The sequence below is a fragment of the Pelobates fuscus genome, chromosome 12, assembly GCF_036172605.1.
Source record: "Pelobates fuscus isolate aPelFus1 chromosome 12, aPelFus1.pri, whole genome shotgun sequence".
Classification (NCBI taxonomy): domain Eukaryota; kingdom Metazoa; phylum Chordata; class Amphibia; order Anura; family Pelobatidae; genus Pelobates; species Pelobates fuscus.
Window position 1 is genome coordinate 32058461 of NC_086328.1, and position 282487 is coordinate 32340947.

The 282487-nt window shown below is 43.3% G+C and overlaps 10 protein-coding genes and 1 long non-coding RNA gene across 15 annotated transcripts; all 11 read right to left on the minus strand.

Annotated features, from left to right (window-relative positions):
* Positions 1 to 7440: 7440 nt before the first annotated feature.
* On the minus strand, positions 7441 to 68768 carry LOC134578405 (heat shock factor protein 4-like). Its single transcript, XM_063437405.1, has 13 exons — positions 68574 to 68768; positions 50899 to 51007; positions 46182 to 46309; positions 45034 to 45158; positions 38338 to 38413; positions 27049 to 27113; positions 19487 to 19586; positions 18421 to 18545; positions 13106 to 13330; positions 12905 to 13010; positions 12031 to 12096; positions 9629 to 9710; positions 7441 to 8116 (listed from the first exon to the last, which is right to left on the minus strand). Exons 1-13 carry the CDS (start codon positions 68694 to 68696, stop codon positions 7941 to 7943), a joined length of 1506 nt encoding a protein of 501 aa, XP_063293475.1. The 5' UTR covers positions 68697 to 68768; the 3' UTR covers positions 7441 to 7940.
* A 12504-nt stretch (positions 68769 to 81272) lies between these two features.
* LOC134578899 (metallothionein-like) lies at positions 81273 to 130892 on the minus strand. 3 transcript variants are annotated; one of them, XM_063437984.1, is made up of 3 exons: positions 130768 to 130886; positions 84153 to 84212; positions 81273 to 81523 (listed from the first exon to the last, which is right to left on the minus strand). In XM_063437984.1, the coding sequence occupies exons 1-3, from the start codon at positions 130796 to 130798 to the stop codon at positions 81432 to 81434; spliced, it is 183 nt and encodes a 60-aa protein (XP_063294054.1). In that variant the 5' UTR covers positions 130799 to 130886; the 3' UTR covers positions 81273 to 81431. The 3 variants fall into 3 exon arrangements, with proteins under 3 accessions (XP_063294054.1, XP_063294053.1, XP_063294055.1); XM_063437983.1 differs by lacking the exon at positions 130768 to 130886 and adding an exon at positions 86294 to 86913; XM_063437985.1 differs by lacking the exons at positions 81273 to 81523; positions 84153 to 84212 and adding exons at positions 120723 to 120971; positions 123679 to 123738 and having other exon boundaries at positions 130768 to 130892.
* Positions 97576 to 110010, minus strand: LOC134578896 (F-box/LRR-repeat protein 8-like). 2 transcript variants are annotated; one of them, XM_063437981.1, is made up of 3 exons: positions 109979 to 110010; positions 104384 to 104564; positions 97576 to 98656 (listed from the first exon to the last, which is right to left on the minus strand). In XM_063437981.1, the coding sequence occupies exons 2-3, from the start codon at positions 104533 to 104535 to the stop codon at positions 97669 to 97671; spliced, it is 1140 nt and encodes a 379-aa protein (XP_063294051.1). In that variant the 5' UTR covers positions 104536 to 104564; positions 109979 to 110010; the 3' UTR covers positions 97576 to 97668. The 2 variants fall into 2 exon arrangements, with proteins under 2 accessions (XP_063294051.1, XP_063294050.1); XM_063437980.1 differs by lacking the exon at positions 109979 to 110010 and adding an exon at positions 107121 to 107148.
* A 3918-nt stretch (positions 130893 to 134810) lies between the features above and the next one.
* Positions 134811 to 146817, minus strand: LOC134578895 (F-box/LRR-repeat protein 8-like). The gene is made up of 3 exons (XM_063437979.1): positions 146763 to 146817; positions 142929 to 143109; positions 134811 to 136518 (listed from the first exon to the last, which is right to left on the minus strand). Exons 2-3 carry the CDS (start codon positions 143078 to 143080, stop codon positions 135531 to 135533), a joined length of 1140 nt encoding a protein of 379 aa, XP_063294049.1. The 5' UTR covers positions 143081 to 143109; positions 146763 to 146817; the 3' UTR covers positions 134811 to 135530.
* A 5902-nt stretch (positions 146818 to 152719) lies between these two features.
* Positions 152720 to 154810, minus strand: LOC134578898 (metallothionein-like). Its single transcript, XM_063437982.1, has 3 exons — positions 154713 to 154810; positions 153469 to 153528; positions 152720 to 152966 (listed from the first exon to the last, which is right to left on the minus strand). Exons 1-3 carry the CDS (start codon positions 154741 to 154743, stop codon positions 152875 to 152877), a joined length of 183 nt encoding a protein of 60 aa, XP_063294052.1. The 5' UTR covers positions 154744 to 154810; the 3' UTR covers positions 152720 to 152874.
* Positions 154811 to 178288: 23478 nt separating this feature from the next.
* LOC134578282 (metallothionein-like) lies at positions 178289 to 181179 on the minus strand. The gene is made up of 3 exons (XM_063437258.1): positions 181075 to 181179; positions 178943 to 179002; positions 178289 to 178535 (listed from the first exon to the last, which is right to left on the minus strand). The coding sequence occupies exons 1-3, from the start codon at positions 181103 to 181105 to the stop codon at positions 178444 to 178446; spliced, it is 183 nt and encodes a 60-aa protein (XP_063293328.1). The 5' UTR covers positions 181106 to 181179; the 3' UTR covers positions 178289 to 178443.
* A 14471-nt stretch (positions 181180 to 195650) lies between these two features.
* Positions 195651 to 197770, minus strand: LOC134579470 (metallothionein-like). The gene is made up of 3 exons (XM_063438772.1): positions 197657 to 197770; positions 196339 to 196398; positions 195651 to 195882 (listed from the first exon to the last, which is right to left on the minus strand). The coding sequence occupies exons 1-3, from the start codon at positions 197685 to 197687 to the stop codon at positions 195791 to 195793; spliced, it is 183 nt and encodes a 60-aa protein (XP_063294842.1). The 5' UTR covers positions 197688 to 197770; the 3' UTR covers positions 195651 to 195790.
* A 5757-nt stretch (positions 197771 to 203527) lies between these two features.
* Positions 203528 to 207293, minus strand: LOC134578303 (F-box/LRR-repeat protein 8-like). Its single transcript, XM_063437285.1, has 2 exons — positions 207003 to 207293; positions 203528 to 204567 (listed from the first exon to the last, which is right to left on the minus strand). The coding sequence occupies exons 1-2, from the start codon at positions 207152 to 207154 to the stop codon at positions 203580 to 203582; spliced, it is 1140 nt and encodes a 379-aa protein (XP_063293355.1). The 5' UTR covers positions 207155 to 207293; the 3' UTR covers positions 203528 to 203579.
* Positions 207294 to 220326: 13033 nt separating this feature from the next.
* Positions 220327 to 235356, minus strand: LOC134578406 (speedy protein 1-A-like). The gene is made up of 5 exons (XM_063437406.1): positions 235277 to 235356; positions 234970 to 235028; positions 228197 to 228282; positions 227324 to 227492; positions 220327 to 221122 (listed from the first exon to the last, which is right to left on the minus strand). Exons 1-5 carry the CDS (start codon positions 235338 to 235340, stop codon positions 220970 to 220972), a joined length of 531 nt encoding a protein of 176 aa, XP_063293476.1. The 5' UTR covers positions 235341 to 235356; the 3' UTR covers positions 220327 to 220969.
* Positions 235357 to 238586: 3230 nt separating this feature from the next.
* On the minus strand, positions 238587 to 258590 carry LOC134578752 (uncharacterized). 2 transcript variants are annotated; one of them, XR_010086124.1, is made up of 5 exons: positions 258510 to 258590; positions 258331 to 258360; positions 239851 to 239898; positions 238866 to 238919; positions 238587 to 238669 (listed from the first exon to the last, which is right to left on the minus strand). It is a non-coding gene; the product is annotated as an uncharacterized LOC134578752 (long non-coding RNA). The 2 variants fall into 2 exon arrangements; XR_010086123.1 differs by lacking the exon at positions 239851 to 239898.
* Positions 258591 to 269685: 11095 nt separating this feature from the next.
* On the minus strand, positions 269686 to 281371 carry PDCD2L (programmed cell death 2 like). Its single transcript, XM_063438721.1, has 8 exons — positions 281255 to 281371; positions 279924 to 280096; positions 278865 to 279028; positions 277265 to 277337; positions 276492 to 276823; positions 275363 to 275476; positions 272208 to 272353; positions 269686 to 270221 (listed from the first exon to the last, which is right to left on the minus strand). The coding sequence occupies exons 2-8, from the start codon at positions 280026 to 280028 to the stop codon at positions 270091 to 270093; spliced, it is 1065 nt and encodes a 354-aa protein (XP_063294791.1). The 5' UTR covers positions 280029 to 280096; positions 281255 to 281371; the 3' UTR covers positions 269686 to 270090.
* Positions 281372 to 282487: the final 1116 nt, after the last annotated feature.

Below are 282487 nucleotides of genomic sequence, written 5' to 3' on the forward strand. Positions count from 1 at the left end.
TACACTTATAACTTCATCAACACTAGTACTGCTCATTTCACAGAAGACTCACCTCACTGGAGCCCAAAAAAAGACTACCACTTTCATATTACTATAGGAAAGAGGATATCATTTTTTGGGCCACTGAATCTCTTTGAGTGCCCAACAGCAATCAATGCCTCGTCTCGTATACATCATGAAACACCTTGTGGTCTTGACAAATTATGTGAATTTACAGTTTAGTGGCCAACTTAAAGAAAACGGCCAAATTTTAAAAAACAAAGAAATCCCCTTAACTTCTAACAAATATTACAGATGACCAATAAAACAGGCACATGACATGATATGGCCAGATTGTGTTATAAAATCCTGGACTTGTGAGCAATTTCTTCTCACCCTGGCGAATTGTCCCTTAGCTATTCCTCTAAGCCAGGGGCGGTGATGGCAACTTTGCTGGTGGACATATCCATTGCCATCACTTGGTTTGAAGAAACACTTTGTTCTTATTGAATTCTTCTCACATATCAAGGACAAATCTAAGAAATTAATTTCCTTTTGATTCCATACGGAAGTAAACTTTAAATTGTACTTGTTCTGGTTCAAATAATTTTAAAATAATTGAAAAGAAGAAAAAGACCCCTTCCAAATAATAATAACATTGTCAATATATCTCCGCCAGAGCACCAGGTTCTCCCTCCAGTCATGACCAGCCCAAACTGATAAAAAACTTTTTTTTTATTGTATTGTATCAACTGTATTTTAATATTGTGGTCCATGAGGAAGTCCCTATTATGTAAAAGGGACGAAACGCGTAGGACCTTGTTTATATTTATTTTATCTTTACTTTTTATATTGACTTAAAGCTGCTTTTTCAAAACTTCACCCGGAGTCCTGTGTTGGAGTGAAAGTATCCAGGGGATCTCCCCAGGCCCCCCATATCTTAGGGAAGGCACCATACATGCTTGAATTGTCCAAAATTGTGTGAGTGCATTTCATATTGCGCAGTGTTTATATTGTAAACTGTATTACACTATATTTTCTTTATTCATTCTTATTTAGACCAACAGCCGGTTCCCTCATTGTGTTTTTGCATATTTTTGTGGTCAAGCTGATCGCTAGCTGGGAGCGATCTGAGGGAGGCTGTATTCATCGACATTTGATAAGTATCCTTGTATATATATTGTGTGTGTATAAGGTACATTGTCGTTGGTTGTTTTGTATTTATTACGGCATACATACAAGACTGAATCTTACTTTGCATGTTATTGTTGCAGATGACTACACTGTGCTCAGAATACAAGAGATATGTCAGAGTTCCAAAGCTCTGTGATGTCAAGCATTCTCTAGCATTCCTAACAATTATACATTTTTACACAAGCATCTATATCAGGAAGCATTGCACTAAATACCTGGAACTATGGTGGTAAATAATAGTCAGGAATGTGTTACAAAAATGGTTATCTCTGCCCTACATATTCTACAAAACTTTTATTTTTCAATTTAATTTTGTCTTTCTATCTAGTTAGTACTGCACCCAAGTCTCCACATTTGTAACCATTGTCTAACCTCTTGGGGTATAAATTTTTAACAGTCGTACAATCAAACATCCAGCTTGTTCATGGTTATTACACACAACACTATTTTGTAACGTATTCTATGTCTTGTGGTTAAACTGAACTAGTGTACTTGACACATCCTTATCTCCCTCGATAACCTGCCTCCCACGACACAACAGCTGCTCCAGTATCCCATAGTTTCCCATAGTGGTAATAAGAACCTGGTGATTGTACTTTGCACTAAGATTTGGTCAAACTTTACATTCCATTCGCAACTGAGTCTTACCAAATTATAATAATAAAAAAAAAAAAACTCTATTGAGGTTCTCTTGTTTCTGTTTATGGGATTTGGGATCAGTGATTGTCCTACACTTTTATTATGCATATTTAAATAACTGGAGGTTTTTAATATCATTCCAGTGACCACTTGAGTGTAAACTTACCTGCCACGTCAAGGCAAACCTCAGGTAAACAATCTCTAATGAGACAGAGGGGTATTTTTCTAAACATCTACATACTTTTTAACCCTTAATAGAGAACACATTGGGTTTGCGGCAGCACTGTAACATGGCTGTGTGATACAAAAGCAAATACAAACATACCAAATAAGTCCTGCACTCAAACGCTCATTACTCCTGGGTGGCAGCGCTGAGTATAGTACACATCAGCCCCAATACATACATTAAAATCCAAACGCTATCCTGAGTCCCAAGAATAATACCCCTTTCTGTCTCATTAGAGATATTCTTACCTGAAGCTGAGAGAAGCAAGTTGAATTGTTAGTGTAGGACTCACCTAAGAGTTTTGCCTTGGCAAGTGAGCTTACACTCATGTGGCCACTGGGTGATACTAAAAATCTCCAGTTATTTAAATATGCGTAGGAATTTGGGATGGTGCGCAAGTAACTTTTTTCTTTGGTTTTTATCGTATGTATAAGGGCTGATGTGTACTTTGGTCATTGCTGTAGTGGGAGTTTGAGCGCAGGGCTTATTTTGTATATTAATAATATTTAATATGTCAGACTTAGAATGATACAGCGCAGGTTTTAGGCGCCTAATCCATAAACTTGACATCGGGTTATAGCAGTGTGTAGAAATACATGGAATATAACCATCAATGGTGGAGACTAAATGCTAGAAAATAAGGTGACACAGACAAAATCGGTGAGAAAAAAAATGTTTTATTGAATTTGGGGTATTTGTAAAACTATACAAATTTACAGCATAGTGCAAATATGTCTCATCAGTGCATCAGATTCAAGTTGAGCAAACATATCTGTGTGTATATGAAGTCAGGCAAAGTTACAATGTATATGAACATGTCAGGCAGTTATGATCCACCTAATAGAGTCATAAACAGTCGCAGCCAGCGTATTATAGGGTAACGTAGCTATGTAAAAACTACCATAACCACTGTGTATTAATGGCAGCCAAGTCCAGTCATATTGTGTATGAAGCCATAGTAATAATGCATTTTCAGTTGGCAGAAAGTTAAGGCATATCTGTAATAATTAAAATGTTTACTGGGCTATTTACAAAAATTGAGAAATAAATGTAATTCCATTGCAACTCTCAGGTTTTAAGATGCCTGACTTAGACATCTATTAAGATGTAGAACAAAGATGGATGGCCTCTAACAAGTCAAATGGATGAAACTCCAGGTACTCCAAAAACCTTTTTTTTTTTTGGTGCAGACTTTATTAGGAACTGCTGGTGACAACATGTCAGCCAACCTGCAGTTCATAATAACGTCTGCACACACACAAAAATGTATTTTTTGGGATTGCCTGGACCTTCTTTTGCATTGAAAGTATAGTTTAGGACACGCCAGCCCCTTGTTCTGGAGCACCTATCTGGAGAAGTTCTCCGTCACTGGTACAGTGTGGGAACCAGGGGAGCAGTCCCTTTTTTTGCTACATGGCCTTTAACAAGCAGGCAATGTCACACACAGTGCATAAATATCTTCTAGTCAAGGGGTGTTTGCAGTTTTGGGTCCCAGTGGCCTATTTATCGTTTTAATGCACAGTTAAGGGTTATATATTTATTTGTCAGTCAATACATTCAAGGCTAAAGGATGGTCTAATTCTCTGATTGTGTATAGCTGATCTGCAGGGCCTGGGAAGGGGGAAGTTATAAAATATCAATTGTATCCCATAGTTTATATATATCCAATGGTTTATATAATAAAGCGGTGAAGGATTAATCCACACTGCCGATGTCTGTGAACTAGATTTGTTGTGATGAATTATTTAACAATTTGAAATTGTTTTTACAGCACTTCGCCTCAAAGCTGTACAGTTACCCTGAACATTGTTATCTGTCCATTTAATAAACACAAACAAATTCTACCATTCTATTGTGGCGATGTGGTAGGCTTCGTGATAGATGGTTGAAAAGTATTCTGTTTAGTCTAATACACATAATAACCTTCCTATAAAACCAGCCAAGTTGTTGAACTAGAAGACTGTGTTGATAAATGCTGAACGTTATTTATATAGCATAAATATAGACCTCTGACACTCAGAAAGCTAAAACCCAGAACAGAACACCTTTGGCTGTTGCAGATTAAGACACGTTTTAGACAGAATCTTAGAGAACTCAGCATGATTGGAGTTGCAGTTCACAGAGGAGAGAGTGCCAGAGGGACTCGTTCAGAACCTTGGTAAACATTGTACATTAATAATCATAAGTACAAGCCGTTTTACATTCATTGTGTTTTAATAAAATCTTTACTTAATAATAATAATGGAAAATGTATTAACGTTTGAGAAGTGAGCAGTAACGGTCTGAATTTGTATAGCAAAATGGCACTACCCCACTCTGCCCACAAGAGCTCACAATCTAATTATTGTTTTTTTCTCATTTGAAAAAGTTTTTATTCAGTTTTTCAAATATTTTTAATTTTCAATAGTATGGTTACTTGACAAGCTGCAACGTGGCAAGTTACGTTGGTATTATTTCAGTTAACAATTCCTATGATTTGTGTTATATTTAAATCTATGTAACAATTCGATATAAACAAGGAGTAAGCATTAGGAAGACATTCATAAGAACACATGGTCTCCAAAGGTCCAAAGGCCTCAAACAGGGAACAATCATCTGATATGGGACAGCTGGTTACTTTGCTTCCTAATTAGTCCGAACACAGAGGGGATGGGTGCTGCGGACTCAAATTTAGCATTAAAAAATAAATAAAAATGCTTTAATGCCAGTGGAATGCCAGTGATGCAGACCATTTCAATGAGATGAGGCCGTTGTAGTGCCTACAGTGTCTCTGTAAAGGGTAACTATCACTTCCAAGATTTGTAATGCTTTATTTACTTATCCTCAATATTTAACAAACATGCATTTGTGAAGTATGAAAAATAAAATGTAAAAATCAACACTGCCATATTTACCTCTATTCTAGACTATTCTAGACATCTTGACTCCATCTTGACTCCCTGTTATAGGCCCTACCCCTTTTGTCTTATTGAACACAGGACGTGAAGGAGGATAGTGTTGGAGATAAATCAAAAAGTATTATGTTCTGAAACAGGGTGCTTGTTTGCTGGTTCAACAGTGATTGCCAAACTTTTCAGAACACAACACTTTGATTTATTACCCCTGTTTTTATCCACCTTCAACCAGGTATGTGCCCTTGCTGTGCCAGGACTAAAGTGGATAGTGATCCCAATTGTTATATCTTCTATATTTGTTTAAAGTGTCTCTGTTATCCCCCCCTGCAGGTTGACAATAGTTGACAATGGGTGGAGTTTTAGTCAAGTCTTTGACATTGGCTGGTGAGCCTGTACTCACCTCCTTCCAGTGTCACATTACTTTCGGGAAGTCTTACGCCAAGGATCCTATGTGTTGACAATCCTCTGCGTTGACTCTTGTGAAATCATGAGAGTCAATACATGTTCAGTGAAAGCCTGGGCATGCAGGTCATTTGACGCTCACAACCAAGCAAGGGCCAAAGATGGAATTTATGGATCATCTTAGATATGCAAAGATGGTGGCACTGTGTAGTCTCCTTTAACTGAGATTCATCTTTAAAATTCAATAATTTTCCTTTGACCATTCAGTTTCTGAAATAAATTTCATTTTATACAGATCGGTTGTTTTAAAGATTTTTGAATCTAAAACAGATATTAATTTGTGCCTATATGTTGCACTTTTTATCCATCTGTTTATTTATTTTTAATGGTTTTCATTAAAAGCGAGTCTCTAAGTACCACAACCACTGCATCTTATTGTAGTATTTTGGGTGCGTAGATGCTGTTCCTAAACCTACAGTCTGACAAATGTAAGCACTTCTGTTTGTGAAAAACGGTTTACAATTTTTTTGTTTGAGTGCAGCGATTGACAGGTGTCCAGAACTCCTCTATTAGAAGTATGTAAATTGAACGAATATCAGCCAGTATGATGATCTCATTAAGGGAATAGTTACTGCCCAGCAGAGATTGGATTACCAGTAAGTTTATGGTCATTTATCTGAATTTTATGGAGGGGAAATATTATGTAATCTAAGTGAAGAACATTCTAACATTAAAAATATATTTTTTATGAAATTTTGTCATCAAGTACATTTAGAGACCATTTAACATTGTGGGCTTCTGCTTCTTGGGTCAAATTTCAAGAAAAAGATCAACATGTTTATTAAATGTCAGTGCATATGTCCCTTTAATTTCATTACTCACTGCTTCAGGCAGACCTCTACCAAGCAGCACAGTCAACTAACAATGATTCCAGAAAAAGGAGACCATAAGATAAAGTAACAATTACGTTAAAAATGATAACGTGAAAGGATATATTCTAATAAAACACAACTTGTAGCCTAAAATTAAAGGAACACTGTAGGGTCAGGAACGCAAACATGTATTCCTGATCCTATAGTGTTAAATCCATCATTTAGGTGGCTTGCCCTTCCTTAAAAGGTAATATAACTTATCTTATTTCCAGCACCGCACGGGTCTGCCGGAGGTGGCCGTGCCCCGTTCCGTCTCCTTGCTGACATCATCAGAAGGTATGATTTCAGCCAATACCAAGATTTCCTATAGGGAAAGCATTGGATTGGATGAAATCGGCAAGAGGTGGGACTGGCATTTCCAAACCCCAGCTTGGCCAATCAGCACCTCCTCATAGAGATGCATTGAATCAATGCATCTCTCTGAGTAAAGTTTAGTGTCCTCATGCATAGGGCGGAGACACTGATGCTAATATATCATCCATGGAATCAAATTATTATAAGAGGACCCTTGCTTGATTAGTAAAAATTAAATAAAAACAAAAAACAAACAAAAACCCAAAATGGACCAATGATCTTATGTGCCCCTGGAACTAGATAGTGGGTGAACAGACTGAAACATAGCCTGCCAACCCCTTAAATCCAGACTGCATTATCTGGCATGTAAGATAAATGTTTTATAATGTCACTAAAATACACTGTTACTTGGAAAAGAGATTAAAATACTTTAATACTGCAATAACTTAAAGTTCTCAACAGGCTAATAATTTTACAAATGCTAAATACAAATACTATGCTTTTGCTTATATCTCTTTTAATGTCTTGGGTACGTTTGTGTCTATGTATTTATAAATGTACGTACTTCTATAAGACATATATGTATATAGCTAAATGTATATGTATATATGTGTGTGTATATATATATCAAATAACAAAGCTCAACTTTGTTAATGAAAAATTGTATCTGACTTTGGTTTCAAGAGAAAAAATAAAAATAAAAAAAACAGCATTTTCACAGAATCCTCAGTGACACACAGCAGATAATTCTTACATTCAGTGCCAGCTCTGCGATTCCTCACCACAAAAGGAAAAAGGAGGAGAGGTGACTCATGTATCGGTATGAGAACACAAAATGAGCTGTCTGTACAGAATGAATTCTCTTTTTTTTTGGGGGGGGGGGGGGGGGACAGGGAAACATGTGAATCATGTGCAAAACTTTACAGGCCTCTGGTGCTTATACACTGACCTGCGCAGTCCCAGAATCCCATTCTTTTCATACATTCAGTTTTGCGTGTGCTCTGTAAACACACAAAGAAGTTTAATCGCTAAAACACGGTTCAGTGAATAATCTCCTCGTTATCCCACTCCCCAGTTGAAAATGAACATTCTGCAATATATAGGAGTTCTGTATAAACACACGTCAAATCAACATTTTGATAATATAACTTATAAAATAAAGTACCATCTTGTGTAAATATTAAGTTCTGACTATTTTCCTACCTCTGATACCCTGCCCAATTAATTAATGGGGTACACCTAGCTCCGTCTATTCCAAGAGGCTATATATAACCATACAGTGCAGGAGGTTCATTTTCACCCTTCGAACATGCAGCACGCTATGTGAAGTCCCTGTATGCACTGCATTTACAGTAGGCAGCCTCTATATAAATATATATATCACTCGTCCCTCTCCTCTGTAGGTTGTAGGCTCAGGGAGGCATCTCCAGGAATGACCCCCGTGGAGAGGTAAGAAACCACACCGTCATCGGAAGCAAAGAGACTGGAGGAACCAGTAAGATTCACAATGTCTTCAGACAGGAAAGAAGCAGAATGTTCAAGGTCTGAATCTTTTCCTAAATCAAAAGGGTTACAAAAAGATAGTTAATATGTCACGTATGTTGGTGAAGGACCAGTGACGGCAGTAGTCAACGGATTACAAAACAATGCGTTATCATAGAGGTACACAACTCAATTTGTTGGGGCATGCACTCGTTTTTTTTTTTTTTGGTTTTTTTAAGGTGTTTTTTTGTTACTGTGGATATTTATTTTTATTCATCAAAAAAAACAAAACAAGAACCAACTTAACAAATCTACTTATACATTTTGTCAACTCAACGTTTCTTTCAAAATGTGAATTTAATAAACCAGGCCCAAAATAACATTTTATTCTCTAGTGATAGTCTGGAGAGCAGTCAATTTTTTTTTTTTTTTTTCTTTAACTGTATAATTATCTTGTTCAACTGTACCCAAAATGTGCATTAAGGACTTATTACTATTAATTGTAGTACAATTGATAAAAGGTCACTCAGGGAACTTTACAATTGAAAAGCAGTTTGCCAAGCTAATGCCATGTTCATAATTAGAGACTGCCAAAAATAAGTTTAAGAACTATTGATTTAACTGAACACCTGGTATGTTGCCCCTTTTATTTAAACCTTATTCCTTATAAGGATCAGAACAAAGCCAAGTTAATAGTATTGTATACTGGCAAACTTGGCATTATTTCTTCTTTGGAACTATGATTGGCTAAGAGATATTAACCAAATATTTAAAACAAATTATCAAAGGAAGCAGGTCATTTTGCAATCAATCTATGCTTTTCTTTCACTGTGATTCCAATAGTGTATAGTGGCATAGTGGCACTATATATAGTGGCAAGGAATGAGCATTTTCTATACAAGGTGACATGGGAACAATGCTCCAGTTTGACCAAAGTTATACCATATCATACACGCATAACAGAAGGAGGACAATGATCTGTCTTTTGTTCTTCACCATAAAGCCTACCCTGGATTCAGATGGGTATTATGTGGTCATACGCTAACCATAATCTTACAAGAGCCAGTATTATCTAGAAGGATCTGCCAAGAGCAACGCATTATGCACATACAAGAACAATGACATCCACTGACAGAAGCTCTGATACACATTGACAATGCACACACAATACGCAGGGATATGCACACAGGGATACAGTCTCAATGCATTCACATTGATTCCATGCACAAACCATACTTTTTATGTATTCAAAGCCATTTATGACAGTGACAGTCACAATTAGTCTTCAATAAGTGTTACAGTGACAGGTTGATTCTTTTACGTCAACAAGTTACAACTTTAACATTAAATGATGATAATCTCTAATGGTGGATGGGTGGACACTGGGAGATGTTACTCCTATATTTCGCACACAGAGACTGCCTTGCCCTTATTATAGTAATTTGGACAATTTAAATATATTGTGATAGTATCTTAGCGGTATGCTAAGTGAAATATTGTCCAAATGTAATAATTATTCACAATTTGGAAAGTAACTGGCAATTGAAAATTAGCGCACTTGCCGTTTATCTCCTCTATCTGGCTACCTTGGCAGGAGGAGCTGAACGGTGGATTAAGGCACTTTGAGGGCAACTCAGCTACATTCTTCTCCAAATCTCCTGGAAGTTGCTGCAAAACAAAAGAAAACAAAAAAAAGGGAATGATATTGAAGAAACTACATTTTGTGTATACTAATGATATTATATATACTATATGAAAGTGTCATTCTAAGCACCAAAACCACTTTAGCTTGCTAGAGTAACAAGGATTCTGACTCCCCAGTATTTATTTATTTATTTAAATCAATCGATCTAGTTTCAAACATACAGCTGTATTTTTTTTTTTTGGAAGGGGGGGTGGGGGGGCGGGGGGGGGAGTAAAAACATCTGTAAGTAACAGGAATAATTTCATAACTCCAGCGAAATCCAAATGACAAAATTCAGACCAAAATAAGCAGGCAGTGACTATAGCTATTTCTGCCTTAAGTTTGCTGTTCAAATGTTATTTGTTAAGAAGAATCTGAATTTAGTAAATAATCCTAATTATTAAGTTTTTAGTCTCTCAACTTTTATCATTAGCTTGCTAGGTATACTGTGTACACAGCATATTTCTCACATACCTTCCCCAGTACTTGAATATGTTAGAAGTCTAGAATGGTATCAAAAAAATATTAATCTTATTTAGTCCCATATACAGTATTTGTTTAGGTTGTCCCATACACAGCATATGTATAGCCAGTCCCATATCTAGTATATGTATAGGTGATCTTATATCCAGTATGTGTTTGGGCAATCCCATGTCTAGCATATATATATATGGGTGGTCTCATGTCTAGTAAATGCATCGGTGGCAACCAAACAGTAAAATGTAAACCCCTTTTCTTATATAAAGATATTTTCAACAACCTTCCCAAACTAAACTACATTTTCTGCAGGTGATCTTTAAAAGGCTTTGTGGCAGACCGCCTGGCACCCCCACTGGGTGCCTCCACCAATCAATGCTTCCTATTGCTTACGAGTACCAAAAGCACCTCACCAGACACTATCAGCACTTTAGTCCCTACTTCCAGCATTACAGCTTGGTTGGGGTCTTGCTGTCCTCCACCCACCCAGTACCCAAGACTAGGATCCAGCTTCCAGTGGGTAGACCTCTCCTCCAAGATATTGTAGCAATATGCTCTTAAAAGAGCAAGTGATTATATTCCCAGGGGAGTATAGTGATATAGCAATCCCCAGAATAGATACAGCTGTTTCCCCCTCACATAAGATGAGACTCTATGTTGAGGGTAAGCAGGAACTCGTTTATTGGTAGCCACAACTGGCCTTATATGCAGGTCCACCTGCAAGGGGCACTCCCCCCTGGACCTGAGAGTAGAATACAGTAAAAACATACACACAATTACATTGGCTCTCAGGTCCAGGACACTACCAGATAAGACAAGATAATCCCTCCCCTGTGCCTGGGAGATAATTGAGTCAAGCACTGTTTTAAACTCAATTATCTCCAGGCACAGAAAACATAATTTTTTATAAAACTCCAAAAATACATTTAAACAAACAAAACCCCCAGTTACATCCCCTGATAGCCCCGATCTGGGTGACCAACATATCCAAAAATCACCCAGATCGGTTCAGTGGTTCAGGAATTTCCTGGAAGTCATCATTTGACCAACCACACACATGGTGCCATGTCCAAAATAGTTCCAGAGAATCAGGGCTTGCAGTCGGTCTAGTTTGGTCGTTTAAAAAAAACGAACAAACTACCGAACAATGTTCTTACCCTGGAGCTTATTCACCTTGTTCGTGGGAACGTTTCCACCGAACAGTGCCCTTCTAAGTTGCGTAGAACCGAACGCAGGCGATCCTGGAAGTCCAGCGGTGTTCGGGAGGATCAGTGTCCTAAAACAGTACCATGAAGTCAACGACCAAACATCGCTGCCTGCGTTCGTGGGAACAAGATGGTCGCCCAGACGAACACTTAGAACACTGCGGTGGAAAATGTACAAACTGTCAATTAGGCTTAACAAGCTCCCGGGTGGTCTCTGGTCCGTGCGCCTGTTCGGTTCCCGAACTAAATATAAAATCCCACAAACCAAGCTGTTCACATAGTTTTTAAAGGGCCCATAGTATTTTGGCAGGAGGCTGGCAAGCAGGCCCCTCCAAGAACACGTGGCAGAGGCATTTCTGCCACAGGCTTTCACAGAAAACCATTAGGAAAAAAAATATATATATTCTTCAGGTCTTTAAAGAACATACATGATGTGTTTATCTTTGAAACATACCCGACACCTAGAAATAATTGTACAATCCCTGCAGCAAAAAAAAAATCATAATGTTCATTTGACTTTTTTTGCAAAACGTAGGCCAGAATTGTAGAATTTTAAAAATGGCTATACCATGCATCTACAAGTGTTTATGTGAAACAGACACAGTACCGGATATGTTCTTACCGGTGATAGGCTCGTGTCCATCGTTGGAAGGTTCCACTCACTAACACATAGACCAGCACTGAACACCTAAAACAATATTAATAAATAAAAGATTAAACCATCTTCATGGTTTGTATCGATTATATCTAAAAATTTGCATTCACAATTACATAAAATGCAATTACATTTACACAATTTTAATCACAATGGTACAGCTTGATTTTTTTTATTACTTTGTTTATAAGAACCATAACTCCAAACTGGATGCTGAAGTCGTTATAGTGCCAGGAGTCTTCTGACTCCATCCCACAATAAGGAAACTGCTTTCAAACTGTTTGACACTTACTTGCATCCTCGGGGTTCTGCTCCAGTTCCCACATCCAACATATCAAAAAAGCGCAAATTCCTACATTTACATTCATTCTATTTATTGACTGAGAATTCCATCAACATACAGACAAAATTGGTATTCTATTATGGGGCTTTAGTTATATCTGGAGAGGGAACCAGGGCAGAGGCATTGTTTGACTACTTATTTAGGATGGTGCCAGGTGCTTTATGGATATTTAGTCCTTTCAGTTGTTATTTATTACAACTTCCACTGGAAGTCTCTTTCATATAGCTACTTCCCTTTCTGTAGAACGTTTTTCCACATCATGTGTTAGTCTTCCACACGTCCACCTCAGATCAGGTCCATTTGTCCTGATACATGCTACTGGAAGTGTTAATTGTTGAGGACATACTCCTACCAAGCAGCACAGTCAGACTGTAGGAATATCCATGATAATAACGCTTACATTTTGATGAAGAATACGCCTATCTCGGTTTCACTCAACGCATCTCAGGGTTTAAAGAATAAACCTATAAGTCATTTTAATGCAGATAGAATACTCACATCCAGAACAGCAGCAGAGTCCAAGTTGTAATGTTGACTTCTCAATAGCATCTGGAGACCCTCCAAACTGACATCAGTGCTATCCAAAGTATCCGAGAGCTCAGGCCTGAGAAGATGAACGAATGTAGACAGAATATGGTCATTAAAAGTCTAACGTATTTGTTAAAGTAGTGACTCTCACCTTCAGATCCTTCTACTCACCTTTCCATTGGGTTCCTTTGCCCTTGTCCCTCCAATTGCTGTGACCCAGAGGGCTGTGGGGTATTGCAGCTTTCTTTCCCTTCCAATATAGACTGGACCATTGCAACTGGAAGGACAGGAGGATCTGAGCAAGCACCGCAATTGCTCAAAGACATATCCGCCTCCGTGGATCCCTTCATTCCTGGACTAATGGGCTCTTCTTTAATCAGTAGAAGGCATTTACTCCTTCATGGAAAAAAGCAACAAATAGATACTTTTCATGCTAATTATCACCATCATCATTCACATAGCGCCAGCCTATTTTGTAGAGTTTTACAATTTTACAAATTTTCCTCCGACCCGTCATAAAATTGATAAATAAACTTTGCATTTTAAATAATAAAGTAGAAGAAGCTTAGAAAGAATCTAAACATTGAACTCTGCTCACATTTTTATTGACCTGCACTTCTTAAAGAGGCACTGTCTCCATCTTGGAACTTAGGGATTGACATTTCAAGATGGCGGGAGATCCCCTCAGTGTCTAGAAGTGTCAGGCATTGGAAATACACTGAGACAAAGTAGTAGTCCCTACTTTGCCTCAATATATCTCTTAAATAGGTTGGAGTTTTAGTGAAACTCCAACAAAGTCGATATAAGTATTTTGTAAAGATTCAATATTTATGAAATACACATTTGTACGGGAGGGGGGGGGGGGGTGACCGTGCTGCTTAAACACCTCTAAGGGGTATCAGAGGTATCAGGCATTCAGAAACCACCTAATTGCTATGTTAAAGGGACACTATAGTCACCAAAACAACTTTAGCTTAAGGAAGCGGTTTTAGTATATAGATCATGATCCTGCAGTCTCACTGTTCAAATCTCTGCAATTTAGGAGTTAAATTTTATTTCTGTCTATGCAGCCCTAGGGACTCACACACCATGCATTAAAAAAATGGTTTAACTTTCAATTAGATGTAACTTACTTTAAAAGTTCTTATTGCCTGCTCTCTAAAGTGAACTTTAATCATACACAGGAGGCTTCTGTGGGGTCTAGCAAGCTATCAATAGTGATGTCGCGAACATAAAACTTTCGGTTTGTGAACTTCCGCAAACGTTCGTGAACCGGCGAACCGGGCGAACCGCCATAGACTTCAATGGGCAGGCGAATTTTAAAACCCACAGGGACTCTTTCTGGCCACAATAGTGATGAAAAGGTTGTTTCAAGGGGACTAACACCTGGACTGTGGCATGCCGGAGGGGGATCCATGGCAAAACTCCCATGGAAAATTACACAGTTGATGCAGAGTCTGGTTTTAATCCATAAAGGGCATAAATCACCTAACATTCCTAAATCACAATGGATATGGATTGACACCTGACATATGACATATTGACACCTTGACATATGGATTGACACCTGTCCTCAGAGACCCTGATACACACTGACACAGAGCAGAATAGGGACTGTTCCCCTTACATAGGGTCACTTGGCAGATCTGGATTGACACATATCCTAAGGATCCCTGATACACACTGACACAGAGCAGAATAGAGACTGTTCCCCCTACATAGGGTCACTTGGCAGATATGGATTGACACCTGTCCTCAGAGCCCCTGATACACACTGACACAGAGCAGAATAGAGACTGTTCCCCCTACATAGGGTCACTTGGCAGATATGGATTGACACCTGTCCTCAGGGACCCTGATACACACTGACACAGAGCAGAATAGGGACTGTTCCTCCTACATAGGGTCACTTGGCAGATATGGATTGACACCTGTCCTCAGGGACCCTGATACACACTGACACAGAGCAGAATAGGGACTGTTCCTCCTACATAGGGTCACTTGGCAGATATGGATTGACACCTGTCCTCAGGGACCCTGATACACACTGACACAGAGCAGAATAGGGACTGTTCCCCCTACATAGGGTCACTTGGCAGATATGGATTGACACCTGTCCTCAGGGACCCTGATACACACTGACACAGAGCAGAATAGGGACTGTTCCACCTGCATAGGGTCACTTGGCAGATATGGATTGACACCTGTCCTCAGGGACCCTGATACACACTGACACAGAGCAGAATAGGGATTGTTCCCCCTACATAGGGTCACTTGGCAGATATGGATTGACACCTATTCTTTGGAATTTTCCCACGCTGTGTAAAATGACAAAGAGCACTCTGATTGGTGGGCTTGGAATCTAACCAATCAGAGTGCTCTGTGTCATTTTACACAGCATGGGAAAGTTCTTTGGAATTTTCCCAGGCTGTGTAAAATGACAAAGAGCACTCTGATTGGTGGGCTTGGAATCTAACCAATCAGAGTGTTCTGTGTCATTTTACACAGCGTGGGAAAGTTCTTTCGAATTTTCCCACGCTGTGTAAAATGACAAAGAGCACTCTGATTGGCTTAAACCAGCCAATCAGAGTGTTCTTAGCCTAATTGCAGGGCATGGCAAGGCTTTATAAGCCTTCCCCCGCCCTGCAGAGCTCAGTCTGCGCGGAGCCCTCCATGGGTGAAGATGGATTTTTTTTTTTTAAATTGCGTCGGTTCTTATGGCTTTTTATTTGGGGCTGAAAAAAGAAGATTTTAGAAAAAAAGAAGACGTCAAATGGTAAGTTGAATTTTTCTTTACAGATTAGTTATTTTATTCCCCCCTCACTATTTTTTAGGGTGAGGGAGGTAGGGAGGGGGTAACCTCTCTTGGGGTGGGTGGGGGGGGGGGTGACTAGGGGCTTGGGGACCCCTAGTCACCTTTGATTGGGGGGGGGATTTTTATTTAGGGCCCCCACCCACCACTCAGGGGTGGGGGCTGGGTTGGACAGTAGGTCCCCCCCTTATTGTTTTTTTAGGGCCCCCACCCACCGCTCAGGGGTGGGGGCAGGGGGGAGGACAGTAGGTCCCCCCCCTCATTATTTTTATGGCCCCCACCAACCAAGCAGGGGTGGGGGCCGGGGGAGGGGGACAGTAGGTCCCCCCCCCCCCACCTCATTATTTTTAAGGCCTCCACCCACCGCGCAGGGGTGGGGGCCGGGGGGCAGGACAGTAGGTCCCCCCCTTATTGTTTTTTAGGGCCCCCACCCACCGCTCAGGGGTGGGGGCAGGGGGGGAGGACAGTAGGTCCCCCCCCTCATTATTTTTATGGCCCCCACCAACCAAGCAGGGGTGGGGGCCGGGGGAGGGGGACAGTAGGTCCCCCCCCCCCACCTCATTATTTTTAAGGCCTCCACCCACCGCGCAGGGGTGGGGGCCGGGGGGCAGGACAGTAGGTCCCCCCTCATTATTTTTATGGCCCCCACCCACCGCTCAGGGGTGGGGGCGGGGGGAGGACAGTAGGTCCCCCCCCTCATTATTGTTATGGCCCCCACCAACCAAGCAGGGGTGGGGGCCGGGGGGGGGGACAGTAGGTCCCCCCCCCCCCCCGCCTCATTATTTTTAAGGCCTCCACCCACCGCGCAGGGGTGGGGGCCGGGGGGCAGGACAGTAGGTCCCCCCTCATTATTTTTATGGCCCCCACCCACCGCGCAGGGGTGGGGGTGGGGGGAGGACAGTAGGTCACCCCCCAGTGTGTATCAGGGTCCCTGAGGACAGGTGTCAATCCAAGTGACCCTATGTAGGGGGAAAAGTCCCTATTCTGCTCTGTGTCAGTGTGTATCAGGGATCCTTAGGATAGGTGTCAATCCATATCTGCCAAGTGACCCTATGTAGGGGGAACAGTCCCTATTCTGCTCTGTGTCAGTGTGTATCAGGGATCCTTAGGATAGATGTCAATCCATATCTGCCAAGTGACCCTATGTAGGGGGGACAGTCCCTATTCTACTCTGTGTCAGTGTGTATCAGGGATCCTTAGGATAGGTGTCAATCCATATCTGCCAAGTGACCCTATGTAGGAGGAACAGTCCCTATTCTGCTCTGTGTTAGTGTCTGGGGGGGGGGGGGGTATCTGCAGTAATACAGAGTGTCTGGAGGGAGTATCTGCATAACACAGGGTGTCTGGAGGTAGTATCTGCAGTAACACAGAGTGTCTGGAGGGAGTATCTGCAGTAACACAGAGTGTCTGCGGGGAGTATATGCAGTAACACAGAGTGTCTGGAGGGAGTATCTGCAGTAACACAGAGTGTCTGGAGGGAGTATCTGCAGTAACACAGAGTGTCTGGGGGGAGTTTCTGCAGTAATACAGAGTGTCTGGGGGCAGTATCTGCTTGTAACATTTATATGCACTGAAAAAAATAAAAAATAATAATAAATTGAAAAAAAAAAAAATGAATGCAGCTTCCGAATGAATCTTAAATGGATGCTGTCCAGGAGGTGGGAGGGTCTGGAAGGGAGGGTCTGCTGCTGATTGGCTGGAATGTGTCTGCTGAATGTGAGGTACAGGGTCAAAGTTTACTCAATGATGACGAATAGGGGGCGGACCGAACATCGCATATGTTCATCCGCCGCAGCGAACGAGAACACGGTACGTTCGCCGGGAACTATTCGCCAGGGAACCGTCCGGGACATCACTAGCTATCAACAGTGCAGGGGAAAATACATTTTAAATTAAATAGAATTTGCAATGAAGGAAGCATAAACACTAGCTGAATATTTACAGGAAGTGTTTAGGAAGGCTGTGCAATTCACATGCAGGGAGGTGTGACTAGGGTGCATAAATAAATTGATTTAACTCCAAAATGGCAGAGAATTGAGCAGTAAGACTGCAGGGGCAATATCTATACACCAAAACTGCTTCAATAATGATAAATTATGATCTGCCTATAATTAAATTAGAGCCTTTTTAAATGACCACCAAAAACACCCAGACCACTTCAACTCAATGAATATGGGGCAGAGGTCCTGTCATTTTAACCCTGCAATGTTAAACATTGCAGTTGTTGTTTTTTAGAAACTGCAATGTAAAGGGATAAATCAACTTGTAGTGGCTGTGATCTTGACAGCCACTAGAGGCGCTTCCACTGCAACAATCATGTAAAACTAGGTCACGTGATGTTGCAGCTCATAGGAAAGCAGTGAATTCAGTGAGAAGCATTTTGATGCACACAGTGTTTGACGTGCATGCGCATCAGCCCCCAACACTCCTCCCTAAAGAGCATTGAATTGGACAATATGCAAGATAACAGAATGGCTTTGCGGGAAGTGCAACAGACAGCAGTGCCGAGGGAGTCCGCAAAAACGACCCTCCCCCTCCAGGTTTTTAATGAAAATGGGGGCTTAAAACTAAACTGCAATTAGCACACCAGAGTGTTAGGGATTCCTATCGTTATAGTATTCCTTGTTTTAAAGACTTTGTCCAAATACAATCCCATCCCGCATTATGTCATTACCTTTCTCCATCTGCTGTGGCTGGTGCTATTCCTGTGTTAGTGGGTGTAGACTCTGTCACGTCTGATATGATCGGCCCAGCATTGGCAGCAGAACCGCCCATTGATGACGCGGGATCTGCTGATGGCTGTAAGGGTTACAGTGAGTTAGATCATACAGTTACAACATCCAGCCAGTGGAACTATTTGTTGTACTTGACTATTTATTACACATTTTCTATGTGTCATAATCCTCATACATAAAAACACTTATTATTATTATAATTATTTATGTTATAACGCGCCAACAAATTCCGCAGTGCTGTACAATGGGTTTAGTGTTAAATCTAAAGGATTACGCTAACCAACTTTCCCTCCCCAGAGGACGGGCTGATGGGAACACTTGGACAGCACTATGAGCACTTCAAATCAGTGAAGTGGTCAAAGTGCATGAAGAATTGCTGTAAGACATTTTAGATAGCTTCCACGCTTATGAGCAAGGATACCCAGACCTACAGTATCAATTTATTTTATTAGAATTAGAACACAGCCTTGTCATGTTTTTTTGTTTTGTTTATCTTTCCTTATGCCCCCTCTATCTTAAAGATTACCCTCACCCCGCTCATCCTTTATTTATATTTATTATCGTTTTCTTTCTTGTGCTGGGTCTCGGTCTCTTGGTGCAGCCATTTTGTTCTAATCAGCCAATAATGTCTGCTGTTTGCTATTCTGTACGGTACTTTTTACGGATAGACTATTAGTAACATTTCAATGGCAACTAAAAGAGAACTTTACTTAGGCTCCACTGATTTTCAAGTTGTGCCAACTTGACTGCTATCCAGTGCTAATTATCAGTTATTTGCAAATATCCTACTAAAATATATAATGATCAAAATATTTAGTAAAATAAAGCTTTTATTAAAAAAAAAAAGAAAAAAGAAGAAAGATTCAACGTTTGAGGACTTTTAAGGTTGAGATGTTGCCACAAGAAAGCCTACTTTTTACAGATTGAGCAAATCGTCTTGTTGCATGAAAACTGTATTTGTCTTAGTATACATGTGTTAAAAATGGAGAGAGGCATGGGACTCACCGATTGAATATAATACGGAACATGGAGGGAATCCATTGGAAGGTGTCTGCTGAATTTGGAAAGTGGGAGGGCGGAGTTACCATCATCCAACATGAGAGGGCTGTAAAAGAAAATGAGGAGTTAATTTTAAACGTATGTTTTTTGTTTTTTTTCCTTCTGGAGTCAATGTAAATCCAAAATATTTTGGATTTAGGTAACTATTCAGATACCAATGACTTATATTCATAATACATTTCCTTTGGTTTTCACTACTGATTTCCTACTATTTTGCCAGCAGATTTATAATGTAAATATATACATACCTTAAATTGCATTGTAGTGCTGCGTTTGGAGAGATCCCATAATGCTCTCAGCACATTTAAAGAGTATCACACAGCATTCTGTGATTGAACTGCATAGCTGTAGAGTAGCGGTTCCCAACCCAGTCCTCAGGTACCTCCTTAAGAGTCCAGGATTTAGAGATTACCCAGTCATGTTTAAGGTGTGTTTAGAAAAATAAAAATAAAACACTTTAGACCCAACAGGGTAATCCCTAAATCTTGGACTGGTAGTGGGGTACTTGAGGACTGGGTTGGGGACCACTGCTTTAGAGCAGTGGTTCCAAAAACCAGTCGTCACGACTAGTGGTGTATTCTGGTATTGTGCTGCCCTAGGCATAACAAAACATGGGCACCCCCCTCCACATACCCTCACTGATGCATGCACTGACATACACTCACTTACAGATACACAGTCATTGTCACACACTGTTTAACCAACACACACTTTCACTGAAACATACACATTCACAGACATACACACTCACTCATTCATAGTTACACTCACTGACCTTCACTGACAGACACGCATTCACCGACAGACACATACACACTCACTGACAAGACACACATGCACACTCACTGACAGAAATGCATACACACTCACTGACAGATGCACACTCAGTTTCAGACACACATATACTCACTGACAGATACACACATATACAACACTCACTGACAGACATATATGCACTCAGTGTCAGACACACACATTGACTGACAGACACACATACACTAGCTGACAGACACACACTAACAGACATACACATTCACTGACAGACACATACTCTCAGTGACAGACACGGATACACATGCTAAAACACGCATACACACACTGATGCACGCATACACACACTGACGCATGCATACATACACTGACAGACACACATTCTCAGTGACAGATACACACTCACTGACAAATGCATAGGTGCTGGTCCGTGCTGTTGTTCTTTCTCGCCTTGACTACTGCAATCCCCTTCTCTGTGGTCTTACGTGTTCCCAGATTGCACCGCTGCAATTTATAATGAATGCGGCGGCAAGGCTCATTTTCCTGTCCGCCCGCACCTCCAACACCTCCCCCCTCTGTTAGTCCCTACATTTGCTTCCAGTTATATGTAGGGCTCAATTTAAGATTCTGGTGCTTGCTTACAGGTCCCTACATAATGCTGCTCCAACCTACCTATCCTCCCTAATACACAATTATGTCCCGCTCAGCCGAAGACCTACGTCTATCCTCTGCCCGTACTCCCAAATCTGATGCTCGCCTCCAAGACTTCTCCAGGGCTGCACATTTTCTGTGGAGCTCCCTTCCCTTCTCCGTTAGACTTTCAACCAGTCGCCACTCCTTCAAAAAATCTTTAAAACACGCTTCTTCAGGAAAGCATATAATTTAAACTGTTATCAGGTTTTCATTCCGCCCCATGACTCCTCTCCTGCGCCTGTCAAAAATAACCTACGTTCTCAGTAAATACTTTTCTAGCAACCTATTTCAATACCCCTACTTATACCGTTTGTGTCACTATAAGCCACTCCCTCTAGCATGTAAGCTCTTTGAGCAGGGCTCTCAACCCCTCTTTTCCTGTGCGTCCATTTGTCTGGTTGCAATTACGTGTCTGTTAGTCCACCCATTGTACAGCGCTACGGAATTTTGCTGGCGCTATATAAATAATAAAATAATAATAATATACACTCTCAGTGACAGACACACACTCACTAACACACATACACTAATACACTTAGTAACAGACACACACACTCTCTAACAGACACACACTAACACACTCACTAACAGACACACACTAATACACTCAGTAACAGACACACACACACATTCTAACAGACACACACTAACACACTCACTAACAGACACACACTAATACACTCAGTAACAGACACACACACACATTCTAACAGACACACACTAACACACTCACTAACAGACACACACTAACACACTCACTAACAGACACACACTAATACACTCAGTAACAGACACACACTAATACACTCAGTAACAGACACACACACCCTCTAACAGACACACACACTCACTAACAGACATATACTAAAATTTTGTAAAAAAAAAAAAAAAAATTTAATTAAAGTTCAATCCACCCAGCCTTCCTACCTTTGGGAGTGCTGGAGTGGATTCTTCCTTGAGGTCCAGTGGGGTTGCTGCTGGCTGGGCTGGCACGCACGCGGGCAGGTGGTCGGGAGGGCAGGCTCACATTAGAGGCAGCGAGGGAGCTCTGATTGTCATATTCCGGCTCCGGCATCACTGCGGTGCTCGCGAAGGGAGCTGAGCAGGGGAGAGCTCAAGAGAGAGTGCTCCCTTGCCCCCCGCCTCCAACATCAGGTAATGCCAGCCTCGGGGGGGGGGGGGGCGTGATTTGGCCAGCCGGCCAGCTCCTGTGCCCTCCAGGACAAGAAGCTGGCAAGGTATTTGCCAGGGTGATTGGGGGAGGCTTTTTTGCCGCCCCCTGAAGGTGCTGCCAAAGGCAAATGTCTTGTCAGCCTCGTGGTAAATACACCGCTGCTCACGACCCTCCAACAGTCCAGGCTTTGCCAATATCTCCTATCTTAGCAAACAAATATCAAGATTCATTAGCATCATGTGGCTCATATTTCTTTGCTAAGATAGGTGATTTTAAATATCTTTGTAAAATGTAAAACTGTAGTTTTGTTTTGTGTGCTGTTACTTTAACTGTATTTTGTATGGATTTCAGTCTTTACAGCAGCAACAAAACTTAGAAATGCATGCTATGAGTGTGACCCCAATTCCAAATTTTAAGTGTAGATTTGGAATCCAGACAGGGCCGGCGCGTCCATAAGGCGGCACAGGCGGCCGCCTTAGGGCGCACCGGCTCTGGGGGCGCCAGATTTCAGTGACCGGCAGGAGGGTAATATAAATATTGAGAATAAGTGCACCCAATAGATATTAGGGCATATTCTGAGAAAGGATGGACAAAAATTAGTGGAGTGAGAAAAAGTATATAAATAAAAACTTATAGCTTAAAACTATAGAATAAAAAATAATATATATTAAAACTTAATGTTTTTTAAAAAATAACAAAATATCTGATAAAGAAAAATAAAATAGAAATAAAAAATAAAAAATATATTGTTAAAAATTTCTTTAAAAAACTTTAATTAAGAATATAATGATAAGAAATTATAAAAAATTAAACAGATCGAAGTCCACATTCAGCCCCTTGGGGTGTAGGGTATCTAGTTGGTATACCCATTGCATTTCAGTTTGTCCAATCTTTCTTATAATATCTCCCCCTCTCCAGTGGTTTTTCACTATTTTAATTCCAATAAAAGTAAGGTGTTTAGGGTCATTGTTGTGCATGCAGAAGTGTGCTGGTATTGAGTGGTTTTGTACACCTTTTTCTATATTTCTGCAATGTTCTGCAATTCTGGTTTTTAATGGTCTAATCGTTCTGCCCACATATTGAAGGCCGCACGAACATTCTAGTAGATAGATAACATTTTTGCTATTGCATGAAATAACCTCTTTTATATTATATATTTTATTTGTATTATTTGATTTAAACTCAGTAATAGTTATTTTAGTAATTTTTGTTTTCTTACATGCCATACAACAATTACATTTGTAAAAACCTTTTTTGTCCATAAAATTATTTATCTTATTGGGACTATTTTTTGTAAATTTTTTTGTTAAGTGCATTCTAAGGTTAGGAGCTCCTTTTTGTATGAATGTGTGTGTCTGTCAGTGTATGAGTGTGTTTTGTCAGTGTGAGTGTGTCTATCAGTGTGTGTTTGTGAGTGTCTGTCAAATCAGTGAGAGTATGTTTGTGATTGAGTGTGTGTCTGTCAATGAATGAGTGTGTGTCAGATCAGTGAGTCTGTGTCTGTCAGTGACGTCTGTGTGTTTGTCATTGAGTGTGTGTGGCTGTTAGTGTGTATACACCACTGAGTGTAGTGTGGCGGAGTGGAGCGCTGTACAGGAGCTTCTGTTTCCTGTACCCGGCCAGACTGACAGGGCACTGAGAGAGCACTTCCTGTCAGTCCAGCCAGGTACAGAAAACTGAAGCTCCTGTAGAGGATCTGCTCCGCAACGCTACAAGACAGGTAGGATGCACACCAGGAAGGGGAGTGTGACCGCTAAGAGGGTGGGGAGTGCACCAAGGGACAGAGAGGGGAGGGGAGAGAAATACCAAGAGACAGGGAAAAGAGGGGGGGGAGAGGAACACTAAGGGACAGGGAAGAGGGAGGGGCTGGTTAGGAGGCACATAGGTGAAGATGTTAATTTTAGAGGGGGGGGGCGGAAAAATGTATCTTCGCCTATGTACCCAAAAATCCTTGCACCGGCCCTGAATCCAGACCAGATTCCTATTGGGCTGAGCACCCCACCCATCTAGTATAGGTGCCTCTGAAGAGGTGACCACAGGAAAGCATACATTGAGAAGTCTCGGGAAACAGTTTAAGTTGTAAGTATTGCAAGTTAGAATGTAAATCTTCCATGTTAAAATTAGCGTAGGAACAACCGATACTGAAGTACTGTGGTGTATTGGTGGGCTTAACTCAATATGACCACATGGTGTAACTGAATCCCCATATTTGTTTGGTAAGATAGGTGATTTTAAGTAAAATTTAAAACTGTATTTTTGTTTGTGCATATGCGCTGTTACTTACTGTATTTTGTATGAATGTTGGATTTACAGCGCTCAGCAAACATGTTCTGGGTGTTGCCCCCAATTTATTATTTTGTGAGTATCTCCATTGGAATAAAAAAGGGAAATACATAAATCCTGGATTGTTGTTGGGTCATGAGGACTAATCTGGGAACCACTACTGTAGAGTATAAATCAAGGTTGGTGGCCTAGACTATCAGGGATTGTCATTAAAGTGTGAATTGTCAGGAATTTGTAGGAAATGAAAACAGTCTATTCATTTGCTGGCATGTTGTCAAGTATATAAAATTTTTGTCTCATGCAAATTTGTGTGACAGGCACACACACTTCAGTGTTAAGTTACAGCTACGACAGGCGTATAAGGCTGTTTTCAGTTGAAGAGAGTCACATAAATGAATGCACTTATTGACTGCAAAATAATTTGCTGTCAGATAGATCAGATAAGGAAGGATCAAAAGGGACACAATAGTTAACAGAAAAATGTCCACAAATTTCTTAGAATGATGTAAAGTGATCCATGCAGAGTTGTAGGACAAAATCAAAGGGGGTTATGGGTCTTGAAAATCAAAGGGGGTTATGGGTCTTGAAAATCAAAGGGGGTTATGAATCTTTGTTTCAAGATTCACTGTGTTGTTCTTATTCAGCAAAGTAAATTGATTGTGTGTTGTGATAAATGTGATCGAGCAGTTATCTCTTAGCCTAGCCGATAATACTTGCTTCAGATTTTGGCACAGTAATGGTGTTGACGTTTAAGATTTAAGACAATGTTATATTATATATTCATTATTTTTCCATATTACAGGCTTCACCAGTGTGCATATTACATTATTTTAAGGGTTAGGGCCTCTTTAATCTCGGTGTAGCATTGAGACAAACTTTCCTTAAAAGGACACTCTTTTGCAAGCTGGTTTTAGATGTATCAGCCAATGAAAAGCAAATCATAATTCAATGTACACATTTTTCATTGGGTTTATATCTACTAAATTGTAAAAAAAAGAGAAAAAAAACATTGGAGTGTTCATTTAATTCTGCCCCTCCCCCTGTGACAACATGGGGGTAGGGGAGCTGCTGAGGAGACACTCACCTCAGACACTCCCCGGGCATATTAGTATCAGGAGGGCTGAATTAATGTTAATGGAAGACGTATATCACAATGCTGCCCTAAGACTAAAGGATCCTTTGCCTCAACCCTAATAAAAGATTTATATCAGACACGTGAGCAGACATAGGTCTAGTGGTTTTACGTATATATATATATATATATATATATATATATATATATATATATAGTTGCTGGGCTGACCAATATCACCTCTGCAAAATGGGCACCTGACGCCACAACGCTGGTGCCAGAGAACATGCTGGTAGCACAGCCCTACCTCTAAGCTGGCAATGTCCTCCTGGCCTTGGGCACTATAATATCTAAGGTTTTTTGGAGTGGGGGAGCAGACCAAGCTAGCAAGGGTTACACCACCCAAAGCCAGTGTTTTCATAAGAAACTGTATTTGCTTGGAGTAACCTTTTAGGGAAAAAATAACTAAACTAGAAAAATTCTCCAAATCAGACATGAAATTTTGTTCGGCTACTTCGGTCTTACATTTGAAATTAACTTTGAATTCTGACAATTCTCACTTCAGTAAAAAGCCCTCGGAAATTTTAGGAGGAGCAGCAAAAACGTGCACACACGCAAGTTTCACTGAGCTTGCTCTCCCAGGAGAGTCAACCTGCGCCGAAATCTACACAAAGCCTGGGTCAACAGGTGTATGGCTGCCGACAGTTTATAGAACAGTTACAATCATCCTAAGTAATGCTTGGGGATACACTACTTATCCTAGAAACTCTGCTGTATAGAGTGTGTCTGATTAGAGAGAGCTATGCCTACAGTTGTGGGCAGACACACCTAACAATGCATCAAGGAAATTTTGAAAGCGAATACATTTAAAAATAAATAAATAGTATCTTTGTACTATTTGTAGCAGTCCCTTGGTCTCTTGAAAAGCACTGGGATGTGACATTAATTTTTATATCATAGTACAGCAGCATCCATAGTAATAAATAAAAAGAAAAAAAAAGTGTAAATTGGAGACAATACTTAAACATATAAACTATCATTGAGTTGTGTTTTTTTTTTTTTAAGTGTGTGTGTGTGTGTGTATATATATATATATATATATATATATATATATATATATATATATATATATATTGGGCATATCAAACATTTTTAAACCTCAGCCACATTTCATGGATCGCAAGCCACAAGTATTAGTTATTTCCCAGTATCTAAACTGAATGCCACTCTCAGCCCCTTGTTCTGCAGTTCCTCTGCCCCTCTTTCTCTAATACCACCTCCCTCATTCTGCCCCCCCCCACAATAGGCCTAGGAGCTGAGAGGGCACTTTGCACAGAGGGCTATGAAAGCCACCGGTCAGCATATTTGACTCAGCAAAACCATTCAGTGACCGTCACCAGGGTGACCAGTTCAGGTGACATGCGCCCTGGCTGTGCTGAGCTGGTCGTTTTCTTCGTGAGTCGGTTTTGTTTGGTAAAGGGGGAGAGAGGGGGGGCCTCCCTCCTAAACACTCACATCTTTCTCTTTATCCCGGAGCTGGTGGGGCCAGGGGGCAGTTGTCCAAACAGAAACTGGATTAACTGTCAGGGAAAAAACACAGAATCAGGTGTTAATTAGAGATCTCTTGTATCATAAGCCTGATCTGACAGCCTCTATAAGAACTAAATAATCACTGTACACACGCAGCAACACATAGTACACAGTACACATAGCTAATGAAAACCTTCAAAACACACAATAAAGATAATTTAGCCAAATTAGATATATTATCCAAGTCATAGTTACATAGTTAGATAGCTGAAAAGAGACTTGCGTCCATCAAGTTCAGCCTTCCTCACATTTGTTTTTTGCTGTTGATCCAAAAGGCAAAAACAAACAAAAAAAAAAAAAAAACCCAGTTTGAAGCACAATTTTGCAACAAGCTAGGACAAAAAATTCCTTCTTGACCCCAGAATGGCAGTCAGATTTATCCTTGAATCAAGCATTTATTACCCTACATTGAAAGATTATATCCTGAAGTCAGCTCTGTTTACAGCTCAGATGTTCTGGCATTGAATTTTCAGAACCCTGGTAAATTCCTGACAATTCATGGATTAGTGAGTCTATTCCCTAAATAGGGAATTTTAGTGAAATGAAATCCAAATTGTTAATTTTAGGCTAAAACAGTCAAGCTGTTTCTATAGCAGAGCTTTTCCCATCAGTAATGTTTGCCTCCAATTTGAATTTGTTTTTTTTCAGTTCATTACAAGTCATCGTTTAATGAATAAATCCCTTGAGTTTATTTTTCCCTAACAATTTATGATTTTAACAGTTTTTATTTTTCTAAGAGCAGATTTTATAGTTAGCATACTAGTTTTAAGATTTCAGGATATTTTATCATATTTTCTAAGCCAATCATCCCACCCATTTATTTCAATATAAAATACCCAGTATGTCATACTGCTACACGCAAGTTACATTATTTTATACGGCAAAACCAGTATCTGTACATATGCCTTCATCTGTACATATGAAATGTATATTTGTGTACATGTGCATAGGTATGATGTCATCATACACACACGCCTAAAAGTGGCGTTGTCTTTTTCAGTGCGTTTACATATTTTGGAAAGACCCACCAAGTGGCAGGCCTCCTGAAGTGAGAAGCTAATGGGTGACACTCTCCCTCATGGGCACATTTATAAATACACAAACTTTACTCACCCTGACACACATTCCCAGATGCACGCACACATACACTACCACATACACACTCACAAACACAAAATTCAAAGATACACTCTCACACACAAATACAATCTGACACAAATACAGATAAAACACTGACAGGCACTCATATGTCATACTAATATACATGACCAGATGCATACACAGATAGAAACAGCTAAATAATAACACAAAGACACACTACAAACACATATATACATTGTCAGACACACAAACACAGATAAAGAATTGCCAGATATACACACAAGCAGCAGCACACTGGCAGATATACACAGAAAAACAGACCCATAAATACACACACATACTGCAAACTGCTCTCTTCTTCACGTGCTGGGACAATCAGTATACGAAAGCAAAAGGGTGCTCACCGCAAATAGATTATCAAGTGCAAAAGTCAGTCTTTATTATTTAAAGAGACAGCACATATGCAAAACAACCATGACAGCACAATACAAAATCTGTACAAAAAAAGTGACCAAGACTAACTCAAACAAGAAACACAACGAATAGTAACTTACATTGAGCCTAGAAGAGCTGGACACGTGTCAAAACAACCCTCTAACATTTTGGCACTGGCAAACGTGCTTTTCTCAAGAGACAGCACACCCACACACCTCCCCATCCTAATTTATACCATTTCCACAGCTGATGACCATCCTTTTACAATTCCATACAAGCCCAGATTTGACATCATCACGTATGGGGTTGGAAGAATAATATGTAAAAGATATGTCTACTTGCATAAACTAATGCCAATACTGCTGCTACATTCGCCAGATGCGAAATGAACATTTCCTATGGTGTTGAGACAATACGATATGAATTCACTTCCTTCCAGTACTGCTGTACAGGAGTGTTAAAGGGTTTGTCAGTACTGCCCAGTATCGAGAAGGCCTGCTGTAGTTCCATAATAGGGTCCAGTCAAGGGAGATATTTATATCTCTCCAACTGGATTATATAGCACTAGAAGACCTCAAGGCTCAGCCATGCACCTAACCTAAGTGCAAACTGTAGTCTCCTATGACTGCTCTGCTAATAGCCACCATCTAAATTCTGGAGTTGTCTTCAGTTCTTGGCACATCCATCTGCCAGGAACCCACATAAGTGTTGTGCTATCATGCATTTGTAATAGTACAAAACAAAAGTCCAGATTCCAAGGATACACTCTAGATCCTCTCATACAATCTAGAAGATTATCTCTTTTCCAACAATTGTTGCTAGCGACAAATACAGGGTAATGAAAAAGTTGATGGTTGTTGGTGGAAGCTCTGTCTTTTGTCAACGTTTGTCTATGTTGGCATTGCCCATGAGAAAAATAATCACCTGATTTGTCCTATGATATCTTGATTACAATGGGATTTCAATGTAATTCCAACACAGTCAGCATTGGTTTTTCATAAAGATCTTTATGAAACAGTGATGAGCAACCGTGTCGCTTTAGCGCTGGCAAAGCATTGTAGGAGCCGCAGTTATAGCAGCCTGCCCTACGTGTAGATAGATATAATCTTTTATTTTTTTTGTTCTGTATGAAGAGATTACCCTAAGAACAAATCATCTCTCATTACTTGACATGAGTGGAGACGGCCCACCATTAAATCCATGATTGGTACTGTTCCTCTCTACTGCATTCATGTGGACTGCATGGATTCACATCTTTGTACCCAATGTATATATTATATATTCATTTAGCGGTCCTGTGTTCTATGTTAAAATATTTTACCAGCCACACTTTTTACTTGTATTTCAGTCCTGTACTTTACATGCGCTACAATCCTATATATATATATTTACAGGAATATGGGTATATATATTTACAGGAATATGGGTATATATATATATATATATATATATATATATATACCCATATTCCTGTAAATACCCATATCAGAGTCCTGTGAATCGCCTTAATTCCAGTTCTGTACATTTTTAGAATTTCAGTCCTCTACTTTCCTTACATTCCGTTCTATACATTATCAGTATTCCAGTCTTGTACACAACCTGTTTTCCAGTCCTGTATTTTATCTACAACCCAGTCCTGTATATTACCAGTATTACCTGTTTTCCAGTCCTGTTTTTTAACCTACTTTCTAGCCCTGTACCTTACATTGCATTCCAGCCGTGCACATGACCAGGAATTGCGTGTACATTGCCTGCATTCCGAGCCAGATTTACATGTCACATTCCTGTTGGCAAATAATTCTAATGGGCCATCCCCCAAACAAAAAGGCATATAAAATGAATTTAATGATTTTATTAACTGGACATTGCAGGCATATTTAAATTTGACAAATTTAACTAACATATATACTGTGTGTGTGTGTGTGTGTGTGTGTGTGTATGTATGCATATATATATGTGTGTGTGTGTGTGTGTGTGTGTGCATATTTCTTCTACATTTATTGTGTTTAAGTACATTGAGGGTATACAGCTGTGTAAATGCACAGGTTACATGTTAGAAGTGATTAGGGGGTGTTAAGGTTAGAAGGGGTCTGATAGTTGCATTACATAGGGTGTTTAGTGTTAAGAGGATTAAAAACATGAGAGGGTTTAAAGTTGCTGTGCAAATAGCAACACATAGCCCGGCTCAACAGCTGTATGGCTGCTGTAAGTTTAGAGAGCAGTCCCAATCATCCTAAGTAATGAGTTGAGCTGTGGCTGGGAGATAAAATACTTATCCTATAAACCTCTGCTGTTTGGGGTGTGTCTGATTAGAGAGAGTTCTGCCTATAACTGTGGGCAGACGCAGAGAACAATGCATCAAGGGAAATTTTAAAAGCAAATTACTTTTTAAAAAATATATATTTTGCATTATTTTTAATGCATTATCCTTCTAATTGCTACTCAATAATTTCTTTTAATTTCCCTACAATTAGCTCCAGAATCGCTATACATATGTGTACTGCTCCCTTGGTCCCTTGAAAAGCTCTGCAATGTGAAGGTTTAAGGGAATAAATACTAACAATATTTGTTTTACATCCTAGTATGGCAGCATGCACAGTTATAAAAAATATATAATAATAATAATGAAAAAAATGAAGACAATATTAAAACATATAGGCTATCATTGAGCTGGCATTTAACAGGTTTATAAAATGGAGATATATAAAGAAATGGCCATATCATACATTTTAAAACCTCATGCTTAAGGGATTGTAAGCCACAAGTATTAGTTATTTTCCAGTATACAGGTGATACTCGAAAAATTTGAATATCGTGCAAAAGTTCATTTATTTCAGTAATGCAACGTAAAAGGGGAAACTAATATATGAGATAGATGCATTACATGCAAAGCAAGATAGTTCAAGCCGTGATTTGTCATAAGTGCGATGATTATGGCCTACAGCTCATGAAAACCCCAAATCCACAATCTCAGTAAATTAGAATATTACATGCAATCAATAAAACAAAGTGTACATAGAACAATATCGGACCTCTGAAAAGTATAAGCATGCATATGGACTCAGTACTTGGTTTGGGCGCCTTTTGCAGCAATTACTGCCTCAATGCGGCGTGGCATGGAAGCTATCAGCCTGTGGCACTGCTGAGGTGTTATGGAAGACCAGGATGCTTCAATATCGGCCTTCAGCTCTTCTGCATTGTTCGGTATCATGTCTCTCATCTTTCTCTTGGCAATGCCCCATAGATTCTCTATAGGGTTCATGCCAGGCGAGTTTGCTGGCCAATCAAGCACAGTAATCACACGGTCATTGAACCAGGCTTTGGTGCTTTTGGCAGTGTGGGCAGTTGCCAACTCCTGCTGGAAAATTAAGTCAGCATCCCCATAAAGTTTGTCTGCGGAAGGAAGCATGAAGTGCTTCAAAATCTCCTGGTAGACGGCTGCGTTGACCCTGGACTTAATAAGCACAGTGGACCAACACCAGCAGATGACATGGCTCCCCAAATCAACACAGACTGTGGACTTCAAGCATCTTGCAGTGTGTGCCTCTCCATTCTTCCTCCAGACTCTAGGTCCTTGGTTTCCAAATGAGATGCAAAAATTACTCTCATCAGAAAAGAGGACTTTGGACCACTGAGCAACAGACCAGGTCTGATTTTCTTTAGCCCAGGTAAGACGCTTTTAACGCTGTTTGTTGTTCAGGAGCGGCTTGAAAAGAGGAATACGACATCTGAAGCCCATGTCCAGGATCCGTCTGTCTGTGGTGGCTCTTGATGCACTGACTCCAGCCTCAGTCCACTCCTTGTGAAAGTCCCCAACACATTTGAATGGCCTTTTCCTGACAATCCTCTCCAGCTGCGGTCATCCCTGCTGCTTGTGCACCTTTGTCTTCCACAAAACATTCTATTAATGTGCTTTGATACAGGACTTTGGGTACATCCAACTTCCTAAGCAATTACCTTTTGAGGCTTTCCCTCCTTATGGAGGGTGTCAATGATGGTTTTCTGTACAACTGTCAGGTCAGCAGTCTTCCCCATGATTGTGTTTCCCACTGAACCAAACAGAGACCATTTAAAGGCTCAGAAACCCTTTGCAGGAGTTATGGATCACTTAGCTGATCAGAGTGGGCTACTGTGAGCCTAGAATGTTGCACCTTTTCACAATATTTAAATTTACTGAGATTGTGGATTTGGGGTTTTCATGAGCTGTAAGACATAATCATCGCACTAATGACAAAGCACGGCTTGAAATATCTTGCTTTTCATGTAATGAGTCTATCTCATATATTAGTTTCCCCTTTTACGTTGCATTACTGAAATAAATTAAGTTTTGCACGATATTCTAATTTTTCGAATATCACCTGTATATACTGAATGCCACTTAAAAACTTGAGCGGGTCAAAGTTGTGATATAATGGGTGTTAATTATTATTATTGGATTTAAGGTTTGACTGGGGTTCAGTTTAATATTTGGGTATATAGGGTGTTGATAACTATTGTGTTCAGGGTTAGAGAAGGTTCAATTTTAGGGATTTTAGAAGGAGTGAAAACTAGGATTAAAGGACCACTATAGTGACAGGAAAACAAACTTGTTTTCCTGGCACTATAGTGTTAATAGCACCCCCCCCCCCCCCACCCTCATGGCCCCCCTCCCGCCATGCTCTAGGGTGAGGAAGGGGTTAAACGCTTACCTTTCTCCAGCGCCAGGCTCTTCTCACTGTGAAAATCACAGTGAGATCACAGTGAGAAGCGCGGAAGCGCTTCTATCGGCTGTCAATGAGACAGCCACTAGAGGCTGGATTAACCCTAATGTAAACATACAGCTGCAGGGTTAACCCTAGATGGACTTGGCACCCAAACCACTTCATTGAGCTGAAGTGTTCTGGGTGCCCATAAAGGATTAAGGTAAAGGGTTTTGAGTGCTTAAATATGGTACTTATGGGGTTATTCACTAAAGTGTGAATTTAAGGGACCACTATAGTGCCAGGAAAACAAACTCGTTTTCCTGGCACTATAGGCATACCCCACTTTTAAGTACACAATGGGACCAGAGCATGTATGTTAAACGAAAATGTACTTAAAGTGAAGCAATACCTTTTTTTTCCCTTCCCAATGCATTTACTGAGTTGCAATAGTAATTCACAAGCATAACCGATACTGCAACTGCAGATTTCCAGTGATTTGATTTCCAATTGGCTTTTATTCAGTTAAAACAAACAGAAAAAAAAAAAATTAATTCCAGGTTGTGCCATTTATCTTTAATGTTTTACTCATCTGACAACCTTAAACTGGGAAGTAAAATAAACCTGCCCACTGGGCCATTTTCTGCCAATACAATGCCAATTTGTATTTGTTAGCAGCTTAGTTGCACACTTTATTTAAAAACACCTCTTCATCACTTTAAGCATTTGTGGTTTAACTTTGAATCCTCAGAGTCGTGGCTAATGCAGCTAAGCTGCTAAGTCATAGTTATAGAAAATGGCAGCGTAAACCCTTTCACTGGATGGCAGCCGATTGCAGAATATGGACAATGTATGGGCAGAAAAAAATAATATATATATATATATATATATATAATTTTTTTTCTGCCCATATATATATATATATATATATATATATATATACCGTATTTTTCGCTCCATAAGACGCACCTCACCATAAGACGCACCTAGTTTTTAGAGGAAGAAACCCAGAAAAAAATATTCTGAACAAACTGTCCCATAGTGTTTCTTACTATGGGACAGTTTGTACAGAATATTTTTTTTCTCCCCTGTCCCATAGTGTCCCCCCCTCCCATAGTCTTCTCCTCTCTCCCATAGTCTTCACCCACCCCCTCTCCATAGTCTTCATCCACCCCCTCCCCATAGTCTTCATCCACCCCCTCCCCATAGTCTTCATCCACCCCCTCCCCATAGTCTTCATCCACCCCCTCCCCATAGTCTTCATCCACCCCCTCCCCATAGACTTCATCCACCCCCTCCCCATAGACTTCATCCACCCCCTCCCCATAGACTTCATCCCCCCCCATAGACTTCATCCCCCCCTTACTGTCCCCCTCCCCTTGTCCCATAATTACTTACCTGTCTTGTAGCGTTGGCCGGCAGCACAGGGCGCACCGCGGTAGTGGAACTTGAATTTCATGTTCCGGTTTCCGGCGGGACTGAAAGGAAGTGCGCACTCAGCTTGTGCACACTTCCTTTCAGTCCCGCCGGAAACCGGAACATGAAATTCAAGTTCCACTACCGCGGTGCGCCCTGTGCTGCCGGCCAACGCTGCAAGACAGGTAAGTAAAGCTTCATATTCGCTCCATAAGACGCACAGACATTTCCCCTCACTTTTGAGGGGAAAAAAAGTGCGTCTTATGGAGCGAAAAATACGGTATATATATATATAATTTGTTCAGCTAGGAGTAGACATTATAAATTTAAAGGGACACTCCAGGCACCCAGACCACTTCTGCCCATTGGAGTGGTCTGGGTGCCAACTCCCACTACCCTTAACCCTGCAACTGTAATTATTGCAGTTTTTTATAAACTGCAATAATTTCCTTGCAGGGTTAACTCCTCCTCTAGTGGCTGTCTTTTTCACTAGACAGCCACTAGAGGGAACTTTCTGGTCCATGGCAAAGATTTTCTTTGCTAGAGCGTCGCTGGACGTCCTCACGCTGTGTGAGGACCTCCAGCGTCGCTCAATTCACCATAGGAAAGCATTGAAAATCGTTTTCAATGCTTTCCTATGGGGTGCGCTAATGCGCATGCGCGGCATTGCCACGCATGCGCAATGGGTCTCCTCGGCCGGTGGGCGGGATCAGTCTCGCCCACCGGCCGACGGAGACAGAAGGAGGAGCAGCGGGAGAGGAGCAGGCAGCAACGTGGGACATGTCGTTGCTTCAGGTAAGTCACTGAAGGGGTTTTCACCCCTTCAGCAACTGGGGATTGGGGGGTGGGAGAGGAATCCTGCAGTGCCAGGAAAACTGATTTTTTTTCCTGGCACTGGAGATTCCCTTTAAGATGATTAACCTGTGCCATGTCAGAAGGTGTGAAAAGTTCTTGCCTCAAAGACACTGAACTGAGCTGCTCCGGGCGAGAATAGAACCTTCAATTTCCTGTTCACTCGTGGACAGAAGAGGCGCGGCGGGAATGTCTGTACTCGCGAGTGTACTTAAAGTGAGTGTATGTAAAGCAGGGTATGCCTGTAATCCTTATATGTGTCCTTCCCCCCTTCAGCCACTTACCTTAATCAGACGGTGGGCTCCCTCGGCACTGGTGACCTCTCCTCCCCCCTTCCGACGTCAGTTCCCGAGTGGAGCCGAATGCGCGCATTCTAACCGCCCATAGGAAAACATTACTCAATGCTTTCCTATGGATGTTCTGCACGCTGAATGCGATTTTTGCATTGACAGGAAGACGACCACTAGAGGCTGGATTAACCCTGCAATGTAAACATAGAGGTTTCTATGAAACTGCTATGTTTACAGCTGCAGGGTTAAAACCTGGGGCACCTGGCACCCAGACCACTTCATTGAGCTGAAGTGGTCTGGGTGACTATAGAGGTCCTTTAAGGCCAAAGTAGCTGAACTGGAAGCATAGCTGACTTAGAGAATGCTTTCATATCAGCTATTATAACCTTGAATTTGAAATTCACTTTGAACTCTCACTTTAGTGAATAACCCTGTAAGGAAATGATTTATTTAGGCTTTAAGAGAGGTTGCATTAAGGGTTAGGGTAAAAGGGGTTTGTATAATAGTTTCTGGAGTTTGGAGGGTTATTAATAGAGTAATCCCCCTCATATGATTGATAGTGGAACTATAGTAGAAGGTACAGAGTGTGCATCACAGAATGTTTCTCCTGCTCCTCCTGCAATGCACTTCCTGTTAATGGGCAGTGATCCCTTCCTCTTCCTGTCCAGCCTCACACACAGACACTGGAGGAGCTGGGACAGCACTGAGTTTTACTCCCTCTATAACTGTTAGGAGACTGACTGGACTATAGAGGACACTGGCCAAGGCTCCTGGTAATAATCTCCCCTCACCAGCCTATCTAAACTCCAAAAAGGCACATTATAAGTGCTGTAAATAGGTGCCCCCCTACAGGACAGGCGACTGCAGGCAAGGGGCTACTCTGCCTAATGTGAAATCGGGCCCAGCCTACATCCCAGCCCTGTACATTCCCTATATATAACATGTATTCCCTTCCTGTACATTCCCTATATATAACAGTTATTGCAGTATTGTACATTGACATTTATTGCAGCCCTGTAGATTATGTGAATTCTAGTGCCATATATTAAAGGACCACTATAGGTACCCAGACCACTTCAGATTAATGAAGTGGTCTGGGTGCCAGGTCCATCTAGGGGTAACCCTTTTTTTGCTGTAAACATAGCAGTTTCAGAGAAACTGCTATGTTTATAATAGGGTTAATCCAGCCTCTAGTGGCTGTCTCATTGACAGCCACTAGAGGCGGTTCTGCGCTTCTCACTGTAATTTTTACAGTGAGAAGACGCCAGCGTCCATAGAAAAGCATTGAGAATGCTTTCCTATGGACTGGCTGAATGCGCGCGTGGCTCTTGCTGCGCATGCGCATTCAGCCTCTGACGGCGAAAAGGAGGAGGAGAGTTCCCCGTGCTGAGGGAGCCCGGCGGAGGAAAACAGAGCCCGGCAGGAGGAGGGCCCAGAGGGTGGGGGGGACCTAGAGACCCTATAGTGCCAGGAAAACAAATACCGTATGTTTTCCTGCCACTATAGTGGTCCTTTAACTGTATTTCAGTTCTGTACATAACCTGTATTCTACCCCTGTACATTAATTGTTATGTATCCCACTTCTGTAATTTATGAACTGCAGTTTCCTTTTACCAATATAACGATTTACTTGTACCCTATTATATTAGTATACAAAATAGATTTTAAATGTAAAATTAATGCCAAAATAGCTGATCTTGGAAAATGATCAAATTTGGAAATCTTGCAGTCAGGGCAGGAAGGGGGGAGGCCAGCTTTTGGGCATGACATTGATGTAAATTATAGAATTGGCACACACATAAAAACAAGACCACATGAACCCTAAAATTGCCACGGTCTCTATTTGATCATTAACTTGCCTTTAAAAGAGAGTCGATAGGTTTGGAGAGAGCTGATTAAACTGCCTGAATGAATAATGTGACTAAATACTGCTTCAGGGAAGGAAACGGGAACGTCCTTGATATATTTATTTATATCGCAGCAGGCACATTGATAGTATTTTCTGTTTTTCTATCTACAAACTGTGGCTGTTGTTTTCACAGTGCAAATCTCTGAGAAGAAAAGAAATGCTGAGCCCACTAAGAGACCATTCATAGGAGTTTTACTGTTTTGCTCTTATCCTGTGTTGTTGCAACATATTCTCCCCCACCCCATTGATATCTAACCAATGTTCCCACATGCACTCTGTTTTCCTCGACTTGTCTCAATTCTGCCTGCTGTAGGGAAGTACACGAAAAGTGCTACCTTAGGGAAAATGGTGGGGTTTATTCACTAAACACACAGTTTCAAACTTCAAACATGACATGGGTTTGGGGGCAGTTAACCTCCTAAAATGCTTCATTGGCTTTCCTGCTGAGTATTCTACCTAATTACATAATTGAGAGGAAATTGCAAAAGACTAGCAGTTGCCATGAAAACAATGGTTTTAGGGTTTAACTGACCTTATTGATTATCTTCTGCTGTTGAGAGTGATTCTGCCTGAGCGAAACAACCTCGCGCCATAGGACCTCATTCTGCCTGAATGCAAGGAAAATTGAAGAGGAAAAAAAAAAGAAAACACTTGTAACTTTTAGCTAAAGGGTTTTTTTTTTTTAACACGGACACCAGTTAGTTTCAGATTCCTGAAGGATCTATTGCTATTCACAAAATAGTTTCATTGTGTGCTCTGGGACAAAAATCAGTTTGGCATGGTGAAGGCCAAGGCAGTAGGACATTGAACATGTTTTTGCTTATATTATAAGCTTCAGTATTGTTGTCTAATTACATGGTCACTTCCTGTTCATGATTTAGTAGGTGAATCTATAAATGTAGAAATTTTTGGTTTATATAATTTCTAAAAAATATAAAGTGTGTAGACCAAACAGCAACAGGATCATTCACAAAATTTTCAAATTTAAAGGGACGCTATAGTCACCATAACAACTACATCTTAACGTATTTGTTCTGGTGAGTATAATCATTCACTGCAGGCATTTTCATGCAAATACTGCCTTTTCAGAGAAAAGGCAGTGTTTACATTGCCCCCTAGGGACAGCTCCTTTGTCCACTCCTCAGATAGCCATTGGAGGTGCTTCCTGGGTCAGTGCTGCACAGTGTCTCCACGCTCTGCATGGAAATGCAGAATTTTCCTCTTAGAAATGCATTGATTCAATGTATCTCTTTGAGGAGATTATGATTGGCCAAGCTGCCATTTGGCCCGCCCCATGCTTCCTCCTTACCGATTCCAGCCAATCCAATGCTTTCCACTATGGGAAAGCCTTGTATTAGTTAAAAATCATAAATTCTGATGATGTCAGCACAGTGGCGAATCGTAGGCGAGGCCCAGCGCCAACGGACTCGCACGGCGCTGGAAAGAAGGTATGTTTTATTACCATTTTAAGTGGGTTAATGGGGGAGGGGGCAAGCAACCTAAATTGTGGTTTTACCACTATAGGGTCAGGAATACATGTTTGTGTTCCTGACCCTATAGTGTTCCTTTAAGACCAAAATAGATAAATTGCAAGAAGTTTCATAGCTATAATCTTTATCTCCGCTATTTTGACCTAACCTTTCTAACTCCCTTTGCATTTCCAACCATTTCCAATTCCCAACGCTGCACATTCAATCAGGCAAATAAGGTACATCCATGTACTTGAGAAACTGTGGATGAAAACTCACAGCATATAGCCTGGCTGAGCATGTTTGGAGTTGATGTTGGCAGGCGGGCATTCCCTCCAATGGCCATTGGAGTAACTAAATGACCTCCATTTGTTTAAATATACATAGGGATTTAGGAGAGAGCGCAGGTAACTTTTTTCTTTTCTTTGGTTTTTACTGTATGTTTGGAGTTATACTTTAGATATCTGGATTCCAGATTGGATTGGTGAACTAGGGAGGAATCTCCACTCAGGATAAAACTTCATTTTCAGGGAATCAACTGCATTGCCCACCCTGGATTATGCTATTCACTAATGTTAGGAGGTATACGACTGCCACCTGTGCTGCGATGCTGGGTGTTCATAAAACCACCCCTGCTTCCCATGTTAGTTTTAAAGAGTCTTGTGTTTTAATGTTTACCTTGAAATCTTGACCAAAATGTTTTGGATGTAACTGTATCTTAAAGCATTTTAGATTTGCTGGATCTTCTTGCTGCCCGTCCCTATTTTAGATTTGCTGGATCTTCTTGCTGCCCGTCCCTATTCCACTGAGCACGCCCCCAGCCCGCCCCCATACCACAGAGCACGCCTCCGGCTAAAAATATGTATGTTTTTAATGTGGGTATCTGTGACATTGTGTGTGTATATATCGTGTGTATGTCTCTGTGTGTTTGACTGTGTGTATCTAGAAATCTTTGTGTGTGTGTGTCTCAGAGTGTGTGTCTCTGTCTGTCAGTGTGTCTCTCTGTCTGTCAGTGTGTGTCTCTGTCTGTCAGTGTGTGTCTCTGTCTGTCAGTGTGTGTCTCTGTCTGTCAGTGTGTGTCTCTGTCTGTCAGTGTGTGTCTCTGTCTGTCAGTGTGTGTCTCTGTCTGTCAGTGTGTGTCTCTGTCTGTCAGTGTGTGTCTCTGTCTGTCTGTCTGTGTGTCTGTATGTCTGTCTGTCAGTGAGTGTCTGTCTGTCTGTCAGTCAGTGAGTGTGTGGGTCTGTCTGTCAGTCAGTGAGTGTGTGGGTCTGTCTGTCAGTCAGTGAGTGTGTGGGTCTGTCTGTCAGTCAGTGAGTGTGTGTCTCTGTCTGTCAGTGTGTGTCTCTGTCTGTCAGTGTGTGTCTCTGTCTGTCAGTGTGTCTCTGTCTGTCAGTGTGTGTCTCTGTCTGTCAGTGTGTGTCTCTGTCTGTCAGTGTGTGTCTCTGTCTGTCAGTGTGTGTCTCTGTCTGTCAGTGTGTGTCTCTGTCTGTCTGTCAGTCAGTGAGTGTCTGTCTGTCTGTCAGTCTGTCAGTCAGTGAGTGTGTGGGCCTGTCTGTCAGTCAGTGAGTGTGTGGGCCTGTCTGTCAGTCAGTGAGTGTGTGGGTCTGTCTGTCAGTCAGTGAGTGTGTGTCTCTGTCTGTCAGTCAGTGAGTGTGTGTCTCTGTCTGTCAGTCAGTGAGTGTGTGTCTCTGTCTGTCAGTGTGTGTCTCTGTCTGTCAGTGTGTGTCTCTGTCTGTCAGTGTGTGTCTCTGTCTGTCAGTGTGTGTCTCTGTCTGTCAGTGTGTGTCTCTGTCTGTCAGTGTGTGTCTCTGTCTGTCAGTGTGTGTCTCTGTCTGTCTGTCTGTGTGTCTGTCTGTCTGTCTGTCTGTCAGTCAGTGAGTGTCTGTCTGTCTGTCTGTCAGTCAGTGAGTGTCTGTCTGTCTGTCAGTCAGTGAGTGTGTGGGCCTGTCTGTCAGTCAGTGAGTGTGTGGGTCTGTCTGTCAGTCAGTGAGTGTGTGGGTCTGTCTGTCAGTCAGTGAGTGTCTGTCTGTCTGTCTGTCTGTCAGTCAGTGAGTGTGTGGGTCTGTCTGTCAGTCAGTGAGTGTGTGGGTCTGTCTGTCAGTCAGTGAGTGTGTGGGTCTGTCTGTCAGTCAGTGAGTGTGTGGGTCTGTCTGTCAGTCAGTGAGTGTGTGGGTCTGTCTGTCAGTCAGTGAGAGTGTGGGTCTGTCTGTCAGTCAGTGAGTGTGTGGGTCTGTCTGTCAGTCAGTGAGTGTGTGGGTCTGTCTGTCAGTCAGTGAGTGTGTGGGTCTGTCTGTCAGTCAGTGAGTGTGTGGGTCTGTCTGTCAGTCAGTGAGTGTGTGGGTCTGTCTGTCAGTCAGTGAGTGTGTGGGCCTGTCTGTCAGTCAGTCAGTGAGTGTGTGGGTCTGTCTGTCAGTCAGTGAGTGTGTGGGTCTGTCTGTCAGTCAGTGAGTGTGTGGGTCTGTCTGTCAGTCAGTGAGTGTGTGGGCCTGTCTGTCAGTCAGTGAGTGTGTGGGTCTGTCTGTCAGTCAGTGAGTGTGTGGGTCTGTCTGTCAGTCAGTGAGTGTGTGGGCCTGTCTGTCAGTCAGTGAGTGTGTGGGTCTGTCTGTCATTCAGTGAGTGTGTGGGTCTGTCTGTCAGTCAGTGAGTGTGTGGGTCTGTCTGTCAGTCAGTGAGTGTGTGTCTCTGTCTGTCAGTGTGCCTCTGTCTGTCAGTGTGTCTCTGTCTGTCAGTGTGTGTCTCTGTCTGTCAGTGTGTGTCTCTGTCTGTCAGTGTGTGTCTCTGTCTGTCAGTGTGTGTCTCTGTCTGTCAGTGTGTGTCTCTGTCTGTCAGTGTGTGTCTCTGTCTGTCAGTGTGTGTCTCTGTCTGTCTGTCAGTCAGTGAGTGTGTGGGCCTGTCTGTCAGTCAGTGAGTGTGTGGGTCTGTCTGTCAGTCAGTGAGTGTGTGGGTCTGTCTGTCAGTCAGTGAGTGTGTGGGTCTGTCTGTCAGTCAGTGAGTGTGTGGGTCTGTCTGTCAGTCAGTGAGTGTCTGTCTGTCTGTCTGTCAGACAGACCCACACACTCACTGACTGACAGACAGACCCACACACTCACTGACTGACTGTCAGTCAGTGAGTGTGTGGGTCTGTCTGTCAGTCAGTGAGTGTGTGGGTCTGTCTGTCAGTCAGTGAGTGTGTGGGTCTGTCTGTCAGTCAGTGAGTGTGTGGGTCTGTCTGTCAGTCAGTGAGTGTGTGGGCCTGTCTGTCAGTCAGTGAGTGTGTGGGTCTGTCTGTCAGTCAGTGAGTGTGTGGGTCTGTCTGTCAGTCAGTGAGTGTGTGGGTCTGTCTGTCAGTCAGTGAGTGTGTGGGTCTGTCTGTCAGTCAGTGAGTGTCTGTCTGTCTGTCAGTCAGTCAGTGAGTGTGTGGGCCTGTCTGTCAGTCAGTGAGTGTGTGGGCCTGTCTGTCAGTCAGTGAGTGTGTGGGCCTGTCTGTCAGTCAGTGAGTGTGTGGGTCTATCTGTCAGTCAGTGAGTGTGTGGGTCTGTCTGTCAGTCAGTGAGTGTGTGGGCCTGTCTGTCAGTCAGTGAGTGTGTGGGTCTGTCTGTCAGTCAGTGAGTGTGTGGGTCTGTCTGTCAGTCAGTGAGTGTCTGTCTGTCTGTCAGTCAGTCAGTGAGTGTGTGGGTCTGTCTGTCAGTCAGTGAGTGTGTGGGTCTGTCTGTCAGTCAGTGAGTGTGTGGGTCTGTCTGTCAGTCAGTGAGTGTGTGGGTCTGTCTGTCAGTCAGTGAGTGTGTGGGTCTGTCTGTCAGTGAGTGTGTGGGTCTGTCTGTCAGTCAGTGAGTGTGTGGGTCTGTCTGTCAGTCAGTGAGTGTGTGGGTCTGTCTGTCAGTCAGTGAGTGTGTGGGTCTGTCTGTCAGTCAGTGAGTGTGTGGGTCTGTCTGTCAGTCAGTGAGTGTGTGGGTCTGTCTGTCAGTCAGTGAGTGTGTGGGTCTGTCTGTCAGTCAGTGAGTGTGTGGGTCTGTCTGTCAGTCAGTGAGTGTGTGGGTCTGTCTGTCAGTCAGTGAGTGTGTGGGTCTGTCTGTCAGTCAGTGAGTGTGTGGGTCTGTCTGTCAGTCAGTGAGTGTGTGGGTCTGTCTGTCAGTCAGTGAGTGTGTGGGTCTGTCTGTCAGTCAGTGAGTGTGTGGGTCTGTCTGTCAGTCAGTGAGTGTGTGGGTCTGTCTGTCAGTCAGTGAGTGTGTGGGTCTGTCTGTCATTCAGTGAGTGTGTGGGTCTGTCTGTCATTCAGTGAGTGTGTGGGTCTGTCTGTCATTCAGTGAGTGTGTGGGTCTGTCTGTCATTCAGTGAGTGTGTGGGTCTGTCTGTCATTCAGTGAGTGTGTGGGTCTGTCTGTCATTCAGTGAGTGTGTGGGTCTGTCTGTCATTCAGTGAGTGTGTGGGTCTGTCTGTCATTCAGTGAGTGTGTGGGTCTGTCTGTCATTCAGTGAGTGTGTGGGTCTGTCTGTCATTCAGTGAGTGTGTGGGTCTGTCTGTCATTCAGTGAGTGTGTGGGTCCGTCTGTCATTCAGTGAGTGTGTGGGTCCGTCTGTCATTCAGTGAGTGTGTGGGTCTGTCTGTCATTCAGTGAGTGTGTGGGTCTGTCTGTCATTCAGTGAGTGTGTGGGTCTGTCTGTCATTCAGTGAGTGTGTGGGTCTGTCTGTCATTCAGTGAGTGTGTGGGTCTGTCTGTCATTCAGTGAGTGTGTGGGTCTGTCTGTCATTCAGTGAGTGTGTGGGTCTGTCTGTCATTCAGTGAGTGTGTGGGTCTGTCTGTCATTCAGTGAGTGTGTGGGTCTGTCTGTCATTCAGTGAGTGTGTGGGTCTGTCTGTCATTCAGTGAGTGTGTGGGTCTGTCTGTCATTCAGTGAGTGTGTGGGTCTGTCTGTCATTCAGTGAGTGTGTGGGTGTCTGTCATTCAGTGAGTGTGTGGGTATCTGTCTGTCTGTCAGTCAGTGAGTGTGTGGGTCTCTGTCTGTCTGTCATTCAGTGAGTGTGTGGGTCTCTGTCTGTCTGTCAGTCAGTGAATGTGTGGGTCATTCTGTCAGTGAGTGTGTGGGTCTCTGTCTGTCTGTCAGTCAGTGAGTGTGTGTGTGAGTCTCTGTCTGTCTGTCAGTCAGTGAGTGTGTGGGTATCAGTCCAGGTGTCTGTTAGTGAGTGTGCGTGTTTAGGTCACCAGCCCCCCTTTCGATCACTTGGGAATGGTGTTTTTACTCACCTTTTTTCCTAACGCCGTGTCTGTCTCCATAGCTGAGATCATCAATCTTGATGATCTCAGCAAATCCAATGCGTTCCTGTAGGAAAGCATTGGGAGCTCTTGAGCATGCGCGGTAAAATGCTGCACCAATCAGCATCTCCTCATAGAGATAAATTAAATCAATGCATCTCTATGGGGAGCATTCTGCGCCTCCATGCAGATAGGAGACACTTTAGTGGCCGTTTGAGTGGCTGCCACTAGAGATGTTACTAGGCAGCAATGTAAAAAATGCCTTTTCTCTGGAAAGGCAGTGTTTACGTGGAAAAGCCTGCAGGGATAGGCAATGTACACCAGAGCCACTACATTAGCCTTTAGTGGTTCTAGTGACTATAGTGTTCCTTTAAGAATTGTATTTTCATTGTTGAAAAAAAAAATGGCTCCTAACTTTTTAAGCTGGCTCCTAGATCCAAAGCAAATTTGTCAAGCCCTGGCCTACAATATATGAGCCTGTCCAAACCACCCTTTTGCTGTGAATGCTATTTTCAAAGTCCAAACTCACTGCTTCATATCTTGCATCTGACACTCGGTGTTCTCCTGCTGTCCACGCAAGGTTTGGACTTCGTATAGCAGTCGGCTTACATCCTCGTGTCTCAGCTTTGTTTCTTCACTCTTTACAACAGATACCTGTTGTAAGGAACAATTTAATAAGCACACAACATTGTATGGTGTCATTTCACAGGGCATCTTCCTCTGCACCTTTTTAAGCATTACATATGTTAGGTATATATAATTCTTATTTTATTTTTTAAATGAAGGCACTTACTGTCAAATCAAAGTTCATAAATAAATGCAGTAATGATAAAGTATACAAATACTAAAGGGAAACTCTAAGCACCAAAACAACTTTATTTGAACAGTGATTCTGATGTATATGTCACTGCTCACTTTTCTGCTGTGTGATGTGAGTAGGGCTGCATAAACAAAGTGATTTAACTAAATGGCAGAGTATCGAGCAGTGAGACTGCAGGGGCATGATCTATACACCAACACTGCTTCATTAAAGACCACTTTATCTAATTGAAGTGGTCTGGGTGCAGTGTGCCTGTGCCACTTGGTCCTGCAATGTAAATCATTGCAGTTAATGAGAAACTGCAATAATTACCTTGCAGGATTAAGCCTGCCTCTAGTGACTGTCTATCAGACAGCCACTAGAGGCACCTATAGGATTCTAAAGGACTCTGATGCTGGAAGTCCTCACGCTCTGCATGAGGACATCCAGCGTCAGTGAAATCTCTGTGGAAAGCATTGATTCAATGCTTTCCTATGGAGAGGGCCTAATGCACTTGCCGCGCATGCACATTAGGTCCCCACGTTGGAGGAGACAGAGCTTCTACCCAGTGATGTAATTGTGTAAGTAAATAAGGTTGTTGTTTTTCTGCTGGAGGGGGGCATAAGGGACGGGGGACCAGAGGGCACTATATTCCTAATATTATAGTATTCCATTTTTAGCTAATATTGTTTCTGGTGCCTAGACTAGCGTATTAACAGTTATTTATTAAATGTTACTATAACAAAACAAGAAATCTGCTTTCGTTATCTAAACTATAATCTGATATCATTATGGAATTTGCTGTATATCATTTTAATTTTAAAAAGGATTGCTTTGATGCTTTGTATACTTATAGTATATATGAGTGTTGACCATACCTTTCTCTTGATGTGCTCTAGGAGATGTTCATGTCCTTGCAAGAAGTACAAGTGCTGAAACTCTGTGTCATCTCGTTCTGGCTTTACCAACCCACCCTGCTCAATGTTTACCACTTTCCTGAATCCATCTGGAACACAAGGTGAGCAGCGAAGTACAACCATTAATACTCACATATAATAATGCAGGTGACCTTGCAGAATGGTAAATATTATTTATAAAATCCAAAATATACCTTCTAAAATCATGTTTTATATAATACACCTTTTGTAAATAAAAAAAAAAATGTCAGAACTGAAAAACCCATACAACTATTCCACCCTTTCCTGGGACTTATCAGAATGGCTTGTATCTGTTTTTATGCCTTTACATTTAAAAGATCATTGTTAAAAAGGCATGCTTTAAAGTTTAAATGCTCCTTCTGCGAGGGGTGATGTAATGATCTAAATATGCTATAATCATTTGATTGCAGAAACATTAAATGCCACAAAGAGATACGACTGAAAAAGATGTGGCTTGGGTAAGGTTAAAGAAGGTGTAAAGTTTGCATTGCCTTTTAGGGTTGGTTTAGTGTTAACCCCTTAAGGACACATGACGTGTGTGACACGTCATGATTCCATTTTATTCCAGAAGTTTGGTCCTTAAGGGGTTAAAGGACTTCTCCAATGGAAAGGAGGGAAATATTTTTGTAATTTTATTTAGTTTTTTTATTTGGTAGATAGAAACCCCATGAAAACATGCATGCATTTACTTTCATTAGGGTACATCTAAATACTGCTTTCAAAAGCCTTTTGAAAGCCCTCCCCTTCTCACTACTCCCATACTTTATGTCGCTGTCCAATCACAGACTTTAAAGTGCAGTCTTTGCAAGATGGTTGCTCTGAGCAATTTCCTGCCTCTTGAGTTTTGTTACAAATCTAAAGACAAACAAACAGATACCAGTCACACTGATAAGTCCCAGGAAAGGCTGAAATACTTGTCTAAATTTTAAGTTCTGACATGTTTTTTTGTAATTTATTTATTTTGTTTAAAGCATTTATAGAATACATGAGCTAATCTACGAGGGAGTAACCGACTAGGCTGTCCGACAGCCAGGGGGCATAACAAGGTTAATTTATAAAAGGGCACAATTTTACTTAAATCTGCACTTTTTGTAAGATGAATAGAGGGTGCACTGTTCACACATAAGCAAGCTAAAGTGCTTTAGGTGTGTGTAGTGTTCCTTTAAAGGGTCCTTCTTTCATTGTGCTGTAACCCCAAAAATTATTTACAGTGCAAAGTGCTCTGTTATAGAAAGCAATACAGATTAATAAACCATGCACACATAAAAAGACATTTCTAAATTCTATGAGGCTTCTTAAAATCGCCTATCTCAGCAAACAAATATGGGGATTCAGTTCCACTGTTTGGCCATATTGTATTAAGCCCACCATTACTTCACAGTAGCCAGTACAGTGTCATTTATCTTGTAATTTTTCACACATGGTCTGAAAAGTGTTTAGAAAAGCAAAAATGCAAGTTTTCTCACATACAATAGATGCGACAAATTGGAAAACCTAAATGGTTATAGATATTTATAAGTACCCCAACGGCACTATTTGCAGTGCAACTTACTAAATTTTGCAACAGAATGTAAAACGGATATCTGCATTTGAGCGTTATATCCACATACAGTAAATACAGTTTAATCGGATCGTTCTAAAAAAAAAAAGGCAATTAAAGGTGATATAGCAATCTTTATCACTCTCTGGAATGCTAAGGTAATGCTGACAGTGAAATGGTAGAGCCCATTCACTCCCCCACAACCTTACTGTAACAATAGAATGATCCATTAAAACTTCCTGTACTATAGGAAGCAGGGGGTGATCTCATCGTTTCAGGAACTTTGCAGGCATTATGTCAGTGACTAGAGACTTCTGGCAGTGAGATGTGTTCCTTTACAGGCTTGTAGTTGTAATAAGCATAAAAACGAGTGTGGGTGAGGCTTCAGGAACTGATTTTTATAAGGCAAAAAAACATGAAAATGTTTATACAGGTTTTTGGTATTGAAGGGGTTAGACGTGCTCCCAGGTTGAACATCGGGAACAAGTAGATGGAAATGGGATTAAGAGATCGAATGGAAGAGGTGACAGCATACAGCTATTGAAATCTGAGGTTGCTGAGATGAAGTGACATAACTGCAAGATGGGGAATAGAATGAAAGTTTTTGGGATGATGGCAGAAAAGATGGATTTAAGAAATTTCATGGAATGAAAGGATACGGAGTTGGGGACCATGAAATGAGTGAAGTAATAAAAGAAAAGGCATAAATGAGGAGGAAGAAAATTGAATGTTGGGGGAGAGTAATAAGGCGTACTTTGAAATTTTTCATTTAACTATTTTATTACCAAATTCTGCCAAAACTTTTGCTAACATGTAATATTTTTTATTTATTTTCATATGCCTTTACATTTTTGTGGGGAATTTCCCAAATTGCTAGGTTATTAACTAAAGTGAGAATTGCAGAGAATTCAAAATCAATTTCAAATTAAAGGCCAAAATAGTGGATTGGGGGAAAAATTCAGTCAGTTATATAGTTATAGTTAAGCTATTTTTGTGTAAAATTTGAAATTTGCATTCCTGCCTACTACTGGTAAATTACATTGTGTCCTACTAACAAAAAGACCCACAATGCATCACATTGTGATGCTATTTACAATCCTAGCTAAGCCTAGTGAAATCCATCCTTAACCAATGCTAGGGTTACTTGGGGCTAGTAATGGTTAACACTAAAGATAAGAGCTTACTGTTTAGTAGATTGGCCCCCAGACTATGTAATCACTGTGAGAGACCAGAGCACAGTAACTGCCTGTCACATCATTCTGATGCCCTGAGAGGGGTTTTGCCTATTTTCACTGCAAACGCCAAGACCTTGACAGTGACATACATGGTATGGTAGCCGGTACACAGGTGTTAACTCCTGGGTCAGGACCAGAATGGAGTCCCAATGCTATTTCAGTTGGGCTACACCATATTAGTCAGAGGAAAAGTAGTGAGAAACTGTATCTGAAGTGCAAACATATCTTAAACCTAAAATGTGCCAATAACAAATGTTCTAATATTCAAATACTTGGACAATATCACTTTGTTTGTTGAATAGAAAACAATGGCTAGTAGGATAAATTGCAGACTTTTTCTTTGCTATTATTTACGAGAGGACAAAAAAAATATTAGCTTAAGTGTTTGTTTTAATTTCACTCAATTTCTTCTGCTTATGCATTGTATTTATGTAAGGAAAAGTAATGCATAGAGGTCTAATTTTTCATTTCTTTTTTTTTCCCCAACCATGTCTACATATTAAACTTGTTGTTTATGGAATGAATTTAAAAAACAATTATTTTTTTTTTGCATTTTATGTGAAACCGGGGCAACTAAATTAAAGGCTGAATCTGAAATTTTTACTATTATTTGCCAATATATTTTTGCTTATAGTTTTGTCCTGCGTCATTGACACATTGCATTAGGACTATGGATTTCGTGCACAGGGTGTAGTTCATTGTAGAAAAGTACCCCAAACTGTGTGACTACACCAACTGAGAAATACACTTTCACCCCATTAATAGTTAGAGTGCAGTTTTCCAAAATTGGGCACAAAGGTTCCTACATTATTAGCATTGACAACAAACCGTTCAAAAAGTTACCATTAGGATAAAACTGCAAGCACATTTTTGTCCCTTCTTCCTCCAGTGCCTAAATGTTAATTCAACACCATCTAAGTCCATCCTTTTTATTATGCCTCTTACACCTCTATTCAAGTTTTTAATAAAATTATTTATTTTGCCAACATGTGCCCATCCAAACAGATGTGGGCCATAAGATGTCTATGCTTTCATGGTAGGGCTGCAAGAGTAGCACAACAGCTTCTAGGATACAGGGGAGTTCCAGGCCTCTAGCATGCATAAGTTGTTGGCATCTGCCTCATACCATTCTTCTTGAAGTGTCTGTTGGCATATCATGGAAGGAGTGATGGAGCAGGCAGGATTTGTATGGGATCCACAGTCTCCATGTTCTCCAGTTTATGTTTGAAAATCCTGCCAGAATATCACTAAAGTGAGATTTGTTAGGGATTCAAAGTGAATTTCAAATGTAAGGAAAAAAAATAGCTGAAATGGAATAATTTGAAACTTGCCTGGAATTCACTTTAATTCCGGACAATATTCACTTTAGCAAATAACCCTGTATTGTATATGATGTCACTTGAAGTGTTTACCAATGACTACAGAGTGTGATCAGACCATTCTCAATGAATTCATAACACAAACCAGTTGTCATTGATAGCAGTGGAGCCATGGTAAACAGAGTCCATATCTCCTTCAAATCTCCGTTGATGTACCATCATAATGTGCAGGGCATACTGATGGACGTTAAACGGATACATATCACACTTTGCATCTCTAGGCGCCTCTCTTTCAAACCTATATATTGCATGCTCCACATGAGTAGAAAAATCCATGCAGATATTTGATTTTCATGGGGGCAAAAATAAAAATATTTTGTTATTGTCTTCTGGGCTATGCAACTTTCCACTGACTTCCTCAGACCCATCTGACCTGCATTTACATGCTGATGTGCTATGGATCTACAAAATGCTATCCAGGTAAACTCAAAAAGTAGTTTAGTTCACTTAATCGCATTCCATATATACTGTGCATAAGGTATTTCACACTCTTAAGAACTTACACATATTCAGTTGTCTCACAAAACTGGCCATGTTGTTGTGCTTGAAGTATTTTGGTAACACTTCCTTGGCAAACCTTCCTTGGTCGAAAACATGGAAACTGGTTCCGTTCTAGAAGAGATGGGGAAAATGGAGTGAAACGATTTGGGACCACAAGAAATAAGGAACTGGAAAAGGGTGGATGAAGCCATGTGGATGCAGAATACAGACTAAGGGGACTATACAAAGTTATTAACAAAAGTAGCAATTGTCAGGAATTTTAATAGAATTTCATATTTTAGGCCAACTACTCAAATTTGGAAAATCCTTTAAGCCTAAAAATACATGCACAGCAATCGCCACACTGCGTTAGCAAGACTTCTAGAAGAAGTATTGAAATCCATGACTTTTCTATGATATTTGTTTTTTATTTCCTCATTTTAGGGGTTTGGAGTCACCCTTTTAATTGGAATTTATCGTTACCCCTGCATTCTTTGATTCTAGGTTACACTGCTAGTCTGGGTCATTTAACAGCTTCCAAACCTGTTTCTTAAGGAGGGTAACTTGACTAAGGCAGTGAGAGGCAAAAATCCTATTACAGTGAAAAAAACACCTTAACATGGTTCTGCAAGTCATCTATTTGTCTGAGTAAATATGGCTCAATATTAATTGAGACAAATATATGGTTTACATAAAGATATTTACAATAATACTGGTGGGTAGTAAATCAGGTGGGAAAATACAAAAACAAACATTTCCACGTGCTTCACGGAGAAACAGATCCCTGATCTGTATGTGGCAGTATTTTTCTGGACCAACAAGGCATTTATTAGTACTTTAACAAATAGCTTCTCAAGTCTCTAATATAATCTACAAAGCCTGCTAAAACAACCTAAGAAAAATGTTTCACTTTGTAGTTGTTACTGTAATGAACCCTTACAGTAAAGATTCTTACAATGTTGTTGTTCTCATTTCTTCTCCAGGGACCAAATTACATTCATGGCATTAGTTGGGCAGCCCATTCTATAAACTTAAAGGGACACTATAGTCACCAGAACAACTGCAGCTTATTGTATTTGTTCTGGTGAGTACAATCATTCCCTTCAGCCTTTTTTCTGTAAACACTGTATTTTCAGAGAAAATGCAGTGTTTACATTACAGCCTAGTGATACCTCCACTGGCCACTCCTCAGATGGCTACTAGAGGCACTTCCTGGGGCAGTGCTGCACAGTGAGCAGCACTGCCATTCAGGGTCTCCACCCTCTGCATGGAGACACTGAACTTTCCTCATAGACATGGATTGATTCAAGGCATCTCCATGAGGAAATGCTGATTGGCCAGGGCTGTGGCTGACATGTGCTGGATCTGTCCCTGATATGACAGTCTCAGTCAATCCTATGAGAAAGCATGTGATTAGCTCAGACAAACACTTCTGATGATGTCATCCAAGGAGACTGTCAGGATCGGGACAGGGATCCAACACGCAGAGTACAAACAGTAGCCAGATACGTATACCGGACCTTAGAATGGCCGGACTAACGTAAGTAGTACAGTATAGAATGGTCAAAGACAAGCCGAGGTCGAGGGTAACAGAAGACAGGTAAGCGAGAGACAAGCCGAATCAAGGGTAACAGAGATAAGCAGAGTAAGGTAAACAAGCCGGGTCAAAACCAAAAGGGATAATAGAATACACAAGCACTGAGTGACTAGAACAAGCTAGAACCACGACAGGGCAATGAGCTAATGAAAGAAGCTCTGTTAAATACCCTGTTCAGAGCAGTAACCACGCCTCCAAGGCGTCCTGATTGGTCCTGCAGCAATCGAGTGACAGGTCGTTCCGGAGGAGTGTCCTGATGACAACTTCCTGCCTAGATGCTGTAAAAGGCAGTCACTCCCTCGCGGCCGGCCTTGCATGACCGGATAGACCGTGGGGAAGGGAGCCATCAGGCCGTCTGGATGGAGGAACAGCTAAATCTCTACCTCTTTCGGAGGTAGAGACCACAGGTACCCTGACAGTACCCCCCCTCTCAGATACGCCCACCGGGCGGAATACACCAGGGCGAGAAGGGAATCGAGAGTGAAACGCCCTGCGGAGACGGGGAGCATGCACCTCCTCCTGAGGTACCCAACTTCTCTCCTCAGGACCATAACCCTTCCAATCGACCAGATATGGCAGTTTCTCCCGGGAGATTCGAGAATCAACGATGGAATTGAACTCATACTCCTCCTGACCCTCCACCTGAACTGAGCGGGGAGGGGCGATCGTGGAGGAGAACCTGTTACATATTAATGGTTTTAGCAAGGAAACATGAAATGAATTAGGAATGCGTAAGGCATTAGGCAACGCTAAACGATACGCAACTGGGTTAATTTGAGACAGTACCCTGTAAGGTCCAATATATCGAGGAGCAAACTTCATGGACGGCACTTTTAACCGAATGTTTCTAGTACTTAACCATACTCTATCGCCTGGAACAAACGCCGGTGCTGCCCTTCTACGTTTGTCAGCGTGTTTTTTAACCAGCGTAGAATTGTGCAGAAGGATTTGTCGAGTTTGATCCCACAACTTTCTTAAATTGGCAACATGAACATCCACCGACGGTATCCCTTGAGAAGAAGACTCCGAAGGAAGGATGGAAGGATGAAAGCCATAATTCAAGAAAAAAGGGCTAGAATGCGTAGAATCACAAATGAGATTGTTATGTGCAAACTCCGCCCAAGGAATCAAACCGACCCAATTGTCCTGGTGTTCTGAAACGAAACAACGTAAATATTGTTCAACTTTTTGGTTAGTGCGTTCAGCAGCTCCATTGGACTGAGGATGATAGGCAGAGGAGAAATTCAATTTGATGCCTAGTTGGGAGCAGAATGATCTCCAAAAACGGGAAACAAATTGGGAGCCTCTGTCAGAGACAATTTGGGAAGGTATCCCATGCAAACGGAAAATCTCCTTGGCGAATATCTCCGCTAATTCGGGCGAAGATGGGAGTTTAGGTAAGGGAATGAAGTGAGCCATTTTAGTAAATCTGTCTACCACAGTGAGGATGACAGTCTGCTTTTTAGAGATAGGCAAATCAACAATGAAGTCCATTGCCAGGCAGGACCAAGGCTTTTCAGGAACCTCTAAAGGGTGCAGAAATCCGCATGGAAGCGAATGGGGTAGCTTGGTCTTGGTACAAACTTCACATGCCCCGATGAATTCTTTAATATCCTTGCGTAAGTCAGGCCACCAAAAATCTTTAGAGACCAGCGCATAAGTCTTGCGGATGCCAGGATGCCCAGCCACCTTGCTGTTATGGAGACAGCGTAGCACCTCCAGTTGGAGAGCGGCAGGAACGAAGTGTCGATCCCCAGGGGTCTGTTTGGGTGCCAAATGCTGAAACTTCATGATCTCAGAAAGCAATGGAGAGTGAATCCTGAGATTCGTGTTCGCGATGATATTCCCCTTAGGAACTATGGAGGACAGAAGTGGTTCAGTTATAGTGGATGGTTCATATTGACGAGACAATGCATCGGCTTTAGAGTTCTTAGAACCAGGTCTATACGTAAGTACATAATTAAAGTGAGTGAGGAACAAGGCCCAGCGAGCCTGCCTGGCGGACAAGCGCTTAGCCTCCCCAATATAAGACAAGTTCTTATGATCCGTTAGGATAGTAACAGGGTGTAGTGTCCCTTCCAGTAAATGTCTCCACTCCTTTAAAGCCTTAATGACCGCTAACAGTTCCCTCTCCCCGATGTCATATCTGCTCTCAGGCCCAGAAAATTTTTTAGAGAAGAAACCACAAGGGTGTAACGGTTTATCCACCCCTAACCTTTGAGACAGAACAGCCCCAACTCCTGTCTCAGAAGCATCGACCTCGAGCAAGAAAGGCAGAGTCGTATCAGGATGAACTAGAATGGGAGCTGAGGCAAAAAGTTCCTTGATAGTCTTAAAAGCACCAAGAGCTTCCTCAGACCAGAACTTAGTATCAGCCCCTTGTTTGGTCATATTGGTAATAGGCGCAATGATAGAGGAGTAACCCTTAATGAAGCGCCTATAGTAGTTGGAAAAACCAATAAACCTTTGGATAGCCTTGAGTCCTTTGGGCAAAGGCCAGTCTAAAATAGATTGGAGTTTACCAGGATCCATTTTAAAACCTTCCCCAGAAATCACGTACCCAAGAAAGTCTACCTGAGACCGATCAAAACTGCACTTCTCCAATTTGCAGTATAGGCCATGTTGCAGAAGTTTGTGTAACACCTTTCTGACCTGTCTATGGTGAGTCTCAATCTCCTTAGAGTGTATTAGTATGTCGTCCAGGTAAACAATGACACAATCATGCTGAAACTCCCTAAGTACCTCATTAATCAAATCTTGAAATACTGCAGGAGCATTGCATAGTCCAAATGGCATAACAGTGTATTCGTAATGGCCATACCGGGTATTGAATGCCGTCATCCACTCGTGACCTTGCTGGATTCTCACCAAATTGTAAGCCCCTCTGAGATCCAACTTGGTGAAGATTTTGGAGCCCTTAAGGCGATCAAATAACTCGGTAATCAGTGGGATAGGATAGGCATTTCTGACAGTTATTTTATTCAAGCCTCGGTAATCGATACAAGGTCTCAGCGTGCCATCCTTCTTCTTAATGAAATAGAACCCCGCCCCGGACGGAGAAGAAGACCTCCTGATAAATCCCTTTTCTAAATTCTCCTGAATATACTCCTCTAGAACCGAGTTTTCCTGAACAGACAAAGGATATACATGGCCCCTCGGAGGCATAGTCCCGGGTAGAAGCTTAATTTTACAGTCAAATGACCTGTGTGGCGGCAAAGAATCGGCATTCTTCTTGTCAAACACTGCCCTTAAGTCTAGGTAAAGGTCTGGTATTTGTCTCTCTGTGGACTGAGTAGGATTCTCCTGTATGTTAATATTAGCTAATGGAGAAACCTTGCACAAACACCGATCCTGGCAGCCCTGGCCCCACGAGAGTATCTCCCCTAACTCCCAATCGATAATAGGGTTATGTTCTTTCAACCATGGGTACCCCAGAACTATGGGAACGGAAGGAGACGAAATGAGCAGAAGAGATAAATTCTCCACGTGTAGGATACCAACATTTAACTCAATGGGTATGGTCTCACGAAAGATAACAGGGTCTAGTAGTGGTCTACCATCTATGGCCTCAACGGCCAAGGGTGTCTCCCTTAGCTGAGATGGGAAATTGTTTTTACTAGCAAAGGCTTGGTCGATAAAATTCTCAGCAGCACCGGAATCTATCAAAGCCATAGCCCTTACTACTTCCCTCCCGCAAGTTAAGGAAACTGGTAGCAGAAGCCTGTGATCTTTATAATTAGGAGTAGAGGACAAAATAGAAACACCCAAGGCCTGTCCTCTAGAGAGACTTAGGTGCGAGCGTTTCCCGGGCGGTTAGAACAGTTCGAGAGTAAATGACCCTTCGCTCCACAATACATACACAAACCCTCTCTTCTCCTGTACTGTCTTTCCTCCTCAGAGAGGCGGGTATACCCTATCTGCATAGGTTCAGGAAGCAAAGATACCGTGGAGTCAGGACTTGGAAAAGCGGGGGCTAACCTAAAAGAAGGTCTCCGGTTCCTCTCTCGAGTGTTCTGTCTCTCTCTTAAACGTTCATCTATACGAGAGATGAACGAAATTAAATCCTCTAAATTCTCAGGGAGTTCTCTGGTAGCAACCTCATCAAGGATTACTTCAGATAAGCCATTCAAAAATACATCCATATACGCCTGCTCATTCCACTTGACTTCTGACGCCAGAGACCTGAACTCTAGTGCATAATCCACCAGTGTTTGGTTCTCCTGTTTCAGACGCAACAGTAATCTGGCTGCATTAACCTTTCTACCTGGAGGGTCAAATGTTCTTCTAAAAGCAGTTACAAAGGCGTTATAGTTATAAACGAATGGGTTATCGTTCTCCCATAATGGGTTGGCCCATCTCAGAGCTTTCTCAATAAGTAGGGTGATAATAAATCCTACCTTTGCAATTCAAAGTGGATACTAATTTGGTTTAAGAAACCACGACACTTCTCAGGAGCCCCACCATAGCGTACTGGGGGGGTAATGCGAGAAGAAGCACCCACTGTGGCTACCTCTAGACCTGAACCGACAGGAGAAACAGGGGTATTACATATCTCCTCTGGTGGGTTATTGGCACGAGATAATAGAGCCTGTAGCGCAAGCGCCATCTGATCCATTCTGTGATCCATGGCTTCAAACCTAGGATCAGGAGAAGCCAGCTGACTGTTTGTACTTGCAGGATCCATTGGCCCTGTCGTAATGTCAGGATTGGGACAGGGATCCAACACGCACAGTACAAACAGTAGCCAGATACGTATACCGGACCTTAGAATGGCCGGACTAACGTAAGTAGTACAGTATAGAATGGTCAAAGACAAGCCGAGGTCGAGGGTAACAGAAGACAGGTAAGCGAGAGACAAGCCGAATCAAGGGTAACAGAGATAAGCAGAGTAAGGTAAACAAGCCGGGTCAAAACCAAAAGGGATAATAGAATACACAAGCACTGAGTGACTAGAACAAGCTAGAACCACGACAGGGCAATGAGCTAATGAAAGAAGCTCTGTTAAATACCCTGTTCAGAGCAGTAACCACGCCTCCAAGGCGTCCTGATTGGTCCTGCAGCAATCGAGTGACAGGTCGTTCCGGAGGAGTGTCCTGATGACAACTTCCTGCCTAGATGCTGTAAAAGTCACTTCCTCGCGGCCGGCCTTGCATGACCGGATAGACCGTGGGGAAGGGAGCCATCAGGCCGTCTGGATGGAGGAACAGCTAAATCTCTACCTCTTTCGGAGGTAGAGACCACAGGTACCCTGACAGAGACAGATCAGAGGCAACAGCTGCATACTTGAATACAAGTAAGAATTTACTATCTTTAGGCCGGTCAGGGGAGGCTAGATCGTGTTTATAACACTAGAGGGTCAGGAATACATGTTTGATTAAGCATGCAATATGATTTACTGAGCAACTGAAGTTCAATCTTCTGCAATTACAAAGACATTGCCAAGTTCCTATGGCCTCAAGGCTCAGTCATTTTTTTTATTGCCAAATTTCTGTAGAAATACATAATTACAATTTACCTGCAATGTCACTCTTCCATTTACTAAGCTCTCTTACATCACCACCAGGACAATCTTAGTACTACACTTTCATTATTTCCCGACACAACTCATAATATAAATTACCTATAGGTATTTTTTTATTTTATTTTTATGACTCCTTTTTCTTTTTTTTTTTCTTCAAACAGTGTTCCAAGATCTACCTGGATGTGTGGTTGAGTACACTTACTATGTTTCCCTAGTTACAAGTTGATCATGATCTAATATGTCACCAGAGGTCCCAGTTCCACTACATACCTAAGATTCCCATGTGTTCTGTGCTGTTCCCAACAAACACTACCTTGAAGTGGCTCTGAAACCTGCTGGCCACCTTACCTGAAGCTGTGCCCAGTGGGCGTCACCATGCTGGTCAGACCACCTAACTAGTTTGTATGCTTAGCAAAATGCCTAATTATGTATATCCACCTACCTAAAATCCTCATAAACTGTAAGCTTGTTAGAGCAGGGCCTTCTTCACCACTACTCCTTTCTATAATTGTATAACGTTGCGGAATATGTTGGCGCTATAAAAATGATGACAATCGTAATCCTCTGGAAGCTGTGTTAGCAGTGTCAGTGCAACACTGAAGTCTACAGAGAATCCCGCAAAATCACAAGAGACTCCATATACAACCTCTTGTGGTCTTTGAGAAGTAGCCCGATTTCTACAGCCGTCCATTCCCCAGCCTTTGCAAGTGACAATACTTGGTAGCAGAAGCTCTGCCTTTTGGCAAGTTTTATCAATCTTGTGCTTTACCATAAGACAAAAAAACTTTTTGAAATACTATTTCATGATTTTTTTTTGTATTTTTTAATTTTTTTTTGCAAGATATTCTAGTACATTCCTTCACAGTAGCCAAAATCATTATTTTCCCAACACCAGTAAAAGATATGGAGCTAATCCAGTGCAGTTTGTCCTACTTACCGTAATTGGTGTCATTTATGTATTTGCTCTGAATTTTGTAAGAGAAAATGTAGGGGAAATCATTTTGAGGCTCTAAGTAAATCTGTGCCCCCTGCTCATTTCCTAATCCTGTGCTGTAAAATCTAAAGAAAATAATAAAATGTGGGAATATCACACTGTGTGCATGGTTGTGTAAAAATACAGTGAAGGAGGAGGAAAGTCGCTAACCCTAATCGTGTTTAGATAGGCGGTATTATCCGTGCAGGGGTTCTGCGCACACATTTGCCAGGGAGCCCATTCTTCCGTTAATCTTTTCGTCCAATGAGAAGCAGGTAAAATGTTAAAAAAATACACAGCATGGGTCTCGTATACCTCTACGGATAACCAGGAAGGACTCTGGGCTCCTTCTCAGTTGCAAGTGCGAAAGATCTCCACAATAAGACCTCAATCTAACAGCCATTATTCTTATCCATTCCTAAAATGCTAAATTCTCACTGCTAATGATTTTAATGAATGGGGAGCATAATTTCCCATCTTCTATATTATTATTTTATGTATGTTTTTTGTCTCCCTCGCCCCACACTGATGAGCATTGAATGAGTTACTAGAATGATGCCAATGGCACTCTTTTTTTGCTATTGCTTTTCCAAATATTGTAGTTAAATGAAACTTGCATTCATTCTGCAGAGCATGCATTTATTTTTTCAATGTCATACAATATCACCCCTTTCATAACATATAACAATGCGGATTATAAATTAGGTTCCAACATCGTATAATAAAATTATCACCTGTGACACAAAGTAAAGGCTATTCACATAACTTGGCTTTGAAATGGATCTTGGTGGAGAAGCAGGATGTTTACTAACAAATTGTTGAGATGGTTGGAAGTGAGCCAGGGGTTGAATGGAAATGTTAAGCTGGGAGGCTTGCCAAACCTCCTGGATCATCATTTTGATAACCCTGACCTGTGACTAAACCAGGAATTCGATGATCGTAGTACAAGCCATACACCAAGGAATGCAGTCGATTCAACAGAACCTGGCATTTTGGACCGAAAATACTGTGAATCTTACTCTACCTCTCTGTAACAATATAATCAATGTCATTCGCTTCACTTGTCAATGGTTTTAATGTCGTGGCCGATACATGTATGCTAGAAATTCTAAGTCTTGCTGTTGGTGCAGCTAAGTAGTTTCTAACAAGATCTTGCATTGCTGAGTGGCCAAAGACCGCGAGTGTACGCACAAGTTAATTTAATGTTAACTCACGAGCTAACAGCAGTTAGCAGGATAATATTAGGAGATAGTTTCAATGGGCCCAGGGATTAATTTAACTTTCTATGCCTGTGGTGGTATTGTTATTATGTTATATCCTATAAACACCTGCCTATTGCTGGGCAGGGCCTCTCTTTTTCACTCACTATATACCGGCTTTGCCAGTCACTGCTCTCTACCTTGTTCTACGCTGCTATACGAGAGAGCTGTAGTGGGAAAATTAAAGAATTAAAGGGATACTATAAGTGCCAGGAATACAAAGTTGTATTCCTGGCACTATAGCCCCCTCTGCCTCCCACCTCCCTATCGCCCCCCCTGTCTGGGTAAATAAAGGGTAAAAACAATTTATTTACTTGCCTTATCCCAGCGCCGATGTCCCTCAGTGCCGGGCCGACGCTCCGCCACCTCCGACAGGCCTGCGACAAACGGGTGCTAATGTGCATGCGCAGCAAATGCCACGCATGCCACGAAAATCTGACGTTGGATGTCCTCATTTAGAGCGTGAAAACGTCCAGCGTCCGCTACCGGACCAAAGGTCCGTTACGATTCAGGAAGCCCTCTAGTGGCTGTCTGGCAGAAAGCCACTGTGGGCAGACTTAGAGCTGCAATGTAAACATTGCAGTTTCTCTGGAACTCCTATGTTTAAGATTGCAGCACTAGGTGCAAAAGGTATATTGTACTCAGACCATTTCAATGAGCTAAAGTGGCCTGGGTGCCCACAGTGTCCCTTTAATGTTTGTGTATTTACACATCTGTGTATGTTCAGTTATATATAGTGTGAGTGTGTGTTTGGCTATTTACTTATGTATATGTGGGTGTGTTTGACTATTTATTTGTAAATGTACGTGTGTATGTTTGGCTGTTTTTATATGTATGTGTGTATATTTGGCTATCTAAGTGTGTTTGGTAAATTTTATTTGTATGTAAATAGTTTTGTGAGTGACTATGTTCGAATGTGGCTTGTTCAATTTGCATGTGTGTGACCTTGATGATATGAGAGGGACAGAGAGTGTGGTGGTGGTGGTGGGAGGGCTAATGACAGCTTGGCCTGAGGAAGCCCAAAATAAAAAATGCATCTCTGATTGGCTGTCTCTTACATTTGTTATTGCAGTCTCTTTAGATTAGTAACCTCTAGCCAAATGCAATATCTGATGCACACGAAAGGAATAATTGCGATCTTAGTTGAAAAACTTGATGAAGTGCATTGTAAAATGACTAAACACAGAACAAGGAAACAAAGATAATGGCATAGATCCTAGGGAGTTTTTATGTTTTATGGAAAAAAAAGCCGATCATCACGTTTCTCCTGTATTAAGGGAGAGAGAACACGGAAGATGGAAAAATTTTAATTGAAATATGTGCCTCAAGCATATGATCGCAGTTTGTACAAATAATGACGTAGATTGAAGAAAAAAAAACCCCCTAAAATACTGTTAATCTTTTCATCAGGAAAGTATATTAACAACAAATAAAATGTCAAGATAAGTTTAGCTCAAAATACATCAGGCTAGGTTCCTTCTATGATTCTCTAGGTTGTTTTTAATGTAAGCACGTTTTAGGGGAGCAAAAATAGCATGTAACCTTTTTTTATATTTATTCAATAGTATCTGTATTATCATCTGCTGGCATATCCTTAAAGGCATTACATCCAATCCTTACTGATAATACTGATATTTGGACATTCACAAAAAAAGGACAATCAGAACATTGTAGTCTCTTCACCGTTAGGAAAAAGTTGGCCCAGTAATTTACAGTGACATACATTTTCCAATAATTCTCCGGACTGATTATTTAAAGTGGACAACCACATTGCCTCATCTCACGGGGAAACCTGGCTAGGAACGGTGGTATCTGACTCCATTATCTTTCCTTCCTTAAAGGGACATTGTAGTAACCCAGACCACTTAAGCTCAATGAAGTGGTCTGGGTGCCAGGTCCCTCAGGTTTTAACCCTTCAGATGTAAACATAGCCATTTCAGAGAAACGGCTATGTTTACATTGCAGGGTTAATCCAACCTCTAGTGGCTGTCTTCCTGACAGCCGCTAGAGGCGCATCTGCGAAGCTGGATGCAAAATTGAGAAATGCTTTCCTATGGACTGTTTGAATGCGCGCGCGGCACTTGCCGCGCATGCGCATTCCGCTCCACTCGGGAGCTGACGCTGGCAGGGTAGAAGAGGGTAGGAGAGGGGTTTTAACCCCTTCAGTGCCAAGAGTGGGGGACCATGAGGGTGTGGGCACCCTTAGGGCACTATAGTGTCAGGAAAATGGGTTTGTTTTCCGGACACTATAGTGGTCCTTTAACTTCTTTCTCTCCCAACCAACCCCTTCCCCCAATTCCATTCTCTCTCTGCACAAACCAACTTCTTTCCTAACTCCATTCTCTCCCTCGATCAAGTTCTTCCCCAACTCCATTCTCTCTCTTCCTCCCAACCAACCAACCAACCCCATTCCTTCAACTCCATTCTCTTTCCTCAGTGAAATCCCTTCATCAACTCTATTATCTTTTCATTCTCTTCCAACCAACCCCTTCCACCAACTCAATTCTCTTTTCTTCATGCAGCACTTCCCCTAACTCCATTTATTTTCATTCTCTCTCTCCCTTTTTAACCAACCCCTTCCCAAACTCTGTTCTCTCTCCCAACCAACTACTCCACTGACTCCTTTCTCTCTCCCCACTTACCAACCACCTTTCTGACTCCATTCATTCTCATTCTCTCTCTCTCTAGTCATGACACTCCTTAGTTAATATGCCTTTGTGCAGTACTCACACTCACCACTGTTTCTGTTTGGCACTGTTTCTCATTTCTTTTCGTTAAGCACTACACCTGGCCCTTCTTTAGCACCTATATATTCTGGTTTCTCCCCTCACTCCCTGTCAGATCATTATCCTTCATCCTGTATCTGCTGTCTGCTGGTTCCAGCGATTCTGACTCCTTGCTCCTTGCTCCTGTGTCGTGTCGTGTATCCTGATCCTGTGTTCCTGTTCCGATGTCCTTATGGTCCTGTGTTCTCGTCTCTGCCGTGTCCTGTGCCTCCCGTTCCAGTGTTCGCTTGCAGTATTCCTGCCTAAACTCCATTTCCAGTGATTCTGACCTTGCTGCCTTATTTTCGTGTGACCTGCTTTGGGCTTTGCTCCTTGGTGTTTTTTATTAAGTGCTTGGTGGCTTAGGATCTGTGCCCCACTTATATTCTGTGGTGGCTGCACTATCCTGCCTAAGGCCTTTACTTTTGCCTAAGGACTATCACATGTACTCTGCCTGCTCTATTGTATTTATATTGATTTCTTGTGTGTGTGTGTGTGTGTGTGTGTATATATATATATATATATATATATATATATATATATTTGTGGCATTGTACACAATTTTTTTGTATATATTATCCTTTGGTTTTTGATTGCTCCATTCATCGTGTCCTTGCATTATTTCTCTGCTAAGTGGGTTCCCACATTTAAAGGGACAGTGCTGTTGCAGGGCAGCACCCCTTCATGCCATTACATCTCTCTAGTATATATTTACATAATGACCAACATGCAAATTGCCCAAGTCTGTGAGACTTCAAATAATTCTAACCTCTCCAAGATGTGTCATGAGCACACCCCCGCGGAAAGTTCTCTATCATAACATATTTGTATTCACAAATAAGAAAATCCTCAACTAAGCAAAACTCACTTTTTTCACACACCACTTAACCTGTATTAAGATCTTTTGAAAAAATGCTTAAAAAGCAGCCAACTAACACATGATTGTTCGATCAACAGATTGATTTACACAAATTATAATGTCCTCTAACATCACACCACTGCTAAACCTAGTCAAATTCATAGTCAACACACTAATATGATATAACTGGAAATTAACAATAATAATCTGGATATTAAAGCCAAATTCATCATTAATCATTTTTAAAGTCCATTATTTTCTGCGGTTATATAACAGTATAAGGTTACATAAACTGTTAGTACAATGAAATATTTTCAGGTTCCCCAAATCTAAAGATGTAGATTTATGGCTTAACCCCTTAAGGACACATGACATGTGTGACATGTCATGATTCCCTTTTATTCCAGAAGTTTGGTCCTTAAGGGGTTCAAGGGTCGCTGTAGACACCCAGATCACTTTACCTGATTGAAATGGCCTGGTTGCAGTGCCCCTGTCCCCATTAACCCTGCAGATAAAAACATTGCAGGTTTAGAGAAACTGTAAGTACTTTTAGTGGCTGTCTCTCTGGTTCTTCCTGACTTTTCACAGAGTTTAACTCTGTGAAACAAGGCTGACGTCCTCACGCTCTGCATGAGGCCATCTAATGTCTTGCAAATTCTCATAAGAAAGCATTGGTTCAATTGGTATGGGGAAGGCCTAATGTGGAAGACAACGCCGAGTGACCTCTGTGCTGGAGTCAGGAAAGTGTCTAAAGGGGGGGGTTAGTCCTTTAAGTCAGTGCTCCCCAACCTTTTTATCGCCGCGGACCGGTAAACATTTGATAATTTTTCCGTGGCCCACTTGTTTTGATTTAATAAGACAAAAAAAAAACCAGTCACATATATTAAAAAAACACGCAGACACATACATAGTCAGAAAATCACAAACACAGTCACATAAAGACATAGACTCAAAATTGTGTGTATGTGTGTGTGAGCGGTGCAGTGTGTATGTGAGGGTGGCAGTGTGTGTGAGAGTTGCAGTGTGTGTGTGTTTGGGGCGGTGTGTGTATGGGGGGCAGTGTTTGCGGGGCAGTGTGTGTAGTGTGTGTATGGGGCAGTGTTTGGGGGCAGTGTGTGTAGTGTGTGTATGGGGCAGTGTGTGTAGGGCTGTGTGTGTACTGTGTGTATGGGGCAGTGTGTGTATGGGGGCAGTGTGTGTATGGGGAGTAAGGAGGGTAGGGAGGCTTTTTTTTATTTATTTAATTAAATATAATATATTGATGTCCCCCCTCCCTTCTTACCTTTACTGGGAGGAGGGGGGACATTTCTTAGTCCCTGGTGGTCCGGTGGGGATTCCCTGGTGGTCCGGTGGTGGTGAGATGAACTCTAGCCAGTTACAGGGCTAGAGTTCACTCTCGCGAGATTTGGAGCGTTGCCGTGGTTACCACGGCAACGCTCCAAATCTCGCGAGAGGAGGACCCGGAGGAGCTGCAGGTAAGAGCTCCTGGGTCCTCTCTCCCTCCCCTGCCGGCTGCCAGCACCGTGCCTGCGGACCGGGGAGGGAGATCTCTGATCTCCCCTCCGGTCCGCAGGCACATTGCAGGGCTGGCACTTGGGCAATGCCAGCCCTGCATTAGCCGGCAGGCTCGCACACCCCTGGGCGGCCCGGTACCGTTTGATCCACGGACCGGTACCGGTCCGCGGCCCGGGGGTTGGGGAACACTGCTTTAAGTGCACTGGTGGGGTGGTTGGGGCAGAGGGGCACTATAGTGTTAGTAATACAGCTTTGTATTCCTTTGTAAGACTTTTATTTAACTACACTGGTTCTGCATAAAACGTATTGTCAGGAGCAGTATAAGCATCATTTATAAAACCAAAATATATCTGTGATATAATTTATTTCTTTATTAACACATCATTTCATTCAAAAACAGTGTTTATATTTTGTTGTTGTTGTTGCTTTTTAGATGTTTGAAGTCTGAGACTTAAAGGAACACTATAGTCACCTAAATTACTTTAGCTAAATAAAGCAGTTTTAGTGTATAGATCATTCCCCTGCAATTTCACTGCTCAATTCACTGTCTTTATCCTGTTCAATCACTTTGTTTCTGTTTATGCAGCCCTAGCCACACCTCCCCTGGCTATGATTGACAGAGCCTGCATGGAAAAAAAAACTGGTTTCACTTTCAAACAGATGTAATTTACCTTAAATAATTGTATCTCAATCTCTAAATTGAACTTTAATCACATACAGGAGGCTCTTGCAGGGTCTAGCAAGCTATTAACATAGCAGGGGATAAGAAAATCTTAATTAAACAGAACTTGCAATAAAGAAAGCCTAAATAGGGCTCTCTTTACAGGAAGTGTTTATGGAAGGCTGTGCAAGTCACATGCAGAGAGGTGTAACTAGGGTTCATAAACAAAGGGATTTAACTCCTAAATGGCAGAGAATTGAGCAGTGAGGCTGCAGGGGCATGTTCTATACACCAAAACTGCTTCATTAAGCTAAAGTTGTTCAGGTGACTATAGTGTCCCTTTAAATTTGGAACCCACAGGCTTCCTTAATTTCTTGCAATCTGTAAGTCGGTACCTGTCACATAGCAGTTACCCTAACTCTTACTCTATTTTGCACCTCACATTGTATTGATTTTTAGAATACTACTGTTCTAATGCTTTCTGCAACTCAATATAGACCTACTACGGCTTTTCTCTTACGTATAGTGACACCAGCTGGGTTACTGATATAGCATTGTGGATTTACTCTTACCACCTCACAATTTGACATTTGGGGATATAAAAGTTAGATGAATTGGCTGTCATGCTTACAATTATTTAATATTATTTTTATTATTTATAAAGCGCCAACAAGTTCCGTAGCGCTGTACAATGGGTAGACTAACAGACACTTATTTGTAACCAGACACGTTGGATGCACAGAAACAGAGGGTTGAGGGCCCTGCTCAATGAGCTTACATGCTAGAGGGAGTATGATATGATAGAATGATTTTCTTAATTGGCTACACCAGTGACTATAGTCCCACTGTTGCATTAGGTGTCTTTAGATATATGTGGATAAGATTTATCACTGTCATGCTATCATGATTACAATGTTTGGTAGAGTTCTAAAAGTGAAATAAACACCAACTAAAAGTATCTGCCAATCCCACCAGCTTTCGTAGCCATTGCCCTGCTTTTTGAACTTTTGTACCATTTTTGAAATCATAACACATACGTTTCCCTTATACAGGTCTAACATCGAAATCTGGGAAAGTGCAATGTGGTAAAATTACACCGACCTAACCGTTTTGCCTGTCATATTTTTGGCAGAGAATTGTAAGCATTGTTTTACCACATCTGGGGATCTTCTGTTGGCCACTCCTGATGTATGGGGGGACCCCATGATGTTTTATCAGAGTACCTATAATTTATCAACTTTTTATATTTAAAAGGTTTCTTAGAGGTAAAGAAGCTGAGTTGGCAACGATCTCTTTTAATCCTACATTGATCTAAACAATTTTTGTTTGTTTATAATTTATAAAGCAGGCTCTAGTGAATTTGTTTCCAAAACTAAGATAGGCGATTGAGAAATGTATTTATATTGGGAATAAGACACCACTTAATGAAATTAATTAACAAGAGATTCCAAGCTGTGTAGAATACTCAAAAAGGGAGTTTTTTTGCACTCGGAGAAAAAAAAAGCAAAAATAGAGACAATAAGATTGGTATATTATCTGCCCACAAATTGTAAATGATATATCCTATAAATGTATGTAAAGTTAGTTATTTTTTTTTTTTTTTTGTTTGACCTGAAAAATGAAGTATGTGACAGGAGATCCACGGCCTAGAAATGTCCTTTATAATGATACAATGATACAACACATGGTATTTAAATGGATCCGAAAGACAAAGGCAGAGAACAATCAAATACTAAACTACCCAGAGATACATACGCAAAAAAAAATATATAAATATATATACACATCTACATATACACTTATATTCATAAACATAGAATGTGACGGCAGATAAGAACCATTCAGCCCATCTAGTCTGCCAAATTTTCTAAATACTTTCATTAGCCCTGGCCTTACCTTATAGTTAGGATAGCCTTATGCCTATCCCACGCATGCTTAAACTCCTTCACTGTGTTAACCTCTACCACTTCAGCTGGAAGACTATTCCATGCATCCACTACCCTCTCAGTAAAGTAATACTTCCTGATATTATTTTTAAACCTTTGCCCCTCTAATTTAAGACGATGTCCTCTTGTTGTGGTAGTTTTTCTTCTTTTAAATATGGTCTCCTCTTTTACTGTGTTGATTCCCTTTATGTATTTAAATGTTTCTATCATATCCCCCTGTCTCGTCTTTCCTCCAAGCTATACATGTTAAGTTCCTTTAACCTTTCCTTGTAAGGTATTTATATAAAGATAAATATAGATTACCTGAACACATGGAAAATCATATTTTAACAGAAACACGAACAAAAATAGTGTTCAGAGTTTTACAGACATGTTTCTACCTATTCTCCTTTGTAACTATGTGGTTTAAGTCTGTTTTTACTGGGGAACATTTCACTTGGCCCACAGACCTGTTATCTAGTACAACTGTTGAACAACTACATCTCCCAGAATGCTTTGTTAGCCTTTAGACATGTGAGGTGCCGTTCTAAAACAGCTGGAGATCTACCTGTGTATACTAGACTCTTCCTGTGTCTCCTTTAATACCTCAACAAAGTACTCACCACACTCCAGCATATCAGATGGTTGGTATCAGGGTCTTCGACCAGTGTCCAAAGCTTAGTAAGGAAGGCTGGCACATTGTTACAGTACCCATCCATCGCCAGGGCATTGGCAGATTCCTGCATGTTGATAGATTCTTGCTACTCACACTCCATGCCGTTGAGGTGGTACGGTGTTAGGGACTGCCGAGAGGGACCCATATACTGAGGTCACAGTGTCACAATGACAGAAGCTGCAGCTGATTCACACCACTGTCACACTGTTAAACACTCAGCACTAATTCGCTGGTACAACCCCCCCTCGCACCTTTTGCCATCGCAGAACAATAGCCAAAGTGAGGCAGCATTCAGCCCCTGCTACAGAACTCTGAATAAACATGCAGCATCATGCAAAGACAGCACACAGGATGGGTATCACAAACACACATATAGCTAGATCAGGACAGCTACATATGGGTTATCATATATAATGTTATGTATATTCTATGTGTGGATAGATCTGTATCTTGTTTTAAACGGCATGTACATCTACAGACTCATTTTATTGAGGGGGAAAAAAGAAACCTGAAGACTAACCCAAATCCCTGTGTACGTTTAACAGAAGGTTTTGGTACCAACGAAATGGTCATTAAAGTGTAAGCTCACATGCCAACGTAAAGTCTTGAAGTCAAAACCCCTTATGTGAGTCCTAATCTCACAATTCACCTTGTTGCTTTTAGTTTAAAGGCAAAATCTGTAACGAGACAGAAAGGCATGAATTTCGTCAAACAAATGAACCCTTATTAGGACACACATGGATTTGGTGGTGGTACTGTAACATGGAAGCGTAATACCAAAACAAATTAACCCTGTCCTTAAACTCCCATTATTACTGGGCAGCAGCAATGGCTAGAGTATTAATCTGCCCAAATATGCAAATAACTATGCTTATAAACCTTTTTTTTTTTTTTAAAGTTAATTGGTAATCTATAGAACTAGATACAAAGTACATCTGGCCCTCTAATGATAAACAGGGGTAAAACTTGAGCAACTTAAGCATTTATTTCTACTATGGACTTCCAAGCATCATCAAGATCAATTGACAGTTTAGATTTTATTGTGGAACTAATGCAAGGCTCAAAGTAGCTTACAGACAGGGGTCTAATCAGTGGAAGGACCCAAATTTCCCAGTCTTACACTGACATTTCAACTCCTACAATATAATGGCTTAATGCCCATGGTATACACACAACGTGTGTTTTGAATGACACTATAGGCACAGTGAAGAGTTCTTGTCATATTAAATGGCACCTTTTCAGCTTTCAAAGATGGTATAGGCTTCAATGGGATAAGATAGGGAAATGTGGTCCTTTCTTTCATTGATTAGGCCCTTGACCGTCGGAAATATTGGTGTTCATAATGCAAGTCTCTGGCTGAGCAGTCTGCCATCTGAACAGTGTTGCACAGTAGGTTAGTTTGGTAGTCCATTGCAACACTGGGTTATGGAACTGCTTAGATTACATATAGCAGCGTTTTTCAATTGGTGTTCCGTGGAACCCTAGGTTTGCGCATGAACAAAATTTGGATTTTGCGGCGCCTTGCCCGTTGGGTATCGCTAACCAGGGGTCTGGTTAGGTGCCCTGTTGTATGGGATGCTGGGAGGAAGTGAAAGCACTTCCTCCCATACAGAATGCGCCGGCCTGAGGGAGAGCGGGGGCAGCGGGGAGTGAGCAGCTGGCACACCACCCTCTGCCAGCAGCCTGAAGGAAGAAAAAAGGTAAGTGAACAGCAAATATAAACATTTGTGTGTACCTGTGTTAAAGTGTGTGAATCTGTGTGTGTATGTACCACTTTGTATCTGTGTCAAGGTGTGTGTATGTCACTGTGTGTGTATATCTGTGTGCCAGTGTGTGTATCTGTCAGTATGTGTATCTGTGTACACTATGTGCCAGTGTGTATGTGTGTGTATCTGTGTGTCACATACATACACACACACACACACACACATAGAAAAACACTTGCACATACAAACCCAGATAAACACACTGGCACACATACACACACCTTGACATACAGATACATATACACACTGTGTGTCAAGGTGTGTATCAGTGTGTGCTAGTGTGAAGTGTGTATGTGTCGGTGTGCATCTGTGTATTTTTCGGTGTGTGTCTATGTGTCAAGGTGTGTGTATCTGTTTGTGTTTGTATATGCCAGTGTGTGTATCAGTGTCAGTGTGTGTGTGTGTATAGGACTGTGTATGTGTCAGTGCGTTTCTGTTTGTTAATGTGTAAGTATGTATGTGGCAGTACATGTACAGACATCCCAGCAATCAAACACCAACACACCACACACTCCTGCAAACACAAACATGGCATAAAAAGACACCCCTGAACTGTAACTCCAAAATTATATACATACACTAAAACACCAATACTACACACAAATGTGCTTCTGCATTTAAAATCCAACACTACATCCAAACACACCTCTGCACGCAAATGCAAACATTACATACAAACACATCCCTGTATTAAAATGCTAAAATTATATACAGACACTAACGCTGCACCCCTGCTCCTAAGTACTACAATCGGTTTGTTATCTGTAGAAATTAGTGTGTGTTTATATAGTAAACAAAAGATAAAAGATTGCCAAAAAAGAAGACATTATGCTCTGCTAATTGAAAGGTTTATGCAACGGCGTGACATTTGTTTTCCACGATGTCATTCCACGGAAAAAAATTAATTGGGAATCCCTGACACATATGCACATCTGTGTACTAGAGAAAGGTCATTGGCAGCTGGAGTGTTTTCTTTCTTTTTTCAGAGCATGCTGGTGTTATATCATCAATGTATGTGTATGTAAGATTGTATTGCCCTATTTAACGCATTATTACGTTACAGCAACTCTTCTGCTAGAATCTGAAGTAGGCTACCAGGGTTGTGTTCTGTATTTCACCACATTATGATGTTGAATCGTAAATCAATGCAGAATATACTGAATAAATCAGAGGGGAGGGGGTATCTGGGAGCCACCTTTAGCTCCATGTGCCCTCACTGCGTTCAGATTTGTCAGGAAGGTGGGGATTGAATGAAATCGTGAATAATACCAGCTTCCGGGACATTGTGTAACCCACACAGCTGCAAAAGTGCTGATCAAAACCCAACAAGTAGACTTTTCTTATAAAATCAGATTAGAATGTCCATTCAGAGCAGTGAGTCAGACTAGAAAAGCCAACTCTGTCATTTTCTCTTCTACAGGTGTTAATACACACATGGGTGAGAATGAATCTAAAACATGCAAAACCAATCTGAAACTTGGTCTGCCACCAACTGTTATTAGAGCAAACAGGGACACCTAGTGGACATTCTATGGTACTGACAAACAATATAATTACATTGTAGCACACATTGCACAATCAAACTGCATTGTTTAAGAGAAACAGAAAAACAAAATGTGTTCTACAAACACAAACTGCTGGCCCTGGATCAGCAACTTTTCCGAAATGTGATAAGACATGTGGTTTGAATTTGCACTTAACCTGTAGATTGGGGCATTTTCCCTTTTTTGTAGATTTTACGGAAAATTTTACGGATGATCGTAGGATCAGCAGGGGGAGTCCTCACAAGCCGAAGCATGGCATTCCACCGGGTCGGATCAGGCTGTGAAAACATAAAGGAACAGGAGCCCACAGGTTAAAGTCGATACTTGCAACCAATTTCAAGGCCAGACGATGCAAAGCCCCACAGACATCTGCAGTCCCACAACTCATAGTGATTAGAACAATTCAAGGTACATAATCAAAACCCCGTTACGACACAGGCCCCACTTACCAAACCAAACCATTCGATGTATCTCGTCTAAACATACAATAAACTGGGTGGGAAATAATAACATAACATGAGAAATATAACATTGGTGGGACAATACTCTCCTCCGTGTCTTTAATAAAATCATGATTTTTCAGCATGTAATAGCAAAATCATGCAATTTTATAACAAGACACGGAGGCTCATATTGCAAGTTTAAAGCAGGTCCACTACTGCAGCAAACGTATGCGGGCCGGTCGAAAGTAAAATTCCCGGAAAGTAGATTCCCTTGACCAGTCGGCCGTCCTCATGAGATCCTCCAGACGCGCACCTGCAGTCCTCATCGAAGAGGCCGAGGCCCCCCTGACCGAATGGGCGCCAAAGACCGTGGTATTAATGCCCGCCTGAGACAATAACCACTTCACCCAACGTGACAATATGGTGCTAGAAACCGGGTGGAAAGGAGGACGAAAGGATAAAAACAGCTGTGGAGAGATAGCGGAACGGGGAAGTTTGGTGCGATCTTCATATTCTCGTAGGCAAGCCACTGGACACAATGCCAGAGAGGTAGGGAAACTCGGATAGGACACCGATTTGATAGACGTTTTTGTGCGTCGACTGATGTTGAACGTTACCCCTTCTGGAGTGTATGATCTGACATCAAAGTCCAGAGCTCTGACGTCCGAGACCCTCTTGCAGGAGACGAGGCAGAGCAGGCAAACCAACTTGGCTGATAATTGTTTTAAGGAGAGTGCGGAATTAGCGGGCCAGGATGAGAGAAAAGACAACACAACGGAGACATCCCAGGTCGTGGAGTAGCGAGGCCTGGGTGGTCGGGAAAATCGATAGCCCTTGAGGAGTCGGCACACTAAGCAGGACATCCGTCAAAGCCTTGATGAGTCGAAGAGATGGCAGACCGATAGAGATTGATAGTCCGGTAAGCTTTTCCTGCTTCAAAGAGGGAAGTCAGGAATTGCAGGACCATGGTTACAGGAGCTGAAACGGGATCCGCATCCCTAGTCAGGCACCAGCCAGCGCAAGCTCGCCAAGCTGACCCATATGCCTGTCTAGTGCCTGGAGCCCACGTTTCTGCCAACAGGCGTCTAGTTGTTTCCAAAACTCCCTGGATCTCCCAGGGTGCCCAGAGAACCGCCACGCCAGGAGCGGAAGGGAGCCTTCCAACAGGAGGGGGTGACATTGTCCCATCGGGTCCAGCAGCAGTTCTTGAAATGACGGCAATAGTCGGGGATAGTCCACTGTCATCTCGAGCATTTGAGGGAACCATGACTGCATCTCCCAGAAGGGGGTCACCTTCAGGGCCCGGTCCCTGCGGGTTTGCAGGAGTGACCGCGGAATCATGGAGAATGGAGGGAAAGCATACAAGAGGTCTCTGTTCCAGTCTTGCAGGAAGGCGTCTACTGCCTCCGCTGACGGATCCGGCCTCCAGGTGAAGAAACGTGGCAGTCGGGTATTGAGCCGGGATGCGAAGAGGTCAATGGCAAAGGGACCCCAGAGAGATGATATACTGGAGAACACGTCTGTGTCCAATCTCCAGTCGCTGGTGTCCGAAAGATATCATGACCCCCAGTCTGCTTGAACGTTGTGCAGGCCAGGTAAGTAGTCCGCGTTCTGTTCTAGGCAAAACTCCCAAAAGTATTTCGCCAATCTGGCCAACACCACAGACTGTATACCGTCCAGGTGGTTGACATATCTCACTGTTGAGACATTGTCCATGCGGAGGCGGATGCATGCCAGGGCCCGGTCCCTTGCGAAACTGCCAGGAGCTCCTGCGCGTTGATGTGTAGCCGGGATTTGGAGTCCGACCAGCGGCCCCCTGTCGAAACTCCCTTGAAATGGGCCCCCCAGCCATGGATGCTCGCATCGGAGTCGATGGTGGTTTCTGGCAGCGAGCCGAAGATCGCCTTGCTGTTCCACGCAGACAGGTTGAGGATACACCATCGTAGTTCGTCCCTCGTTTCGCTGTCCAGGGACACCAGATCCGCGTTGGATGCACCGGCCCTGAAGTGCGCTATTTTCAGGCGCTGCAGCGCTCGGTAGTGGAGTGGGCCCGGAAATACTGCCTGTATAGATGAGGCCAGTAGGCCGATGAGCCGTGCAAGCTGTCGCAAGGTGAGCTGGGGTCGGATGAGGTCTCTGCAAAGCTCTTTGCGGATGGATCGAATCTTGGACATCGGCAGGCTCAGCGTCGCCTGAGTCCACGAGGAACCCTAGGAATTCCATGCGAGTGGCGGGGGTCAGGCATGACTTTTCCCAGTTGATAATGAATCCCAAGCGGGAAAGAAGGTTTATGGCCAACCGTAGGTGTGTATGGAGAGTGGAGTGCTCCTGAGCCATGAGTAGGATGTCGTCTAGGTATATGATTAGACGAACCCCTCGACTGCGCAACCAGGCCATCGCTGGTCGCAGCAGCTTTGTGAAGCACCACGGTGCTGAGGAGAGGCCAAATGGCAGGAAGGTAAATCGCCAAATCTCGTGCCGCCAGTGGAAGCGCAGGAGGTCTCGGGACGTCACCGAAATCGGTACAGTCCGTTATGCGTCTTGCTAACCAGTCTTGCTAACCAGTAGGAGAAGATCTCGTAGCAGCTGAATACCCTCCATCTTGAAATGGCGGTACCGAACCATGGCATTGAGTGGGCGCAGATTTATGACGGGCCGCATTTGTCCGCCTTTCTTTTCCACCAGGAAAATGTTGCTTATGAAACCTGCGGGGTTGAGAGGTGCCCGTTCTATTGCCCCTTTGACAAGGAGGGTGGAGAGTTCTTCGTCGATCAATCTACGATCCCAGAGTGAGAAGCAGATCGGTCGAGGAGGGGGAATGTCTACAAGGTGCCCCACGAGTTCTATCTGGAAACCCCAAACAGTGGTCAGCACCCAAGGGTCTGAGGTAATTAGTGACCAAGCTGGGAAAAAATGTTGGAGTCTGCCCCCTACACAAACATGAGAAGAAATACGAGGTATGAGGAAACTCACCGTAAGGTCATCTGGAACTGGAGTTGCCACAGAAACCTCTGGATCGCCACTGGCGTCCGCATGACGGGAAGAAAGTGGAACGGGTATTAGTCTCCTGATAGTCAGCACGTTGCTGGAAGGAGCCTCGTCCCGTGCCACGGGATTGAAAGTAGGTACGGCCGGACAGACGGCTCCTGAATCTGCCGGCCCTGGTGGAGACCCGCCCCTGGAATACCCGTCTCATGGAGGCTTGGGCCTTGTCAAGGGCTGTAAATAGATACAAATGCAGAAAGATAAGTTCTGTGCTCACTCCCATCACTGGGCGGCAGCAATGACTACAGTACACATCAGCCCCAATATATAGTAAAAAGCAAAGAAAAACAAGTTACCTGCGCTCTCTCCTTAATCCCTATGTATTTTTAAACAAATGGAGGTTTTTTTAGTTACCTCCAATGGCCATGAGAGGATGAGCCCACCTGCCAACGTCAAGGCAGACCCCCCTAGGTGGGTCCGAACTCAAACCATTCACCTTGCTTCCTTGAGCCTCTGGCAAAAATCTCTAATGGCCATTGGAGGTAACTAAAAAAATGTGTTTAAAAATACATAGGGATTAAGCAGAAAGCACAGGTAACTTGTTTTTCTTTGGTTTTTACTATATATTGGGGCTGATGTGTACTGTAGTCATTGCTGCTGCCCAGTGATGAGAGTGAGCGCAGGACTTTGTTGTATCACTCAGCCTTGTTACAATGCAGCTGCCCATCCCATGTGTTCCCTATTAAGGGTTAATAATATATAGGGGTGTATATAAAAAATACCCCTTTCTGTCTCATTAGAGATTTTTGCCAGAGGCTCAAGGAAGAAAGGTGAATGGTTAGAGTTAGGACCCACCTAGGGGGGTCTGCCTTGACGTTGGCAGGTGGGCTCATCCTCTCATGGCCATTGGAGGTAACTAAAAAACCTCAATTTGTTTAAAAATACATAGGGATTAAGGAGAGAGCGCAGGTAACTTGTTTTTCCTCAAGGGCTGTAAATGCCCGAACGAAACGCCCTAGTCCTTAATAAAGGAATCGCCGAAGAGTAAGCCTTGGGCATCCTTACCAGCCTCTGTGAGGGCAAGATTGGCCAGCTTTGGTTCAATCTTAAACAAGATGGCTTTACGCCGTTCTATAGAGAGGGAGGTGTTAACACTCCCGGCAATACAAATTTCTCTCTGGACCCAACCACGTAGGTCTTCAGGGTTAACCATGCGGTTTCCCGCTCTGGCGTCTTCCGCCAAGTCAAACAATTTGACCAGGGGACCGAAAATATCCAGGTGTTTATCCTGGCAAGATTTCAAGGCAGAGTCTAGCCCTTTACGGGGTTCCAGCCCAGTTTAGTGAGGAACCGAGTCATTTTGGGGTCTACCTCAGGAGTGTCACATACTTTATTGGGCACCACAGGCCTGGCACACTCCGCCCTCAATTTGTTATGTGCCGCTTTGCTAAGAGGGCGGCGTACCCAATTCTCAAGGTATGTGGCAACGTGGTCGGCCGGGAGCCACTCTGCTGACCTCGGATGGTGTAGGTCATCTGGGTCGAAGAGTGGGACATTGAACGGGGTGCAGAGTCCCTGTATTGCCTCCGGACATCTCTGCCTGAGCAGAGGGAAGGAGGTCAAGGCCCACATCTGCGGAATCCATATCAGAGTCACTGTCTGACTCAATCTTAGCCTCCTCACCTGACCCGATATCTGAGTCTGAGTCTCTCTCTCTAACTGTGCTCTGGCACATTTCCATAGCCGCGCCCGTTCTGCTCTTTTGCGTGGATGAGACACACTTTCTGGGGCGACCGCAGGTACGCCAGTCATAGAATTTCTGGAGGCAGAGGGATGGTTGGACTTATGGGTAACCTTTCTGGGTGCCTCTCCCGGTGGGTCCACAGCAGGACGCGATAGTGGCGTCGTGGAGCCCGAGAAATGCTCGTCCGAAGGACGTGGCAATAGGGCTTGGGAATTAGCATGGAAGAAGGTAGATGACATGGACCCCATGGCTGCCATAATGGCGTCTGTCACTGAGCGCTGTAGCGCTAAGAATTGTGCCCTTTCAGGGTGGATGGTTCTGTCTACCAGGGTGGGTGGAGTGCCCGAGGTGACAGGGGTCTCACCCAAATTAAATGGGGCATCGGTCTCCCCAGAGGGTGGGGATCCAGAAGGTAGTCTGGGTTTAGACATAATGGAGAACAAAACAGGACCGAATCCCTAATAATTAAATTATCAGAATAGGAATTAAATTATCAGAATTATTAGGTTAGTCACCCAAAACTGAAAGCAATAGGTATAAGAGAGATCTCAACAGGGCCCAGACCAATGGCACACGCACACACAAGGTAGGGAGGAAGACAGGAAATCAGAAAATGGCCGCCGGAAACCTTGCGAGATTCGCTGCAAAATCCTGTGAAATTCGCTAAGTTAAAGAACCGACCGTTAGGTAGAAAGAAACTAATTCGTGGAAATAGCTAGACTAATATAAGTAAGAGGAGAAAAACAGATGAACTAGCAGACCGTTCGTGCAAAAATTAGTCGAACGCGGCAAACAGGCGAATGGTGCTATCTGCCGGTAAAATAGTGAACAGCATGTGTTCGTGACGAATCAGCCGAACGGGCTTAATTCATGCACGAAAACAGCCGAACAAAGCGGTGAATGGGCGCAAAAGGGACAGGGAGAGGTAACAGCAAGACGGAGATAAGGAAAAAAATCACAAGGACAGGGTCAAGTGAAAAGGGGTCTATAAACAAAAATATAACAGGGGAGGTCTGGACCCTGGGTTCACAGAAAAAACACACAGATGTTTAGCATAAAACAAGCAGAGAAAAAAATCTCTAAGAAAATAAGACAATAAAAGAATCAATAACAGATAAAAACCTATACAGTGTAATACAAGGATATCAATAATAATATCAATAGCAGGTAATCAACAAGTAAATTGTGTACTTATCTTTGTATTGGAGCAGCAAAGAAAGAGGGAAATGGAAGGGAAGTGCTGCCTATTATACTGGGACCTGAGCGGGGAGGGGCCTATGTTACTGTATGTTCATTATTTTTTTCATTCTGTTTGTATTCTTTGCTGCTATTGGTGGACACTAAAGAAAGGGATATGCAATTTGAGCCTCCGTGTCTTGTTATAAAATTTGAATGGCCATTTCTATTGCTATCCCAAGTCAAGAGGTTTTACAAATCTCCAGTAGGTGACAATATAGTGGAATAAAGTGGATTTTACAAATATTTCCAGTATATCAAGATATGTAAATCTATTAGAGGAAGGACATATTAAACTTGTCCTTGTGGATAAAAGTCTGTTGTGAGAAATGATGTACCATTTATATGTGTACACATACTGTAAGGGGTATCAGAGCCCAAAGAGCTCCTTACAAATACAGTAGTTGATTTTATATGTTGCTATTTAGTCTTCATTTGTTACTTATATACTTGAGTGTATATGCTCTTCACATGCTAAGTGAGGAAAAAAGCAGGAAAGAAAAAGTATATATACAATAGAGAATTGTTGGTGAACACATTACATTGAATTTATTAAACTTCAATTTCAAACTCAAATGTATATTTGTGTATTTCTGCTAATTTAAAACTACATACCTCTTAAAGAGACACATAAATACTGTGCTTTTTAGTTGTAGAATAAATACTATTGAAAAAATTAGTATCCCATGTATATGCATATATATTGCAATCAAATACAAATATAATTTAAGTATGCAGTATTTACAAAAATAAGTTATTTTTTAATTGGAATCCATAACTTCGCATAATTAACTAGAGACCTACAAAATCCCTTATTTAAAAAAAATGTTAAAGGACCACTAAAGGGTCATAAACACAAACATGTATTTCTTACCCTATAGTGTTAAAATCACTATCTAGCCAGCCTTGACGTCATAAACATAATATAATTTTACCTTATTTCCAGCGCCGTGTGGGTCTGCTGGCACTGGCTTTACCCCCAATCCACACCCATGGCTGACATCATCAGAAGTGATGATTTTAGCCAATTACAATGCTTTCCCATAGGAATGATGATCGCAGACAGGGGGCAGAGCCAAACGCAGCCCAAGCCAATCAGCATCTCCTCATAGAGCTGCATTAAATCAATACTTCTCTATGAGAAAAGTTCAGCGTCTCCATGCAGAGCGTGGAGATGCTGAACAGCACTGACCCAGGAAGCACCTCTAGTAGCCATCAGAAAAGTGGCCATGGAGATGTCTCTAGGGAGCAATGTAAACACTGCATTTTCTGCAGGGACTGACTATACTTACGTAAAAAAAACAGCTACATTAAGCTGTAATTGTCCTGGTGACAATAATGTCCCTTTTTTGTATTTATTTTAGTTACATCTAAGACTAGAACACACACAAAACCACATGTTTGATACTGGATTTTCCCCCAGAAAAAGTTTGCAGTCCCTAGCCCAGTATGTTGCAGATATATTGTTATTTCAGAAGTTGCCCATCCTGCTACAGCAGTTAGCAATTTAGTAAAGTGGCCCCTTACACCTCCAAGAGTCATACGTGTCACGGCTGACAGGTCAATTTCTCCTGATCCCTATAAATCTTTAAATGTGCCAAAGGTTTGCCAGACATGCTTTCTGCACTCATAGAACAAATAGAGAGAGCTATCCAGGTAAGCCATCTGCATAGAAGGGTAAACTAATACATTATAGGTGGTAGTAATTAAAGGAATACATTTACATCTCGGGATTTGTAATGGTATGTCTACTTATCCCATGTATTTAACAAATATGTATTTAAGAAGTGTGAAAAATAAAATATGAAATGTGGAATTCTATGCCTTTTTACCAATTCTATCCTTTGAATTCAGCAGCATACAGCAGTCAGCATAGAGAAAGCCTCCCTAGAAAATGAGAAACTAAACAATGTTTCTATTTCTCCTCTTCTTTTGCAATGTTTACCCTGACGTTGCCTAGTCTGAACTGGATTGTGATGTAATTTACTAAATCTTTTAATATAACGTTCAAAGAAAGCAGAGCATCTCATGAAAATAAAAAAAAAAACCAACATTTTTTTAGGTGATTTTCAATGGTTTATTCAACGGTGTAAATTCCATAGAAGTGACGGTTTCCCTTTAAGGTTTAGTTTACAACACAGAATGAGATCACACAATACCAGAAGACTGTTGTGTACAGGAATCAAAATACGTATTGCTCCAATGTGAACAATTCCACCCATGGTTATATAAATATACCAAATGTCTATTTAGTTCTAATTTCTTTGAAAAATGCATTTGCATTCAAATACAATCTGTAATTCAGTAAGGTAGATAATTCTGCAGAAAGTTCAGTAGTGATTGCAAGAATTTGAGGTTTCTTTGATTACCAATCATGAGATCTATTAAAGGGATAGTCTAAACACACCAAAACATAGATGTTATCCCTATTTTTGTACAATGTAAAAGGTTTCTGAGAAATGGCAATATTTACATTAGTCCAAAAACACACATCTAGTGGATGTCAAAATACAGACCAAGAAACAGCACATACACACACAAAAAAATAGTAAAGCTTACAAAGTTACTTAAAATGACCTATCTTAGCAAACAAATATGGGGGTTCGGTTACACTATATATCCATATTTTAACACATTTATCTCCCATGTTAAAATTTGTGTAGGACCCACTAATATAGTAATTCTAGTATTCCAGACAGACACGCGTCACTTGCTTCTTAAAACCTTATCTCTTTATTCCTCTAAAATAGGCAGATCATAAATAGTGTGCATGGAAGGGTCTTTCAACACAGTATTTTATATCTTCCAGCAAAGCAAGAGTTAATTGAGCGTAAATATTACAGGATTGTGATATCTGTTTTATCAGGATGAGTAAATCATTATCACCCTGCTATCCAGTTAGTCTTCCAATTTCACAGAATCAAAGGCAATGATTTAAATCTTTTATTACTATAATTATGAAATCAGTGAGACATTTGCATTGCCAAGCGTTTCCAATAATACTGCAGGTCTTTAGTAACATACAGATCAGACCAAAGCGCAAACATTACAGAGTAACAGATCACGTCTCAGACATGGATCCACCAATCAGTTGCAGCAGCTGCAGCTCTCGCATCCCTTTTCACACTGACAGCCCTGGCTGCATTTACTGCACTCGGCCGGACAGCAGGAGCAGCAACCTGTGGGAGAGGAGGGAGAAACAGCAGGTTAGTCACTTTCCAATATACCTCAATAGTGGTTTCCAAACAAGGGTGGACGCAGAGCCCAATCTCAGGTGGGACACTATGCCAGATTGGGTTGGGATGAATCTTTATAATTCCCTGTTTGGCATTAGTAATTACGTGCACAAAAAGAATAAAGCTGTGTAAACCAATAGATAGAATAGGAACACAGATGTCAGTACGGTGGTACCAGATCCACCAAATGGTCTTGAACCCAACACAATAAATTTAAATAGAAAGTGAATGTATCCTTATAGAAAAAGGGACTCAATGCTGGTTTTTAATAAAAAAAAGGGAGAGTGAAGAAGAAAATGCAACATGTAACAACTAACTTAGCGCTAAGGTAAGTGGGGAAAGGATTACAGAATCCTCAGCGATATGTATCCATAGTATCTAAAAAGTCAATACTTATTAATATAGACAATACACAAATGATACAACTGGAAGTACTGCTGATGGCTTCATGATTGCTGCTAAACACAAGAGAAACTGGATTACTACAAGGGAATATTAACTAAGTAGTGGGGGGAGGGGGGTGGAGGTACAAGAGCAGGTATAATAAAAAAACAAAACGGAGGGTGGCTCTAGGTCCTGGTGAGAGACTCTGGGGCTCGGAGATTGAGGCCTACCCGGGAGGGGAGAGGGGCTGACGGCCGCTGCCTCGCTCTCCGCCCCGACAGCAACTATTTGCCTGGCGCACTCCTGGTCCCGTTACCCCCCCCTGTGGGCCGGGGGGGTCATCCCGGCCCCCACCGGGCGAGCTACCGCCTTTGCTTATCACCTGGGCGGCCCGAAGCCGGAGGAGAAAGGCTACCATGCGGTCTCACCAAAATGGCCGACGGCTGCACAGCAACTTTGCTGACTGGGACTATAATCCCTCTGAGACAAACACACAACCTGAGTTGTCAACACTGGAGGTCCTTACGGGCTCTTGTGCCCCCATAACACTGGCATATGTATGCTGACAGGCGAAAACCACCACAGCCAGCACTTCTTCCACGTACCTGTGTTAAAGCGGCAATACCCGAAGCACACCCAGGGCAACAGCAGACCGAGCAAGCCCTATCCACGATCAGTGCTGGAAGAATAAACCGAAAGCAGCCACAACCATGGACACACACCAAGGCTAGCAAGACACGGCATTCAAACATGCCCAACAACTGGGAAGCTATGGCGGGACTATAGGATCTCATAGTGTAACCCCCACACCTGGGCATGGACTATGACCCCGATGTCTCACGCTTTGCGCTCAGTTGGAGCTGGCGGTGACCCCAGCCGTGCACCATAGGAAGCATAATGTACAGTATATGTTGACTAACACACACAACCTCTGCATATAATCTTGTATATAGTTAATTTTGTTTAAGCTTAAAACGTACTGAGGGAGATAGCGGAATGTGTGATGCTCTGCCCGGTGGTACCCTGCTTTAATGAAAGTATCAGCTAAGTGGGAAACCGAAATATAACTGCATTACTTCTCTTTAGTTAGCACTGCGTAATCTATCATAACCTGTAACGTTAATTTAATGTCTTACCTACTACATGTTATGCTGTTACTGAACAAGAGGTATGTACCTCGCTTAAGCATAGTCATGCCAAACCGTGTCAATGACACTAAAGCGGTGACACTAACGAAAATCAACCGTAAGCTACTGTTACTAAATCGACAAATAATTCACAATGACAGACGTAGTTACCCAGCTTGTATTTAACTTGTATTATTAACCAAAAAACTGTGCGTTTTCTCTGATGTTATCCAGCAGTTAGCGAATAAGTGCTTGTAATCTGTTTGGGAATGCTGTTGTGGCATCACTGATATACTGTTAAACCATGCACAGAAAAAATAAAGAATTAAAAAAAAAAAAAAAACGGCTAAAAAAAAATGAGCATTGGGCAAACCAGAAAGGCAGGAGTGGAGGAATAAGAGAGTGAAGGCACTGAAGCTTCCCCTTGGAGTCGCTTCATGCAAGGGTAGAATAGATTTTCACAGCGCAGAGTGTGCGATGACAACAGATGACATTTTTGCATGGGACTGACATTAGGCAGCCTAGAACAGAGTCTAACAAATTGGACAAGACTTAATAGTTGTTGTTTTTTTATTTCTAATAATAATTGAATAATTTAATAATATGTTAACACAATAATATATTTAGCCCAAAATCCCACATTTTGAAACAGACAAAGAACGATACTATAATTTTAGAGGTGTGAGTGGGGGTGTGGCCAGGGTTTGGACTGTTATGGAAAATTTGTGATGACTTACTAATAATTCATGCAACTAAACTGTAATTTAGAACAGTGGTTTAAAGACCTATACTGAGAGTATTATAATTGCTGTTATACACTCAGACACACCAACAATATGGAGGGACATTAGGAGAGAAAATAGGGACAGAGGGATTTAGACCAAAATAGGGACAATCCCTACTTAATACGGACACTTGGGAGGTATGCGCTCCAAATATTTTTACACCCATACCACGTTTAAAATAAATACATTCTCTTATCAAGTGGAGAATTTATTTTAAGAGACAAGGGATAAATAAACGCTGTGTATCATAATATAACACTAGATGGCAGCACTTACTTTTTGGGCAGCATTTGCACTTCTTACAGTTGCAGGAATTTGCACAGGAGCAGGAGACCTCTAAGAAATGATAGAACAATATGTTATATGCTGTATGCAGTGTGCTATGTATAGTATAGAAGGCAGCGGGTACCTAAGAAAGGAGAGAATAGTAAGTGATATATGATGGGCATAGGATAACAACACATAATGGAGGTGGGTTATGAAGGGAGCTGTTGGTATACCTGGTACAGTGCTAATTGCTTATTATTATCTGGTGGACTCTATAACAGGATATGGTTCTCCTCAATAATTAATAAACATTCATATTGTACCTTCCTTGACACTAGAGGAGGAGGCATCATACAAGCTGACCTCACGGATGAAGGAAGTAAATTGTTTAGATCACTGAGCTTTATTGTTGTGCTGGGTCTCAGGGTTTATAGAGCGTTATTTACTGACACCTTCCACCTGGAGACCCTGACCATGTCGGAAAGGAGTGCCCTAGAGCAGTGCTTCCCACCCAGACACTCTAGATTAGTGGTACCCAACCCAGTCATTGGGGCACACCAACAGTCCAGAATGTATGGATTTCCTAATTCTATTCCATGGGGATTCTAGACCAATAGAGTAATTAGACCATTGGTGAGGAAGTGCCACCAGGATTGTTCAACATTTACAGAGAAAGATTTGAGAAAATATAGTTCACTTAATCAGCAGCTTCAACCCATTTTCTACCTTCCTCTCTCAGGGTTTTTAGATGTGGGAATTATATGGGATTCAAAGTAGACTCAATGTGGAATTCAAATTCTAGGCCAATATAGCCAAACGGAAAACTTTGCGAGCTTGAGAAGACTTTTTCCACTATTTTGGCCTCACATTTGAAATTCATTTTGAATTCATGACTATTCCCTAACTTCCCCATCTTGGTATATAAATGCTATTTAAAGTCTATATGTCACATCTTAATGGGACACTCTAGGTAGCATAATTCATTTAATTGACGTGGCTTTGGTACTTGGAGTTCCCTGGCACTGTCCCACGGTTCAGATGTCAATTAATGATTCCTCCCTCCTTTTGGTACCTAGTGTTCCTTTAAGGAATGTTTATTTACCATCAGTCTGTCGCATACTAAGGGGAGGACAATGATGCTCTTCATGTTCTATCAAGAAAGCTCTCAGGGAAGGGGGTGGAATATAACATATTAAGTATTATGCCCACCTACATGGCAACTCCTTTCATCGATCACAGTCCAATTACAAACTGGGCAGATGGACATGCAGAGTTTCATCCTCTCTCGCGGTCCTGCTTGACCACTCTATTGTATTGGTAACCAGAGATAGGCGTTTAAGAGACACATAAGTAGGAAAGGTGAGTTAGAAGGTAATTAGGGATTTGAAAAATACAGAGAGAGAGTCAGAAATGGGGAGGGGCATGGTTCAACACTTAAAGCTTACAGTTTAGGGGGTGAGTGTGCCATTTGACCATTCCACCAAAGCTACCACATAACCTAGATATGCCTCTTTCATCTGTATTTTCATCTGTCACATTCTCAAACTTCAAGCCAAAATGTACCCAAAATATGAACCAACCAAGACACGCAATGGTCGACCATGTTCATTTTGATTTGTGATTCTGAATTTGACCCTTGTTGCCAAAAAAGAGAGAATTGATGGGAGGACAAAATGATGATTGATTGCTAGGGCACAGTCACTAAATGGTTAGAAAATGCAGTGTACTGCAAAATATATACACTATATACGGTAAGTATATATTTTCTAGTACATGGGCACAATTCCATGCCCTTTTGGTAGGTCTGATTTAGCTCCTGAATCAGTTTTCGATACTGAAATTCTGCAGAGCCAAACTAACATATGGTTGAAATTTAGGTGTCATAAAAATGTTTCTATTTTAGGGATAAATGGTTCCCCCAAGCCAAATGTTCTCATTGTGCAGAAGTTTAATGCAGACTTTAGATCAATTGTCAAAAAATTCCAATTAAAATAGCAATATTTAAATTTACTTAAGCAGAATAGGTACTTATTTTTTGCTAATTCTCAAGTACTTTTTAGGTAATGCTTTTCAGATTTTCTTGATTAATTCATGGTATACAGATTATCGAGGTATGTTCTCGCTATATACAAATCGTTTTTATATCATACCTGTTGCGCAGGGACAGTCCTGGGGGTCCATGCTTGTTGCTATAGTAACAGGATCTCAGTGAGTCGCTCTGGATGCTCTGTGAAGCTGTATGGAATGCAGGGCTCAGCTGATCCTATATATACCAGAGCTGGGACTGAGTGCAAAACACAGACAAGTGCACAAACACACACCCTGTACCATGTGACACACACACAGCCATGTGTGTAAAATTCAATAACAAATATTACAAGCTGGTTTTAGAGAAAAAGTGCAGAGTCACACGGAATGAGTTTACAATCCTCACTAAGTCCCATTTGAGATAGGAGACTATTGTGTTATAGTGAAAGAAAGTCCAATCCGTTTGGTGCATTTGTGTACAAAAGTAGCTGAATTAATTAATAGTTAAATCAAGGACACACAATAATAATAAAACCAGGCAAGTTTATTGGCTGCATTAATAGTGTGTGTGTCCCTCTAGGTGATTGTTGTGTGTCTTTTTGTGATGTGATTGATTGGGGTGGACACATGGGGTGTGTGGGATTTTTGTGTGTGATCTGGGTTTTCAGACAGGGTTAAGTGAACAAGGAGTGTGCCCTTGGCCACCATAATTCAGAACTGATTTGTATTTCCTTCTTCCACATATAGGTCTTTTCCCCTATATTTTGAGTTATTTTTGGTTCCTCAAACCCAATCGAAGATAAACACCATAAAAAGTGACTACTTATCAGTACAACATACGTTGTTTTTTGTGCCTAATTTTTAAAGTTTGTATTTATTATTTAAAAATATATTTTTGTTGGGTGAATAAAACTTTGTAATTTTTTTTTTTTATTATGACTTAATAATTGATGTTCATTTTTCTAAGGTAAAAAAAGCATGGGTGTACGTCAAAATGGTGTGTGTGTGTGTGTGTGTGACTGGAGTGAATACTGGTGTGCAGTATTTAGGTGTTGGGACAGGGATAAAGTAAAGCTACCTGAAAAAAACAAAAACAAATGGAGAACTTACTACTAGCCAGGCATTAAAACTTGCCCGCCACTGGAAAACTTGGAGAGTCCGTGTGTCCACTCATCACGGGTGAATTTCTACTTGGTATTGCTAAATATTGACTCACAGTAAGAACAATAAGGATGTGGAATTATCTGCCTGAAGAAGTGGTGACTGGATGAATACTTACAGAAACATAATGTTCAGAGATATCCTTTTTTATGTTTGGGGTTAACAGCTTCTTGATCCAAGAGATCTGCCTGCCATTCTGGGTCCAGGGAGAATATTTTTTTGTTTTTCTAGTTTGTTGCAAAATTCCAAAGTGCTTCAAACTGTGTTTTTGTTTTCTTTTGGATCTACATCAAAAACTGTTGTAAGAAAGGATGCGGTTTAGATAGTGTCACTTGAAATGACACTTTAAATTGTACAACTTGGGTCAGTAATATAGGCTGGGGAAATCGTAACCTGGCATATGTGTTTACAAAATACATCCCATGTATTTGTTATGTATGATACACTATGATATGTTAGATTTGTTTTTACCCTATATGTTTATGAAAATTATTTTGGTTTGATACGGTTTTTAATGTATCATATTTAGGTATTTAACGCAATAATTATTTTAACATCACTTCTTTTTCTTATTCCATAATCTTCTCATACTTAGCACTTCATTGGTCTCTCATTGCCACATTATTCACCCCCTTCACTCACATTCAAGTAAATGTTGTCACACGTGCCATATAACTCCCACATTGCCTCTTAGAATGGAATAAACATGCAATAATTTAATAAGACATTTAGGGGCCAGACTGTGATGATCGCAGAAAATATCTTTGGTCATTAAAGAATTTTAAGGTTACTGTGATTTGTCAGCCCGGCACAAGTGGGTTTTTTTGTGTGTATATCATCATTTATATATATTTATTTTATTTAATTGAGCCATAAGATTTCAAGTGACCCATAAATCACTGTTATATAATCCAGTCTTGGTTGGTCAGGTGTAGAATGTCCCGTCCATCCATTCAGCTGTCTAAGTTAGAGGAATACCCAGCCCAGGTCAGTGTTTCACTCAGCTCAGTTGGTGGTTTCTTTGTGAGCACGGCCCATTCAGGAATATGAGTCACTAGGAGACGTCTGGCTGCATTGTGACATCTCTAAGGGACGTGTGCAAAAGATTCAGCTCTGTCACTGCACTCGTTCTTAGCTCATTCACACAGCTCACTCAGTCAGCACTCCGCACCAATTCTAGGAGTCCATTCTGATTCTTTAATTCTGCCTCCGGTACTCAAATTTCTTAAACCCTTATCATATAGTGAAAGCATGCATTAGAATAAAATGTATAATCCTCACTTGCTCCACTTGTGTAAGGCCCAAGGATTTAGGCAGGGCCTCTAGAACCATGAATCTGTTTGCCCCTATTAAATACCCCTATATAAAGAATTAAAGGGAGGCAAAACTAATAAACTACCTAGGGTTCATAAGAAATTTCTTCAACTCTGAGTATCCAGTGCTGGACACACCGTGATCACCAATTTCTGCTTCCGGAACAAGGAGACGAGCCGCAGTGATAAACCATTTTTTGCATGAACTGACAGCAGTGTTAAACATCAAATAGTTGTGATCATAAATAATATGTAACGTTAGGCTAAAAGTGCTAATTTGGAAAAATTCATCAATTGGATTTTCTGCAATTTGATGTTTAGTGAGTGAACACCTACACTCTTTCATGACTACACACAAAGACAAACAGTCCCTCTCTTTTGCACACACGCACAAAAATGCCTGCTATCTCCATTAAATACACATAGTTTCTCTTACACACACTGCATCCGTGTACACAAACAAACTCTCTCCAGTACGCTTGCATACTTACAGATCCAAACAGATGATGTACAAAGTCTTTCTAGGTTGGAAGCACACATACACAGGCACTCTCTACATTACATGCACATAGACACAGACACTCTACATTACATGCACATAGACACAGACACTCTACATTACATGCATGCAGACACAGGTACTCTCTACATTACATGCATGCAGACACAGGTACTCTCTACATTACATGAATGCAGACACAGTTACTCTCATCATTACATGTTCATAGACACAGACACTCTACATTACATGCATGCAGACACAGGTACTCTCTACTTTACATGCATGCAGACACAGGTACTCTCTACATTACATGCACATAGACACATGTACTGTACTCTCTACACTAAATGCACACAGACACTTGTACTCTCTACATTACATGCACACACACATACACACACACACACACACATATATATATATATATATATATATATATATATATATATATATTCCCTTCCAGTGTACAATTTCACCTTGACTTGGTGCAAACCCAAGTTGATATATGTTCAATAGACGAAAGGGTGCACTTGTGGGACTTTATTTTCAATAACTGTGTTTAATTCAGTTGCATATCAACATCTTGAGAAAAACCCAAATGAGTAGAAATGCCGATCTAGGACACATATATGATATGCAAAATTAAACATTTATTGAAAAAGACCTACGAGTGCACCCTTTTGTCTATTCTCTCTCTATTATATATAATTTATTACTGCAAATTAAAGCGTGAATTGCAAATTTAAGCCACACATTGGATTGGGTATTTTAGCCTTAATTTTGCAATTCTGCTTTCAATTTACTAGAAATCCGAATTTAGTAAAGACCCTCTGTGTGTTGGCATTTCTGCAGGACACATTAATATAATACTTACTGTATATGAACATAACAGAGTTCTACAGCAGTAAAAGTATTATATCACATAATTTACCTACTATCCTGCATTACTCTGTACCTCTTTCCATATTGTCCCATTCTACAGGGGTGTCCCTTTATCCATACTCACCTAGTATCCTTTTATCCAGATTTTCTCCCCCACTTTCTGTCCTTCTGTACACATCCCCCCCCACCCCCACTTCTATCCCTTTTCTCATATACCCACCCACACCTTCAACTTTCTACATAACACACACACAATCTTTCCCTCTTTCCATATATGCCCACTTCACTCATCCCCCCATCCACGTTTACATATACACATTTTCTACTCTCTCACTCCTTCCCACAATCAATCTCATCCTAGACCCCATGCATACAAAACCCATTCACATCTCCTGTCACTTTCTCTCCTCCTGCTTCTAGCAGCTGGTGATGTCTCTCCCAATCTTTCCCTTCACCTTCTCTACACACACTAAGAAAACAAGAACCCCACAAACCTCATCACCAACATTCAGTGTGCACTCTAGAACGCCCGCTCCATCTTCAGTAATTTAAAATCAACAGCCATACATGACTTTTTCATCTCAAACACACTACTTGCACTTAAAGAGACCTGGCTGTCCCCCTCTGATAGCGCTACTCCTGCCTCTTTATGTTTTGGTGGGCTACAATTCTCTCACCCTTCCAGACTCAACTGTAAATGAGGTGGTGTAGGCATCCTTCTTTCCCCTCAATGTACCTTTCAACCAATCATAACTCCACCTGCCCAATCCTTTTCTTCTTTTGAAGTTCACACTGTCCGCCTATTTAAACCCACTCCTTTAATAATTGCTATCATCTACCGACACCCCCCCCCCTCTCCACCACCCCCACCCCCCCAACCCCCAGGTATCCTAGACAAATTATTGAGCACTTTTCTTCCTGGCTTCCCCACTTCCTCTCATCTAGCACTCCTTCTCTTATACTTGGGGATTTCGATATCCCATTCAACAACCCCAATTGCATTGATGCCTCTCGTCTGCTCTCTGTAACCTCCTCCTTTGGCCTCACGCAATGGTCCAATTTAGCAACCCATACAGCAGGAAACACTCTTGATCTCGCCTTCACCAATCTATGTACCTCCTCTAATCTTTCCAATATTCCTTTTCCTCTATCTGACCACCATCTGCTGAATTTTGACATCGGCATACCTAAGACCCAATTGACACTACTGTCTGAACATCAATCTCACAGAAACCTCCAGTGTCTTGACCTAGAGCATTTCTCCACTAATCTCAAAACTCTCCTTTTACCCATCTCAAACCTCACCTAGAACTGCAACCTCCTTCTACAATTCCACCCTCTCCTCTCAACTAGGCATCATGGCACCTCCTACATTTAAAGGCAGCAGGCGCCCCCAACAACAACCCTGGCACATCCAGCTGACTCGATACTCTAAAAATGCTCCAGAACTGCTGAACGCTGTTGGAGAAAGTCTCACTGTGCGTCTGACTTTCTCCACTATAAATTTATGCTGCGCTCATACAGCTTTGCTCTTTCCTCTGCAAAAGTAAATTACTTCAATACCCTCATAACCACAGTCTCCAGCGAACCCAAATGACTATTTCCCATATTTCTCTCTTCTACGCCCTATTGTTCCTCCTCCACCTACTAACTTGACCGCCTCTGACTTTGCAACTCACTTCACTGACAAGATCTCTACAATCAGGGAAGAGATCTCTCATCTTTTTTCTTCCCCTTACAATACTTCCCCTAACCTCACTCCCTCTGCTGTTCTATGTTCATTCGCACCCGCTACATTGGAAGAGGTTTCTGCTCTGCTCCAGTCCTCCCGCCCCACCACCTGCTTCCTAGATCCAATTCCCTCTCAACCCATCCGTATTCTGTCTTCTTCTCACCGCTCACTAAAATTCTCAATCTCTCTCTCTCTTCTCTGGCATATTTCCATCGCCCTTCAAACATGCAACTGTAACCCCAATTCTAAAGAACCCCAACCTTGACCCTAACTCCCCATCCAACTACCGTCCTATCTCGCTAGTGCCTTTTGCATCCAAGATCCTTGAAAGAGTTGTGTATGCAAGATTGACAGATTTCCTCAAGTCTAACTCTCTGCTAGACCAGCTTCAGTCTTGTTTCCGCACTAAGCACTCTGTGGAAACAGCACTGACCAAAGTATCCAATGATCTACTCGCTGCAAAATCTCGTGGTCACTACTCTATCCTAATTCTCCTTGACCTGTCTGCAGCTTTTGATACTGTTGATCATCAACAGCGTCTTCTCATCCTCCGCAATATCGGTAAGATATTGCGCTCTTTCAGTGTTTCTTTCTCCGACTCTGCTTCTTCTCCCCAACTCCTCTATGTTGGTGTCCCCCAAGGTTCAGTCCTTGGTCCCATACTGTTCTCTATCTATACTGCCTCCCCTGATAAACTCATTAGCTCCTTTGGCTTCCAATATCATTTCTATGCGGATGACACGCAAATCTATCTGTCCTCTCCTGATCTCTCCCTGTCCCTGACTACATCTCTGCTATTTCTAACTGGATGGCTGACAACTTCCTTAAACTCAACTTGACCAAAACTGGCATTCTAGTCTTTCCTCCCTCAAGTGTTGCTACTCCTGTGTCTGTCTTCCTCCAAGTCAACGGTGCTACCATCAGCTCCACCACGCAGGCTCGCTGCCTAGGTGTTCTCTTTGACTCCGACCTCTCCTTTACGCCTCATGTTCAGTCTATCGCCAAATCCTGCCACTTCCATCTCAAAAACATTGCGCGCATCCGACCCTACTTAACTCCAGATGCGACTAAGGTGCTGGTCCATTCCATTGTCCTTTCTCGCCTTGACTACTGTAATCCGCTTCTCAGTGGTCTTACGTGCTCCCAACTTGCGCGGTTACAGTCCATAATGAATGTGGCAGTGAGGCTCATCTTCCGGTCCGCCTGCACCTCCCACGCCTAACCCTTCTGTCAGTCCGTACATTGGCTTCCTGTAAGATATAGGGCTCAATTTAAAATTCTGGTTCTTGCTTTCAAATCGCTACATAATGCTGCTCCCACCTATCTATCCTCACTAATACACAAGTATGTCCCGTCTAGGCCCTTATACTCTGCTGAAGATTTACGTCTATCTTCTGTCAGTACTGCCACCTCTGATGCTCCGCTTCAAGACTTTTCGAGGGCTGCACCGTTCCTGTGGAACTCACTTCCCTCCTCCGTTAGATGCTCACCCAGTCTCCAATTCTTCAAAAAATCATTAAAAACCCACTTTTCAATTAAACTGTTAATAGCTCCCGACTGGTTCCTCTCTTGCAACTGTCCTTAGTCTAATACTATCCTTACCTTTTGTGTCACTTTACCCCACTCCCTCTAGCATGTAAGATCATTGAGCAGGGCCCTCAGCCCCTCTGTTCCTGTGTGTCCAACTTGTCTGGTTACAACTACATGTCTGTTCATCCCTGTTTAACAATTTAAAATAAAGTGATGTTCTGCCTTCCTACCCTGATGGTAGTGTGGCCGAGCGGCATGGGACTGATGGTCCTAAAAGGAGATTTCCCCCCCAGATCCGCCACTGGTTCCAAGACCTCTATATTGTTAATGTATCTGAGTGTATATCACATTAATGTGTTTTTCATTTACAATAAATGTGTTTAGAAATCAGCCTGTGTAAATAGGCTAAATTACATTTTAATTGCAGAAATTATTAGTGGGTCACAAAATGTCTCAGAGCAGCCTGCCTCTGGTCACTCCCCCACTCGCAACCCTGTAATTAGTGTCCCACTTTGTTGATATCTATACACACACACTGTAGATTTCTTCTCTCTAGAAACTTTCACTGGTAGCAGGACAGGACTGCTGATTAACAGACCAGAGTAAAGCCACCCACACATTCTGGCTGTATGCTCATAGTCAGAGAATGCACGTACATCGGAAAAACCCTCACCCATCGTCAGCAGCTAGGATGAAAGTACACTGCTGCAAGACAGGGGACGGTTTTGCAGAAGTTGGGACAAGATTATGTGGCTATGGGCCACATCAGGTTTACAAAAATTATGTGGTAACACTTTATGTACCATAAAATATCATCTCTGTATTGTGCTAGCAAATGTGTGAATTTATAATGTATTCACAAAGAAAAATTTCACTCTTATGTTGCTGCGTACAGCTACACTGATCAGTGAAATTTAGTGCATAATTATAAGGCTACCAAGTACAGAACCACACCAGGTCCTTCCAACAGCCCCGATTTCAGTGGGACAGTCCCTATTTTCAGGGTCCTGTCCTGAATGTGCTCCCTGGTATCTCACTTTTGGGGATTCCAGGAAACTGTCCTCAGAAAGCCTAGCACAAGCACATTATTAGACATGCTTGCGCTATGCTCAGGACACAAGTACCACGCAGAGAGGACAAAAATGGACCTGTCTGGGTAATTGGCAGGTGGCTGCAAAATAGCCTGACCTGTCTATTCTAACCAACCTCTTTTCTGGACCACACAAGTGACACAATTCCGCCTCTTTTACCTCAATACAATAGTTTCCCGCTTCACTGATGTTGGGGTGTCTACAACACAGTGGCCAGTTGAATAATATCAATAATATGCTTGTGTGCATAGTTGGGGCAACCAATATTGACGGGGAAGGAAGGAATCTTATTTGGAATAGTGGAATAAGTAATAACCTTATAGAGGAGACGAGGCAATAGGAATAGAAATGGTAGGAAGTGAATTATATTAAGAGGCAGAAATGGACTCCTATATCTATATTGAGAGTACAAATCTAAATCAGAGTAACAACATTTTAATTCCAAAAATGGGCCTTTGACAAGCCCACCTCTCTATTTTAGAGTGCTTGGTCCTTTATTTTATTTTTATCTGTGATGTAAAGGTGGCTCTCCAGATTATTTGGCACCAGGTGAGAACTCTTTAATTGATATGTGAGCCAGTTCTGTTTTGCATGCTTCTCATATGGAGTACAAAGGGAAAAAGCAGTGCGTGGCCAAGGCAGACTGATGTAGAATGGGAATAGCGTTTGGTGAAGAGCATGACATAAGGAACACTGAGATAGATAATAGGGTCAGACAGGAAAGGAAAAGTAAACAAAACTGAGAGCTGGTGATGTGAGCCAGATATAGAAAAGAACATGGTAAAGAGGGGGACTAATGTAGAGGGATCGATGAGAGAGAAGAGAATACCTTTATGGAATATCCACATTGAAAACAACTGGTAGATAATGATGAACTGTGAAAGAGCAGACATTTCTGGGCTCTACAAACAAAGGGAAGTCACAGGAGATATTTTTTATTGTAAACGTATTTTATTGGCATCCTTGTATTTTTTTATTACTGTGTTATCACACTTTAACGCATTGGAAAGTGCGTCAACAGCCTAGTGGACAAACTAGAATATGTGATGCATAACTAATTGTATATATCAAGATATATATTTTGGGGGTTTTCTGTCATTATATTAGCTAAGGTTTCGTAATAGACCCAGTTTTTGTGGGACTATTAAAGGGATAATGTAGGCACCCAGACCACTTCAGCTCATTGAAGTGGTCTGGGTGCAATGTCTCATTACCCTTAACCCTTAAGTGGTAAATATTGCAGTTTTTATAAACTGCAATATTTACCTGCTAGGGTTAACTCCTCCTCTAGTGGCTGTCTATCAGACAGTCACCAGAGGGACTTCCGGGCTCGAAGGCGACTTTTGGTCGCCTAAATGACGCTGCATGTCTTTATACTATGCATGAGGACTTCCAGCATCACCAGAATCCCCATAAGAAAACATTGAATAATGCTTTCCTATGGGGAAATACTCATGCGAGCGCGACCCGTTGCTGAATGGGCAGAACTGAGGCAGCCCCAAGGGACATAAGTGCTGGACCCAGGTAAGTGGCAGAAGGGGTTATTAACACAGGGGTGGGCTTTGACAAAGGGGGAAACTATAGTACCAGGAAAACGAGTTTTGATATGGAGTTAAAAATTGTATATTCCAGGGACAGCATTTTGTACTTTAAGTATTACTTGTCAAATCTCAACGTGACATTTATTATAGATGTTTTTGGTTTATGTGGAAGACTTCCTTTGAAAATTAAAGGAACGCTATAGTATTTTTATTCCTTACAATATAGTGTCTCTCTTCCCCTGAGGCCCTCCCTCTGTCTCTTCCCAACCATGTAAAGGGTAAAAAACCCTTTAAACACTTACCTGTTCATCGACAATGTCCCTCGGCACTGGATTGGGTTGCTCCTTCACTGAAGTCAGAGCAATCCAGGATCCTAATGCGCATGCGTTGTGAGTGCCGCATGCGCATTATACCTTTCCCATAGGAAAGCATTGACTCAGTGCTTGCCTATGGAGTTTTGTCCTACAAAGCATGAGGACGTCCAGTGTCGTTTCACGCAGTCAAACTCTGTGAAACAGCAGGAAGCACCTCTAGTGGCTGTCTGGTAGATTTAACAGCTGATAGACAGCCACTAGAGGGAGTCTTATCCCTTTAGACCTTTAACATAAACAATGGAGTTGCTCTAAAACTGCTATATTTTAGATTTCAGGGTTTTGGGGACTGGGACACTGCATCTAGACCTCTTCAATATGATGAAGTGGTCTGGTTGCCTATAGTGTCCCTTTAATTGCAAAGTATGCATTTCAGAAATGTGTTGACTATCCTATTATAAACAGATGTAAACCTTCCCTATTTCCACTTTCATTGAAGATTTCTTGAACTTGTTAAATTATAGCATAACTCTAACTCTATTTATGATTCTAAAACTAGTCGACAAGATTCACTTAGGTTCTGTTGTTTAGGAAACTCACCAGTACTGATTAAAAGAGTATATAACTAAATCTTCTGAAGTGTTGGAAATTGATTATGGACTATTCTGAAAACCAATGCCATGTCTGAAAATATATTCAGTAGCTCAGACTATTATTCCACTAAACATCTCAGGCTATTGTGAAGCAGCATCTTTTTGGATGTAGCATCTTTTTACATCTTTTTGGATGTAGTCTTGATATCCACCCAATTTCAAAAGTTGTCAGGCAGAAAATACAAAAGTGCTTGGACCAGTGTTCTGAACCGTAAACCCTGAAGACAACCACAATATATTATCCTTTGAATTAGAAACTCATAATACCTTTACAAGTTTTACATGCAAATATCTTTATGAAGATGATTAGTCCTGTGAAGAACAAATAGTCAGAATTTGAAACCTTAACGCAGTGGTTCTTAACATTAGTTGTGTTAATAACCAAAACTAAGCTCATGTCATTAACCATGCTTCAAATATAAAATTAGCTGTAATAAAAGATATAAATATAAAACAAATTATATAAAATAAAAACTTTGAATTTGTCTCCAGAGCCTTTCCGTCACACAGTGTGAGGCAGTGATGCTATTGTAAATCAGTTGAGGATGCATTAATCACCTGGGGACCAATTTTAGTCCCAACTTGGGGCTTAAGAACCAGTGCCTTGAGATTTACATCTACTGCATTTTCCCCATAAGTACATGAAATGTGGAACAATATTTAGTGTGCATAGATGAAAGTGCATTCGTTCTTTTAGATTTAGAGTGCATAGATGAAAGTGCATTTGTCACTTTGTAATAAATATTTTGTATCCATACTTGGAGCATAAGTGCATTTTTAATTAGTCTGTAGATGGCTGGGTCCATGTTGCTTTCCATGGGTGTTTTTCTTTGATGATTTTAAGAGTATATTTTTTCAAGCGGGGACAGTGTTTTAGGAAAGCTTGAATCACTTGAGTTCCCACTAAACAGTAGCAATGAATTTCTTCCAATACACCACATTTTGTAGCCAAATCAATAAGAGCAGAGTCTAGATCACTGGATGAGATGGTGCGTATAACTAGCTTATTTAGAGTGCGCCAGTAGTGATTGGTGACAAATCTAATGTGATTCATCATTTCATTGCAGGCATTAAATTGTAAGGTTGACACAGGAATATTTGGTTGTAAGGTTCGACGGATTTTCCAAGCAGGGATAGTGTGATCAAATTCTAGGTCCACACGAAGTGTGGGATGATGTAGACAAAGCTCACCCCATGCGTCATCAGATATGGAATGTGTATATTTGTCCAGCCTTTTACACAAGATGTCCAGGCACATAAGTGGTGGTCTGCATGGTTTCATAAGTTCACAGAAAACATCTTCAGACAGACTGGAACAAAAGGTGCCTAGGACAGTGAGTTTGGGGCAGAACTCTAAAACTGCTTTCAAAGTTTCAGGGGTTATTTTGCAAACCAAAGTACCATTGTTTATGTGCAAACTACGTAGATTTGGGTTCCCTGTAGCAATAAGTCTTACAAAGCCATCACTAAAAGTAAAAGGGAGCTTTCGTAGATCAATGTTTTGGAGGTCACCATGACTCTCCTTACGACAAAGGTTCATGATGCTTTCCAAAACCTCCTGCCCAGAATAAAACAAGGGGTTTTCTCCACAGCACACAATAGTCAGGCTTTTCAGTTTGTTTTTCTCTTTGGCCAGACAATCTAGAATTTCTGATACACTATTGCGATTTGCTTCTTTGGATTGGTCAAAAACTATTTTTATTTGTTTTATCTGGACCAGAAAGTGCTCCAATCCGTCAAGTGTTAGTAACTCTTCTTCTGATCCGAAACTATAACCAAAAAGAAAGGGACAGGAGCTCTGTTAGTTTTTGCATTCATTGTATCCTTATAAATTTTGTTTACTTTTTTACTTATGTATTTAATTACTTTCATTCTTACGGAGTGATTTTGTTAAAGAACAATTAGCCAGCTGGTACATAAAGTAAAATTATAATAAATTGTTTGCAGATAACACAAAACTAGAAAAAACAATGCAGTCTGAACTTGATCTAACTTCTCTACAGAGTGATTTGGATAAATTAAGGGACTGGGAAGGAAAGTGGCAGATGAGATTAAATACAGATAAATTCAGAATCATATATTTTGCAAAAAAGGACCCACAAGTCACTCATACATTACCCTTGAAGGACAGAGGCAATTGTGACCAAAACAAAACCTAGAATTTGAGCTATATGTCTGTTAAACACCAATTTACCTCTTTCATATTAAGTGCACCCACACTTGTATATAATTATGTGTAGGAGAAATAGGGCTTGCATTTCATAACTCATATTTATATATGGAACACAATTTAATATAACTAAAATATTTAAAAAGTGTGAGAAATTAAGACATTTTTGCTATTTTCCAAGTTCTGCATGGCAATTTAACTGTGGATGCCATAATATTGTTAGCTTTTAATGCAGTAAAACACATATTTGAATGCTGTGATGTCCGAGGAGTACAATGATGCCTCGCATGATTGTACTCTTTTATGTTGTCTTGGAAAGTTATTGGGTCAAATTACTCCCATCATGGCATACCATTTGCAAAAGTAGACAACACAGGGTATTCAAAATTTTTAGTAGCTACTTAGTCACAGACACTGGGCAAAGTTAGTGTTTATTTTTTTTTTGCATTTTTCCCACAAAAACTGCACTTTCACCGATGATTTAATCGTCACTATACATTTCATATTTGTGTTCAGCGAAGCCTCACAAGTACAACAGTACCCCCCATTTACAGGTTTTATGAGATTTTAGAAAGTTACTGGGTCAAAAATAGGACTTGCAAATTAAATTATGAGGAGTTTCCGCCTGGGTTGTCAGGTAGGTCCCTCAATATATAATAAAGTCATATAATTGTGTAAAACTAATACACTTAGTTACATTTTATATATATATATATATTTAGTTATTGTTTTAACATAATTAAGTTATTTTACTAATTATATGTTGTGAAACTGACTGACCACACAGGCAGTCCCCCTGCAGCCAATCTGTCAATTATGTCAATCTGAGTCATGTGATTGTGGTATCATTGTGATCACATGACACGGATGGGCAGGATTGGCTGCCGAGGGACTGCCTCAGTTGTCAGGCAGTATCCCTGATCCTGAAAGCTGCGGAGGGTAAATATGTCAGCTGCTAGCAAGTCCTCGATTTAATACGTTTTTCCGAATTATTCTATATGATTTTTCTTCAAAGACTCCCATAGTCTTTAATGGTGACTTCTGGAGGTAAATCATTTGGAACGTTTTTCTAATAGTACTGAATCATGTAGAAAGCTTATTAAAGGGACACTATAGTCACCAGAACAACTACAGCTTAATGTTATTATTCTGGTGAGTATAATCATTGCCTTCAGGCATTTCCATGCAAACACTGCCTTTTCATAGAAAATACAGTGTTTACATTGCCCCTAGAACATTCACGGATATATTGTGATGTATGTGAACAGGTTGATGATGCAAGGAGAAATCGAATTGTCATTATGGAGTCAAAAATATTTTTTTCCCCTCCTTTTTCTTGCATAATCGGTCAACTCTTCAATATTTTTGTTGCCTTTTTTTGGATCAAAGGCATAAAAAAAAAAGGTTGAATTTGATGCACTTGTGCCTTTTTCCAACCTAGATTACTGTGTATATCTTTCGTAAGCCGATATTCTGCTAGTGCTACAATAAATGACTGTGGACACCACTTGCACCCCTGTTGCTTATCCAGAAACTCTTATGTCATATTACAGAAATGCAAACCTCCTTTTGTTTGCGTATATTTATACTGATGAGGAAAAATACACGTAAAGGCCCTGGGGAGATAGCGCAGCTAAGCGGACAAGGGCACATGTAGGAGTGTGGGGATAGATGCATGGGATTGGTTGTGAAGAATCTGTGGGTGTGATTATGTTCTGTGTAAGACAGTGTGGGGGAGGTCTTACCTCAGTGCCACTTGGGATTCGGGCCAGCAAACAGCTTCCCTCCCGCCCACCCTCTACGATATTTTGTCGCAGCTAGCCGGGGGTATGTCCTTGCCAATTGAGTTTGAGGTTACGTTTAAGTAGATGGAATGAGATGAACAAGTTTTTTAAGGTCTCAAACCTCCCCTGCTCTAAAGGTTTAACTTTAGGTTGCCTGAGGTCTCGTGCCCATCGAGCGTGGATAAGGTCGGCTGATGGCAGGCATTGGAAGGATTTTTATGACGAGGGGGGAGGTGAGAGGGAGTGGTGATTAGGAACCACTCCATGTTTTTATTGGCAAGGACGGTTGGGTCACTGTATAACACTATGGGTGGAGTTATATATGTATATATGTTAATTTATGCTTATTTATGTCTAATGTTTTGGTTACAGAAAAGAAGAGATTTAATAAATAAAGTTATGGATGTGTTATGCAGTAATTTAGTTGTGATAATAAATGCTGTGGCCTGTTTCATCCATACTAAGTGGTCTGTCGTTATTGGGGGGGTTTAATGGGGTTAGATTTTGTTCTAGGCTGCATCGCGATTCCCCACTACGTACATACATGTTTAAAAAAGGTTGCATAAGAAGATTTTTGTTGGGTTAACAGAGATTAGTGTAGTTTCCTGGGTTCATTCTTGCAATAAATGTCAGCAATTTGCCTAGCTATGTGCGAAAAAAGAATGTGTACAACAAATCTGAATACCTGTCTCTATGGGTCATCAATGAACAAATAAATATTTCACTTGTAACATGATAATAACTCTGAAGAAAAGGATTGTCAGGCAAAACGTACATATGTCACTACAGCAGTAATGTTTAAAAAGTAAAGAGCTCCTGTTTAACCCCTTAAGAACCATGACATGCATAATACCTTATAACAAACTAGCCTTTAAAGATTCAATGTTAAAATGTTAAGCAAATCTAGGGTTATATAGAACTACAAATGTTACATACACATCATCACAGTTTTTTTTTTTTTTTTTATAAGACCAGCTTTTTAAGGTCTTAAAAACAAACAAAAAAAACAACACAATCCCTGTATAAACAAATAAATAAATAAAGAGTTTGTAAAATAAGAGTTGAAGCTGTGAAATGCATTTAAGTGAATGGACTAAGTGAACCTTCTTTACAGGGGAAGAATAAACCAAAGCAACCAAAACAGACAAACTACAAGACAAGTAAACCCAGCACAATAGTAGTGAGAATAAATTAAAATAAATTACTTTGTATTGTTATTATCATTTATTATTGTTATTCCCATTTATATAGCGCCAACATTCCGTAGCGCTTTACAATATTATAAGAGGGGGGATTTAGCTATAAATAGGACAGTTACAAGAAAACTTACAGGAACGATAGGTTGAAGAGGACCCTGCTCAAACAAGCTTAAAGTCTATAGGAGGTGTGGTGCAAAACACAATAGGACAGGGAATTGCAATCAAAATAGGGTGGGAGTGAAGCAGAGCTGTAGAGAGTAGAGAGAGTAGAGTGCTGACATTTAGGAGAGAGGAAGAGACAGGTATGTGAGGTAGAGGTTACTCTGGGAGGCCATACGCTTTCCTAAAAAGATGGGTTTTAAGGCACTTCTGAAATGATTGAAGACTAGGGGAGAGTCTGATGGCGGTAGGCAAGCTATTTCATAGGAAGGGAGCCACCCGCGAGAAGTCCTGCAAGCGAGTTGGCCATACGGGTGCAAGTAGCGGACAGGAGGTGGTCACTGGCAGAGCAGAGAGACTAAGAAGGGGCATACCTATGGATCTGTGAAGAGATATGAGGGGCTAGAATTGTTCAGTGCTTTATATGTATGGGTTAGCATTTTGAATTGACTCCTATAGGATACAGGAAGCCAATGTAAGGACTGACAGAGGGGTGAGGTGTGAGAGGACCGACTAGAGAGGAAAATCAGTCTGGTGGCAGCATTCATTACAGCCTGTAGCGGGGCAATACATTTGGGAAGTTCAATTAGGGGAGGGTTACAATAATCCATGCAGGAAATTACTAGAGCATGGACAAGCTCTTTGGTACCATCTTGCGTAAGAAAGGGCCAGATGCGGGCTGTGTTTTTTCAGATTGAATTTACAGGATTTGGGAACATGCTGGATGTGAGGCTCAAAGGTAAGGCCAGAGTCAAGTATGACACCAAGACAGCATGCTTGCAGGGATGGACTTATGTGGATATCACTAACTTGAAGGGAGAGCGAGAGAGGAGGATCAGTATTAGGAGGGGGAAAGACAAGGAGTTCAGTTTTAGAGAGATTACGTTTTAGAAAGCGCAAGGACATCCAATCAGAGATGAAGGAAAGGCAAGCAGTGACAGGTTGCAGGACGGCAGGAGAGAGGTCTGGGGAGAAGAGATATAGCTGGGTGTCATCAGCGTACAGGTGGTAGTGGAATCCAAAGAGGTAATCAGTTTGCCAAGAGAGGCAGTATAAAGAGAAAATAAAAGGGGACCAAGGACAGAGCCTTGGGGGACTCCAACAGAAACAGGATGAATGGAGGAGGTATAATTAAAAAAGGAGACACTGAATGAGCATTGGGAGAGATAGGAGGAAAATAAAGGACAGAGACCGAGTGATTTGAGATTCACGGTGTCAATGGAAGCAGAGAGGTCAAGAAGTATTAGTATGGAGTAGCGGCCTTTGGATTTAGCTGTGATTAGGTCATTAGTAACTTTGATAAAAGGAGGGGGCGGAAGCCAGATTGAAGAGGGCCAAGGAGAGAGTTGGAATTGAGAAAGTGAGACATACGAGTAAAGACAAATCTTTCCAGAAGCTTTGAGGAAAAAGTGAGCAGAGATATGGGACAATAGTTAGTTCGTTTTTTTTCAGGAAAGGTACTACAGTAGCATTGAAGATGTGTGTTAAGGAAGGCACAAGACAAGGGGAGAGAGATCTGATAAGGTGAAATAGGACAGGATCAAGCGGGCAAGTGTTGGGGCGAAAGGAAAGGAAAGGAGAAGCGCAGCCACCTCTTCAGTAGCTGGGAAGAAAGTCTGAAGGGTAGGAAAGGTATGATCTACGTGTGGTTGAGAAAGAGAACAGCAAGGTGGGGAGAATTCTTTTCTTAGCTGTTCAATCTTGTCGGTAAAGTGGCATGCAAAGCTCTCGGCTGTAAGGTTAGTTTGAGGGGTGGCGACAGCAGGGCAAAGAAGAGAGTTAAATGTGCCAAAGAGATGCCTGGGATTGCAGAGCATGAACTAATGAGAGAGGAGAGGTATGACTGTTTGGAGAGGGCAAGGGCTGCGCTGTATGAACACAATATGAATCTATAATGAAGAAAGTCTGATAGGGTGCGAGACTTCCTCCAGGAGAATTCAGCACAACAGGAGCATCTTTGCAGGTAGCGTGTTAATTTAGTATGCCACGGTTGGGGGCATGTCCTCCTCAAGGTGCATGTTTGGAGTGGGGCTGCAGCGTTCAAGACAGAGGTGAGGGTAGTGTTATATGTGGAGATGGCCAGTGACCAGGGAGTGGGACATCCAGTCCTTTCAGCTCATGGCTTGCTTTGAATGGCCCCAAGTTATAACTATTACAGTGTTGAGGAACAAAGATAATACATACCTAATTTCTGTGTAGTACCAAACTGTGGGAGATGCCACTCCACATGCCCAGGACTGGCACACATGGGATACTGTCCGTCTGTCTCCTAGAGGTAGGTAGTAAAAGATTTGTGCAAGGATTTCTTGAGGCATGTCCTCCCACTGTGTAGACATTGTATTTTCTCCGCGGCAGCAAACTGACCCTGTATGAGCGGTTAGAACAGAATATTTAGAATCCAGAAATAGGTGAGCTTTACAATCAGGAATAGAGCTGTCGTCATGCCTTTGGTAAGTAATGTGTGGGAGGAGATACCGTACAGGCCGGTTTTATAGTTCAATCGACTTTGTACTTGTAAATGAAAGGTGTTGCTGCAATGTTGAACACCTGTTTATAGAATTATTACAATGGCTGCATCTTCCTGCTTAACTGTTACTGGAGAAATAAATACAAATCTTTAGACTGTAAGCACCCCTGGGCAGGACTCCACCTCAAAACTACTATGTCAAAAGGCAAACTTGTTTTATTTCAATTAATTGCATGTGGCTTATTCAACTATACTGCACTGTAGTCTATGTTGAAGATGTATAAATAACGATACATTTTTGATAATAGCCTTTTGTTTTTTGTGCCCAATATGAGCATTGCTTAAAACATCTGTATTGTATCCTTCTTATCTCATTCTCAGCGTAGGAGCTACCGCTGGTGCATCTTCACCGGGGCCTACAAGCTGAGGGGAGCCCATCGGGTGGAGCCACCCGATAAATGCCAACACTTCATACAAACATACGCCTGCAAACACCAACTCTGTATACTAACACTACACACAAGTACACCAATGCTTTCAAATAGCAACAGTACATACAAACACACAGCTGCATTCCAATGCCAACACTACACAAACTGTACAAAAACATACTTACAGTCAGACACAAACACTACTCACAATTACAACCCTATGAGGATTGGCACATGTAGATCCCCACCTGGCAAAGCATTGGGGGAGTTTTATGACAAATGGGGATCTACCTTTGGCCACCCTTGTGCTGTAGGGAACCCAACAAAAATGATTGCGCCAGGGCCCTCTCTACTTTAGTTCCACCACTGCTTCTTCTCAATGTTTTTTTTTAATTATTTGTTTGTTTACTTGTTTTAGTTTTTGTTTCAACCCTGTTGAGCTCATCAATGCAAGACCATCAATGAGATTGCTGTTTAGACCTGGTTTTAAAACCATAACATCAGAAATAAGGACTGTGATTGTTTTGGTACCGGCCATAAATAAACATTATTGATCAGCTGCTGAATTGTAATGTGCAGTATAAAAACTAATTCTGGGGGAAAAGTTTTAAAAGTAAAGCCCTTGGAAAATACTATTGGTTTCAATAGCGACCACTCTTCTTTTAGAACTTTACCCTAGAACTACACTTTACCCAGTTCCCCCATTGTATTGCACTGTGTCTTGAACATAAACTGAGTAGATTTTTTTGGGAACTAATGAAGGCAAAAAAAAAACCTTGTTATGGTATCAGTTCTAGTATCCTGGTCAGGTCATATTAAACTGAAAGCCAAATAGCAAAATTTGGGCTAAGATACCTAAGCTGTGACTACATCTGTGTTGGAAATTTGCTTTATTTTTATTTATGTATTTATGTAGGCACCCAGACCACTTCAGCTCATTAAAGTGGTCTGGATGCAATGTGCAATATCTCGTCCCTTAACCCTGCAATAGTAATTACTGCGGTTATTGAGAAACTGCAATAATTACTATCCAGGGTTAACTCCACCTCTAGTGACTGTCTACCAGACAGCTACAAAAGGGCTTTCTGGTTTGAAACAGACCTTTGGTCTGTTTTCTGACGCTAGACGTCCTCACGCTCTGCATGAGAATCTCCAGCGTCAGATGTTTCCCCATAGGAAAGCATTGAATAATGCTTTCCAATGGGGAAATCCTAATGCGAGCATGGCACATTAGGTCTCCCCCGCCGGCGTGGATGAGCGTGGGCGTAGCCTGATCCAGCGCCGAGGGAAATTGGCGCTGGATTCATGTAATTGACTGAAAGGGTTTTTACCCCTTCAGCACTGCAGGAGGGGGGGCACGAAGGAAGGGGGCACTGTAGGATTCTATACTGCCAGGGAAACTACTTTGTTTTCCTGGCACTATAGAATCCCTTTAACATACAATCCAGTATGTCATAATATTACAGCTGGTAATACAATCCAGTTTATGCTACCTTAGAGCCGTGTGTGCATAAAAGAAGCAACCAAAAACATTAACATAAATCATAGGCAAAATACAATGTAACTATTTTGCACTATTTAGGAGTAAGGCTTTCAAGTGTAGCTCTGAGTTGGAGATTTATTTATTCTATTGCCTATTTTTTTTTACATGTTTTCCCCCAGTTTACTACCATTTGATTAAACAGCACAAGAAAAGCAAGCACCATGTGTGCCAAGGTTATCTATCCATTGCTTCCCTAGGGGTTTATTTACTAAACCGTGAGCTGATACCAGAGTTTCATAATGTAGGTTAACATTGCAGAGGCAGAGAATTATTTTTCTAACTCTGCTATTGTGTAATAATCATTTCAGCTCTTGTCAACTTACTGTTTAGTGAATAAATCCCTGTTTATGTTCTACTTATCTCATACTTCAGAATTGAGGCATGTAGGCGTAGCATGTAACGGATCATAAAATATGGATGTAATCTATACTGTTCCATATGGTGTCAAATTATACCCTATACACTCCCTTCTATACTTACCACGATACAAGTATCAGCAATATCTTCCTGAAACCAAGATATTCTACCCTCCCACACACATGGATTGGCTATCAGGTGTCATGTGACCTGAGCCTTTTAAATGCTGGACTGCAGCTTGGAATCCAAAGACATTTCTGCCTTGTGGGATCTGGCAGCAGCAGAGCGGCCAATACTTAGTGAGTGCTTTATCCGGGGTGTTCTGTGTTTACTCTGTTATAGATTCTGTTTTTTTGTTTTTTTTTTACTTTGGCTGTTTTTGTATTGTAGGATGCTGCATTTGTGATTGATGGGGAGGTACATAAACTTTGACTAGATATATCCGTGACCATTATACATTCTGCAGAACTACAGGAGAGTTTTAAAGTATACAGATTTATTGTAATACATGGGTTATTCACTAAACTCTGAATTCTAGCAAACTAAATTCTAAACTAAACAAAATTAAAGAAACACTATAGGGTCAGGAACACAAACACGTATTCCTGACCCTAAAGTGTGTTAAAAACACTATCTCGCCCCCCCCACCCCCTTCCTCTCTAAATATAGTAAAATATTAACTTTATTCCAGTCTACTGGTGCTGGCTCTGCCCCTGATCTGTCTCCTTGGCTAACCTGATCAGAAGTGATTATCTCAGCCAATCACAATGCTTTCCTATAGGAAACCATTGGATTGGCTGAGATTGTCAATTCCGATGACCTAGGAGACGGGCCAGGGGCGGAACCAAACGCCACCCTGGCCAATCAGCATCCTGTTCATTGAGGGGGTGGGGCCAGCGTAGATAATTGTGTTCATATTGAGGGGTGGAGACATGCACTGATCACTGTACAGTCTGAGGGGACGGAGCCAGGGACGTATTTGCCGCGAGGCAAACAAGGCATTTGCCTTGGGTGGCACTTTCCAGGGGGCGGCAAAAATTGCCGCCCCCAAATGCCCAGGCAAATACGTTGTTAGCCTGGCGGCGGCTGTTTATTTCCACATTTCAATTTATTTTTCACACCTCAAAAATACGTATTTGTTAAATATAGGGGATACGTTAACATAATGTTTAAAATCCTGAGATGTGAATGCTCCCATTTAATTTTTACCATGCCACCTATCATTTAATAATATACCGATCTCTAAGTTATGATTCTAGTTCAAAATAACTTTTGCTCTTGGAAAAATTGCATACTTATTTTATATTTGTATGTGATTGCAATATATATGTCTATAAATGAGATACTAGTTCACTCAATGGTGATTCATCCACAAAGAAAAGCACAGTATTTATGGGTTCCCAATGAGTTACGTAGCTTGGAATCATCAGAAACTAACACAAATGTATATTAGTGTTAGTGAACACAATAAATTGAAGTAACCACTTAAATTTTACAACATGACAGGAGGCTTCGTATTTTGCATATCTCTCTTTACTAACTCCATACAGCAGTAAAGAAACACATAGAAAAAAAGAACCAATCACAAGAGAGTAGGATGTAGATAATGCAACGTGACCTCATCATTTCCTCTTTCTTTACTGCTCCACAAAGCAGACAGGTCAGAGTATTACTCTTCTCCATTACTTTCTGTTTCTATTGCCTCCTTTGAGGTTGTTTTTGTATTATATTTTTTTATATACTTTGCTGTATGTTCTTGCTGTGCTTCTGTACTATGTGGAGCTGTGTTTTTTCTATGTTATTCATTGTGTTTCTACCTTATTCTTGGTTTCTGCCCTCTACCCTCCTTGCTCTCACTTCTCTGGGGCTTGAGTTTTTTTTGGCTCTTACTGGGGTTGCATGTTAATGTTGAATTAGGTCATTTACATAAGCTGTTTAAAGGGATTTCACCCATAAACTTGTATTAACTTGCCGGCACCCATTGCAGGGCAGTCCGTGGGGAGACCGCGAGGTAGCCCGGTCGAGACGCGGCGACCATCTTTGATCCCGCGTCTCGCGAGACTTCAGGGGCCTTCTTCCCTCACCATTGCCGGCGGCCATCTTTAATCTCACGAGACGCGAGATTATTGGCGGCCATCTTGCTACTCTCGCTTGCCACGATTTCGGCGCTCAGAAGTAACATATACATGGGCTGCCATCTGAACCTTAGCCGCTCAGGCTGCTCTGACACGGACGTTGGATCACAGGGTTCCTGGTTCGAATCCAGGTACGGGTAAGTATTCTAAACTGTCCTATCTTTACAGGTTTATGTTGTACCCTTGTGGTTTGAAGGTACTGGACCCTTAAAGGGATATCACCCTTGAACTCCTTAAAGGGATGCCACCCTGGACCTCCTTAAAGACCCACACTTGAGTTGATCACCGACTAGATATACGCCAATCTATTCGGCTTGAAATGGACCTTCGTCCCCAGCTAGACACAGTTTCAGCACAGAATATCTGTCATGACGGTGAATTAATTATTAGAGGAGCTGTAGGAAACTCCCTTTCAGGCTGCTGGCGGATTTCCTAGCCGCCTACTTATAGGTATATTTCCTGTGTCAAGGGAATTTAATAAGGGGAGAACTGATTGACACTCTCTATCAGGGCGGTGGCCAGCACTTAAGGTTTCATACCCTGTGCACCTAGGTGAGCCCCCACTATACATGCGCTGCACAGTGCTGCTAAGCAGAGGAGTGCAATGGAAACTTCTATGCACTGGGTGAGCACCAGTCTATTCTATTTGGCCACGATTCGGAGTACGACCCGACAGGTTCCCGGAGACGCATCCGAAACATCGTCTCCTTTTCCCAATCTATTGGTTAGGAGCCTCGATAAACTACTGAAAACAATGACGAATACAGGTGACTGAGACGAAACACTATCGTCCTGGACAGTTTAATTCAGATCAATCAAGGAAAACGAAACCTCATCAACACCCACATTCATCCGAGGTCCGACTGGAACCTCCATGCTTGTAGAGGACGATACGCTCAGAGAGCTCGTAGGCAACTCCATGCCTTGCGAATATCCACATGGTTCTCCACGGCATTACCGTGACCCTCTAAGGTGCATACCTAGAATTCTTGGTGCTATATTTCACTATCCATGGACTGGTAGGAAGTGCTAGGTAGGCTGCACCCTACTGCGGGTGACCACAGATTAAACGGTCATGGATACCACCCACCGGGAGGGACAAAATCACGCTTGTTATCAGACAACATGAAGACTCCTTCGGTTCCTGTCTTCTTCGTAGAACACAGATCAACCTGTCTCCCGGTGGAGATACATATCATAGGGGCCGACTGATTTGGTGTTTTTCACTGGTCACAGTATAAGTCGATGCATGATGGTGATCGCGCTCCGACCGACCGGACCTCCCTGAGGGACGTATGCTTTCCATGCTTACAAGGTTATAGAAATGCTCTGACTGGTGAGGATCTCCTCCTTATACTTTCATACCCGACTATTCCTCACAGACCTGAAGGGAACTCACATCTTCTATTGGGATCCTGGGGGCCTGGATCCGTTTTGGCGGTTCTTGTCAGGTCGGCGGACTATCGCAGGCTGCTAGGGACTTCTTGGGAGTCTCTGGAACCCCTGGGATGCGATGACATTACCCATCCATCTGGACGTTCCCGGCCTGTTTGGTGTTCGGAATGGTATCTTGATCCCTTATTTGAGGATTGGGACGGAACAACAGCCCGCATCCTGACCTAAGGACTCCCTATGGACTAGGATCCTCTGGGATGCCAACTACCCAATGACATGCACCTCCAGCTTATGGGATGGGGAGGTCGTTCTCCTGTCCCCCTCGGGGACTAGACATACTGCTGACAGACCTTCAGGCTTGGTCTCATGTAGTTTCTCGTCAACGGCGTTCAACGGGGAGGTCTTCTCCACAACGCGGAAGTGCTGGATCTCTCGACGCACCTTAGGATTTTTATTTAGTCCTATATTATTTTCTCAGCATTAAAAATGGAAAATACGAAGCCTCCTGTTATGTTGTAAAATTGAAGATTATGCTAGCTTTAGTGTACTAATAATCTTAATTTTAATAATGACAGGAGGCGAGTATTTTCTCTCCCTGCTTCGCTGCCCACCCTTTCTATTTGTTTGTTTTTGTAGGTATCAGGGGCTCAGGCAGTTTTGCCACGATGGTGCTTATATTAATGATTGTCCTTCCATTAATCTGGAATCCTCATTTGGGATGATATATGGTATGTTACTTGGATTTACATGTTCATGACTTTATTTCTAAACCTGTCTCACATTCTTTTTTCAGTATGATTCGTCTTTGAAGACATTTGGCGGTTAGTGTGAACCTTTTGGGGGAATTTTATCCTTTGGATTTGACTCAATCCGATCTCTTTTTTCGTTCGTATAGAATTCCTTGGAAGTTTGCTCCTTCACACGTGGGACTTTGGAGTTATTATTCGTTTTTACTTGATATATATTTACTTCCGCTTGATGTCGCTTTCTGTAAGAGGAAATTATGAGGTCACCTTGCATTATGTACATCCTACTCTCTTGTGATTGGTTCTTTTTTTCTTTGTGTTTCTTTACTGCTGTATGGAGTTAGTAAAAAGAGATTATGCAAAATACTCGCCTCCTGTCAGTATTAAAATTAAGATTATTAGTACACTAAAGCTAGCATAATCTTCAATTATTAACATGTGTCCTTAGTTGTCTGGTTTCTAAAATATATATATATATATATATACACATTTGCTATCCTGTTTTACTTCTATACTATATTGCCATTCTGGGGTCAAGAAGGAATTTTTTTTCTAGCTTGTTGCAAAATTGGAAGTACTTTAAACTGGTTTTTTTTTTGCCTTCTTTTGGATCAACAGCAAAAAACAAAAGGATGGCTGAACTTGATGGACGCAAGTCTCTTTTCAGCTATGTAACTATGTAACTGTCCTGCTCTGTTCTGTGGAGATGTCTGGCCTTGGCTTCTGGTATCCAGTACTCTTTTTAGGATGCATTAGGAAACCAACCTTAGACCTATCAGTGGGAAATGAACGTGGATACATTTCAAAGTGGAATTCCACTTGATTAATGAATCCCCTGCATGTCTTAGCATCCCCTCCATACCTGGGTGGAGGGGTTAGATGTGCAGAAGCATTAGGCATGGTAGATGTGTCTGGTACCAGGGGTGCAGGAGGAGCTGGTACAGGTACCGGAGCTGTTCTAGATAAGAGTGTCTGGATGGCCTGAGCCATCTGATCCATACGATGATCCTGCTCTACAAATCTAGCCTCATGAGAAGCCATTTGCTGACCTAAATCTGCGGGGTCCATGGCCCTATCGTAAGCCTACAGCCATACCAGTCTGAAAGTGCCTGATCTTGTCAGATCTCAGAAGCCATCTAGACCAACTAGGAACCTCAGGTACCGTAAGCTAAGGTGCCTGTTCTAGTCTTGCCTTGTTTCTGTACTGGATACATGTCTGCTGCAGAGCCCCTCTATCCAGTTCCTGGGAGGTCTTCATATCAAGCTCCTAATTCCTGGGATCCACTGTTGCTGCATCAGGGTTCTGGTATGTGGATGCGCAAATGCTGGTGCTCAACACCAGAGGGCGTGTGGTTACCCTGCACCAGGCCCTGATAATCCACTTCCACGCTGTAGACTCCCAACTTCTCATCAGGCACTCTTGGGTTTCCGGACCGCCACCCGGTTTCCAGACTGCCACCCATGCAGAGCTCCTTCCATTCTCGTTTTCCTGCCAGGCCTGGTCCTCACCGCCCGGTGGGCGTGTCTTCATAAAACAAACATTTAAAGGAAACCTGGACACAGGGACAGATTACAGGAATGAACCCAGAAAAACCCAGCATAAAGAAAACCAGACATAGACTAGAAAACCAGAAAAACCAAGAAAAACCAAACAAGAAATGTAAAAAGAGTACTGGATACCAGAAGCCAAAGCCAGACATCTCCGCAGAACATGGCATGATGTGACAGTAACGGGCATCTGCACTCAAGTATATATGTAACACAAAACTAAAAATCAACATTTAAAATAATTTGAAAGGCACACTTTTTGTTCCTCACACCCCATACAGCATGTGCACCCAATTCCTAATTGTTTTAAACTGGCACAAATAAAGCATCTAAATTATATACGTGCACAAATAAAACAAATTCATACCCTATGAATCCCTATCTTCTAACAATGATTGGTTATTGGAAACTCACAGGATTTTAGGTGATCAAGGCGTGGAGCTTTGGTCTTCGAGATCGGACAGCATGGAAGCAGAGAAATGGTACATAAACATCAAAAAGTTACAAGTGACTGCAGTTAAAGGATCATTTCAAGCACAATAACTACTGCAGCTGTAGAACCTATGGTGCCAGGAAGACCCCAGGGACCTCTATTATAAGTAGTCAAACCATTTGACTTATTATGACTCCACTACCGACGACTGCCATCCAGAAGCTCTGTTCCTGAGCTAAAACCGGCATGTGGCCAACACTAATAATGGATACTTACTCCCAGTAAGTTGTTGTATCCAGTTGGTAGAGGCAATATGAATTCTAAAAGGATACTTCCATTGCCATGTTAGTTAATTATGTCAACAGAAAGGCCATACAGATCGTTTCTCCTGATGTGGGCAGAACATATAAACAGGACAATAGATCTGACCTCCTCATTCACATCTTGGCATTTATCATCTGTACGTTCAAATGTTTCTGTAGATACGTTTTAAAACTCCAATCTACAAGCATCTGATGACATCATATTCCGTCTCCCGGCATCATTCTGCGGCGCGGGAGGGAGCTGAGCAGAGAGCTCACAAATCAGTGCTCCCTCGCCAGCGCTGCCTGTCATTTAAGGAGTTCCAGGGTGATATCCCTTTAAGGAGTTCCAGTACCTTCAAACCACAAAGGTACAACATAAACCTGTAAATATAGGACAGTTTAGAATACTTACCCGTACCTCAGAACCCTGTGATCCAACATCCATGTCAGCACAGCCTGAGTCACGCGAGCGGCTAAGGTTCAGCTGGCAGCCCAGGCGCACGAGAGTAGCAAGATGGCCGCCCATAATCTCACAAGACGCAAGATTAAAGATTGCCGCCGGCAATGGTGAGGGAAGAAGGCCCCTGAAGTCTCGCGAGACGCAGGATCAAAGATGGTCGCCGCGTCTCGACCGGGCTACCTAGCGATCTCCCCACGGACTGCCCTGCACCCAAAGTAATGGGGGCCGGCAAGCATCCAACGCACTGCCGGGTGCAGAGTTGGGCTGCAGTCCAAGAGGGCGAGGGCAGGGAGTCCGGCTGTCCCCTACTGGAGAGCGCGGCTTGGTTGTGGGGGCAGGAAGGCCACGGACATGCCGGGGACCGATGGGTAGTCGGGAAGGGAGGGGTCAGCGCCCGGGAACCGCAAGCAGGAAAGTGCCAAGCCCCAGCCAGGATCCCCATGAGACCCTGGGGAGAAGAAGCAAAGCAGGGGCAGGGGGTCCCCCAATAGTATAATACAGATAGTATAACGTACATATACCCTTAAATCCACATAATACCTGATATAACTTACACATAATACCTATTAAATACCTAAAATAACTTACACATAATACATATTAAATACCTAACATAAAAAACATATAACCTAATATAAAATACATGTAATATTTATGCCATACATATAAAGTACCTATCATACCCTTTAAATACATAATATAAGCACATATAATACCTATCCGGTATGTATAATAAGACATGTCTATAATATCTATAAAATACATGTGATATAAATCACGTAATGGGTATGAAGTAAGTATAACATAAAATATATATAATACCTATTAAATACAATCACAAACAGAGTATGAATATAAATTATTGAAGAAGAGTAATACTCTGTCGTTTATGCAGGATGTCCTGGAAATCCTGTTTAGCAGTTCACAGAGGCTGCAGCAGCATGTCTCCATACATTATCACAGTGGAGTAAAATATAGTAGTGTGTAGGCCACGTCCTGACAGAGAGCACCAATCCATGCTCTAATAGCCAAACACCCCTCAAACCCCGGAGAAGTGAGAGCAAGGAGGAGAGAGGGCAGAAACCAAGAATAAGGTAGAAACACAATGAATAACATAGAAAAAACACAGCTGCACATAGTACAGAAGCACAGCAAGAACAAACAGCAAAGTATATTAACAAATAATACAAAAACAATCTCAAACGAGGCAATAGAAACATAAAGTAATGGAGGAGAGTAATACTCTGACCTGTCTGCTTGATGGAGCATTAAAGAAAGAGGAAATGATGAGGTCACGTTGAATTATCTACATCCTACTCTCTTGTGATTGGTTCTTTTTTCTATGTGTTTCTTTACTGCTGTATGGAGTTAGTAAAGAGAGATATGCAAAATACGAAGCCTCCTGTCATGTAAAATTGAAGTGGTTACTTCAATTTATTGTGTTAACTAACACTAATATACATTTGTGTTAGTTTCTGATGATTCCAAGCTAAGTAACTCATTAAAGGACTACTATAGTGCCAGGAAAACATACTCGTTTTCCTGGCACTATAGTGCCCTGATGGTGCCCCCACCCTCAGGGTCCCCCTCCCGCCCGGCTCTGGAAAGGGGAAAAGGGGTAAAACTTACCTTTTTCCAGCGCCGGGCGGGGAGCTCTCTGCCTCCGATCCTCCTCCGTTCCGCCCCGTCGGCTGAATGCGCACGCGCGGCAAGAGCTGCACGCGCATTCAGCCGGTCACATAGGAAAGCATTTACAATGCTTTCCTATGGACGCTTGCGTGCTCTCACTGTGATTTTCACAGTGAGAATCACGCAAGCGCCTCTGGCGGCTGTCAATGAGACAGCCACTAGAGGATTAAGGGGAAGGCTTAACCAATTTATAAACATAGCAGTTTCTCTGAAACTGCTATGTTTATAAAAAAATGGGTTAACCCTAGCTGGACCTGGCACCCAGACCACTTCATTAAGCTGAAGTGGCCTGGGTGCCTAGAGTGGTCCTTTAAGAACCCATAAATACTGTGCTTTTCTTTGTGGATGAATCACCATTGAGTGAACTACATCCTGTTCCAAATTGAACCATTTCACTCTTTTCGGCAGCAGAGAGATCGTTTTTCTTCCCCATATTGCATGAAAATGGTGCTCTGCTTAATAATGTGGAACACCCTCCTTTAGTAGTTTTTCCTTAAATTGGGCTCACCTGTCAATCTAATTATCACAGGTGTCCGAGATTGTTTTCAGTGATCAAAAGAGCCCCGAGACGCAATGCCATCCATGAGTTAAACTGAAAAACTAAATATTTAATCTTTGTGACACTTAAATAGAATTTGCACAATCATTTGGAACAGGGTGTAGTATCTCATTTATAGACATATATATATTGCAATCACATGCAAATATAAAATAAGTACGCAATTTTTCTGAGAGCAAAAGTTCTTTTTTTTTTTTTTTTGTCAATCTTTGTTTTTATTGAGGCATAAGATGGTTCAGTACAGAAAATAAAACAAGGGGTTAATGCATGAAATACATATGGATTGCATAACTGATTGTACAATTGTTGCATGTAATCCCAGATAGAACGGCCTCATTTTATAGATGTTACAACAGAAGTACTATGCAAGCTAGACAGGTTATTAGCTATTTAGAGTTTTGTAAAGCTGAGTAAAGTAAAGAAAACACAGGCTCAACGGTAACACATGACAACATCTCCTATGCCGGACTGCCTCATTTTATATTAGTTAAACAAACAATACGATTGTAAACAGAATGGCTTATTTGTCTTAATATAGCTAATCATAAGCAAAGCATCAAAGGGGTCATGCCAAGTATATGTCTGGTGAAGCCACATTGGTGCGTTTTGGGTGTGGCAAGGCTGTAGTACGCTACTGTGTGCCTAATTGAACATGTTGGGGACTGAGCTGGGTGCATCTGGGGGAGCAGATATGTGTCCCAAGTGTGACGTGTCAGGCTAGGAATGTGGAGGCAACTCAGAGTATAATAATAAGAAATGCAAAATTAAGTAAAGTAAAACACTGCCCTGTACTATCATGCATGACTATCAAGGTTATACTATGGCTGTGATTACTGCAGTGTATGTGGCTTAAGCATGAGTCAAGTTGCATAAGTACCCATTACTGCTCGTTGTTTTAAACTAGGGCATAGTAGCTTTTCAGTTAACGGGTATTGAGTTCAGTCGTATAGCAGTCCATATGCCTGGCAACAGGAGGGTGCGTGGTAGGGCTTTGTCTGTTGCCTTCATCCAATCCCCAGTGCGTGCCACATCGGGTAGTCCATTCTCCGCTCCGGTGTGTCGGTTCCCTCATCCGGCATGTGGGTGATCAGGCTGAGTTGCAGGCGTGGAAATAATGCTGTCAGCGTGTCGCAGCCTGGCATTTCCGAGGCCCTGGATCTCCAAGTTGTGAGGGAGGCCCTTGCCCCTGATCTGTAGGTCTTCTTTCTCCGGTCGGGGGGTTCGTGGCTCAGTCTAGGCATTGTGGTGGTGGTCTTCCGGAGAGCTTGAGGTGAGGAGGGGGTGCGTGTACGGTGGGGAGTTTCTCCCCCGCTCCAGACTGTGCGTGGGGTCATCGCCATGTGGCCACAGGCTCGGTTACCTCTCGGGACCGGGTCTTTCCCTTTGTGGGCGCTGTGGAAGGTCCTGATGGTAGTCCACCGCCGGCGGTGGGTGACCTTCCCGCGGTGTGGTTGGCGTTTTGGAGGTAGTCTCCTAGCGACCCCCAGTCTGGATAGGTATACTGCCTTCCGTGGTGGGGCAGCATTGCCCGGGGTCCACTCCGTCTGCTTCTGGGCTTTAGGCCATACCTCCTCCTTGTGTCGAGTGGGGTTTTGTTGGGCCTCTCTGCGCTCCAATTTTGCCCAGAATTGTTGGAGCAGGGTCTCCAGGCGCTCATGGAGGGGCCGGGAGGGTGCATGGTCTGGCGCATGGTCCGAAGCCGCCATTTTGTCGGCAGCCGTTTGGTCGTTAGCTGCTCGGTTCAGGCTGTTGTCGTCAAGTGTACTCCCGTTTTGTGATACATGCTGATTTGGCCCGGGATAACCCCCACCGGTCCAAGGGGGGGGGAGAGAGTCCGATACTGCGGGTGCCGCTTGTTTTGGTGGGCCGGGAGAGCGGCCGTCTCTCCCCTGCCCTGTGTATAGTAGGCCCCGAGTCCCTGTGTCGCGGATTCCGACATCCTTCGGGCTTGCGAGGTGTCCCCCAGTTCCCTAGGCTTTGTAGTGTACGGTGAGGCAGGTAGGGGTTCTGGGTCAGGTGCTGTTCCCCCGATATTTGTCAGGAATTCGGTCCAGGCTCGGGAGCTCAGGGAAAGCATGTCTGCTCAGCTCCCCGGTCAGGCTCCGCCCCAGAGCAAAAGTTCTTAACTTAGAGATCGGTATATTATTAAATGATAGGTGGCATGGTAAAAATTAAATGGGAGCATTCACATCTTAACTGGATTGTGATGTCATTTACTAAAAGTTTACTATAAATAAAAAAATAAAAATAAAAAAAGAGTATTTCACAGAAAAAAAATAACATATTATATAGGTGATTTTCAATATTTTATTCAATTATGTAAATTCCAGCGTAGTGACAGTTTCCCTTTAAGGTTCTGTGTACAACACAGCATCAGATCACACTGTACCATAGACTTGGCTAGTATACTTTTTTCTAAATGAATTATCGTTTTATCGATTTCACACAAGATAAGGAAACCTACACAATTACATTTACATCAGAGAACATGAGGTGGTTGCATTCCGTCAGGTAAGTAAAAGATTCTGAACGTACACACAGGACAAGTGGTAACAGATAATACATGTTCCATTGATTCAAACGGTGTTCATTGCAGTAGTTATTTAAAAAATAAAAAATAAAAATACGCGGTATAATCACCGTATATTCCGGGTATGTGGGGCGTCCTAATTTCAAATTCTGCAGCGGAATGAACCGGGAAGGAGCTTTGGTTTTTAGGTGTCCTCTGCATGCATAGTGTCAGCTTAGCGTTTAGAACAAAATACAACTACAAATAATAACAGGTGAAACAAAGTGCCAAGTGCTTGATATATATCTAAAATATGTTGTCAGGTAGGGAGAAAGAAAGATCTCTCCGTTCAAATTAGTGTGAGAGCTGTCCGAATATACCAATACACAGATTACCAGGAAGTTGCAAGGTGAGGTAAGTACAGGTACAAGTAACACCTGGAGGGAGGCGGACATGGCTCAGATGACTACATGGGGCAAGTCCATGTATATACAATATTAGGTATGCAGACGTGGTGATTGTGGCGGGTTTTAGCAGGTCCTGCAATTAGAGTGACAGAGCCATAAGAAATTATGGGATCTATTGTGTGTTTTTGGACAGAAAGGTTTTCCACGGCTGCCAAATGTCTCTGTATCGGGAGTATTTGCCTAATGTCGCCCATCGAATCTCCTCCAATATTGGATCGCAACAGGTTAGGGACCACCAGTTAAGCAGCTAAAGGAATAAAATAAAGCATTGAACATTTATATTTGTTGTGAGTAATGTTCACTCTATGGAGGAGAAAGGAGGGAACATCCATATTTCAGTGGATACCTAAAGCATCTCGGACGAGGTCGTGCACCTCTTTCCAAAATGGCGTTATGTCTGCACATGTCCACCATATGTGGTGGAGAGTGCTATTGGCATCCTTACATCTCCAGCAGGTTTCTGGAGTGTTCAGGGCGTATTTGTGGACATCAACTGGAATTATATACCACCTAGTTAGAAGTTTATAGTTAGCTTCAAGGAGTTGCACACTAACGTGAGAATGGGTGATTCTGTAGAACGTTTTATACCAGTCATCCTCTGACATTGGGGTAGTGAATGAGTCATTCCATTGGCGGGTGTATAGGGGGGGTTTTGGGTGTACCATGGGTTTCAGCATTTTGTAGCAAATGGATAAGAGTTTAGGGACTGCTTTGGTCCAAGAGCATAATTGTTAACATTTAGTGGCCTGTCGGATACCAGAGGGTGGTATTTGAAGTGTTTTTAAAACGTGTTGTAATTGGCTAGTGTACTTTGTATTACACATATAATCATTTTCTGACAAGCATAGGCCATTGAAGGATAGGAAATGAAGTCACATACATTTTTCCCCCAACAGGGTACACTGGGACCTCATCTAAAGAGTTATTTTTAAATGGTGCATGGAGATACAAATAACTCGCTAGCTAACTTGACACAAGTACAACCATGATCCCATACGACTTTGTACCTTACTTTACATAATACATAGCAGCTGTTGCATACAGGATTCAAAATACTAATTAATCCAATGTGAACATTTCCACCTATGGGTATATAAATATCAAATGCCTATTAAGGCGTAACTTTTCAAAACGGCACTTGCTTTCAAACACAATAAAGAAAATAAGTTTGTTAGTGTAATTCAATATGGAAAATAACTGCCGAAACACCAGAGTGAGAGATTTTTATGTTTCTTTGATGATGTATTTTAAATTTTGAGATCTATTAAAGGGACACTCTCTAAGCACAAACAGATGGCAGTCTTGGAGCATAGATGCTGTCCATATTTTAGGACAATGTAAAATGTTTCTGAGAAATGCAATATTCAGATTTGTTCAGAAACAAACCTCTAGTGGATATCAGCCAGACACTAAACTTCCTTCTTAAAACCTTATCTTTATTGTTGGGTTTCATTCCAATTTCACAGATTCAAATACAAAATTAGTAAAATCTTTTATTACTATAATTATGAAATCAGTGAGACATTTGCATTGCCAAGCGTTTCCAATAATACTGCAGATCTTTAGTAACATACAGATCAGACCATACACAGATATTACAGAGTAACCGATCACGTCTCAGACACGGATCCACCAATCAGTTGCAGCAGCTGCAGCTCTCGCATCCCTTTTCGCACTGACAGCCCTGGCTGCATTTACTGCACTCGGCCGGACAGCAGGAGCAGCAACCTGTGGGAGAGGAGGGAGAAACAGCAGGTTAGTCACTTACCAATATACCTCAATAGTGGTTTCCAAACAAGGGTGGACCCAGAGCCCAATCTCAGGTGGGACACTATGCCAGATTGGGTTGGGATGAGTTGTGTAGGATAAATAGACTATTGCAGTTTGTGCATTATTGCAACAACAAAGACGTTGTGCTTTAGGACTCCTGTCCCTTTAACCCCTTAAGGACACATGACGTGTGACATGTCATCAGGCCCGGACTGGCCATCGGGCACACCGGGCAAATGCCCGGTGGGCCGCGGTGGCCATGGGCCGAGGCCGGCAGGGGAAGGTCCCAGGATCTCCCCTGCCGGTCTATGCAGGGCCGGCACTATCCGAGCGCCGGCCCCGCTGTTTTCAATTAAGGGCCGGTGAGGAGATCAATGATCTCCCTCACCGGCCCCCTTGGAGACACATGCGGCTGGGGAGGGAGGTAGAGGACCCGGCGGAGCTCTATCTTGCAGCTCCGCCGGGTTCCTCTCGTGAGATCCGGCGCGTTGCCATGGCAACGACCGGATCTCGCGAGAGTGAACTCTAGCCCTCAGGCTAGAGTTCACTCACCACTGGACCACCAGGGATGGTGTCGGAGTGCCGGTCCCCCCCACCCACTCACCAGCATGCCGGTCCCCCCCTCCCAGGCTAAAGGTAAGAAGGGAGGGGGGGACATAATGCATACTATTTTATTTTACCCCCCCAACACTCAATCCCTTCTAACATTCACACACAGCACACACATCACTATCACACACAGCACTCTCACTCCCATCACACACAGCACACACATCACTATCACACACAGCACACACATCACTATCACACACAACACTCTCACTCCCATCACACACAGCACACACATCACTATCACACACAGCACACACATCACTATCACACACAACACTCTCACTCCCATCACACACAGCACTCTCACTCCCATCACAGCACTTTCACACACAGCACTCACTCCCATCACACACAGCACTCTCACTCCCATCACACACAGCACTCTCACTCCCATCACACACACCACTCTCACTCCCATCACACACACCACTCTCACTCCCATCACACACAGCACTCTCACACCCATCACAGCACTTTCACACACAGCACTCTCACACCCATCACACACATCAGTCTCACACCCATCACAGCACTTTCACACACAACACTCTCACACCCATCACAGCACTTTCACACACAGCACTCTCACACCCATCACACACAGAACTCTCACACACATCACACTCAGCACTCACACACATCACACTCAGCACTCACACACATCATCCACAGCACTATCACACTCATCACATTTAGGACTCACACACACATCACACTCAGCACTATCACAAAACACATCATACACAGCACTCTCACACACATCACACTCAGCACTCACGCACATCATCCACAGCACTATCACACTCGGCACTCTCACACACAGCACTCTCACACACATCACCCTCAGCACTCACACACATCATCCACAGCACTATCACACTCAGCACTCTCACACACATCACACTCAGGACTCACACACATCACACTCAGCACTATCACAAAACACATCACACACAGCACCCTCATACACAGCACCCTCACACACATCACACACAGCATCCATCATACACACATACTGCACCCCTCACATACACACCGAACCTCCCCAACACACACATACACAATACTTCCAAATATATATATATATATATATATATATATTATATATATATATATACACACACGCACACACTACATTCCTGACATACACACTCTGGATACCCTATACACACACTAGATTCCTTGTAAGCAAACACATACTACACCCCTAAACACACACTCTCTACAAACACTACATCACATATACACACACACACACACACACTATAGCCTGTATGCACACACTTGCTACATCCCCTATACACACATTCTTTACAGACCCTAGCCACATATGCATTACATTACACCACAAACACAACACGACTAAAACCGACCTTATTACACAATACCACACCACAATCAGCTCACTCTATACACACACACACACAATCCCACAAGCAGGCTCCAAACACAGCACGATACTCTTTCCTGGCATTTTTGTCTCCTGGTATCCATTTATAGAGACACCAGAGACAAGTTGCAAGGAAACACAGTGCAAGCATGTTATTAAATTTGCTTGCACTGTGCAGAACAAATACAGGGCTTTTTTCTCATGCTAGAGCTCTTTAGCAGAGCTCTGCGCATGGTCTGCCCTGGCCTGCACTTTGAGAAGGGGGCGTGTTTGTCATTAGTGACGACAAAACACGCCCTCTCTGCACCGCCCCTTCTTAGTGGGCCGCTGTGATAAAAAAATGCCCGGGCCGAATTTTTATCCCAGTCCGGCCCTGCATGTCATGATTCCCTTTTATTCCAGAAGTTTGGTCCTTAACCCCTTAAGGACACATGACGTGTGTGACACGTCATGATTCCCTTTTATTCCAGAAGTTTGGTCCTTAAGGGGTTAAGGGGTTAATCAAACCAGGACGGTGGGAAAAGCAGGAATTAGCAACTAGCCCCCAGCACAAAGTGCAGATTTATCAGTATGTGCAGCGTTTCAAGCAGGATAGATGGACAGAGGGATTTGGGGCAGAGAGAGAATATGTTTCATAATATAACACTAGATGGCAGCACTTACTTTTTGGGCAGCATTTGCACTTCTTACAGTTGCAGGAATTTGCACAAGAGCAGGAGACACCTGACAAGAAATGATAGAACAATATGTTATATGCTGTATGCAGTGTCTTATGTATAATATAGAAGGCAGTGGGCACCTAATAAAGGAGAGAATATTAAGTGATATATGATGGGCATCGGATAACAACACATAATGGAGGTGGGTTATGAAGGGAGCTTGTGGTATAGGTGAGACAGTGCTAATGGCTTATTATTATCTGGTGAACTCAACATAATATGGGTCTCCTCAATGATTAATAAACATTGATATATTACCCTCCTTGGCACTAGAGGAGGCCTCATACAAGCTGGCCTCATAGATGAAGGAAGTAAAATGTTTAGATCACTGAGCTTTATTGTCGTGCTGGGTCTCAGGGTTTATAGAGCGTCATATCCTGACATCTTCTACCTGGAGACCCTGACAATGTCAGAAAAGAGTGACCTGGAGCAGCGCTTCCCACCCAGACGCTCTAGATTAGTGGTACCCAACCCAGTCCTTGGGGTACACCAACAGTCCAGAATGTATGGATTTCTAAATTCTATTCCAATGGGGATTCTGGACCAATAGGGTAAGTAGACCATTGGTGAGCGAGAACTATATTGGTGCAGTGACACCAGGATTGCTCAACATTTGCAGAGAAAGATTTGGGAAAATATAGATCAGTTAACAAGCAGCTTCAAAGCATTCTCTGCACCCCAAAAAATAAAACCGAACACTGCACTAGCAGTAATTTAACCCTTGAAAAAGGGAAATTGGCAAGCCAAGTAAAAAAAGATACCGTAGTTATATGGTTGGAGACATCACTGTTGTGGTTATAAATTTGGGATTTTATAACAAGACACGGAGGCTCCTATTGCATAACCCTTTCTTTACTGTCCACCAATAGCAGCAAAGAATACAAATATATTGAAAAAATGAAGAACATACATTAACATAGGCCCCTCCCCGCTCAGGTCCCGGTATATTAGGCAGCACTTCCCTTCCATAACCCTCTTTCTTTGCTGCTCCGATCAAAGATAAGTACATGTCACTTCTTTCAATACTATTTTACAGTTATTGATATATTTATATTATCAGTATTAGTTGTTTTTTCTTTATAACCGTTAGCTATCGTTATGGTTATTATTGTTATTAGTATTTTATTGGTATTTTATATATTTTATTAATAATTTATCAATATTTTGTATTATCCTTTTTCTATCCTGATTACCTTATTGATTCTTACTTTTATGGTATTTCACCTCTACTACACTTGGTAGTTGTGTTTTGTACCCAGGGTCCAGACCTCTCTGTCTTCTCTTACTCCCCGTTTTCTTCGCTTCCTTCATTGCTTTCCCGCATCGGCGCCATCTTGCGCACATTTTTCTCTAAACTGTCTTTCATAGTGCACTCTCATCGCTATCACCGTTCGGCAGTTTAGGCCATTCGACTGTTTTACCGCGTTCGCCTGTTTCTTGCAAACGGCCCATTCGGCAGTTTTGCATTTTGTCCTATACTCTCCATTATATTCACTTATTCACCTCTTTTAACCGAATGTTTGGGTTTTTCTTTTATTCACCTTACTTCTTTTTACCGCGAATCTCGCGAGATTCTCGGCGGCCATTTTCTAACCTCCTGTCTCCTTCCCTATTCCCTGTCAGAGTGTGCACTGGTCTGGGCCCTGGTGAGATCGCTTTTTTGTTTGCTCGTTCGTTCTTTGGGTGACTAACCCAACAAACTGTTCCTTGTCAGTTTTCTCTTTAGACTTATTGATTCACTCTATTTAAATGCCTAAACCCAGACTAAACTCTGGTTCACCTCCCTCTGGGGAGTCTGATACTCCACTCGACAGGGGAGAAGGCCCTGTCACCTCAGGTAATTCACCTACTCACTCCGATAGAACTACCCACTCAGATGGGACTCAGTTCTTAGCGCTACAGCGCTCAGTGACAGACGCCATTATGGCAGCCATGGGGTCCATGTCCTCTACTCTCTCCCACACCATTTCCCAGGCCCTCCAGCCACGTCCTTTGGACGAGCGCTACTCGGGCCCCACGACGCCTCAACCGCGTCCTCCTGTGGACCCACCGGGAGATTTACCCAGAAAAGCTACCCACAAATCTAAAGGTCCCTCTGCCTCCAGAAACACCATGACTGGCGTACCTTCGGTCGCCCCTGAAAGCGTGTCACAACCACGCAAGAGAGCCTTTCCGCGCCAGGCAGAACGGGCGCGGCTATGGAAATGTGCCAGAGCACAGGTAGAGAGCGACTCCGACTCAGAAATCGGGTCAAGTGAGGAGGCTAAGATTGAGTCTGATAGCGACTCCGAAGCGGATACCGCTCATTCAGGTTTTGACCTCCTTCCCTCTGCCCAGGCAGAGATGTCCGGAGGCGAACCAGGGACTAGGCACTCCGCGACCGCGGAGTCCGCCCTTGTGGACCCGTCGGGCGTTCCACTCTTCGACCCGGATGATTTACACCATCCGAGATCGGCAGAGTGGCTACCGGCTGACCACGTTGCCACATATTTAGAGAAGTGGGTGCGACACCCACTTAGTAAAGCGGCACGCAACAAAATGAGGGCAGAGTGTCCAAGGCCTGTTGTGCCTAACAAAGTTTGCGACACTCCAGAGGTAGACCCCAAGATGACCCAATTCCTTACCAAGCTAGGCTGGAACCCCCGTAAAGGGCTTGAATCCGCCTTGAAATCCTGCCAGGATAAGCACTTGGACATATTTGGCCCTTTGGCTAAACTTTTTGATTTGGCGGAAGACGCCAGAGCGGAAAACCGCATGGTTGACCCTGAAGACCTACGTGGTTGGGTCCAGAGAGCAATCTGTATTGCAGGGAATGTTAACACCTCTTTATCTATTGAGAGACGTAAGGCTATCTTATTTAAGATAGAGCCCAAATTGGCGAACCTCGCCCTAACAGAAGCCGGTAAGGACGCCCAAGGCCTCCTCTTCGGCGATTCCTTTATAAAAGACTTGGGGCGTTTTGTTGGGGCATTTACTGCCCTGGATAAGGCTCAATCCTCTATGAGGCGAGTTTTCCAGGGACGGGTCTCTACCAGGGCCGGCAGATCCAGGAGCCGTCTGTCCGGCCGGAACTATGTCCAATCCCGTGGCACGGGACGAGGCTCTTTTCACCAACGCTCCCACTACCAGGAGGCTAACACCCGCCCCTCCTTCTTCCCATCTCGTGGACGTCCGTGGCGATCTAGAGGCTTCCGAGGACAACCTGGTTCGAGACGACCCTACGGTGAGTTACCTCAAGCCTCATGTTTTTTCTCATGTTTGTGTAGGGGGCAGACTCCGACATTTTTTGCCAGCTTGGTCACAAATTACCTCAGACCCCTGGGTACTGACTACCATTCGAGGGTTTCACATAGAACTGATAGACAACATCGTACACATTCCCCCTCCTCGACCGATCTGCTTTTCACTCCAGGATCGCAGACGGATCGACATGGAGCTTTCCACCCTTCTTACCAAAAGGGCTATAGAAAAAGCTCCTCCCGAACCCACAGGGGTCATAAGCAATATTTTCCTTGTGGAAAAGAAAGGCGGACAATTGAGGCCTGTCATAAATCTACGCCCCCTCAATGCCATAGTCCGATACCGCCATTTCAAGATGGAAGGTATTCACCTATTACGGGACCTTCTCCTTCACGGAGACTGGCTAGCAAAACTAGACCTCAAGGATGCATACTTGACGGTGCCTATTGCCCCGGACTCCCGAGACCTCCTACGCTTCCAATGGCAACGAGAGACTTGGCGGTTTACATGCCTACCCTTCGGCCTCTCCTCGGCACCGTGGTGCTTCACAAAGCTACTACGTCCTGTCATGGCATGGCTACGCAGCCGGGGAGTTCGTCTAATCGTATACCTAGACGACATACTCCTTAGGGCCCAAGATCGCTCCACTCTCCTTGCCCACCTACGGCTGGCCATAGACCTCCTCTCCCGCTTGGGTTTCGTTATCAATTGGGAAAAGTCATGCCTAACCCCCGCCACGCAAATGGAATTCCTAGGATTCCTCGTGGACTCAAAGGAGGCGACTCTGAGCCTGCCAAGGTCCAAGATTCTCACCATACGCAAGGAGTTACGCAGAGCTCTAGTTCGGCCCCAACTCACCCTGCGACAGCTGGCACGGCTCATTGGCCTACTGGCCTCATCTATACAGGCAGTGTTCCCGGGCCCACTCCACTACCGGGCACTGCAGCGCCTGAAGATCGCACATCTGAGAACCGGTGCGTCTTACGCAGACCTAGTGTCCCTGGACACCGAAACGAAAGACGAATTGCGTTGGTGGATTCTCAACCTCTCTGCATGGAACGGCAAGGCGATCTTCGGCCCGCAACCGGAATTCACAATCGATTCCGATGCAAGCCTCCACGGATGGGGGGCCCATTGCGACGGGATATCTACAGGGGGTCGTTGGTCGGCAGCCGAGTCACGGCTACACATCAACGCGCTGGAACTTCTGGCAGGCTCCTTCGCCATCCGCAGCTTCGCGAGGGACAGAGCCCTAACCTGCATCCGTCTACGAATGGACAACGTCTCGGCGGTGAGATATGTCAACCATCTGGGGGGTACACAATCAGCAGTGTTGGCCACCCTGGCGAAGGACTTTTGGGAATTCTGCCTGGAACGGAACCTGATGGTTCACGCGGAGTATCTACCTGGTCTGCACAACGTCCAAGCAGACTGGGGGTCACGTTATCTCTCAGACTCCAGCGACTGGAAGTTGGACACGGAGGTGTTCTCCAGTTTATCATCTCTCTGGGGTCCCTTTTCTATCGACCTCTTCGCTTCCCGACTCAACACCCAGCTATCTCGATTCTTCAGCTGGAGGCCAGACCCGATGGCGGAGGCAGTAGACGCCTTCCTGCAAGACTGGAGCAGGGACCTCCTATACGCCTTTCCACCGTTTTCTATGATTCCACGCTCCCTCCTTCAGACCCGCAGACACCGGGCAGAACTAGTCATGGTAACCCCATTCTGGGACACCCAATCTTGGTTCCCCCAGATTCTCGAGATGACGTTGGACTACCCACGGTTGCTACCGCCACACCACAATCTGCTGCTAGACCCGACGGGACGGTGTCACCCGCTCCGCTTGGACGGCTCCCTCCCACTCCTGGCATGGCGGATCTCCGGGGACCCTGGGAAATCCAAGGGGTTTCGGACACAACTAGACGCCCGTTGGCGGAAGCATGGGCCCCAGGAACTAGACGAGCCTATGGGTCAGCTTGGCGAGCTTGGACTGGCTGGTGCATGGCTAGGGACGTGGATCCCGTTTCGGCCCCTGTAACCACGGTTCTGCAATTTTTGACGTCCCTCTTCGAGGCGGGGAAGGCTTACAGGACTATCAACCTTTACAGGTCAGCCATCTCGGCAATTCATCAAGGTTTCGATGGATGCCCGGCGGGTCAACATCACTTGGTGTGCTGGCTCCTTCGGGGCTCACGCTTCTCCAGACCACCCAGACCTCGCTACTCCACGTCATGGGATGTGTCCATAGTCCTATCCTTTATCTCGTCGTGGCCCGCTAACTCAGCGCTCTCCCTGAAGCAACTTTCTGCCAAATTGGTCGGCCTGCTCTGTCTCGTATCCTGCAAGAGAGTTTCGGACGTTAGAGCCCTGGACTTCGATGCCAAGTCGTACACCCCGGACGGGGTCACGTTCAACATTAGTCGCCGGACAAAAACCTCTATCAAGTCAGTGTCCTACCCCGCTTTTCCTACCTCTCCAGCGTTATGTCCAGTGGCTTGCCTTCGCGAATACGAAGATCGTACCAGATGTCATCGTTCACAGGTATCCCCACAGCTGTTCCTATCCTTTCGGCCACCTTTCCGTCCGGTCTCTAGCACCACACTGTCACGATGGGTGCGATGGTTATTGGATCAGGCAGGCATCGATACCACGATCTTCGGCGCCCATTCGGTCCGGGGAGCCTCAGCATCCTCGATGATGACTGCAGGGGCTCGTCTGGAAGATATTATGAGGACAGCCGACTGGTCTAGGGAATCTACCTTCCGTGAATTTTACTTTCGCCCGGCCCCACATTCTTTTACGGCCGTAGTTAATCAGCTTTAAACTTGCAATAGGAGCCTCCGTGTCTTGTTATAAAATTGCATGATTTTGCTATTACATGACGAAAAGTCATGATTTTATTAAAGACACGGAGGCGAGTATTGTCCCACCCGAGTTTATTATTCATGTCTTCCCACCCCTTATTTCGTAGGTTGCAACGAGTCACATGGAAGATTTGGTTACGGTAAGTGGGGCCATGTCTCAAGGATATGCTTATGTTTTGATAGGCTTACTAATCACACTAAGATGTGGGTTTGTATTTATTTGGAATTTTTCTCCTCAGTTGGTACCTGACAATAGTTACAATTATCGATCTTAACCTCTCGGCTCCTGTCTCTTTATGTTTTCACAGCCTAATCCAACAAGATGGCATGCTGTTCTCCAAGTTGAATGGACTCTTCCCGCTGCAAATCTCTGGTCCTACTGCTCATCTAGTCGTGCTTCCCTGTTATGAGAATCTCTTATTTGGACTGCTGGACTATGTTTTTCGTTCTTGTTCGGACATTGTTACTAAGTCGCATCTTCAGAAAGAGGGTTATGGAAGGGAAGTGCTGCCTAATATACCGGGACCTGAGCGGGGAGGGGCCTATGTTAATGTATGTTCTTCATTTTTTCAATATATTTGTATTCTTTGCTGCTATTGGTGGACAGTAAAGAAAGGGTTATGCAATACTCGCCTCCGTGTCTTTAATAAAATCATGACTTTTCGTCATGTAATAGCAAAATCATGCAATTTAAAGTGAACCAAATCTATCCATGTACTGTAAAATATACACACAATATACATACATATTAGAGTTTAAGTCTAATATAGAGTTCAGGCTCATTATTTGTCAAATAGTTACTAATAAAATAGCAATATTACATTTATTTAAGTATAATTAGTATATTTAGTTTTTGCTAGTTCTGAAATACTTTTTGGATAATGCTACGGAGTATGTTGACTATATACAAACAGTTTCCATATCCATACCTGTTGCGCAGTAACAGTCCTGGGGGTCCATGCTTGTTGCTATAGTGACAGAATCTCAGTGAGTCTCTCTGGATGGTCCGTGAAGCTGTATGGAATGCAGGGCTGAGCTGATCCTATATATACCAGAGCTGGGACTGAGTGCAAAACAGACAAGTGCACAAACACACCCCCTGTACAATGTGACACACACACAGCCACGTGTGTAAAATTCAATAACAAACATTACAAACTGGATTGAGAAAAAAAGTGCAGTCACACAGAATGAGTCGGCAATCCTCGCTAAATGCCATTTGAGATAGGAGGACATTGTGTTACATGGAAAGATGGTCCAATCCATGCTGGTGCGATTTGTGTAGAAAACTAACTAAAGTAATTAATAATTTAATTAGGGATATGTAATAGTAATAAAAACAGGCATTGTTCTTTGGTGTGTGAACAGTTTCCCCTCTGGATGTTTGTTGTGATGTGATTGGGCAGGCACATGCGGTGTGTGGGTTTGTGCATGATTCATGTGTTTGTACAGGGATGGAGTGAACATTGATACTTCTCAAAGTCTGTTTTTCCCTACTTTTTGGGTCACTCTTGGTCCCCAATTACCCAATAGAAGATCAACAACATGAACACCAACTGCTTCTCACTACAACAAAAGTTTATTATCTTGTAAACTTTGTACTTATTTTTCAAAAATTACTTTTTGTAAAGTTTGTTGAGTGAATATTTTTTTTTTTTATTATGAGTGTGTAATCGATGTTCATCTTTTCACAGAAAACCAAACAAAAATCATGGGTTTTGTGTGTTGTCGCCGTATAGTGGAATTGAATCCTTATGTTTCTTTCTTTCTTTAGAGAACCTATTTGAGCTATATGCCTTTATAAAAAGATAGTGTCACTTGAAATTTAACTTTTCTTTGTACAATTTAGGGTCCGTAATATAGGCTGAGGAATCTATGACCTGGCATTTGTGATCACAAAATATATCCCATGGATTTATTAAATACTACACTAGAATATTTTGTTTGGTTTTACCCTATATGTTCATAAAAAAATCATAGTATCAAGCCCAAATTATTTATATCTGTTTATTAAGGAACACTATAATGTCAGGAATACAAATAGGTGTAAAACATAATTTAGATCCACGGCCCCTGCCCCTCAGGTAATCCAATGCTTACTCATAGGAAAGCATCAGGAAGCTAATGCTCACGCTGTGCCAATCAGCATCTCCTCATTGAGATGCATTGAACGTCATGGAGACGCTGAACGTTAGTGCTGCAAATTGTGTATCACTCAACCAGGAAGCACCTAGTAGCTATCTGAGTGGCTGTCACTAGAGGTGTTGCTAGGCAGTAATGTAAATACAGCCTTTTCTATGAAAAGGCAGTGTTTACATTAAAAAGCCTGCAGGGACAGGCTATAGACACCAGAAGAACTACAGCTTAATGTAGTGATTATGGTGTATATAGTGTCCCTTTAATGATTTGCAGGAATCCTAAACTAGTCTTCTAGCTGTGTTAATATATTTCATTTGATTATTTAATTAATGCAACAATGATATATTTCCACATCAGGGCTTGACAAATTTTGTTTTGAATCTAGGAGCCACCTAAAATTTTTTTTTTTTTTTTTTTTTTTTTTTTTTTAAACTTACATAGCTTTTCACCGAAAAAAAACGTTCTGAAAGGAACACTATAGTCACCAGGACCACTAAAGCTTGATGTAATATGGTGTATATAGCCTGTCCCTGCAGGATTTTCAATGTAAACCCTGCCTTTTCAGAGAAAAAAACTGTGTTTACATGTCTGCCTAGTGACCCCTCTAGTGGTAGTCACTCAGACTGCTATTACAGTGCTTCCTGTCTCATTGCTGCACAGTGTGCAGAACTTACATTCAGCATCCCTATGCTCTGCATGGAGGGGCTGAAAGTTTCCCATAGAGAGGCACTGATTCAATGCATCCCTATGAGGAGGTGCTGACTGGCACAGCGTTTTGCAGCGCACGCGTAATAGCTTAACAATACTTTCCTATGGGCCAATGGAAGAGCATTGAATGAGCTGAGATTATCAAGCTTGATTATCTCAGCCATGGAGAAGAGACCAGCCGCGGGGAGACCGGCATGACATGTAAAAAACGGTGAGTGAAAACACCATCTAAACATACACACGCACTGACAGACACACACATACCATGACAGACAGACACACATACATACACTGACTGAAATACATACATAATCTGACACACACACACTGATAGAAACACAAACATACCCTGACAGAAACACACACACACAGAAACACACTGACATACTCACAAATTATATGTTTTAATTCAATGTAAGTCCACCCAGCCTCCCTCGCTAGAGTGGATCGGCTTTCCCTGTGGTCCAGTGGGCAGCTGGCTGGGGTAGAGTGAAGGCTGGCGTCAAGGGATCTGTAATCTTCCTGCTCTGTTCCTTTATATGCCGCTTAGTGATGCTGGGGCAGGACTGTTGTCATATCTGGCATTTCCAAGTGGTGCACGCGAGGGAGAAGAGCAGAAGGATCACAGCTCCCTCTGTGCCCCACTAGGAGGGAACGTCTCAAAAAAATTCCAAGTGCCCGGACAAATTTCCTGGTGCATGGAATTTGTTGAGCGCTTTTCTACATCTTTTTATCACCTTATATCATATGTTATCAAACTTGCCATATAACTCCCACATTGCCTCTTATAATGGAATCAACATGCAATAATTGCATAGAACATTTAGGAGCCAGACAGTGATGATAGCAGGAAATATCATTAGAACGTATTATGATACATTTTCATCCCGACACAAGTGTTTTATTTCAATTTTTTTGTGTATATCATCATTTATATGTATTTATTTTATTTCATTGAGCCATAAGATGTCAAGTGACCCATAAATCACTGTTCTATAATCCAGTCTTGGTTAGTCAGTTGTAGAATGTTCCGTCAATCCATTCAGTGGCCTAGTTTAGAGGAATACCCAGCCCAGGTCAGTGTTTCACTCAGCTCAGTTGGTGGTTTTTCTGTGAGCACGGCTTATTCAGGAAGATGAGTCACTAGGAGATGTCTGGCTGCATTGTGACATCTCTAAGGGATGTGTGCAAAAGATTCAGCTCTGTCACTGCCCTCGTTCTTGGCTCATTCACACAGCTCAGTCAGCACTCAGCCCTAATTCTAAGAGTCAATTCTGATTCTTTAATTCTGCCTCTGGTACTCACATTTCTTATCCCTTATCATATAGTGAAAGCATGCATTAGAATAAAATGTATAATCCTCACTTGCTCCACTTCTATAACAACTCAGATTGCATAAATCAATTATTTGTCCTCTCTGAGGTGGCACACTGTACAGGTAAAATCAGGTATTAATATTGTGTTTGTGATTGTCTGAGGTGGAAAGGAAAATATGTTTGTAAGACCTTGTCTCTTCAATTCTGAGGATCCCATGGGCACCATCAGGCTGCTATCAGAAATGTTTAGGCCCTTACACGGCTCAAGCACTGGGCTCCCAGATCTCACCACTGAGTCAGCCCACTGAGCCCACCCTGAAGTAGTGGATGCAGTGTGGTAGTTTGTATAGTGGATGCAGAGTGTGTGTTTTTTGGGGTTGGATAAGGGCTGTGGGAGGGTGAGCAGTTTTTTGATTTTTAAATGTATAAGTCAGTTTATCCCCTCTGCCTCTTACCTATGGCCAGAAAGGTGGGGGTGGGGGGACGACACTAGTTTCCCTGGTGGTTTGGTTGCACAGCATCTTGTATACTGAAGAGGGGGCCCATGAGTTACATCTTCCACCTCTGCAGTCAGACAGCAGATCCTCTCGGCTCTCCTTCTCTTGCGAGCCTGGCCATTGTGACCCGCAGCAATGTTCTGACAGCAGCTGCTCCCGAGAGGACCCTGACGGAGATATATACATACATACACATATATGAATGTGTGTATATGTGCACACAGGTACTGCAGCACTATGTGTTCCAGGGGTAACTCAGACAATAGGCTGGAATGCAAACTTGCCTTTAGCATGCTTGTACCTGGCAGAGTGAGCTGGGGTTTGAGCCGGCTGTACACACTGTCCGCATCAGCTTGGTAAGTATTTACTTTAATTACTGTAAGGGTATATAATCCATGTCTGTTCATTAGTGTATATTTATTGTCCTGATGAAAGCTCTCAGTTGGGAGCTGAAACGTCGAGATTTTATTGGATCATGTAAATAAAAGCTACCGGTAAGTTTTATATTTTGTAATACTAAGTCCCTGGAGTGTGGTTTTTTCCTTGTTTTTTGTACAACTTTTGCCAAACCTGCAGCGGGCTTTATTGGCTATAACCAGGAGTGCATGTTTTTGGACTTTATGTGCATATAACTATGTGTGTGTGTGTGTGCGTAGTACATATACATGCACATTGGGGCTATAGGGCCTAATGTGCATATATAAACCAGTATGATTAGAAAAACGGCTTCATTAGTCTTTCCCCATTGTTCAGAGGTTGTCCATTTTCTGAAGGAATTAGTAATCTATTTATTGTGGGCAGTTACCTTGGACTTGTTGAATATGATGTTTGTTTCATTCATTGAGGACCCATTAAAATAACATGGGGACCTATTTTAATCTCCACTCACAGTGACTTAAGACTTACACCTGCTGCATTTTTCATAAGTACCTAAAATGTGGAACAATATTTAATATGCATAGATGAAAGCGCATTTGTCATTTTGTATTAAATATTTTATATCAATACTTAGAGCATATTTCCATTTATTTATTAGTCTGTAGATGGCTGGGTCCATGTTGCTTTCCATGGGTGTTTTTCTTTGACAATTTTAAGAGTATATTTTTTCAAGCGAGGACAGTGTTTTAGGAAAGCTTGAATCACTTCAGGTCCTACTAAAAAGTAGCAATGAATTTCTTCCAATCCACCACACTTTGTAGCCAAATCAATAAGAGCAGAGTCTAGATCACTGGATGAGGTGGTGTGTATAACTATCTTATTTAGAGTGCGCCAGTAGTGACTGGTGACAAATCTAATTTGGTTCACCATTTCGTTGAAGGTGTTGAGTTGTAAGGTTGACACAGGAATATTTGGTTGTAAGGTTTGAAGGATTTTCTCAGCAGGGATAGTGTGATCAAGTTCTAGGTCCACACGAAGTGTGGGATGACGTAGACAAAGCTCACCCCACGCTTCATCAGATATGGAATCTGTGTATTTATCCAACCTTTCACACAAAATATCCAGGCGCATAAGTGGTGGCCTGCATGGTTTCATAAATTCATGGAAAACCTCTTCAGTCAACCTGGAACAAAAGGTGCCTAGGACAGAGAGTTTAGGGCAAAACTCTAAAACTGCTTTCAAAGTTTCAGAGGTTACTTTGCAAACTAATGTGCCGTTGTTTATGTACAAACTTTGTAGATTTGGGCTCCCTCGAGCAATAAGTCTTACAAAGCCATCACTAAGAGTAAAAGGGAACTTTCGTAGATCAATGTGTTGGAGGTCCACAGGACTTTCCTTCCGACAAAGGTTCATGATGCTTCCCAAAATTTCCTGCCCAGAATAAAATAAAGGGTGTTCTCCACAGCATACAATAGTCAGGCTTTGCAATTTGTTTTTCTCTTTGGCCAGACAATCTAGAATATTTATTACATTATTGCGATTTGCTTCTTTGGATTGGTCAAAAACAATCTTTAGTTGTTGTATCTGGACCAGAAAGTGCTCTAATCCATCGAGTGTTAGCCACTCTTCTTCCGAAACCCAGCTATAACCAAAAGGAAAGGGACATAAGCTCCATTAGTCTTTGCATTCATTATACTCTTAACCAGTACTTATGTTTAGTTATATTGACTAAATCCTTCAGAGAACAATTACTTAGCTAAATGCTAAAAACGTGTATATGTTTCTTGCTCTGTGCCAAATAATTAAGCACCTGCTCAATATTACGATGAGTATTCCCACTTTAGTGAGACTGGTGTGGTAATTCTTGATTTTGATTATTTTCTTGCAATCTCAATCTTTATTTAAAAAAAAAAAAAAAAAAAGGGGGGTAATTGGGTGGTAGCCATGTTGTTTTAACAACTAACTAGAAAGTAAAATACCCTAGGTGCCCAGTGGCGTATTAAGGAGAGGGTAGGGGTGCGGACCGACCCGGGTGCCACAAGGTAGGGGGGTGCCACCAGGGCTGGCCAGGCTTGGGGAGGTGTGAGCTGTGTGGCTGCACAGGATGCAGGGCAGCCGACACAGCTCACACACGCAGGGGCCGAGAGCAGGAGAACTGCACGGAGAGTTGGGGCAGAGCCAAATCAGCCATGGGGGGAGCCAAATCGTCAACGGAGGCAAAAAAAAAGGCGGTCTGTACCCGCTGCTGCACACAGAGGTGAAGCAGGAAGGTTTCCCTGATTCCCCAACACCTACAGACCAGGGACTTCACTGACTCCACTCTTCCACCAGTAAGTGAGAGAGAGAGAGTGTGTGTGTGTGTGTAACTGTGATTGTGTCTGCCTGTGACCGTATGTGTGACTGTGTGCCTGCTATTGTGTGTGACTATCTGCATGTCACTGAGTGTGAATGACTGCCTGTGACTGTGTGATGCTGCCTGTAACTGTGTGTGTGTGACTGCCTGCCTGTAGCTGTGTGTGTGTGTGTAACTGTGTGTGACTGTCTGCCTTTGACTGTGTGCGAGTGACTATGTGCCTGGGACTGTGTGCATGTAGCTGTATTTGACAGTATATGTGTATAACTGTGCATCTGACTGTGTCTGACTGTCTTCAGCCTGCAGTGAGCCAGCAGCTGGGACATGACATCATCCCGGCATCGGCGTCATTACAGTGCATGCAAGGGGCCTGTGCAGGACGAGTACAGAGATCCCAGCAGCAACCACTGACCACCAGCCCTCCCAGAACAAGGTAGGAAGGTTGGGTAGACCTCCACTTCCTTCGCAATTACCTTTTGAGGCTTTCCCTCCTTATGGAGGGTGTCAATGATGGCTTTCTGCACAACTGTCAGGTCAGCAGTCTTCCCCATGATTGTGATTCCTACTGAACCAGACTGAGAGACCATTTAAAGGCTCAGAAACCCTTTGCAGGTGTTATGGCTTACTTGCTGATTAGAGTGGGACATTGTGAGCCTAGAATATTGCACCTTTTCACAATATTCTAATTTACTGAGATTGTGGATTTGGTGTTTTCATGAGCTGTAAGCCATAATCATCGCACTTATGACAAATCACGGCTTGAACTATCTTGCTTTGCATGTAATGCATCTATCTCATATATTAGTTTCCCCTTTTACGTTGCATTACTGAAATAAATGAACTTTTGCACGATATTCTAATTTTTAGAGTATCACCTGTATGTTTGGGGTTTTTTTTCATGTGAGTTTCTTAATGTGGTTTTCAAAATAGCCAATCGAAAAACAAACTGACTCAGAAAGTTTTCCAGATTTAAATATTATAAGTGAAATATTTATAACTTATTAGTGGATTGCTAGTGTATAAAAATAGGTATCTTACCCTCTTGCACGGTTCAGAGTAGTAGCATTTGAAGAGTATAAAACATAAGAGAAAAACAATATGTAGTGCAGATCATAATAAAATATTAATATTGCACAAATACAAGACAAAAAAGATACTCAGATGAGGTAGGGCCCAAATATATTATAGGCTTTTAGTGCAGTGATGCAGTTAGGTAGCATGCCATTTAAAAGTAGCATGCCACCTCTCTTCAATCCTGGTTTTCCAATCTCAGAAAGAAAAACAGGGATGCAGTATGTCTATAATATGACCAGTAGCAGGATAGAATGCAATGATTTTGCTCACCTGCAAAGGAGCCTAGTCTACCTCAATACAAGAAGAAAGCGGCTCGATCCTCCTTTTCCTACAGAGCACCCCAATTATGGAATGACCGCCCGCACACTTTCAAATTATCACCAGGCCTAAAAGATATCCCTCTCTACATATCTCAGAACAGAATGCACCTGCAATGGTTGATTATATATTTCTTACCTGTTCTATGTTACATTTTGTATATATTGTGTATTAATATTGTTTTTTTATTTTATTGTACCCTATTGTATCAATGCATCAATGTTTTGTGGACCCAGGGCATACTTGAAAATGAGAGAAATCTCAATGTATCTTTCCTGGTAAAATATTTTATAAATAAATCCCTGGCTCCAAGGTTTAACCCCTTAACGCCGTTACGGCGTTCTATGCCGTCCCGCTTTAAGTGGGCTTTAAAGCCGTTGCGGTGGCATAGAACGCCGTAACGGCTTTGAGCCCTGGAGCGCCCGGTATACTTACCTTACCGGTGCTCCGCTTTGGGAGGACTGCCTCACAGCCCTCCCACGGCAAAAGAAGCCCCCGGGGGCCATGTGATCGCTCTCAAAGAGCGATCACATGGCCCCCTATAGCTGGCTGTGGATCTGCCAGCAGGGGGACTGTCTGAAATGTCAGACAGTCCCCCTGCTGGTGGGAAAGTAAAAAAAAATAAAAAAATTAGACATGTTAAAAATAAATAAATAAATATATATATATATATATATATATATATATATGTAACCTCATACAAAGTGTATTTTAATATTAATATAAGTACATGTATTAGTATTAAAATACACTTAGAATGACGTTACATATATATATATATATATATATATATAAACCTATTATATATATACACGTATAATTACAATGATAAATAAAATATTGAAACAAAATTTAATATAAATTATATATTCATATGTAATTTCATTCTAACTGTATTTTGTTATTAATATAAATATATATTGGTAACAAAATATATATAGAATGTCATTCTAAGTGTATCTATCTATATATAAAATACAAATAACCGCAAATTTTTATATATATATATATATATATATAATACACACACACACACATAATTACATAAAAGATTACATTGGTATAAACGTAGAATTTAAATACCTATAAATGCATATATATTACAATTCTACATGTATATTTAAGTAACCTTTTAACATAATTATGTGATTAATTAAAATTTGATTGACATGCCTGACAACACAGAGAAAGTGCAGAGAATTTAATTTGCAAGCACTATATTTGACCCTGTAACTCTCCAAGACACCATAAAACCTGTACATAGGGGGTACTGTTTTACTCGGGAGACTTCGCTGAACTCAAATATTAGTGTTTCAAAATGATAAATTGTATTACAACGATTATATTTTAAGTAAAAGTGACATTTTTTTGCATTTTTTACAAAACAAACAGCACTTTTATGGACTATATTATTGTTGTAATATGTTTTACTGTTTTAAAACACTAATATTTGTGTTTAGTGAAGTCTCCCGAGAATAACAGTACCCCCCCATGTACAGGTTTTATGGTGTTTTGGAAGTTAGAGAGTCACATATAAGGCTTGCATTTCATTTTTTTGACATTGAAATTTGCCAGATTGGTTATGTTGCCTTTGAGAGCGTATGGTAGCCCAGGAATGAGAATTACCCCCATGATGGCATACCATTTGCAAAAGTAGACAACCCAAGGTATTGCAAGTGGGGTATGTCCAGTCTTTCTTAGTAGCCACTTAGTCACAAACACTGGCCAAATATTAGTTTTTTGCTTTTTTTCACACAAAAACAAATATGAATGCTAACTTTGGCCAGTGTTTGTGACTAAGTGGCTCCTAAAAAAGACTAAACATACCCCACTTTCAATACCTTGGGTTGTCTACTTTTTCAAATGGTATGCCATTATGGGGGGTAATTCTCATTCCTGGGCTACCACACCGTCTCAAAGGTAACATTACTAATCTGGCAAATTTCAATTTGAAAATGGAACGTTCTATATTTGACCCTGTAACTTTCCAAAACACCATAAAACCTGTTAATGGGGGTTACTGTTGTACTCGTGAGACATCGCTGATTACAACAGTAAAACAGTATTATGACATTCACAGCTATAATGTCAGGCGGAAATACAAATAAAAAAATAAAAAAAATCTTATTTTCTCACATTTTTTTTAATTTTATTCATAATAAATTGTGTTTCATATATGAATAGTTAATGATAAATTAAAGCCCTGTTTCTCCTGAACAAAATGATATATAATAAGTGTGGGTGCACTTAATGTGACAGCGGTGAATTACGGTTGAACAGACATATAGCGCAAATTCCAGTTTTTGTTTACGTTTTGTTTTGATCAGAACGTGCACTATTGACTCCGTCCTGAAGGAGTTAACCCCTTAAGACCGGAGGGCGTACTATTACGTCCTTTTAAAAGCGTCTCTAAACGCCGCAGGACGTAATAGTACGCCCTCTGGTTTTTAGTAACTTACCCGGTGGGATCGCCGGCGATCGCGGTTGGGGGGACTCCCAGGGAGCCCCCCGCGGCACGTCTGCTCTCTTCAGCCCCCCCGGGCCATGTGAGAGTGAGGTCCTTGCAGCAGCAAGAGCTCCTGAGACACACTGTGTTTTAAGCTACAATTTCCACGAAGATGGCGGCGGACGACCATGCTTACAGGCTGCTGCCCACCCGGCCTCTATCCGAGCGACTGGACAACATATTCCAGCACTTCTGGGAAAGGCTAGAGCAGCAGGCCTCCCAACTACTCCCCAAACGCAGTGGTGCAGCGGGGAGGAGCGGGCACGAGGAGCAGCACGGTCCCGTTCCGGGCAAAGCGACACGCCAAGCACCTACTATCCACACCAAGAGCCCGTCCAGGCCAAAAGTCGTGAGGGAACCCCCTCCGAGGCATCGACCACCACACCGGAGGGCCACACGCCGCTGGCGGCGGACGACCATCAGGCCCCTCCGTGACAACCACAAAGGGAGAGACCCGGCCTCATGGAGAACCCGAGTCTGTGGCCCAAGGATGCTGATCTTGAACGAGGCCTGGAGCCAGGAAGGGACCTACCAACACCGACGACTCTTGTCCGCGCACCAAAGCTACCAGGGACCAGCTCCCAAGACGCCCCGCAGAGGAATTGGCTGACACAGGAGCTTGAGCTCTGAGCTCCCCGCTACACGCATAGCGGACTGAGCGGCAGAGACAGAGTGCCCCTTAACACCTTACCGATAAGTTTGAACTCCCTGCAGATCCCTAATATGAAGCTGCTGCTCTGATTGAAACGGGACATGCAGACCTGATCTCACTGTAGCAGCCATCGTGCATTTTTCCTGTTTAGCCTCTGTCAACATAGTATGTGAAAATGTGGTCCTCCCAATTTGGGGTACTCAGCCATGCCCTTCCCCAAGTTAGTTAGTCTAACAATAGAGGGGGGTGTCAATCAACATAATAACTTGCTCGGCTGCCTTGTAAGTCACTGCCCAGATAGGTGGCCTAACAGCAGCATTATGAGCATTACTCATGTATACCACACCAAGATACCCGATTACGCCTACACCTGAGGTAGCTCACCTGGGGACGGAGGGTCTGGAGACAGCGGCTGAACATATAAACAACTAGTCTTAATACCAGCTCGGCTTTTTCACTCTCATGTATGTATAACCTGAGATAACTTAATTTAGACGTCTGTCAGCTCTACGACACGCTTCTCAAAACGTTATTCCTTTATTAATCGTTGTGTCATGCTTTCAACTTGTCTTTACGAAATTAGTACAAGCTATAACTTTAGAACTGAGCATCCTCCTGTTAAAATGGCTGACTCACCAAGGTGTCACTCACGCTTTATAGTTACCGGACATCGCATGTGTTTAGCTATTTCTACTATTACTATACTAAACTTGTTGACAATATGTTGGAATGCTAAGTTAACATAACATGAGGCTGCTACTCTTAGGAGATGCTACTTAGTGTTACCATACTCCCAACCTGTATTAATACCGTGCATCCCCTTTAACGCTTACCTCAATAAAAGAAAGATTGACAAAAAAAAAAAAAGATACCTATTAAAACAAGAGTTAAAGCAGTGGAATTAATTTAAGTGAATGGGTTGAGTGAACCTTCTTTATAGGGGGGAAGAAAACAAACAACCAAAGCTGAAAAACTACAAGACAAGTAAAACAAGCACGATAGCAGTGAGAATAAATTCAAATAAACTACTTGTCGTTATATATATTCGTGACCAGAGACTGGGACATCCACTTATTTCAGCTCATGGCTTGCTTTGAATGGCCCCAAGTTATAACTATTACAGTGTTGAGGAACAAAGCTAATACATACCTAATCTCTGTGTAGTGCCAAACTGTGGGAGATGCCAGTCCACATGCCCAGGACTGGCACACCTGGGATACTGCCCGTCTGTCTCCTAGAGGTAGGTAATAAAAGATTTGTGCAAGGATTTCTTGAGGCATGTCCTCCCATTGTGTAGACATTGTATCTTCTCCTCGGCAGCAAACTGATCCTGTATTAGGGGTTAGAACAGAATATTTAGAATCCAGAAATAGGTGAGCCTTACAATCAGGAATACAGCCTTTTGTAAATAATGTGTGGGAGGAGATACCGTACAGGCCGGTTTTATGGTTCAATCGACTTTGTACTTGAAAATGAAAGGTGTTGCTGCAATGTTGAACACCTGCTTATAGAATTTTGACGATGGCTGCAGCTTCCTGATTAACTGTTGCTGGAGAAATTAATGCAAACCGTAAGCGCCCTTGGGCAGGTCTCCACCTCAATATTATGCTATCAATATTTTAAAGGTCAAACTTGTCTTATTTCAATGAATTGCATGCTGCTTATTCAACTATACTGCACTGTAGTCTGTGTTGGAGACATATAAATAGTTATACATTTTGTTTTACTTTTTATTTTCATTTGAATTCTTTATTTTTGTAGTGCTAGGATGGGTAACAAGCATATAATGACAGTTAGTGCGAAAAGAAAAATATAATGAGGTTAATATCTGGATTGTCAACATATGTCAGCGGTAGAGCACCTTTATAACTATACATTTTTGATAACTGACAATGCCTTTTTTTGTGCCTAATACGAGCATTTCTTAAAACATGTGTATTTCATCCTTCAGTCCCATTCTCTGCGGTGGAGCTACACCGGGGCCCACGAGCTGAGGGGCGCACATCAGGTGGTCCACACCCTTAAAGCTAACCGATGGCCATATTTGATAAGTGGCCCACTCAGGAGCCGATGCCGTTTAACAGCTGGCAATGCTTACTGTTCTAGGTGAAGCTGCAGTGCTGTGAGGTAGTGAGTACAAGTCACGTCCTCCCAGCTTAGCAATGAGTTGTGTAGCAGAGGGAGAGAGGGGAGGGCCAAACTCCCATCAGTTACAGCCAGATGCTACTGGACTAATCAGTACCAGGACAGGACTGCAGGCTCCCATGTGGCTGCTGATTCAGTGATGGACTATAACTCAGTAAGCCTAGAGTTGACATTTTAATATTATTTTATTGCAGTATGTTTTTTTTTTGTTTGTGTCCATTCTTCTGGGCTGATGTCTGGTGTTATTCTCTGGCACTTTAACTTCGCTATAAGCATTAAGTGTATCTTTTTTACTCTGTTGTGCCGTACCTGTTCTTCTGCAATGCATACAACTACTCATCCAGTGATATTTCATTTTGAAAACAGAGAGACCGTTACCTGCGCTCTGGCCTAAATCCCTATGTACATTTAAAGGGACACTATAGTCACCAGAACAACTACAGCTTATTGGATTTGTTCTGGTGAGTAGAATCATTACCTTCAGGCTTTTTGCTGTAAGCACGGTCTTTTCAGAGAAAATGCAGTGTTTACATTACAGCCTAGTGATAACTTCACTGGCCACTCCTCAGATGGCTGTTAGAGATCCTTCCTGGGTCATGGCTGCCTAAAATGCATCCAAACATTCAGTATCTCCTCCCTCAGCATGCAGACACTGAACTTTCCTCATAGAGATATATTGAGTCAATTCATCTCTATGAGGAGATGCTGATTCGCCAGGACTGTGTTTGAATCATGCTGGCTCTGCCCCTGATTTGCCTCTTTGTCATTCTCAGCCAATCCTATGGGGAAGCACTGTGATTGGATCAGGCTACCACTTCTGATGATGTCAGCAGACTTTTTTTTGAGGCAAACAGCATGCAGAGTTACAGCTTCAGGCTTGAATACAGTAAGATTTTGCTATATTTATGGAGGCATGAGGGGCTCAGGGGGGCTAGATGGTGGTGTTAACACTATAGAGTCAGGAATACATGTTTGTGTTCCTGACCCTATAGTGATCCTTTAAACTAAATTGAGGCTCTTTAGTTTTATTCCAATGGCCATTTGAAGATAAGCTCACCTGCCACGTGAAGGCAAGCCTCAAAAGGTGAGTCCTACAGTAGCCATTAGATTTGCTGATATCAGCCAAGAATCTCCAATGAGACAGGAAGGGGTATTTTATAAACCATTTTTTTTTTTACATTAACCCTTTATAGGGCTTCTACACATACAATAAAATTTGCTATCAGACAACGTTTAGTCTCTAATGAGACACGAAGGGGTGTTTTATAAACCCCTACATACATATTAACCCTAAATATGGCTATAACACATACAACATATTTCATTTTGAATCTACCTATGGTTCTATGCCACAGCATATTTTGAACTTTACCCCAGAACTACACTGTACCCCAGAACTACACATTACCCAGTTCTCCCATTGTATTTGCACTGTGACTTTAACATATACTGACTAGATTTTTTTTTTATTGATTTTGTTTGAATTAGTGAAAGCAAAAACACCCTTGTTATGGTATCAGTCCTAGTATTTATCATCAAGCTTTGATCTGGTTAGATCATAGTAAACTGAAAGCCAAGTAGCAAAATCCGGGATAAAATGCCCAAACTTTGACTACATTGCTTTATTCTTATTTATTTTTTGTAAATCTTTATTTTATTATTATTATTATTATTTTTTTTTAAAATCAGTAGCATTCACCATACAATCCAGTATTTCGGAATATTAACGTAATACAATACAGTTGATGCTACCTTAGAGCAGCATGTGCATTAAGAACCAACCAAAAACATTAACATAAGTCATAGGCAAAACACAGTCAATATCGTCTCGGGTTGTATCTCTCGTGCAGAGAAAGCCGGCCTGCGTTTTGGATCTGTTCCACCTTTGTGGCCCTGGAACTCTTTGTAATGGCACAACATGAGCTAAAAGCAGCATGAGATTTGAGAGGGGACCCGCCGAAGGGCAGGTTATTTGAGCTGTTGTCTGTCCTCAGTACTCTCTTGCACCCTGTTTTTTTGCTCTCTCTAAGTTTAAAGGTTAATCCAGACGTGGTCCCCTTGCTTACGGTGCCTAGAGAGATTTTGGCTATACCTCACTGACAATGCCTAACAAGGTTGAAACAATCGTCTGGGGTTTCTGCATTTTGGATCGGTTTTGCCCTTATGGATGGGATCAATCTGATATGCGAATGGCCCTGATTCTTTTTGTTTTGGCACAAGATGAGCTAAAACCAGCTTGAGATCTCAGGGGGGACCCACCGAAGGGCAGGTTATTTGAGCTGTTGTCCGTTCTCAGTATTCTCTTGCACCCTGTTTTCTGCTCTCCATAAGTCATAGGCAAAATACAATGCCTCGAATATCATGTAGGAAAATAAACGGCTATCTTTCCCATTTAGGAGTAAGGTAGTGTAGCTCTGAGTTGGAGATTTATTTATTTTATTGCCTTCGCCTATTTTTTTACCCGCTGTTCCCTACCGTTTGATTAAACACCACAAGAAAAGTAAGCACCTGGAGTGCCAAGGTTATCCATTATGTACTAAACAGTGAGTGTAAGTGAGTTGACACCCTGGTTTCATAATGTAGGCTAACATTGCAGATACAGATAATTATTTTTCTAACTCTGCTATTGTGTAATAATCTTTTCAACTCCTGGTCAATTTACTGTTTAGTGAATAAATCCTTGTTTATGTTCTACTTATCTCGTAAAAAAAGTGAGTAAAAAACCTTCAGAATTGAGGCATGTAGGCATAGCATGTAACTGATCACAAAATATGGATGTAGTCTATACTGTTCTATATGGTGTCAAGTTACCCCCTATACACTCCCTTCTATACTTACCACGATACAAGTATCAGCAATATCTTCCTGAAACCAAGATATTCTACCCTCCCACACACATGGATTGGCTATCAGGTGTCATGTGACCTGAGCCTTTTAAATGCTGAACTGCAGCTTGGAATCCAAAGACATTTCTGCCTTGTGGGATCTGGCAGCAGCAGAGCGTCCAATACTTAGTGGCTGCTTTATCCGGGGTGTTCTGTGTTTACTCGGTTTTAGATTCTGTTTTTTTTTTTCTTTGTACTGTAGGATGCTGCATCCATGATTGGTGGGGAGGTACATAAACTTTGATTATATATATATTTGTGACCATTATACATACTGCAGGAGAGTTTTTAAATATACAGATTTAAAGGGACACTATAGTCACCAGAACAACTACAGCTTATTGTATTTGTTCTGGTGAGTATAGTCATTATATGCAGGCTTTCTGCAGTAAACAGTGTTTTTGTCCACAGAAAATTCAGTGTTTACATTACAGTCTAGGGAAACCTCCACTGGTCACTCCTCAGATGGCTACTAGAGGTGCTTCCTGGGGAAGTGCTGACATCATTAAGTCTAGCAAATTACATTCTAAACTTAACAAAAAATAAATAAAAGCTAAAATAATTAAAACTTTGCCTTCAGCTGAGCATGTAATTAAATATTGTACTCTATATTCTGCTATTTGTAGATCAACCCAATACAATTCAGAGTTTAGTGAATACACTACCATGTGACTAAGTTGGGTTCGGCCGAGCCACTAGTCGGCTACTTTGTGGCTGTTCATCTATTTATGACCATTTGTGACAAAAATCCTATTTTTCATCACAGGTAGGTGGTTTGTTTAGCCTTAGTAGATCACTAGCTTGTTACAAATTGAGTAGTTGAACCTCTCATATATTTCCGAGATATGGGAGATTAATGCCAAATCTACTTGTCCCAACCATCAAAATAGAGTCATAGGCCTAGTGTGCCCTCCATAGTTATATACGTGCTGTCTATGTGTAGTATTTATGTAATGTGTGTTTGCGCCTGCTGTGTGCAGTGTGTGGTGGCTGCATGCGTGGCGTGTTTGCAGTGCTTTGTGTTTTCTGCAGGGAGCGGTTTTAAAGTCCCCTGGCTGTCTGCAACGCCAGTGGATGCAGTCCACACTAATTTAACCCCTTAAGGACCAAACTTCTGGAATAAAAGGGAATCATGACATGTCACACATGTCATGTGTCCTTAAGGGGTTAATGGGGCAAGTTGGGAATAATGGCTGATGCGCTCTGTTCCACTAGTGAGCTGGGACCACAAGATTTTATATGGTCTGCACCTGCACCACTTACATTCCCGCTCTGGCCCTGGCCTTCCCGGCCTTTCTGTAGCAGTCCAGCCACTTACCTGCTGCACTGCTAAAGGTATTAAAAAAAAAACAAACCTGCCTGGCTGTGGCTGGATGACATCTTCAATGTTCCATCAGCCTCTGTGATGTCACCGGTTAAGCTTGAGAGCAGCAGCAGCCTGCCTGCTTGACACCAGGACTTTATGCCGCAAGCGTTGAGAAACATAAATTCCACACCCCTTGTTTTATAGTTTTTGGAAATAGGAGTATATAGTTGATACAAACACAAGCTTATTTACTAACATTTCAATTGTCTGAAAATCAAAGTGAAAGAAAAAGTTAAATTTTAGCACGATAATTAGCATATTTAGCAATACAAAAATAAAGTGGCCCGATCCTCATTTTCCTACAGAGCACCGCAATTATAGAATAACCTCAGGGACACAGTCAAAGCTTCATTCAATCTAAAATCTTTTAAGAGATCTATGGCAACATACCTCAGCACAAAATGCACCTGTCATGGTTGAATATATTTATCACCTGCTTTATGTTACATATATACAAATATATATATGAAACCAGGGGGCTGCACTTACATTAACATGCTTAAATGGTGTGTTGCTGGGGGACGAGTTAATACAAGACACAAGATTCAGCGCACTCCCTTATCTACCAAACAGCAACTTCAATGTTGATAGATTTTTAGTTTTTTTTAAAACCACCTAATCTAGGCAAAAATAATGGGGGTTTAGTTACATTATATGATCATACATTGAGGGGCGTACCTAGAGCATTTGGCACCCGGGGCGGATCCTCCTTATGGCACCCCCCCCTTCCCCACCACCACCTTAAAATGTAAAAAAACACTCAAATTTTTTTTAAATTAATGTAGCACTGAGCAGTGTTTGTTCGTCTAAATATAAGCCTGTGTTTTTGTATGGAAAATGTGTGAGTGAATGTAGGGGTGTGTAGTGTTGGCGTTTGAATGCAGGCATGCATTTGTGTGTAGTGTTGGCGAGATGCAGTGGTGTGGTTATATCGAATGGTGATGTTTTAATACAAAGGTGTGTTTGTTTGTGGTGTTGTTTGAATGCAGTGGTGTGCTTGTGTGTAGTGTTGGCAAAATGCTAAGATGTATGCACATATACACATACACAAATATATACACACAATCAGACAACACATTTGCATAGAATTCAGACTAGCCACCCAAATTTCCTGTTCTGCGCTGGCTGACACCTCTAAACTTCGATCTTTGTTTAGCAGATAACTCCTCTATTTGATATCCCTATGTGAGATTCAGTGGTGTATCCTGGTTTTGTGCTGCCCTAGGCAGGACAAAACTCAGGCACCCCCCTCCCTCCCGCCCCCCGCGCCACCCCCACCCAACCCTTCCCCCGCCCTGCCTTCTAAATACACACACACACACATTCACTGACAGATACGCATACACTAGCTAACAGAAACACACACACACACACACTAACAGACATATACACACACTCACTTTTTAATTTCTCTTTTATATAACTCCCCCCCCCCCCAGCCTCCTTACCTTTGGGAATGCTGGGGGGAGAGGGGGGGTTCCCTCTCTCCCTGGTGGTCCAGTGGGCTGGCGAGGGAGCACTTCCTCTGAGCTGTCTGCTCAGCTCCCTCGCGCGCCGCACAGTGAGGCTGGGAGGCGGAGCCGGAATATGACGTCATATTCCGGCTCCCAGCCTCACTGTGCGGCGCGCGAGGGAGCTGAGCAGACAGCTCAGAGGAAGTGCTCCCTCGCCAGCAGATCGCCCGCCCAGAGGGCTTGTCAGTTAGCCGCAAGGCTAACAAGGCATTTGCCCTGGGCATTTGGGGGCGGCGTTTTTTGCCGCCCCCTGGAAAATGCCGCCCAAGGCAAATGCCTTGTTTGCCTCGCGGCTAATACGCCCCTGGTGAGATTGCCATATTTAGATCTAAAGAGCACCCTAATTTGGCATATTTAAATATGGAAATCTCACATAAGAGCATTAATTTAGGGAATTATCTACTAAACTGCTAAAAGATCAAAATGTAAAGCCTTTTAATCTTTCAGTTGTTTAGTAGATAACTCCCTAATGTGTTATCCTTATGTGGGATTGACATATTTAACATATCTACTAAACACATACACATTTATATACACACACAACCACAGACATACACCTAATCACAGACACACAATCACAATAAACACACACTTAACAACAGAGATACACACACAAAAATCACATTCTTACACACATTTAGTAATTAAGAGGTCCACCCAGCTTACCTACCTTGCTCTTGGATCTTCCCCATGGTGATTAGCGGTTGCTGCTGGGCTGGGTGCTCTTCCTGCACAGCTCACTTGTGCTCCCAGTAGTGATGCCGATGCCATCTAATCCCAGCTGCCGGTTCACTGCAGGGCGCACACTAACCTCACTGCCTCACAGAATATATCTGTCCTTGTCCCTTGTGTAAAAAAAAGTGTTTGTGACCGCGTATGTATGTGTATTGTGTGTGACTGCATATGGAATTTGTGAATGTGTAATGTGTCTATGTCTACTGTCTGTGACAGTAGGGGAACAGTTGTATGTGCCTGGGTGGGTCGGAGTAGATTGGGGTCTGGGACTTAGTAGGGAGGCAGGGAGGGTTGCTGTATAATGGCAGGGAGGGTGGTGGTATAATGGCAATGGGTGGGGTATAGGGCAGGGGGGGGTTATAATGGCAGTGGGTGGGGTATAGGGCGGGGGGGTTATAATGGCAGTGGGGGGTGGGGTATAGGGCAGGGATGGTGGTGGTATAATAGTTACATTATATGATCATACATTGCATAAGCCTGCCAACTACGTCAAAGTACCCCATATTCGGCAGGTCCTATCCTAATAGCAGCCTAATGCTTGCTCTTATGAGATTAATCCACTTACTTGGGAAATACTTCCTTACTGGGACTCTATGCAAGTCAAGGCTAAATAGGGTCCTGGAATGAGGCACCTGTAACAGGGAGGGGTGCAAAACCAAGGAGTTTGCCTGGGACTCCCACATATATATATGAAACCAGGGGGCTGCACACACCTGAACATGCATAAATGGGGTGCTCCCAAAATATACAAAATACAGAATCCAGCGCACTCACTTATCTACTAAACGGCAACTTCAATGTTGACAGATTTTATTAGTTAAAAAAAAAACTAATCTAGGCAAAAATACATTATATGATCATACATTGCATAAGCCTGCCACAACATCAATGTACCCCATCTTTAGCAGGTCCTACTCTAACAGCCTAAAGTCTGCTCTGGCCCCCAGCAGCACCCCATTTAACCCCTCAAGGACACATGACATGTGTGACATGCCATGATTCCCTTTTATTCCAGAAGTTTGGTCCTTAAGGGGTTAAGCATGTTCAGGTGAGTGCAGCCAGCCCCTTGTTTTCCCATATATATATCTTTGGGAGTCTAGCCAACTCCTTGGTTTTGCACCCCTCCCTGTCACAAGTGCCTCATCCCAGGGCCCTATTTAGCCTTGTACTGCAGAGAACCCCAGATGGAATTTTTTCCCCCCGAGTAAGTTAGAGGCTGTTAGAGTATGACCTGCCAAAGATGGGGTACATTGACATTGTGGCAGGCTTATGCAATGTATGATCATATAATGCAACTAAACCCCCATTATTTTTGCCTAGATTAGGTGTTTAAAAAAAATTAAATTAAAATAAAAATCTGTCACCATTGAAGTTGATTTTTAGTGGATAGGTGAGTGCGCTGGATCTTGTGTTATATATATATATATATATATATATATATATATATATATATTTGTATATTGTATTTTTTGTAATATTGTATCCTATTGTAACAATGCAATGTTTTGTGGACCCAGGACATGAAAACGAGAGAAATCTCAATGTATCGATCCTGGTAAAATATTTTATAAATCATTTAACTTTGAGTGCCTAAAAAACACACTTTAGTAAATACCTTTGCATTCTCTGATGCGAATGAGCATTTAATATTTAACTGTACAGCCCAGGTAGAAAAGAAAAGCTCCAATGTGATCTCTTTTTTCCAATTTTTTTTTAACCCTAAATATTCATTTGCATCACAATTATCAGAGGAGGATAGTTGTCCCCAGGTGCAAGGCTGGCGGCTCCAGCTAATCACCATTATCTCTGCGCTAAGTGGGGCAGAGGGGCCCCCAAGGGCACCATGACTAATTCCTTTTAATTATTGTGCCAATCAAGAGGCTGGAACCAGAGCTAGCTGTCCATAGTCACCATTAGTGATCTAGAGCAGCCAGGTTGAGATTTACATCACAAGCACATGTACACACACATTTCTCAAGCCCCTAATTAAAAATTAAATTAAAGCACAAGTTTAAATGTGATACAAATTGCTGTGTGTATATATACACACCTATAGAATAATTGTGTATGTGTGTGTGCGTAGCACCAGCCCTCACTCTTCTCCTGGTCAGTCCTCACCTTGTTTAGTCTGAGGGGGCAGGACCATTCACAAATCACTGTGTTCTGTTTACATTTTTCCATAAACACACCTCTAGTGGATGTTAGACAGACAGTAAAGTCACTTCCTTTTATAAACCTTTTAAAAATGTTTACAGTTCGAGGGTTCCTTCCAATTTCACAAAATCAAAGGCAAAATTATTTGTCTATTATTACTATAATTATGAAATCAGTGAGACATTTGGATTGTCCAAGCGTTTCCAATAATACTGCAGATCTTTAGTAACATACAGATCAGACCATACACAGATATTACAGAGTAACAGATCACGTCTCAGACACGGATCCACCAATCAGTTGCAGCAGCTGCAGCTCTTGCATCCCTTTTCACACTGACAGCCCTGGCTGCATTTACTGCACTCGGCCGGACAGCAGGAGCAGCAACCTGTGGGAGAGGAGGGAGAAACAGCAGGTTAGTCACTTACCAATATACCTCAATAGTGGTTTCCAAACAAGGGTGGACCCAGAGCCCAATCTCAGGTGGGGCACTATGCCAGATTGGGTTGGGATGAGTTGTGTAGGATAAAGAGAATATTGCAGTTTGTGCATTATTGCAACAACAAAGAAGTTGTGCTTTAGGACTCCGGTGTGTCCATTTAAACAAACCAGGACGGTGGGAAAAGCAGAAATTAGCAACTGGCCCCCAGCACAAAGTAAAGATTTCTCAGTATGTGCAGCATTTCAAGCAGAAAATAGGGGCAGAGGGATTTGGGACTAATATTTTTACATACCTCCCCCCACCCCCGATTTTTTTTTTTTTTTGTAAGTTTTTTTTATTTTTTATACAGTATATATATATATATATATCCTTTATCTCATGAAATAATTATCCCCTTGATATGAGTGTGTGTATGTATCACAATATAACACTAGATGGCAGCACTTACTTTTTGGGCAGCATTTGCACTTCTTACAGTTGCAGGAATTTGCACAGGAGCAGGCGACCCCTAAGTAATAATAGAATAATATGTTATATGCTGTATCCTAAGAAAGGAGAGAATAGTAAGTTATATATGATGGGCATCGGATAACAACACATAATGGAGGTGGGTTATGAAGGGAGATGTTGGTATACCTGATACAGTGCTAATTGCCTAATATTATCTGGTGGACTCTATAACAGGATATGGTTCTCCTCAATGATTAATAAACATTCATATTGTACCTTCCTTGACACTAGAGGAGGCATCATACAAGCTGGTCTCATGGATGAAGGAAGTAAATTGTTTAGATCACTGAGCTTTATTGTTGTGCTGGGTCTCAGGGTTTATAGAGCGTTATTTACTGACACCTTCCATCTGGAGACCCTGACAGTGTCAGAAAGGAGTGCCCTAGAGCAGTGCTTCCCATCCAGATGCTCTAGATTAGTGGTACCCAACCCAGTCATTGGGGCACACCAACAGTCCAGAATGTATGGATTTCCCAATTCTATTCCATGGGGATTCTAGACCAATAGAGTAATTAGACCATTGGTGAGGAAGTGCCACCAGGATTGTTCAACATTTACAGAGAAAGATTTGAGAAAATATAGTTCAGGTAATCAGCAGCTTCAACCCATTCTCTACACCCCATAAAAATAAATCAGGACACTGCACTAGCAATAATTTAACCCGTGAAAAGATAGTGAATTTGTCAAGCCAACTAAAAAAAAGATAGTTATAAATTAACTGTGGGAATTATTTGGGATTAAAACTGAACCAAACCTATCTGTGTAATGCAAAATATAGACACAATATACATATATATTAGAGTTATAGTCTAATGTAGAGTTCAAAAAAGATTCGACCTCTGTCCTAATAAATCTGCATACGGCTTTAATTTGGAGTGCCTGTGGTCTTCTCTTTTTTTGTATATTATCCTGGGATTGCTGGTCCTGATCCGGAGCACCCTTAGCCGTTGGGATTGAGTGCGGTTCCCACTATCCACTCTGTGTAATGTAGAGTTCAGGCTCATGCTTTGTCAAATACTATTAAAATAGCGATAGTTGTATTAAGGTATAATTTAGTAAAATATACTACAATTTAGCTGGAAGTACTTTTAAATAATGCTGTTCAAGTTTTTTTGATTAATTCATTGTACACAGATTATCGAGGTATGCTCTGGCTACATACAAATAGTTTTTATATCATACCTGTTGCGCAGTTACAGTCCGGGGGGTCCATGCTTGTTGCTATAGTAACAGAATCTCAGTGAGTCTCTCTGGAAGCTCTGTGAATCTGTATGGAATGCAGGGCTGTGCTGATACTATATATACCAGAGCTGGTACTGAGTGCAAACAATGGAGAAGTGCACAAACACACCCCGTGTACCATGTGACATACACACAGCCACGTGTGGACAATAAAATAACAAACATTACAAACTGGATTGAGAAAAAAAGTGCAGAGTCAAACAGAATGAGTCGACAATACTCACTAAGTCCCATATGAAATAGGAGGACATTGTGTCATATGGAAACAAAGCCCAATCCGTGTTGGTGCCTTATGTGGAGAAAAGTAGCTAAAGTAATGAAGAGTTTATTTATGGACACGTAATAGTAATTAAAACAGGCATTATGTTTGCAACACTGTGTCCCCTCTGGGTGATTGCTGTGTGTCTTTTTGTGATGTGATTAATTGGGGCGGACTCATGGGGTGTGTGGGATTTTGTGCGTGATTCTGGTGTTCTTACAGGGATGGAGTGAACAAGGAGTGTGCCCTTGACCACCCTAATGCAGAACTGATTTGTATCCCCTTCTCCCACGTATAGATCTTACCCTATTTTTGAGTAAATTTTGGTCTCTTATTACCCAATCGAAGATAAGCAACATGAAAACTGATTGCTTATCACTAAAACGAAAGTTTTTAATATTTTGTGGCTAATTTTTAGTTTGTATTTATTATTTTTATTAAAAACTTTGTGAGGTGAATAAAAATGTTTTTTATTATGACTGAGTAATCAATGTTCATCTTTCAGGGAAAAAAAAACATGGGTGCACATCAAAATGCTGTGACTGGGCTGAATACAGCTGTGTATAATTTAGGTGGATAGTGTGCAGAGATTTTTTTTACAAAAGAGAGCCTGATGTGAAAGTATATCTAGGCAGTGAAGGGGTTAACCCTACATAGAATTTGGTTGAGAGAAAAAAGGAGAGCAAGGAACACTGCCTATAAAATATATACGTGTGTCCAGAAAGATAAAAATAAAAAATATATTTATTAGTGAACAGGATACAGAGTGAGTATTTCGTATATCCACTCCTAAACCGTCTGTATAAGTACATACAGGGGCATACGGAAGTGCTATGCAGAAATAAAAAAAGGTTTAAAAACGAAAATCAACAGCATTTGAGACACAGTTATTCTTAGGTAAATCTTTGCAATGTCTGTATTGTCACGACTGATAGTGCTTTTAACAGCTCGTATACTTATAGAAAAATTGCTTGTCTATAGCTGTGGTCAGCTTAAGTTAATCTTAGCAATGTCTATATTGATACGACTGGTAGTACCTACAGTGGTTCGTACAACTATAGAAAATTGCTGGCTATAACTGTGGTCAAACGGCAGAAAACAGTATTATCAGAGTGATGTTTCTACCGTTGTGATTAGTCTCAGTGCTGTCCTGGAGTTATAGAGTACTGTCTATAACTGTGGTCACAAAGCAAGAGACCGTACTGTCTAAGTAGTGTCTCTATTGTAGTGACTAGCAATGTCTCAATGTAGTCTTTTAGGTCACACAAGATATATTATCTGTAACAGTAGTTAGGACAGGAGACAGGTGCTGTCTAAATGCTGTTTTAGATTTATACTGCACCGCAAGCTATGGTCAAAGTATCTCTTATTTCTGAGCTGCTAACTCCTCAAGGTAGTAAATGTTGTAGGTCACCCTAAAATCAGTAAGGAGAAAAAGCGGATAATAAGATATATATATCTCTGTGCCTTCAAGGGCACCTACCAGATAGGAGAGCTAACTACAGAGAATAGAAAGGTACAGGAGGAGAGAGTTATAACTGAATCAGAGGTTAGTCGGATGGTAAATGCTAACTGTGCCTTCAAGGGCACCTCCCTTCAAAAAAACTCACTAGCTTGCGTCTAGATAGTTAAAGTATAACCGGTGTAACAGTGTAAAGTCTTGTCAGACTGACCCTCCCGATTCACCCACAGCCTATATATGGTTGTCTTTTCGAAATCCGAGTATTTGGAAAAATATTAACTGCTGGTGCAGAGAGGATTATTAGGAGGGAACAGAAAAACCCCGACGCGCGTTTCGCCGGTAAGGCGGCTTCTCAAGGGGAACGAGATCGTTTTCCAGCGGGCTATTAAATAGGGCGCCCAAACCTTTAATTGAAGTCACAAGAACGTCGACGTCATCAATTAGTTCTGACGAAAGACGGTGGTCCGGAGGGGCCATTCCCCTCCGTCTTAATTTAAGTTTTGCAAAGTTTCACAGAAAGTGAAACAAATATGTCGGCATGTATCCAGTGATTGGATACACAGTGTCTGAGAATAGGTGACATGCTCAAAGTGGATAACATGTAAAGGAAAAATATTTTCATGTATATTTTATTGTCAAAGGCAGTTCAGATTATTGTTCTATTCTCCAAAGTGTTGGCAAAATATTCATATTTACTTAGCATAATAAGCGATATTAAAAAGCTTAAACAGGGGATAACTGGATCTGTTCCCTTATGTTGGATGCTAGTGTTGTAATGGACATATAAATACATGTCCAGTGTGTAACATATATATGAATATATCAATAGACGTTCATATAGTATTGACGATTTCTGCAATATCTGGTGATTAGAAAGAGTATTAATACTCAAAGAATATCAAAGATAGGTGATAAACAATTGTTATTAAGATTTATATATATATTTATTGTTCGTGAAGTGCCAGCCATGATGACAGAGAGAGCTTTGGTTAGAAAAAGAGAGAGAGAATCTCTCTGAATGGGAGCTTAGTGTAGCTAATGTATGAAGGGTGTGTAATTAAACTCCTCGTTAAGTCCCTGGGGGGCGAGGGTTCTGAAGGAATATATCCATTTCGATTCTTTTTGTAGTAATTGTTGATTGAAGTTCCCTTTCCTAGGGTTAGGAATCAGCTTCTCGATAGCCTGGAATTTTAGATTATCAGTATTGCCCTGATGAAAATTTATGACATGTTTTGCCACAGGGGTTGGTGTGATGACATTCTTTACAGAGTTGATATGCTGAAGGATCCTTCGACGAAAAGGTTGGATGGTTTTTCCAATGTATTGGATATCACATGAACATGTGATCAAGTATATTAAACGGGTGGTACTACAATTGACCAATGCATTGGTTTTAATGATAATCTTTGATTGCGTGGAAGTAGTTGACTTGGAAGGGGTAATAAACGGACAGGCTTTACAGTGGCCACACCTGTATGTACCCTTTGTATTGGTGAGCCAATTGGGCTCAATTGGAATAGGAGCTAAAAAACTGTGAACTAGAAGATCTTTTAGGTTTTTGGACCTGCGAGCCGTGATAGATGGGTAGCTCGGTAATGATTTCTTCAAAACAGGGTTGTGTGTAAGGATTGGCCAGTGGTTGGAGAAGGTCTGTATCATTTTACCCCAGCCCCCGTCAAAGGTGGCAATACACCTCGGGGTCGTGGAGCTAGTTTTTGGGCGTGTTGTCCTCAAACTCTCCAATCTGTTTGTCCCACTGGCCCGTTGGTATGCTTTTTTCAAAACCCTGTTTGGATAGCCTAAGGCCTTAAACCGGAGTTTCAGTGATTGACATTCTTGGTAGTACGCTGAGTCCTCAGAGCAATTTCTTCTTGCCCTTAAGTATTGTCCATATGGGATTGATGCCTTCAGCCTGTAAGGATGGTGACTCTCCCAATGTAGGAGGCTATTTGTTGAGGTTTGCTTTCTGAAGAGTGCAGTCTGGATAGTGCCGTCCTCCATCAGGAGGATCTTGAGGTCAAGGAAGATCAGTTCTTTCTCATCAATGACATATGTGAGTGATAGGTTAATTGTGTTGTCATTCAAGATTTTAACAAAATCTTCGAATAGCTTAACTGAACCTGTCCAGAGTATAAACACATCGTCGATATATCTGTACCACTTTAGAATATGTCTGTGGTACAGATTATATCGTGAGTCTTTCCGAATTTTGTCCTCCCACCATCCCAGGAAGAGGTTTGCGTAGGTGGGAGCACAAGTCGTACCCATCGCAGTTCCAGTCTCTTGCAAATAGTATTTACCGTTAAATATTATGTAGTTGTGTGTCAAAATGAATTCCAATAATGACATAATGAAGGAGATCTGTGCTTCATCATATGCTACTGACTCAAGAAAGGAGCGACATGCTTCTATACCTATCTTGTGCGGGATATTACTATACAAAGATACGACGTCCAGGCTCGCCAATAGGGTATATGGTGGTACCTGAAGTCCTTCCAAAATCAGTAAGGTAGATTTGGTGTCTTGTATATATGATGGTAGGTCTATGACAAATGGGTGTAGGATTTTGTCAACATATTTGCTAGCCCGCTCGGTCAGGCAGTTATTGCCTGATACGATCGGTCTCCCTGGGGGTATTCTGATATCCTTGTGCACTTTCGGTAGGCAGTATAGAGTAGCAACTGTTGGGTGCTTGTGTGGCAATAGGTACTTGTATTCTTCTGTGTTAATGATTCCGGTATCCAATGCACTTTTAAGTAAGGAATCAAACTCCTTGATGTACTTTTCAGTAGGATCATCAGGGAGAACACTGTAATTTAGTCTGTCATTCAGATGTGTCATGCACATATCGATGTACATCTCACGGTTAAGCAATACGATGTTCCCCCCTTTATCCGCGGGTTTTATGACAACGTTATTCAACATTGTCAATTCTTTTAGGGCTTTTCGTTCTATGGTGGATAGGTTGTAGTCCAGTGAGCGTTCAACATGCATCTTTTGCAAATCACTAGTGGTCATTTCTACGAACAGGTCTACATGTGGGGAATCTTTCAAGTTAGGAGTAAACCAACTTTGTGGTTTTAGATTCGTCAGAGGTCTGGATGGATTTTGTTCCTCCAGTAATTCCGTCAACATCTTTGAAAGTTCAAAATCCTCCACACTCAGACCTAGATCATTCGCCATTAGTGCATCTTTTTTAGAATGCATCAAGTTTAAGGCTAATTTCCTGCCAAACAGATTAATGTCTTTTGACCATTCAAATTTATTGTAACCCGGGGTTGGTACAAAGGTTAAACCTTTACTCAGAAGCGAAATGTGATGAGGCTGTAACGAGAAATCAGAGAGATTGATAATCCTATTACATGTCAGAATCTCTGACCTCGTCCCTGTCGCTTGTAGGCCCAGCGATCCCTGTCCCTCAAACGTCCCCTCTGTTCTCGAGGGAGATCCTGCCCTAAAAAAGTCTTAGAGGCGGTGAGGTTGGTGCTGTCTGAGGAGATAGGAGCATCTAAAAATGCAACTGATTTGTCAGTGCCCTTGAGGATGCCCCTGTTTGGTGAATGACTTGGGACTGGGTCGTTATTGCGTGTATTCTTGCTGTATGTTTTTTGTCTGGACCTAGAGGAGCTTATATCCGAGTCTGACCAATCTGTGTCTGCGGATGTGGAGCCCCTCTGGCTACTGTTATATCTCCGTGTTTTTCGTTTTTTGCGAAATATTTCGCCTTGTTTGAAGTCGTTATAGTCTCTTTGGAATTTCGTGTGTTTTTTTATTTTTAGATTCTGTCTGAAATGTTCAATATTTTTTTGGAGTTTGGTTTCCATTGGGGAGAAAAGATTGTCTGCTTTAAACCTTTTTATTTGTACAATCTCATTTTGCAGGTTTGTCTTTGTTTCCTCTAAATGTATTGTTTCCAGTTTAACCAAAAAGGTCATTAATCTCGCAGAGCAGTCCAACAGTATGTTATTCCACTCGTTTTGTTGCTCTTCAGTTTGGATTTTATCTGGGAGGAGGATATCTGGTCGGAGGCCCCTAGGGACCAGTTTTTGTTGGATGTATTGATTAAGACTTGTCAATTCCCAAAAACTCCTAATGTGTTGTTGGTATAGCTTTTGTATTTCGAAAAAAGCGTCATTAATGTCAGTATTGTTGGCACAGTTCGTCAAAGGATTAATTGAAAAAACGTTCTGAATGTCATCTAAGTTTATGGCAGGGTCTGACAGTTTGTCCAGGAGGTCAGTCATTGAAAACTGGCACTTCAGTGGTGGCTATTAGTTGAGGTCGGTATTAAAACCTGTGTTTTGAAAAAATTTTTTTTTTTAGTGTGCAGAGATAAACCGTTTCATATAGTGTTTGTTGTCCCCATAAAGTGGAATTGAATAAATCCCTATTTTTCTTTCTTCCTATAGAGAACGTATTTAAGCTATATAAAATGCACTTTAAATTGTACAACTTAGTACCTGTAATATCGACTGGGAAAACTATAACCTGGCATATCACAAAATATATCCCATGTATGTATTATTTATAATACACTATAATATTTTATGTTTGGTTTTAACCTATATGTTCATAAAAATTATAGCATCAAGCCAAAATAATAATCAACTGTTATTAAAGGGACACTATAGTCACCTGAACAGCTTAATGAAGCAGTTTCGGTGTATAGAACATGCCCCTGTAGCCTCACTGCTCAATCCTCTGCCATTTAGGGTTAAACCCCTAGTTTATGAACCCTAGTCACACCTCCCTGCATGTGACTTGCACAGCCTTCCATAAACACTTCCTGTAAAGAGAGCCCTATTTAGGCTTTCTTTATTGCAAGTTCTGTTTAATTAAGATTTTCTTATCCCCTGCTATGTTAATAGCTTGCTAGACCCTGCAAGAGCCTCCTGTATGTGATTAAAGTTCAATTTAGAGATTAAGATACAATTATTTTTTATTTTTTTTAATTCTGTATTTTATTGTGCAAATAATGAACATAACAGGCTTGTCACACCACAACAGCGGACCAAACTCATACAGTATACATATATTGACATTGTCATGGGATTTAGATTTCTTGCACATTTTTTTTATGTTAAATGCAGTTTCCAACATATTAGTCAGGGATGTCTAGGTTGAGGGAGCATGAGCAGGTTCATGAGAGATGCTAGACAAAGGAGTTAGTAAACTAACATATAGAAAAATTATAATTGTTATAAACATCAGAACAAAAGAGATAATAACATGCTAGGTAGGCCTCGATCTTGTAGTCTACATGAATGTGTATATGCTAGATCAAAGTTAGGCGTACATGATGCATCAAAGTAAGGTGTGAAGCCTCCCTGTGCATATGCATCAAGTTAAAGTTAACAGGCATAGTTAGTCAGCTAGTGTCAAGCCGGTGTGCATCTGTAAACTATGGTTACTAGTTAGGTGCGAGGCAGAGGGAGTGATGTACTATCTCAAGGTGCCAGTGACGAGTGCGGTTATTGGGTAGTTAAACTAAGCTTGGCGCCCATACTCGCTTTTATTAAGGCTAACATAAAGAAATATACAGTAGCTGTATTTCTGAGCTAGCGTGGTTTCCTTTGAGCTTGCCCCAGAGTTTATAATTTACAAAATAATTAGTAAGAAGTAAGGCAAGAGCAGAATAAACATGCAAGCAGTATATGTAGCAATACTAGGAAAAGAAGATCCTGAGAGGCATGACAGGCTTATTACTTCTGGTAGGAGCCCCATGGTGTGGGCCAGTGGGCAAAGAGGCTACTAAGTAAGATTCCTCTATGTTGGGTACATTGGCATAAATATTAAATGACTGCACATAACACTACGGCTGCTGTGTGTATCCTAGGCTTTACCCCTCACCGATTAGTCTCAGGGACAGTCTCAGCCTATGCCAGCAGGGGGTACCACATAGTCCTAGAGTGAGGAGTTGCACTGCATGTCAGCTTGCGATGATGTGGTCCGGTGAGTTGGGGCTTGTATCTTATGTATATTGCTGCTCAACTCTCCTGGTTGCAGTTGCGGTCTTGCTTGTGTGCGCTTGGGTGATTTCTTCAACGCCATTTTGAGGCTCGGCACTGTGCGTCTCCTATTCTGCCGCCCCGTTAGTTTTCGTGTCGCAGAGGATGTGTGCTTGAGTGGGGAGCGCTTGGGTAGGTAGGCAGCTTCGTGTGGCAGAGTGGGCTGGAGTATGAGGTGCTCTAGCTTCCGCCAGAGGTTAGAGAAGTGTCTGTCTATCTTTGAGAGTATGTCGTTGGGGGCTTTGTCGGCCCCTGTGATCCCAGGAGCATAGTGCTGTACCTTGTTCGAGAGACCTGCTTCCTGTTGTAACCGGAGGGTAAGTTGGCGTTTGCTGGTTGTCAATTGCTTTTGCTGTGTTGAGCTGTGCCTCCAGTCCACCCTTCTGCTTTGGGCTTGCCCATGTTGTGGAGCCACGTTCTTGCGTTGCAACTGACTGAGGAGACGTCTTGTTTGGGCATCATGGTGGGTACTTGTATTTTGCAGTGGCAAGCTTCGGATCAGAATGTGCCTGGAGGCTATGTTGTTTGCTACAGGCTCGGAGGGAGAGTTTTTCGTCTCTCTAGCTTCGGCCCACGTGGCATCCGCCATTTTAATTGAGGCTCCCAGGCTTTGCTGCATGGTGGTAGTGTTGTTGGGCTTGTGCCCTGTTGCAGCGATCTGATCCTCTGGGTAAGGACTGGGATCACCCCCACCGGTCCACAGGGGGGGGACAGGGTCCGTTCCACACGGCTTTGGGCCTTTGGCTGGGCTCTGTAAAGCGGGATAGTGGAGCAGCGGCCGTCCACCCCACTCACCACCGGAGTAGGCCCCAATCGGGACATCAAGGCCCTCTCCTCCAGGGGACTGCAGCTTGAGAAGCCAGCCTCACCCTGGATCCAGTTTCCCCACAACACTGACGACTGTCGCTGGTGGCCATTATGGAGGTTTTAAAAGCATGGTTTTAGAGGTTAAAGTTTGGTAACTCGCAGGAGCTGAGTGAACATGCGACCATCCAGCTCGGCGGTCCGGCCCCGCCCCCCAAGATACAATTATTTAAGGTAAATTACATCTGTTTGAAAGTGAAGCCAGTTTTTTTCCCCATGCAGGCTCTGTCAATCGTAGTCAGGGGAGGTGTGGCTAGGGCTGCATAAACAGAAACAAAGTGATTTAACTCCTAAATGACAGTGAATTGAGCAGTGAAATTGCAGGGGAATGATCTATACACTAAAACTGCTTTATTTAGCTAAAGTAATTTAGGTGACTATAGTGTTCCTTTAATGATTTGCAGCAATACCAAATGAGTCTTCTAGCTGTGTCAATATATCTTATTTGATTATTTAGCACAACAATTATATATTTCTACATCACTTCATCTCCCTAAAGACCATTATCTTCTCATATTTGCTAAAGTCCATTCAAGAAATTACCTAGCAGCTTATTGGCCTTTCGTTGCCACATTCGATTCCTCCCCATTCCTGCCACATGTTATAATCACATCAGACATTTGGTGGCCAAACTGTGTTCATCACAGAAAATATCTTTGGTCATTACGAAGTTTTAAGGCTACTATATATTTTCAACTCGACAAAAGTGTTTTGTTTTTGTGTGTTTTATTATTTATTTATATACATATTTAGTAATTGGGACAAATTATTTCAAGTGACCCATAAATCACTGTTATATAATGCAGTCTTCGTTAGTCAGGTGTAGAATGTCCATTCAGCTGTCCGGTTTAGAGGAATACGTAGCCCAGGCCCAGCTTAGTGTTTCACTCAGCTCAGTTGGTTATCTCTCTGTGAGCACGGCCTATTCTGGAAGATGAGTCACTAGGAGACGTCTGGCTGCATTGTGACATCTCTAAGGGCCGTCTGCAAAAGATTCAGCTCTGTCACTGCACTCATTCTTAGCTCATTCACACGGCTCACTCAATCAGCACTCAGCACAAAAACAGAGTTTAATTCTTTTTTTATCTTTCTTTCAACACGTGGAAAGCGACAGTTTGAACATTAATCGTTGAGAATCTAGGAATTAAGGAACACTCCAAGGACTATAATAACTACAGCATGTTATAGTGGTTTTGGTATCAGAAATTCCCTTACTACTTGTGATGACCCACCAGAATATCACTGCCAAGCATTCAGTTTTCCTTGTTGATTATAGCTCCCAGAGTATCTTCAGTGGTCATGGCTGTGTAGCAGATCCACCCCAATCAGTAGCCGAGACTTAGTGTAAGGTGAAATAGAACTGGTTTATTTTACACAGGTCATACTTTTATGCCTGGGGTCCTCAGGGAGCAAATAGGAATTGCTACATCCCCGGCGCTTTGGTGTCTGTGCCTGAGCCGATCATTTAATTAGCGGCCAGACACAATGGCACTGGGATAATAAAATGTACACTAACTTTAGTTCCTATGCCCACATCCACACACAACCGGTGTCCCCAGGAAGCTCATTTTGTCACCCAAAGCAACAGTGCTTTCTGCGTATCCCTGTAGCTCCCTTAAGTCCAGGGTATCATTAGCTGCCTCACCATCTCCCCTATCTCCCCTCCAAAAAACGCCCTGCTAGGTGGTCTTGGGACAGAGATAAAGTTTTGGCGTAGTGCAGCTGATCGAGAAAGACTTCTAGAGTGGTTGGAGGTTGCTCCCAGTCAGATGCACTGTGCCTCTGGGGCCTCCCTGCAGCTGTACAATACTCCTGAGGTCAGCTAGGAAGGGTACTTAAAGGGGTGGCACAGCTGGAAGTTGAAAAGAATGTTATTCCGACTCTTTTGAGGAGAGGTGGAGAGATACAAGCCAAGTACAATTCCTGGGTGACCGGTTGTTCTATCACACTAATGGTTTGACTTCTTACCTGGGGTCTGCTGAGCACTACTCTTTGCCTCCACTACTGCTAGGAGTTCTGTTTGCTGAACTAAGCCATAGCATGAGCTTTTGGCTCACACTTGAGATAGTTACAGACACAGCGAGCAGAGTTTAGAAGTCCCCATATGAAAAGGTAGCGAATAGTTTCACTACTTACATTGGAAAGCTCCAAGAGACTCGTGGTACCATAACTGCTACATAGGTACAAGGATTGTTCCTTTAATCAGTGTTCACGTAGCAGAATACAAACATAGAATGTGACGGCAGATAAGAACCATTCGGCCCATCTCTCTCTTTCTCTCTTTCTCTCCTTCTCTCTCTCCTTCTCTCTTTCTCTCTCTCTCTCTTTCTCTCTCTCTCTCTTTCTCTCTCTCTCCTTCTCTCTTTCTCTCTCTCTCTCTTTCTCTCTCTTTCTCTCTCTTTCTCTCTCTTTCACTCTCTCTCTCTTTCTTTCTCCCTTTCTCCCCTTTCTCCCCTTTCTCCCCTTTCTCCCCTTTCTCCCCTTTATCCCCTTTATCCCCTTTATCTTCTTTCTCTCCTCCCCCCCCCCCCCCCCAAGCTGTACATGTTAAGATAATTTTAACCTTTTCTGGTATGTTTTACCCTGCAATGAACCAGTTTTGTAGCCCTTCTCTAAAATCTTTCCAAAGTATCAATATCCTTCAGTACTGCGTACAATACTCAAAGTGAGGTCTCACCAGTGATCTGTACTGTGGCATAAGCAGAGCCCTTTTTTTTTTTTTTTTTTTTTTTTTTTTTTTTTTTTTTTTACTGCAGAATACCTTTAAGCATTCTGCTAGCAATTCCTGATGCTCTATTACATTGTCTGCTTACCCATGTCATCTGAAATAATTACTCCTAAATCCCTTTTCTCAGAGGTTGAGGTTAGGACTCTTTCAAATTCCTTAAATGTCAATTACAACAGCTCTGGACATTTTTCTACTTTACCTAAATCATTTGCCATTTGGCTTATCCCTCCTGGAACATCAACCCTGTTGCAAATTTAGTATCTTTAGCAAAAAGACATACCTTACCATCAAGACTTTCTGCATTACCACTAATAAAAATATTAAAGAGAATGGGTCCAAGTACGTATCCCTGAGGTACCCTGCTGGTAACAAGACCTTGCTTTAAATATACTCCATTGACTACAACCAGGGGCGTATTAGCCGCGAGGCAAACAAGGCATTTGCCTTGGGCGGCATTTTCCAGGGGGCGGCAAAAAACGCCGCCCCCAAATGCCCAGGGCAAGTGCCTTGCTAGCCTTGCGGCTAACTGGGCTGCCGGTCGGGCTGCTGGGCTGGTTGCTGGGCGGGCGGGCGGGCAGCTGGCGAGGGAGCTCTTCCTCTGAGCTGTCTGCTCTGCTCCCTCGCGCGCCGCAGAGTGAGGCTGGGAGCCGGAATATGACGTCATCTTCCGGCTCCCAGCCTCACTCTGCGGCGCGCGAGGGAGCTGAGCAGACAGCTCAGAGGAAGAGCTCCCTCGCCGGCCGCCCACCAATGCCGCCCGCCCGCCCAGCAACCAGCCCAGCAGCCCGACCGGCAGCCCCACTAGACCCCAGGGAGGTAAAGAAACCCCCCCCAGCATTCCCAAAGGTAAGGAGGCTGGGGGGTTAGGTTAAATTAATTATATATATAATATATTATATATATTAAATTATATATAATATATAATATAATATAATAAATATAATATAAATTATATTATATTTATTATATTATATTATATATTACATTATAATTATATATTACATATATATTATATATATTATATTATAATTATATATTATATATATATATATTATATATATTATATATTATATTATAATTATATATATATTATATATATTATATTATATATTACATTATAATTATATATTACATTATATATTACATTATATATTATATATATTATATTATATATATTATATATATATTATATATATATATATATATATATTATATTATATATATATATATTATAATATATATTATAATATATATATTATAATATATATTATATTATATATTATATATATAATATATATTATATTATATATATTATATATATATAATATATATTATATTATATATATATTATATTATATATATTATATTATATATATTATATTATATATTATATTATATATATATATTATATTATATATATTATATTATATATTATATTATATATATATATTATATTATATATATATTATATATTATATTATATATTATATATTACATTATATTATATATTATATATCAGAGAGTGTGTGTGTCTGACAGAGAGTGTGTGTGTCTGACTGTGTGTGTGTGTGTCTGTTAGCTAGTGTATGCGTATCTGTCAGTGAATTTGTGTGTGTGTGTATGTGTATTTAGAAGGCGGGACGGGGGGGGGGGGGGGGCGCCTGAGTTTTGTCCTGCCTAGGGCAGCACAAAACCAGGATACACCACTGACTACAACCCTCTGTTGGCTGTCACTCAGCCACTGCCTTACCCATTCAACAATATTGGAATCCAAACTCAAAGATTGCCGTTTATTAATAAATATTTAATGTTCAACAGTGTCAGAAGCCTTACTGAAATCTAGGTAAGCAATGTCTACTGCACCACCCTGATCTATCATTGTAGTTACCCAATCAAAAAAATCAATAAGATTAGTTTGGCATGATCTCCCTGAAGTAAACCCATGTTGTCTCTGTTCTTGAAATGTATGTGATTTTTAGATGTTCAACAATCTTATCCTTTAACATGGTTTCCATTACTTTCCCCATACTACCTTTCTTGTGAATTTGCACAACATTTGTTAATTTCCAATCATCTGGGATTAATCCTGTTAACAATGATTGGTTAAATAAACCGTTAACATTTTTGAAAGTACATCAAGCCTAAACTTCCTGATGTGAAATTAATTTATTTTATATAATATTAATAATATATAATATTTTATATAACCACAGATGGCTAATAAAAGAGAGAGGTGAATATTATCTAACCAAATTAAGTTGCTTTCTGTATTGAAAATTGTATTACATTGCACTTTTAAGGGAGGCTAGAGTCACCAGAAACACTATAAGTGTCAGGCTTTGCAGGGTCGGCAGTGTAAATGCTACCTTTTCAGAGAAAATGTTGCCTAAGTTCACCTCTAGTGGCTTTCACTCGGACAATGACTAGAAAGACTTCCTGGTGGGTTCTCTGCATGACCTATGCGCATCATTTCCACATAGGTCTCTGAAAGCTCCCCATAGATATGCACTGAATAATTTCATCTTTATGAGGAGATGCTGATTGGTGCAGAATGGCGACTGCTTCCCTATAGAGAAGCATTGGATTGACTGAGATCACTAGAAGAAGTTGATCCAGGACAGAACCCTGAAGTTCTCTACTTAACACTTTTGTCCAATTTGAAATTTTCCATTTTCAACTGCTCTATGTACTCTACCTTCAAGCCCAATAACACTGTATTTTATCTGAGCAAACTAGTTTTATTAGTAGCATTTTGTGTGGAAAGGTATTAAATGTCTTGGTAAAATCCAAGTAGATCATGTCTACTGAATCAACTTGATCTATATTTCTACTAACTTCTTTATAGAACACAATTAGGTTAGTTTGGAATGACCTACCCTTCATAAAACCATGTTGATTTTTGCAAATTATATTATTGTTCAGAAATTAATTCTTGAGTATTATCGTTCAAAAATTAATTACATATTTTCCCATAACAACCCTTTAAAAGATTTCACAACCGCACATCTTAAGATCACAGGTCTGTAGTTTCTGGGTTGAGTTTTTGAACCCCTTTTAAATATAGGCACTGCATCTGCTTTTCTCCAGTCCTCTGGTAAAATTCCTGAAATAAAAGAATCCTGAAAGATTACAATTTTGATATGGTATATTTAAATTTTGGTATGGATATTTCTACACTTGGATCCCTATACAATATGGCTCTGACGCTTTATTTACATTAACTTTATTTAATTTCTACATCCATAGATTCTTCTTCCCTATATACCTTCTGTCCTGACTCTTCTTAATTAACTCACCCAATAATAGAAAATTATAGAGCTGGCTTTTCTAGTTTAACTCACTGCTCTGAATGGACTTCCTGGTCTGATTTTATAAGAGGTATCTACATGGTGGGCTTTGATCAGCACCATTCCATATTTCATTCAGCCCCCAACTTTCTCACATATGTGAATTCAATGAGGGCACATGGAGCTGAAACACAACACAGAAGTTAGAACACAGTTTTCAATTCGGCAATTGTTTTAGTGGGACAAGTGTGAGCGTTAGGAAGATTGGAAATTTGACTCCGTCCACAGTCTGCTGTATGTATGCAAACCTGTAAGAGTCATTTATATCGCATCAACTTATTCCGCAGTACTTTACAATATTACAAAGGATGAAAGTGTAACAATAAATGAGACAATCACAGAGTTACAAAAACAATAGGTTGATGAGGACCCTGCTCAAACAAGTTCACAATCTAGAGATGTTAGAATAAGACAAGATTGTTCTTTTCTCTATAGATAAAAGTTTTGAGAAACAGAGCTCTATTTTGGCAGGAACCTAAAACTGTGCCTTACAAACTGTATATTTTAAATGTTGATTTTTTTGTTTTTTTTCTGAATATACCAGAGTGCAGATACTCATAACATGGTATGGAAGAAAAATAGGATAGCAAAGGTATATGTATTGTTAGCAACTAGACAGCAAATGTTAAAAATTGAAGTGGTCACTTACGGTAAATTTATTGTGTTGACTATAACACTATACAACTAACACTAATATATATTTGTATATTTCTGCTAATTCCAAGCTGCGTAACTCTTTAAGAAACTATAAGTACTGTGCTTTTCTTTGTGGAATAATCATTATTGACTAAACTAGTATCTCATTTATATGCATAAATATTGCAAGCAAATTCCAATGTAAAATAAATCTGCAGTGTTTACAAAAACAAAAGTTAATTTTGAATTGAAATCATAACAAACTAGAGACCCCCATTTGAAAAGCCTTTTTAAAAAATGTTAAACCCAAGCATTGCAAACAGGAGTTCTCAGGAGTTTCAAAGTGTGACTCGTGAAATAAAGAAAATTACCGGGCAGCCGGGCTTGACTAGCATGCTAGATAGTCGCAGCAAGGATGTGCTTTTCAGCATTCTCAATATCAAAGTGCTAATTTATCCTGAATATTGACTAAAGCGGACTTGTTCCGGAGTCTAGTGCTAAATGGGCAACCTTATGTGAGCTGAAGATATTATCGACACTGTAGCTGAAGAGGTCCTGTCTCCTACTACTTTTCTGGTCCCTGCACTCCCCCTCATCTCTTTTCCCCGTACCTGTGTGGGTTATCCTGGTCTTCACCAAGCACGATCTTACCTTTCTCCCACTCCTGGGTGCAATTGTGAAAGACCGATCCCACGCAGGTTATCCAAGATGGCTGACATTTGTGCTTTTGCTCCCCTTGTAGTGGAGGTGACTTAGCGGCGGTGGGAAGATGCCTTTTGTGTGGCTTTTCATGCCATATGCCTAAGGTTCTGGAAGAGCCAAAGTTGTCGAATGATACAACACAACCCAATCAATATCAAGCTGCCAGCCACCAATGAGGCTTCAGTTCGGGTCCCACTTCCTGGGTGCGGATCAGTGTGAGATTGTACACCTGAAAACAGTCCACATATCTGGGAGATCCGTTACTTTTTTAGGGCTATACACTATAGCTTTAGGGAGTGAGGCATGTGGACATTGATTATTTCTACTAATGCCAAGGGCGACATGGATGACACCGAACATACCTCACACCATCACGTCGTACTCTAGTCCAGAGCTTGCTGTATTATTCCAGATTACTATTATTTTAAGCATTGTTTTTCCATATCTTTTGTTTCTTTATCTACAAAACATGCAGATATTTTGACGTGCATATTACCGCCGCTTTGATACCTCTTTTATATCTTACGAGTATATGTCTCTGCTTATCTGAGTTATATTATTTTATTTTAATTCAACAAAAATGAGATGTTTCTGCCAGTTTGCATTCTAACATTTATTCTGTACCAGATTTACTGCTATTTAACTATATGCTGGTTGTTTACACATGTATTATGTAGTATCATCTCAAAAAATATATAACCAAAAAAATCACTTCATTTTAATAATTTATTTTGTATTTATTTTAGTAAAATCTGGGACTAGAACACACTCAAAACCATCTTTTTGATACTAGAGTTTGCAGTCTCTAGCCATATATGTTGTGTAGGCATTATTTTAAAATGATGAATTCTTTTACAGCCCCTTACACTTCCAAGAGTTGCCTATATAATGACTTGACTGCTGACCCAACCATACCCAACCATCAACCCGTTGCCCCCCAATAACACACGTGACACCTGGTTCTTGTGGATAAGGGCAAAGGCCACAGCTTTATTTCACTTAACAATTTGCTCAGTCCAAAACCTGCCAGCTGTTGGGTGTTTGCCCAACAGGCAGTTCTCACAACTTCGATACCATGAGCCTCGACAGCCAGCTCCTCGCCATCAGCTCCGTGCCGGCTGTTGTCTCCTTTCTTCCTCTGCGCTGTCCGGGGAAACCGCCACCGCGATGCCCCTCCTCGTGCCCTACACTGCGCGGGCATCGCGCCCCCCCGCCGACAGCGCCTCCTCAATTCCAGTTTGCAGGCCCGTATTAAAAATGTCCAGCCCAATAGGAGACAGGTGCACCCCATCCCGCCTCATGAGTGCATAATTGTCCCTCTCCAATTCCACGTGCCTCACTACAAACCCACCCAGGCGGCGTACGAACCGGGCCATGGTCATATTGACCTTCCGCCTATAGCGCTCCAGAGCCTTACCCTTTCCTTCGGTTCGCCAGACCGGGCGGGGCACGATCTCGGACCATACGAGGGTCAGGTCCCTGAACAACGCGACACAGCGGGCCACGTCATGCCGCATCGCGTGCACCAGGTCCACCGACCGTCGCCGTCCGACATCGTTCCCGCCCATGTGAATAACCAGGGTAACCGGCCCCGACACGTAGCGCCAGCTCAGCATATAACCCGTCCCAGGACAGTCCCCGTATACCCCTCCAACGTACCCTTGCCACATCGTAAGGAAGACCAAGGTTCCGGCCATAGGGTCTACTTTCAGCCCGTCTAGCTGCCCAATACACAAACGAGTGTCCAATTATCCAAACAAAACGCGGGGAAGAACCTACAATCACACAACAAAACCATAACTACGCTGCGCCGCTGGCCTAAAGCAAGTGAGGGCGCACATATAGCTGGAACCGCCCCAATTGCCATCGTCCTAACCGCTTGAGAGCCCCTGGTGGAAGACCCAGCATACTGGCCTGAGTAGCAGCCCCAATCCTGAAGGAGTGCGTAGTGTAACATCCGGGAGACAATCCGATGTTTATCACGCTCGCCGAAGCACTCTGGCGAATTGAAATCGGCTAAGCGTGGACCCATCCTGATGCCTAAACAGCGACCCTGCTGCCCTCCCACGTACCTTCAGGAACTCCCGCAGCAACCTGACCGGGCAGAACCGCTGACCAGTAGACTGAATCCGCACTGAAGCGCCAACCCCCATCTGATCCGTCTTTGACCTCCGGATGCACAACGCGATGTCCCTCGTAGAAACCTGAACATCCGCCATTTGCAAGGCGGCTGGTGCTCTGATACTTGGGGCCGCAGGGCGGCAAAGAAACAAATTGCAAACGCGGCCTGAAACAGGAGCACCTCATAGTGCGACACGCAGATCTGCGGTAGCTGCTCCAATAGTTTACACAGGATCTCATAAGAGATGGGATGCCGAGCATCCGGCCTGCGATCTTTCTTCCATCCCTTCATAATCCGCGCAACGCAGAACGCCTTAGTAGCATCCTGCCACCCACACCACTGGAACAGGAAGGACAAAGCCGACAACGTCCTCTCGGCCGCCGCAGCCGACTTACCCTCCTCACATAGCAGCTCCAACAAAGCCAGCGTAGCCGGCAACCTACCTTCCTCCGAGGACACTTCCCTACCCCTGCAAACATCCGTCCATCTCCGCCATACTGCCGAGTACGCTCTCCAAGTGGACGCAGCCAGCGACCCCTTCACCAACCGGCTCAGATTGTGGAAACCAGGTCCCCGCCGGGCACGAGGTCCCAGTCCGGTCCGCCTCGGGAGCCGCCTCTCGAAACCGGTCTCACTGAAACCGAGAGAGAGAGTCGGCTATAACGTTCCGCTCCCCAGGCACGTGCCGCGCAACCAACCACAAATTCCACTCTAAACTACGCAAGACTAGGTGCCGAAGCAGAGACATTACCGGAGGGGATGAAGATGACGACCGGTTGATCACATGGACAACACTCATGTTGTCCGTGTGCACCACCACCTTCCGATTTGCCAGCTCCGACCCCCATAGCTCTACTGCCACTACAATTGGAAAGAGCTCCAGGAACGTTAGGTTGCCTGCCAATTCGGTCTCCAACCAGTGGCGGGGCCAGGCCTCCGCGCACCATCGTCCTTGGAAGTAGGCCCCAAAGCCTACTGCCCCGGACGCGTCGGTGTACAACTCCAAATCCATGTTTAATGCCGCTGGGCGCAGCCAGCAAGATTGACCGTTGTACCTACCCAGGAATGAGCTCCACACTTGCAGATCCTCCCGATGTCTGTGGGTGATCCGAATGAAGTGAAACGGTTGTTTGACTCCGACCGTCGCTAATGAAAGGCGCCGGCTAAAGGCTCTACCCATCGGCAGCACCCGACAGGCAAAGTTCAAATGCCCTAGCAATGACTGTAACTGCCGGAGCTTCACCTTTTTTGCACCCTTAACCAAATCCACCAGACACAGTAGGTGATGCAGTTTCTCTTCCGGCAACCGGAAAACCATACACCGCGAGTCCACCTCAATCCCCAGGTAGGAGAGAACCCCACCGGCCCAACTGTCTTGTTCTCCGCTATGGGCACACCAAATTCCGACGCGACCACCCTAAATGAATCTAAGAGCCCCACACAGTCATCCGACTCCCGTGGGCCCACGAACAAAAAAACGTCCAAATAGTGGGTCAGCGACGCTAAACCTGAAACCTGAGCAACCACCCACTCCAAAAAAGATAGTGCAGCCCATTGGCAAACACATATCTACGAAAAAGGAACCCTGAAACCGGCAACCCAACAGGTGAAAACAGTCCGGGTGGACCGGGAGTAGCCGAAAAGCGGACTCGATGTCCGACTTAGCCAACTGAGCTCCCCTCCCTGCCTCCCGGTCCAACTCCAGAGCCCGATCAAAAGAGGCATAGCGAACGTGCGAGACCTCCCTGTCAATGTCATCGTTCACCGATCCGCCCGACGGGTAGGACAGGTGGTGAATGAGACGAAAGGATCCAGGCTCTTTCTTAGGGACCAATCCCAACGGGGAAACCCGCAAATTGGGAAATGGCGGAGTATCAAATGGGCCGGCCATCCTGCCCAAATGAACTTCCTTCATCAACTTCCCTTCTAGTATCCCCTCTTTACCCACAACTGAACGCAGATTGTCCACTAACGAAGGGGAATCCAAATGAACAAACGGAATCCAAAACCCTACCGAAAACCCCTCCAGTAGGACCTCTGCATCCTTACGCTTGGGGTACTTGGCGAGCCACGGGCGCATCCTTATGACGCTCACCAGAGTCCTCCCCTCTAGGGAGATCATCCCTAGGGGGCCTCCCTTCTTGCCTACCCTTCTTGAAGCAGCGCAGGGCCGGGTGGGACCCTCCACAATGCGAGCACTCATGTCTGAATCGACACGATCCAAACCACTTGCACTGGCTCTCATTGTAGAGCCAACAGACGCCCCTGCGCTGTCCAGCCGGCGCACTGGATGGTGCGCCGGCTGCTCCAGGAAAGGGGGACGGACGACTGGGGGTCATCAACAAGAGCCAAAGGCTCCCGTCCTGTACCCCGAAGTCCATATCCGGGCACACCGCCATCTTCTGGCGAAATTGTTGGTCATAGCGGAACCAACATTGACCCCCATACACCTTGTATGCCCCCCATATCAAATCTAAGTACCCAAACAACGCTGGGGCCTTCTCAGGGAAAGCCTGCGTCAACACGCTCGCAAATATGGAGAACCCTTGAAGCCAGTTGCCAAAAGTACGCGGCAGCTGCTTACCCTTCTTGCCGTCTGCCTCCCCCCCGTCCCCCCCCCCCCCCCCCCGTCGCTGTCTATCCACCGACTCCCGGTCCGGAGGGACCAGGGACAGTACATCTACGTACTCACCTTTTATGATCCTCTCCTTAACCTCCAGCGCCACATGCATCCCTAGTGGGGACAGCTCACAACCTGGCAAGCAACCCTGAGCCCTACCTACCCGGGCATTCAACTGACCCTGATCATGGGCCTGTGCGGGGAGAGAAACCGAAATTGGGGACACCAAGGAGCCCCCCCCCTGGGAGCCTATCTAACACCGCTCGAAGTAACCCCAGTACTTCCTGACCCCTTAACTCACTACCTACACTATCCCCAGCTAGCGCACTCCAAGCGCTGGCGCAACACTTACCGCTGGCCGGCTGAGGATGCTGGGCATCACCTTCTTCCGAACAGGAACTGGATCCTGATGACAGGAGTGATTCACGGCCGGCCTCCTGGCCCGACCGCAATCTGCTCTCCAGGGTGCTGATGCTTGCACCCCTGTGTCCTCTACTCCCTCCGACTGCCCTCCTGGGCAGTGCTCGCGTGGTTCCCGGCTCACTTCCTGCCGGAACCACGCTGGAACGCAAGGCCTGTGACGGCCGTGCTCTCCTGCGCGGTGCCGTCACGTCCGCGCCTTGCGTGCTGACGTTGCTTCCGTCCACGTCACGCACCGAACGTGCTGACGCGACTTCCGGGCGGGCCGGAAGAGAAGCGCGCGGGGAGCGCGATCTTCCCGCCCTTTCCTCAGCCTGGCTTCCGCCGCCATCTTGGGCCTGCTCACCGCCGCAAGCACTCTCACCGATCCTCCTCTTCCTCCCTGGTACCGAACACCGGATCTGGTGCGCGGCCGAGCCGCCACTTCTCTCCCTCCTCTGGCACCGAACAGGACCCGGAGAAAGACGCGACGGAGACCTCGATCTCCTGGCCCTCCGTCCGTCTCGGGATGCAGTCTGACTGGCCATCTCCTCCTGGGGAACCCTCCTCACGCCCGACACCAGCTCCTCCAGGGCCCCTTGTCCGTGGGTCTCCATGTAAGCTTGCAGCAGTCCCTGCAATGCAGCTCCAGTGACAGCCATGACAACTTCAATCCGCTTGCGAGTGTCAGATTATATTCGCCATTTAGGTAATAAGCCAAATTTTATTTTATTTTTTATAAGAATAATAGTTTTCTGTATGAATTACAGGGGACAGTCAGCTAAGAAACAGTCAGGAGCCCTCAACTGATCCTGCCGACTGGTAAGTCCCCTCCCTCTCCCCTTCCTTAAGAAACCCCCAGTTTTAGCAACATTGTATCTTTTATTAAACCATCCCACAATCCTGGGCAGCAGTCATGTTCCCCCTTCCTTATTATTCCAGGGGGAATCTGACTGGCTCATTTATCTTCTGCCCAATGAGGCATCATTGATCCCTATAAATCTGTAAATTTGAGATCCTGGTACTTGCTTACAAATATCTACAAAATGCTGCTCTGACCTACTTATCCTCACTAATACACAACCTCTGCCACGAGACCCACGTCTAACCTCTGTTCGTACTCCTTCCTCTGATGATCGCCTTAAAGACTTCTCTAGGGCTGCACCGTTCCTATGGTACACCCTTCCCCTCTCTGTTAGACTTTCACCCAGTCTCCACTCCTTCAAAACAGCTTTGAATACTTACTTCTTTAGGAAAGCATAATAATTAAACTGTCCGCAGCTTTAACTCCCCCCTCCCCGATTCTTCTCCTGAAACTGTCATCAAAACAAAACACTAAGCCCTCAGTGAATACTATCCTAGCAACCTACCTTTCTACCCTACCCTCACCCTTTGTGTCACTATACCTCGCTCCCTCTAGTATGTAAGCAGGGCCCTCAACCCCTCTGTTCATGTGTGTCCAACTCGTCTTTTTACAAATATGTGTCTGTTAGTGCACCCATTGTACAGCGCTGTGGAATTTGTTGGCACTTTATAAATAATAATAATTATTATTATACCCCATTGTACAGCGCTACGGAATTTGTTGGCGCTATATAAATAATAAAAAAATAATAATAATAATAATAATGTGAGTGTTTTAAGTACAGAGAACTTTGAAGTATAGGATCTGAAGTCTTACAAAGTCACATACTTTTTTTTTTCCCGAACAGATACACTGAGACCTCATCTAAAGAGTTTTTTTTTTTTTAATTTCTATAGAGATCCAAATGACAAAATAGAAGCTGGGCACAATTACAACCATAACCCAATACTACTTTGTACTTTGGTCATTGAAAATTTACTACCCAATACATGTTAAAATAATACATAAAATACATATAATAGCAGCCGTTGGGTAGAGGATTTAAAACACTCATTGCTCCAATGTGAACATTCCACCTGTGCGTATATAAATATAAAATATATAAATATACCAAATACCTAATAAGGTGTAATTTTTCAAAGCTGCAGTTGCATTCAAACACAGTAAGGAAAATACGTTTGTGTTAGTGTAATTCGAAAATAAGTTTGCCGAAAGGTCAGAGTCGTTATTGAGAGATGTTTCGGTTTCTTTGATTATAGCTATCCAATTGTGAGATCTATTAGGGACACTCTCTAAGCACAAAAAATGTTTAGTCTTGGAGCATAGATGCTGTCCCTCTTTGAGGACAATGTAAAACGTTTCTGAGAAATGGCAATATTTAGATTTGTCCAGAATCACACCTCTAGTGGATATCAGACAGACCATAAAGTCACTTCCTTCTTAAAACCTTGTGTTTGCCGTTAGAGGGTGCGTTCCAATTTCACAGAATCAAAGGCAAAATGATTTTAAATCTTTTATTGCTATATTAATGAAATCAGTGAGACATTTGCATTGTCCAAGCGTTTCCAATAATACTGCAGATCTTTAGTAACATACAGATCAGACCAAAGCGCAAACATTACAGAGTAACAGATCACGTCTCAGACACGGATCCACCAATCAGTTGCAGCAGCTGCAGCTCTCGCATCCCTTTTCGCACTGACAGCCCTGGCTGCATTTACTGCACTCGGCCGGACAGCAGGAGCAGCAACCTGTGGGAGAGGAGGGAGAAACAGCAGGTTAGTCACTTACCAATATACCTCAATAGTGGTTTCCAAACAAGGGTGGACCCAGAGCCCAATCTCAGGTGGGACACTATGCCAGATTGGGTTAAGATGAGTCATGTAGGATAAAGAGACTATTGCAGTTTGTAAATTATTGCAACAACAAAAGTTGTGTGTTAGGACTCCAGAGTGTCCCTTTAAACAATCCAGGATGGTGGGAAAAGCAGGAATTAGCAAAAAGTATCTCTGTATACAGCATTTTAAGCAGAATAGAGGGATAGAGGGATTTGGGACAAATAATTTGACACCCCTTAAAATAATTTGACACCCCTTAAAATAATTTTACACCCCTTGATTATTATTCCCCTTGATATGAGAGTGTGTACTTTACTTACTTTTTGGGCAGCATTTGCACTTCTTACAGTTGCAGAAATTTGCACAGGAGCAGGAGACACCTACGAAATGATAGAATAATATGTTACATGCTGTATGCCAAGGGTCCCTAACCCAGTCCTCATAGCCCACCAACAGTCCAGGATTTATGTATTTCCCTTAGTTATTCAAATAGAGATACTGACAAAACCTGAACAGTTGATGGTCCATGAGGACTGGGTATAGTATAGATGGCAGTGGGCACTAGTGATGTCGCGAACATGAAATTTTCCGTTCGCGAACGGCGAACGTGAACTTTCGCAAATGTTGGCGAACCCAGCGAACCGCCATAGACTTCAATAGGCAGGCGAATTTTAAAACCCACAGGGACTCTTTCTGGCCACAATAGTGATGGGCCCCACCCACCTGAGCGGTGGGTGGGGGCCCTAAACAAGAATAAGGGGGTGGGGGACCTAATGTCCTCCCCCTGGCCCCCACCCCTGAGCGGTGGGTGGGGCCCTAAATACAAATTGGGTCCCCACCCTCATTATTTTTAGGGTGAGGGGGGTAGGTAGGGAGATACTTTTTTTGGGGGGGGGAGGGGGAGGTTGGGGCCCCTAGTCACCTGAGGGGGGTCATTTTTTTTAGGGCCCCCACCCGCCGCTCAGGGGTGGGGGCTGGGGGGGAGGACAATAGGTCCCCCCCTATTGGTATTTAGGGCCCCCACCCGCCGCTCAGGGGTGGGGGCCGGGGGGAGGACATTAGGTCCCCCCCCAAATTGTGTTTAGGGCCCCCACCTACCGCTCAAGGGTGGGGGCCAGGGGGGAGGATATTAGGTCCTCCCCCCCCTTACTTTTGTTTAGGGCACCCACCGCTCATAACATCATACAAGCTGGACTTATGGATGAAATAAGTAAATTGTTTAAATCACTGAGCTTTATTGTTGAGCTGGGTCTCAGGGTTTATAGAGCATCATATCCTGACACCTTCCATCTGGAGACCCTGACAGTGCCAGAAAGGAGTGACCTGGAGCAGTGCTTCCCACTTAGGCGCTCTAGATTAGTGTTTCCAAACCCATTCCTTGGGGTACACCAACAGTCCAGAATGTATGGATTTGCTAATTCTATTCCAATGGCGATTCTAGAACAATAGGGTAATTAGACTATTGATGAGTGAGAACTATATTTGTGCACCAGGATTGTTCAACAATTACAGAGAAAGATTTGGGTAAATATAGATCAGTTAATCAGCAGCTTCAACCCATTCTCTACCTCCCAAAAAAAGAAACCGTAAACTGCACTAACAGTAATTTAACCCCTGAACAGATAGTGAAATGGGCAAGCCACTTAACAAAAAAAGATAGTTATAAGTAAGGAGACATAACTATCATGGTCATTAAAGGGAAACTCCAGTGCCAGAAAAACGATCTGTTTTTCTGGCACTGGAGGGTCCCTCTCCCTCCCACCCACCAATCCCCGGTTACTGAAGGGGTGAAAACCCCTTCAGTCACTTACCTGGGACAGCGGCGATGTCCCTCGCCGCTATCTCCGCCTCCGCGACGCTCCTCCTAATGATTACGTCGGCCGGTGGGCGAGACTAATCTCGCTCACCGGCCGAGGAGACCTAATGCGCATGCGCGGAAATGGCGCGCATGCGCATTACGTCTCCCCATAGGAAAGCATTGAAAAATCATTTCAATGCTTTCCTATGGGGTTTTGAGCAACGCTGGAGGTCCGCACACAGCGTGAGGACGTCCAGCGACGCTCTAGCGCAGGAAACCTGTGCTAGAACCCAGGAAGTGACCTCTAGTGGCTGTCTAATAGACAGCCACTAGAGGTGGAGTTAACCCTGCAATGTAAATATTGCAGTTTATGAAAAACTGCAATAATTACACTTGCAGGGTTAAGGGTAGTGGGAGTTGGCACCCAGACCACTCCAATGAGCAGAAGTGGTCTGGGTGCCTGGAGTGTCCCTTTAACTATGTGAATTATTTGGGATTCAAAGTGAAACAAATCTGTGAACCAAATGGAGGCAGAATGTGCCTATCTGTGTAATGCAAAATACATATATAATGCCACTGAGGTTTTTTTAATTAATTGTACACAAATTATCAAGGTATGCTCTGGCTATATACAAATAGTTTCCATATCCATACCTGTTGCGCAGTTACAGTTCTGGGGGTCCATGCTTGTTGCTATAGTAACAGAATCTCAGTGAGTCTCTCTGGATGCTCTGTGAAGCTGTATGGAATGCAGGACTGAGCTGATCCCTTATATATCAGAGCTGGGACTGCGTGCAAAACACAGACAAGTGCACAAACACACCCCCTGTACCATGTGACACACACACAGCCACGTGTGTAAAATTCAATAACAAATATTACAAACTGGATTGAGAGAAAATGTGCAGTCACATAGAATGAGTCGACAATGCTCACTAAGTCCCATAACATTGTGTTATATGGAAAGTGAGTCCAGTCTGTATTTTTTACTTTTGTGTGGAAAAGTAGCTAATGTAGTTAAAAGTTTATTTATGGACACGTAATAGTAATAAAAACAGGCATTATTCTTGCAACAGTGTGTCCCCTCTGGGTGATTGTTGTGTGTCTTTTTGTGATTTGATTGATGTGGGCAAACATATGGGCTGCGTGTGGGATTTTATGCGTGATTCGGGTGTTCTTACAGGAATGGAGTGAACAAGGAGTGTGCCCTTGGCCACCCTAATGCAGGACGGATTTGCAAACTCCATGAAAAATGATTGCTTATAAGTAGAACAAGAGTTTAGCATCTTGTGGTTATTTTTTCCTTTGTTTTTATTATTCAAAGATTACTTTTTTAAAAGTTTGTCAGGTGAATAAAAATATTATTACAACTAAGTAATTGATATTCATCTTTAAGGGGGAATGGTGAGAGCATGGGTTCACACCAAAATGTTGTGTGTGACCAGGGGGAATACAGGTGTGTGTATTTTGGGTGTACAGTGTTCAACCTGAAAATAAAAATGCAGATAGAAACTGTTCCTACCTAGTATAGTTTGGTGTCCACGCGTAGTGAAACAGGTCAGTGTTTCACTCAGCTCAGTTGGTTATCTTTCTGTGAGCACGGCCCATTCAGGAAGATGAGTCACTAGGAGACGTCTGGCTGCATTGTGACATCTCTAAGGGACGTGTGCAAAAGATTCAGCTCTGTCTCTGCACTCGATCTTGGCTCATTCACACGGCTCACTCAATCAGCACAAAAGCAGATTTTAAATCATTTTTTCTGTATTTTTTTTTTTTCAAAGCTTGGAAGCTTTTTATGGTTTGTGCCTTATTTGTTGAAATTTTATTGAATTAAGGAACACTCTAAGGACTATATTAACTGCTGCATGTTGTGGTGGTTATGGTGTCAAGAATTCCTTATAACTCCCATCCATCAAATGTAAAACCTGATGGTTTTGACCTCTTACCTCTGTGCTCTTTTCTGAGCTTAGCCCCAGTTTCTGGCTCTCACTTCCAGCAGAGCCAGGGAGCAACGTCTGGAAGACTCCAGGACAGAGGTTAGTAAATCTGCAAACAGAAACAAAGTATATACACTAAAGCTCTATGTAACGTATAACTGGAGGTAATCCCAGGTGAACTTCACAACCACCTATAAGAATATACAACCAGACAAAAAGGAGTGGAAAACACCCAGAATACGTATGATAAATATAGAATGGGACAACCGGAATTCAGGTGAAAATGTCCGTGGATATGGTCTGTATGGAAACAATCAAACAGCCAACATAGCGTAAAATAGTATTGGATAAAATTGAGTAAGTGAAAAATTAGATGCACTCACAAACGAACGTGAAATCAGGCTTTTTACCCTCTCAGGGGTAGTATGATGAATATGAGCTTGTATGTCTTCCAATAAGATATATGCAAATAAAGGAAACTGAATATGGTGAAGTATGTTATAAAATTACAAAATCACATTTATTGGTTGCACTTACACATGGAAGAATTAAAAAAGGCATATCTCCATGTAAACATGGAACTCCTGGCTGCTGTAGTCAAACATCCACATAGGAAATCCAGGGATGGTAGTGTAAAGGCAGCGAAATCCAAATAAACAATTGAACTACCAGTGTGCTTCCTAATTCCCTCAACCTATTCTTTAGAGATCTCCATCTTCCTCTAACTTTGTCATTGGTACCAATATGGGCCATCACAGTTGAGTTATCCCCAGACCTTCCCAATAATACATCTACTCTGTCAACAGCATGCCGGACCCAAGACAGCACTCTGTCCGGTCGATGCGTCCAGACCAGCCCGGCCCTGTTCAGCAGATTTGTTAAAGTGTGCATGGACTGCAAAATGCCGCCCTGTGAAAATGCCACCTGGAGCCATGGCACCACCAGTCCTATGGAAGGGCCGGCTCTGCATACTAGAGGACTGTTTCCCCGCTGTTCGAACGAGCAGCTTCCTCCACCACAGCCATTCCTGAGCTGATACTCCCAACATCTTCACTCAAGTGGACAAATCTGCAGGACTTCTCTTCCCTCCCCCTCTGCTACCCACCTACCTGCCCTTTCCCCTTCTAATCTGATTTTATAAGAAGTGTCTACATGGTGGGCTTTAACCCCTTAAGGACACATGACGTGTGTGACATGTCATGATTCCCTTTTATTACAGAAGTTTGGTCCTTAAGGGGTTAAAAAGCACTTTTGCAGCTCTGTGGCATACACAATGTACCTTGAGCTTGTATTATCCCAGATTTCATTCAGCCCCTACCTTTCTGACAAATTTGAATTCAGTGAGGGCATATGGAGCTGAAAATGTTACTCCCACGTATAACCCCATCATATTTATACTGTATGGATGGATACGAGAATCTCTGTTAGTCTGTCTTACAGTAGTATACAGTAGTCTTACAGTAGTATATCTTTAATGGACCACTATAGTGTCAGGAAAACAATCTCATTTTCCTGGCACTATAGGGTCTTTAGGTCCCATCCCCCCCCACCCCCCTCACCCTCAAAGTCCCACTCCCGCCGGGCTGAAGGGGGAGGAAGGGGTTAATCACTTACCTTTCTCCAGCGCCGGGCTCCCTCGGCACTGGGGAACTCTCCTCCTCCTGCCGACATCAGTGACTAATGCACATGCGCAGCAAGTGCCACGCGCGCATTGAATCAGTCCATAGGAAAGCATTTTTCAATGCTTTCATATGGACATCCAGCGTCTTCTCACTGTGATTTTCACAGTGAGAAGCGCAAAGCGCCTCTAGCGGCTGTCAGTGAGACAGCCACTAGAGGCTGGATTAACCCTAATGAAACTGCTATGTTTACAGCTGCAGGGTTAACTAGATGGACTTGGCACCCAGACCACTTCATTGAGCTGAAGTGGTCTTGGTGCCTATAGTGGTCCTTTAAGTAGAAGTTTAAATTCACAGGAGGTAGAATAACATAGATGTTAAAACACAGTTTTCAATTTTGGAATTGCTTTAGTAGGGCAATTGTTAGCGTTGGCAAGATTGTAAATTTTACTCAGTGCCCAGCTTGCTGTATGTATGCATACCTGGAAGGGTTATTTATATAGCGCCAACATATTCTGCAGCGCTTTACAATATTATAGAGGATGAAAATGTAACAATAAATGAGACAATTACAAACTGTTACATAAATAATAGGTTTATGAGAACCTGCTCAAACAAGCTTACAACCAAGAGATGTTAGAACCAGGCAATATTGTTCTTTTCGTTGTAAATAAAAACCTGTTTTGAGAAACTGTGTCCTATTTGTATGGGTAAGCATACTGTATAAATTGACTTTCCAATGCATGGTAAAATAAACCAGGTGTAGAACACATGTAATAGCAACTGTTGTGATAGTGACATTATATGTCTCTTCCTTCCCTTCCAGCCGCTTTGTGTGTCATTGTCCCCTTCTCCCTCTCCTCTATGTGCCATTGTCTCCTCCCCAGGGGCGGACTGGGACGGGGGGCAGGGAGGCAATTGCCCCCCAGGCCGCCCTAAATGCAGGGCCGTCTGCATCCAGCAAAAAAGGAAAAATCTGAATCCCCTGCCTCTGGCTCGGATTTTTCAACTTGCTTCTCTCCCTGCAGCCTGCAGCCAGTGGAGTCGGCCGTCCTCTCCAGATGATGTCAGGAGGAGGGGGCGTGGCTTTCACTGTTCTTCTCCCAGGACCGCTGGGGAGTCTGGGAGCAGAGACTGGCTCCTACTCCTCGCTCCTGCCCAACACTTTATTCTGTTTTTTTTATCCCCCTCCTCAGCCCCTGTCCCCCTTCCTCAGCCCCTGTCCCCCTTCCTCAGCCCCTGTCCCCCTTCCTCAGCCCCTGCCCCCTTCCTCAGCCCCTGCCACCCTTCCTCAGCCCCTGCCCCCTTCCTCAGCCCCTGCCCCCCTTCCTCAGCCCCCGTTCCTTTCCTCAGCCCCTGTCCCCTTACACAGCCCCTGTCCCTCTTCCTCAGCCCCTGTCTCCTTTCCTCAGCCCCTGTCCCCCTTCCTCAGCCCCTGTCCCCCTTCCCCAGCCCCTGTTCCCCTTCCTCAGCCCCTGTCCCCCTTCCCCAGCCCCTGTCCCCCTTCCTCAGCCCCTGTCCACCTGCCACAGCTCCTGTCCACCTGCCACCGCCCCTGTCCCTCTTCCTCAGCCCCTGTCCCTCTTCCTCAGCCCCTGTTTCTCTTCCTCAGCCCCTGTTTCTCTTACTCATCCCCTGTCCCTCTTCCTCAGCCCCTGTTTCTCTTCCTCAGCCCCTGTTTCTCTCCCTCAGCCCCTGTTTCTCTCCCTCAGCCCATGTCCCCCTTCCCTCAGCCCCATGTCCCCCTTCCCTCACCCCCTGTCCCCACTTCCCCAGCCTCTTTGAGTGTGTCATTGTCAACTTCTTCAGCCCCTCTGTGTGTCCCTGTCCCCCTTCCCCAGCTCCTCTGTGTATCACTGTCCCCTTTCCCAGCCCCTCAGTGTGTCATTTTCCCCTTCTCAGCCCTTCTCTGTGTCATTGTCCTCTTACTCAGCCCCTCTGTGTTTCTGCCCTACCCCCGCACCTCTGTGTTTATCTTAATTCCATTCCCCAGCCCCTGTGTCTCTTTCTTTGCCCCAGCTCTCTGTGTCTCTTTCCTCACAACCCCGTGTGTCTAATTTTCCCCTTCCCCAGCCCCTCTGTGTGTTCCTTGTTCCTCTTCCTCAGCCCCTTTTTTTTTCTTACTCTTTTTTTAAATAGCCTGCACTTACAAAGTACCCACTAATGGTAGTCCTGCATGGGTACCTGTTGGGGGGCACTAGCCCTGGTACCAGGGGCGTACCTAGAGCATTTGGCACCCGGTGGATCCTGTATTTTTTTTTATGTTTTCAAGAATATGTATTGCACAAATTTATGAATTATATGTTAGAAATACCGGGGTAGATGAGCCTGTGTTTCCCTTACCCGGTCTGTGCACTATGCTGTGCGTTCCCCTCCTGCCGGTCACCTGGTCCATGAGCCGCACACACACACACACAATACGCCACTGCCTTGTGCCCCCCTCTGCCACTGTATTGCTCGCTGCCGGCCCTGCACACAAACAGTGGCTGCACGGCAGGCCCTCTTCCTAGGCTGGGCTCGTCGCTGTCTGTATTTTAGGACAATGTAAAATGTTTCCGAGCATATCAATATGTACAATCGTCCAGAAACACACCTCTGGTGGATATCAGACACAGTAAAGCCACTTCCTTCTTAAAACCTTATCTTTACTGTTAGAGGGTTCTTTCCAATTTCACAGAATCAAAGGCAAAATTATTTAAATCTTGTATTATTATATTTATTATGAAATCAGTGAGACATGTATTCTCCAAGTGTTTCCAATAATGCTGCAGATCTTTAGTAACATACAGATCAGACCATACACAGATATTACAGAGTAACAGATCACGTCTCAGACACAGATCAACAATCAGTTGCAGCAGCTGCAGCTCTCGCATCCCTTTTCGCACTGACAGCCCTGGCTGCATTTACTGCACTCGGCCGGACAGCAGGAGCAGCAACCTGTGGGAGAGGAGGGAGAAACAGCAGGTTAGTCACTTACCAATATACCTCAATAGTGGTTTCCAAACAAGGGAGGACCCAGAGCCCAATCTCAGGTGGGGCACTATGCCAGATTGGGTTGAGATAAGTCATGTTGGATAAAGAGACTATTGCAGTTTGTGCATTATTGCAACAACAAAGAAGTTGTGCTTTAGGACTCCTGTCCCTTTAAACAAACCAGGATTTGGGGAAAAGCAGGAATTAGCAACTGGCCCTCAGCACAAAGTGCATATTTCTCTGTATGTGCAGCGTTTCAAGCAGAATAGAGGGATTTGGGACAAATAGAATATTTTACATCTCTTATCTCTCTCGTCCCCGCCCACTCCCCCTCACCCCCCAAAAGAAATAATTAGTCCCCTGATATAAGAGAGTGTGTGTATGTATCATAATATAACACTAGATGGCAGCACTTACTTTTTGGGCAGCATTTGCACTTCTTACAGTTGCAGGAATTTGCACAGGCGCAGGAGACCCCTAAGAAATGATAGAATAATATGTTATATGCTGTGTGCAGTGTGCTATGTATAGTATAGATGGCAGTGGGCACCTAATAAAGGAGAGAATATTAAGTGATATATGATGGACATTGGATAACAACACATAATGGAGGTGGGTTATGAAGGGAGCTGTTGGTATACCTGATACAGTGCTAATGCCCTAATATTATCTGGTGGACTCTATAACAGGATATGGTCTCATGGATGAAGCAAGTAAATTGTTTAGATCACTGAGCTTTATTGTCGTACTGGGTATCAGGGTTTATAAAGCGTCATATCCTGACACCTTCCACCTGGAGACCCTGACAGTGCCATAAAGGAGTGACCTAGAGCAGCGCTTCCCACCCAGACGCTCTAGATTAGTGGTACCCAACCCAGTCATTGGGGCACACCAACAGTCCAGAATGTATGGATTTCCTAATTCTATTCCAATGGGGATTCTAGACCAATAGGGTAAGTAGACCATTGGTGAGCGAGAACTATATTGGTGCAGTGACACCAGGATTGCTCACCATTTACATAGAAAATTTGGGAAAATATAAAGTTCATCAGCAGCTCCAACCCATTCTCTGCTCTCGGTTACAATAAAACAAGATACTGCACAAGCAGTATTTTAACCCCTGAAAAGAAAGTGTAACATGCAAGCATACTAAAAAATAGATACCGTAGTTATAAGTTTGGAGACATCTCTATTATCGTTATTAACTATGGGAATTATATGGTATTCAAAGTGAAACAAATGATGAGATCTGTGATCCAAATGGAAGCAGAATGTGCCTATCTGTGTACTGCAAAATATATGCACAATATACATATATATATTAGAGTGAGTTTAAGTTTAATGTAGAGTTCAGACTCATGCCTTGTCAAAAAGATGCTATTAAAATAGTGATATTACATTAATGTAAGTATAATTTAGCATTTTATATACCATATATATCGTTTTTGCTAGTCCTCCTGTATGTTTTGGATAATGCAACTGAGGTTTTTTTGATTAACTCATGGTATACAGATTATCGAGGTATGCTCTGGCTATATACAAATAGTTTCTATATCCATACCTGTTGCGCAGTTACAGTCCTGGGGGTCCATGCTTGTTACTATAGCAACAGACTCTCAGTGACTCTCTCTCTGGATGCTCTGTGAAGCTGTATGGCATGCAGGGCTGAGCCAATTCTATATATACCAGAGCTGGGACTGCGTGCAAAACACAGACAAGTGCACAAACACACCCCCTGTACCATGTGACACACACACACAGCCACGTGTGTAAAATAAAATAAATATTACAAACAGGATTGAGACAAAATGTGCAGAGTCACATAGAATGAGTCGACAATACTCACTAAGTCCCATATGAAATAGGAGGACATTGTATTATATGGAAGGAGAGTCCAATCCGTGTTGGTGTCTTTTGTGTAGAAAAGTAATTGAGTTTAATTAGGAACATGTAATAGTAATAAAAACAGGCATTATTCTTGGCAACAGTGTGTTTGTGTCCCTGTGTGATTATTGTATGTCTTTTTGTGATTTGATTAATTGGACCGGACACATGGACTGTGTAGGATTTTGTGTGTTATTCGGTTGTTCATTCAGGGACAGAGCGAACAAGAAATATGCCCTTGACACCCTAATGCAGAACTGATTTGCACCCCTTCTCTCCCATGTAGGTCTTTCCCTACTTTTGGTCCCTCATTACCCAATTAAAGATAAACACCATGAAAACCGACAGCTTCTCACTAGAACAAAAGTGTAATATTTTGTGGATAATTTTTAAAGTTTGTGTTTATTATTCAAAAATTACTTTTTGAGAACTTTCTCAGGGGAAAAAAAACCTTTTTTATTATGACTGAGGAGTCGATGTTCATCTTGCAACAAAAAAGAAAAACAAATAAACCCCATAGGTGCTTGCCAAAATGTGCGTTACTGGGGTGAGTATAGTTTGCCACCTGAAAAAAGTACAGAGCGAAACGGTTCCTGAATTACGTGGGTTTCTCTCTCTCTCTCTCTCTCTCTCTCTCTCTGTCTCACAAATCCTTTGTAAAATGATAGTGTCACTTGGAATTGTACAACTTAAGGTCAGTAATATAGTCTGGAGAAACCGTGACCTGGCATTTGTAATCACAATATATATCCCATTGATTTATTATATATGCTACATTATAATGTTTTATTTTTGGTTTTATATTTTTGGTATATCTTGTTTATTAAAAAGATCGTATGAAGCCAAAATAATTTTCAACCGTTATTAATGATTTTCAGGAATCCCAAATGAGTATTCTTACTGTGTTAACATATTTTATTTATTTATTTAGTGCAACAATTGTATATTTCTACATCACTTAATTTCCTTACATGTCATAATCTTTTCATATGTGCTATAGTCCATTCAAGAAATTAACTAGCACTTTATTGGTCTTTCACTGCCACATTTGCCTCCCCCTCCCCCCAATCCCTCCTTCTATTCAATCACATAGATTGACGAACTTGCTCTATAGCCCATACATTGTTTCTTATAATGGAATAAACATGCAATAAATGCGTAAGACATTTAGGGGCCAGACTGTGATGATCTCAGGAGATATCTTTGGTCATTAAGGAATTGATTGTAAGATAACGATATATTTTCAATCCAGTGTTTTATTTTTATTTTTGTGATTGTATTATTATTCATTTATATATATTTATTTGACTTAATTGGGCCAAATAATTTTAAGTGACCCATAAATCACTGTTCTATGATCCAGTCTTGGTTAGTCAGTTGTAGAATGTCCCGTCAATCCATTCAGTGGCCTAGTTTAGAGGAATACCCAGCCCAGGTCAGTGTTTCACTCAGCTCAGTTGGTGGTTTCTCTGTGAGCACGGCTTATTCAGGAAGATGAGTCACTAGGAGACGTCTGGCTGCATTGTGACATCTCTAAGGGATGTGTGCAAAAGATTCAGCTCTGTCACTGCACTCGTTCTTGGCTCATTCACATAGCTCAGTTTAATTTTATTTTCTCTTTTCTTTTAAAGCCTTGAAAGCTCCCCAATGTGTTTAGTGAAACCAATGTTATAACCGGTTACCTGGGGTCTGCTGGGCACCACTCCCTGCATCCACTACTGCCAGGAGTTCTCTTTTCTGAGCTGAGTCCAAGACATCTTCTGTCTTGAAGACCCCAGGTGAGAAGTTAGTCAATGTTTTGACTACTTACATTTGGAAGCTCAAGGACACTTTCAGGAGTGTTCCATAAATCAGCATTCACTTAGCATAATACAAACATCCACTTTAATTTCTTAATATAACAGATTGCTAAAAAGAGGGTCAGCAGTGCCTTTTCAGAGAAAAGTCCATCTCTAGTGGCTTTCACTTGGACAGCCACGAGATTGACTTCCTGGTGGGTTCTCTGCATGAGCTATGTTCAGCATTTCAACATGCTGCATGGAGATGCTGAACGCTCTGAAGAGATGTTGATTTGCACAGTGAAGTTCACTAGCCTACCAATGCTTCCATATAGAGAAGCATCGGATTAACAGAGATTACTAGAAGAAGTTGACCCAGTACAGAACTCTGAAGTTCTGTACTTACCACTTTTGGCCACTCTAAAATGTTTCCATTTACAACTCCACTCTGCACTCTATCTTTAAGTCCAAGAACACGACTTTCCATCTAACACAACTAATTTCACTTTTAATATTAACCTTTTGTGTGGGACTGTATCAAATGCCTTAGCAAAATCCAAGTAGATCACATCTGCTTGATCACCCTGATCTCTATTTCTACTAACTTCTTCTGCAATTTATTTAAAGGACCACTATAGGCACCGAGACCACTTCAGCTCAATGAAGTTGTCTGGGTGCCAGGTCCATCTAGGGTTAACCCTGCAGCTGTAAACATAGCAGTTTCAGAGAAACCGCTATGTTTACATTAGGGTCAATCGAGCCTCTAGTGGCTGTCTCACTGACAGCAGCTAGAGGCGCTTCCGCGCTTCTCACTGTGATTTTCACAGTGAGAAGACGCTGCCGTCCATAGGAAAGCATTGAGAAATGCTTTCCTATGGACTGATTGAATGCACATTCGGCGGATGATGTCAGAAGAGGGAGGAGAGTCCCCAGAGCTGAGGGAGCCCAGCGCTGGATAAAGCCATGAGGGTGTGGGGGACCTATTAACACTACAGTGCCAAGAAAATGAGTTTGTTTTCCTGGCACTATAGTGGTCCTTTAACTTGGCAAGGCCTGTCTTTCATAAACCCATGTTGCTAATGATATTTTTGTTCAAAATGAATTCTTGAATATTATCCCCTAACAGGACTTCAAATAACTTTAAACCACAGAAGTTAAGGTCATGGGTCTGTAGTTTATGGGTTGAGCTTTTGAGCCGTTTTACAATTGCTTTTTACAATTCCTGAAAGAAAAGAATCCTGAAAGATTGAAAATCATATGCGTAAACACGCTGGGGCAATAGTTACTGTTTCTGTACCATAATAGTTTCTGTACCACTTTATCCTGTGTTTATCATCTGTTTGCTGTAAGTTTTTTGTAACAGATATTTTCAAATCTACATCCATAGAATATTCTTCCCTATATACTGAAGAAAAAATAATTAGAATTTCTACCTTCTGTCCTGATCCTCCTCGATTCTGTCCTTCTCCTCCCTGACTAACTTACTCAATGACAGAAAATGATAGAACTGGCTTTTCTAGTCTGACCCCGTGCTCTGGAAAGACCTTTTGATCTGATTTTATAAGAGGTTTGTACTCCCACGTTTACCGTCCGCCATTTATATTGTAATTCTGCATGGATAAGAGAATCTCTGTTAGTCTATCTTTAAGTAGGAGATGGAAATTTGACTCAATGCACAGTCGGCTGTATGTATGCCTGTCTGGAAGTGTCATTTATACAGCACCAACGTATTCTGCAGCGCTTTAAAATATTATAAAGGAGGAAAATGTTACAGTAAATTAGACAATTACAAAATGTTACAGAAACAATAGGTTGTGAGCTCAAACGAGCTTACAATCAAGGGATGTTAGAACCAAGCAATACTGTTCTTTTATTTGTAGATGGAAGCCTATTTTGAAAAACGGTGTCCCTGTTTGGGTACACATACTGTACTGGGTGTCTGGAAACCATAACTGCGCCTTACAAATTGTTCATTTTAAAGGGACACTCCAGGCACCCAGACCACTTCTGCCCATTGGAGTGGTCTGGGTGCCAACTCCCACTACCCTTAACCCTGCAACTGTAAATATTGCAGTTTTCATAAACTGCAATATTTACATTGCAGGATTAACTCGTCCTCTAGTGGCTGTCTACTAGACAGCCACTAGAGGGTACTTCCTGGTCTATAGCACAGGTTTTCTGTGCTATAGCGTCGCTGGACGTCCTCACGCTATGTGAGGACCTCCAGCGTCGCTAAAATCCCCATAGGAAAGCTTTGAAAGCATTTTGAATGCTTTCCTATGGGGAGGTCTAATGCCGTGCGCGGCCATGCCGCGCATGCGCATTGTCTCATCCCGCCAGGGGCCGCGCATGCGCAATCGGTCTCCCCCGTCTGCGGGGGAGGAGCGTGGGCGGACCCCAAACCACCGCCGAGGGACATCGGCAGTGGTCTCAGGTAAGTCACTGAATGGGTTTTCACCCCTTCAGCAACATGGGATGGGGGGGTGGGAGGGAGAGAGGACCTGCAGTGCCAGGAAAACGATTTGTTTTCCTGGCACTGGAGTGTCCCTTTAAATGTTGATTTTTTTTTTTTTTGTTCTGTATATACCCGAGTGCAGATGCTCATAAGATAGTAGGGAAGTAAAATAGGATAGCAAAAGTATATTTTTAGTAACTCAACAACAATGGACATATAAAACAAATAAAGGATTTCTAGCGCTAATGAGAGTATTAGTAGGCCGGTAAAACAACCCAAACCAGGGTATGGAAATGAGGGACCAGCGCCTTGTAGACAGTCTGAAATCCAGAAGATGGTCAGTGGATATATGAGAAAAGAACCAAGAGAAAACAGTCACTGTCCGATACTATTTCAGGGCTCCACCCTGGCGATAGGGAGTGAGGCCTGTGGACATTAAGTGCTTGTTCCTACGAATGCCTGGGGCTAACCAAAGGTAATACAGTGACTCGGATGGCACCGAACATACCCTACACCTCTCTGGCAACTATCCGATAACTTTTTCAAGCATAGGCTGAATGGGCTGAATTAGTGAAGTACTACAGGCTGTCAGGCTATGGATTACTGTTCATTAACACCGTAAATGCTACCCTATAGTTGATGATTACAATTTTCCTTATTTGTTACTTGTAATGGTTTTTGTTCCAATATCTACTTGCATGTCATAGCATACATCAAGGCTGTCCAAGACACGGTGGGATTTTATGCAGCCCGCTTGCCAATATAGAGCCGGTGCTATCCAAGCACTGACCCTGCTGTGTGCCTTCATGGACTGATGGAGAGAGCAAAGATCTCCTTCACCGTCCCAAAGGCACTATGCTGCAGTGAAGTGCAGCAGAGTGAGGGGAGCAGGAGCCGGGAGGGTGAATGTTTCCCACGCGAGCTGGACAATTTGGAGCGTTGCAGCGGGTTACCATGGCTATGCTCCATTGAGCTGATGAGAAGACTGAACTCTGCCTACAGCTGGATGAGCTACAGGCTAGAATTACTGAATACCACTGGACACCCTGCACCCCTCACACTAGACATGTGCAATTAGTTTCGGTCCGAATATGAATTCGGACGAATTTTGGTCAATTCGGACATTCGGGTACTTCCGAATGTCCGAAGTACCGAATTGCCAAGGTCCTGAAGTTCCGAAATTACCGAATTGCCGAAGTTCCGCATTTTTGAAGTGCCGAAGTTCCGAAGCACAGTATTGCCTAAGTACTAATATACTTAGTGAAAGAAGAAGAATGTTACATTGTATACAATTTTAAATAAAAAAGTATACAAACATAGCCAGCATTCAGCTGTAAACATTTGCAACACTTACAACAATCAAGTAACATACATTTATATAAAATGTAAGTTACTTAGCCAGTCAATGCAATGACAGGAATGAATAAGTAGATAACTCCCTAATTCCCACGGTATTAGGGAATTATCTACTAAAAGGCTGAAAGACCTAAATTGGTCTTTCAGCCAAATTTACTAATACTAAGTAAAGGTTACTTAGTATTAGTAAATTATGCCCCTACTCGTTATACCGCCTTAGGAAGTTATCTACTAAGCGGCTGCAAGAGAAGTCCCGAAATGTTGCAATTTTTCAAAGTCCCGAATTGCCAAAGTCCAGAATTTTGGAATGTCGAACCGAAATTTTTCCCCATGCACATGCCTACCATGTTAACAAACATGAAACCTCTCACACACACCCTGCACACCTCACATATACCCTGCACCTCTCAATCACACTCTGCATCCTTCACCCACACATGGAACCTGACACACACTGCACCCCCCTCACACACTACTACCTTCAGCACAGCTTTGGGCCATCCATTATATCCAAAGTGACAATTCCTCCTCACTAAATAAATATCTTGCATGGCCGCTACACCTATATAGGCAGAGTTAATAACTACTAAGGTATGACATAATAAGTAGTATGCAATGAATTTATAAGTGTGCATGCGGCCCTCTGTTGGACAACTACAGATTTTTTAAATTTATTTTTTAAATACAAATAACTCTTCGAAAATGTAAGCTTGGCACAATTACAACTACTACTTTGTACCTTAGTCATGGCATAAATTTATTAGCCAATACAAAATAAACCATACATAAAACACATGTATTATGTTGTGTACAGGATTCAAATACTCATTTATCCAATGTGAACATTTCCACCTGTGGGTATATAAATATATCAAATCTCTACTAGGGCGTACTTTTTACAAACTGTACTTGCTTTCAAACATAATAAGGAAAATAAGTTTATGTAAGTTAGTGTAATTCAATACGGGAAATAAGTTTGCCGAAAGGTCTGATTAGAGATTGTGAGGTTATATTTCTTTCATATTAGATTTCCAGTTGTGAGATCTATTAAAGAGATACTCTCAAAGTCCAAATCTTTAGTTTTGGAGCATAGATGCTGTCCATATTTTTGGACAAAAAAATGTGTAATGTCAATATTTACATTTGTCTTGTGACTTAACGGTCTGTCTACTGTTAGAGGGTTCCTTCCAATTGCACAGAATCAAAGGCAAAATGATTTGGATTTTTTGTTTATTATGAAATCAGTGAGACATTTGGATTGTCCAAGCGTTTCCAATAATGTTGCAGATCTTTAGTAACATACAGATCAGACCATACACAGATATTACAGAGTAACAGATCACGTCTCAGACACGGATCCACCAATCAGTTGCAGCAGCTGCAGCTCTCGCATCCCTTTTCACACTGACAGCCCTGGCTGCATTTACTGCACTCGGCCGGACAGCAGGAGCAGCAACCTGTGGGAGAGGAGGGAGAAACAGCAGGTTAGTCACTTACCAATATACCTCAATAGTGGTTTCCAAACAAGGGTGGACCCAGAGCCCAATCTCAGGTGGGACACTATGCCAGATTGCAACAACAAAGAAGTTGTGCTTTAGGACTCCTGTCCCTTTAAACAAACCAGGACGGTGGGAAAAGCAGGAATTGGCAACTGGCCCCCAGCACAAAGTGCAGATTTCTCTGTATGCAGCTTTTTAATAGAGAGACGGAGGGATTTGGGACAAATATTGTTACATCTCCCAAATTTTTTTTTAATATGTATCCATTATCTCTTAAAATAATTAGTCCCCTGATATATATTGTACAGCGCTACGGAATTTGTTGGCGCTATATAAATAATAAAATAATAATAATAATAATAATATAAGAGAGTGTGTATGTATCACAATATAACACTAGATGGCAGCACTTACTTTTTGGGCAGCATTTGCACTTCTTACAGTTGCAGGAATTTGCACAGGAGCAGGCGACCCCTAAGTAATGATAGAATAATATGTTATATGCTGTATCCTAAGAAAGGAGAGAATAGTAAGTTATATATGATGGGCATCGGATAACAACACATAATGGAGGTGGGTTATGAAGGGAGCTGTTAGAATACCTGGTACAGTGCTAATTGCCTAATATGATCTGGTGGACTCTATAACAGGATATGGTTCTCCTCAATGATTAATAAACATTCATATTGTACCTTCCTTGACACTAGAGGAGGAGGCATCATACAAGCTGGTCTCATGGATGAAGGAAGTAAAATTTTTAAATCACTGAGCTTTATTGTTGTGCTGGGTCTCAGGGTTTTTAGAGCGTCATATCCTGACACCTTCCATCTGGAGACCCTGACCGTGTCGGAAAGGATGACCTAGAGCAGTGCTTCCCACCCAGACGCTCTAGATTAGTGGTACCCAACCCAGTCATTGGGGCACACCAACAGTCCAGAATGTATGGATTTGCTAATTCTATTCCAATGGGGATTCTAGACCAATAAGGTAAGTAGACCATTGGTGAACGAGAACTATATTGGTGCAGTGCCACCAGGATTGCTCAACATTTACAGAGAAAGATTTGGGAAAATATAGATCAGTTAATCATCAGCTGTAACCCATTCTCTACTCTCCATTACAATAAAACAGGACATTGTACTAGCGGTTATTTAACCCCTGAAAAGAGAGTGATATTGGCAAACCAACTAAAAAAAGTTATAAATAAGGAAACCTCTCTATCATGGTTATTAACTCTGGGAATTATTTGTGATTCAAAGTGAACCAAATGTTGGCAGAATACGCCTATTTGTGTACTGCAAACTATATAAATATATATATCTTGGAGTACACTGGCACATGTCCGTGCCCTTTTGTTTTTTCTGATTTGGTTCCCGGATCATTTTATTTATACCCAAATAATGCCGAGCTGAACTAAGATATGGACGAAATTGAGCTGTGTCGAAAAAATTTACATTTTCAGGAAAAATGGGTCAGTTGAGTCAAATTTTATCATTGTGCACAGATCTAATGTAGCGTTCAGGCTCATGATTTATCAATTGTCAAATAGTTACGATTTTAATAGCGATATTACATTTATATAAGTATGATTCAGTACAATATATATTTAGGTTTTGCTAGTTCTCAAGTACATTTTTGGATAATGCTGTTGAGGTTTTTTTTTAATTAACTCATTCTATACAGATTATCAAGGTATGCTCTGGCTATATATAAATAGTTTCTATATCCATACCTGTTGCGCAGTTACAGTCCTGGGGGTCCATGCTTGTTGCTATAGTAACAGAATCTCAGTGAGTCTCTCTGGATGCTCTGTGAAGCTGTATGGAATGCAGGGCTGAGCTGATCCTATATATACCAGAGCTGGGACTGAGTGCAAAACACAGACAAGTGCACAAACACACACCCTGTACCGTGTGACACACACAGCCACGTGTGTAAAATTCAATAACAAATATTACAAACTGGATTGAGAGAAAAATTGCAGAGTCACATAGAATGAGTCGGCAATACTCACTAAGTCCCATATGAGATAGGAAGGCATTGTGTTAAATAGAAAGAGAGTCCAGTCGGTGTTGGGGCCTTTTATGTAGAAAAGTAACTAAAGTAATTAAGAGTTTAATTAGAGACATTATTCTTAAAGAATAAAATATAGTGTAGCGCTTCAGTGAAACAATTTTACCAATTTCGTATATACAAAATTGGTAAAATTGTTTCACTGAAATGCTACACAAAATGTTCATCTTTTTGGGGAGTTTTAAAGGTAGCATTTAATAGTGATTGGCAGCTGATTAAAGTTATACATTATTTAAAGTTTTTTAAGGAATTCTTGATTTGATGCGCCTTGCATACTTTATATTAGGCATTATTCTTTGCTGCATCAACCGTTTGTGCCCTTATTGATGATTGTTTTGTGCCTTTTTTGTGATTTGATTTGAGGGACATATGGGGTGTGTGGGAGTGAACAAGGATTGTGCACTTGGCCACCCTAATGCAGTACTGATTTGCACCCATTTTTTCCCCTCATATGGGTCTTTCCCTACTTTTGGTCCCTTATTATACAATCGAATATAAACGCCATGAAAACCGACTGCTTATCACTAGAACAAAAGTTTGATATTTTGTGGCCAATTTTGTATTTATAATTTTTTTTAAATGACTTTTAAAAAAGTTTGTCGGGGGGGCGGAGCATGACCCCCGATCTAGCTAGATGCACATTGCTTGAGCTCCAAGTCTATGTCTCTAACTTTGTTTGATTCTGCAGGACAATAAGCAATTTACATGTTGTCCATTCTTTTTTTTTTTTTTTGTAATTCTTTATTTGTATTCGACATGGGTGGTGTGAATACGGTCAACCAAGGTTACAAATACTTTATGGTACAGATTACAAATTGTATACATAGGTAAATAGAAATCGTGTTTGTGTCAAACCACCTAGTACTATTGGTCGCCCGTGCCTGTAGGGTCTACTGATCAGGAGGTCCTAGCTATCGGTGGTTCCCCTGTTCGTTTGTTTGCCTTGAGGACTGCTCCCCACTATTTGCTCAGTGACCCTCTGTGGGGTCTGTTCGGGTGTTGTTTCTTAATGGATTCGTGTGGTGAGTGACTTGAGTACCCTGAGAGATCGTCTTATATCACATCGTTTGTGAGTCGAATTTTTGGTTCGTGTCGAACCGTATACAGGAGATAGAAAAGAGAACAGAATGAGAGGTGGGGGTGGGAGGAGGGGGGGGTATGGGGGAGGGGACTTAGGTTGTGTTGGCCATGTTGAGGTGGTTTATGGGAGATTGGCCAGGTTGGAGTTTTCCCACGGTTCCCATACCTTCTGAAAGGTTTTTAAGGTGCCTCGTAATCTAGCCGTTAAATTGTCCATCAAGTGGACTTCCTTGATCCGCCTTATGACCCCGGCCCTGGAAGGTATGGTTGGTTTGAGCCAGCCGGAGGCCACCGGTCTCCTGGCTGCTAGAGTGATTTTGTGGATTAATGGTTGCTCGTGTCTAGGCCAGCCGTCTATGGTTCTGCTTAATAGGAAGAGCCACGGATCCAGGTCCGGAGCTCTAGAGAGGACCTGGGAGACTAGGTCTTGGATCTGCTTCCAGAATGTGCCTATTTGCGGGCATTCCCACCACATGTGGATGTACGTTCCCCTCTGGCCGCATCCCCTCCAGCAGGTGTCTGTTGTTTTTTTTTGCATTTGATTCAGCTTAACTGGTGTGGTGTACCAGCGCAACATTGTTTTTATAGATTGTTCCTGGAGGGTAACACACACTGATGAGGAATGGTTAGCCTCCCATATCTCTTGCCATTCCACACCTTCCAGGGTTTCGCCCAGGTCACGTTCCCATTGATCTGTGTAGGTCAATTTACCCCAGTCCCTGGCTTCGGAACAGAGGTGGGCATACAGGAGCGTAATCATGCCTTTGGGTATAGTTTCTTGGAGGCAAATGCGCTCAAAGAAGGTCTTTTTTTTTCGGGCCGCTGTGTGTATGGTTGGTGTTTTTGCGAAATCTTTGATTTGGAGGTACCTAAAGAAATCGGCTGGGGTAAGGTGACCTCGCAGTCTCAATGTGTCAAAGGGGATAATTTCCGTCCCCTCATATAATTGGCAAATGCGTTGTAGGCCTATCTTCTCTAGATTCCTGAAATCTCTAGCTGTCATTCCGGGGATGAAGGCCTTATTGCATAAGAATGGAGTAAGGGGCGAGGGGTCGGACACTAAGTGGAATTTTAATTTGAAGGTGTCCCATACCCTCAGAGAGTTTGATATGGTCGGGCATGTGATCCTAATAGGTGGCCTATGTTCCCTGGGGACCCACATTAATAGCTGCGGTAGATCAACACCTGTCATTAAGGATTCTATGTCTGCCCATTTTCTTTCGCCGGGGGGGAGTGCCACATCGCTATTTGTGCTAATTGAGTAGCTATATAATAGTAGTAGATGTTCGGTAGGCCCAGACCCCCTCTCGTCTTAGATCGGTACAGGATAAATCTAGAGACTCTATGTCTTTTGTTTTGCCAAACAAAGGTTTCTATCGCCCTTTGTAGGGGCTGTAGGGAGGATCTGGAGACGCGGATGGGCAGCGCCTGAAACAGGAACAGAATTCTTGGCAAGATATTCATTTTAACAGCGTGTATTCTCCCTATCCAGGAGATCGGCCTGTCCATCCACGTCTCCATCTCCCGAATCAGTTGTTTCATCATTGGGGTGTAATTCTGCTCGTATAGGTTTTCTGGTTTAGTTGTCAGACGTATACCCAGGTACTTGAGTGTTTGGTGTTCTACTATGTTGTCCATTCTTAAGGGTCCCGTGAGCACTAATTTCTTACTTAACTAACCGATGGCTGGTGGCTTCATGACAGCTCAAGGTTGCAGCCTGTGTGAGGCTGTGGTGGGGAGAGGTGGCCGCTTTCCTCGCTCTAGGGTCGATTATAAGGTCCAAGCATGCTCCTACCCCTGCTCCCTCCCCCATGGCCCAGCGCTGGTTATCACGGTCCCCACTGGGGTGGTGCTACACTCGCCTATACCAGATTTGGCATTTAACGCAGAACAAAGCAAGCAGCTCACTGCAAGCAAAGATGGCTGCCGACCAGATGCCTGTACCACTCCTGCCCTCTCTGACTTGGGTCTCACAGGAAGACCGCCTCAATCAGGCCTTCGAGCACTCCTGGACACAACTATAGAGTTGTTTAGAATCAATGCATCTCTATGAGGAACATTCAGAGTTTCCTTGCAGAGTGTGGAGACACTGAACGTCAGTGCACTAACCCAGGAAGCACATCTAGTGGCGGCCTGAATGACTACCACTAGAGTTGTCCCTACGGAGCAACTGAAAATGCAGTGTTTACATTAAAAGGCCTGCTATACTATAGTCATCAGAACAATTACAGCTTAATGTAGTGGTTATGGTGTTTATAGTGTCCCTGTAAGGATTTGCAGGAATCCCAAGTGAGATTTCTAGCTGTGTTGATACAGTTTATTTGATTATTTAGTACAACAATTACTTAGCCTTGGTTAATCAAGTGTAGAATGTCCTGTCCATCCATTCAGCTGTCTACTTTAGAGGAATACACAGCCCAGGTCAGTGTCTCACTCAGCTCAGTTGGTGGTTTCTCTGTGAGCACGGCCCATTCGGGAAGATGAGTCATTATGATATCTCTAAGGGACATGTGATTCAGCTCTGTCACTGCACTCGTTCTTGGCTCATTCACACAGCTCACGCACTCAGCACAAATTGTAAGAGTCAATCCATCTGCTGTCAGGGTTTCCTCATTTAAAAAAAAAATAAACACTTAGAGACACTATAGTCACTAAAACAACTTTAGCTTAATGAAGCAGTTTTGGTGTATAGAACATGCCCCTGCAGCCTCACTGCTCAATCATCTGCCATTTAGGAGTTAAATCACTTTGTTTATGAACCCTAGTCACACCTCCCTAAATGTGACCTTGCACAGCCTTCCATAAACACTTCAAAAAGTTTATCCTTTTTTTTTATTGCAAGTTCTGTTTAATTAAGATTTTCTTATCCCCTGCTATGTTAATAGCTTGCTAGACCCTGCAAGAGCCTCCTGTATGTGATTAAAGTTCAATTTAGAGATTGAGATACAATTATTTAAGGTAAATTACATCTGTTTGAAAGTGAAACCAGTTTTTTTTTCATGCAGGCTCTGTCAATCATAGCCAGGGGAGGTGTGGCTAGGGCTGCATAAACAGAAACAAAGTGATTTAACTCCTACATGGTAGTGAATTGAGCAGTAAAACCTGGAAGGCATGATCTATATCCAGGCTTCCTCAAACTCCGGCCTTCCAGATGTTACTGAACTACAACTCCCATGATTCTATGAATGGAATAGATAGACTTGGAATCATGGGAGTTGTAGTTCAGCAACATCGCAAGGGCCGGAATTTGGGGAAACCTCACACTAAAACTGCTTCATTAAGCTAAATTTGTTTAGGTGACTATAGTGTTCCTTTATTTTTATTTTATATTATTTTTTTATTCTGCCTCACGTACTAAGTGTTTTTTTTTCTTAATCATAATATAGTGAAAGTATACATTTAAATTAAAATTATAATCATCACTTGCTCCACTTCTATAAGAACTCTGTAATTTATTAATTTAAAAACACTTTTCCCCATCAATATACATGATCACATTCTGCCATATACATACACCCGCACTTTATTCACACATAAGGGTTTATTCTTACTTGTACAGACACACACTGTCCATTACACACACAAAACCAGAGCAGGATTAATCATAAGACAGCCAGATGTGGCCCAGGGTTTAATACAGGGACCCTGGAACTTGCCCCCATTAAATACCCCCAAGTGAAGAATTAAGGGGGCCTACACAAATAAACTGCCTGGGGATCTTATTCCTTCTCTGATGCAAACACACTATCAGAGGAGGGTAAAAGGGAGAGGGCGGAATTAGATTGTAAAGAGGGAAAATGGAGAAGAGTGATATGGACCCTAGGCCTGTACACAGGTATCAGCATTGGTGCGAGTGAGTCTAAGTGATGAAAGACAGGTTGCACAGATCAATTTTCTTTCCTCTCTGAGGCTGCACGCTGTTCAGGTAGAACCAGGTATTAGTGTGTCGGTGATTGTCTGAGGTGGAAATGAGAATATATTTGTAAGACCTTGTTTCTTCAGTGCTGAGGAACCTATGGGGACCATAAGGGCTGCCATCAGAATTCTTGGGGCCACATTCACAGCTTAAGGCCTGGGTCCCCAGGGCACACCCCAAGGGGGGAACCTCTGTACATATGGAAGAGACTAATTAAACTATTTTTCTAATATATATGTATATATATATATATATTAGAAAAACGGTTTTATTAGTCTATTCCCATTGTCCAGAGTTTCTGCATCAAATTGGGAATGGGGCAGTAATGCTATTATAAATCATTTATTCAGGGTAGTTGCCTTGGACCTGTTGAATATGATGTCAGTTCCATTGATTTGGGGATCCATTAAAATGACATGGAGACCTATTTTAGTCTCCACCTAGGGTTTAAGAACCAGTGAACCAGTGCCATTTTCATAAGTACGTAAAATGTTGAACAATATTTAATGTGCATAGATGAAAGCGCATTTGTAATTTTGTATTAAATATTTTATATCAATACTTAGAGCATATTTGCATTTATTTATTAGTCTGTAGATGGCTGGGTCCATGTTGCTTTCCATGGGTGTTTTTCTTTGACAATTTTAAGAGTATATTTTTTCAAGCGAGGACAGTGTTTTAGGAAAGCTTGAATCACTTCAGGTCCTACTAAACAGTAGCAATGAATTTCTTCCAATCCACCACACTTTATAGCCAAATCAATAAGAGCAGAGTCTAGATCACTGGATGAGGTGGTGTGTATAACTATCTTATTTAGAGTGCACCAGTAGTGACTGGTGACAAATCTTATTTGGTTCACCATTTCGTTGAAGGTGTTGAGTTGTAAGGTTGACACAGGAATATTTGGTTGTAAGGTTCGACGGATTTTCCAAGCAGGGATAGTGTGGTCAAGTTCTAGGTCCACACGAAGTGTGGGATGACGTAGACAAAGCTCACCCCACGCTTCATCAGATATTGAATGTGTGTATTTATCCAACCTTTCACACAAGATGTCCAGGCACATAAGTGGTGGCCTGCATGGTTTCATAAATTCATGGAAAAGCTCTAAAGACAAACTGGAACAAAAGGTGCCTAGGACAGAGAGTTTGGGACAGAACTCTAAAACTGCTTTCAAAGTTTCAGAGGTTACTTTGCAAACTAATGTGCCGTTGTTTATGTACAAACTATGTAGATTTGGGCTCCCTCGAGCAATAAGTCTTACAAAGCCATCACTAAGAGTAAAAGGGAACTTTCGTAGATCAATGTGCTGGAGGTCAACATGACTTTCCTTCCGACAAAGGTTCATGATGCTTTCCAAAATTTCCTGCCCAGAATAAAATAAGGGGTTTTCTCCACAGCACACAATAGTCAGGCTACGCAGTTTGTTTTTCTTTTTGGCCAGACAATCTAGAATATTTATTACATTATTGCGATTTGCTTCTTTGGATTGGTCAAAAACAATCTTTAGTTGTTGTATCTGGACCAGAAAGTGCTCTAATCCATCGAGTGTTAGCAACTCTTCTTCCGACACCCAGCTATAACCAAAAGGAAAGGGGGACAAGCTTTTAGTCTTTGCAATCACTGTATCTTTAACCAGTACTTGCTTTTAGTGATATCGACTGAATTATTCAGAGAACATTTGCTCAGCTATTATATAAAATGCTAAGAACGTGTATATGTTTCTTGCAGTGTACCAAATAATTAAGCACCTGCTCAATAATTATGTGAGTATTCCCACTTTAGTGAGCCTGGTGTGGTCATTTTGTATTTTATTTTTTTCTTGCAATCTCAATGTTTATCAATAAAACAGGGTTAATGGGTGGTACAAACATAATTATCCTTGTTTTCAAAAAGCTGTTTTATATGAGGGAATGACTCCAAGCACCGTAACCACTATAGCCGGCTGTATTGGTTATGCACTCTCAAAGAATAAGTAGTCAAACGGTTTTACAACTTATTTGGGTCCTTGGGCTACCTGCTCCACATCCAGATCTTTCTGCAACTTGTCTCCCCTTAGCCAAGCTGAATGTCTTCGCCAACGAGAGGCCTTGCTTAGCTCAGTGGAAGAAGGGCTGCGGTGGTGATCATCAAGGGGGACCCAGGGAAGTTGTCAATCTGTTCTTAATTAGTTTGACTACTTTCTCTGGGAGGACGCTAGAGCACTCCTGGCATCATAAGCACTATAGCAAAGTGAAGTGGTGATGGTGCTTAGGGTCTTCCTTTAGTTAATATCCTCGTTTAATTTTTAATGCGATTTTCAAAAATAGCCAATCTGAAAACAAAGTGTAGCTACTCAAGCCTGAAATCTGAAATGCACTTTCTATTAGTGAATTACTGTGCTCAGGGCCGGACTGGTTAAAAAATTTGGCCCAGGCATTTTTTTATTCACAGCGGCCCACTGAAAAGGGGGCGGGGCCAGATAGGGTGTGTTTTGGCATCCCCAATGACAAGCAAGGCCCATCTCAAAGTGAGCATGTTGGTTCAATGCTCTTCCAGGGCATGAGAAAAGGGCCCTGTATTTGTTCTGCACAGCGCAAGCAAATTTAATAACATGCTTGCGTTGTTTGCTTGAAACTTGTCTCAGGGGTTTCCATAATTGGGATACTCACTGTATCCCATTTATGGAGACACAATGTGTTTGCTTACATGGAATCTAGTGTGTGCATAAGGGATCCAGAGTGTGTATGACAGAAATGTAATGTGTTTGTGAGTGGTGCAGCTTGTTTGGGGGCTGCTGTGTGTGTATGTGTGAGGGGTGTAGTGTGCATCTGTGAGGGGTATAGTGTGTGTGTGGGGGGGGTGCAGTATGTGTGTGTGTGGGGGGTGCAGTATGTGTGTGTGGGGGGGTGCTATGTGTCAGGGTGCTGTGCTAGGGTGATGTGTGTGTGTGTGTGTGTCTGTGTGAGGGTGTTGTTTGTAAGGGACCTGTGTGTGTTACGGTGATGTGTGTGTTACGGCACAGCAGTGGAACTGGAGACAGAAGAAGAGCACAGGAGAGTAGTGGGGACGAAAAAAAGAGCACAGGATGCAAAAAGAAGGGCACAAGAGGGGATAGTAACGGAAGAATGGCCCAGGAGGGGGACAAAAGAAGGGCACAAGACCAGAGGGGGGGACAAAAGTACACATAAGGGTATGGGGACAAAAGAAGGGTACTGGAGGGTAGGGGGGGGGACAAAAGAACACATGAGGGGAGGGGGCCAGAAGAAGGGCTCATGAGGGGAGGGGGGATGGAAGAAGTGTACAGGGGGGGGGGGAGACGAAAGGCACATGAGGGGAGCTGGAATGGAAGAAGGGCATATGAGGCTAGTGGGAACAAAACAAAGGAGAGGATATGGGCACAGAAGAGGAGGGGGCACAAAGAGACACACAGAGGGGAGAGGGGGACAAAGAGACAAACAGTGGGTGGAGGACAACGACAAAGAGAGAGTGGGGAAGGAGAGAAAAAAAGTTATACAGAGGGGAAGGGAGAAAAAAAAGACATGCCAGCCAGCCACAGCAGCCACACAGCAACAGTAAAAAAAGGTGAGAAGAGCCCAATTGGGCTGGGTAGGTTATATTAATATATTGTGAATAGTGTATACTGCGCATGGAAAGCATGCAGAATTGGGTTGAAACAACTGATTCCATGACTGATTTGTGACGCGGCCACAATTAAAGTGTCATGTTCAAGAAATTGAACACAGTCTCGAACACAGCCGTGTCGTAAAATGATGTCAGTGTCCCTTTAAGTGAATGGACTGAGTGAATCTTCTTTATAGGGGAAAAATAAACATAAATAACCAAAGCAGAGAAACAATAAGACAAGTTAAACAAGCACAATAGTAGTAAGAATAAATGCAAATAAACTACTTTGTATTGTTGTACATTAGTGACCAGGGAGTGGGACATCCAGTTCTTTCAGCTCATGGCTTGCTTTGAATGGCCCCAAGTTATAACTATTACAGTGTTGAGGAACAAAGCTAATACATACCTAATCTCTGTGTAGTGCCAAACTGTGGGAGATGCCAGTCCATATGCCCAGGACTGGCACACCTGAGAAACTGTCCGTCTGTCTCCTAGAGGTAGGTAGTAAAAGATTTGTGCAAGGATTTCTTGAGGCATGTCCTCCCATTGTGTAGACATTGTATCTTCTCCGCGGCAGCAAACTGACCCTGTATGAGCGGTTAGAACAGAATATTTAGAATCCAGAAATAGGTGAGCTTTACAATCAGGAATAGAGCTGACGTCATGCCTTTGGTAAGTAATGTGTGGGAGGAGATACCGTACAGGCCAGTTTTACTGTTAAATCACCTTTGCACTTATAAGGAAAACTTGTAAATAAAAGGTGTTGCTACAATATTGAACGCCTGTTTACAGAATTACTACAATGGCTGCAGCTTCCTGCTTAACTGTTACTGGAGAAATAAATACAAATCTTTAGACTGTAAGCACCCCTGGGCAGGGCTCCAGGTCAATACTACTATGTCAAAAGGCAAACTTGTTTTATTTCAATTAGTTGCATGTTGCTTAGGCAAATATACTGCACTGCGGTCCATGTTGGATATTTAGAAATAATGATACATTTTTAATAATAAACAATGTCTTCTTTTTTTGTGCCCAATTAGAGCATGGCTTAAAATATTTGTAATTTATTCTACCAATGTCCTTCTCAGCAGTGGAACTTCCGCCGGGCTGACAAGCTGAGAGAAGCCCATCTTTGATTTGTCACAGGCCCCTTTTTAGATGTGAAGCCGTGGTGCTGGGAGGAAATGAGTATGTCACTTCCTCAGCTTACCAACAAGCTGCGCAGGAGAGGGCGAGAGGGGAGAAAGCGTGTCAGTGTGTTTTTGTGTGTATCTGTGTGTGTTTTTGTGTAGCAGTATACAGGGCCATCTATAATACGAATAGGACCCTGGGCAAAGCATTTCTTGGGCCCCCTGGGCAAAGTCCCTGCACCTCTCCCCCCTCCCCCCATTACGCCCAACTGTGTGTGTGTGTGTGTTAGTATGTCTGTGTGTGTGTGTGTGTGTATGTCTGTGTGTGTGTGTGTCAGTATGTGTCAATATGTCTGACACACAGACATACTGACACGCACACACACAGACAGACATTTAGACACCCTCCAAGTTCTTATTTTTTTATGGAGGGTGGTTTCCCTGGGGTCCAGTGGCAGGCTGAGGCAGTTGGGAGTTATCTTGAAGAACTGCCTTCCTCCTCCCGCGCGGCTATTATCTCCGGTTGGAGGAAGTGAGAAGCGGCACTCGCTTCCTCCAAGCCGGTACAGGAAGGGGCCCGGTCGCGCTGTTTAAGCGTCACAGCGCGCGACTGGGCCCCTGCTGACTCATGGTCACCAGGTGGCCCTTAGTGCATGGGCCACCCGGGGGGCCTCCTTAGTTGGCGGGCCGGTGCGGCTCTGTGCAGCAGGGTACATGGGGGCTGCTGAAACCGCGGGGCCCACGGGGCAGCTGCTCTGGGGACCCCCAGGAGCAACTGGGCCTGAGGCAGCAGCCCCGCGCTAAAGATGGCCCTGACAGTATATGTGCATACATGCCAGCATTTAATGAGTAACACTACAAACCAACACACACCAGCATTTATTTACCAAAACTACACACATGGAATCAAATGTCAACTCGACATACAAACACTGTACACAAGTTCACCACTGCTTTTAAATAGCAATAGTATTTACAAATACACCCCTACAGGCACAGACTTAATCTATTATCATTTATATGCAGATGAAACGCAAATCTACTTGTCCTCTCCTGATCTCTCTCCGCCCATCTTGACTCGTGTCTCTGACTGCCTCTCTGCGATTTTGAGTTGCATGGCTGCTCACTTCCTTAAACTTAACCCTTCCAAACAGAACTTCTGGTCTTTCCTCCCTCAAGTGTTGCTACTCCTGTTTCTGTCTCCTTACAAGTCACAGCGCCACCATCACCTCTACCTCGCAGGCTCGCTGCCTACGTGTTCTCTTTGACTCCGATCTCTCCTTCACCTCTCATGTCCAGTCAATCGCCAAATCCTGCCGCTTCCACCTCAAAAACATAGCTCGCATACGCCCCATTTAACACCAAACGTAGCTACGGTGCCTGTCCATGCCGTTGTTCTTTCTCATCTTGACTACCCTTCTCAGTGGTCTTGCATGTTACCAGATTGACCTGCTGCAATCTATTATGAACGCAGCGGCAAGGCTCATTTTCCTGTCCTCCCACGCCTCCCCCTCTGTCAGTCCCTACATTGGCTTCCAGTTAGATATAGGTCTCAATTTAAGATTCTGGTGCTTGCTTACAAGTCCCTGCATAATGCTGCTCCAACCTACCTATCCTCTCTAATACACAAGTATGTCCCGTGGAGGCCCCTGCGCTCTGCCGAAGACCTACGTCTATCCTCTGTCCGTACTCCATCATCTGATGCTCATCTCCAAGACTTCTCCTGGGCTGCACCTTTTCTGTGGAACTCCCTTCCCTTCTCCGTTAGACTTTCACCCACTCCTTCAAAAAATCTTTGAAAACACTCTTCTTCAAGAAAGCATATTTAAACTGTTAGCGGATTTTCATTCCCCCTCTTCCCCCCATGACTCCTCTCCTGCAACTGTCAAAAATAACTTACTAAATTCCTAGTGAATATTTTTCTCGCAAGCTATTTTATTACTCCTCATAACCTTTGTGTCACGATACCCCACTCCCTCTAGCATGTAAGCTCATTGAGCAGGGCCCTCAACCACTCTGTTCCTGTGCGTCCATTTGTCGGGTTACAATTACGTGTCTGTTAGTCCACCCATTGAACAGCGCTGCAGACTTTTGCTGGCACTTTATAAATAATATAATAATAATAATAATAATGTGACTAAGTTGGGTTCGGCCCAGCCATTAGTTGGATACGTTGGGGGCTGTTCATCTATTTATCACCATATGTGACTAAAACCCTATGTTTCATCACAGGTAGGTGGTTTGTTTAGCCTTCATTTGTAACAAGCTAGTGATCATTTGAGTGTTTGATCCTCATATATTTCAGGGTTGTGGGAGTCTAAAACTCAAACTACTTTTACAGACCCACAAATAATTTAATTTAGAAATATTGGAGCTCCTGCCTAAGAGTCCTAGACCTAGTTTCTTAGTGTCTGTGTAAATATCTGAGTGCATGTCTGTGTGGTAGTAGTATGTGTATACGTGTACAGTGTGGGTAGCAGCATGTGTGCGTGTGTGTGTGTAACAATGTGGGTAGCAGTATGTGTAGTAGTGTGGGTGTCATTTCTGATTTGGCCCCAGTTATCCCCCCTCTCACTCTAGGAGAGCACTGTGTGTTCCCTATTAAGAATTAACAAGTATATAGGGGTGTATATAAAATAAATACCCCTTTCTGTCTCACTAGAGATATTTTTGCCAGAAGCTCAAGGAAGCAAGGTAAAGGGTCAGAGTATGACCCATCTAGGGGGGTCTGCCTTGACGTAGACAGCCACTGAGGGCAGACTTAGTGCTGCAATGTAAACATTGCAGTTTCTTGCTTACATTGCAGCACTAAGTAAAAAAGGTACACAGCACCCAGACCACCTCAAACAGCTAAAGTGGTCTGGGTGCCTACAGTTTCCCTTTAAGCACAGCCACCCTAGGGAATTGTAATATACAGCTATCCTTTGTCTTCCTTTTTCTATCCATTAGAAAGATTGTCCTGTGTTCTACATGTTGAGATTTATAGATTTCTGACAGACACAGCATTACTAATACTGTCTGTTTATGTTCGCAATTCCCAGCATGTGATGCGCTTTGGGAGGGATCCTCTTTTTGGAAAATGATGGGTAGGTGACTGATACTGTCGGCTCTGGTCCTGGAACCTTCGCTATCAGTGTTTAGTCCCAAATTGTGGTGTATTTTCCCATATTGTCATCATTCATGGGTCATTAAAATATCTGTTAGCCAACCCAAGATGTACTGCGTTAAACCATAACAGTGATGTTATTCTCCATTAGCATCTTCAGTCATGCTTGATTTTTTTTGTGCTTGATAATACACTTGTGCACAATGGAAAAATAAGGTGTGTCCAAATTGATTTGTCTGTGAAATAATTTTGATTTGGGGAATTAGTTTCATCCATGTGGCTTTTGGACGAATTTCTTCCATGTGATTGTTCCAGGTAAAACTATTTAGATAAAGTAAAATGTCATGAAAATGAGCCAATATGAATATTTATATATTGATCATATAGAGTTATCACCAGCTACTTTCATGAAATAACTGGCACTTTTCTAACCAATTATTTTAATTACCCGGACATAAATTGGGATAGTACTTCAGCAAAGGGAATCCGTTTTTTGAATGTGTTTTTTGAATGTGTTAAATGACACCTTTGTCACAACTGGTACAAGCACCAACTAGAAAGGATGCTTGTCTGGATCTCGTTATAACAAACAATGTTAATCTTTTAACCAACATTCAAGTAGGGGAGCATTTGGGAAATAGTGATCACAATATGGTAACTTTTGAAATAAACTCAAAAAAGCAAAAGCACGTGGGGTATATTAAAACGTATAATTTAAAAAAAGCCAAATTTAATAAGATTAGGGCATCTTTACAACATATCGACTGGCATAAACTCCTTAGTGATAAAAACACTGAGGAAAAATGGAAACTATTCAAACAAATATTAGAAAGGTACATTTCACAGTATGTACCATTGGGCAATAAATATAAAAGAAACAAAGAAACTAATTAAAACCAATGTGGCTTAGTAGAGAAGTAAAACAAGAGATTAAAAATAAGAAAAGGGCTTTTAAAGCATTTAAATTGGACAAATCAGAGGCATCCTATATAAGATATAAGGAAGCCAATAATACCTGCAAAAAGGCAATTAAAGTGGCTAAACTAGAAAATGAGAAATTGATAGCCAAAGAATGCAAAACCAACCCCAAATTTTTTTTCAAGTACATTAATTCTAAAAAAAAAAAAAAGAAAGTGTAGGTACACTGAAAACAGAGATGGGTCTGTTAGTCAATGAAGACCAGGAAAAGGGAGAAATTTTAACCCCTTAAGGACCAAACTTCTGGAATAAAAGGGAATCATGACGTGTCACACACGTCATGTGTCCTTAAGGGGTTAAATAACAATTTTTCTTCAGTATATATTAATGAGGATCCTATGGCAAGAGATATGCAAATGATTGCTGCAACAAACTTGCAGATAACTTGTGATTGGATAACTCGAGACAAGGTGCTACAGCTATTAAAGAAAATTAATGTAAATAAAGCTCCGGGGCCTGACGGTATCCACCCACGAGTACTTAAGGAGCTAAGTGGGGAAATAAGTGAACATCTATATTTAATTTTTCAAGATTTTCAGGTATTGTACCGGAGGATTGGAGGAAGGCAGATGTTGTTCCTATATTTAAAAAGGGTTCAAAATCCTTGCCTGGAAATTATAGACCTGTGAGCTTAACTTCTGTGACTGGGAAATTATTTGAACGGCTATTATGGGATAATATTTAGGAATTCATTGGGAAGAACTGTGTTATTAGCAATAATCAGCATGGTTTTAGGAAACATAGGTCATGTCAAAGCTGGACCAAAGTGGTAAGTGGTGTCCCTCAGGGTTCTGTTTTGGGACCGCTTCTATTTAACATATTTATAAATGATCTTGAAATGGGCATTGAAAGCCATGTATCAGTGTTTGCAGATGACACAAAACTTTGTAAAGTAATAAAATGTGAGCAGGATATTTTCTTGCTGCAGAGGGATTTGGATAGATTGGGGGCCTGGGCACTCAAATGGCAGATGAAATTTAACGTAGAAAAATGCAAAGTTATGCACTTTGGGGTTAATAATGCACAAGCAATTAACACCCTAAATGGTAGTGAACTAGGGATAACCACACGCGACAAGGATTTGGGAATTGTTATAGACAACAAATTAGGTAGCAATATGCAATGTCAATCTGCCGTTGCTAAGGCCAGTAAGGTTTTGTCATGTATAAATAGGGGCATAAATTCTCGAGATGAAAATATAATTTTGCCTCTTTATAAATCGCTGGTAAGACCACACCTTGAATAAGCTGTGCAATTTTGGGCACCTGTTCTAAAGAAAGATATCATGGCACTAGAAAAAGTGCAGAGACGAGCTACAAAATTGATAAAAGGAATGGAGCATTTTAGTTATGAAGAAAGGTTAAAAAATGTAAATCTCTTCAGTTTGGAAAAACGGCGCCTGAGAGGGGATATGATAACATTATACAAATATATTCAGGGCCAGTACAAACCATTATCTGGAAATCTATTCATAAACAGGGCTATACATAAGACACGAGGTCACACATTTAGGCTTGAAGAAAGGAGATTTCATCTAAGGCAAAGAAAAGGTTTTTTTTACAGTAGCAATAAGGATATGGAATTCTTTGCCTGAAGAGGTGGTTTTGTCAGAGTCTACACAGATGTTTAAACTGCAATTGGATAAATACTTGCAAAAACATAACATACAGGTATATAATTTCTAATTAGTGGGGTAATAGCTGCTTGATCCAAGGAGACATCTGACTGCTATTTTGGGGTCAAGAAGGAATTCTTTCCTAGTTTGTTGCAAAATTGGAAGCGCTTCAGACTGGGTTTTTTGCCTTCTTTTGGATCAACAGCAAAAGCATATGTGAGGAAGGCTGAACTTGATGGACGCAAGTCTCTTTTCAGCTATGTAACTATGTAACTATATACCTCCAATCCCTGAAATAATATGAAAGGGACATTCCAAACACCATAACATGTATGCGTGATTAAGGCCTCACGGCTAAAATGTTGTATCCTTGTTTTGTCCTGTATTCTAATATACAACTATCTGGTTCACACAGCCTGTCGCTCTTCATTTGTTGGTACACACGCTATTTAGCCAACACACACTCTAAGATGCACATCTACTGATAGACACACACAGTCACTGATTTGACACAACTCACACATTAGTTTTGTTTGTGTTTTTTTTTTTGTTTAGGCTCATCCATCCTCCCTACCTTTTGGGAGAGCTGGCGTGGGCTCTTTCCCTGGGGTCCATGCTGTTCCTCATTGCTTCCCCACACGCCGTTTAGTGATGTTGGGGCCGGAGTGACATCATATACCTGCTCTCGGCATCACCGCAGAATGTTCAACAGAGCACTGAAGAAGAGTAGGGACAGCAGCGTTCCCTTGCAGCCACCCAGATTCTTCCCCACCCCTGGACACTGTATTTCAGAGGGGCAGGCACCTACTCTGCCTCTCACAGCCTCTGTAGTTCCACCAGTACTCTAGGTGACCATATATGTAAATAGTCCCCTTTCCCATCTCACACAGTTTAAATGCAGCATTTTTTAAATGCCACTGCACCTATAAGCCTACTTATTTTCTTCAAGGTCAATTCACTCCTCTGCCTGTGCAACATATCTGGACTTTGTGCATATACTGCATTTAGATTAGTGATAACAGTAAGGAAATGGCTGTAACCAGACCCAACTCAAAGAATAAATTCAAGGGAGTATCAGAAGGATGAAACATACACATACGTAGGGAAAAGAGGAGCATATTATTAATATTATTATTATTATATGATTTTGAGAGAACTGAATCACAATTCCGTATGTCATAAAATACATGCAAATAAAATATGCAAGAATTTCTGTTTTGTTTTTGCTTGTTGAGAGGAATTTTACAGTGGCATATTTTATAAAAAAAAATTGGTAAAAGAGTTAAGACTACAGACACATTAGAAATGAGCTGGTTTACAAAACCTTGAAAGTTGTAACATATAGGTTTAAGAAAGTATCCATTTAAAAAAAAAAAATTTAATAAAATATATGGCCTGAGACACATTGATTTACAAAGCGGCGTAATGAGCTGCACACTGCTGCTGAAATCATTCACAATCAGAGGTCAGTCATACCCTGGCCTGCAGGCTGGTCTCTGAGTGCAACTCAGCTCAACTATTTCCCCATCACAAGTGCAAGCCTTTCACAATACAAGGAAAATGAAAGGGACACTATAGCATTATTCATAATTATTAAGAAAGGTTTTGCTAACCTTTTCCCAGTGCTGAGGCTCCATTGGTGACTCTCACTTCTCCCAGCACCTTCTCCACAACCACAATGATTAAATCCATTGCTCCTCATAGAGGAGCTTTGGGGACCTGATGCCCATGCGCAGTGAGCGCCATGCATGCTATCAAGCTTCTCCCTAGGAAAGTATTGTATTTAAAGGAAAACTATAATTCACGTCTTCCTGACACTCGGGTCTTGAAGTGGCTGTTTAGGTTCCCTTCTCCTGTCACATCGCAGTAGAAAGGTGATTTTACTCACCCTTTTATCACAAGCCACACATGTCTCACCACGGCTTGTTCCACCTCCATGGCTGAGATAATCAGTATCGATAATCTAAGCCAATCCAATGCATTCCAGTAGGAAAGCATTGGAAGGCTGTTGCACATGCACTTCAAAAATGTGCATGCACAATATAGTATTGCTAATCTCAGCCATGGAGGTGGATCTAGCCACGGCGAGACTGACGTGGCTTGCGAGAAAAGGTGAGTGAAATCACATTTTTACTGCGATCAGAGGGGGGCAGGAACCTAAACAGACAATTAGCTTCTCCTCATAGATATGCATTAAATCAACACATCTCTGAAATCAACGGGAACAATCAGCGCCTCCACACAGAGTGTAGAGACACTTAAAGGGACACTCCAGGCACCCAGACCACTTCTGCACATTGGAGTGGTCTGGGTGCCAACTCCCACTACCCTTAACCCTGCAAGTGTAATTATTGCAGTTTTTTATAAACTGCAATAATTACCTTGCAGGGTTAAGTCCTCCCCTAGTGGCTGTCTACTAGACAGCCACTAGAGGGAACTTCCTGGTCCCTAGCACAGATTATCTGTGCTAGAGCGTCGCTGGACGTCCTCACGCTGTGTGAGGACCTCCAGCGTCGCTCTATTCCCCATAGGGAAGCATTGAAATTCATTTTCAATGCTTTCCTATGAGGTGCGCCAATGCATTGGGACTCCTCGGTCGGTGAGCGGGATCAGTCTCGCCCACCGGCCGACAGAGGAAGGAGGAGCGGCGGGGGAGGAGCAGGCAGCGACGTGGGACATGTCGCTGCCTGAGGTAAGTGACTGAAGGGGTTTTCACCCCTTCAGTAACCGGGGATCTGGGGGTGGGAGGGAGAGGGACCCTCCAGTGCCAGGAAAACGGATTGTTTTCCTGGCACTGGAGTTTCCCTTTAACTTTCGGGAAGCACCTCTAAAACCTTCTGTGGTTATGGTGACTATAGTGTCCCATTAATGCTTTCCTATAGGCTTCTATGTTATGCAACCAAATTTTACTCTGTCATCACACTGGAAGCACCACTTGTGGCTGTCAGTATGAAAGCCACTAGATGTATATTTAACCCTGCAATGTGAAAAAAAAAAGAGATTTTTCATCGCACGATTAAAAGAATAGAACCACTGCACTCAGACCATTTCATCGAGCTACAGTAATCTGGGTGAATATAGTGTCTCTTTAACACTGGCTTTCACTGGAGGTATGGCTGAGGGAGAATTTGTACTCTTTCTTAGCTATAACATTTTATACCAGCAATGGGTGGCAGTGATAGGTTGAAAGTTGCCAGCTGACACTGTGAACCAGTCACTGACGCTATTGCTTTCTCATTACTACTGGGGACTTTCGTTTAGTGTTTAGCTATAAAAAACAATTTAACGCTAAACCTAAGGACGGCGATGAGACTCCAGACACTATAACCACTTCAATGAGATAAAGCAGTTAGAGTGTTTAGTGACCCTTTAAAGGAACACTCCAAAAAAAAAAAAAAAAAAAGCACTTTAATTTTATAAATATTTCACTCCTATTACACCTCCGTGCAAGTTGTACAGAATTGGCATTAGCCAGCCTGGAACTCTCGTTCCGGACCGTCTCATGACACCCAACTGAAAGTGCTGGAGCTGGAGTTACACTTCCGGCAGCAGAGGGGTTAAAATCCATATATGCAGCATTTCATAGCGTAATGCTGGATATACGGGCTACAGCCTATATGACTACTTCAGATCACTGAAGTGGTCATGGTGCTTCGAGTAACCCTTTAAGAATTGTTTCACTCTTGATTGAACTTCTCTGCAAGTGTCCACACTGCTTCTGGTCTGGCTGATATGATAAAGCAAGGGTTCCACGTTCCACATTACTATACCAACTCATATCAAGATAGGTCATTATTCATTGGCTGAAAGAGTCAGCTGACAGATCTCGGAAAATAAAAAAATGTCCAACTTTGTATGAGTTTGTTTGATATTTCAGAAATATGACCTTTCATTTTATCATACCAACTCAGGCCACAAGGCATGAGCGCCTGGCATAGATAGATTAATGTTAAACCATTTTTAAAAGGTATGACAGATTAACATCAGACCTCACCAGGGGACTCCTGGCATCGCAAACACTACAGCAGCATCTGCATCACTAGTAACTCCTATAATAGGTGGGCCTGCTAGGATGTTGGTCAGTTTTAACAAGAAAATGCATGTTTGTGAGCTGTGAATTCAGCCCAGAAATAGCAGGGTTTGAAAAACAAAACCTACAAAGCTATTTACCATCTTCTATATGTTGTCCTTTAAATTTAAACTACTTGGTATGTTTGTCAACTATGTACAACTCCAAGATATTATCCTGGGCAACAGTAGCAGATAGTGATATAGTTTTACGTTCTGAACTTAAAGAACTGACACTGACAGGCTTCTTAACCAGACCCCAGCCTTCAGGACCATACAGTGTCCTACTGCACACTTCACAGCGCAATTGCATCTAATGATTCACTTGTTCTGTGCTGCTGGGACCAGTTCTCTAGTGTCCCTAGAAGTGGGACAGTTGGAAGGTTTGCATTTCAACAGCATCTGCCTTTAGTAAATCGACATGTTTGTATGACCATATGCTTCTCATGAAAATTTAAAATGAATTCCTATTTTCAAAATAGCCATAAAAATCACAGTATCCGTTAGAAAATTAGAAACATGTTAAGAGCTGAATGTGGATTCAGCAGAATGTGTTTTAATAATACATGGATAGTGGAATGAGATTCATTCGGCTGTCTGGGAAAGGCATGGGATCAGCAACTTGTATGAAGAGGGTCAAATCTGGAGATGGGTCTTATGAGTACATGTTTGTAGAATGACAATTATGGGGTCAGTTACTAAGATCCGAATTAGTCCCAGAATTGGAAAATGTAGTGAAAATTGCAGAACTTGATACAGAATCGTAAAGGCAATTTTAGAGGCCAGTTATGGTGAAACCCACGGCATCTGGACATCTATGTCGAGGAACTTGGTTTCCCCATATGATATTAGTGAGTGAATTAAACTTATGATCAGGGGGCGGTGATGGAAAGTTATTAAGCTAGAACTCATTGAACCAGTAAGGATTTAAAAGCAGTGTCTTCAGGAAGAGTGTCTTCAGTATCAAAATAACTACAATTTGTTGTAATAGTTATGGCGCTTTGCAATCAATATATAATTTATCATATACATAATTTATTTATTGGATTGCTTAAAGGAACAGACAAAGTACCATAAGAACTGCAGCCTGCTTCAATGGTTATGGTGCCAGGAGTTCCCAGACACCCTCCCAGGGTAAGTAGTCAAATGCAAAAAGCCATGTCAGGTTTTTTTTACTGAAGCCTGAATGGGCCCATACTAATTAAGGCAAAACCTTGCAATTCGGTATGGAGCCATTCAGACTTTAAAATTTAGACATATTTACTAAACAGCGAGCAGCCAGCCACTATAAAACTTATGACTGCGCAGCTATTTCTGCCTCGTTATTAAAAAGGGCGATTAGTGGGAGCTGCGGGGAATCAAGGCATGCCCCAGTATATATTACAGATAGAGAGTGGACATATGTTTGTCACCACCTCCCTTACCGATAGGCTGGGGTGTGGGATATTAAATAATCTGGGAGGGCCGACAGACATGCACCCTCCCTCCAACCATGGGTATCCAGTTGGATAATTAATTGGTTAATCTAATGGGGTATACATGCCAGTAGCCCTATTAGTTGGGAGTGACAAATGGGGACATACCTCCCTCCCAATGCAAATGGGGAGAACAAAAGCATGCCCCATGGTTTTGTTTTTTTTTAGCATCCCAAGCCCCCCACACCCAGGTATTAATGTAGTATAGTCCCAGCAGCTGACCATGGACTGTAGCCCTGAGCATTTGTTTAAAGAATCTGAATTTTGCTCAGTTTGTTCATTTGTCAGAAATACTAATGTAAAGGTGAACTGCTTTTAAAACAAAATAAACAAACAAAATCTAAATTGCCTACTGTACAAAATGAGTCAATGTAAGTCATTAATTTAGTTTCTGTCTATATAATTGGAAGGAGAGAGCTACTAGCTCCTTCCTTCTAATTTAGTACCTTTCTAAAATGAGAGGTGGGCAGCAGAGCTGCCATTCCCATTGCCACCAACTCTTACCTGCCAGCAATGGGTGAGGGGCATGGAGGGTCCCCGCACCAGTTCCCTTCCCTTAAACTGGCCAGGAATTGGCCAACAATGAGTAAGAGGTAGAAAATGTTATCGGTTATTGAAATTCGCTAAAAAGATGAACCGAATCAAATGTAATTTTGTCCACTGGGGCCTTTTTTTAGAAACTGAGCAGCAGTAGTTACCCACAGTGTTTTAATCCCAGCAATGCTGGGATATTAACATTGAGCAGTTACTCTTGCTTCCTCCTCTGAAGCTAGAAGCTCCTCAAGTTTCCAGGCTGCGGAGGAGGAGGCGGTGACAGGCACCTGGCGGACCTCATGTAGGTTGCCACACAATTCTTAAACCGCTTTACTACTTGTGCTGGGAGGCTGCCAGGGTAGTCTAGGCACCATAACCACTACTGGAGTGGATTGTAGTAGGTATGGTGCTTAGAGTGTTAATTTAACCAACGCACTGCTAAGGATTTTTTTGTTTGTTTTTGTTTTTTATTATTTGCCCACTTGCTAGCACTGCCAGTCGTCAAATAGTCTAAATTTTGCCAAATTGCAAGTGAATTATGACCAGATGCATTGGTCACTAACTTCTTTATAATCAGTGCTTAGTAAATGTCAGGATCCTGTAATTTAAATAGGATTCAGATATGAAAAGCATTGATTTTAAAGTTGGAGACTTAATGCATCTAGTATGATGGTGCAGACTTGGTCAAAAAGATGAATTGCAAATGGGTTTGCCGTTGGTAAGCAAGAGAATTGCCAGTACTTAAGAATCCAGTGATTACAAAATTACTGCATAAAGACAACCCAATCTCTTTTTTTTTTTTTTTTTTTTATTCTATTCATGGTTATTCTAGTCATATTAGGCATAATGTGACACTGTAAAACAGGTAACTATTCCCATCCTCTGAGCTTGGTAATAGATTTATCCTTATCTCCCAACTATCGGGAGTGGAAAACTTGGGCAAGACCCTGTGGGAGGTGTCACTAGTGACCTGAGCCACACACTGTAAATGCCCAAAAACGCCCACCGACAGCTTGCCTGACCGACCCCCATACAGGGAGCTGCTGAAGCGCTCCCTGCATGGTCCTTGTCCCTGCTGTACAGTGCCATCACATCTAATAATCCGCTTGCACTGTGCTGCCAAGGGACACTTCGCTGGTGTCTTTAGATGTGGGACACCAGGGAACTAAAGTAAGGCAAGACCTCGGAATCAGATATGTCCCACCAAAAGCAGGGCTGTTGGGAGACCCGTTTATGCCATGTGGATTGAACTTTTGTTAAAATAAAGCTTTAACCGTGCTCAGGTATAGGAAGCCCTGATTGGCTGTCACCCTGGCACACATATGCACTAGGGTGACAAGCCTTTTTTATGGACACTTTCCAAGTGATGATATCCTTGCATTCCAAAGCACTAGTTTTTACCTATGTAAAAAAAAAAATTACCCCATAAGTCACTCATAAATGAGGTCTGTTTGTGCTAGTCCTGTTTTAGAAGGCACATAGATAACAATTAATGGGGCTTCTTCCTGGGCCTCGAAGTCTGTATTCATCCTTCCATCTTAGATGAGATCGAAATACCCAGCTATGGTGGTCTTTGCGTACTCTTAACCACGCCCAGTGCATTGGATCCTCTCCCATTATCTACAAAAAAATTAAAAACACATAGTTTATGAGGTACATTTGGTGTGTAGGAGTTTAGAAAATATGTAGATACGTAAAATATTATTAATAGCCTATTTTACAGTTTAAGAAACTCTATAGGGTCAGGAACACAAACATGTTTTTCTGACCCTATAGAATTAAAAGCACCATCTAGCTCCCATCGCAAAGCAAAATCTTACTTGTACTCATGTCTGCTGCTGCTGGCTCTGCCCCTGATCTGTCTGCTTGGATTACATCATCAGAAGTGTTGAACTGAGCCAATCAGAATGCTTTCCCATGTGACTGTCAAGGAGGCAGAGCCAGCACAAACCTAACACAGCCCTGGCCAATCATCATCTCCTCATACAGTTGCATTGAATCAATGCGTCTCTATGTTGAAAGTTCAGTGTCTCTATACACAGGGTGGAGACACTGAATGGCAGTGCTGTACCTTGCGAATACGGCTTTTTTTTTCTGCAAGGTCCTCTTCAGCTCCTGGCTCTGTCAGGAGCCACCGTCAGTTTTATTCTCTAGAACATGCGCAAAATGCTGATGTCTATGGAGGGTCATATGAGACAGTGTGGGTTCCTTCACAGAAAGAGCCTTTTTTCCCCTAAACCCTTTATAATAATATACATTTATTATTCCTATTAATAAATAGCGGTTTAATCCTTTTATGGACATAATGATGTGAATCATTACTAATCAGTATTCTCTACTTATTAGAAGAGAACATATTAATGTGTACTATTATCTCTAATGCACACATACCAGTACTCTCCATTTGTTTATTAATCCGTTATAGACATTTGCATGGTGCTAAAGGCATCGAGGATTACTGTATATACATGTCCAGCAATATCGGCATTAAGCCCCGCCCATCGGCACATGATTGGCTGGTCACTCGATGATTGACAGCCGGCACCTGCAATCGGCACTAAGCCCCGCCTGTCGCCACATGATTGGCTGGTTACTCGATGATTGACAGCCGGCACGTCCAATCCATTCGGGATGGGACGTGCAGTGGAAACGCCACCCATTCTCGATCGGATTGGCTTTTCTTTTCAGTACAGGTGGTATAAAGACACGCTCAGGGCAGTTCCCTCAATGATAGCCTTTGAGAGAGGCGCTAGTTTAAGCGCCGAAACGCGCTTCTTAAATCACTTCACTATTTATTTTAGCACTTAGGGTGTTTGGTATGTTTTCTTTTCAAAATGGGGATCTCTAGCTTATTTTCTTTTATCATTTAGCAAGGGATGTTACCTGCTCTACAACTATTCTAGCTATATAGAGGATTAGCAGTGGTTAGATTTAGTACTTCTTGGATATAACAGCAATATAGGGACTTGCTTCCTGACAGCTGACTACTAGTACCTATTACTACTAAACCTGCCTATCCTCCAGCTGTGTCTAATTGGGTCTACAGACTCTATACATATACTAGCTATATAGAGGATTAGCAGTGGTTGGAAACCAGGGCCGGACTGGGAATTAAAAGCAGCCCTGGAAAAAAATTATTTACCAGCCCCATAATGCATCGCGCCAGCATAGTGTGCAGATAGAGAGTTAGAAAAGATAACTTAAAATTATTACTCCAACGTGAAAAAAAGCACATATAGGCAAAAAAAAAAAAAGAGTGCAGATTTATTTTAAGCAGACGTGCCTTTGCATATAACCAATGTTTCAGTCCAACTACCATGACATATTAAGGAAAGCTTGGTAACGGGACTGAAATGGTGAATGTATGTAGGGCACAACTGTAAAAAATTACGTTATCTTGTTTATTTTGAAGTCCTGTGGGTGCGCTCTTCACTTTAAATATGTTATTGTGCTGGAGTATGCACCTAGAAACAAGACTGGGCCAATATCTGCTCATTACATATTGTACATATCAATGACATTTCTTAGTGTATTATGCATATATAAATGTACATTTATATATGTGTAAATATTATAGGCATAATTATATATATATATATATATATATATATATATATATATATATATATATAATCAGTGGCGGATCCAGAGCCTGATCTCAGGAGGGGCACCTATAGATTATTTAAAGAAATAATCCATGCACAATAACCACTACAGCTCTGTGTAGTGGTTATGGTGCCAGGAGTGCCGGGACCCGCTCCCAGAGTAAATAGTCAAACCGTTTAAGTACAGTTTGACAACTTACCTGGGGTCTGCTGGGATATGGGGCTGTAGTAGGGTATAGGAGGAGGGGTGCAATGTGTGTGAAAGGTTCAGTGTGTAGGGTGTGTGGGGCAATGAGTGTATGGGTGGCTGTGTGTGTGTATGGGGGGGCAGTGTGTGAATGTGTATGGTGTGTGTGTGGGCAGTGTTTGTATGGGGCTAGAGTTCACTCTCACCACTGGGACCACCAGGAATCCCTGGTGGTCGCAGTGGTGAGAGTGAACTCTAGCCTGTAGCTCCAGGGCTAGAGTTTCCCTGTGGCACTCTCCCTCCCCCTCTGTCTCTCTCTATTCACCCCTCTTTCTCCCCTTGTGTCTCTTTCTCCCCCCTTTCCCTGTGGCACTCTCCCTCCCCCTCTGTCTCTCTCTATTCGCCCCTCTTTCACCCCTTGTGTCTCACTCTCCCCCCTCTGTCTCTTTCTCCCCCCTTTCCCTGTGGCACTCTCCCTCCCCCTCTGTCTCTCTCTATTCGCCCCTCTTTCTCCCCTTGTGTCTCACTCTCCCCCCTCTCCCTGTGGCACTCCCCCCCCCTCTTGTCTCTCTATTCACCCCCCCGCCCCTCTGTCTCTCACTATTCACCCCCCATTCCCTCTGTCTCTCTCTCTATTCACCCCCATCCCCTCTGTATCTCTCTCTATTCACCCCCCATCCCCTCTGTCTCTCTCTCTATTCACCCCCCATCCCCTCTGTCTCTCTCTCTATTCACCCCCCATCCCCTCTGTCTCTCTATTCACCCCCCTCTGTCTCTCTCTCTCTCTATTCACCCCCCCATTCCTTCTGTCTCTCTCTCTATTCACCCCCCATCCCCTATGTCTCTCTCTCTATTCACCCCCATCCCCTATGTCTCTCTCTCTATTCACCCCCCCATCCCCTATGTCTCTCTCTCTATTCACCCCCCCATCCCCTATGTCTCTCTCTCTATTCACCCCCCCATCCCCTATGTCTCTCTCTCTATTCACCCCCCACCCCCTATGTCTCTCTCTATTCACCCCCCCATCCCCTATGTCTCTCTCTATTCACCCCCCATCCCTTCTGTCTCTCTCTCTATTCACCCCCCCTCTCTCTAGTCACCCCCCCTCTGTCTCTCTCTCTATTCACCCCCCATCCCCTCTGTCTCTCTCTCTATTCACCCCCCATCCCCTCTGTCTCTCTATTCACCCCCCTCTGTCTCTCTCTCTCTCTATTCACCCCCCCATTCCTTCTGTCTCTCTCTCTATTCACCCCCCATCCCCTATGTCTCTCTCTCTATTCACCCCCATCCCCTATGTCTCTCTCTCTATTCACCCCCCCATCCCCTATGTCTCTCTCTCTATTCACCCCCCCATCCCCTATGTCTCTCTCTCTATTCACCCCCCCATCCCCTATGTCTCTCTCTCTATTCACCCCCCACCCCCTATGTCTCTCTCTATTCACCCCCCATCCCCTATGTCTCTCTCTATTCACCCCCCATCCCCTCTGTCTCTCTCTCTATTCACCCCCCCTCTCTCTAGTCACCCCCCCTCTGTCTCTCTCTCTATTCACCCCCCATTCCCTCTGTCTCTCTCTCTATTCACCCCCATCCCCTCTGTCTCTCTCTCTATTCACCCCCCATCCCCTCTGTCTCTCTCTCTATTCACCCCCCATCCCCTCTGTCTCTCTCTCTATTCACCCCCCATCCCCTCTGTCTCTCTATTCACCCCCCTCTGTCTCTCTCTCTCTCTATTCACCCCCCCATTCCTTCTGTCTCTCTCTCTATTCACCCCCCATCCCCTCTGTCTCTCTCTCTATTCAACCCCATCCCCTATGTCTCTCTCTCTATTCACCCCCATCCCCTATGTCTCTCTCTCTATTCACCCCCCCATCCCCTATGTCTCTCTCTCTATTCACCCCCCATCCCCTATGTCTCTCTCTCTATTCACCCCCCATCCCCTATGTCTCTCTCTCTATTCACCCCCCCACCCCCTATGTCTCTCTCTATTCACCCCCCCATCCCCTATGTCTCTCTCTATTCACCCCCCATCCCCTCTGTCTCTCTCTCTATTCACCCCCCTCTCTCTAGTCACCCCCCCTCTGTCTCTCTCTCTATTCCCCCCTCTGTCTCTCTCTCTATTCACCCCCCCTCTGTCTCTCTCTCTATTCACCCCCCCTCTGTCTCTCTATTCACCCCCCTGTCTCTCTCTCTATTCACCCCCCCCTCTCTCTCTCTATTCACCCCCCTCTGTCTCTCTATTCACCCCCCCCCACTGTCTCTCTCTCTATTCACCCCCATCCCCTATGTCTCTCTCTCTATTCACCCCCCATCCCCTATGTCTCTCTCTCTATTCACCCCCCATCCCCTATGTCTCTCTCTCTATTCACCCAACCCCATCCCCTATGTCTCTCTCTCTCTATTCACCCCCCCATCCCCTATGTCTCTCTCTCTATTCACCCCCCCATCCCCTATGTCTCTCTCTCTATTCACCCCCCACCCCCTATGTCTCTCTCTATTCACCCCCCATCCCCTCTGTCTCTCTCTCTATTCACCCCCCATCCCCTCTGTCTCTCTCTCTATTCACCCCCCCCTCTCTATTCACCCCCCCTGTCTCTCTCTCTATTCACCCCCCCTCTGTCTCTCTCTCTATTCACCCCCCCTCTGTCTCTCTATTCACCCCCCCCTGTCTCTCTATTCACCCCCCCTGTCTCTCTATTCACCCCCCCTGTCTGTCTCTCTATTCACCCCCCCTGTCTGTCTCTCTATTCACCCCCCTGTCTCTCTCTCTATTCACCCCCCCCCCCCCTGTCTCTCTCTCTATTCACCCCCCCTGTCTCTCTCTCTATTCAACCCCCCCCCTGTATCTCTCTCTATTCAACCCCCCCCCTGTATCTCTCTCTATTCACCCCCCCCATCCCCCCCCCCACCCACCCACCCACCCACCCACCTTAGAGTAGTCAGGGGGCCGGCCGCGTTCCACACTGCAGCCTCGCCGGTCCGGCTGCACTCCTACTGCTGAGGGCTGAAGGGGGAGGGAGCATATCTTTACCATGCTCCCTCGCGGTTCCCACAATCCCCAGCAGCATCCGTGCTGTGAATTGTGGGAGCCGCGAGGGAGCATGGTAAAGATATGCTCCCTCCCCCTTCAGCCCTCAGCAGTAGGAGTGCAGCCGGACCGGCGAGGCTGCAGTGTGGAACGCGGCCGCCGGCCCCCCTCTGAGTGTGCCACCGGACCGGCCACCCGGTGGCACATACTTGCGCAGCCCCCAGGTGCCGCGGCCCACCGGGAAATTTCCCGGTATCCCGGTGGGCCAGTCCGGCCCTGTTGGAAACAATAGCAGTATAGGGACTTGTTTCCTGACAGTTTACTATTAGTACCTATTGATAACTCCCCTGCCTATCCTCTAGCTGTGTTTATATTGGGTCTTCAGACTTTTATACTTATCCCCCCTATATCATTTAGGCCAAGATATTATTTATTATCAAGTATAATTTAGGGAGGACTACTCCCAGCAAATATAGGCTTCCTATTTGACCCTGATATTGCAGGAGTCATATTTCTCTCCCTCCTGTCTCCTTATCCCCATATGCATTTTGTCTCTCCCTTCCTTACTAATCAAGCTTCTATATCCTATCCCCATCTTTGTTATTTGGGTTTATTTATTATTATTTTTTGTTAGTGTCTATGATGTGTCAATAAACTTTTGATTTTTAACAGTTAACTCTGATCTATCCAAAACCGTGGATCCTGACTTTGTTTTTGGATCCATTCCCTCTGTTTCTTGTTTAAACTATATATAGGGTTACCCCCTTTCATTGGATATTTTTTTGGACACACTATCTCAGTCCCTGCCTCTCAGGGATAGTTTTTTATTTTGTCAGGCATACAACAAAATACATAAGACAAAGTAGTCCCTACTACTGAGCACAAAGATTTCTTCATTATGTTTGAGGGGGCGAGTGACAGAGCCTCTTTAAAGTAACATATTATCATGTTTATCATGACAGATGCATATATGGGAAATGTTTGTGAGTTTCTTTATTACAAACCTGCTCGCACGTGCTGCGGGTGACAAGGCCTCGATAATTCATCCTCTCCCAGAAGAGGTTACGTAGTCTTTCAAACTCTGGCAGCAGCACAAACCATGCCTGGCCTAGAACCCAGGGATAAATCTCGCGTTGGAAAGGCTCATCTTCTTCTACCATGTTTGCCAAGGACCTGTACAAACAGTACGCCTGTGAGGTCTAATCACTAAAGGTGATCTTTCCAACTTTGAATTATCTAAAGTGTTTGCAAATTTATTGTCACATTTACAGCAAATTAGGAAAAATATTAGTTTAGTCTATTTGTTAGGATTTGCTATTTTGGCTGAAAAAGTTAGATTTTAATTTGCTTTGAATCCCCGACAATCACTTGTCTAGTGAGTAACCTTTTAAGTATGAATATAGCTGCCATGACAGTATTATGGATTCCAAGTGACAGTTCCTTCCCATTTTATGTACTAAACAGGGTGCGTGCTCCTTTATCCCTGGTTATTTGTCTGACATGTTGTACAGTAGGTCATACCCAGGCTGCATTGCCCTTCTTCCTTTTCAATCTGTTCTAATCACAGCTGGATTAACCATAAGGCGACCTTAAGCAGCTGCCTAGGATCCAGTAGTTGGACAGAGGCCCCGGAGCCATGAAGATACTTGGCCAAGCTTGGCTTCTTTCACCATCCCTATATGAATAGTGGTGGCCTGCTTAGGACCCTGCGTTATCTGTCTGTCTCTGGTCCTAATCTTACCATTTATGTTTGTATGTATTTTATATTGCTATACGTATGACCTACAGTTTCCTGATTAAACATGCTGTAAGGAAAATAAATACTGGTATTATTTCTTCTTTTAGCTATAAATAAAAGTATAAAAACGACAACTTACAGAGCAGTGAAAAACATTAGAACATTATATTCATCCAGGTCCATTTTTGCCCGATGGAAATAGGCCAGCACCATTGCTAGAAGGAACTAGAGAAACAGTTTGAGGGTTAAATATATATCCAATATATATACGTATATATATTTATATCAGTATTGATTTTTAATTGTGGCCAAGGAAGGTGGGAAAACATCAAAGCACAAGAAATACACCTAAAACTGCTAAATCTTTATAATTACACTGTGTGCAGAATTATTAGGCAAATTAGTATTTTGACCACATCATCCTCTTTATGCATGTTGTCTTACTCCAAGCTGTATAGGCTCGAAAGCCTACTACCAATTAAGCATATTAGGTGATGTGCATCTCTGTAATGAGAAGGGGTGTGGTCTAATGACATCAACACCCTATATCAGGTGTGCATAATTATTAGGCAACTTCCTTTCCTTTGGCAAAATGGGTCAAAAGAAGGACTTGACAGGCTCAGAAAAGTCAAACATAGTGAGATATCTTGCAGAGGGATGCAGCACTCTTAAAATTGCAAAGCTTCTGAAGCGTGATCATCGAACAATCAAGTGTTTCATTCAAAATAGTCAACAGGGTCGCAAGAAGCGTGTGGAGAAACCAAGGCGCAAAATAACTGCCCATGAACTGAGAAAAGTCAAGCGTGCAGCTGCCAAGATGCCACTTGCCACCAGTTTGGCCATATTTCAGAGCTGCAACATCACTGGAGTGCCCGAAAGCACAAGGTGTGCAATACTCAGAGACATGGCCAAGGTAAGAAAGGCTGAAAGACGACCACCACTGAACAAGACACACAAGCTGAAACGTCAAGACTGGGCCAAGAAATATCTCAAGCAGGGCCGGATTAAGAGCACACTGGGCCTGGTGCTGACAATTATGATGGGCCTAATTACGGAATCTTATCGACCAAAAACACTAAAACAGTCATTCCTCCCAAGCGTCATGTATCTGATGGAGATGGTGCTGGAGGGAAACTCATAGGATGCAGCTATAAGAAAACACATACTCTATGCTAATCTATCTCTAATTTATGATTTCATCTTTCAAGTAAATCCATAACCCCTAACAGTGTCCAGTGAAGCAGGAAGTCAATGGGCGGGGTAAAAGGGTGGGCCACTGGTGCGACTCACGTGACCAGACCTGCCAAAAGGGGAGAACATGCCCAAAAAGGAGGCATGTCTGTCCAAAGAATTTGAAGGACAGCCTGGCATGAATGCATGTCGGGCTGCCCGCCAATCCTGCAGGCTGTCCAACTAAGGGTATACTATGCAGGCAGCACCCTGAGCTTGACATAAATGCATCTAATGACGCGCTCAATCCATGCTTTCCAAGGACTGTTCCCTAGCACTCGCTGGTCCACTTGGCTCCTTACCTTCTTACTAGCAGGCAGAAGTTCCTGGTATATAGTCTGAGACAGAGAAAAGGTGTATGTAGTGAGTGTAGAAGAAAGGGGACATGCCACAGTGTTAGAGAGACCAACGTCTGCATTACCTAAACTAATTTAGGTAAACTGAACATTCCTCATAGAGATGCATTGATTCAATTTATCTTTATGAGGAGATGCTGATTGGCCAGGGCTATGTTGGACTTGTGCTGGCTCTGCCCCTGATCTGCCTAGTTGACAGTCTCAGCCAATCCTATGGGAAAGTATTGTAATTTGCTCAGACCACCACTTCTGATGATGTCAGCAGACAGTCAGTTCAGAGACAGAGCCAGCAGCTGCAGACTTGAATACAAGTTATATTTTACTATACTTAGGGAGGCAAGAAGGGGCCAGGGTGGTGGTTTTAACATAATAGGGTCAGAAATACATGATTGTGTCCCTGACCCTATAGTGCTCTTTTAAGCAAGAGTATGTGAAGAGTAGTTAGGGTTGCCACCTTTCTTGGAAAAAAATACCAGCCTCATTTGTATAATCAAAAGGAGTGAATCAGAGAAAATTCTGTAAAAACACCAACAAACTACTCAGTTTGATTTTGCTGTATAGATGGATTGCTCCCATTGTCTCAGTCTCGTAAGTCACCCAATGTCTCAGTGTCCCTATGTATCACAGTGTCAGTGCCCCCATGTCACCTAGTCCCCTAGTCTCCCAGTGTCTCAGTGTCCCCATTTCTCCCAGTGTCCCAATGTCTCAGTGTGTCCATGAGAGACCAGGGGACACTGAGAGACATGGGGACACTGAGACATTTAGGGAAACTGGGAGACATGGGGACACTGAAACATTTGGGGACACTAAGACACTAGGGACACAGAGACATGGGAACAGACACTGGGAGACTAGGGGACACTGGGAGACTTGGGGACACTGGCTGGGAGACAGACACTTGGGGGCACTGGGAGACATGGGGACAGTTGTGGACATAAACATGGGGACACTGGGACATATAGGGACACTAGGCACACTGAGACACTAGGAACACAGACACTGGGAGACATGGGGACACTGAAACATTTGGGGACAATAAGACACTAGGGACACAGAGACATGGGAACACAGACACTGGGAGACTAGGGGACACTGGGAGACTTGGGGACATTGGAAGACTAGGGGACACTGGCTGGGAGACAGACACTTGGGGACACTGGTAGACATGGGGACAGTTGTGGACATAGACACGGGGACACTGGGACATATAGGGACACTGGGACACATAGGGACACTAGGCACACTGAGAGACATGGGACACAGACACTGGGAGACTTGGGGACACTGAGACCCTAGCAACACTGGATGGGGGACATGGGGACACTGGGAGAAATGGGGACATAGTGTCTCCATGTCCCAATGTCTCAGTGTCTCCCAATGTCCCTATGTCTCACAGCATCCCCATGTGTCTCAGCATCCCCATGTGTCCCAGTGTCCCTAGTGTCTCAGTGTCCCCATGTTTTCCAGTGTCCCCAAGTGTCTCAGTGTCCCCATGTTTTCCTGTGTCCCCAAGTGTCTCAGTGTTTCCAGGTCTCCCAGTGTCTGTGTCCCCTAGTGTCTGTGTTCTCATGTGTCCCCTAGTGTATGTGTCCCCATATGTCCCCTAGTGTCTCAGTGTCCCAATGTGTCTCAGTGTCCACATGTGTCCCCTAGTGTCTCAGTGTCCCCATGTGTCCCTGCTGCCTTTCCCCCCATCCCTCACTTACCTAAGCTGTAGAGCTGCTGTCTGGACTCTCTGTGCTGTGTAGCTGCTCCCCCACAGATCACTGAGTAGTAGAGAGAGGCAGGGATATGCTGTAACTTCCTATCCCTGCCTCTCTCCACACACAGTGACCCCTACTGGCCGGTGCTGGTATTGCAGAGTAATCTCCATTTATTCTGAGAAAAATACCTACCTGCCTTTGTATTGCCGGTATTACTGCAATACCGGCATGGACAGGCAACCTCAAATACCGGCTGTGCCAGTAAAATACCAGTCAGGTGGCAAACCTAAGAGTAGTGTGTAAAAAAAAAAAAAAAAAAAAATTTTTTTTTTTTTTTTTTAAATGGGCCTATTCCATGGGCCTGGGCCTGGAGCTGCAGCTCCATCAGCCCCTATGTTAATCCGGCCCTGATCTCAAGACTGATTTTTCTAAGGTTTTATGGACTGATGAAATGAGAGTGAGTCTTGATGGGCCAGATGGATGGATTGGTAAAGGGCAGAGAGCTCCAGTCCGACTCAGACGCCAGCAAGGTGGAGGTGGAGTACTGGTTTGGGCTGGTATCATCAAAGATGAGCTTGTAGGGCCTTTTCGGGTTGAGGATGGAGTCAAGCTCAACTCCCAGTTTCTGGAAGACACCTTCTTCAAGCAGTGGTACATGAAGAAGTCTGCATCCTTCAAGAAAAACATGATTTTCATGCAGGACAATGCTCCATCACACGCGTCCAAGTACTCCACAGCGTGGTTGGCAAGAAAGGGTATAAAAGAAGAAAATCTAATGACATGGCCTCCTTGTTCAACTGATCTGAACCCCATTGAGAACCTGTGGTCCATCATCAAATGTGAGATTTACAAGGAGGGAAAACAGTACACCTCTCTGAACAGTGTCTGGGAGGCTGTGGTTGCTGCTGCACGCAATGTTGATGGTGAACAGATCAAAACACTGACAGAATCCATGGATGGCAGGCTTTTGAGTGTCCTTGCAAAGAAAGGTGGCTATATTGGTCACTGATTTGTTTTTGTTATGTTTTTGAATGTCAGAAATGTATATTTGTGAATGTTGAGATGTTATATTGGTTTCACTGGTAAAAATAAATAATTGAAATGGGTATATATTTGTTTTTTGTTAAGTTGCCTAATAATTATGCACAGTAATAGTCACCTGCACTCACAGATATCCTCCTAAAATAGCTATAACTAAAAACAAACTAAAAACTACTTCCAAAAATATTCAGCTTTGATATTAATGAGTTTTTTGGGTTCATTGAGAACATGGTTGTTGTTCAATAATAAAATTATTCCTCAAAAATACAACTTGCCTAATAATTCTGCACTCCCTGTAAACCATAACTGCTCTACAACCTGCAGCAATGAAGTCTAGGCCTATACATGAAAAGTTTATTAAGTTAAAGGAATACTCCAAACACCATAACCACTACACATTATGTAGTAGTTATGGTGTTAGAAATGCCCTGGCGCTCCTCTTTCCAATGTAAGTAGTCAAATGGTTTCATAATTACCTGAGGTGTGCTGGTCACTTTCTCCTTTGAGTAGCCTCCTGTGTGTATGGCCAGCTCATCAGCATCAGCTGATATCTCTCAGGCAGTCAATCCTGCACTGCCGCTAGCAAATGGTTTCACTACTTATATTGGAAGGGGTGTGCTAAGGCACTCCTGGCACCATAACCACTCAATATTCTATAATGGTGGTTGACGTGTTGCTTAAAATCGGCAATGCTCAGTTATCAAATACCATCTTGCTTCTCCTGCAGGAGAGGCAGAATGTGGAGTGGGCAACTGGGGGACGCAAGTAGGTTGTCATCTGTTGTAAAACAATTTAAAAAATTACTCTGGTATTTGTCAGTTTTAACAAGAAAATGCACATTTATGAGCTGTGAATTCAGCCAAGAAATAGCAGGGTTTGAAAAACAAAATCTCCAAGCTATTTACTATCTTCTATATGTTCTCCTTTAAATTTAAACTACTTGGAGTTGTACAGAGTTGACAAACATTCCAAGATATTATCCTGGGCAACAGCAGCAGATAGTGATATAGTTTTACGTTCTGAACTTAAAGGGACACTATAAGCATCTAGACCACTTCAGCTTATTGATTTGGTCTGGGTGCATATTCCCAGGTCCCTTAACCATGGAAAGGTAATTATTGTCTACCAGACAGCCATTAGAGGAACTTCAGGTTGATTAGGACTTTTGGTCATCTGACGCTTGAAGTTCTTACGCTTTGCATTAGGTCATCCAGCGTCACCTGAAACCCTATAGAAAAGCATTCTATAACGCTTTCCTGTGGGGCTGTTCTATTGCGAGCGCGGCCATTGCTGCACCTGCACATTAGGTCTTAGGCTATTACCAGAACAGGTAATAAAGGACGTTTAACCATGAGATCCCTCTTTACAGAAAATGTGCACAGAGACTGTGTAGATCACATACAAGGAGGGTATGACTAGGGCAGCATAAGCAAAGTGGTTTAACGCCTAAATAGCAGACACATGAGTATAGGCACCCAGACCACTTCAGCTCATTAAAGAGGTTTGGGTGCACTGTCCTAGTCCCCTTAACCCTGCAATAGTAATTATTGCAATTATTGAGAAACTTTAGTAATTACTAAACATGCTTTCCTATGGGGAAACTACTAATGGGAGCACGGCCGCGGAGGAGGACCCAAACCAGCACCAAGGAACATCAGCACTGGACTCAGGTAAATGACAGAATGGGGTTTTTAACCACAGGGGGGCACTAAAGGGAGCTATAGTGCCATGAAAACAACTTTTCTGGCACTATAGTTTCCCTTTAACCCCTTAAAGGGACACTATAGTCACCTGAACAACTACAGCTTAATGTAGTTGTTCAGGTATTATCTATAGCTCCCTGCAGGCAATCTAATGTAAACACTGTATTTTCAGAGAAAATACAGTGTTTACATTGATTGATAGGAATACCTCCAGTGGCCGTCACTCAGACGGCCACTAGAGGGACTTCCTATCACGCAGGGCCCTAAAAAGGCCCTGTACACGTCAGACGTATTAAAATACGTCTGACGTGTTCAGGAGAGAGAATTCACTGTGTGTGCGCCTTCTCTCTCCAGCCTGTCAGCAGAGGAGGGGGGCGGGAAAAGACCGCGAGCTGAGCTGTCACTCAGCTCAGCTCGCGGCCACTCACACCGCGTGCATGCGCGGTAGTGCGCTCAGGACTTCAGAGGGCGTCATGAATGCCGCCTTCTGAAGTATGTGCGCATGTGCGGCGAAGCCGCGCACGCGCACAAGGGAGCAATGACGCTTCCAAATGGAAGCGTCTGATTGCTCCCTGCTCGCGCCCGCCTATTTCGTCATTTTGACGAAATAGGGGGCGCGGCTTCACGAGGCTCCCGGCGCTGGAACCAGGTAAGTAAAATCTCTTCTCTGGAGAGTCCCTTTAAGGACACATGACATGTGTGACATGTCATGATTCCCTTTTATTACAGAAGTTTGGTCCTTAAGGGGTTAAGCTACTTTCACCTTGAATTTAAAATTCTTTGAATTCACTGTGAATTCCCTCTTTAGTTAATAGAATCCATGTGACCCCAAACCTGCCCTTCACCCAGTTTCTAGGACTGAAAACATAGTACATTTACTTTATCTGATGTTCTCAAGCACCTGTCCTGGTCAAGATACTCCTTGATGATATCATTTTCTACAAGAAGAAGTACAGATACAAATAAAGAAAAATTAGTAATAAAAAAATAAAATAGGCCAACAAAAAGACTTAGAATAATGAATCGATGGTTTGGATTCATTGTGAATCTGCAAATCAGTGTGTGTATAATTAAAGAATGTTCCTTGGAATTATGTTTTAGTATCCCTTAATATGAACATGTTTAATAATGTAAAATCTACAGAGTAAAAATAATATATGCTAAGATAGAATTGTGTGTTCCTTACCAAGCAGTTTGAAAAATTCCTCCCTCTCCTCTTTTCGGACGGGACTGTCCTCCATGGTGTTCATACTGATGGAAAGGAGGGAGATGGAGATGTAAAGATCCCAGCTGTGGTCACAATTTCCCCAAATCCCCTCCTCTAGAACCAACTATAATAGAGCAATTTCGTTTCATACTGATGGAAAGGAGGGAGATGTAAAGATCCCAGCTGTGGTCACAATTTCCCCAAATCCCCTTCTCTAGAACCAACTATAATAGAGCAATTTCGGTACCACCAGCTGAACCACTTTCGAGAGTCGGTTGCCCACTAACTACTGCTTACGAGACCTCTGCTCTCTTTCGAGGAAATTTGCTCGAAAGGGGAAGGCCTCTATCATAGTATATCAGTCCTCTACACACTCCTGCAGCAGGCGGCTGCGGACCCTCCTATGAAGTACCAGGCGCATTGGGAAGAGGCATTACACACCCCATATACTCCACCCGAATGGGACAAGATGGCCTTGTGCACGGCCCTCAGCTCACGATGTGCCAAATATCAGGAAATCAACTACAAAATACTTACTCAGTGGTACGACACACCACAGAAGATCCATAAATATCAACCGGAGACCCCTGAACACTGCTGGAGATGCGGGACGGAGGTGGGCACTCTCCTTCACATTTTCTGGGCATGCCCACTCATAAAACCGTACTGGGGACAAATACACGAGGCAATGCAGAAGGTGGCTGAGGAGGGGGTTGCCTTTGACCCGGCAGATATCCTACTCAACAGAACAGACCTACCCATATCGAGGTATAAGAAAACGGTGTCCCGACACCTCCTAACGTCAACAAAATCGCTGATCCCAGCATTGTGGCGACAGAAACAGCCGCCGACGTTCCAAGCCTGGCTCCAGAGAGTGGAAGAGATCAGACAAGTGGAAGCCGAAATAGCGGCGATAAGTGGAAGACTGGAGAAACACAAATAGATCTGCAGGACGTGGACGTATTACCTGTGCAACCGGGACGAGTCTGGAAACCAACCCGCCGGGTAAGAGGAGGAGTGGAGGACCTGGGCTTGCTCGCGGAGTGATGGGTGGGGGCGGCCCGCAGGACCGGGCGTTCCAACCCAGCCTGTTCCTCACCCCCTTCCGTTCTCTCTATCACTAATTTCACTGTGCCTCTCCCTCTCCCCTCTATCTCTTCCTTCACGTACGTACAGCGAAACTTACCTATCGACCCTACCTATTAGGGTACATCCGCCTTTTCGATAACTCAATCCATGGCTGACACTATGATAGTGACAATCCGACCAATGGTACCAGCACGGCATCTCACTCCTCCTTCAAGCGCCTAAAGCACAGATGGCAAGGTACGCCTCGGACACATAGTGGGGACTCTATCTCAGGGTGCGTAAATTGGAGGCAATCATACCATGCACGAACGGGTTAGACAGTCTCATAACACCCCCTAGGGGCATGTGACATGGGACAGACAATAGGTAGAGAGAACAGACGAGTTAATACAGAAGAAGATGGGCTACCCACATGACCCGCACTACACTGGGACACCTGACACACGCTACAAACAAACACAGGGAAAAGGCAGGGGGAGCCCTGGGATGTAGGACAGAGACACAGAGGGTGAAATATAGAACTGTAACACCTCCATACCCCCTAGACCCTCCAAAGGAGGCGCAGTAAACCTTAGCGAATTAGACAACTAGGGGTCATGCAAAATGAAGTCCAACCACCAACGCACGTAAATACCCAGCCACATAACCCCTGATGTGTACGCTTAAGATGGGGGTAGCAGCCTGAAGGATGTATTTACTTACCTTAATGTGTTGTTTAAATGCTATTCTATTTCTACTTTCTGTACCACTTAATACTTTGAAAAATATTCTAATAAACAAAGATTGACAAAAATAAAATAATCTTTTCACCTGGTCATACGAGATTCCATATCTCCCTAGTTCATGTTGTATAGAACACCTTACTTTGTTCCATCACCTGGTCCATTAGTCTACATTCCTTTATTGTTTTTTTTTTGTTTTTTTTAAGCTGCTTCTTTTTTTAAATGTATTTAATTACAGTATAAATATTCTCATTGCAAGAGCAAACTCTGCCTCACAACTGTTTCTACTATAGTTTTAGATTTACTAATTTACTTCGCTATAGAACGCCCTCCTCACACCTATATTTCTTTTTTACAATTCTTTTGCTCTATTTTGTTTTTGTTTATTTTTTTAGTTATGTTCTCTTACATGCCAGGCAATCCGTATCCCAATCTTTGTACATTGTGATTTACCTCTTATGTAGAAATTCCCAAGATCTTTCAAATGAAAGGCCCATTTAACCAGTCGTCATTAATATGTCTGGTTTTTGATTGCCAAAACTTGTTTCATAGTTTTTCTCTATGAGTTAAGTTTTTGCAATACATACTATATTAGAAGCTTTTTTAAATAAATGAATACTATAATTCAAATTATTGGAATGCTTAATGTTTCAACTCAGACGTGTGATGATCTGTTTGTTTAATGTTTGGACAAGCTGTGATGTGCTGGCTTTTCTGTTTGGCACTTTCCGTCTGTCTTCCTTATTTAGAAATACTTACAGTTTGTCCTCCCCTTTAGCATCCTCATCAGGGAGACTGTTAGAAAAATACAAAGAGAAAAAAGGGTGAAATATAGTGCAGCCATCAATGTTAGATGAGATCAGTTGAGAACAAGAAAGGTAAGATACGGCATATACATATACAGGGTTAGTCACTCAGCTTTGCTTTCAGTTTTTCTACTTGGGCCTTCAATTTTAAATCCTTGCAATTCTCGTTTTAGTAAATAATTCTGTATATTTCACATTGATAAATACTCACCTTGAAGACAGATCTTCCTCGATCTCTTCATCCTGTAGATCTGGGAGACTTTTGGAAAAATACGAGGGGAAAGAATCGCGAAATGTAGTGCAGCCATCAATGTTTCATGAGACTAATGAGGCACAAAGAGGGTATGACCGGCATCTTTTACTACAAGGGAGAAAAAGGAATCTCCTCTCACATTACTTTGTGAATTTTTAGACATAGTGCAGTAATCAATGCTTCTTCATGGGAATCAGACTCCAGGTTGCAAACTTGTTATATGTTATATAACATTTGTTATTCATAAATACTCACTTTGCAAATTGATCTTCATCCAGTTGGTGCTCTTGATCCCCGAGATCTGGGAGCCTATTGGTAAAATACAAAGAGAAAAAAAATGTGAAATATAGTGCAGCCAGACTTTCATGACATCATCTGAGAACAAGAAAGGGAAGTCGTGCATTTTATACTATCAAGGAGATGTAAATTCATGTTGATAAATACTCACTTTGCAAACAGCTCTTCCTCGTTCTCTTCCTCTTCATCCTCGAGACCCGGGAGACTGTTTCATGGGAACAAGGAGGCAATTTAGGAATCTCATACTACCAGGGAGACAAAGGACATTCCTCTAACATTACATTGTGAATAGTTCAAAATAATACAACAAGCAATGTCTCTTGGTTTGACTCAATTTCTAGGTTGCAAAGTTGCTGTTTATTATTATTATTATGTACAATTTGTTATTCAGAAATTCTCACTTTGCAAACTGATCTACTTCCAGGTGGTCGTCATCATTCTCAAGTTCTGGGAGACTGTTGGAAAATGCAAAGAGAAAGAATAGTGAAATATAGTGCCACCGTCAACGTTTTCTAAGATAGCAGAGAACAAGAAAGGTAAGACTGGCATCTTATACTACAAGGGATAAAAGGACATTCCTTTCCCATTCATTTGTGAATTGTTAAAGGAACACTATAGTCACCTAAATTACTTTAGCTAAATAAAGCAGTTGTAGTGTGTAGATCATTCCCCTGCAATTTCACTGCTCAATTCACTGTCATTTAGGAGTTAAATCACTTTGTTTCTGTTTATGCAGCCCTAGCCACACCTCCCCTGGCTATGATTGACAGAGCCTGCATGAAAAAAAGACTGGTTTCACTTTCAAACAGATGTAATTTACCTTAAATAATTGTATCTCAATCTCTAAATTGAACTTTAATCTCATACAGGAGGCTCTTGCATGGTCTAGCAAGCTATTAACATAGCAGGGGATAAGAAAATCTTAATTAAACAGAACTTGCAATAAAGAAAGCCCAAATAGGGCTCTCTTTACAGGAAGTGTTTATGGAAGGCTGTGCAAGTCACATGCAGGGAGGTGTGACTAGGGTTCATAAACAAAGGGATTTAACTTCTAAATGGCAGAGGATTGAGCAGTGAGGCTGCAGGGGCATGTTCTATACACCAAAAACTGCTTTTAATTAAGCTAAAGTTGTTCAGGTGACTATAGTGTCCCTTTAAGTGCAGCAGTCAACTTGTCTTTGTGTGAATCAGTCTCTAAATTGTTAGAAAAGACTCATTAAGTTTGTGAATATCTGCAGCCATGAATATTGAAGTTTAGAGGAGGAAGGGACGAGAGGCCCATTGATCAGATATTAAAGGATTATTTAAAAAAATATTAAAAAGCTTATCCAATAACATTAAATTGCGGCCATAGTTAAATATAGTGTCTCATTGGTAAATAGTCACTTTGCAAACAGATCTTCCTCATCCTCGTCTTCCTCGAGATCTGGGAGACTGTTGGGATGGCAAAAAAACCAAAGATGAAGAATTGTGAAATATAGGGCATCCATCAATGTTTTATGAAATCAGTTGTGTACAAAAAGGTCAGAGGCATCTTCTACACCAATGAGAAAAAAAAAAGACATTCTGTGGCGGAACCCACCTCGCAACTGGACATTGGAGGGGCCTGGCTGCCTGCCTCTTACCTGCTGACTATGGCCCCTGGAAAATTGGTACACTTAAAGATTTATATTTGGGCATATTGTACGGTATATTGCTGCTACTGGCCCTTTTAACAGCATCTATGGACACATTGGGACTTTTGGGACTACTGTCCCTTTAAGACTGTGAAGCATGTTCTAGTGTGCTGCCTGTAATATTGTATATGTATTCATGTGTTAAGTTTAGCCTGGGTGATATGTATGCAGCATTCACTGATTGTTCGGTAGAATCACTCCATTCATTATATTGAGTGAAACTACCGAACAACCAGACCACCCAGGAATAAGTGTGCCTCCAATTACAGTTTGCAACAATGTTGCAAACGGGTAATTGGCAATCAGTGTAATGTAGTCTTTGTCCTCTGGGTGGCCGCCATTCGGGAAACAAACACGTGGCGGCGGCCATCTTAAACTACCGAACAGCGGTGTTTTGCCGTCGAGTGTCTGGAACTAAAATCGGACACTTGACTAGGCAAACACCGCTGAGACCTCCATACTTCCAGAAATTCGTATGGAAACTACCGAATGACCCGCCGTTCGGTAGAAAGAACCCCACAAACAAGGGAATTCATTCAAACCCTCTCCAGGCTCTATAACACAGGCAATTCGCCTGTTTTCATTCCCTTGTTTGTGACCGACCGCAGGGCCAAAATGCATGGAACTGTTTTCGGATACTTTACCCATGCGGTCGGTCAAATCTTTGGAACCCCATATCTCACGAACCATTCATCCGAATTACTTGAATTTTGGATATGTTGTCCCCCTGAATAAGGGCTATCCAGCGATGCTGGATTTAAAGGTGTACCCCCGGGTTTTGGGGTACATCCAGAACTTGGCTGAAAAAGTGTACCGGATAATTGAGTTTAATGTTATCTGAGGGGAGGGGATGTGTGGGCTGAACCATGTATGTGATTGGTTATTTTATGCCTCCCCCTGGGTGTGGCCTGTATGTGGATTAGTGTAATAAAAGCCAGGCTGGATGAGCCAGTCCAGAGTTCCTGTTTTACCCTCAAAGTGATGTGTCGTCTCATTATTGGGGGAAGGATTTAATGTATGCTGTTCCAGTTGACTGCTAGGAGTACAAGCCTATTCGTATGGTTCCTATTCAATGGTCTACAGCATTCATACGCTTGGGAGAATTTAAAGGTTTCTCGGATTCGGTGATTATGGTGTCTGCCAGAGTGCTTGGAGTCCTCAGGAAGCACTAGGAGCATCCATTAACGGAGGTACCAAGTCGGGGTGCCAGGCGATCCGTTACATTGGTGGCAAGCGGTGGGATGGCGTCCTAGTGTGAGGTAAAGCAGCTCAGAGACACTGTTTGGATTTACAAATTGAGGGCAACGCTAGCAGTCGTGCAGCGCCCCTGGGAGCAGACAAGTATGGAAGGTTCTGGCTCTGGAGATGATTGGCTGGCCGAGGTGAGGCAGCGAGTGGCCGAGTATGGGGATGATATACCCATGGAGACACGCCGGGTGATCTGGAACCAGGTCATGGCTGAGCGAAACACAAGGCTGGACCGAGAATTCCGGTTGGCGAAAGAGAGGAAGTATGCTCAGCAGCAGGAGCGTTACAGCAGCCGAGTAGAGGCTGCATCCGAGGAGGTTAGCCGTCTTTCCCTGAGGCGGCGGGAGGAACCCGAAGTGGGGGTCCTCATAGACTGGTCCTGTGAGGAACCACAACAGGCAGGTAGAGATGGGACCAAGGTCTCTCCACCGGGATGCTGGGCAACCGGCCCAGATCCCCAGCAGCAGCCAGAGTTGCCAGGTGGGGAAGCAGGTGGCCCTTACTCACAAATGTTGAGGGGCCTCACGGATTGGTCCTGGGAAGACCCACAGATGGCAGGTGGAGATGGGACTGCGGTCTCTCTACCGGCCCTACAGGGATGCTGGGCAGTCGGCCCAGATCCCCAGCGGCAGTGTGAAGTGCAGGGAGAGGAGAGCAGCGTCCTCCCTCCCCAGCGGCAGGCTGAGTTACAGGGGGCAGAGGTAGTTGGTCCTACCCCCCAGCAGCAGCGTGATTTTTTGGGAATAGAGAGCCCAGTCTCCGTTCCCCAGCAGCAGGACACTGAATTGGGAGGAGAGACAGTCGGTCTCCCTCCACAAAGACTGAAAGTAGGCATGGGAGAGGAGATTGTTACCTCCTCTCCCCAGCGGCAGATCATCAATGGGCAGAGTGTTCTAATGGGAGAGGAGATTGTTACCACCTCTCCCCAGCGGCGGATCATCAATGGGCAGAGTGTTCTAATGGGAGAGGAGCTGGTTACCACCTCTCCCCAGCGGCAGCTTAATGTACCAGGGGGAGACTGTAAGCCCCACACCAGCACAGATGGGACCGTGGTCTCTGTGCCCAAGTTACAGGGAGCTGAAGGGGCCGTCCTCCCTCCCCAGTGGCAGTGTGATTTGTTGGGAATTGGGAGCCCAGTCTCCATTCCCCGGCAGCAGAGTGTCCAGCAGGGAAGAGAGAGCCCAGTCTCCTTTCCCCAGCAGCAGGACACTGTATTGGGAGTAGAGACAGTCGGTCTCCCTCCACAGAGTATAGAAGTATGTAGGGGAGAGGAGCTTGCTACCACCTCTCCCCAGCGGCGGATCAGTAAAGTGCAGGGAGAGGAGAGCAGCGTCCTCCCTCCCCAGCGGCAGCCTAACACACCAAGGGGAGACAGTAAGCCCCACACCAGCACAGATGGGACCGTGGTCTCTGTGCCCAAGCTACAGGGAGCTGAAGGAGATGTCCTTGCTCCCCAGCGGCAGTCTACGGTTCAGGGAGAGGAGGTTGTTATTCCCTCTCCCCAGCGGCAGCACAGCTCACCAAGGGGAGACAGTAAGCCCCACAACAGCACAGATGGGACCGTGGTCTCTGTGCCCAAGTTACAGGGAGCTGAAGGAGCCGTCCTTGCTCCCCAGCGGCAGTCTACGGTTCAGGGAGAGGAGTTTGTCATCCCCTCTCCCCAGCGGCAGCTTAGCACACCAAGGGGAGACAGTAAACCCCACAACCGTGCAGATGGGACCGTAGTCTCTGCACCTACACCACTGGGGATAGGGACAGTCGGTCCTAGTCCACAACAGCCAGACAAAATATCGGAAGGGGAGACAGTCGTTTTTCCCCAACAACAGCTGTGTTCAACCAGGGGAGAGGACCCCCTGGTTACTTTTTCCCCAAGCCTTGGACTTACAACTGGACACGAGTGGCAGGGGGCCATCTGGACAACTACCCCCTGTAAGGACAGCCAGCCGACTATCAGAGCCCCAGACCGACTGGAGGTCTGGAGTCTGGATAGTCTAAATGGGAAAGGGGAGAAATGTGGCGGAACCCACCTCGCAACTGGACATTGGAGGGGCCTGGCTGCCTGCCTCTTACCTGCTGACTATGGCCCCTGGAAAATTGGTACACTTAAAGATTTATATTTGGGCATATTGTACGGTATATTGCTGCTACTGGCCCTTTTAACAGCATCTATGGACACATTGGGACTTTTGGGACTACTGTCCCTTTAAGACTGTGAAGCATGTTCTAGTGTGCTGCCTGTAATATTGTATATGTATTCATGTGTTAAGTTTAGCCTGGGTGATATGTATGCAGCATTCACTGATTGTTCGGTAGAATCACTCCATTCATTATATTGAGTGAAACTACCGAACAACCAGACCACCCAGGAATAAGTGTGCCTCCAATTACAGTTTGCAACAATGTTGCAAACGGGTAATTGGCAATCAGTGTAATGTAGTCTTTGTCCTCTGGGTGGCCGCCATTCGGGAAACAAACACGTGGCGGCGGCCATCTTAAACTACCGAACAGCGGTGTTTTGCCGTCGAGTGTCTGGAACTAAAATCGGACACTTGACTAGGCAAACACCGCTGAGACCTCCATACTTCCAGAAATTCGTATGGAAACTACCGAATGACCCGCCGTTCGGTAGAAAGAACCCCACAAACAAGGGAATTCATTCAAACCCTCTCCAGGCTCTATAACACAGGCAATTCGCCTGTTTTCATTCCCTTGTTTGTGACCGACCGCAGGGCCAAAATGCATGGAACTGTTTTCGGATACTTTACCCATGCGGTCGGTCAAATCTTTGGAACCCCATATCTCACGAACCATTCATCCGAATTACTTGAATTTTGGATATGTTGTCCCCCTGAATAAGGGCTATCCAGCGATGCTGGATTTAAAGGTGTACCCCCGGGTTTTGGGGTACATCCAGAACTTGGCTGAAAAAGTGTACCGGATAATTGAGTTTAATGTTATCTGAGGGGAGGGGATGTGTGGGCTGAACCATGTATGTGATTGGTTATTTTATGCCTCCCCCTGGGTGTGGCCTGTATGTGGATTAGTGTAATAAAAGCCAGGCTGGATGAGCCAGTCCAGAGTTCCTGTTTTACCCTCAAAGTGATGTGTCGTCTCATTATTGGGGGAAGGATTTAATGTATGCTGTTCCAGTTGACTGCTAGGAGTACAAGCCTATTCGTATGGTTCCTATTCAATGGTCTACAGCATTCATACGCTTGGGAGAATTTAAAGGTTTCTCGGATTCGGTGATTATGGTGTCTGCCAGAGTGCTTGGAGTCCTCAGGAAGCACTAGGAGCATCCATTAACGGAGGTACCAAGTCGGGGTGCCAGGCGATCCGTTACATTGGTGGCAAGCGGTGGGATGGCGTCCTAGTGTGAGGTAAAGCAGCTCAGAGACACTGTTTGGATTTACAAATTGAGGGCAACGCTAGCAGTCGTGCAGCGCCCCTGGGAGCAGACAAGTATGGAAGGTTCTGGCTCTGGAGATGATTGGCTGGCCGAGGTGAGGCAGCGAGTGGCCGAGTATGGGGATGATATACCCATGGAGACACGCCGGGTGATCTGGAACCAGGTCATGGCTGAGCGAAACACAAGGCTGGACCGAGAATTCCGGTTGGCGAAAGAGAGGAAGTATGCTCAGCAGCAGGAGCGTTACAGCAGCCGAGTAGAGGCTGCATCCGAGGAGGTTAGCCGTCTTTCCCTGAGGCGGCGGGAGGAACCCGAAGTGGGGGTCCTCATAGACTGGTCCTGTGAGGAACCACAACAGGCAGGTAGAGATGGGACCAAGGTCTCTCCACCGGGATGCTGGGCAACCGGCCCAGATCCCCAGCAGCAGCCAGAGTTGCCAGGTGGGGAAGCAGGTGGCCCTTACTCACAAATGTTGAGGGGCCTCACGGATTGGTCCTGGGAAGACCCACAGATGGCAGGTGGAGATGGGACTGCGGTCTCTCTACCGGCCCTACAGGGATGCTGGGCAGTCGGCCCAGATCCCCAGCGGCAGTGTGAAGTGCAGGGAGAGGAGAGCAGCGTCCTCCCTCCCCAGCGGCAGGCTGAGTTACAGGGGGCAGAGGTAGTTGGTCCTACCCCCCAGCAGCAGCGTGATTTTTTGGGAATAGAGAGCCCAGTCTCCGTTCCCCAGCAGCAGGACACTGAATTGGGAGGAGAGACAGTCGGTCTCCCTCCACAAAGACTGAAAGTAGGCATGGGAGAGGAGATTGTTACCTCCTCTCCCCAGCGGCAGATCATCAATGGGCAGAGTGTTCTAATGGGAGAGGAGATTGTTACCACCTCTCCCCAGCGGCGGATCATCAATGGGCAGAGTGTTCTAATGGGAGAGGAGCTGGTTACCACCTCTCCCCAGCGGCAGCTTAATGTACCAGGGGGAGACTGTAAGCCCCACACCAGCACAGATGGGACCGTGGTCTCTGTGCCCAAGTTACAGGGAGCTGAAGGGGCCGTCCTCCCTCCCCAGTGGCAGTGTGATTTGTTGGGAATTGGGAGCCCAGTCTCCATTCCCCGGCAGCAGAGTGTCCAGCAGGGAAGAGAGAGCCCAGTCTCCTTTCCCCAGCAGCAGGACACTGTATTGGGAGTAGAGACAGTCGGTCTCCCTCCACAGAGTATAGAAGTATGTAGGGGAGAGGAGCTTGCTACCACCTCTCCCCAGCGGCGGATCAGTAAAGTGCAGGGAGAGGAGAGCAGCGTCCTCCCTCCCCAGCGGCAGCCTAACACACCAAGGGGAGACAGTAAGCCCCACACCAGCACAGATGGGACCGTGGTCTCTGTGCCCAAGCTACAGGGAGCTGAAGGAGATGTCCTTGCTCCCCAGCGGCAGTCTACGGTTCAGGGAGAGGAGGTTGTTATTCCCTCTCCCCAGCGGCAGCACAGCTCACCAAGGGGAGACAGTAAGCCCCACAACAGCACAGATGGGACCGTGGTCTCTGTGCCCAAGTTACAGGGAGCTGAAGGAGCCGTCCTTGCTCCCCAGCGGCAGTCTACGGTTCAGGGAGAGGAGTTTGTCATCCCCTCTCCCCAGCGGCAGCTTAGCACACCAAGGGGAGACAGTAAACCCCACAACCGTGCAGATGGGACCGTAGTCTCTGCACCTACACCACTGGGGATAGGGACAGTCGGTCCTAGTCCACAACAGCCAGACAAAATATCGGAAGGGGAGACAGTCGTTTTTCCCCAACAACAGCTGTGTTCAACCAGGGGAGAGGACCCCCTGGTTACTTTTTCCCCAAGCCTTGGACTTACAACTGGACACGAGTGGCAGGGGGCCATCTGGACAACTACCCCCTGTAAGGACAGCCAGCCGACTATCAGAGCCCCAGACCGACTGGAGGTCTGGAGTCTGGATAGTCTAAATGGGAAAGGGGAGAAATGTGGCGGAACCCACCTCGCAACTGGACATTGGAGGGGCCTGGCTGCCTGCCTCTTACCTGCTGACTATGGCCCCTGGAAAATTGGTACACTTAAAGATTTATATTTGGGCATATTGTACGGTATATTGCTGCTACTGGCCCTTTTAACAGCATCTATGGACACATTGGGACTTTTGGGACTACTGTCCCTTTAAGACTGTGAAGCATGTTCTAGTGTGCTGCCTGTAATATTGTATATGTATTCATGTGTTAAGTTTAGCCTGGGTGATATGTATGCAGCATTCACTGATTGTTCGGTAGAATCACTCCATTCATTATATTGAGTGAAACTACCGAACAACCAGACCACCCAGGAATAAGTGTGCCTCCAATTACAGTTTGCAACAATGTTGCAAACGGGTAATTGGCAATCAGTGTAATGTAGTCTTTGTCCTCTGGGTGGCCGCCATTCGGGAAACAAACACGTGGCGGCGGCCATCTTAAACTACCGAACAGCGGTGTTTTGCCGTCGAGTGTCTGGAACTAAAATCGGACACTTGACTAGGCAAACACCGCTGAGACCTCCATACTTCCAGAAATTCGTATGGAAACTACCGAATGACCCGCCGTTCGGTAGAAAGAACCCCACAAACAAGGGAATTCATTCAAACCCTCTCCAGGCTCTATAACACAGGCAATTCGCCTGTTTTCATTCCCTTGTTTGTGACCGACCGCAGGGCCAAAATGCATGGAACTGTTTTCGGATACTTTACCCATGCGGTCGGTCAAATCTTTGGAACCCCATATCTCACGAACCATTCATCCGAATTACTTGAATTTTGGATATGTTGTCCCCCTGAATAAGGGCTATCCAGCGATGCTGGATTTAAAGGTGTACCCCCGGGTTTTGGGGTACATCCAGAACTTGGCTGAAAAAGTGTACCGGATAATTGAGTTTAATGTTATCTGAGGGGAGGGGATGTGTGGGCTGAACCATGTATGTGATTGGTTATTTTATGCCTCCCCCTGGGTGTGGCCTGTATGTGGATTAGTGTAATAAAAGCCAGGCTGGATGAGCCAGTCCAGAGTTCCTGTTTTACCCTCAAAGTGATGTGTCGTCTCATTATTGGGGGAAGGATTTAATGTATGCTGTTCCAGTTGACTGCTAGGAGTACAAGCCTATTCGTATGGTTCCTATTCAATGGTCTACAGCATTCATACGCTTGGGAGAATTTAAAGGTTTCTCGGATTCGGTGATTATGGTGTCTGCCAGAGTGCTTGGAGTCCTCAGGAAGCACTAGGAGCATCCATTAACGGAGGTACCAAGTCGGGGTGCCAGGCGATCCGTTACATTGGTGGCAAGCGGTGGGATGGCGTCCTAGTGTGAGGTAAAGCAGCTCAGAGACACTGTTTGGATTTACAAATTGAGGGCAACGCTAGCAGTCGTGCAGCGCCCCTGGGAGCAGACAAGTATGGAAGGTTCTGGCTCTGGAGATGATTGGCTGGCCGAGGTGAGGCAGCGAGTGGCCGAGTATGGGGATGATATACCCATGGAGACACGCCGGGTGATCTGGAACCAGGTCATGGCTGAGCGAAACACAAGGCTGGACCGAGAATTCCGGTTGGCGAAAGAGAGGAAGTATGCTCAGCAGCAGGAGCGTTACAGCAGCCGAGTAGAGGCTGCATCCGAGGAGGTTAGCCGTCTTTCCCTGAGGCGGCGGGAGGAACCCGAAGTGGGGGTCCTCATAGACTGGTCCTGTGAGGAACCACAACAGGCAGGTAGAGATGGGACCAAGGTCTCTCCACCGGGATGCTGGGCAACCGGCCCAGATCCCCAGCAGCAGCCAGAGTTGCCAGGTGGGGAAGCAGGTGGCCCTTACTCACAAATGTTGAGGGGCCTCACGGATTGGTCCTGGGAAGACCCACAGATGGCAGGTGGAGATGGGACTGCGGTCTCTCTACCGGCCCTACAGGGATGCTGGGCAGTCGGCCCAGATCCCCAGCGGCAGTGTGAAGTGCAGGGAGAGGAGAGCAGCGTCCTCCCTCCCCAGCGGCAGGCTGAGTTACAGGGGGCAGAGGTAGTTGGTCCTACCCCCCAGCAGCAGCGTGATTTTTTGGGAATAGAGAGCCCAGTCTCCGTTCCCCAGCAGCAGGACACTGAATTGGGAGGAGAGACAGTCGGTCTCCCTCCACAAAGACTGAAAGTAGGCATGGGAGAGGAGATTGTTACCTCCTCTCCCCAGCGGCAGATCATCAATGGGCAGAGTGTTCTAATGGGAGAGGAGATTGTTACCACCTCTCCCCAGCGGCGGATCATCAATGGGCAGAGTGTTCTAATGGGAGAGGAGCTGGTTACCACCTCTCCCCAGCGGCAGCTTAATGTACCAGGGGGAGACTGTAAGCCCCACACCAGCACAGATGGGACCGTGGTCTCTGTGCCCAAGTTACAGGGAGCTGAAGGGGCCGTCCTCCCTCCCCAGTGGCAGTGTGATTTGTTGGGAATTGGGAGCCCAGTCTCCATTCCCCGGCAGCAGAGTGTCCAGCAGGGAAGAGAGAGCCCAGTCTCCTTTCCCCAGCAGCAGGACACTGTATTGGGAGTAGAGACAGTCGGTCTCCCTCCACAGAGTATAGAAGTATGTAGGGGAGAGGAGCTTGCTACCACCTCTCCCCAGCGGCGGATCAGTAAAGTGCAGGGAGAGGAGAGCAGCGTCCTCCCTCCCCAGCGGCAGCCTAACACACCAAGGGGAGACAGTAAGCCCCACACCAGCACAGATGGGACCGTGGTCTCTGTGCCCAAGCTACAGGGAGCTGAAGGAGATGTCCTTGCTCCCCAGCGGCAGTCTACGGTTCAGGGAGAGGAGGTTGTTATTCCCTCTCCCCAGCGGCAGCACAGCTCACCAAGGGGAGACAGTAAGCCCCACAACAGCACAGATGGGACCGTGGTCTCTGTGCCCAAGTTACAGGGAGCTGAAGGAGCCGTCCTTGCTCCCCAGCGGCAGTCTACGGTTCAGGGAGAGGAGTTTGTCATCCCCTCTCCCCAGCGGCAGCTTAGCACACCAAGGGGAGACAGTAAACCCCACAACCGTGCAGATGGGACCGTAGTCTCTGCACCTACACCACTGGGGATAGGGACAGTCGGTCCTAGTCCACAACAGCCAGACAAAATATCGGAAGGGGAGACAGTCGTTTTTCCCCAACAACAGCTGTGTTCAACCAGGGGAGAGGACCCCCTGGTTACTTTTTCCCCAAGCCTTGGACTTACAACTGGACACGAGTGGCAGGGGGCCATCTGGACAACTACCCCCTGTAAGGACAGCCAGCCGACTATCAGAGCCCCAGACCGACTGGAGGTCTGGAGTCTGGATAGTCTAAATGGGAAAGGGGAGAAATGTGGCGGAACCCACCTCGCAACTGGACATTGGAGGGGCCTGGCTGCCTGCCTCTTACCTGCTGACTATGGCCCCTGGAAAATTGGTACACTTAAAGATTTATATTTGGGCATATTGTACGGTATATTGCTGCTACTGGCCCTTTTAACAGCATCTATGGACACATTGGGACTTTTGGGACTACTGTCCCTTTAAGACTGTGAAGCATGTTCTAGTGTGCTGCCTGTAATATTGTATATGTATTCATGTGTTAAGTTTAGCCTGGGTGATATGTATGCAGCATTCACTGATTGTTCGGTAGAATCACTCCATTCATTATATTGAGTGAAACTACCGAACAACCAGACCACCCAGGAATAAGTGTGCCTCCAATTACAGTTTGCAACAATGTTGCAAACGGGTAATTGGCAATCAGTGTAATGTAGTCTTTGTCCTCTGGGTGGCCGCCATTCGGGAAACAAACACGTGGCGGCGGCCATCTTAAACTACCGAACAGCGGTGTTTTGCCGTCGAGTGTCTGGAACTAAAATCGGACACTTGACTAGGCAAACACCGCTGAGACCTCCATACTTCCAGAAATTCGTATGGAAACTACCGAATGACCCGCCGTTCGGTAGAAAGAACCCCACAAACAAGGGAATTCATTCAAACCCTCTCCAGGCTCTATAACACAGGCAATTCGCCTGTTTTCATTCCCTTGTTTGTGACCGACCGCAGGGCCAAAATGCATGGAACTGTTTTCGGATACTTTACCCATGCGGTCGGTCAAATCTTTGGAACCCCATATCTCACGAACCATTCATCCGAATTACTTGAATTTTGGATATGTTGTCCCCCTGAATAAGGGCTATCCAGCGATGCTGGATTTAAAGGTGTACCCCCGGGTTTTGGGGTACATCCAGAACTTGGCTGAAAAAGTGTACCGGATAATTGAGTTTAATGTTATCTGAGGGGAGGGGATGTGTGGGCTGAACCATGTATGTGATTGGTTATTTTATGCCTCCCCCTGGGTGTGGCCTGTATGTGGATTAGTGTAATAAAAGCCAGGCTGGATGAGCCAGTCCAGAGTTCCTGTTTTACCCTCAAAGTGATGTGTCGTCTCATTATTGGGGGAAGGATTTAATGTATGCTGTTCCAGTTGACTGCTAGGAGTACAAGCCTATTCGTATGGTTCCTATTCAATGGTCTACAGCATTCATACGCTTGGGAGAATTTAAAGGTTTCTCGGATTCGGTGATTATGGTGTCTGCCAGAGTGCTTGGAGTCCTCAGGAAGCACTAGGAGCATCCATTAACGGAGGTACCAAGTCGGGGTGCCAGGCGATCCGTTACATTGGTGGCAAGCGGTGGGATGGCGTCCTAGTGTGAGGTAAAGCAGCTCAGAGACACTGTTTGGATTTACAAATTGAGGGCAACGCTAGCAGTCGTGCAGCGCCCCTGGGAGCAGACAAGTATGGAAGGTTCTGGCTCTGGAGATGATTGGCTGGCCGAGGTGAGGCAGCGAGTGGCCGAGTATGGGGATGATATACCCATGGAGACACGCCGGGTGATCTGGAACCAGGTCATGGCTGAGCGAAACACAAGGCTGGACCGAGAATTCCGGTTGGCGAAAGAGAGGAAGTATGCTCAGCAGCAGGAGCGTTACAGCAGCCGAGTAGAGGCTGCATCCGAGGAGGTTAGCCGTCTTTCCCTGAGGCGGCGGGAGGAACCCGAAGTGGGGGTCCTCATAGACTGGTCCTGTGAGGAACCACAACAGGCAGGTAGAGATGGGACCAAGGTCTCTCCACCGGGATGCTGGGCAACCGGCCCAGATCCCCAGCAGCAGCCAGAGTTGCCAGGTGGGGAAGCAGGTGGCCCTTACTCACAAATGTTGAGGGGCCTCACGGATTGGTCCTGGGAAGACCCACAGATGGCAGGTGGAGATGGGACTGCGGTCTCTCTACCGGCCCTACAGGGATGCTGGGCAGTCGGCCCAGATCCCCAGCGGCAGTGTGAAGTGCAGGGAGAGGAGAGCAGCGTCCTCCCTCCCCAGCGGCAGGCTGAGTTACAGGGGGCAGAGGTAGTTGGTCCTACCCCCCAGCAGCAGCGTGATTTTTTGGGAATAGAGAGCCCAGTCTCCGTTCCCCAGCAGCAGGACACTGAATTGGGAGGAGAGACAGTCGGTCTCCCTCCACAAAGACTGAAAGTAGGCATGGGAGAGGAGATTGTTACCTCCTCTCCCCAGCGGCAGATCATCAATGGGCAGAGTGTTCTAATGGGAGAGGAGATTGTTACCACCTCTCCCCAGCGGCGGATCATCAATGGGCAGAGTGTTCTAATGGGAGAGGAGCTGGTTACCACCTCTCCCCAGCGGCAGCTTAATGTACCAGGGGGAGACTGTAAGCCCCACACCAGCACAGATGGGACCGTGGTCTCTGTGCCCAAGTTACAGGGAGCTGAAGGGGCCGTCCTCCCTCCCCAGTGGCAGTGTGATTTGTTGGGAATTGGGAGCCCAGTCTCCATTCCCCGGCAGCAGAGTGTCCAGCAGGGAAGAGAGAGCCCAGTCTCCTTTCCCCAGCAGCAGGACACTGTATTGGGAGTAGAGACAGTCGGTCTCCCTCCACAGAGTATAGAAGTATGTAGGGGAGAGGAGCTTGCTACCACCTCTCCCCAGCGGCGGATCAGTAAAGTGCAGGGAGAGGAGAGCAGCGTCCTCCCTCCCCAGCGGCAGCCTAACACACCAAGGGGAGACAGTAAGCCCCACACCAGCACAGATGGGACCGTGGTCTCTGTGCCCAAGCTACAGGGAGCTGAAGGAGATGTCCTTGCTCCCCAGCGGCAGTCTACGGTTCAGGGAGAGGAGGTTGTTATTCCCTCTCCCCAGCGGCAGCACAGCTCACCAAGGGGAGACAGTAAGCCCCACAACAGCACAGATGGGACCGTGGTCTCTGTGCCCAAGTTACAGGGAGCTGAAGGAGCCGTCCTTGCTCCCCAGCGGCAGTCTACGGTTCAGGGAGAGGAGTTTGTCATCCCCTCTCCCCAGCGGCAGCTTAGCACACCAAGGGGAGACAGTAAACCCCACAACCGTGCAGATGGGACCGTAGTCTCTGCACCTACACCACTGGGGATAGGGACAGTCGGTCCTAGTCCACAACAGCCAGACAAAATATCGGAAGGGGAGACAGTCGTTTTTCCCCAACAACAGCTGTGTTCAACCAGGGGAGAGGACCCCCTGGTTACTTTTTCCCCAAGCCTTGGACTTACAACTGGACACGAGTGGCAGGGGGCCATCTGGACAACTACCCCCTGTAAGGACAGCCAGCCGACTATCAGAGCCCCAGACCGACTGGAGGTCTGGAGTCTGGATAGTCTAAATGGGAAAGGGGAGAAATGTGGCGGAACCCACCTCGCAACTGGACATTGGAGGGGCCTGGCTGCCTGCCTCTTACCTGCTGACTATGGCCCCTGGAAAATTGGTACACTTAAAGATTTATATTTGGGCATATTGTACGGTATATTGCTGCTACTGGCCCTTTTAACAGCATCTATGGACACATTGGGACTTTTGGGACTACTGTCCCTTTAAGACTGTGAAGCATGTTCTAGTGTGCTGCCTGTAATATTGTATATGTATTCATGTGTTAAGTTTAGCCTGGGTGATATGTATGCAGCATTCACTGATTGTTCGGTAGAATCACTCCATTCATTATATTGAGTGAAACTACCGAACAACCAGACCACCCAGGAATAAGTGTGCCTCCAATTACAGTTTGCAACAATGTTGCAAACGGGTAATTGGCAATCAGTGTAATGTAGTCTTTGTCCTCTGGGTGGCCGCCATTCGGGAAACAAACACGTGGCGGCGGCCATCTTAAACTACCGAACAGCGGTGTTTTGCCGTCGAGTGTCTGGAACTAAAATCGGACACTTGACTAGGCAAACACCGCTGAGACCTCCATACTTCCAGAAATTCGTATGGAAACTACCGAATGACCCGCCGTTCGGTAGAAAGAACCCCACAAACAAGGGAATTCATTCAAACCCTCTCCAGGCTCTATAACACAGGCAATTCGCCTGTTTTCATTCCCTTGTTTGTGACCGACCGCAGGGCCAAAATGCATGGAACTGTTTTCGGATACTTTACCCATGCGGTCGGTCAAATCTTTGGAACCCCATATCTCACGAACCATTCATCCGAATTACTTGAATTTTGGATATGTTGTCCCCCTGAATAAGGGCTATCCAGCGATGCTGGATTTAAAGGTGTACCCCCGGGTTTTGGGGTACATCCAGAACTTGGCTGAAAAAGTGTACCGGATAATTGAGTTTAATGTTATCTGAGGGGAGGGGATGTGTGGGCTGAACCATGTATGTGATTGGTTATTTTATGCCTCCCCCTGGGTGTGGCCTGTATGTGGATTAGTGTAATAAAAGCCAGGCTGGATGAGCCAGTCCAGAGTTCCTGTTTTACCCTCAAAGTGATGTGTCGTCTCATTATTGGGGGAAGGATTTAATGTATGCTGTTCCAGTTGACTGCTAGGAGTACAAGCCTATTCGTATGGTTCCTATTCAATGGTCTACAGCATTCATACGCTTGGGAGAATTTAAAGGTTTCTCGGATTCGGTGATTATGGTGTCTGCCAGAGTGCTTGGAGTCCTCAGGAAGCACTAGGAGCATCCATTAACGGAGGTACCAAGTCGGGGTGCCAGGCGATCCGTTACATTGGTGGCAAGCGGTGGGATGGCGTCCTAGTGTGAGGTAAAGCAGCTCAGAGACACTGTTTGGATTTACAAATTGAGGGCAACGCTAGCAGTCGTGCAGCGCCCCTGGGAGCAGACAAGTATGGAAGGTTCTGGCTCTGGAGATGATTGGCTGGCCGAGGTGAGGCAGCGAGTGGCCGAGTATGGGGATGATATACCCATGGAGACACGCCGGGTGATCTGGAACCAGGTCATGGCTGAGCGAAACACAAGGCTGGACCGAGAATTCCGGTTGGCGAAAGAGAGGAAGTATGCTCAGCAGCAGGAGCGTTACAGCAGCCGAGTAGAGGCTGCATCCGAGGAGGTTAGCCGTCTTTCCCTGAGGCGGCGGGAGGAACCCGAAGTGGGGGTCCTCATAGACTGGTCCTGTGAGGAACCACAACAGGCAGGTAGAGATGGGACCAAGGTCTCTCCACCGGGATGCTGGGCAACCGGCCCAGATCCCCAGCAGCAGCCAGAGTTGCCAGGTGGGGAAGCAGGTGGCCCTTACTCACAAATGTTGAGGGGCCTCACGGATTGGTCCTGGGAAGACCCACAGATGGCAGGTGGAGATGGGACTGCGGTCTCTCTACCGGCCCTACAGGGATGCTGGGCAGTCGGCCCAGATCCCCAGCGGCAGTGTGAAGTGCAGGGAGAGGAGAGCAGCGTCCTCCCTCCCCAGCGGCAGGCTGAGTTACAGGGGGCAGAGGTAGTTGGTCCTACCCCCCAGCAGCAGCGTGATTTTTTGGGAATAGAGAGCCCAGTCTCCGTTCCCCAGCAGCAGGACACTGAATTGGGAGGAGAGACAGTCGGTCTCCCTCCACAAAGACTGAAAGTAGGCATGGGAGAGGAGATTGTTACCTCCTCTCCCCAGCGGCAGATCATCAATGGGCAGAGTGTTCTAATGGGAGAGGAGATTGTTACCACCTCTCCCCAGCGGCGGATCATCAATGGGCAGAGTGTTCTAATGGGAGAGGAGCTGGTTACCACCTCTCCCCAGCGGCAGCTTAATGTACCAGGGGGAGACTGTAAGCCCCACACCAGCACAGATGGGACCGTGGTCTCTGTGCCCAAGTTACAGGGAGCTGAAGGGGCCGTCCTCCCTCCCCAGTGGCAGTGTGATTTGTTGGGAATTGGGAGCCCAGTCTCCATTCCCCGGCAGCAGAGTGTCCAGCAGGGAAGAGAGAGCCCAGTCTCCTTTCCCCAGCAGCAGGACACTGTATTGGGAGTAGAGACAGTCGGTCTCCCTCCACAGAGTATAGAAGTATGTAGGGGAGAGGAGCTTGCTACCACCTCTCCCCAGCGGCGGATCAGTAAAGTGCAGGGAGAGGAGAGCAGCGTCCTCCCTCCCCAGCGGCAGCCTAACACACCAAGGGGAGACAGTAAGCCCCACACCAGCACAGATGGGACCGTGGTCTCTGTGCCCAAGCTACAGGGAGCTGAAGGAGATGTCCTTGCTCCCCAGCGGCAGTCTACGGTTCAGGGAGAGGAGGTTGTTATTCCCTCTCCCCAGCGGCAGCACAGCTCACCAAGGGGAGACAGTAAGCCCCACAACAGCACAGATGGGACCGTGGTCTCTGTGCCCAAGTTACAGGGAGCTGAAGGAGCCGTCCTTGCTCCCCAGCGGCAGTCTACGGTTCAGGGAGAGGAGTTTGTCATCCCCTCTCCCCAGCGGCAGCTTAGCACACCAAGGGGAGACAGTAAACCCCACAACCGTGCAGATGGGACCGTAGTCTCTGCACCTACACCACTGGGGATAGGGACAGTCGGTCCTAGTCCACAACAGCCAGACAAAATATCGGAAGGGGAGACAGTCGTTTTTCCCCAACAACAGCTGTGTTCAACCAGGGGAGAGGACCCCCTGGTTACTTTTTCCCCAAGCCTTGGACTTACAACTGGACACGAGTGGCAGGGGGCCATCTGGACAACTACCCCCTGTAAGGACAGCCAGCCGACTATCAGAGCCCCAGACCGACTGGAGGTCTGGAGTCTGGATAGTCTAAATGGGAAAGGGGAGAAATGTGGCGGAACCCACCTCGCAACTGGACATTGGAGGGGCCTGGCTGCCTGCCTCTTACCTGCTGACTATGGCCCCTGGAAAATTGGTACACTTAAAGATTTATATTTGGGCATATTGTACGGTATATTGCTGCTACTGGCCCTTTTAACAGCATCTATGGACACATTGGGACTTTTGGGACTACTGTCCCTTTAAGACTGTGAAGCATGTTCTAGTGTGCTGCCTGTAATATTGTATATGTATTCATGTGTTAAGTTTAGCCTGGGTGATATGTATGCAGCATTCACTGATTGTTCGGTAGAATCACTCCATTCATTATATTGAGTGAAACTACCGAACAACCAGACCACCCAGGAATAAGTGTGCCTCCAATTACAGTTTGCAACAATGTTGCAAACGGGTAATTGGCAATCAGTGTAATGTAGTCTTTGTCCTCTGGGTGGCCGCCATTCGGGAAACAAACACGTGGCGGCGGCCATCTTAAACTACCGAACAGCGGTGTTTTGCCGTCGAGTGTCTGGAACTAAAATCGGACACTTGACTAGGCAAACACCGCTGAGACCTCCATACTTCCAGAAATTCGTATGGAAACTACCGAATGACCCGCCGTTCGGTAGAAAGAACCCCACAAACAAGGGAATTCATTCAAACCCTCTCCAGGCTCTATAACACAGGCAATTCGCCTGTTTTCATTCCCTTGTTTGTGACCGACCGCAGGGCCAAAATGCATGGAACTGTTTTCGGATACTTTACCCATGCGGTCGGTCAAATCTTTGGAACCCCATATCTCACGAACCATTCATCCGAATTACTTGAATTTTGGATATGTTGTCCCCCTGAATAAGGGCTATCCAGCGATGCTGGATTTAAAGGTGTACCCCCGGGTTTTGGGGTACATCCAGAACTTGGCTGAAAAAGTGTACCGGATAATTGAGTTTAATGTTATCTGAGGGGAGGGGATGTGTGGGCTGAACCATGTATGTGATTGGTTATTTTATGCCTCCCCCTGGGTGTGGCCTGTATGTGGATTAGTGTAATAAAAGCCAGGCTGGATGAGCCAGTCCAGAGTTCCTGTTTTACCCTCAAAGTGATGTGTCGTCTCATTATTGGGGGAAGGATTTAATGTATGCTGTTCCAGTTGACTGCTAGGAGTACAAGCCTATTCGTATGGTTCCTATTCAATGGTCTACAGCATTCATACGCTTGGGAGAATTTAAAGGTTTCTCGGATTCGGTGATTATGGTGTCTGCCAGAGTGCTTGGAGTCCTCAGGAAGCACTAGGAGCATCCATTAACGGAGGTACCAAGTCGGGGTGCCAGGAGATCCGTTACACATTCCTTTCACATAATTTAGTAAATTGCTGTATTTATGTATATGGCTGTTCTGTGTGAATCTATTGCTAAGTCTGATGTTAGCTTTATATATACACATTTTGAAAAAAAAAATGTGCTCACTTGGTGAAGTCGTCCTCTAGTTCTGGAAGGCTGTTAAAAAAAAAAAAATTAATGAAAAGGAATTTGAACACTAGTGCAGACTCCATTATGTTTCCATTAGTTCAGTGAAAATCAACGGAGGTAACGCAATACATGTAGAGAGAGAGAGAGAGATGAATTTCTCATTTAAAAATACCCACTTTGCAAACAAATCTTCATCTTCTGGATCCAGGATCCTTTTAAATAAAAAAGAAAATAAATTAAGAGTTGTGAAACATAGTGCAGCCATCGCTATTTCTTCGGGACATCACTGGAGGTAGGTAAAACCAGACAGGATCATATTAACAATAAGAAAATGTTAGTGAACTGAAACGGAGTTATACAGTTTACTCTATAAATGAATCTACATCGTACATTGCAGACACATGCACGTTACACCATCTGTCTGGTTTTTAATGGGGAGATAAGGATTTCAAATGTTTTTCATTAGAGCCACTAGAGGCTGGATTAACCCTGCTAAGTAAACCTAGCAGTTTCTCTGAAATGTTTACAGCTGCAGGGTTAAAACCTGGGGGACCTGGCACCCAGACCACTTCATTGAGCTGAAGTGGTCTGGGTGACTATAGTGGTCCTTTAACCTTAAAGGACCACTCTAGGCACCCAGACCACTTCAGCTTAATGAAGTGGTCTGGGTGCCAGGTCCTTCTAGGGTTAACCCATTTTTTCATAAACATAGCTGTTTCAGAGAAACTGCTATGTTTGTGAATGGGTTAAGCCTTCCCCTATTTCCTCTAGTGGCTGTCTCACTGACAGCCGCTAGAGGCGCTTGCGTGATTCTCACTGTGAAAATCACAGTGAGAGCACGCAAGCGTCCATAGGAAAGCATTATGAATGCTTTCCTATGTGACCGGCTGAATGCGCGCGCAGCTCTTGCCGCGCGTGCGCATTCAGCCGACGGGGAGGAGAAGAGGAGGATCGGAGGAGGAGAGCTCTCCGCCCACCGCTGGAAAAAGGTAAGTTTTTACCCCTTTCCAGAGCAGGGCGGGAGGGGGTCCCTGAGGGTGGGGGCACCCTCAGGGCACTCTAGTGCCAGGAAAACGAGTATGTTTTCCTGGCACTAGAGTGGTCCTTTAAATTTGAAATTCACTTTGAATTCTCAATTTTGTGAACAACCCTGCAAGTCTAGAATCTATCAGATCCAGCTTACCTTCTGTTACTGTGGGTAATTTAGGCTGACGGCTGACTTGGTATTATTTGGGTAAGTGTATTGTGTAGCAGTGTTAGGTAAGCAGTCTGTAAGGAAGACAGGACGTACTGCTTTAGTTTATATAGTCTAATTGTGGAGGCTGCCGGGAGCCATTGCAGTGCTGTGAGTGGCAGTTGGTGAATGGCTGGTGTCAGTTGGCTCCATGTGGAGACACAGATTTGAAGTAAGAATAACTCTTGTTACAATAGAATAATAGAATCAGTTGGCCGTGTATTTGGTAAGTTGTTACATTGTAACTGTCAGAACCAGGAGCAGGGAACATTTAAAGCAATAGCTTTCTCAATGGCTCTCGAACATGTAGAAATCCCACATTCGTGCTCGGTTGATACTGTTACTGTAATCCAAAAAGCAAATGATAAAAATGTTATTAAACGGGGGTTCTTCGATTGTCTTCAAAAGAAGTTTGCCAACTGACAAAACCAGCGTGTAACTGTAGAGATATGCCAAGCATTCCAAATGCCCTGCCAGCCAATCACAGGCCTCCACAGTTTATAATGGGTAAACAGCAAGTCTTTTTAATAAACTTACATTAAAAAGTGTTGTCTTTTTGGATTTAGATTTTACCATTTGTTTTCCTTTAATTAAAGGGTTAGTATAACACTATTTTTTTGGTTAGAGTAGCCCTAACTGGCATTGTCCACCATCAAAACAAAAACATAAAATGTACCTGCATTCCAGCACCGAGGCCAAAACTGTACGTGCATTCCAACGTCAATCGTCCTCCGGTGACGATTTTCCAACCAGGAATGGGAGGGTGTTGTATATCTGGGGAATAAATTACAGCAGGATCCACTATGGGAAGTGATTTAACTCCTAAGTGGCAGAGAACTGAGACTGCAAGGGCATGATCTATACCAGGGGTAGGCAACCTTTTAGTAGTGATACCGGAGAAACTGACGGAAGCCAAGCACAGAGAGATGGACACAGGTTTCTTCAGGAAGGAAGAGATTCTTTATTGGATCACCGATCGGGACTCAGAGGGACTAATGTCACCAAAATACAGCAAGTTCTGAGCCCCGGACAATAGTGCAGGCTCCTTATATAGGCACATAACTCCTCCCATATTAAGCTCCACCCACACATTCTCTTGACCAATCAATACAAATAAGAATTAACTTCCTGCTTGACCGCATGGCCTGTCCAGCACAATGGAGGAGGGGAATACTACATCCTGTATTCTTGCACATGCTCCGTACACTACTGATCGTATCTTGCCTCGTGCAACCAACTGATCGATACGTCAGCATATGCACGTACACATGCCACGTGGTAATCTATGGGTGCTGCAGTTGCTTTGCAGTGTTCTATTTGCCCATATGTGGGCTGTTATATTGTATGTGTTCGTGAGTAGTTTGTGGTATTGTGTATAATACCCAGGAATGTGGTTTGTGTATTGGGGATGCTTGTGGAATTGTGTTGTGGATGATATGTCACATTGTGTTTTTGGCGGTGTGTGTATGTGTGGGGCTATTTGTAGTTTTGCATGTGATGCTGCTTTTAAGGGTTGTGTGCATGAATGTGAATTGTCAGTGTTGCTGTGTTTGTGGGGACTGTGTGTGTGTTTGTTTGTGGGCTGTTTGTGTTATTTGTATGACGAGGAGGCTACTTCTGCAGCTCTGTGTTTATCTAGCAGTGTGGATGGCTTCCCTGGGGTCCAGTGGGCCAGGTAGAGGTCAAGCTGGCCAGGTAGAGGTCAAGGGCAGCGCTGCTCTACTCCAGTGCGGATTCTCATTCACAAGTTCTGGGAGGAAGTGATATAACATCACTTCCTCTAAATCCTGATGAGTTAATTAAGGACTGTCCATCATCTGCAATCACTGCTCGGTTTGCACTAGCAGATATCTCAAGGCCCATTGGACCCCTGATAGTTCAAAGTCTGTTCGGTTCTGACCGCTTTGAGTGCCGCGCAAAGGTACCTAGAGTACCATAGGTTCCTGACCCCTGATCTATACACTAAGCATCTAAACAACTTTAAAGGGACACTATAGTCACCAAAACAACTTTAGCTTAATTAAGCAGTTTTGAGGTATAGATCACGTGACTTACACAGCCTTCCTAAACACTTCCCGTAAAGAGTCATCTAATGTTTACACTTCCATTATTGCAAATTCTGATTAATTTAGAATTCCTTATCTCCTGCTCTGTTAATAGCTTGCTAGAACTTGCAGAAGTCTATTGTATGCAATTCAAGTTCAATTCACAAGTTACTTTTAGTAACTTAACATCTGATTTTTCATGCAGGCTGAATGAGCCACAGCCAGGGGAGGCTGCGTTGACAGAAACAAAAATGATTTAACTCTTAAGTGGCAGTAAATTGATCTATGCACAAAAACAACTTTATTAAGCTAAAGTTGTTTTGGTGACTACAGTGTCCATTTACCTTAAGAAAGCAGTTTTAGAGTATCTTTTTAATGGGTTACTCCAAAGATCATAACCACTGCAGCCTGCTGTAGTGATCATGATGCCAGACGCACCCCAGCCTGTTTTCCTGGTAATTGAGTTAACAGTTTAGTAATAGTTTGCCCTCTTACCTGGCTCCTGGAAACCCATCCAGATACCATTAATTGGATTGAACTCTAGTCCCGGGCTGGCTAAAGACACACTATGATGCTGCTGAAGGGAGGAGTTACACCTCTGGCAGCCAAGGGGTTAAACTCTGTGTCACAGAAACTCACGTGCCACAGTCTGCTGGAGAGGCATGACAGCTAGCCTCCTGCCCACAGACCATGGGCCCGGTCACAGACTTTAAAATGATGTATAGGATATGGGGTTACATTGTGTTAATGTTGTTATTTTGTAAAATGTTGAGCTGGATGAAAGCTATTGTGTTAATTGTATTACGTAAAAGCTGTTGTGCAGTTAGTTTGTGCTGAAACCAGACTCCCAGGCCACTTATGTATGACTTCTCACGCCTTACAGAGTAGCTCTGCTGGGGGTCCCAGCTTCAAAGAGGAATTTTTTTTTTTTTTTTTTTTGTAAATTCTTTATTTTGTTGTGCTTAGGTTTCAAACAGGCACTTTGCTGCCATTTCAGTGGTAACAAGCTTATACATATGTATACAGATAATGTTAAACGAAATAAAACATGGCATAAGGTTAAAAGCACATTTTCAGATAAGGCGTAACAGGAATGGGTAACAGTGAAAATTAGTCACAGTGGGGTTGGTCTAGCTGTGTGTAGTAGTCAGTTAAGTAGTCTGTGTTATGCGTTGTAGTCTACTATGGGACTAGCTGTTTGTGGAATGGCTTGCATGCTGGGCAGTCTGTGTGGGTTACAGGCCCTACAGTAGCTTCTGTCAGCAGTGTAAGAAATGAGATAGATTCTAGCGTGTTAGGGCTTGGATGGTGTCGTGGTGGTGTGCACTGCCTCGGCATGGGGACAAGACACCCCTGACCATGGGGGGGGTGGTGGAGGGGGGGAGGGGGTTGTGTTTGTTGGACTATGTGTCCAGTTGGGTGCTTTTAAGGCAACCAGTCTTAGTGGTAGTATAACTCAAGTAGCGTCAGCGGAGTAATCTGTCCTACAGGTAACGATATAGTAACTTAAAATAAAAGGCTTAATAAACATAATAAAACATAAAGTCCATCGTAATTAAATCTTGTGTTTTATCAACCGGTTAGTGTTCATGTGCCCAGTGCCCCCAGTTCACTTGTTCCCGGGGTATCAGGAGATGCGGTCATGCGTTCTGTGCGTTCTCCTTGGCGTTTCGGGGTCTGGTGCTGCGAGCCGAGGGTTTTCAAAAATTTGGAGGCTTCCTCAGGCGATGAGAGGACGTGTGTTGTCCCTGCGCGGGTGACTTCCATAGACCCTCCTGCTCCCCACTTGTAGGCTATGCCTGCGGCACGTAGCTGTGTTGCTGTTGGGCCGTATGATTTGCGCCACAGTAGTGTGGCCCTAGATAAGTCCTGATAGAAGGTTAGCTCTGTGTCTTCAAAGGGCAGTGGCGTTCGGTCTTTAAGCGCTGCCATAATATGGAGCTTGTCCTGAATCGTGACGCACCTTAAGATGACGTCTCGTGCTGCCGGTGTTTTCAGGTGAGTGTATGTCGGGAGCCGGTAGATGCAGTCTATGGCGATTTTCTTTGCAGCTGCGTGGGGGAGTATGCTGGCTAGAAGACGCCTTACGTAATGAGGCAGTTCTTCTGCAGTGATTGCGTTTGGAATTCCCCTGATTTTGATGTGCATTCTCCTTTGCCTGTCTTCTATGGTCGCCATTTTAAGTGCCATAAGTTTTTGGTGATGCTGTATAGTGAGGACTTGTTCATCAAGTGTTGTCAGGTGTGTTTTAACCTTCCCTACTTCTTGCTCTGTGGTAGCTACCCTATCTGTAACCAGTTGTACCTCTGTCTTGAGGAGGGCAGTGTCAGCTGCTAAAAGCTTGTGGATGTCAGCAAGCAGGAGTTTAAGGTCCCCCTTAGTGGCTGGTGCTGCATCTTCAGGGGATTCAGGCTGCTGTACCTGCGCTGGCCGTGTGGCCTGGGGGGTCTCCTGTCCCCTCCGCTCCTGGTGGTGAGCGTGAGCTGGCTCCTGGTCTCCGCCCGCAGGCATGGGAGCGGGGCGCGGTGGCGCCGGGCGTTGCAGCAGCGCGCCGATATCCCCTCCATCAGGTGCTGGTTTTTGGGATCTGCGTCCCATTGCAGGTATGAGCGCTGGTGTATCAGTGGGTGAGGGGGGGGGTGGTGGAGGTCCTACCCTCTCTGCTCGCGGCCGGAACAAAAATTCCTCCAGGTCCCGGATCACCGGCGAGGTGTAGGCCCCGATTTTGCGTTTCCGCTTGGGGAGCTTGTGGGGCTGCAAAAAAGGCATCTGCCGGTGCCTCTTGCCTTGCTGGTTCCGATTATGTGGGTTGTGGGGCTGGATGGGTGCCCGTTTCGCGGATTTTGCCTGGATTAAGTTGTAGGTTCGGGAGAGATGAGAAATGGCGTCTGGTGCCGTGTGCTAGCAGGCTCCGCCCCCTCAAAGAGGAATTTAGGTTGTAAGATCTGACATCCCATACAATCAAATTAACCTCTTTTGAAATTGACAATACCACCTGTACCAGGCACGAACATAACTTTTGTTTTACCGAACCGATCTCAGCGCTTTTTGTATATGTTGTGCGCTCAGATCAGGGCTATTTGAGAACATCAATTATGTGGGGTTCCAATGCTGTTGTCCTGTATTTTGTGATATGTAAAAATTGTATGTAAGTTTTCCTGTTTGAGAGATAATTGGATTAGCTTAATTGAAGCTCAATTATCTCTCAAACACAATGGCTTGTGGGAAGGAAACCCCTGTGATTTTGTATTAGAAACACCATGCTAAGGGCACTGCCTAAGATGCCCAGTGGCCTAATAAAGTCAGTTTTGCTTCTTTTACCCAATACGACTGGTTGAGTCCATTATATTGGGGAAACTCTACACAACAGGAATAACAGTAACAGTTCTCTTGTTTTACCCAATACCACTGGTCTTGCCCACTATATTGGGGAATCTTACAATGTTCCAGAGGGTTAGAATCACTGTATGCTGTAGCTGAATCCAGGACCAGCGGAGGATTAGAGAAGCGGCGACCAAGGGACACTAAGAGACCCTGCAACCCATGACACTCTGTATGTGCAGCATTGCACAGTGAAGCAGGCCACGTACAGACTCTAGGCTTGGAGTAATCTTAATTTGATGTAGAAAATTAAGAAGTTTTCATTAAGCTCTCTCTCTTCAAACTAGCTGATATAATTCACTGTATTCACTATAACCTGAATGTAAACCATACTCCATTTAACAGGTTCCTGCTAATTTCAATTAGATTTCACTGCTGCGGTGAGATTCATCTATAGCTGACTGAACTGGATTGCAGCCAAATTGCAGCTGAATTTCCCTGGTACAAGGAAAAATTTAAATAAAGAAGCAGCTATGGTCATGTTTGGATTTGCCAAATATATATTTTGAAATACATTTTTATTCTGCCACGTGATAATTTAATTCACACTTTATTCGCAGAGAGAGAACATTAGAGAAGCTCTCTCTGAACCATAAGACGACATCTACAGCTAAATCCGGCCCAGGCTAAGGGGACCGTAATATCTGGGGGATCATTTAGGGTTAGAATATGGTCATTGGGTAAATAAAGTTGGTTTTGGCATTAGGATTGCTTAGGGTTAGGGAGTTTAACAGTTAGGTGCAGTTCCCATATGCCTCGTTTCCACTAAGCGAATCGGTTCAGTTCGCTATTTTGAGTGCTTCAATTATGAAAGTGGCCCATACAACCGAACCATACCACACCATTCAGGGTCCTGCTTCAGATGTAGAGCCATAGGAAATGGTACGGTTAGGGTGGAGCTGCTATACAATCCATTGATTGGTGGACAGGAAGAGCATTTTTTCTAAACCCCGCATGGCCCCGGAAGGTCTGACTTGCAGTGGAAACGCTCACCAGAATGGGCTGGACCATTCTAAACCTTCCAAACTGTACCGAACCGATCCGCTCAGTTGAACGAGGCTATAGTCTCCATCAGAGAAATTGGTTTGGATCAAACAAATGAATACAATTCAGTTACAATTCACTCTTTGAGGAATGCTGACTCATGATACTTTATAGAAGTGTAATAGATGTGCAGATTTAGTTACTAACAAATTTGTGAACTCATTCACAAAAAGCAAACACCAAAAACCATTTGCGTGCCTTACAGCAGTTTAATAAGACTCTAGATTGACTTCAGAGTTTAAATTACAATTTTTTTTTTCTTTCTTTTAAGGCCTGGAAAGCTTTGGGCCTCATTCGTCAAATAGATGAATTTAATAAATTAAGGCACATTCCATGCACCATAATAACTACACCATGGTATCGTGGTTATGGAGCCAGGAGTCTCAAAGAAAAGATAGTGTTTAAAACTGCTGCCTAAGTCCACCTCTAGTGGCTTTCACTTGGACAGCCACTAGAAGGACTTCCTGGTGTCTTCTCTGCATGATCTATGCTATGGTAACAAAGGGAAAGCTAGGAAGAAGTTAGCATCTAAAATCTACCTTCTTCATAGCTTTCTCTTTGTTACCATAACTCTGTAGGGTTTGAGAGAGAACACAATCCCTTAAAGTGTGCTGCCCTTTAAAATCATCCTGTGTGGTTTGTGTTAGCGCTGATCCTTGGTCTTTTACTTATGACCTATGTTAAGCATTTCCACATGCTGCATGGAGAGATGCACGGATTCAACTTATCTTTACGAGGAGATGCTGATTGATGCGCATGCACACTAGCCTCCCCATGCTTCCATTGGGAAGCATTGGATTGGCAATGATCATCAGAATGGATCATCTCAGGCAAGGATGTGGGGGGCTGGTAGCACAGAGGCCAGCACACCACAGGATATAAGGTGAGATAAGCTTTTTTTTTTTATATATAAACTTATGCAAGGGAAGGGGTCCCAATAATGGTGAGGAAAACACTATAGCATTAGGAATACAGGTTTCCTCTATATATAAATTATACTGTCCAATGTGGAGAGGCAGTAAAATGGTTAATGAAAGTGAGTAAGTAGCATTATCATGCTGGTATTCATGGTGCTTGCGCAAAAGGGATTTCCGGCAATCTTACCCACACCTCATCGCTGACAAATGTATAAAACTAGCAGCAGAAGAGTGGCATGTACTGCAGTTCTCAAATAGTGGCTCCTGTTTAGCTGAGATAGCTGATCTGCTGTAATAAAAGTGGTTTGAAGCAACAACAGCTTAACTAGGATGTGTAAGCCAGATAAGCTCACAGAACAGACCTAAAGAACAAATGAAATTCTACCCTTGAACCAGATGTAAAGAGACACTCCAACCTTTTAATAGTGGGTCTAGTCAGGGATAGGCAACCTTCGGCACTCCAGATGTTTTGGACTACATCTCCCATAATGCTCTTACACTAATAATGCTGGCAAAGCATCATGGGAGGTGTAGTCCAAAACATCTGGAGTGCCGAAGGCTGCCTGGTCTAGTACTATGAAGCTATCCCTGCATTCTTATTTATTTTTTTTGTTTCCCTGTCATTTTCTATATTGTTGGTAAATCTCTAGCACCCAAACTGTAACACCTACCTACACAGCTTGCCCATTCAGCTGTCCAAATACGGTAAAAACCTAGACTAATTCCCCAGGTAAGGATTACAGGTTATCATGGGGCCTGGACAGTCTCTTTAATTGAACTTTCTACATACTGTACATGTGGGTGTGTAACATCTTCACCTTGGCTGCAGAGCCAAAACAAACAGCCTTTTCCGGTCACAGTTTATAGGGCTGAGTAAGACAAACTAAACCTTTATTAACTCCATGAGAACCAATGCCTGTCTGTGCCATGCCACCAATTACAAACTTATTTAGCTGCTACAGGACTGTTGGTAAATCACCAGGACATTTCAAAACACACGCAAGAGCTTTTACACCCAATCTACAATAGTGTGTAATCTTTATTGGCACTGAAGGGTTAAAGTGACTTGCATTAGTCCTGGGAAGGAAGTCTATACACCCCCACTCTTTTCATTAAATATATCCATGGCTTAAAGGAACACTCCAAGCACAATAACCACTACAGCTTGCTTTATTGGTTATGGTACCAGGTGGTGCCATGGTTGCAAGTAATCAAAACATTTTAGAACAGTTTGGCTTCTTATTTGGGATTTGCCAGTCTTGGCAATGATGGAGAGTAGAAAATGGAGTTAATGGAAACTTCCTGAGTTTAGAAATACCCAATGTTAACATGTTCTTAGCTTTTTTGGGTAAGTTATAGGGCTATAAGTACAAGTAGGACTTTGCTGTTTCAAAATATATATTTTTAAAATGTATTAATAGTGACATTGTAACACTGTTATCACACCTCACATGTACATTTTTTTTTTTTTAAGTAGACAACCCAGGGTATTCAATATGGGGTATGGCCAGTCTTTAGTAGCCATTTAGTCACAAACACTGGCCAAAGATAGCATTTATATTTATTTGTCTGTTAAAAATGCAAAAAACAATAATGAACGCTAACTTTGGCCAGTGTTTGTGACTAAGTGGCTACTAAAAAAGACTAAACATACCACATTTGCAATACCTTGGGTTGTCTTTTGCAAATGGTATGCCATCATGGGGGTAATTCTCATTCCTGGGCTACCATAGCTCTCAAATGCAACATAACCAATCTGGCAAATTTCAACATGATAAAACTGATAATTAAACCTTATATTTGACCCTGTAACTTTCAAAAACACTTTAAAACCTGTACATGGGGGGTACTGTTATACTCAGACTTCACTGAACACAAATATTAGGGTTTCAAAACAGTAAAACGTATCCCAACAATTATATCATCAGTGAAAGTGCTGTTTGTGTGTGAAAAATGAAAAAAACAACTTTCACTGACAATATCATCTCTGTGATATGTTTTACTGTTTTGAAACACTAATTTGTGTTAAGCGAAGTTGCCCGAGTAAAACAGTATCCCCCATGTACAGGTTTTAGGGCGTCATGGAAAGTTACAGGGTTAAATATAGTGCTAGCAAATTAAATTCCCTAGACTTTCGAACTGGGTTGTCAGGCAGGTCCCTCAAATTGCAATCAATAAAATTACTTAATTATGTAAAAATATTACATAAATATGCACATAGAATTTAACTATATATACACATATTGATCTATTTGAAGTCTACTTGTATATATATATATATATATATATATTTTTTTTTTTATATAAATTATTTAATAAACTTTTTATTTTACAGATGCAGGGAGACTGCCTGTCAGTTCAGGCAGTCCCCCTGCAGGCAGCTCTATGGACGCCTATTGCGGCCATGTGATCACTCTTTTAGAGCGATCACATGGCCCGCAGGCACCTAATTTGCCAAGGGGGGGGCTGTCTGGGTTGTCAGACAGTCCTCCCAAACGGAGAGTAACACCGATCGCCGGCGGGGGAACGGCGGAGATGGGGTAAGTAATCTATTTGGTCCTTAAGGACCGTTTTTGACGGACATACGTCTGCGGTCCTTAAGGGGTTAAAAATGTGGTTCAATTGTACCTTTAGCTCATATTAATAAATACATTATGCAGCGATTGCAATTTGAGAGCGACAGACAGAATCCACCAAAGGTAATTTAATTCATATAGCAGCAGGAAAATGGCAGCCATGAAGTGTGTCGAAATATGGCCAAAACTATGTCCATAAGTCCTACATGATCCAGTGGTATCGAAAATGTATTGTAGCACGTTCTGGCATTGAAAAGGTGTCAAGCACGGAGATCGAAAAAAAAAGGCCATGTGGTGTATTGGCTTATTTTGTGAGTTAAAAGGTGAAAACTACAAACTGAAGATTTCACCTGTCGTAAATTTTATACAGTCCATTTCTGAGCAAATCTAAAATATTTCTGTAAATTAGGTCCGCACATGTCCTGATTCATGTCCCATATATTGTGGGCTTTTTAAGATGGGCCCCATATTGTTTTGGCTTCTAGAACATTTTCCAGTTACATAAATCTTCCACAAATATGGATACAGTGCTTGTTCGATGCATCGGGTCCATCCCATTTCTACTTAAAGTACTGCTGATCAGGATCTTCCTGCACAAAGCAGTATTCCTGCACTGGGCTCCTGTCATCTGCTGTCCAACAGCTCCTCTCGCAGCTGAACACTAGAACTGTCCCGAACTCCAGGATCAAATCTAAAAGGAAAAGATGTAGATGATTCCCACAATCTGAAACAATGCATTATCACAGGCATAGCTTGGCCTCCGATAAACCAGTGTGAGGCTTCGTGCCAACATAAACATCACTTAAGTGGTACCAATGGAAGTTTAATGTACTTGTATAACTTAAAGGGGTGCTCCAGGCATTTACATAGATCAGCTGCAATGAGTAGTTTAGGTTTCGAATAAATAAATACTCTAAGCACCAAAACAACTTTAGCTTAATTAAGCAGTTTTAGTCTACATCATTACTATACAGTCCAACTGCCATTTAGTCTGTTTATGTAACCATAGCCACAATTCTCCTGCCTTTAAGTCACAGAACCTACATGGAAAAGATTAAGTTTGAATCAGATGTAACAGCACAGTGTGTTTCCTTTTAGAAGTTTTTATCTCATGCTCTGTTAATATAACTTTAATCACTTAGAGGAGGCTTCTGCAGACTCTTAACAGACTATTCACAGAGTAGGAGATAAGGAATTCTAAATGTAAGACTGTGCAATAAAGAACATTTAAACATTAGATGTCTCTTTACAGGAAAGATGTAAGGAGGATGTGTAAGTCACATGCAGGGGAGATGTGGCTAGCGCTGCATAAACAAAGTGATTTAAAGGGACACTCCAGACACCTAAAGCACTCTAGCTTGCTGAAGAGTGTGTCCTATTTTTTTCATTTTCCAAAAAGTACATATTTCAATAGACAATTACAGTTTACAAATTACAGCCCCTGGCAGCAATTGCTCAGAGCACCTGCCTTGCAAAGACTTCTCATTGAGCTGCATTGGGAAGTGTGTGATTGGACAGCCACACAAAATCTGGGCTGGGTTAGACAGAGAGGGCTTGCAAAGGCAGCAGCTAGGAGAACTGCAGGTTTTAAAAGTAGTTTTACATCTACCCCAAGGAAGAAAATGTATAATTAAATGCAGGCAAGTTTAAATTTCTGGTATATCTACTAAACCGTGATTTGTATTAATTTGTATTTGAATGTCCCTATATCATCTAAATGAAAGTGAATTATGCAGTTACACTGCAGGGGCATAATCTATAGATCAAAACAACTTGATTAAGTTTACGTTGCTTTGGTGATTATGGTGTCCCTGCAAAACAGAAATAAAAGTGATTTAACTCTTTAATAGAGAATTGAGCAGTGAAACTTCATATGCATGATCTATAAGCGAAAACTGCCTAATTAAGCAAAAGTGGTTTTGGTGACTAGTGTAATTTTTCTATATAATCTTTTCAAATGAATAATCTACAGATATCACCATTACAGGGACACTATGGGCACCCAGACCAGTTAATCTTATTTAAGTGATCTCGGTGCCATACCCCCCTCATTTTAACACTGCAGTGTAAAACATTGCTGTTCTACAGGAACATAGCAGGTGATAAATGGCTCTAGTGGCTGTCACTCTGATAGCCACTAGAGGCGCTTCCTCCCAAATAGAGTAAAACTTGGCTATTTCTATCATATTGGCACAGCACAGCATTCTGCCAAGCATGTGCTCTAGGCTCCCAATGCTTTCCTATGGGAAAGCAATAGATTGGCTGAGATCATCAATCTCGATGATCTCAGCCAAGTATGTAGAGTGGAATGCCAGACATCAGCACTGAGAGGGAGAAAAGAAGTAAAAATGCATGTCACCTCCATATAAGGGGAGGCCACGGACAAGGCACTATGCTGTTCGGAATACACATTGCTATAGTGTTCCTTTAATGTCTATTCTTGTAAATAAATTATTTGAAAAGTTTTTCCTGACGGATTGGGATCATATAAAAAGCTTATCCAAAATATTAAATCGAGGCCTGAGTGATCATCAATGGGCCTGATTTAATTTATGTGGGTTCTAGATTGTCACCATCTACATTTTACGTTTTCCGCTACAATGAGAGAATGGTACAGGGCTAATGGTTGATTATGAACAGACCTCAGGTGGAACGTAACCAGGTGATAAAGTCTTACCTGGACTAACACTTTGCAGCATACTGACTAGAGCTGGCATCAGCTGGAACTCAAACACTCTATGCCCCCCACACCGTGTACATGGAGGGGCCTGGAAGCCATCTTCTGTGGGGCTTATAAACAAAGGGGTTCCGTTCCATGAATACCTGTAAGGATACACAAAAGAGTTACATAGACCTATAAAGAAAAAATATAGATCTTCCATGAAATGTAACCAGCCTTGATACATGCTTTATTATAGGAAGAAAAAGTAGATAAAAAGTATTAATTGTATAATGTGAAATAGTAACAGTCAAAGTGTGTCCAGTCACAGTCCAGGCAATGGAAGACTATCTGAAATCTCAACTATGACTGGACACTTTGCCAATTTAGATCCCAAGAAGTTCTAAAGGCTGGCAGAGTACTGTGGCATTTGTATTTCTACAACTGGAGTTCTACCTTTTGTCCAGCCCTGGTTTAGGTCAACATATCTAGGCAATGAAAGAAGCCACATATTGCCTATGGTTTTTTTTTTTTAAAAAGGGTTTATTTTATCTCTATCCCTGGTGACCGGAATCTTCAATTGTTGTAACGTTAGAACATTCCTTTTCTGTTACTTGCTTCTAAACCCCAACCATGAGGATAATCTCCTTGCAAATCCAATGCTTCTCATAGACAAGCTTTGGGATAGAGGGCACGTGCATGTCAATCCGCTCATCCGCAAGAAATAAAATTAATGACGTTATATGAGAAGACTTCACTTCTGCTATGACAAAGCAAGTACTGAAGGCAACTCTCCAACTCAACGAAGCTTATTAATGTGCCAATTTCTCTTGAAATCAGTACTTTTATAAAATAAAACAAAGGGAATATGCCCTTAAACCCTAAAGTACTTGAGCAAGCAACATTCGATATATCTGTCTTTTGACGACCTTTAAATTTGATTTCCATTGTTGAACTGCATTCTTTAATCCCTACTCATCAGTAAGAATAGTTTTACTAATGAAGAAAAAAAAATTACTTAAAACGAACACTATAGGGTCAGGAACACAAACATGTATTCCTGACCCTATAGTGCTAAACCCACCATTAAGTTGGCTTGCCCCTCCATGCCCCCTTAAAAGCTTTAAAATTCACCCTATTTCCAGCGCCGCGCAGGTCCGTTAACAACAGCCCCGCCCCCTTGGTGACATCATCAGAATTGACAATTTTTAGCCAATCCAATGCTTTCCCATGGGGAAAGCATTGGATTGGCTAAAATCGACAATAGGCAGGGCCAAACACAGTTTTGGCCAATCAGCACCTCCTCATAGAGATGCATTGAATCCAGCGTCCCCATGCAGAGCGTGGTGACGCTGAACGGCAGAGCTGCCTACTGTGCAGCACTGAGCGAGGAAGCATCTCCAGTTGCCATCTGAGGAGTGAAAAAGCAGTTGTGGCGAAAGTAACCTCTCCCCAGGCTCCTGAAGAAGCCTGCTTGCCAGCCTCCTGCCTCAAGACCATGGGCCATGCGAAAAGACTCATAAAAGACTGTGTTCGTGCCATTTCTCCATGATGTTCGGGAATCGAAAAATCGCACGAACTATGGACCACCCGGGAGCTGGTTAAGCCCTATCATCACATCATAACGATTCTTACCGCAGTGTTCTAATTGTTCGTCTGCGTGGCCGCCATTCGTATTAACAACCATGAGGTGGCGGCCATCTTATTACCCGCAAATGCAGTCAGCGGTGTTTGGGCGTCGAGCTCATGGAACTAAAAACGGACACTGAAACTCCTGAACACCGCTGAACAAACATAATCGCCTGCATTCGGTTCTATACAACCTGGAGGGCAGTGTTCGGTGGAATCATTCCCATGAATGAGGTGAAAAGGCTACACGCTGTAATTATATGTTATGTTTGGTGTTTTATGCACTTTTATACTCCCGAAAGAGACCGAACGTTAGCACGGATTTCATGGAGTTGTTTTGAGCATAGGACCATTGTGCGGTCGGTCAAATAATTGACTTCCATGAAAAAAACGAACCCCTGAATCGATCTGGGTGATTTTTGGATATGTTGGTCACCCGTATCGGGGCTATCCGAGAATGTAACTTTTGTGGGGTTTCTATGGATTTTGGGGGTACTTTTGGGATGTTTGTAAATTGTATGGTTTTTGTGCTTCTCAGATAATTATCTCTCAGACACAAAGGATCATAGGAGGGATTTCCCTGTATTCTTATATTGGAAACCCCTTGTATGGGCTATTGCATAAAAAGCTGTGTGACACCCTGAATAAAACAGATGGCTCCCAGCATTAAGCTACTGCTATATCACTTGCTCTTTTTTTGGCTATACAGCGATACTCTCTTGGATGAGCTGTCACCCAACTATATGGGAAATTCATATCTGGATCTGGATCCAGGGTCAACTATATGGGAAATTCATTTCTGGATCCAGGTGTTTGGTCCATGGTGGGAAGGGACGGTGAGACCTCAGCCAAGCTGCGGCAGCTAAGGGTGCTACAGTGGTTATGGTGTCCGGTGCAATGCTTATGGTATTCGAGCACTAGGAAGCGTGATTAGTGGAGGTACCCAGTTGGGGTGCCAGGCGGTCCGCCACTACAGTGTTTGCATTAAAATGCATGAAGGCAATGACTATCGCACCAGAACAACTAGATTAAGCTATAGTTCTGGTGACTATAGTGTCCCTTTAAGCAAAAATATAAAAAAAGCAGGTTACGTGGAAAGCAGGTTACGTTCAGGTAAGTAAATAATTCATGTATACATGGTCTTGGTATACATGCAGATAACATGTATATTTACCAGGCGGTTGCTTCTACTACCAAGATGGGTATTGGAATGAATGAGGAGGCAAGGTGCACCTGCAGCTCCCTGAATTAGGCATGAAACATCCCAGACTGTCTGCTAATCATTATGGTATGTGGCATTCTTTGAGGATGGGAGGCTGCACTGATCTCTGAGGTACCACATTTTTATTTATGACCGTGACACACCAGTATAGCATGAAACAGTGGAAAATAAGACAACATTCACATATATACTTTTTCTAGCACAATGTAGTGTTGGCCCCTGAAAGTGATACTGACTTTTCTTTTTTATCCCAAACACTTGCACTTTACATGGTGGAACAAGCACTCTGTACAGAAATGTTACAGCAAAAATTGTAAATGACCTGATAATTTGTTGTCTGCAAGGGGCAATCTTCTTCATGAACTTGTAGAATACAATGTCCTGACTCCGCAAGTTATGTTTCTCATATTTTTCACTCTCTCCTTTTCCTGTACAGCTGTGAGAGTGTAACAAATAAAATAAAATAAAAACACAATTAGTTAGCATTTTTGTAATGCTAAACATAGTAATATGTACCATGAACAAACCTATTAAAAACCAGGGTTCACCAGAGGAAACAAGGTAAAAATGAAGATTAATGTCAGACTCTTTCCCACCACTTGGACATGAATTTTCAATGGTGGAAATGTCAGGGGCACCTCATTCGAAAGAATATTCTGAAGTTGTTATTCTCTTTCCTAGTTTTTCTAAGAGGGTGGCATATGAGTATTTTTGCCTCTATAAACAGAGAAGGCATTATCCTGCATGGAAAAGAAGACTTACAAATAACCTTGGCATGTAAGACATGCTTGGGTATCATCTGTACTCTTAAAGGGGCACTATAGGGTCAGGAACACAAACATGTATTCCTGACCCTATAGGGTTAATATCACCATCTAGCCACCCTGAGCAACCCTCATGCCTCCCTAAATATAGTAAAATCCTACTTGTATTCAAGTCTGCAGCAGCTTACTTTGTCCCTTTTTCCTTTAGACCTGCCCACTGCCTGCTGACATCATCAGAAGTGGAGGCCTGATCCAATCACAATGCTTCCCCATAGGATTGGCTGAGACTGACGAGGAGGCAGATCAGGGGCAGATCCAGCACAATTCAAACACAGCCCTGGCCAATCAGCATCTCCTCATAGAGATGAACTGAATCAATGAATCCCTATGATGAAAGTTCAGTGTCTGCATGCTGAGGGAGGAGATACTGAATGTTTGGATGAATTTTAGGCAGCCATGACCCAGGAAGGATCTCTAACAGCCATCTGAGGAGTGGCCAGTGAAGTTATCGCTAGGCTGTAATGTAAACACTGCATTTCTCTGAAAAGACAGTGTTTACAGCAAAAAGTTTGAAGGTAATGATTCTACTCACCAGAACAAATTCAATAAGCTGTAGTTGTTCTGGTGACTATACGGTCCCTTTACGTATGTACTTAGTATGGTAACAGGAGGATTCAGAATTCTCACCTCTCCTGCTCTTCCTGAGGAAGACCTTCTCTTTTCTCATATTCCCGAAGGAGGCGCTGAGCATGTTTTAAATCCAAGTCGGAGCCACACTCTTCTTCATCTGCTACTGCAATGTAGTGAGAGCAAAACACAGAGTCCTCATGATGTTTTTTGCCCAACCTCTCTGATAAGGAGAGGTTCTGGAGCTGTGAAGTACAGTCTGCTTCTTGGGGCATCACAGGGCAATGTTTTGTGTTGGATACCGTGGTTGGCACAGGAAATTTCTCTACAGGGTTGTCATCTACTCCCCAATTATCTGCATCATCACACCAGTCTGTGGCTGCCAGATTTTCCTGATGTCGAAACATAAGATAAAATTAAAGAAGCTGGTTGTTTTTATAAAACAGCCTGGACATTTTTCACGTTAAGATCTATTTTACACCTCTGCCATGGCTAATCAAGGAGAACCCTGTGATTCGTTAGCTGAAATGAGAAAGCACTAACTATTTTTTTTTTTTTGTTTGTTTTAGTTTTAGCAACAAATTCCAAATAAAAGCAAAAAATGTTTTTACCCCACATTTTTGTGTTAGACATATTGTTATGGAGCAAGGTTTGTAATACCAAAGTGTAGAATAACCTATGTGGTTTATTCACTAAAAAGTAAAAAGAAAGCACATTTTCAAAATTCAGACCAACGTGTCCAAGGTATGACTATATCAAGTTGGCAATTTCTCCAAAATCTTAGTACAGTTCACAGTTTATTTAAAAAAAAAAAAAAGAAACTCATGGTTTACCTGCAGGAACGAGGCTCCTTCACCAGACGGTGGTGCAGATACTTCTGTGCTCTGCGATCGTAAAGCCACCCAACTATAATGGAAATTCAGAAAGAAAACACAAAAAAAGTCAGAACTAGAAGGGAATAAGACGAATTAACATGGTATATGGAATTGACACCCAGCAGAGGTGGGTTATGGATAATCCTATAAAGGAATTTAACTACATTCTAGACTTATCTGGAAAAAAAATCTATTGTCACTTTCTAAATTCCAGTAGGTTTCTATCCAAGTGTACTAATTATACTGCAAGACAATATGCGTCAGGTCAACTGCACCAAAATAACGGAATTTCAAGTTTTACGCCAAAATACCTGAACTGAATACGTAGTTGACCGCATGAGACATTTCCAATTCAACAAGTTTGGCCTAAATTTGAAGTTCACTTTGAATTCCCAATATTTCACATGATAAACAATAACACTGCCAGTATTAAGTTGAGATAAACTGCCATAGGTAGGTCTGAGAATACCAGTAACCCAAGGCTCGACAAATCCTAGATCGGCATGGTGACCCAGAAATTTGTCCTGGCACCTGGGATTTGTGAGCCTGTTCAGCCCCAGATTGACCGGCTGCCTGAGAGCGGTGGCGGGTGGCCGGTTTATGGAGGAGCTGAGGGATGGAGGCAGGCAGACGGGCTCATGGAGAGCTGAGTGAAGCATGCTGGCGGGCGGCTTACTGAGCTTTCATCTCTTTGCTCTTCTCCCTCACATGCCAACCAGTGATGCTGGGGTCATATTATGCATCACTAAACAGTGCGAGAGGGAGCAGAGCAGAGATATGACAGCAGCCCCACTGGACCCCAAGGAAACTGATCCACTCCAGCTCTCCCAAAAGTAGGGAGGCTGGGTGGACACTTTAAAACAAAACAAATATTCTGTGAGTGTTGCAATATCAGTGTCTGTCTGTGTGTGAGCCTGCCTGTCTGTGAGTATGTGTGTCTGTCTGTGAGTATGTGTGTTTCTGTCATGTTTAGTGACCTGCCTTCCTCTAATCACATGGAAGAGGTGTTTTACTCACTTTTTTCCTGCGCCATGCTGGTGACGCCACAGCTGGCCCCACCTCCATTGCTGAGATCATTAATCTTGACAATCTCAGCCAATTTAATACTTTCCCATAGGAAAGCATTGGGAGACTTGTGCATGCGCAGCAAAGCACCACACTGCGCCAATCAACTTCTCATAGAGATGCATTGAATCAATGCATCCCTACAGGGGAGGGGGGGGGGGAGCATTAATGTAGGGGTTGACCCAGGAAGCACCTTTAGAGGCCGTCTGAGTGCCTGTCACTAGGTGTTACTAGGCAGCAATGTAAATACTACCTTTTGTTTAAAAAGGCAGTGTTTACAATGAAAAGCGTGCAGGGACAGGATATAGACCTCAGAACAATTACAGTAAGCTGTAATGGTTCTGGTGACTATATTGTCCCTTCATGAATTGTATTTTTGACGGTTAAAAACCTGGCTTCTAACTTTTTTAGCTGGCTTCTAAATTCAAAGAAAATGTTTCCAGCCCTGCAGTAAGCACCCCCATCAGCCAGTATTGATTGCATTAGTAGTTACCTTTCATGCTTCCCCCAGCACTGCTTTCTGCAGCAAGCAAATACATGGATGACACGATGATAGACTGAAGCTTCAAGGGGGCAATACAACTGCGTAACGAGGCAGAGGGCAGCAGAACACAGTGGGCATGATGGGAAGGTCAGCGTTACTTGTGAAGGAACATCCTGCCAAAAAGAGATACATATTTAAGTGGATCTGATAACCTCAACATTTTTTTCCTCGTAAAAATTGCTTATATTTAAAAGAAAAAATATTTAGATAGTATAATTGCTAGTAGATTATTTTAACGGAGAGAGTTTATTTTTTTTCCCCGTTTTAAGCAAATGCTGCAATTCTGCATAGAAATTCTCACTTCTCCATACTAAAGAGGCAAATGCAGACTGGCTTCCAGTAGTGGGGAGCAATACATTTATAATGAGAAACAATCACGAGAGTCATCTGATTCATATGCCCCCTTTAAAGGAACACTGTAGTCATCTAAACCACTTTGTCTCATTGAAGTGGTCTGGGTGCAGTGTCCCTGTCGCCTTACTCCTGCAATGTCAATCATTACATCCACCTCTAGTGCCTGTCAGTATGCCAGCCTCTAGAGACGCTTCCTCAGCACTAAACAAGTAAAACTGAGTCACTGCTTTCCCATTGGTAATTTTGAAAGCATGCGTGGCACTTGCTTGGCATGTAGAAGAGCATTGGATTGGGCATCAGTGGAGGCGGCCATGCCTTCTCTGTCATGTCATGAGAGGTGAGCAGTGCCGAGGAAAAAAGTAAGTTGACTATTTTTAAAATGCTGGTGCATCAGAGGGGGGACCTGAAACACAGTAGAGACAGGGACTTGTATTCCCAATGCTATAGTATTTCTTTTAGGATTTAAAAAAAACCTGCAAAGAAAAATGTGATTATTTGTCAAAAGTTATTAAGAGGGTGGGAGTATTCCTTTAAGAACACGACATGTTTGAGAGAAAGAACAAAACAAAAACGACAGGAGTTATTCAGTAGTATTAGTAGTTTAGTAGCAAATTTTAGTTTAAATACACAGTATGTTTACCACTGTGACCTTACCGGAAGACCACCTATTTTACTGATGTCCGAAGAGGAAGTGTGACATTCTAGAGGTGCATCTTTAAAGCCGAGAAGAACGCTCTGTCCAGAGGTGCACTGCGCCATTAAACCAAGTGAAAACCAGAGAAGAGGCTCACAAATACAGGTACGTGTTCTGGACGAGGAGTCGTGTCCTACAAAAAGACATATAAATTGATCAGTGGGGCGAAAAGTGAAGGATTGCGAGTCATACATGGTATAAAACTTTGTATACTTGTCAGATTATAAGCATACAATCTACACGGTTTTGAAGTGGTCATGGTACCTGAAGTCTGTATGTGAATCACTTCGCTATGAAACACGAACAGACAGTAATTAACACTTCAGCTTAATGATCCTTGGCAGTGTCGTTAGCCAGCCTGGAACAAATTGAACAAAATTTGCATCTGACACCAGCATGAACACGCCAAGTAGCCAATAGCGGCGCCCTCTCTCCCTTTGTGTCCTTTTTTCAGTACACCCTCCCTGACCTCCTTCCCTATCCAGAAAGTGAAGTGACTTAACTGGAGGAAGGTCAGGCTGGGGGAGAACTTGGTAACAGCGCTGGAAAAAAATATATAACTTTATACATTTGCTTAATTTTTGGGGGGGTGCAGTGGCGGACCACCCAAGAGGGGGTTACCTACATCCAAAATCAGTATTTTATGAAAAAAATTGTTTTGATTGGAATAACCCTTCAGGGTAATATGGCACCATAACCACTAGAAATCCCTGTAGTGGATATGGTGATAAGAGTTCCCTCAGTAACGTTGCTACTTAAGTTGTTAGGGTGACTGTAGTGTCCCTTTAAGTAGAACTATGCTTTTTGTAAGTGGTTCACTAGATACAATGTTCCTTGTAACCAGGCAAGAAGTATCAAGATTGAAACATTGTGTTCTGTACTCAGAATAAAATACTACAGTGGGCACCTGCTCCTAATAAAATACACTAAAATCAGACAAAAGCATTTAGTGCAAATTAATTCAAAATCCACAATATCTATACAGAGAGATTGTAAAGAAATAATATACAATGTAAATGTTCTAATGATTTTCTGACATATAATGTAACCTGTCTCTCAGCACTATTTTACTGTGAGCTAAGTGGACCTGCAGTTTGTATTAATAAAACCATGGCTGAGGGAGTGCCATTGCTACATCAATCTGCCTAGCATTCAACGGTCCAGCTTTTAAAGGACTAGAGCTCCCATTATGCTTAGCCAGCCTAGAGCTTGTCTGAGCATCACTGTGACCCTGGTCCAGGCCTGATTTATATTAATCATGGAAGATGCTGAGTGTGATGGGAGTGTTTACCTGAGGCTGGCTCTCCCCTGTCAGCTCACAGTGCAGTGTAACATGCACAGGCCTAGTTACACGTGCTCACACTGCAGCAAGCCTAACAAACCTGAGACATTCTAACCTGCTGCCCTGTGTCACCCTCCACCAGAGACAGGCCGACCAATCAGATCGCACGGAGCTGACCAATGGCTGAGAACATGCAGATTACTTCCTCATGATGTCACAGCCTGTCAGTCACACTAGGAGGGCGGGGCTTCTAATTAACCCTGTCTCTCCTGGAATGTACTCATAAGTGCTGACATGGGAATAGATCTTCTATCACTGTGAATCTATTTCATATCATGAGCTCATATGTCATGTTTAACCCTGTCATTCCACAGACCATGCCATTCTCTGCTATATCCTATTATCCCATGCGCTGTCATTCCATATCACACCCCATTATCCCATGCTATGTCATTCCATATCACACCCCATTATCCCATGCGCTGTCATTCCATATCACACCCCATTATCCCATGCGCTGCCATTCCATATCACACCCCATTATCCCATGCGCTATGTCATTCCATATCACACCCCATTATCCCATGTGCTATGTCATTCCATATCACACCTCATTATCCCATGCGCTATGTCATTCCATATCACACCTCATTATCCCATGTGCTATGTCATTCCTTATCACACCCCATTATCCCATGTGCTATGTCATTCCATATCACACCCCATTATCCCATGCGCTGTCATTCCATATCACACCCCATTATCCCATGTGCTATGTCATTCCATATCACACCCCATTATCCCATGCGCTGTCATTCCATATCACACCCCATTATCCCATGTGCTATGTCATTCCATATCACACCTCATTATCCCATGCGCTATGTCATTCCATATCACACCTCATTATCCCATGTGCTATGTCATTCCTTATCACACCCCATTATCCCATGTGCTATGTAATTCCATATCATATCACACCCCATTATCCCATGCGCTGTCATTCCATATCACACCCCATTATCCCATGCGCTATGTCATTCCATATCACACCCCATTATCCCATGTGCTATGTCATTCCTTATCACACCCCATTATCCCATGTGCTATGTCATTCCATATCACACCCCATTATCCCATGCGCTGTCATTCCATATCACACCCCATTATCCCATGCGCTGTCATTCCATATCACACCCCATTATCCCATGCGCTGTCATCCCATATCACACCCCATTATCC

Bases quoted from the DNA above. Each gene is read 5' to 3' on its own strand.
- LOC134578405 (XM_063437405.1), bottom strand. From the start codon at position 68,696: ATGCAGGAATCTGCCAATGCCCTGGCGATGGATGGGTACTGTAACAAT. The intron at 51,008-68,573 runs GTGAGTACTTTG...CATCTCTTCTAG, and splicing joins ATCTGATATGCTGGAGTGTG to AACGGAACCAGTTTCCATGT. The intron at 38,414-45,033 runs GTGAGTTTGGAC...CCTTGCATTCAG, and splicing joins CAGATGCAAGATATGAAGCA to GCAGAATGAGGTCCTATGGC.
- LOC134578896 (XM_063437981.1), bottom strand. From the start codon at position 104,535: ATGTCTACACAGTGGGAGGACATGCCTCAAGAAATCCTTGCACAAATC. The intron at 98,657-104,383 runs GTATGTATTATC...TTTTGGTTATAG, and splicing joins TGGTACTACACAGAAATTAG to TTTCGGATCAGAAGAAGAGT.
- LOC134578899 (XM_063437984.1), bottom strand. From the start codon at position 130,798: ATGGACCCCCAGGACTGTTACTGCGCAACAG. The intron at 84,213-130,767 runs GTATGGATATGG...ATCATTTCTTAG, and splicing joins GGACTGTTACTGCGCAACAG to AGGTCTCCTGCTCCTGTGCA. The intron at 81,524-84,152 runs GTAAGTGCTGCC...CCTCTCCCACAG, and splicing joins GTGCAAATGCTGCCCAAAAA to GTTGCTGCTCCTGCTGTCCG.
- LOC134578895 (XM_063437979.1), bottom strand. From the start codon at position 143,080: ATGTCTACACAATGGGAGGACATGCCTCAAGAAATCCTTGCACAAATC. The intron at 136,519-142,928 runs GTATGTATTAGC...TTTTGGTTATAG, and splicing joins TGGCACTACACAGAGATTAG to CTGGGTTTCGGAAGAAGAGT.
- LOC134578898 (XM_063437982.1), bottom strand. From the start codon at position 154,743: ATGGACCCCCCGGACTGTAACTGCGCAACAG. The intron at 153,529-154,712 runs GTATGATATAAA...ATTATTACTTAG, and splicing joins GGACTGTAACTGCGCAACAG to GGGTCGCCTGCTCCTGTGCA. The intron at 152,967-153,468 runs GTAAGTGCTGCC...CCTCTCCCACAG, and splicing joins GTGCAAATGCTGCCCAAAAA to GTTGCTGCTCCTGCTGTCCG.
- LOC134578282 (XM_063437258.1), bottom strand. From the start codon at position 181,105: ATGGACCCCCAGAACTGTAACTGCGCAACAG. The intron at 179,003-181,074 runs GTATGGATATGG...ATCATTTCGTAG, and splicing joins GAACTGTAACTGCGCAACAG to GTGTCTCCTGCTCCTGTGCA. The intron at 178,536-178,942 runs GTAAGTAAAGTA...CCTCTCCCACAG, and splicing joins GTGCAAATGCTGCCCAAAAA to GTTGCTGCTCCTGCTGTCCG.
- LOC134579470 (XM_063438772.1), bottom strand. From the start codon at position 197,687: ATGGACCCCCAGGACTGTAACTGCGCAACAG. The intron at 196,399-197,656 runs GTATGGATATAG...ATCATTACTTAG, and splicing joins GGACTGTAACTGCGCAACAG to GGGTCGCCTGCTCCTGTGCA. The intron at 195,883-196,338 runs GTAAGTGCTGCC...CCTCTCCCACAG, and splicing joins GTGCAAATGCTGCCCAAAAA to GTTGCTGCTCCTGCTGTCCG.
- LOC134578303 (XM_063437285.1), bottom strand. From the start codon at position 207,154: ATGTCTACACAATGGGAGGACATGCCTCAAGAAATCCTTGCACAAATC. The intron at 204,568-207,002 runs GTATGTATTAGC...TTTTGGTTATAG, and splicing joins TGGCACTACACAGAGATTAG to CTGGGTGTCGGAAGAAGAGT.
- LOC134578406 (XM_063437406.1), bottom strand. From the start codon at position 235,340: ATGAACACCATGGAGGACAGTCCCGTCCGAAAAGAGGAGAGGGAGGAA. The intron at 235,029-235,276 runs GTAAGGAACACA...TTCTTCTTGTAG, and splicing joins GGAATTTTTCAAACTGCTTG to AAAATGATATCATCAAGGAG. The intron at 228,283-234,969 runs GTAAATGTACTA...CTGTTTCTCTAG, and splicing joins GCTTGAGAACATCAGATAAA to TTCCTTCTAGCAATGGTGCT.
- PDCD2L (XM_063438721.1), bottom strand. From the start codon at position 280,028: ATGGCGCAGTGCACCTCTGGACAGAGCGTTCTTCTCGGCTTTAAAGAT. The intron at 279,029-279,923 runs GTAAGGTCACAG...TCTTTTTGGCAG, and splicing joins GTAAAATAGGTGGTCTTCCG to GATGTTCCTTCACAAGTAAC. The intron at 275,477-276,491 runs GTGAGAATTCTG...ACACTCTCACAG, and splicing joins CCTCAGGAAGAGCAGGAGAG to CTGTACAGGAAAAGGAGAGA.